General features: G+C 42.3%; 4 protein-coding genes across 7 annotated transcripts; 2 read left to right on the forward strand and 2 right to left on the reverse strand.

The window, feature by feature from the left end:
• The first annotated feature begins 7,141 nt into the window (after positions 1-7,141).
• sim2 (SIM bHLH transcription factor 2) lies at positions 7,142-36,908 on the forward strand. The gene is made up of 11 exons (XM_060909151.1): positions 7,142-7,487; positions 10,651-10,733; positions 11,885-11,974; positions 18,886-18,994; positions 19,116-19,201; positions 26,869-27,068; positions 28,260-28,366; positions 28,831-28,978; positions 30,488-30,650; positions 30,932-31,310; positions 35,330-36,908. Exons 1-11 carry the CDS (start codon positions 7,313-7,315, stop codon positions 35,998-36,000), a joined length of 2,211 nt encoding a protein of 736 aa, XP_060765134.1. The 5' UTR covers positions 7,142-7,312; the 3' UTR covers positions 36,001-36,908.
• Positions 20,398-117,132, reverse strand: hlcs (holocarboxylase synthetase (biotin-(proprionyl-CoA-carboxylase (ATP-hydrolysing)) ligase)). Of its 2 annotated transcripts, XM_060909149.1 has the most exons (12): positions 116,852-117,132; positions 103,917-104,057; positions 100,083-100,245; positions 98,917-99,860; positions 98,633-98,815; positions 73,049-73,320; positions 47,478-47,545; positions 45,949-46,109; positions 45,294-45,408; positions 42,591-42,804; positions 41,312-41,390; positions 20,398-22,025 (listed from the first exon to the last, which is right to left on the reverse strand). In XM_060909149.1, exons 1-12 carry the CDS (start codon positions 117,044-117,046, stop codon positions 21,702-21,704), a joined length of 2,859 nt encoding a protein of 952 aa, XP_060765132.1. In that variant the 5' UTR covers positions 117,047-117,132; the 3' UTR covers positions 20,398-21,701. The 2 variants fall into 2 exon arrangements, with proteins under 2 accessions (XP_060765132.1, XP_060765133.1); XM_060909150.1 differs by lacking the exon at positions 20,398-22,025 and having other exon boundaries at positions 40,477-41,390.
• A 12,833-nt stretch (positions 117,133-129,965) lies between these two features.
• On the reverse strand, positions 129,966-138,277 carry pigp (phosphatidylinositol glycan anchor biosynthesis, class P). Its single transcript, XM_060908241.1, has 4 exons — positions 137,926-138,277; positions 137,753-137,825; positions 136,835-136,953; positions 129,966-132,035 (listed from the first exon to the last, which is right to left on the reverse strand). Exons 1-4 carry the CDS (start codon positions 138,005-138,007, stop codon positions 131,917-131,919), a joined length of 393 nt encoding a protein of 130 aa, XP_060764224.1. The 5' UTR covers positions 138,008-138,277; the 3' UTR covers positions 129,966-131,916.
• Positions 138,278-156,071: 17,794 nt separating this feature from the next.
• On the forward strand, positions 156,072-271,162 carry ttc3 (tetratricopeptide repeat domain 3). Of its 3 annotated transcripts, none has more exons than XM_060909400.1 (46): positions 156,072-156,177; positions 158,732-158,804; positions 158,942-158,984; positions 159,067-159,226; positions 170,282-170,360; positions 170,473-170,538; positions 171,790-171,916; positions 179,587-179,672; positions 179,893-179,987; positions 183,076-183,138; positions 183,253-183,307; positions 183,425-183,617; positions 191,866-191,914; positions 191,993-192,089; positions 197,286-197,322; positions 199,307-199,361; positions 202,363-202,453; positions 206,759-206,911; positions 221,591-221,671; positions 221,799-221,908; positions 222,025-222,151; positions 223,308-223,421; positions 225,822-225,923; positions 227,073-227,165; positions 227,244-227,305; positions 227,514-227,656; positions 229,205-229,522; positions 234,541-234,780; positions 234,862-234,908; positions 235,071-235,127; positions 235,250-235,317; positions 235,411-235,566; positions 238,750-239,368; positions 239,466-239,543; positions 240,478-240,627; positions 240,742-240,881; positions 244,606-244,674; positions 244,818-244,914; positions 245,010-245,113; positions 252,811-252,895; positions 253,203-253,304; positions 260,005-260,288; positions 265,997-266,123; positions 266,488-266,649; positions 269,181-269,273; positions 270,557-271,162. In XM_060909400.1, exons 1-46 carry the CDS (start codon positions 156,170-156,172, stop codon positions 270,686-270,688), a joined length of 5,490 nt encoding a protein of 1,829 aa, XP_060765383.1. In that variant the 5' UTR covers positions 156,072-156,169; the 3' UTR covers positions 270,689-271,162. The 3 variants fall into 3 exon arrangements, with proteins under 3 accessions (XP_060765383.1, XP_060765384.1, XP_060765385.1); XM_060909401.1 differs by having other exon boundaries at positions 266,491-266,649; XM_060909402.1 differs by having other exon boundaries at positions 197,289-197,322.
• The last annotated feature ends 5,833 nt before the right edge of the window (positions 271,163-276,995 follow it).

Consider the following 276,995-nt stretch of genomic DNA (forward strand, 5'->3'; position numbering starts at 1 on the left):
GTGTTGGTTTGAGCCAGATGGACTGGTTTGAGTATTTCAGAAACTGCTGATCTCCTGGGGTTTTACACACACAACAGTCTCAAGAGTTTACACAGAATGGTGCAAAAAACAAAAAAACATTGGGTGAGTGACAGTTCTGTGGGTGGAAACAAACGCTTTGTGAGAGTTCAGAGGAAAATGGCCAGATTGGTTCGAGCTGCCAGGAAGGATATAACAACTCATATATATTCTATCTACGTTCACTGGATATGAGCAATGTTGCACTCTGATTGGCTACTCTACTACTAGGATATCAGCTCATATACCGTGAGTAGAGAAAAACAAAATGGCGGAGCACATCAAGTCAGATATATCATTTTGTTATCAAGTCTTTAAAAGAAACAGAAATAGCTAAAAGAATATAGGTTTTTTTTCCCTCCCCTAATATCGCCTGTTCTACACTCCAGCCCAGTCGGTGGCGATAATGCACCTTTAAGTTGGTTTGCCAACCGCTGAAAAACCCTAAAGAAGAAGAAGAAAACGGTGGCGCATGTTACTGAACCAACAGAGGTCGAAATAAAAACTCTATTCGAAAACAAAACCCCCAAAAATAAAGCAACAAAATATGGAATAAAAGTATTTGATTGTAGGAACGTATCTTTTTTTTTTTTAATTTCAATAATTATTATTATAGCATTTTTCACAAATTGCTCCTGTCATTTCGCCGGTTTGTTTACATTCTAAGCGGAAATTATTTTGTCGGACGTTTTGTATAAAGTTTTTATTTATCGAATTTGCAAAAAATAAAAATAAAAAGGCTCTGTTTCTCAAAATCCAGTGAATGTAGATAGAATAAAACAGTTATTCCACTCAATCTCGTCATGCATGGCTTATAGCCAACTTGGTGCTACGTGCCTCGTTGGCTGTCAGCTCAATGTACAACTCGATTTAGTCACCTCATCTCATCTCATTATCTGTAGCCACTTTATCCTGTTCTACAGGGTCACAGGCGAGCTGGAGCCTATCCCAGCTGACTACGGGCGAAAGGCGGGGTACACCCTGGACAAGTCGCCAGGTCATCACAGGGCTGACACATAGACACAGACAACCATTCACACTCACATTCACACCTACGCTCAATTTAGAGTCACCAGTTAACCTAACCTGCATGTCTTTGGACTGTGGGGGAAACTGGAGCACCCGGAGGAAACCCACGCGGACACGGGGAGAACATGCAAACTCCGCACAGAAAGGCCCTCGCCGGCCACGGGGTTTGAACCCGGACCTTCTTGCTGTGAGGCAACAGCGCTAACCACTACACCACCGTGCCGCCCCACTCGATTTAGTGGAATAACTTAAATATTTATCAGTCAGTACAGAACCAGAATTTAAAAAAAAAATACAATAAAATAAAAAAAGAAGGCGGTTTTAAGGCCACAGTTTTCTTGTTTGCTGAGACTAAACAACAACTATTGAGTCAGCATGGTTGGAAATCTGAAAAATTGTAAAATATTGAAAATAGAAAATAGTCAAAATACAGAAAAACATACTGTATATATTCTGTATTTTGACTATTTTTATTCTCAATACTGAAAACATCAAACTGCGTGGAACATATATGGAATTATCTAAAGGAAAAAGTGTTAAAAAACCAAAACATGTTTCATATTTTAGATCCTTCAAAGTAGCCAGCATTTACCTTGATGATGCTTTGCACACTACTGGCATTATCTTAACCAGCTTCATGAGGTCGTCACATGGGATGCTTTTCAATTAACAGGAGTGCCTCGTCTAAAGCTAATTAGTGCAATTTCATGCCTTCTTAATGTGTTTGAGATCAAACAGTAAATAGTAAATAATAAAAATACAGTAAACAGCCCTCAACTGTCGTAATCCATATTATATCGAGAACCGCTCAACTAAGTATATATATACGATATATAAGGCAATGCTTTATAATATTCATTTTGGTTATGGTTATCTTAATGTCTTCTGCAAATATTTTACACTTTACCATTCTATTCTGCTCCTGTTTCTAGCCATCAGTGAATACCCATGATACATTTTTCCTTGTTTTAAATGTTTTAAGCATGTTATTATTTATGTATATTTTCTGTTTCTACTGACAGATTTCATATGCACAGAAAAATTCTGTCAGTCGAGAAAGAAAAACATAACAGCATGTTTAAAACAAGGAACATAACTCCAGTCCACCCTTTTACATACATTAAAGGATTAGTCACCAAGTTCAGATTGGCACCTTGGCACAGATCCTACAAATCTCTGGGGCTAGAGGAATGGACGTCATTCGTCCAAAAGATAATCCCTCAACTGGTATTTTTTATAACAGTGGTGAAGATGTAATTTAGTTTATAACCTGCCATAAGTGTTCAGGTAGGCTGAGATCTGGTGAGTGTGAACAGCATTGCATATGATTTACTGTACACCCTTTCTTACTCATCAGATGATTCACTGAGCCCTTGGCTGGAAATATTGTCATCCTGGAAGATCAGGTCCACTCCCATCCGGATAGAAATGTTTCCTCGTAGGATAAAGGTGAAAAAGTTATAGGGACTTTGTATTGATTTTCAGTGACTGTTCTGTTCTCTTAATGTATATGCCACACATGCACAAGGCCACTTGTTGAAAATGGTGAAAGATGACTCGGCTGACCATATTGCTCTTTTTCCATGTCTCTGTAACCAGCGCTTGTGGGTTGGGTTTTTTTTTTCTTTTTTTTTCTTCACCACTGAACTCTCAAAAGTGCATTTGTCTTTGTAATGAAGGGCTTATACTCTGCAGCATAAAATCCCTCTCTGTGCACTCGTCGACAGAACGTTCTCGCTGACAGTCTGATCACATCCTGCTCTGACGTTCTCAGCCACCTGAAGACTCTTCTGATTTTTCCTTTAAATACATTTTACACTATTGCATGAGCATCAAGGGCATTCCTGCTGCAATTTCCAGCACTGTTTACTCATCCATTTCCTATAGATCTAAACACAGATGTCAGAATGTATGAAACACCGCCAGCTACTTGTACAATGTTTGTGACTGAAGCGCCTCCCAAATAATGAACTTTCTTTCAAAATAACTGAGATAAGCAAAACTGGATCAAAACCAGATCTGTTGGACATATTTATACATACACACATACGTATTTATACATCATACAGGACTTTTTGTCTCTCCACTCATTTTACTGTGATTTTCTTTGAAATGTACCAACCATATGTGAGTTTGTGTGTAGAAAGACTAAACTTTCCTGTAAACAACATGCAACATGCTGAGAGAGAGAGAGAGAGAGAGAGAAGTAAGGTTTCAGTATTTTCCACACTGAGCTCTCTGTGATAATCCATCAGTTCTGACAGCGCATAGAGAAAATGATAGTCCGAGTATCACAGCCAGCTCTCCTATTCAAATAAATCTGCTGATTACGCACTCACACATTTCCCACTGCACGGTCCACACTACCAACCCTTTCTGATCATCTATATTCAGGTTTTGGTTAATTATAAATTACGCTAAACATTAGAAGTGCTTTGTATTATTTATTTGAAGAATTACTCCATTTTAAAAGCCTGTGCAGAGTTTAAATCTGTGGCGAGAGTCTATATGTCTATAATTCAGCAATGGAATATTCTGTACGCAACAGGCCAACGTTTCTGAACTTCCAGTTTTTTTTCTTTCTCTCTCTCTTTTTTTTTTTGGATGGTCCAATTTTACTAGGAATCCCAGAGAAACAATAACAGGCCTATACAATGTTCTCCAGCAACTTTGCTGTTTTAATTATCTATTATAAGAAAGCACAGGATTACATTTCTTTCTTTATTGTTTTCCTTGTGAGAGGGTTCAGAAATAGGTTCTAACAGTAAACAACATGGCACAAGATGTGAATAAACGCTATCGTGTTGATAGATGAAGTTGAATCGAGCACAAATGAACATGATAAAATGAATTAAACCCTGCACATGTTCAGCCAACACTAAAGCTGGGTATTTTGCAGCAGAAGATAGATGGGTGATGGTTGTGCGCTTTTGGTGTGCAGGATTTGTGCGTAAAAGCACATAAACGTTATTTGAGTGTTTAATTATGGCAATACTCACTCGCTCACTCAGCACAGCAAACTGGCTCCTGTGTGCATGGCTTTGTTTGTTTGTTTGTTTGTTTGTTTGCAGTCCTATTATCTACCAAATAGTTTACAGTTTACAGCCCATATTCTGTGTATTTATTCCCTGCATTTGTCTTACATGTTGTGTATTTGCACTTTATGTAGTCTTACATATGGGAGAACAGGGGGATTTGGGACAGTTTATATTCCCATAAATTAATTTCAACCAATCAGGTTTTAGTTTACATCAGAAGTTAGATGTTGCTCCTGGGAGTAACTTACTTTCTTTAGAAACACAAAGCTGGACACTACAGTAAGGTTTGTGCAGTTCAATATTTTTGTCAACCGAGATTTGTATTTTCTACTTCGCAATCCACCTCCGTTATGGTGTAATGTACTGTATGCTGGTGAATTCAGGATTTGTTAGAAATTAAAGTATGTAGCCTGGAGTTACCATATATAGTGTTATTTATTAAACTTAAATTCTGGGGAAGCAGCACGGTGGTGTAGTGGTTAGCACTGTTGCCTCACAGCAAGAAGGTTCTGGGTTTGAACCCAGCAGCCGACGACAGCCTTTCTGTGTGGAGTTTGCATGTTGTCTGTGTGGGTTTCCTCCCACAGTCCAAAAATATGCAGGTTAGGCTAATTGGTGGCTCTAAATTGACCGTGAGTGTGAATGGTTGTTTGTGTCTCTATGTGTGTGTCAGCCCTGCAATGAGCTGGTGACTTGTTCAGGGTGTACCCTGCTTCTTGCCCATGGTCAGCTGGGATAGGCTCCAGCTTGGCCCCCTGTGACCCTGCATGGGATAAGCGGTTACAGATAAAACAAACAAACAAAACAAATTCTGGGGAAAAACATAGAAAGATTTTTTTTTTTTCAAAATGGTCAGATGGGCAGAGTTGGGACAGTTCATCATGTTAGAGGTTTTTTTCTTGTGGCTTATGAATATTTAAAAATGTGGGCGTGTACCCACATGAGGATTAAACTTATTTCATTGCTTCTTGAGTGTTTAGTCTAATCAAGTTTTGGGTAAACTGCCTTTTTTTTTAAAAAATCACCGTACCAGCATTGTGTGTTCATACACTTCATATGTTCCAAGTTTTGATAAAAAAAAAAAAATTAAACATGTAGGCCTAGGTATTTTATTTTTGTTCCATGTCTCCCAACATAAAGTCCCATATCCCGTCGCAAATAAATAAATAAAAATAAATAAAAATAAATAATGACAGAAAAAGTGAAGGGGCGGCACGGTGGTGTAGTGGTTAGCGCTGTCGCCTCACAGCAAGAAGGTCCTGGGTTCGAGCCCCGGGGCTGGCGAGGGCCTTTCTGTGTGGAGTTTGCGTGTTCTCCCCGTGTCCACGTGGGTTTCCTCCGGGTGCTCCGGTTTCCCCCACAGTCCAAAGACATGCAGGTTAGGTTAACTGGTGACTCTAAATTGACCGTAGGTGTGAATGTGAGTGTGAATGGTTGTCTGTGTCTATGTGTCAGCCCTGTGATGACCTGGCGACTTGTCCAGGGTGTACCCCGCCTTTCACCCGTAGTCAGCTGGGATAGGCTCCAGCTTGCCTGCGACCCTGTAGAAGGATAAAGCGGCTAGAGATAATGAGATGAGATGAGATGAGAAAAAGTGAAGCCTGAAGGCCAGTATATGTGACAAGCTGAGAAACTAATGTTGTGGTAAGAGGGTAGAGTAAATACCCTGTAATGCAATACGAATGTGACGCTACCTGCGAAGAATTTCACACAATTGGCAAAAACTGAAAACTTGTCCCAACTCCCCTACAAACTAGAGATATAGAAGGAAACCCACTCGACTTGGGTGGTGTAAGTGGTTAGCACAGTCGCCTCACAGCAAGAAGGTTCTGGGTTTGCAGCCAGCAGGGGCCTTTCTGTGTGGGTTTCCGCCACGGTCCAAAGTTGTGCGGTTAGGTTAATATGGGACGGCCTTGACCGAGGCACCTAACTCCCAGGTGCTGTTAGCATGGCTGCTCTGGGTATGTGTGTGTGTGTTCACTGCTTCAGATGGGTTAAATGCAGAGAGGAATTTCACAAGTGTGCTTTTTATAATGGGCTCTGAGTGTTTTACAGTCAGACACTCTTTCTTCCAGTCAAAGTTTGGTGTCAAAATGGACGAAAACGCATATGGTGTTTGCAGATCCATACCCAAAATAAACACCAAACCCGTCATAACACAACGGTGTGTGTGGAAGAAAGAGATCCAACTCCACATTGTGCAGCTTTTCTCTCAGAGCTCATTACTGGGAGCGTGTGACGTCACTGAAGAGTCTGCCTCCTAGTCCATGCTCTCTCTCTCTCTCTCTCTCTCTCTCTCTCACACACACACCGACAGGTCTATTAGCGGGTCATATCATCACTCTATCTCCTCGGATTATCAGCTGGGAACAATGCAGCCAGTGGTGGAGAAATCTCACAGAGGGAATGAGGAATAAGGAATACACACTCTGACAGAACCGAGGCACTTTTTCAACGAGTTGCTCTTCAAAATGCGCAAGACGCAGAGGAGTGCATGAAGGGATTTACTCATGAAGCATGGATGACATCGGCTGACAGGAGCCTCTTCATACAGCTTACTTAAACAAAAAAAAAAACATCTTATTTTGTGGATGGATTTGTTGCTATTATTAGAACCGTGTGATTGCCACATGACAGACTAAATGCACTCCAGATGAAGTTCACATTGTTCTACTGTGGACAGCAGGGTTACCAGGTGGATCCAGAAAAGCTGATCCAGCACAAGGACGATATCAGTATGGGTATAGGTTTAACAGTTTTTCGTATGGGAGGTGACATGCATAATAGGCTAAATAAATAAATAAAATACAGATAGGCTGGTAGATGCTTAAATCCGTGCAATGTGAGAGTGAGGGTGAGGGTTGTTGTTATTGAGAAGAGGTCAAATAAAAAGTACAAAAATGGAGTTTGTGTTAGTCTTTCTGAACTATTGAGCAGCTGAGTAATCATAGTGCAGTGTATTGTATTATATTATATTATATTATAATAATAGTAATAATAATAAGAGAGAGAAGACAGTCGGACAGATCATCTGTGAGCTCCTGTGTCTGTGATGAGTCGCTGAAGAGGACACCACAGGTCGGAAGTGGAGCTCATTGATGTAACACCGTTTCCCCGGAGCTCAGGAACCGCAGCTGAAGTTTAAGGTGGGCTTTTATTATGCGCAGCGGTGTTGCGACGTGTCAGAAATGAAGGAGAAGTCCAAGAATGCAGCGAAAACGAGACGAGAGAAAGAAAACGGGGAGTTTTACGAGCTTGCCAAGCTCCTGCCTTTGCCCTCGGCTATCACCTCGCAGCTGGATAAGGCCTCCATCATCAGACTGACCTCCAGCTACCTGAAGATGAGGGCTGTGTTTCCCGACGGTAAGATTTACAGCAAACACAGCGCTTTACCGCTGAAGCGGGCTGTACAGCTTCATACCACCATTCCATGGAGGCCCAGAATTATCCATACACACAGGGGACAAGTTTATTATTAGTAATTTTTTTTTTTAAAAAGCAAAATGTAATTTAATTTACGAAACATTCTCTACATGACTGCCATTTCTGTGTCAACACATGAACTAGTGTTCAACGATATTCTGCACGTAATTGCATTTCGATTGCAATTAAACGAGAATCATAATCATGCGATTGCTTACAGTACATTCGTCAAACGCTTCTAAAAGCTATCTGAATTTTATACTTATAGGCTAATTATAAATATTTAGTATGAATATAATATAATATAATATTTTCAGTATGAAAATGTTTGGCAAACATTTTGTTTAAAAAAAAAAAGTATTCATTTCACCTGTACAGTATATGGAGACATTTGGGATACCTTGCGTATATGTGTATTTTATTTTTAGAAAGCACTTTCTTCATTTTACATTATATAATACACACACATCCTGTTTCACTACTGTATTATTTTTATTCTGCTTAAACCTGATTTATAATCCATTTCAGCAATCATGAGCCTGTATTCTTATACTGCACATTTTATCATATCATTTGTCCGTTTTAGAATAAAATCCCTGTTTGTACTTTTAAAAACAAAACATCTTGATTTAAAAACCAAACACTAGCTGCTTTACTGTAGACATAATCCCCTACAGTCCAGTGTACAGTGTCCTGTTCTACACTCAGTGTCCCTGTGAATCTCAGCCTCTCTACAGCAGCCTACTTTCTTATTACCCTGGCAGAAGACAAAGCCTTGTGTCTAAACACCTGCGTATTTACACTGATTCAAAAGCAGACACGTTTACTGAGTCAGTTTCTTCTGTACAATTAGAGCCCAATCACAAGCGCACAATAGTTTAGTTACTGCTGAGATTTGAACCTGTTAAAGCCTGTTCTCTGCTCATTCAGGAGTCTGTAGCAATTAAAAATTATTTTTTGTAACAGATACAGCTCTTCATGTTTAGAAAAAGGGGTTTTAATCTCTGTTTGCATTCATTAGTTTGTAAGCCAAAGCATGCTGTGCTATTAAGGTTACACATGACAGCCTAAATGTATGAGTTCTGTGTTCGTAATAGGCTGTAGTAATGTTTCAGTCATGTATTTGTTATTAAACAGGTTATGAACTTTGGATGAATGAACATGAGGGAAAATGATATTGCCTGTTCACCAGGAACGAAACAAACAAACAAACAAACAAACAAATAGCCAAACTTAAAAAAGAGAAAGACGGTTGTAGATAAATAAAACCACTTCATTTGTTTTCACTGAGGAGATGCAAAAGATTAGAAGCTGAATTTACAGGCTGGTGAAAAATGTCGGATCAACTCGAACCAATAAACAAACAAACAAACAAACAAACAAACAGATAAACAGATAAATAGATAAATGAATGAATGAATGAATGTTCAAGTGCAGATTTTTGTACAAATAGACCTATATTCTGCAAATGGTCCATCTCAGATTTTATAGTTATTTTTAATATTTTACACATTTATGCGTTTTGCTGTGTTCTTAATTGCAATCGTTTAAATAATAATAATAATAATAATAATAATAATAATAATAATAATACTGAAACACAGTTTATAGTTTACAAAAAAAACATTCGATCATTATTAACTATTCTTAAGTGTGGATGTTTATTTTATTTTATTTATTTTTTTATTAACCTTATAAAGTATGACATTAATTTGACTTGGCCTGTAGAAATCCATCGATATTTTAATTCCGAACTGAAAGATTAAAACACAGATTCGCTTAAAGAGAGCTGGACAAGTTTCTGTTTTAACTCTGGAGTGATAAAGCGGTGGGAATGATTTCTCCCAGTTCATGAGAGGAGAGCCATCAGGAAACTGGAGATAATCCTCTAGTCAAATTAGTGGCTTTTTTTTTTTTTTTAAGATTAATACAGACTTAAGATCTCAAGTTGTGTTTTTCCAATAAAACGGTCACAATAATAAAAATGAACATGAGTACCTTCTGGTTGATTAGTTATGCACTATAATCAGCTGTAAATATAAAATAATCCTGTCGGCTACATGGGATGTGATTTTTATTGGCTTTGGGTGGCATAGTGTCTGTAAATGTGTGGTTTGGAGGAGATTATAGATGAACTCAGCCTGGGAGGAAAAAGACTGAGAATGGTGCATCGGAGAATCTGTTTCTCATTAAGACTTAAAAACGCCATTTAAATAGTCGTTAAAAAAAGTCAAACATCATTTAGAAAGCAGTGAAAACATTACATCTATCTATCTATCTATCTATCTATCTATCTATCTATCTATCTATCTATCTATCTATCTATCCGTGTTTTGCCCGTCGCTGACTGATCATGTTGAATTTCTATCAAACACTTTTATTTAGCTGCTAGAGATAATGAGCTGAGCTGAGCTGAGCTGAGATGAGATGAGATGAGCTGAGCTGAGCTGAGATGAGAAGCGACCCGTTAGTGTTTGATGGTGTCAGTGAGTGCAGTGTGAGCTGTGTGGGTCTCCGAGTTCATGCTGTAAAAAATCCCAAACCCGGAAACCCATCAGTGTTCATTCAGCAAGCAGCACCTCAGCCACACCAGCACTCTCAACATTACCCGCGTTTACACAGGCGCTTTGGGAAATAAAACCAAATAAACACCTTTAATAATAATAATAATAATAATAATAATAATAATAGAGGTGCAGCTGCTAAAAGCCGAGCAGGACACAATGATGATGAAGCGACACTGAGCCGCTCACTGATCTGTGATACAATAATAATAATAACAATAATAATAACAACAATAATAATAATAATAATAATAATAATAATAATAATAATAATAGAGGTGCAGCTGCTAAAAGCCGAGCAGGACACAATGATGATGAAGCGACACTGAGCCGCTCACTGATCTGTGATATAATAATAATAATAATAATAATAATAATAATAATAATAATAAAAATAATAATTAAAAACTGTGTGCTTTATATTTTATTATAACGGCTACAGTTATTATAAAGTCGTGAAGTAGTGTTTGTGAGCACGGCGGAGTGTGCTGAGTAGTGAGCGCTGACCGTGTGTGTGTGTGTGTGTGTGTGTGTGTAAGGTGTGGGGGAAGCCTGGGGTGAAGCGGCGCGCTGCAGTCCGCTTGACTCTGTGGCCAAAGAGCTCGGAGCGCACCTGCTGCAGGTCAGTACACACACACACACACACACACACACACGCTGATAACGGGTGTGTGATAATAATAATAATAATAATAATAATAATAATTAAGTTATTATTATTATTATTATTGGTGTTGGTATTATTGTTGTTATTGTTGGTGGCGGTGGTATTGTTGCTGTTGTTTGTTATTATTATTATTAGTGGTGTTGGTATTATTGTTTATTATTATTATTGGTGGTGGCGGTATTATTGTTTATTATTATTATTGGTGGTGGTGGTATTATTGTTGTTATTATTATTGGTGGTGGTGGTATTATTGTTTATTATTATTATTGGTGGTGGTGGTATTATTGTTTATTATTATTATTGGTGGTGGTGGTATTATTGTTGTTGTTATTATTATTGGTGGTGGTGGTATTATTGTTGTTATTATTATTATTGTTGTTGGTGTTTATTATTATTATTGTTGTTATTATTATTATTATTGGTGGTGGTGGTATTATTGTTATTATTATTATTGTTGGTGTTTATTATTATTATTATTATTATTATTATTATTGGTGGTGGTGGTATTATTGTTGTTGGTGGTATTGTTGTTCTTATTATTGTTTATTATTATTATTATTATTATTAGTGGTGGTGGTATTATTATTATTATTATTATTATTATTATTATTGGTGTTGGTATTATTGTTATTGTTGTTGGTTGTATTGTTATTATTATTGTTTATTATTATTGATGTTGGTATTATTATTATTGTTGGTGGTGGTATTATTGTTATTGTTGCTGGTATTATTGTTATTATTATTATTGTTGTTGCTGGTATTATTGTTATTATTATTGTTGTTGTTGGTATTATTATTATTATTATTATTATTGTTGTTGTTGTTGTTGTTGGTATTGTTATTGTTGGTATTATTATAATATTTTCTGTCCTATTGATTTTGAGCCACTCATTTAAGGAAAGCCGTCTGCACTGTTGAGTTCAATTTATTTCAATTAAAATACTGTGTGTATGTTGTTTGCTAGAGAGAGAGAGAATATATGTAAACTTCTGAAAATATGTAATAAGTGTCACCATTTCTGTATTATCTCCTACTGTTTGTCAGATACAGTTCATTAAGAGATGTACTGATGTTATGCTGATTTCTTTCTTTCTTTCTTTTTTAAGACTCTGGATGGCTTTGTGTTTGTTGTTGCCTCTGACGGTAAAATCATGTACATCTCTGAGACGGCCTCAGTTCACCTTGGCTTATCGCAGGTGAGTCCACACCTACCATGTGTATAAACTCTATTAAAATAAACCTCATAACTTCCCTGAGATCACGTTCAGAACCGGGCCACGCTGATACGCTCTTTGAAACATTTTGTCCGTCACCCAATGGTGATAAATGAAACAATGGAATATAAATGTCTAACCTGGAGAATATTATCTGATGGTGTGTGTGGTGAGCTGTGTGTCCTGATGTGCACACCAGTTTGCGGGATATGAAAGCACGGAGCGTGTTTGCTTAGCGCACTGAAAACACTGAGGCTTGGGTCATGCCTCAGTCACTATTTCTCAGCTGTATCTGGTTGAGTAAGCTTCGGTCTGCGAACCAATGAAAAGGAAACACGGATGAAGAAATTGTGGTTGAAGCTGGAAGGTGGGCAATTTGGGGAGAAAATGAACTCATCCAGTTAACTGTGTGATGGTTTGCTTGGCTTTGGGTTTACTGCTGTTTGTAGAGATGAAGTGGGAGATGGTGCGCGCGAGAGAGAGAGGAGCTTTTATTCTTGGAAACAGTGTGATACACAATGTGTTTGTGTGCGCCTACATGTAGCACAAACGCAAAGCTATTCTCCATGTTGGCATCATATCATCAGATTTCTCCACAACTGCCTACAAATGACAGTAAAAGCCATGAAGGCAAACTTCTAGGGTTGCTTTTAGTGTCAGGATGGTATTTCACAATAAAATCGAAACACTCAATGTGTTCAAATAATAATTCATCTTTTATTTTAAACAGTAATGTCCATTTCTGTATCCAGACTGCAAACTCAAACCAATGGACGACTTTAAGGAAATTTTTAAGTGAAGGTAATTTCTTTAAGAAATAAGACTCACCCTTTTTCCAGCCTCGAGAATAAAGAAGGAGTCGGTTTACTTATGCATATCCAGGACGTATAGGTCATCTAAATAGCAAAATAGCCTTTCACCAATGATACAATGAACTTTGCATAGCCATTTTTGATTGATTTGCATGCATGTGTAATAGTGTCCACTTTGCTGCCAGCATTTTCCCTGAACATCAACTGAATATGGTTTCGTTTTAAAAGGAATAAACTGACCATCTAACTAATGAGCGTGTTCCAAAATAATTAGGAAAAGTGAAGACTGCTAGCTTTCATTCAATCAGAGAAATAAATAAATAAATAAATAATAATAATAACACTGCCAGTGTTCCTGTAAACGAAGCTGTTTGTAATTGACGGATTAGACACCAGGAGCATGTTTAATGGAGCTCAGAAGTGCTTTTGGATTTCAGTACAGTGCACAAAGCAATTATATATGACTCTGCAAAGCAAGTGTACTGTGTTTTTTTTGTTTTGTTTTCTTTTTAAATTTAAATTGTTTTTACTCTCTGTGAAATACCTGAAAAATCAAAAGTGCGATTCGAAGTGAACACTTATTTCTTTAAAATTAAGAGTTAGCAAAATCCTGTTCATGTATTTGGCGAGTTACTATGCAAGTGACTTGGTGAGTGTTTGCATATGTGTGTGTGTGTGTGTGTGTGTGTGTGTGTGTGAGAGAGAGAGAGAGTACCATATGTTGGACTGTGCTTTAAAACTTATTAATACAGTTTTGAAATTAATGCACTCATATTCTTTCAAGTACAGCCAAGAGTAGCTCTTCATCACGAGACCATATTTTTGAAAACAAACTTCGTGTTCTTTAATTTGATTAAAAAGATTTAAAAAAAAAAAAACAACATACACTACCGTTCAAAAGTTCGGGGTCACCCAGACAATTTTGTGTTTTCCATGAAAAGTCACACTTTTATTTACCACCATAAGTTGTAAAATGAATAGAAAATATAGCCAAGACATTTTTCTGGCCATTTTGAGCATTTAATCGACCCCACAAATGTGATGCTCCAGAAACTCAATCTGCTCAAAGGAAGGTCAGTTTTATAGCTTCTCTAAAGAGCTCAACTGTTTTCAGCTGTGCTAACATGATTGTCCAAGGGTTTTCTAATCATCCATTAGCCTTCTGAGGCAATGAGCAAACACATTGTACCATTAGAACACTGGAGTGAGAGTTGCTGGAAATGGGCCTCTATACACCTATGGAGATATTGCACCAAAAACCAGCTAGAATAGTCATTTACCACATTAGCAATGTATAGAGTGGATTTCTGATTAGTTTAAAGTGATCTGCATTGAAAAGAGCAGTGCTTTTCTTTCAAAAATAAGGACATTTCAAAGTGACCCCAAACTTTTGAACGGTAGTGTAAAGCTGGGGTGTGCAGAACATGTGTTGGGTGTGTACGGCGCGGGCGACATTCCTCCCACACGCCATCATGTAACACACCTAGTTCGGGTCTTTGCAGGTACGGTTAAATACAATGCTGTTTTTACTTTACTCAGATTAGTACCATCTATAGGCTGCACGTAGACACAGAGCACTATGCAAATAACGACATCGCTGTTTACCTAGAAACACCTGGATAATCCAGCATATACCACTGAACATTCAAATATACAGAGCACTTTCGTGCATGTAAGGATACGGGACTGTGCAAAAGTCTTAGGCACGTGTAAAGAAACGCTGTCAACCAAAAACGGCTTAAAAAATAATGAAATGAAATGTTTCAACTTAAAAAAACAACAACTATAAACTGCAGTAAGCCATAATAAACGAATAAATGAACAAAATCAATATTTGGTCTGAGACGACCCTTTGCTTTAAAAAAAAAAAGCAGTTTTCGGTACAATGAGTGCAGTTTTATAAGGAAATCTAATGAGCTGTAGGTTTTACTGAGCATCTTACAGAACCAGCCACAGTTCTTCTGGACACTCTGACCGTCACACTCGCTTCTTCATTTTGCACCATGATTTTGTCAGTAGCCTTCAGCAGAGCATTTTTTAACATAGTTACTGGGAGACCAAATGGTCTCCCAGTGGCCAGATTTGGTCTCCTAGTCAATGCCAAACCAGCTTCACTGGGAGACCAAATTTTAAACCAAGTTATGTCTTATCATTTGGTTCAATCATCTCATCTCATCTCATTATCTGTAGCCGCTTTATCCTGTTCTACAGGGTCGCAGGCAAGCTGGAGCCTATCCCAGCTGACTATGGGCGAAAGGCGGGGTACACCCTGGACAAGTCGCCAGGTCATCACAGGGCTGACACATAGACACAGACAACCATTCACACTCACATTCACACCTACGGTCAATTTAGAGTCGCCAGTTAACCTAACCTGCATGTCTTTGGACTGTGGGGGAAACCGGAGCACCCGGAGGAAACCCACGCGGACAACATGCAAACTCCGCACAGAAAGGCCCTCGCCGGTCACGGGGCTCGAACTCGGACCTTCTTGCTGTGAGGCGACAGCGCTAACCACTACACCACCGTGCCGCCCTCTTGGTTCAATCAGTTGCAATTAATTAACCAAGTACCATGTAAGTATACATTTAACAAGGAAAACTTGGCACTGCATTAACTATGTTGATATTATGCTGGCTGAAACAAGGATTCGTAATGCGGCAATTTGCATCACAGAATATGCCGCAGCGGTGCAGCCGCATGGACTCTGGGGCCTGTGATTGTACTGCCTAGTGGAAAATCCTTAAAAAATGCTCTGGCCTTCAGTGCTCTCTTATGTAATATGCTGCTCAGATACAAACTTTTTTTTTTTCTTGTAACATTTAATTTTGTCCTGGAAAACGAATGTTTGGAACGCTGTAATGTTTTGACTCGATAATGTAGAAGTCATCAAATAGAGCTCTATCACAAAGTTTGTATGCAAAAAAAAAAAAGAACAGGGTGCCTAAGACTTTTGCACAGTACTGGAGATCCAATACATATTAGTTTATTAGTTGGGGTTTCCATGAACCTGCTGAACGCACAATTTAAAAAAAAAAAAAAAAAAGAGTAACGGAAACACGTGAAGCTCAAATAAACTCTTGAATATCAATTGAAACTCTCAGAAGCTTATACGCTCGCATGAAGTGGCTTTCCGGACGATTCAGCAAAGCAGTATTTTGCAAAATCGAAGCAACTTTTTTTTGCATTTGATTAAACGACGGCTATCGCAGTGGATTCGGTCAAAGTCTGGTGCCGAATATCAGGTCTCAGAGAACTGAATGACTATCACGAGAGGAGAAAAACGCAGCTTGAATCGCAAAACAAACAAACATCGCTCAGCGGAAACACGGTCCATTTTGCAATTGTTTTTTGTCAACTTTTTTTTTTAAATCACTTCTATTTTGCGTAACATTGCAATGGAAACCGGCTACTGCTTCATAGTCTTAAAGATATTTTCACAAAAGCACCATAGTAGAATTTTGTACCAATTGTAAATGTTAACAATGATGTTAACGCCCAGGTACAAATTTATTTCTAAATACTAATGTATATTTTACTTCAAATGAAAACAAGTAGTTTTGATTTATATTGAGGGACTAGAAATGAGAAAGCAGTGAGGAACGAGGCACAACTCTTCCTCTCATGAAGCTGGTTAAGATGGGGCGGCCTTGGGCTGAAGTGCCCTTGAGCAAGGCACCTAACCCCTAACTGATCCCCGGGCGCTGTAGCATAGCTGCCCACTGCTCTGGGTATGTGCGTGTGCTCATTGCTCGCTTGTGTGTGTGTGTGTGTGTGTGCGTGTGCGTGCGCATGCATGTGTTCACTGCTTCAGATGGGTGAAATGCAGAGGACAAATTTCACTGTGCTTGAGTGTGCATATGACAAATAAGGGCTTCTATTCGAAAATGCCAAGAGTGTGTGCAAAGATGAATGAGGAAATGCGTTAAGAATATAAATGTAATAATATCATTTTGAGTCGGATCACTTTTGTTGGACAATAGCAACAGAGTTAACCCCTGCGTCCGAAATCGCTCCCTACTCACTATATAGGGCACTATATAGCGAGGACGCCATTTTGTAGCGCTGTCCGAAACCTTAGTGAGGATTATTTACACCCTATATAGTGCACTCAAAGTATCCCACAATGCATGACGAAAAGTAGTGTACAACCGATGGTCACTAACCAAAGCAATATATCCCATCATGCATTGCGGTTGCGCTGAAAGAAATCAAATTAAGTCTCAAATTTGATTTAATAAAAGGCAGCGGCAAAGAAGTATTCAGGCTTGATTTAAGAAAAAAATACTGAAAGATGCAGGTACTTTGTACTGATTAATGTGGGAAATCCGCTCGGTTTCGGACAGCACTACAAAATGGCGTCCTCACTATATAGTGCCCTATATAGTGAGTAAGGAGCGATTTCGGACACAGGGTCAGTATAATATGGATTTATCACAAAAATACATGCATGTATCGATTATTTTGAAAACCCACCAGCCGACTGATCTGGCACGTTTTAATTGTGCGACAGTAATGATGTAAATACCAGCGCGACGGACTAGTATCCGAAAACGTTTTTTCATTTTACCAATGAGCTCATTATATAGTCCTCTATATAGTAATTCCCTATATAGGGAGTAGTGAACAAGTGAGCGATTTCGGACACAGGGAATGTCATCACTGTTATTTAAAAAAAACAAAACAACAACCAGTAACTAACAGGAAAAATAGTAATAGTATATTAGAAAATAGTTAAACAATTAAGAAAAGACCATATAGACTGGCATATAGAAATGTCATGAATCACATGACACAGTACTGTGCAAAAGTCTTAGGCACCCTTTTTTTTCATACAAAAACTTTGTTATAGATTTCTATTTTATGACTTCTACATTACCGAGTCGGTACAAAAACGTTTTAGAAACGTTTGAAAAAACGTTTTAGAAATGTTTGAAAAAACGTTTTAGAAACGTTTGAAAGAAAACACTGCGTTCCAAACGTTCGTTTTCCAGGACAATGTTAAATGTTACAGGAAAAAAAAGTTTGTATCCGAGCAGCATATTACATAAGAGAGCACTTTTCAGATTAAAAAAAAGAAAACTTAATGAAATCTACTGGGTTTTGGTGCAAAATTAAGAAACGAGTGTGACAGTCAAAGCATCCAGAAGAACTGTGGCTCGTTCTGCAAGATGCTCAGTATCAGTAAAACTTCCAGCTCCTTATATTTCCTTATAAAACTGCACTCGTACCTGAGACTACTATTTTTTTTTTTTTTTTAAGCAAAGGGTCGTCTCATACCAAATATCGACTTTGTTTCATTTATTATGGCTTACTGCTTACTGTATTTTTTTTTTTAGGTTGAAAATTTTCATTTAATCATTTTTAAGCCATTTTTGCTCTACAGCATTTCTTTACGTGTGCCTAAGACTTTTGCACAGAACTGAGATAGATGTGTGTGTATGGAGACCTGCATACTTTGCGTGCCTTCGCATCAGTGCTGTGTATGTGGACGCATCACTAAGCTGTAGCTCCCACAAAGCTCAGCTTAGATCCTGAGCCGCAGCTGCTTTAGAAAGCAATTTGTAGCTGAAGTGGCGAGCGGTGGCCCTCGCCGTCTCCGACCTGCCCTGCTAATTTGCGCAGCAAAATAGATCAAAGTCCAGCCTGCGCTCGGCTTTTGTTTTCACATGCAAATCATCTCTCCCCCCCCCTTTTTTTTTTTCCACAGACGTTAACCCTTTGCTTTGGCTGGTGTCAGTGTCCTTTTCGAGCGCAACTCAATCACGCTCAATGAGACATAGATCAATTTCAGGGGACTGGGAGCTTAGTTTTAGCCCCACCACTACCACCATCACACCCACACACACACCAAATAGACATTTCTCTGAGCTGAGGTAATCTTCTTAAATGTCAGAGATTACAACTAATCCTGATCTGGAAAAAAAAAAAAAAAAAGAAAAAAGAAAATGACTACATTTGTGTAAAAAGTCCTACCACTTTTTTTTTTTTAATGGTAGTAATTAGATGAAATTCATAATAATCCGAAACACATCGTAAGTTGTATTCGAGTGTAGCTCCTCTGTGTTCCTTTTCTCACAGGTCGAGCTGACGGGTAACAGCATATTCGAGTACATCCATCCGTCCGACCATGACGAGATGACCGCAGTGCTGAGCGCTCACCAGCCGCTTCACCCGCACTTTCTCCCAGGTTTGCGGGCTTCCCTCACACACAAATATATACCCATGTGCGTCAGACACTTCTCACTCAGCGCACAGGCACGAATACGAACACACACAGCGCTGATCTGTCATGTTTGCGTGTGTCTCAGAGTACGAGATGGAGCGATCCTTCTTCCTCAGGATGAAGTGTGTATTAGCCAAGCGGAACGCAGGCCTGACGTGCGGCGGTTACAAGGTAATCTCTCACTCACTGTAAACATCTGGCTGAGAAACACCTCTCCCAACTCAACAGCTTTGTGTACACTGTAAATGATTCCAGAGCTGCCTTTGCTCAATGAAGATGTTATAGGCCTGGGAATATAATCAGCACGATTCTTTCTTTCTTTTTTTTTTTGAAAGACTAAAAGAGACCTGTGTTTTCTCTCGCATATTTGAACTTGACAAGGCAAGTGATTAATAACACTCTACGTAGGAAAATGGACAGATTTTATAATCAAATGGCGGCGTGTTCCCACCAGGTTGGGAATGAGTTGCTGCCCCAAGTGAAGAAGTTCAAGTATCTTGAGGTCTTGTTCACGAGCGATGGTAAAACGGAGCGTGAGACGGACAGGTGGATTGGGGCGGCGTCAGCAGTAATACGGGTGTTGTCGTGGTGAAGAGGGAGCTGAGCTGGAAGGCAAAGATTTACCAGTCAATCTACATTCCAACCCTCACCTATGGTCATGAGTTTTGGGTAGTGACCAAAAGGATGAGATCACAGATACAGGCGGCTGAAACGACCTTTCTCCGTAGGGTGGCTGGGCTCACCCTTAGAGACAGGACGAGGAGCTCAGACATTCGGAGGGATCTCGGAGTACAGCCGCTGCTCCTTCATGTCAAAAGGAGTCGGCTGAGGTGGTTCTGATTAGGACGCCTCCTGGGCGTCTTCGTTTGGAGGTTTTCCGGGCACGTCCAACTGCGAGGAGACCTCGGGTAGACCCAGAACACGCTGGAGAGATTATATAGCTCATCTGGACTGGCAGCGCCTTGGGATCCCCTCAGAGGAACTGGAAAGCGTTGCCGGTGAGAGGGACGCCTGGAATACCCTGCTGCCACTGCGACCCGACTTCGGATAAGTGGAAGAAAATGGATGGATAGATAGATTTATTTATTTGGGTAAAAATCACGTGCATGTAAGACAATATAATAATATACAATTGAACTAAATACAGGAAACCAAAACCAAGGATAGCCCAACAAAGTGTAAAACACTTATTTCCATCGTGGTCCAAAGGAAAGTTTCAGGATGGCGCTATGTTGACTGTTTAATACACTTAATTTCATGATTATCAATATTAAATGTGTACAAATGGCACTAAGTAGAATAAAAAAATAAATAAATAAAAACTTTAATGGCACAAAACTGAATTGCGAGCTAAACATGGATATAAAAGGCAAGACGCAATAGTATAATAATTATGTACCCAAGAGTATTACCATAGAAGGATCACATCAAGAACCTTATCGCAGAACATGCAAAAGGCTAACCGCAGACCAGTTAAATTCAACTGAGCAGTTTATGAGCGTCCGCCATGATGGTGGATCTACAAAGCAACTAGGACGGCAGCCGCTGAAAGCATGTCTGTAAACAATGCCGAATTCTCAGTATTACCACGATTTGAACAATCGAGCGAAGATTCGATACAAAGAGAAGATAGATATGTGTGGTTTTGACCCATATTATTAAAAAAAGTCAGACTTTTCTGAAGATAAGACGCTTCTACTGACCATCGAGTACCCAGATATCGCGTTCTATCTGGTTCGGCTGCCGAAGAATCAAGTCCGACCTTGAATGAAACACAGCCCATTTTCTGAGTGGGTGCCCAGTCTGGATTGTTTCAATCATATAATTTTTCTGGCGCTCCTAGAAGCGAAATGGTAATACACGTGTTAAAATTATAACAACGACCGAGTGAAGCACGACAAGAGAACGCTCGTTTTCTAGCAAAATTCTAGCAACACGAAATAAAATTCTTCCATGATGTTATCGAGAAAGCTTTTGAATCTCACCTGAGATAAAACGATTACTGCAAACACGAGCTGTTTTGGTTTTAGCCTCCGTTAGATCAGCCCTGCCGATGTTGTTCAGCCGCGCTCGTCTCGTCTCCGTACTAAGCCTCAGAGTTTCCTCGCCCTCTTTCTGAATCACGGACGGAATTCTAAAAAATCGGAACGTGCCACGGTCACGAGTACTGTTGTGACCGCAACCATATACAGCACAAAGATATGGCAGAGCTAAAAGAACGCTTAAAGCAGTGGAAAAACAAAGAGTTGCGCACGGGACACGTGACTGTTTTGTACGGAACATCGCTTGATGCCGGATTTGTACAGTATATCCACCAACATGGCCGACATCCGGGTTTCTATTTTGCCTTGACGTCACTTGCAAGTCAAGGAGATATAAATTTTGTATTAAGATCGAAAGGTAGATTAGGGCTCGTCCTAATACCTGGCCTGATATCTGATAGTAATGAAGCCACTGAAAATCTTGAAAACACTGAAAAACTGACAAGTTGCGTTAATTAAATGCAGTGACATAGAACTGATTTGTGTTAATCAAAAGAATTTGGAGCACGAACATTTTAATCAGGGATCATCTCCCTGTAACATCTCGCAAAGCTCCTGCTTCAGCTGAGGAAACCCTCCCGGCCTCCATCACTATAAATCAGCCTCCCGATTGCTTATTTGTTTGTAATTTACATTGGCAGTAAACAAGCTTGGGATGTTGAAGAGAGAATGAATAAATGAATGAATGAATAAATGAATGAATGAATGAATGAAGTGCTGGATTCAGAGGCAGAGCTGCACATCCAGATAAACGACGCCAACTGCATGGTGAGAGCATGTGTGTGTCCTATTAAACAACATCGAGACCCTTGGCGGAGTTTATCTGACCAAAATAAGCACAGACAGAACATACTCACATAACACACACACACACACACACACACACACATCGTTCCTCGTCCATCAGCACATCCCACGTAGGAAGATCTGCTTTCCAGATTACAGGAGGTGAGCTTGAAGAGGAAGAAGAGAAAAGGATCAGTGGGGAAAAGTGTGTGTACTTGGTCTAGTGTGTGTGTGTGTGTGAGAAAGATGTGATGTGCAGCCTTACAGCAGCACACACGTTCTTCTACTTAGAATAAATGTCAAGAATCAGTTACACGCATTATATTTCGTCTGGTAAAAACGATGGACTATTCTGCAAGAATATGCAAGTTTCATTTCTAAACAGTTTGTCCGACATGCACAGGAACATCCGCGAGGAAGAAAAGAGGAAGAATTTACTCGTACAGAATTATCAACAATTAATATGTAAATATATAAATGCAAAAAAATTCTTATATTTAATTCCCCCCCCTTTTCTGCAGTTAGCTGTGAAATAAGTAACCGAGTCGAAAACACAATGATCAAAATACACAAATGCAGCTACGTAGCTAAATTATTAAAGCTATACGGCCTTTCGGTTTCATAAAATCACTGAAATTTAGTTCCCTCTGAAATTTGATCGTTGTGATATGTTTTTCTGGAATATCTCACAAAATATCAGGCCATTCTGTGGCTTATTTCATTTCACGGGATTTCCGAGCAAATAACGCGCATAAAAATCGCTCGCTTCGCGCAGTCAAGCAGACAGAGGAAGTCCGGTGTGCGCATGCGCAGGTTTACCTTGACCGTGCACTGACTGTTCCGTCATTCCGTTGCTAAACGAACAGCTGATCACACCGAGGTGCTCGCTGACCGCCGATATTTATTCGTTTGGTCCTGCGTTTCCTTTCTTTCGCAACATGACGTCTTTTCTTCTCGCTTTCCGTTACTGTCGTCGGTCTTTCACGTTTCATTTTCTTTCACGTCCTCTCCTGTTTCAAATTTGTATCCCACAATGCCTTGCACGAACAGGGAAAGCCCACTACGTCATGGATGACATAGTATCTTGTATTGCGTCATGGTGAAGCAGGAAAAAATAGCGCAGAATTTAGGGCCCACATGGCCCTAAATTCATTCATTGTTCTATTTTTCACACAAAATGAATAAAATTGGAAGCCTGCGATTCGAATTCGGTAGCTTTCGGTCCACTAAACAAAAATAATTCGGTGTTAGGAAAATTCTTTTGATGACCTACACTTAAATTCTGAAAGGCTGTATAGCTTTAATAAGTAACTATTAATTATGCGTCCCAGGTTTCTTTTAGTACTTTTAAAAACAAACCTTGTGAGTCAATACTACAAGATCACTGAAAATAAAGAATAAGGGAACTAACTTTTCTTCTTCCCGGGATCTTCAAGAAATTTTCCTGATGCAACTTCCTGTTAAACGTCAGTACATGTGGAATATTTCATGGCGTGAAGCTGTCCAGGTAAAAGGGTTCCCTTAAATAAAGGAAAATTTATCGAGGGTTCCTCATGATATTACAGATATACAGCATGAAATGATCTTATTGTGTTCGATCATTTTGCTTCTTTCTAGAAATAGGCTCTTGAAAATATGCTCAATTATGTGCGAAGAGGTTATGAATATCAAGCTTAAAACGTGTGAAAATAGATAAGGTAGATATAAGGTATTGGAAAAACAAGCTATTAAATATACAATATTACACAATGGTGAGAAGACACGAAGTTTATCTTCGAGTGGTGAAAATATTTTCAACACAAGATGATAAACTTCATATCTTCGCGCTGCCGTGTAATGTTCTTTATATTATATTATATAGACACATCAACAAAAAATACACAAGTTAATCGAAAGGATTTAATTCTGAACCAGTTCGCCATTTTGTCAACACACGTCCAGTCAGCAGGAAAACACTGGGAGCGACATCATCGGCGTGAAATATTGGAAATTATTCATATAGGAGACTTTCTCAATGGAATAAAAACATGTATTCTATTCCCTTCTAGTGAGTTTCACTCATTTGGTTTGATAGCATGCAATATTGTTTGCATATCGCTTATCCTACGTATATTACATCATTCTGTCCAATGGAGAACGAGTGTCGAATATGGTTTACGATATTGCATGGTTGTCAAGACAGCATGACGTCACACGTTGGAAACGGAAAACTTCCGCACTAGTGAGCGACTGTGACAATTTGTAAACAAACATGGCCGCCAGGTTTGCTTTGTTAAATACAAAAGATTTTGAGAATTTTGAAAGAGAAAGACACGTTGAACACCTGAAAGATATGTGTATGTATAATAAGTGTTGCCAGGCAAAACAAACCTTACCCGGTAGCACTTATGATGAATATGAAGGAAGATATCACGAAAAAAAAAATCAGTACCCTATGGGTCCATGTGGCTACTGCTTATAAATAAAATAGTTTTCTGATCCCATGTCCATACAGTAAATATAGCGCATATATATTTACTGTGAGGCAGTAGCCACAAAAATGAAGCGTCATCCAAACATGAACAATTTAAAAATCACAGAAGTAAAATATACCAAGTGTCTGTACTTCATATTATTCGACTCTTACAGTTTCCGAAACTGAAACCTCCGAACCGAGGCTGACACACACACACTGTCGCCATGACCCAAACACTTATTTCCCGGAAATGGCCCAGTGCTAGAGCTCAGTGGAACGCACTTTCTCTCCGTAATAAGGATAAACGTGCCTGAAAGCTGGCGGCATGGTGGTGTAGTGGTTAGTGCTGTCGTCTCACAGCAAGAAGGTCCGGGTTCGAGCCCCGTGGCCGGCGAGGGCCTTTCTGTGCGGAGTTTGCATGTTCGCCCCGTGTCCGCGTGGGTTTCCTCCGGGTGCTCCGGTTTCCCCCACAGTCCAAAGACATGCAGGTTAGGTTAACTGGTGACTCTAAATTGACCGTAGGTGTGAATGTGAGTGTGAATAGTTGTCTGTGTCTATGTGTCAGCCCTGTGATGACATGGTGACTTGTCCAGGGTGTACCCTGCCTTTCGCCCGTAGCCAGCTGGGATAGGCTCCAGCTTGCCTGCGACCCTGTAGAACAGGATAAAGCGGCTACAGATAATGAGATGAGATGCCTGAAAGCCATTTCTTTATTCCATTTATTTTGAATGGTGAACTGAATTGTATACATTCACCGGTCAGTTTAATTGGAACACGTGTATGCGCAGTGGGCAATCGTTACACTCTTACAGCACAATGACGCAGTGGCTAGTGCTTATATATGATGCAGTAGACACAACAAAAACGATTTTAACTTTTTTGGTGACCTTGACCAGATGACCCTCAAAATGTTGGAGGTTCTATTTGAGACCAATGCCCATCTATCCTAAAAGCTTCATGAAGATTGATCCAGCTGTTTTCCCGTAATATCATTAACAAAAAACAAACAAAGAAGCCCAACCGAAAACAATACCTCGCTCCGTAGCGGACGAGGTAACAATTACATTGGCTGGCTTTTTTTCGTGGTCCATTAGATATATTCCATTCAGCTATTTGTCTTCGACTCGGTCAATATCACGCTAGCTGAAATGGAATATATACGACAGGCCACTCAACGCCAGCCAATATTATTTAAATATGTCACTCAGATCTGCGATGTATTTCATATGAAAAATGCAAGTTTTTCAACACGAGAAGATAAACTTCATATCTTCAAGCCAACGTGTGATTTTCTTCTCATCATATAGACACATTCAGAAATAAAAAGTACCTTGATTTATCAAAACGATTTAGAATCGATTTCCTCACAAGTGACATCTAGGGATTTAGGTCATGGTTTCGGTTTTCCATGTCCCGGATGTAACTCGTATGAAAAATACGAGTGATTATATATAAAAATATGTTATTTACCAGCTTAAGGTCGGTCCGTATGGTGAAATACCGTGACCGAGGTCTTGAAAGTACTGACCGAGGTCACGGTATTTCACCATACGGACTGACCTTAAGCTGGTAAATAATATATTTATTTTTTTCTTTACCAAATTCTAACAGAAAACGAGAGCGCCAGAAAGGGAAAACCGAGCCGAGCCACCATTTTGAATCCTCATTCACGGCTGTAATGTAAATTGCTTCCTCCTCGGTATACAAGTGCACTTCCATGGCACTTCATTCAGGATTCAGCCATGTTTTTGCTCGGCGTTAGCAACAGTTACAGGTTTTTAGCTTTCTCCTGAAATGTTTTATTTTATTTCTTCTTCCTCAGGGTAGTAAAACTCGCTTTCGCTGTGAAGACTGTCGTTATCGCGATCCATGCTGTAAAATTAATGCTATTATGCTGAGAAATGCTGACAAAAATTTATAAGATTTTTGATAAAAATCTTAGAAATAAATCTTATAAAAAAGATAAATGTTGACAAAAATTGCAACTATGTTTGTTGTTGTTGTTGTGAACGAGCGAGTCGCCAGAGGTCCGTAACCGGGGTCCGTACCGTAGGATACAGACCTGCTCGCCAGCCAATCAGAGCGCAGGATTTGATGGAAACCGGACCGCAAAAAAAAAAAAAAATTATGCAAAATTATTTCCTAAGAGAATAATTTTCTGTCCTTCCAGAACAGGTTGATTTATCCAAACATCATGTGACAGATCATGTGACACTTTGCACACAGGTGGATCTTAATCAACTAATGATGTGACTAATGAAGTGAATTGGTTGGACCAGCTCTTATTTAGGGGTTTCATACGAAAGGGCGTGAATACTTATGCACACTCCAGATTTCTGTTTTTTCATCTTAATTATTGTTTGTGTCACAAAAAAAGTGCACCTTTAAAGTGGTAGGCATGTTGTGTAAATCACATGGTGCTAACCCTCCAAAAATCCATTTTAATTCCAGCTTGTAATGCGACAAAACAGGACAAACACCAAGAGGGATGAATACTTTTGCAAGACACCGTAGTACCGATCCTGCTCTTTTTTTTTTTTTGCATGCGTGCGCAGGTGATTCACTGCAGTGGTTATCTAAAGATTCGCCAGTACATGATGGAGGTGTGTCTCTACGAGTCCTGCTATCAGATCGTGGGTCTGGTGGCCGTGGGTCACTCTCTGCCTCCGAGCGGCATCACCGAGATCAAACTCCACAGCAACATGTTCATGTTCCGCGCCAGCCTCGACCTCAAGCTCATCTTCCTCGACAGCAGGTGAGACCTTCGACACTCATCACGTGTAGCGTCAGATCAAACCCTGACCCGTCCTGTCCCGTCCCGTCCCGTGACACTGTTCAATCAATCAGTGTAGCAAAGCCTCCTGAAAAGTTCACAGCTCTCAGGGTGTTGCTGAACATGAAGGCGAGTTTGCATATTTAAACAACGACTGCATTTACTCAGCAAATTGTACCGCCCAAATCAGATGTTTTTCATATCCGTTTCTGGAGCTGATTTTTTTTTTTTTAACTGAATTGCCTGTCTCGCTTGTATAGTGCATGTGCTTTGTACTTTTTTTTTGATATATAAATGTTGATCAAGGCTAACGGAATGGAGGCGAGATTTGGTCCAGGGAAAATATGACATACAGGTACAAGAATCTCATCTCATCTCATTATCTCTAGCCGCTTTATCCTGTTCTACAGGGTCGCAGGCAAGCTGGAGCCTATCCCAGCTGACTACGGGCGAAAGGCGGGGTACACCCTGGACAAGTCGCCAGGTCATCACAGGGCTGACACATAGACACAGACAACCATTCACACTCACATTCACACCTACGGTCAATTTAGAGTCACCAGTTAACCTAACCTGCATGTCTTTGGACTGTGGGGGAAACCGGAGCACCCGGAGGAAACCCACGCGGACACGGGGAGAACATGCAAACTCCGCACAGAAAGGCCCTCGCCGGCCACGGGGCTCGAACCCAGAACCTTCTTGCTGTGAGGCGACAGCGCTAACCACTACACCACCGTGCCGCCCAGGTACAAGAATATGGACTGATATTTACGAAGATATATTCAACATCAAGGGAGGGGGAAAGGGGAAAAAAAAAAGAGAGAAATTTTTAATTTCTAGAATTACCAGCAAGTGTAACTGTATATAATATACATCTCCCATGTGTTTGTTAAGTTTATGTTTGTATATATGTAGTTGTCAAATAAAAAATAAGTTCAAAAAAAAAACAAAAACTGAATTGCCCGTCATCGCATCCATTTTCCAAATCGAAAGTGTCACGTTATACAAATACCTGGTACATTTTTACATTTTCACTTCTGAATCTGGTGCTTAAAAAAAAAAAAAAAATTCTTGAAGGAAAATTCAAAACGTGGTTCAAGCCTAAATATACAGTTTTCACTTTATTCTTACTTCAACCTTCCAGTTTCGTTCTGTTCTCTGTCTCTATACCAGAGTGGCCGAGCTGACCGGTTATGAGCCGCAGGACTTGATCGAGAAAACCCTGTACCAGCACGTCCATGGCTGTGACGTGTTCCACCTGAGATACGCACACCACTTACGTGAGTCCCTGTGCAACCTGATCAAACAAACCCCCTCCAGTAAACACATGTATTTCTAATCAACAGCATGCGTTTTTCTGACGTGTAAAGGAAAAGCGTGAACATGATACGTGCCGATCATACGATTATAAACATTTAGCACCGTTCCGTGTGTATATCCATTCATAGCCCCTTAAACATTAAACACTTAACGGGATTGAAATGAACCACCGAACGCTTTTAATGACCGGCAGCAACACGTTCCTTGGATTTCTGTGAAATATGGGCATGAATGTATGTATTCTATTAGATGTATGCATTTCTCCATGGATTCATGCCGTCACCTTGGAGACAGGGATATTAAGTAAACATGCTGGGGTTGGAGAAATTGGAGTAGCAGAGGTTGTCTTGGGTAAGAGGATGGCAGTATATTGTGAACTCTCTCTCTCTCTCTCTCTCTCTCTCTCTCTCGTCCTTCGCTGCAGTACTGGTGAAAGGGCAGGTCACCACAAAGTATTACCGCATGTTGTCCAAGCATGGCGGCTGGGTCTGGGTTCAAAGTTACGCCACCATCGTGCACAACAGCCGCTCATCTCGGCCGCACTGCATCGTTAGCGTCAACTACGTTCTCACGTGAGTCCTTGATGTCAACCTTTCCATTACCATACTAAAATATGATGTTCGTGTTTAAAGATGTTCCGGGTTGCAGACGACATTACAGGAGCCTATGATTTTATTTATTTTTATATGATGGTGAAGATCACAATTATGCCAGTGACGCTAATGGTTTTCTTATAGGAAGGTATTCATTTGCTGTCCAGTATGCTTAACTGGATTGTACTGGCGGGTTATAATAACGAGCGCTCTGAGAGAACAATGTCCCACGCTGACAACTCTGCCATAACTCTGGCAAAATGCAACCAAGTTGAACAAAATTACAATATGCGTTTTACCGACATACAACAAAGAATCCTGCCAAGTCTCGTGAAATTCCTCCAAAAATTGTGAGAGGAGTTGATTTCAGAAGGCGAGTACCCTTACTTGGATGGACGGACGGACGGACGGACATCGCTATGACATAATCCCCCTTCGGGCCTTTCGGCCAGCGGGGGATAATAAAAATTGTGAGGGAAGTTGATTTCAGAAAGCAAGCACACCTTGATGAAATGGTCAAAGTACACGTTTGTTAATAATCAAGGGCATAACTCTGGGAAAATTTGCCCAAATTCAACGAAATTTAAATACGCGTATAACGGTCATATAACAAAGCCTTCTGCCACGTTTGGTGAAATTCCTCCACAAATTGCGAGAGGAGTTGATGTCAGAAGAACGTACACCCTCATGAAATTGTCAAAAGTGCAAGTTATTTAAATCAAGTTTCAAAACTCTGGTAAAGTTTTCACCAACGAAATTAAATCGCGATTATGCGTATTACCGCCATATAACAAGGCTTCGAGAAATTCGTCCAAAAATCGTGAGAGGAGTTGATGTCAGAAGGCGAGCACACCTTCATGAAATTCTCAAAGTACAAGGTTGTTAATTAAGGGCTGTAACTCTGGGAAAATGTGACCGAATTGAACAAAATAAGAATATGCGTACTACCGACATACAACGATGCCTTTTGCCAAGTTTGGTGAAATTTGTCCACAAATTGCGAGAGGGGTTGATTTCAGAAGGAAAACACACCCTCATGAAATTGTCAAAGTATAATTTTGTTAATCAAGGGCTGTAACTCTGGTAAAATGTGACTCAACTGAACGAAATTGCAATATGCGTATTACCGACATATAACAAAGAATCCTGTTAAGTTTCATGAAATTCCTCCAAAAACTGTGAGAGGAGTTGATTTCAGAAGGTGAGCACCCTTCCCGGGACGGACGGATGGAAATTGCCACGACGTAATCTCCCTTCGGGCCTTTCGGCCAGCGGGGGATAATAAAACTATACGCAGTGATTTTAAGAATTTTTACACTGAAAAGTATAATTGTATAAACTCCTTATTGAGACGCGTTTATGCCACAATAACCGCGTAATGCATTTCTCTTCATGCTATGCAAGCTTTTTTTATTTTGCATAAAAACAGATGAATTAAAACCATTATTATTAATTATTAACCCTATTGTGTGTGCGTTTATTCTTCAGAGATATTGAGTATAAGGACTTGCAGTTGTCTCAGGAGCAGATGAGGTCCAGACCTGTCCTGTCCTATAAGAGCTCGCACTCTCCTCCACAGGACTTGCGCAAACAGTTCAAAGCCAAAACACCCAGAGTGAAAACCAAACCCAAAACGTCCCCATACCCACAGGTACAACACCACTGCCACTTCCTGTACACGAACATGCTGGTATAGGAATTCAAAGACACAATCACCCAGACATGCTGCGCACCTGAACTCACAAAGCGAGTCTTCAATGTAAGGAAACCAGGGTTTCAAAAATAATCACTCGTCATTCCTTGTTATTAATGCGTGCATGAACGGTCGCAATCATTCTGGAGGACCTGTGTAAACCCAAAACGCACACTAGTGGAAAGAGTCTGATTTAATCTGATCTACGTTTAACCGTTTTGAGTGTTTCTCCACTCCAGCTCTCCGATAAGTTGGAATCCCCTCCAGGAGGCAGCTGGAAGTCAAGTCCTCCATGCAGCCTCTCAGCCAGCCAGGAAAAGAGTCCCGTCTCGCTGTCCAACCCTGAGCCGGGCGAGATGTTCCCCTATAGTCTGTCGCTGCCGTACTCGTGCGCACAAGCTCACACACGCCTCCGTGAGGACTGCAGGAAGCTGCAGCCAGTGACGAGTTCTCCTGAGCAGGAAGAGTGTCAGCTTCTCTCAGGCCCAGTGGTCCATCGAGACGAACACTGGGGCAACACAGGATCCCCTAAACACCCTTTAAATCCGCACGCACTCGGCACAAAACCTTTACACAACGGCAGCCCCATCACCTCATCATACAGCAACAGTTATGCAGGTAAGAACAAGAGAAGGACAATGTCCAAATTAGCCATCTTGCTTCAAAAAGAATGGTGTGGGTTTTTTTTTTAAATTTCTTTTCGATCATTTGGCCAACGATCGAAATAATCAAATCGACCAAATCTGAATGAATGAATGCAAAGTTTCATTAGAATTTTTTTTTGTGTGTTAATTCGAGGTTATATTTCGCCCTGTAATTCTCATCTCATTCATCTCATTATCTGTAGCCGCTTTATCCTGTTCTACAGGGTCGCAGGCAAGCTGGAGCCTATCCCAGCTGACTACGGGCGAAAGGCGGGGTACACCCTGGACAAGTCGCCAGGTCATCACAGGGCTGACACATAGGCTACGTTTACATTAGACCGTATCTGTCTCGTTTTCTTCGCGGATGCACTGTCCGTTTACATTAAACCCCCTGGAAAAGCCAGGAAACGGGACTCCGCCAGCGTCCACGTATTCAATCCAGATCGTGTCAGCTCCGGTGCTGTGTAAACATTGAGAATACGCGGATACGCTGTGCTGAGCTCTAGCTGGCGTCTCATTGGACAACGTCACTGTGACATCCACCTTCCTGATTCGCTGGCGTTGGTCATGTGACGCGACTGCTGAAAAACGGCGCGGACTTCCGCCTTGTATCACCTTTCATTAAAGAGTATAAAAGTATGAAAATACTGCAAATACTGATGCAAATACTGCCCATTGTGTAGTTATGATTGTCTTTAGGCTTGCCATCCTTCCACTTGCAAGTAGTAAGTGGGATCACACACACAGCGGCTCAGTCCCGAATCGTGGCTTGTGCACTTCACTCGCGCGCTCTGTGAGCTGCGCAGGGCCGGAGTGCGCACCCTCCAGAGGGCACTCGCTGTTCAGGGCGGAGTGATTTGGAGCGCAGGATGCCTGCGGAGCCGAGCGTATCCGTGTATTAGGCTTGCCATCCTTCTACTTGCAAGTGGTGAGCCTTGCGCGGCTTGCCATCCTTCTACTTGCAAGTGGTGAGCCTTGCGCATGCCCTAAATGCACTGGGATCATGTTACGCGCCGTCTGAAATGCACTGGGATCATGTTACGCGCCATCTAAAGTCATGTGATTAGCGTATCCGAGTATTAGCGTTGCTGTGTGCACGGCTAACGGTTTTAGTGTAAACGCGAATCGTTTTAAGAACGTTAATCTGATGATCCGCTGATTCGACGTAATGTAAACGTAGCCATAGACACAGACAACCATTCACACTCACATTCACACCTACGGTCAATTTAGAGTCACCAGTTAACCTAACCTGCATGTCTTTGGACTGTGGGGGAAACCGGAGCACCCGGAGGAAACGCCCTCGCTGGCCACGGGGCTCGAACCCGGACCTTCTTGCTGTGAGGCGACAGCGCTAACCACTACACCACCGTGCCGCCCGCCCTGTAATTCAAATATTGCAAATTTGAATCCTAAAATTGCCACAGCTACATGTAGTTAGGAGTTCAAAAGTATATAACGAGCCCGTCAACGACGGCGTCACTCACTACGACCACGTCTAGTCCAGAAGGAACGATCTAAAGTTGCACAATAAATGTTGCAAGCTATATACACTACATAGAAGCTATATACACCCTAGGAATACCTACCGATTTGCCAGAAAGACTCCAAAACGGCGAGGAATTGAGGGAGAAGCAGCGATTTTTGTTGAAGGCTTAAAGGAGAACTGAAGTCATTTTTAAACTTGCTTTATTTCTTAATTAACGTGTTATTCAGTTATGTTTTCGGTTTTAGTAACCTTATATCGTGACTCGTATTGGCAATTAATTGCAATTAAATATTAAACTTATCGGCCTGTTCGGTTTTTAGCCATGTTGAATTTAGTTCGTTTGGTCCACGGCAGGCGTCGCTTATCCGCGCGATCTTCACGAGACTTGTGCGAGACTTCGAAACGTGACGCGTCAGCCAGGTGTCAGTGCCGCCATTTTGAAAACTGTTTTCCAAACGAAATATTGCACAAAAACGATTCGACGATTACTGCCTACTTTTTTCAAACTTTCCTGATTGCTGTCAAAACAAACAAAATTTCCGGCTTGATTACATCAGCATTCGAAAGAGGTCGCGCGTGTCTTTTGACAACGCTGGCAGATGTCAGTCACTGCGTCCGAAATCGCTCCCTACTCACTATATAGGGCACTATATAGCGAGGACGCCATTTCGTAGTGCTGTCCGAAGCCTTAGTGAGGATTATTTATACCCTATATAGAGCAAAGAATCCCACAATGCATCACGAAAAGTAGTGTACAACGATGGTCACTAACCAAAGCAATATATCCCATCATGCATTGCGGTTGCGCTGAAAGAAATCAAATTAAAAGTCTCAAATTTGATTTAATAAAAGGCAGCGGCAAAGAAGAAAGGATTCAGCCTTGATTTTAAAAAAAAGTGAACGATGCAGGTACTTTGTATTGATTAATGTGGGAAATGCGCTCAGTATAATATGGATTTATCACAAGAATACATGCATGTATTTATTATTTTGAAAACCCACCAGCCGACTGATCTGGCACGTTTTAATTGTGCGACAGTAATGACGTAAATACCGGCGCGACGGACTAGTGTCCGAAAGCGTTTTTTTTTTTTCATTTTACCAACGAGCTCATTATATAGTCCTCTATACAGTAATTCCCTATATAGGGAGTAGTGAACGAGTGAGCGATTTCGGACACAGGGTTTGATTTCCGCTGTACGTTTTACTTCCGTCCTACGATGTCTCGACGAATCTCGCTTACGCCCATTGCTTTGACATATGGACTGATATATTACAGAGCATATTTCAAACACTCATAACTTGCTATAGCAGCGACAAAATGGCGATCAGAAATGTTAATAAAATGAGAAATAGAATTTTGATGCTAAAAAATTTTGCCTTCAGTTCTTCTTTAATTAGTCCATAACTTCATTACTCATTGTAATGAAGCAAATCTGGGTAGAAGTTCTATGCACCCTAGGTACCCCTACCTTCATGCCAGAAAGAACCAAAATTGGTGAAGAATTGAGGGAGAAGAAGCAATGTGTGTGGAAACTGCTCATTAGGGCTTAATTACTCCATATCTTCATTATTAATTGCAATGATGCAAATTTTGGGGCGGCACGGTGGTGTAGTGGTTAGCGCTGTCGCCTCAGAGCAAGAGGGTCCGCGTTCGAGCCCCGTGGCCAGCGAGGGCCTTTCTGTGCGGAGTTTGCATGTTCTCCCCGTGTCCGCGTGGGTTTCCTCCGGGTGCTCCGGTTTCCCCCACAGTCCAAAGACATGCAGGTTAGGTTAACTGGTGACTCTAAATTGACCGTAGGTGTGAATGTGAGTGTGAATGGTTGTCTGTGTCTATGTGTCAGCCCTGTGATGACCTGGCGACTTGTCCAGGGTGTACCCCACCTTTCGCCCGTAGTCAGCTGGGATAGGCTCCAGCTTGCCTGCGACCCTGTCGAACAGGATAAAGCGGCTAGAGATAATGAGAGATGAGATGAGATGATGCAAATTTTATTTAGAAGCCATATGCACCCCAGGCAGACCTACCTTCCTGCCAGAAAGGATAAGAATCGGTGAAGAATTGAGACAGAAGTGGTGATTTTCGTGAAATGTAGATGACGCTGGATAGGCGGACAGAGAACACATGATGGCATAAGCTCATCGCCTGTCGGCCGGATGAGCTAATAATAAGCCTGACACTTGGATTGGATAAGATGCCCTCTGTCCGTCTCGCTGTGTTGGTTGAGATGCTAACCTGGCATGGGCATTTACCTGTTCGTGTAAACAGAACAGATTTTGGAATTTATGATTGATGTGAAACTTTTAAATCATTCTGCAATAGTACAGATACCATCGATCCTAGCAGCATCATTCACCGAACCTCCCATTACTCCTTCCAACAACTGAAAGGGACCACTGCTGATCTGACTTTATTCAGACCGTTCCAAGTGACATCAGAACAATAACGTGGCTTTGCGCACAATACGTCCCTCGCTAACCGCTCTTGCGTACTTTTCCTCTTTCAGACTGCGGGACAGCGGCCAGGAGATTCAGCAGCGATTCTCTCCATGAAAACTTCAGCAGCTGCTCGTCTTCCTCCAGACCTAGCAGCCGCTTCAAAGAGGAGCCATACGAACATCTCTCCATTAGCCATAGCAGGCCACAGAGCCATCTTCACACTCCTATACAGGGACCTGGGGAGGCCAGGAAACTCGGTAAAGACTCCGCAGAGAGGGCCGAGATGGCAGTGCCATGCCGGCTGTTGAGTAAGAGCACCTACGATCAGCCACGTGTGTGCCAGGGACTCCAGAACCTTAGCCAGAACTTTCCCATGCAGATGATGTTGGAACAGAAACGTAGGTTGCACATGATTGAGACACCATACGACAACCCCCAGGGGCAGCAACAATCAACTCGTGGGCACTGTGATGCCACCAGGGGTGACGACAGGACAGTACTGAAGGGACAAGCTCCATACGTGTCTTTGAACTTTCACCAGGTTCTGGCTAAGCACAGCCCCTTCCAAGCCGTCCCGTATTCACTCGGGCGCCTGACGGACAGCTACAGCTACCGGGGGGAGGAACTCAATCCCTATTTGTACAGGGGTCAGAGCCCTGCCTCCCGCCCTTCCCCTGAGAACCATGGCCAAATTCCGCACTACATTGGCACCTCGGTTATCATCAGCAACGAGAGGTGACATGCTCAGGGTCAAATGTCAGGGGTCAGATACTAAGGATGCTAAAACTCTTGCGACAGCAGGTTGCAAATGAACGCAAATTCAGACACAGCTGCACTCATGCAAGCCAATCCTAGACTGGAGCGACACATTACTTCAGGTACTGAACATATTCTATTTTTGCAAGCCGCACAGCCAACACCGAGCATCGTAGCGAGACGACCGGGCTGGCGATATTTGTGAAAATGCTGAGAACTGGTACGTTATTTGGGAATTTTTTTTTTATTTGAATGGCCTCCTAGTTGCTGAACAAACATGCAACTGAATATGCAAGAGCATATCGCTCAGTGTGAACTGAAACCTAAATAATCTAACTGTAGGTTCGATTTGAACTAAATATGATCAAAATCCTGATGTTCTATTTAAATCAATGTCATGATGCGCAGACTGTTAACACCCACCAACGAGAATTATGATTTTTTTTTTTTTTTAAAGTTTATACCTGGCATGATGGGTATGATACGTGAACAATGAAAACAAAATGTACCAATTAAGGTTTTTTTTTCTGTCATTTATTTGAAGCTGGAACAAAATAAATAAATAAACCAACAGAACATAATATCTTATGCAACATCGGAACAAAATATGCTCACTGCCTCGTGAAGAGAAGATTAAAAATTTCTCAGACCTTGCTTGCTTCAAGTTTTGTGTTGCCTAACAACCAGTAATCCACATTTAAAGTTGAAAAGCCTTAGATTGTAGCCAAGAAGGTGCACAGAATACCAATTGTGCTTGATCACAAAGAAACGATGCTGTGTTTATTTCTGACACTGCTTTGACTTATTTGTGACGAACGTAAATTACATCCAAAAGATACGGAAAATGATGAAAAGGTACTTTGAATCTGAATAATAATAATAATAAAAAGACATGACACAGGTGGTGTTTGTTCTTTTTTCTTCCAGTTGTATCACTCCATTTATAATACCGCGATTCTCAATGTGGGGTCCAAGGACCTCCAGGAGTCTGCGAAACATAACCAGAGGGTCTGGTTCTCCCCCCCACCTTTTTTTTTTTCCTTTTCCCCCTCCCTCATCTCTGTTACTGCAGCGAGATGGAAATCATAATCCACCATTATACAAATATAAGAAGACCTGAGTTAAAGGAGAACTGAAGTCATTTTTAAACTCGCTTTTTTTCTTAACGTGTTCTTCAATTACGTTTTCGGTTTTAGTAACCTTATATCGTGACTCGTATTGGCAACTAATTGCAATTAAGTACCGTATTTTCTGGACTATAGAGCGCACCTGTATATAAGCCGCATCCGCTCTATTTAAAAAAAAAAATTTAAAAAAAGATATACAAGCCGCACCGGGCTATAAGCCGCAGATATCTATGTTGAAAAATTAGATATTTACTGCATGTACAGAACGATTTTGTACTGTAAATGTACATGTATGTACCTGAACAGATTCTTTCCGAACAGCGCCTTTTAACACGGCAGCAACTTTGCTGATTAAAACGGAACAGAACCAAGAGAAAATAACCGGTATTTATTTACCTTCATTTCTCCTGTGTTTGAAACCACAAGTCACTTTAATCATCTTCGCTGGATTTGAAAATAATTACCAGTTAGTAATTTGTCGTGCGTGTTCTATCTGCTAAAGATCTGCTAATTCTTCTTTGCATTGATTTTTCGTCTATCTTATTTTTGATTCTACTTCCGGTTAGAGCGCCCCTAGCTCGCTCGCTCTTTTTTTTTTTAGTCACCCAGGTTAGTTGTAGAATAGGCTCTTGAACCATACCCCAGTCCAGCAGGTGGCGGTAATGCACCTCATACGTTAAGTTGCCAACCGCCATAAAAATCCAAGAAGAAGAAGAGCACCCCTAGCGGTGGAAGAAAAATCCACAGAATAGCCGCACCTTTGTATAAGCCGCATGGTTCAAAACCTAGGAAAAAAGTAGCGGCTTATAGTCCAGAAAATACGGTATTATACTTATCGGCCATGTTGAATTTGGTTCATCTGGTCCACGGCAGGCGTCGCTTATCCGCGCGATCTTCACGAGACTTGTGCGAGACTTTGAAACGTGAAGCGTCAGCCAGGTGTCAGTGCCGCCATTTTGAAAACTGTTTTCCAGACGAAGTATTGCACAAAAACGATTCGACGATTACTGCCTACTTTTTTCAAACTTTCCTGATTGCTGTCAAAACAAACAAAACTTCCAGCTTGATCACATCAGCATTCGAAAGAGGGCGCGCGCGTCTTTTGACGATGCTGGCAGACGGTCACTTTGATTTCCGCCGTACGTTTTACTTCCGTCCTACGATGTCTCGCACAGGTCTCGACGAATCTCGTTTACGCCCATCGCTTTGACATACGGACTGATATATATTCCATTGCGTATTTCAATTTCAAACACTCGACAAAATAGCTCTCAAAAACGCGTTCCTATATTTAATAAAATGAGAAATAGAATTTTGATAATTAAAAAAAATAAAAAAATTTGCCTTCAGTCCTCCTTTAGAACATACACTGTGATTGACATGCATCTATTCTACTGCGTTTAAGGCACTGAAGCTGTTCAAGATCACCGGCACCCACCTCGGATTGGTTTGATTCTCTATTATTGAAGCACCTAGAAAATTAAACCCCTCCGTCAGCTTCGCCACCCTTTCGTTTCCCTACACTACCGTTCAAAAGTTTGGGGTCACCCAGACAATTTAGTGTTTTCCATGAAGTGTCACACTTTTATTTACCACCATAAGTTGTAAAACGAATAGAAAATATAGTCAAGACATTTTTCTGGCCATTTTGAGCATTTAATCGACCCCACAAATGTGATGCTCCAGAAACTCAATCTGCTCAAAGGAAGGTCAGTTTTATAGCTTCTCTAAAGAGCTCAACTGTTTTCAGCGGTGCTAACATGATTGTACAAGGGTTTTCTAATCATCCATTAGCCTTCTGAGGCAATGAGCAAACACATTGTACCATTAGAACACTGGAGTGAGAGTTGCTGGAAATGGGCCTCTATACACCTATGGAGATATTGCACCGAAAACCAGCTAGAATAGTCATTTAGCACATTAGCAATGTATAGAGTGGATTTCTGATTAGTTTAAAGTGATCTGCATTGAAAAGAACAGTGCTTTTCTTTCAAAAATAAGGACATTTCAAAGTGACCCCAAACTTTTGAACAGTAGTGTATTTCTGCTTTCATGAAACCTCCGCACCCATCGTTTACCTGCGTGTGAGCATATATGGTGTGCTATGCGTTTTGCTTATGGAAGTTTCGTTTTGAAAATACGCATGTTTGAAGGTGAGCCAGAGGCCCTGGCGGCTGTCTCTGGGGGAATTAGACTGAGAAATCATGCAGCCAATATTAAAAAGGATAGATCCTGCTTGACCTGCAAGGACCTCCTCGGTGAAATTGTTTAATAGGATATTGAGGAAGTGGCATTTATGGATCTGAGTGGAGCTATTTGCTTAATGATCTTTAAAAAAAAAAAAGCAAGCAGAAAGGATAAAACAGGGATTAGTCTGGGGGTAATACGATACCTACCCTGTTTACGCACAAAGATTCGCTTCTTTACCTTACACACGTGCACACACAAAGCTCTCTCAGTGGATGACTGGCCATTTACAACCGTTACACATTCGGTAACGACAGCATTTACGGCCGAGCATCTTTTTTAACTTACTGCACAGATATATAAAATTCCTTTCCCTCGACACTGAAGCAATTGGAGGAATACAGTGCGTTGTTACTACAGCCCTGTCCCCGGACAGCGTGCCGCCTGTGTGAGCGAGTGTGCGTGTGTATTTGAGAACGTGGGAGTAAGTGAATGAGCCTGTAATGAGGTGAAGGATCTCGGACAGTTTAGCAGGACTCGCAGGAACGTTTTCACCTCATCACAGTGAGGGAGGGTTCAGGCACAGGAGGTGTGAAAGACAGATGAGGTGATCTTTAACAGACCAGGATGAACCCAGTCGAGCGCAAGAAACCTAACCCCTCGCACGTACACAAAAAACACACATGCTCAGTCCACCTGCATGCCCACCAGCCTCTAACACACCTCATCACTTCCACTCAGGCTGAAAGAAGAGGAGGAGGCGGAAGAGGGAGCAGTGGGACACAGCGGCCACACTGGAGCTGCTCACGAACACACGTTTCGAAGCTGAACACACTTTTTTTTTTTGGCTTGCTGGGACCAGTCGAGTCCGTTTGAGATGTAGACTGAAAGCTACAGCGGCTGCCAGATAGAGGAGCGCTTATTCACGGCGCTAGCTCGCTTTTCAAATATTTGTCTCCGAATGCAGAATTAGAAAAAAAAAAAATACCATTGATAACACTTGAGAGCTATTCAGTCAATACATTCTTTTTATTTGGGATGAGTAGTACTAGAAAACACTGGAATGACTTCTCAGAGACGAATGGAAATTCACATCTGGATACAAACTGTTGATCACAAAATATTACTCATTTTATATTTTATATATATATATCATCCAAAAAAAAAAAAAAAGGTCACAAGTAATTAAATATTCTAATATTCTCCTAAGTGCTGCACTTTCACATACAAAGGTTTAAAAATAAACCACTGTAACCAATTTTGGTTTTTAAATACCCATAAAGAACACATAAGATTTACATTTCTGCAACCACGTATACAAGTAAACGTGTTTTTTTTTTTTAAATGACATTCAAGTTTGTATTGTACGAATGTGCACTGCTCTCTTTAATAACAGGTGGTTTTGGTTTTTTTTGCTGTCTCTCAATTAATTATGAAAATTTTCCAAGCAAACATGCACGCTCTGATCTCCACGTGTTGTCGCATGCTGGGAATAAAATTCTTGCAAAACGCATAATAAACAGAAGACTCAAATCGATACGCTCGGAAGGCCCAATAAGCCGTTCAAACTTAACTACACATGTTCTTATCTATGTGAATCAGTCGTAGTGTTTTCTTAAATGATGTATGAAATGAAAGCTTTGCTCAGTAATAATTCTAACTGTTGCCTTATATTAAACTCGACACCAAAATCCTGACCCGAGACCTTTCCTTGTGTATCTATCAATTAAAATCGAGTTTTTAGTAGATCACAGAGAAAAACAACAAACAGTTAGAGCTTTATTATAGGTTACCGCTTTTAATGTCGAGTTACGGATGAAATCCGATATTGCTGCGGGGATTTATTTCTTGCAGCTTACATTAAACCACTGTGTGCGTATGGAGAGTCTAGTTGTGCTTGGTGATGACCAGGTTTCTCAGCATGTCGAAGGAGTTCCCATCAGGCTGAACGGACACTAGACCCTGGTCTTGAGAGCTCACCTGCAGGAAGCCGTGATCATCCAGTCCTACCACCTCAGCCTCAGGACCATCCTCGCTCCACAACCGTACCTTTGTACCACTGCAAACACCAGCCATCGTTAATCAATATTTATTGTAGTATTAACAAGAGCACTCTGAGAGGACAATATCCCCCGCTGACAACTCTACCGTAACTCTGGGAAAATGTGACCGAATTGAACGAAATTGCAATATGCGTATTACCGACGTATAACAAAGAATCCTGCCAAGTTTCGCGAAATTCCTCCAAAAATTGTGAGAGGAGTTGATTTCAGAAGGTGAGTACCCTTCCTCGGATGGACGGACGGACGGACATCGCCACGACATAATCCCCTTTTGGGCCTTTCGGCCAGCGGGGGATAATAAAAATTATGAGGGAAGTTGATTTCAGAAAGCAAGTACACCTTAATGAAATTACGAAGTACAAGTTTGTTAATAATCAAGGGCATAACTCTGGTAAAAAATTTGCCCAAATTAAACGAAATTTCAATATGCGTATAACGGTCATATAACAAAGCCTTCTGCCAAGTTTGGTGAAATTTGTCCACAAATTGTGAGAAGTTGATTTCAGAAGAACGTACACCCTCATGAAATTGTCAAAGTTATTTAATCAAGGGTAAAAACTCTGGGAAAATTTTCACCAATGAAATTAAATCGCAATTATGCGTATTACCGTCATATAACAAGGCCTTTTGCCAAGCTTCGAGAAATTCGTCCACAAATTGTGAGAAGAGTTGATGTCAGAAGGCGAGCACACCTTCATGAAATTGTCAAAGTACAAGGTTGTTAATCAAGGGCTGTAACTCTGGTAAAATGCGACCGAATTGAACAAAATAATAATATGCGTACTACCGAAATATAACGATGCCTTTTGCCAAGTTTGGTGAAATTTGTCCACAAATTGTGAGAGGAGTTGATTTCAGAAGGAAAACACACCCTCATGAAATTGCCAAAGTATAATTTTGTTAATCAAGGGCTGTAACTCTGGTAAAATGTGACCCAATTGAACGAAATTGCAATATGTGTATTACCGACATATAACAAAGAATCCTGCCAAGTTTCGTGAAATTCCTCCAAAAATTGTGAGAGGAGTTGATTTCAGAAGGCGAGTACCCTTCCCGGGATGGATGGAAATCACCATGACATAATCCCCTTTCGGGCCTTTTGGCCAGCGGGGGATTTAAATTTAAAAAAAAAAAAAAAAAGATATACATGTTACATAAAAAATAAATGTTATAATCAGCAGGAATAGGAAACTCACCCATGCACCCATCTTTTGTAGTAAATGGGCAGAACTGCCTGAGGGCCATGCAACTGAAACTCAGAAACGAGCTGCTCTAACAGAGTGACAGAGCGGCCGATGAGCTGTGCTGAGCTCAGGGGACTTAGCTTACTCCCTCGCTCATGATTATGCCGAGCCACCAGGTCATTAATGCAGATGGTGGGGTTACTGTTGCTCACGTTAAACCCGCAACCTAGCCGACAAAGAGAGTGCGCAGAAGAAAGGGGGGAGAAAGGAGACAGGTTACTGTTGCTCGCTTGTGTTAAACCCACAGGATCAGGATGGATGCACAGAGAAAAAGAATAAAAAAAGTATTTAAACCACCTCCATGTGTAGTCTAAATGCACTTCAGGTGTAATATATAGTAAACTGGATCCAGCTGAACAATAAAGTGTACAATATGGCAGAAATATATCATATTACAAGAAAGTGATAGTCTTGAAAATATTTAGTTTGCGAACAAAGTGCCAGCAAAACAGTAGCGCTACATTTTTATAAAAACTCTAAAAATATAAATGAGAATTGTATTAATAATTACCTTTATGAGTTTAATTTAATTTATTTATTTAAAATAAGACCTTTTTTTCAGGAAAGGCCTGCTACACAAGCATATTTAAATATCCAGTCAGCTATTTGTTACTGACAAGAACAGGTCCCGTAAAAGGTATAAAACAAACACCAAATTCAAGAAGTACATTGCGAATTGCTATTGCAGTAACCCATTAAAACGCTGCTCTAGATAGTGCTATTCTATCCACATTCACACACTCTGATTGGCTACTCTATGACTAGGATATCAGCTCATATACCGTGAGTAGAGAAAAACAAAATGGCGGAGCGTGTTGCTGAACCAACCGAGGATGAAATAAAAACTCTACTCGAAAACAAAACCCACAAAAAAAGCAACAAAATATGGAATAAAAAAGTGTATATATATATATATATATATATATATATATATATATATATATATATATATATATATACACACACACACACACACACACACACACACGAGTGATTCCACGCTTATGGGTACTGAAATGGGGACATGAACTTATTTTTAAAAATTCACCTAAAACCATTTCTTTTTTTTTACCATCAGGTCACAAAACATGTAATCTTTAATGAATGATATGTTAAAAGATAACTTTAATTTTCTGAGATGTAATAAAAACATATTTATATGCCAAAGTCAGAACGTAACAGAAGTGTTGTGGACATATATATTCTCAATTTTAACAATGTAGAATTACTTTTTGAAACATAGGAAGGTGATGTTTTAGCAAATATAATTAATAAACATGTGTAGTAGAATACACATACACATTCTTTCAATAAGATTAACATGGTATATAGCTAGATTGTAATTAATTTGTAACAGACGCGAGATGGACAATCGTAACAGAAGTAATGTAACAGACATCATTTTGGAACTCATAGGCTTGACTTTGGCATATAAATATGTTTTTATTACATCTCAGAAAATTAAAGTTATCTTTCAACATATCATTCATTAAAGATTACATGTTTTGTGACCTGATGGTAAAAAAAGAAATGGTTTTAGGTGAATAAGTTCATGTCCCCATTTCAGTACCCATAAGCGTGGAATCACTCATATATATATATATATATGTGTGTGTTATTTACCAGCTGGGAGGTCCGTATCATGAAATACCATGACCAAGGTCTTGAAAGTACTGACTGAGGCCCTCTGGGCCGAGATCACGGTATTTCGGACCGACCTGAAGCTGGTAAATAATATATTCATTTTTTTCTTTACCAAATTCTAACAGAAAACGAGAGCGCCCGAAAAGGAAAACCGAGCCGAGCCACCATTTTGAATCCTCATTCACGGCTGTAATTCAAATGGCTTCCTCCTCGGTATACAAGTGCACTTCCATGGCAGGAAAAAACTACATTTTGCCCCCTATGTAGTCCCCTATTTATACAAAATTGAGTCATTCAGGATTCAGCCATGTTTTTGCTCGGCATTAGCAACAGTTACAGGTTTTTATCTTTCTCCTGAAATGTTTTCTTTTATTTCTTCTTCCTCAGGGTAGTAAAACTCGCTTTCGCTGTGAACACCGTCATTATCACTATCCATGATGTAAAATTAATGCTATTTTCCTGAGAAATGCTGACAAAAATGTATAAGATTTTTGATAATCTTATAAATAAATCTTATTAAAAAAAAAAGATAAATGTTGACAAAAAAATGCTACCATGTTTGTTGTTGTTGTGAACAAGCGAGTCGCCAGAGGTCCGTAACCGGGGTCCGTACCGTAGGATATGGACCCGCTCGCCAGCCAATCAGAGCGCAGGATTTGATGGAAACCGCACCGCGAAACAAATAATTGATGGTAAGAATGTATCCCCCCCAAGAATTATTATAGCATTTTCCACAAATTGCTCCTGTCATTTCGCCCATTTGTTTACATTGCAAGTGGAAATGATTTTGTCGGACGTTTTGAATAAAGTTTTTATTTATCGAATTTGCAAGAAATAAAGATAAAAATGCTCAAAATCCAGTGAATGTGGACATCATAAACCAGTTATTCCACTCAATCTCAGCCTCATGTACGACTCGATTTCATGGAATAACTTAACTAGATACAGCCATAACGCTTTCCAGACAAACCCGAATCATCCAGATTATGTCCTCATATTTAGAGATATTACCGATGAGGAGGTAAAAGGTGGATCCCATCATCGTCGATGTGACCAGCACTCCTCCGAGCTTCATCAGGTGACCGTAGTAAATATCATTGGGCCACTTCACCCTCAGGTCAACGTCCTAACCAAAAGAATGACGTACATAAGGTGAAAGCATAATGTGTCACCTAAGAAGTTTAGTAAATTATTTATTTATTGCCTATTTTTCTAGATCTATCTTACCCGGGTTAATCCTAAAACCACTGTGGACACGTTCTGGCTTTCATTTCTTACGTAGAGGAAATGTTAACTCAAGTACTGCTTGCTATTCTTACCACATCCCATAATACTTCCTGCACCATGGGTGCACTCACAAACAGCATAATGCAAGAGAGCCTGCAGCAGTGCACACACTCACGTGCACACACTCACGTGCACACACTGCAGAGGCAAAGCGCTCACACCACCCAATACTCATGCGTGTTTCCAATCAAACACCAACACAAACACAGGTCCGTGCGTGTGTGGGGGCCAATGCAAGACCTCAAGCCTTCTGCTGCAGTTGACTGTGACGTTTCTGATTACTAATCTAGACAGCGGCACCTGCTTGGGAGACCTTTGTGTGGGGCCGGAGTTTTCAGCTTGCGAGTGTGTGTCATATCTGGGTGGTGTGATCACAGACCTCATATCCAGGCAGCGTGCGCACAGCCTCCACCACAGCAAGAGCAGCCAGGTGCTGCAGGAAGGGGATTCTCTGGCCAAGTCGGGAGCTCACCGCTACTTGCAAGTGCAGCGTGAACATGGCGCAACCCAGTGGGCTCAACCACATGTTCCCTCCTCGCCCTGCAGCACGGTAAACAAACACTATGTCAAAATATGCACGTGAACAAAGGACGAGTGAGAAAGGGAACACTGCAGAGTAAGATCATCGTTCTGTCTGTGTGGATGTTAAATGTGTAGTAACTGACAGGCTGCATGTTCGAGATAAGATTCTCTGGATCCCTTTTCTCATGAACCCAAATGAAATTTCACATAAACACAGATTAATTGTTTGCACAAGACGCTCTGGAATATCACAGCTAGCCAACTATGAAAAAACATTTAATACATTCAACTTAAAAGAGAACTGAAGGCAAATTTGTCATCACCAAAATTCTATTTCTCATTTTATTAAATACAGGAATGCATTTTTGAGAGCTATTTTGTCGCTGCTGTAGCAAGTTGTGAGTGTTTGAAATATGCTACGTGATACATCAGTCCGTATGTCAAAGCAATGGCCGTAAACGAGATTCGTCGAGACCTGCGCGAGACATCGTAGGACGGACGTAAAACGTACGGCGGAAATCAAAGCGACCGACGTCTGCCAACGTTGTCAAAAGACGCGCGCGTCGTCTTTCGAATGCTGATGTGATCGAGCCGGAAGTTTTGTTTGTTTTGATAGCAATCAGGAAAGTTTGAAAAAAGTAGGCAGTAATCGTCAAATCGTTTTTGTGCAATAGTTCGTCTGGAAAACAGTTTTCAAAATGGCGGCACTGACACCTGACTGACGCGTCACGTTTCCAAGTCTCGCACAAGTCTCGTGAAGATCGCGCGGATAAGCGACACCTGCCGTGGACCAGACGAACCAAGTTCAACATGGCTAAAAACCAAAAAGGCCGATAAGTATAATATTTAATTGCAATTAGCTGCCAATACGAGTCATGATATAAGGTTACTAAAACCGAAAACGTAACTGAATAACACGTTAATTAAGAAATAAAGCAAGTTTAAAAATGACTTCAGTTCTCCTTTAACGCAGTCCTCACTTCGACAGTTATCGGTATGTAAATTAGCATTAGTGTTATTGTACAAAATAACCATTTTATCAGTTATTAGAACACCCCCCCAAAAAAACAAACAAACAAACAAACAAACAAACAAACAAACAAAAACCCACAGTTAACAGTATTAACATGAACCGGTTAAGCAAATAAAACACAAGGTGGTAGTTCTGACATTTTAAAATGCGACATTATTTTTGAGTAACACTAACTATAATATTTAAAAATATTAACATAATTGAATAATTAGAAAGATAAAAATTTTATAAATCAATGAAAATAACTTCTCAAAAAAAAAAAGTCATAAAACCAACACACCATTTGAAGCAACCGAATTAAAATGGAATCCATAGGGCCCTAAGAGGAACAGTGTAGTGCACCAATGGCTGACCTTTGCCCTTCGTCTGACGTCCTGCCACAGCAATTAACCCCATATCCTCTGGTAAGTGCAACATCAATCTGTAAAGAGAAAAATTGCCAACCATATATTAAATAATTAATAAATAAACTAACTACATTAATATGTACGATTAGTCTCTCTATATTATACACCATCCAGTTTCTCCTCGAAATCTTATACGTAAAGGCGAATATGCTCCCGGCTCTCACTTTCTCACTCGCTATTCGGGAAAGAAGAGGCGACAGCTCAGTGCTGCTACGTTCTCAACCCACTGGACTTTAATTGAACTTTGACCCCCATCTCAGGGTTTCTAGCCCAGTGCTCCCATCAAATAACACCCCCACTAAAGTAAACAAGCGTCCACTTGACCCTGTGTCACTCACACACACACTTCCTCGGGCCACACAGCAAGGTGACACTCAGGTGTCAATCTCTCTCTAATTGCTGAACAAACAGATAATTATTCTGCCAGATGCTACGATGATTTAGACACAAGGTCAATACAGGGGAAACCTGCAAGTTCAAAAAGAGCCTAAAGAAACAATACGGATCCTGGGGGGGGGAATCCAAATCCTGGAACATGGAAGATTGCTTTAGATGAATCGAAAATATTTAGTAAAATGTTTCGAAAATGTACTTGGTCCCACACACACACAGCCTAAAAAAGGAGATGCTGGTCTATTCTGGGTTAATATCTATTAAACAGTAGCTTGAAGTGCACATTTTAGTTAAGATGTATGCAGACACCATTTCCCTTTCAGGGATAAACATTAACCGTTGGATATATGTGGAATTTAACCCTTTCTTGCAGTTTGAGAAATTCAGGGTCTCCAAGGAATTCAAACAAACAATCAATCTCAATAAAAGGTATCGCCAGCACCATTAGACTCTGCAAACTTCCTCTAATACATTTAAAGCCTCTTTTCAAATTACCGGCCATGTTGTTATGCATCATTATGCGCCTCGCCACTTTGGGAAAAGAATACTAAACACGCAACACTACTGTTCACCAATGCGGACACTTGCCTATCGAAGACAAACAAACAGTATTCCTGAAAAGGTATCCTTATAGTGTTTCCTTTACAGAGGCGTAATGTTAATGTTAAATCAAGCGCATCATCAAAAAATATTTTATTTTAGAAACACTGGAATCACTTTTACACATCTGACAAGTTTTGTGGAATTTGCATAATATATATAGGGGGTTGGATATTTCAATTAAAAACAAGACCAACTGTGAGCTACTGCTCACTTGCGTATCCCCCCCCGCTCTCGCTTACATCAGAATGCAAGCAATCGAAGGAATAGGACACCTATTATGAATGTTGACTTCAACAAATAATTAACCCTGAAAACAAGTAAAAAGCAGGGATTTCAAATGGCGTCCTGGTAAACGGTCATTTTGAAATAGCATTTTGCTTCTTGAAATGGCGTCAAAAGCCACGCTGTGCGTTTCGTAAATGCATTCAGTCGGTAAACAGGAAGTCGATGTGCAACGGACCTGAAAATGGTATGTACGGTATAGAACCCCAAGCTGAAGCTCGGTACCAAATATCAAGCAGTTGTGATTTGTAGTTGCTGAGCAAAGTGTTAGGAAAAAGTTTGTAACTCCACACTAATATATACACTACCGTTCAAAAGTTTGGGGTCACTTTGAAATGTCCTTATTTTTGAAAGAAAAGCACTGTTCTTTTCAATGCAGATCACTTTAAACTAATCAGAAATCCACTCTATACATTGCTAATGTGGTAAATGACTATTCTAGCTGGTTTTCGGTGCAATATCTCCATAGGTGTATAGAGGCCCATTTCCAGCAACTCTCACTCCAGTGTTCTAATGGTACAATGTGTTTGCTCATTGCCTCAGAAGGCTAATGGATGATTAGAAAACCCTTGTACAATCATGTTAGCACAGCTGAAAACAGTTGAGCTCTTTAGAGAAGCTATAAAACTGACCTTCCTTTGAGCAGATTGAGTTTCTGGAGCATCACATTTGTGGGGTCGATTAAATGCTCAAAACGGCCAGAAAAACGTCTTGACTATATTTTCTATTCGTTTTACAACTTATGGTGGGAAATAAAAGTGTGACTTTTCATGGAAAACACAAAATTGTCTGGGTGACCCCAAACTTTTGAACGGTAGTGTGTATATATATATGTTTCGTAAATACATTCAGTCGATGTGCGACAGACCTGAAAACGGTATACACGGTATAGAACCCCAAGCTGAAGTTTGGTATCAAGTGGCTATGATTTGTGGTTGCGGAGAAAAAGGGTGTTTCGGATGGACGGACAAAGGTAAACCAGTAGCCCCAGCCCCCCCCCCTCCTTCGGAGCGGGGGTATAATAAAAAAAAAAAAAAAAATGAAGAAAAATAGGAACTAATTTTAAACTGCTACAATATTTGCCATCAGTCACGTGCAAAGCTGCTACTAGGGCCACACATTCTCTATTTAACAGATGGAAATTTGTCTTATTCCAGGGTGGCTAGAGGCAACACACACACAGAGGAATCTGGAGGGAATCTTGGTGCGATCTGTCATTTACAGAAAATAAATTTACACAAGAGCTTAACCAGGGAGAACCTCAATTTCCTTGGCCGAAGCCTGGGAGGCTGAGACACAGGGCAGTAATTCAGGGCTTTCTGATGCAAAGAGACGGTGTTACAGAGACACAGACTTTAAACTGCGCTCCCATAATCCGTTAAATTCCCAGACCAAACAGTCTCTGTGAACAGGAGGCTTGCAGAGCGACTCTATTAGAGCGAGTGATATCTTTATCTCCACTGGATAAAAAGGAACACCGACAGTTGATCGCTCTACTCTGAGAAGAAGCAACACTGAAACTACTCCTGGCTCTTGGCTCGGTAGGACTGAAATTAGTGCTGCGCTACTCCTTTGATTCCACTTTCCTCACAAGCGAAGGAGCCAGACTTACAAAGGAAACACTCTGCTTTGGAGGGAAAAATAATGTTCCCGCTTACAGTAAATTGACAGTTTGGTAAGACTTATTTGAATAGCAAATCAACACTTAACCGCATTTTTGGAATTTTACCTCATCGTACTATTACATTTAGCCATCATTGCAGACAAATAGGCACTTATAAGAAATGCACATTTAAAAGTGGCCAAGGCAGAAGGTGCAGGAAACCAAATGCTAATTTGTAGACTTAGGAATTTCTTCGCTCAAACTCATGCTAATTAAATTGGACATATTGTAAGAGCCCGACAGCCAAAAAGCCTCCATCATGTGCCACCAGCACAAGGAAAAAGCAACAAAAACATAGGATGTGGGCGGCTGTAACATTAAAAAACACCCAGCCACACCTTGAACTGCTCCTGGCACATAACCCGATTTCCGAAAAATCCTTCAACTATCAATTGTGCTACAGAAAAAAAAAAAAAAAAAAGAACGCATGCTGGACTGAGGATAATTTGAAAAAGTGAATCCAGGTACTGAAAAAGGGCCAAGGGATAATGCTGGGAAAACAATATGGTGCTATTTAACCGAATCCCCGTCCTGCTTATTTGTTAAAAGATAGGGAATTAGAGACAAGGAAAGAGTCAGACAGACACAAACAGATTTTTCCCATGTCTGGGTGTGGGGCATGTGGTGCAGGCGGTAGGATCCTGACCCCGAGGCGATGTAGGCCGGTTAGGCAGTGGGGCCAAGCGCCATGGATAATTGAGAGCTTGCGCTGTTTGGCAGGACCACCAGAGAACCCCGAGCGTTGGATCGTGACGAGCACCGCTGCTTTACAAATCAAGAGGCGACAAGGGTGCACAAGAGGCCCAGACGGCTCTCTGTGCTCCTTCAGCCAAGCAAAATGAACTTTTAATAAGAACATCAGCAGCTAACAGTGCGAGGAGAGCCAGGAGTGACCTCTCAGACTGCCGCTGCCACACCAGCGTACTTGTGCCAAAGACTAAATTAAGCACACCTAAGGGAGCGTATGATAACAGCTCTGTGTGTGTGTGTGTGTGTGTGTGTGTGTGTGGCCAGCATTTCCCTTTGAATGAGTAAATGTGTGAATGGATGAGTAGAAAATTGTTTTTTGCCAGCATGGGGGGGAGGGAACAAAACAGTTATGATTTAAAAACCTATTTTTTTTCCCCCAACTTATAAATTCATGAAGCAATTGAAAATTTACATTTTTTTTTTCCAGAAACAATTTAAAAGACTGAATGAAAGCCTGCAATGGATTATAATATCCAGTGCCCGCCACGATTATTGGAACCCCTTATAAAGATTTGTAAAAAGGGTTAGAAAAAAAAAATCCCCTTTTCATGAAGTCGCTTCATCTCACGCTGGGGGGGGGGACGACACACATGTGCCACTATTATTGGCACCCTGCATGTAGTACTTTGTACAACCTCCTTTTGCCAGTAAAACAACGCTGAGTCTCTCCGATAACATTTCACAAGGTTAGAGATACAGAGCAGGACATCTGACACCATTCCTCTTTCCACAATCTCTCCAGATCATCCAGGGTCTTCGGCCCTCTCTTGTGCTCTCTCCTCTTCAGCTCAGCCCGCAGGTTTTCACTGGGGTTCAGGTCAGCGGACTGAGATGGCCAGGGCAGAAGCATGAGTCTGTGCTCAGCGAACCATTTTTGTGTTGATTTGGACATATGCTTCGGTTCATTGTCCTGCTGGAAGATCTAGCGATGACCCAGTTTTAGTTTCCTGGCAGAAGCAGACAGATTTTGATTAAAAACGTCCTGGTATTTCATGGAGCCCATGATGCCATGTACCCGAACAAGGTTTCCAGGGACTTTGGAGGAAAAACAGCCCCAAAACATTACAGAACCTCCAGCATATTTTACAGCTGGGATCGGGTTCTTTTTATTATAGCCGTCCTTCTTTTTACCTCAAACCCACCTTGAGTGTTCACTGCCAAAAAGCTCCATTTTTGTTTCATCAGACCAGAGAACACAGTTCCAGTAAGAGTTGTAGAAGTGTTTCGCAAACTTAAGGCGCTTCTGTTTGTGGTTAACAGACAGAAAAGCATTTTTTTCTGGCGTACCTTCCAAGTAATCTGTTGGCATGGGGATGGCGTCTGATGGTGGTTTTGGAGACTTGGAAACCCGAAGATTGTACTTTTCTTGTAATTCACCAACAGTGATCCTTGGGGATTTTTTGCCTGTGTTACCCTCCTCCTCACTGTACGTGGGGGGAAAAACTTGGGTCCTTTTCCAGGCAAGTTTGTAACAGTTCCAGTTGGCGTACTTTTTTTTTCTTTTATTGCCCTAACAGCAGAAATGGACATTTTCAAGCAAGTAACTTTTTTTGGGGCTTTTTTCACCTTTATTATTGGATAGGACAGTGTAGAGACAGGAAATGAGCGGGAGAGAGAGACAGGGACGGATCGGGAAATGACCTCGGGCCGGAATCGAACCCGGGTCCCCGGATTTATGGTATGGCGCCTTATCCACCTGAGCCACGACGCCCCCGCAAGTAACTTTAAAAAAAAAAAAACATTCCCTGACTTAGGAAAGTCAACACATTCTCCCTCATTTGGTTTGTGTGTTCTCTTATCTTTCCCATGCTGAAGGATGACTAAGGGTATTTGGCCTCTGCGTCACCTCATATTTGTACCGCAGTTAATCAGGAAGTTATGAATTACAGCTTGAAAGTCCAACTCAAAAACCTACAATTTAAATGGGAAACATGCTTCAGTTACATTGTGTTCACTAGAATTTCCAGGGGTGTCCTTGTGAAATGAAGCAACTTCACCAAAAGGTGGATTTTTCTCTCATCTCATCATCTCTAGCCGCTTTATCCTGTTCTACAGGGTCGCAGGCAAGCTGGAGCCTATCCCAGCTGACTACGGGTGAAAGGCGGGGTACACCCTGGACAAGTCGCCAGGTCATCACAGGGCTGACACATAGACACAGACAACCATTCACACTCACATTCACACCTACGGTCAATTTAGAGTCACCAGTTAACCTAACCTGCATGTCTTTTGACTGTGGGGGAAACCGGAGCACCCGGAGGAAACCCACGCGGACACGGGGAGAACATGCAAACTCCGCACAGAAAGGCCCTCGCTGGCCATGGGGCTCGAACCCGGACCTTCTTGCTGTGAGGCAACAGCGCTAACCACTACACCACTGTGCCACCGTGGATTTTTCTAAAAAATAAAAATAAAATCTTTACAAGTGGTGTGTGTGTATAAATATAAATGTATGAGAGAGACAGACATTCACACAGTACCAGTCAAAAGTTGACACACCTAGTCATTATCGTTTTTCTAATTTTGCTGTAAATACATTCCTTAATCTATAACGTGTCCATCACCAAATTAGACTGTAAAGCAACCTTTAAACACGACTTTGTAGGTCAAATAAACGCATGCTATGCACTAATTTCAATTTACACATCAAAGGTCCAGCTGATTTTCTCCAAACTTGGTTTTCTGTTTCATTTCATTTATTTGTTTATTTAGACGGGACAATGCGTATTAAATGAACACTGCATACATGAGATATGCAGTGTAAATACACCGGAATTAGCAAGAATGCTAAATTCCATCTGTAGTCCCCAAACAAGAAAACATAAAACGCTTAACAATACAAGTTCATAAAAAAAAAAAAAATCACAACTCACAATAGACCAATAAATCAAAAAGCCAAAACCATATAAATGTGTACAATCATGTACACACACACACACACACACACACACACACACGTATACACGACTGCACATATATCAATTACCGTAAAATACCAAATAATAGCCGAGTTCCAATTAACCGCCGAGTTCCCTTTAACAGCCGGGTGTACGCGTGTGTTGTGACAAATAAAGGCCGGTTCCGAATACTCGCCGGGGTCTAAAAAAAAAAAAAAAAAAAAAAAAAACGTCCGAACGTTCTATCTAGAATCTTGAGGCCCAGCACTTTTCTGGTTTTCTGGTGTTTAAACGATTTTGCATTGCATAGTTTTCTACCGAAACAATATGAATGAATGAATGAATGAATGAATGAAATTATTTCTATAATACTGTTTACAACATTTTGTTACGTGATAATAAACATGCCATTTCAATGTTATAATCTTGGTCTACCGTAATATTTCTTGAGGAATGCAACTCCGTAACTTTTGACAGATGTCTTAGCCACCCCTTTGGGTATACCCAACGAAAGTGTGGTGACATTGAGGACTGCGGGTTTCCAAGGTTGGACTGCTGCTTCTGTTAAACGACCTAAATTGCTGAATGCATGCGTCAAAGCACACACTGAGTTTTATTAAAGACCTTATACCATTTCACTTGCCCTTACCCATTCAGATCTGGAAGACGCTTTACAAAAAAGGTGAGAGCGTTCTAACATGCATTTCAGTCTGCTCGCGGCCAATCTAATCCAAGGGGCCTTTTCAACAAGTAATCTGTCGTGCAAGTTGGGCAGAAGCACGCGTCAGGCAGGCAACATGTAGGCCTACAAGTCAGTAACCTATTCAACTAACTTTCATCCGAACTTTAAGTTTTCTACGGGGTCGAGCCACCGTACCAACTCACTCGGGGAATAGGCTCATATCGGCCAAATAGGGAGACGTCTTGGAGAGAAACGTGATGCAAGATGACAGTATGTAGCCACTGCAGGTCACTTATTTTTCAGCATAAGAAAAAACCCTTTGGTTTGACACTTCGCACCCTAATTATGTTGCTTCAACGTCGCGCCCTCCGTGCAATTTCAGATTGACAGACATCGCGAAGCGCAAAGGGTGGAGGCTGCATGGGTGAGGGTGATGGCAAGTGACCATAACTTTGCAGAGTAATTAAATCACAGTGCTGCGCACAGACAATGGTGTGGTTTCTTGATTATTTTGTAAAGCATGCGCTTAACTAGTCATTAACAGGAAAAGGTGTGTGATTTATCCTTTATCCACCCCGACTGTGCCATGCGAAGATGCATTCTGCGTCTTCAAAATTCCCCGAAGTCGGCACCGTGCTATCTGTAATCTAACTCTAAACAAACTGTAAGTTATACTGGTTAAAAGTAGGCCTATCTGAGAATGATTTTCTTCCCCGTTTTGAGGTAGATTTTGGGGAAGGTGTTTGTGAAGAAGGAATTAATCGCCTGTTCCAAATAGCCGCCTAGTCTCTAATACGCGCCGGGTCTCTTACGTGATTGAGACAAATAATCGCCCGGGCTATTATTTGGTATTTTACGGTATATAAACGTATGAACAAACTCCCCTGTGCGTGCAACATACAGTTACATGCACAAGGGAGACCCCAGACTGAACATGATTACAGATGCTCACAGGTTTGTTTGTCTAAGATCCAATCTGTAAGTTGTACTTTAAAAGTTCCAAAAGACGGACACTCTCCGATATTCCATTCCAAACATCCCTGAACTGATAACACGTTTTGGGCAAATGTTGTGCGTCTAAGGCCCTGTCCACACGGCAACGGATTCAGGTGAATCTGATAAAATTGCTTATCGTTTCGGCCTGGCGTCCACACGGCACCGGCGTTTTGGGTGCCCCAAAACGAAATCTTTTGAGAGTGGAAAGATCTGGCAACGGCGCCGTTGCGAAGTCGTCTGGATGAGTAGAACGGATTTGTTTACGATGACGTCACAACCACATGTGCTTCACGCCGGGCAGAAGTGTAACGAACTCGATGCGAGTTGTCAACAAATCCTATAACTTGGTTCATGAAATGCGCTTACAAAATATTTTCACTGTGAATATTTATAGTGTAATGGTGCAAAGTGAGAGAGAGAGAGAGAGAGAGAGAGAGAGAGAGAGAGAGAGAGAGAATAGCCCTTAGGGCAGAGTCAATCCCGCCAGCAAAAATAGGGGAAAAAAAAGGAGCGATCTCACCTCTTCAGATGTTGGTTTAAGTCCTACAATACATTCCTCAAAAAGGGCGTAGAAGAACAAATTAATCCATCAACGTGTAGCATTCAATTTATTCCGGACCATTAAAGACGCCGCCTTCCACGTAGAATCATACGTCATCCTCGCCGCCATATTGGATGGGGCAAAGCGGAGAATAAAGATGCCTCATTCATGTGCTGCGTTGAACTGTACCAACAGGTTTACCGTCCAAACGAGATCACATGGGATTACCTTTCACAGGTGAGACTGGAAAAATACTTTTCATTGTATTTGGTCATTATAACGTAATTTTACGAACAGATTTTTCTGACTGTGGTTAATATGAAGTCTCGCGCATAATAGTTTATGCGCATGCGTCCTTACTTCTTCTATTATTCTGGTGTCTCCGATGGGACCGTCTTACAGCGCACCTAGAGGTGTGGCATGTGTATTGCATCGTTTTCAGCAAGCGTTGCGTTGCCATATGTACCTGATATTTTACTGATCCGTTGCCCATGTGGACGCGATATTTTTTTTTTTAAAATCTCGTTGGCGTTGTCGTGTGGATGGAGCCTAAATTGCACCTCACAGTCCCCTCTTATGACGGCTCTGGTCCCTATGCTCCTATCTGGCTGTTTTTTTATGAACTCTTCCAGGGGAGGCGGGTACAATCCGTGTAGGGATTTATAGATCACACATACATGTTTAAAAAGCTTAAAATTGTCAAAACTAAAAAAAAGGTTATATTTTTCCAGGATGTTGCAATAATGGTACGAATATGTTCTTTTATCAAGTACCTTTAGGGCTCTCTTGTAAAGTTGTTCAATTGGTCTGAGAGTCGTGACACCTGTGAAGGACCAATTTGAGAAGCAGTAGTTGATGTGAGACAAGATCATACAATGCAGGTACGCCTTGGCGGCACCGGTTGTTAAGAAAGGTCTAATTTATTTAAAATTCTGCAGATTAAACTTGATGGTATTTGAGACCTTCTTGATGGGAGTTTTAAATGTTAGAGTTGGGTCCAACGTCACCCCGTTAAGATGATGATGACAAACATTTTTGCTAATTTAGCCGGATTGGCTGCACCAAATTTAACAAACGACCCCTTATTTTAAAGATAAATAACTACAAATTTAGAATATTCAATAAAACAACTTCATTTTTTGACCAACTGGACTTATTTTGTGGCGATACGCCTCATGTCTCCATATAATCCACTGCAAGCTTTAAAAAATTTCAAGTTTTTCAGGAATAATTATGTCAAATTGCTTACTGAATCTAGAAAATGTGAAAAAAAAAAGAGTTCAAATAAATCTTACATTATATGAGGAGAAAAAAAATGAAAGATTGGAGAAAGAATGCAAGATGGGAACTGAGCAACAAAAATAAGACATTGAGAGTGGACTTTCTCTCTTGCCCTTTGCTCTCTCTTTCTCTGCCTTTGTCCAGTGGAAATCAATCTTGATAGATTAGCATGCAAAGTGGCATCAAATTAATTTCTGCTACACAAATATGAGATCAGGCTTGGATCAGCTCAAACAACTCTCTCCTAAACAGAACACTCTTACTGGCACAAAGAGGCACCTTCAATAAGAGCTGTGAGGCCGAGGGGTGTGTGTGTGTGTGTGTGTGTGTGTGTGTGTGTGTGTGTGTGTGTGTCGGGCAAGATCAGGGGTGTGAGGGCCTGAAGTGGACAACCTATAATAAGCCAGAGCTCAAGTCTGTGAGCTTTGCAATACACAGTCTAATGTATTCCTCCAAAGTTAATCTCATTTTGAAAACCCGTCCACCAAGCAGCTCAGAGGTCGTCTGCGACCAAGGAACCCGAAAACACATTAGAAAAATTCCTAATAACGGCCACAAAGGAGAGCTGGAGGATAGAAAAAAGGCCCACAGTTAGCAATTAGACGTCGACAATGGCCGAGTTTCACTACAACTGCAGCCTATCAAATGCCGCCATTCCAGCAAGTCCATCACCGCCCCTTCGCACAAGAAAAGGTGGGACTATCTCCAGACGAGTACACAAACCAAAGAGAAAGGTCCAGGACTGATCTGCCTCAACAAGAGAAACTGCATGTCCAATTTGCTCTACATTTAGCAAATGAATGAACTAATTATTTGATTAATAAGATTCGGGTATGATTGGATTTGCAGTACGCTCGGTTCTGATTATTCTAATGAACCGTGTTGAGGAATTTAATCTTCTTTCTGTGAGGGCCATCACTGCCTACAGAATGCTATCTAGTGTGAATGTGTACAGTTGCTGAAGTGATATGCGCTACATCCCATAGATATAAATTTGAACTTGATCGCCTTTTCGTCACCGTCACAGGCTCGTTGTAGGACACTCGTTACATATGAAACCGTGGTTCTATGAACTCTGGGACATTGTCAGGAGTGGCAAGAATCACCTTTATACCTTCTTGGGTGAGTGCACATACATGCAAGACCATCCAAAAAAGTAAATTTTTCCCCAAATATGGCTGAATCATCATCATCATCATCATCATCATTTCTGGACAACGCATGACAATGCTATGAGAAACGTGAACCACTTTAGCAAACTGGAAAGGTGTTATCCAGCCTACTTATGACGCCCACCAGTAGTTGGCTAGTTACTGTTTAGGAAGCCCCTTGTGTCTTTCCCCTGTGACAAACTAGCAGATAGAGTGAGGATCAGATGACCACTGTTTGGTCTATGTAGCACCATAGGCTATGCACTAGGCACAACAGAGAACACGCTGCAATTTCTGCTACAAGACCTTGGGCCGAAACCCTGGGTTTAACCACAAGTTTATTCAAGGGTCATCTGGCCACCAACAAGGCAAGCTTATTGCCAAAGCACGTGGTTCTCCCACTCTTTTTGCTAAAGTGATCACTAGCAAAAAGACAGTTTCAGAGACGCCCATTTCAGATCAGCATCTGGATCATAAAGGAGGGGCTATGAGAGACATCAACACAAGGGGGAGATCTCATGGTACTCTCTGGGGAAACTGTTACATATGGAGACACCTCAGCTCAAAGAAAGGTCATAAGTTTATAAGACACCAAAGAGTTGCCATCCAAGATGCTGGGACATTCCAAACACATTTAGTGTAGATGGGGGCAACCCTCGAAAAAGCCAAGAAGCCTTTATTTGTCACACGTAGGCTCAAGCACAGACTTAAGCACACAGTGAAATTTAACCTCTGCATTTAATCCATCTGAAGCAGTGAACACCACACATACGCACAGCAGTGGGCAGCTATGCTACAGCGCCTGGGGAGCAGTTGTGGGTTAGGTGCCCTTGCTCAAGCAGGCCATGGCTGCTCCATGTTAACCTAACCACGTCTTTGGACTGTGGGGGAAACCGAAACACCCGGAGGAAACTCACGCAGACAAGGGAGGAAACTCACGCAGACATGCAAACTCCACACAGAAAGGCCGCTGGGCTCGAACCCAGGACCTTCTTACCGTGAGGCGACAGTGCCAACTACTACACCACCATGCTGCCTAGCAGTTTCTGATTTAACTTTGGTATTCTGGGATTTGTTCAGATCTGGCAGATGAGGCGCACTCCATCTGCAAAACACTTTCCACCTAAGGGCATACAAGACTCATGTACTAGGGGCTCTTGTCCAATCGTGTTTCCTGGACTGCTAGACAGCAATCCTCAGTCTGTGCTTCATCTCTAAAGGCCAATGCCACAGGAACAGGTGACCTGGCTGGGGGTCTAGCCACAGGCTGATAACCAACTGTTCAAAATTCCTCCTAGCATCCTCACCAGAAGCTCTTACCTCACAGCAGGTTGGATGATTCAAACTATCATTGTCTATTAATGTCCGCCACACGGAGTGACAGGCGAATGAATTGTGCAGTCAATTGCGCAATGTCAGGCAGTTCTTGTCAGAGCTTACCATGACACCATAATGCAAGCAAGGAAGCTAGACATCCCAAACAGTCTACTTGTTATTGAGAGCATATAGGAACCAGTTGTCCAAGTACGGCAGTATCCCAATTCCTCTGGCCATCAGAGCAGAGAAGGCCACCTGCATACATCTTGAAAAGAACCGTGGTGAAGGTGAAGGGTAACTGGATTGCCTACCCTTGGAAAGTAAATCTCTGGTCTGGGGTGGTGGGAATCTGTAAATAGGCATTATGCAAGTATGGCATACATTAGATTTGGCAATTTTAGTATAGGGAAGGCTATTAAAACCAGTTCAGCCCAATCATATTTAAAATTGAATGCAAACCTTTTTTCTGAACAAGAAAGTACATTGACTCAAACCTTCTGTTCTTTGGGGTACACTTTTTGAGTGCACATCTTATTGATTACTGCCAATCTTACTGAGGTCTGATATCAGTAAGACTCTGAGATACAAGAAATTTGTGGGCTGACGGTAGAAGTGGAGTTTGCATCACTGCAATATTGTCAGCAGGTCCCCGAATATTATGCCCAATTAGTAAGGCATGTGTGTGCGTGTGCGTGAGGTCGATAGCCAAACCCCTGCCCTTTATATACTGGGTATAGAGCTTCATTTGGAAGCTCAGAGAAATTATCTCCTATAACATTCAGTTGAATCCTTGCGCTGTGGCATAGTAAATATTGCAACCAGTGCTGTATGAGAGTGCATTTGGTGTCACAGTTTAAACAGTCCATTTAAACAATCATTACAGGCATTTAGCAGATGCTCTTATCCAGAGCAATGTACAACATACCCGGAGCAGCCTAGGGAGCAGTTCAGGGTTAGGTGCCTTGCTCAAGGGCACTTTAGCCATTCTTGCTGGTCCAGGGATCTTTCGATCCCAAAGCTGTTTCTCTAACCTTTAGGCCATGGCTTCCTAGCCTGGGCCCACCCATCCTAAGTGTGACGCAACACGGGGGGCTGTTGCGAACTTAGTCTGGCAAGGCAAGCTATCTCCAGCTCTTCCAAGCTCCCGAAAAATCGGGAGCCAATCAACTTTGAGCATCTCCAACGGCCCTGGGTAGAGGCGTGTTCAAGGCAGTGACGTAGTAGAACTGCGACCGGAAGCCATAGATTGTTTACAGAATCTATGCTAGAAGCGCTTCATTCACTAGAAACATTACGAACATGGAGCAGCGGCAAGCCTTTGACACAGCGGTAGATGCTGTATTGAAAGCATTCAACGGGAAGTTCTCATTGAAAACGGAGCTTGTTACTCAAGCAGTTTCCGTCGCGTCACATACGTCAGAGGAAAGAATGATGTGATTGGTTTAAGCTTTGTCACAGCCTTTTCTGGCTTCGACCAGTAGCAAACTGAGGCATTTCAGGGAGGCGGGTCAACCACGCGCTTTGGGAAACGGTTGGACTTAATATCTATGCCAGACCAATGCTCGCAGAGCTTTGAAGTTGCGTTAGCCAGACTAATGGCTTCCCCAATCAATGATTTTAGTTGAGCCAAATTTGCTACCAGGTCATCCATACTCCGAGAAATTGTCTTTGGATGCTTTTCTGGTTTTGTACTGAACTCATCATCCTTGTCAGATGTAGGCATTTATGGCTGGCAAGAGAATCAACTCAACCAATGCTAGCAACATTTAACCACCAGCCTGCCAGTCAGTAGATGGCAAGGAGTGTAGAAGAAACTTTGAGCAGAGGAAAAAAAAAAAACACAGAGGGAGGAGAATGATGGGTGACCTGACTCCAGCCCCATTACGCAGGTCAGCAGAGTCCAACTAACTTATCAGGCTCATGGGGTATGCTCCACTCAACCATACTTTTGGCAAGTATGCATAAGTCCCTGGTCAAGGAGGTCAGTGCTCGAAGGAGATGGTGCCAGCCCAGAAACACCAACCCCATCAGAAGAATAAGTTTTGAGCAACAGCGCCAAACAATAGTGGCTACCTCAAACAGTTCATTGAGTGAAGATAGTAAGATTAGTGACAAGGAAAACCGGCAGCATGGTGGTGTAGTGGTTAGCACGGTCACCTCACAGCAAGAAGGTCCTGGGTTTGAGGACCGACGAGGGCCTTTCTGTGTGGAGTTTGCATGTTCTCCCCGTGTCTGTGTGGGCTTCCTCCAGGTGTTCCGGTTTCCCCCCCCCACAGTCCAAAGACATGCAATGACCTGGCGACTTGTCCAGGGTGTACCCTGCCTCTCGCCCATAGTCAGCTGGGATAGGCTCCAGCTTGCCTGCGACCCTGTACAGATAATGGATGGATGGATAAGGAAAACCAAGTTGATGCGAGAAGACACCACAGACTTTCTCAGCATTATCAAGAAAGGGCCCTAGTGATAAGATTGTGTGTGTAGTACAGGGTTATCAGCGAATGAGCAGCAACCAGGCCTCTGAAAGGCAGAATTGTCTGGAAGCCTCTTCTGTCCTGCCATTGTAAAACTCCTGATTACAACACACTCATGACAAAGAAACACAAAAGGACCAAAAGGGAGAGAACTCCTCCGAGGACGGATAGCTTTCACTGCCGAGAGCACATCATGTGTGGGAGAATGCAGATCACAGGCTGCTGAGCCCAAAGGGTCACTTACACAGTGACTGGAGAGGGGGGTGTGTGGGTGAGGGTCAGAGAACACAGAGCCACCATCACAGAGAGATCAGAGAGAAGGACACACACACAAACAAAAGCAGGATTTGCCTCGCCAGTCCTTACTCTTACTCTGCTAAAACTGCTTTTAGTCTTTCACTCCCTATTAATAAGCCGAGATAAAGTTGTCCAACAGCGAATGACAGGATCGAAGTGCTTAGGCCCTTGGCGTAGATAGCACAGCCGCTACAAACGATCAGAATACACATGCTTATTCATCAAAACTCCTAACTTCTAATACTCTCTCGAAAACAACTTCTAGAAAGTTATCGTAAACATTCCTGGGTTCTGTGGTTACATCAACCACAAACTTCTGGCTTGATCTGGAAATGCAATTCAAACAAAAAACATGCTGATTGTTGGCATCAGTGCACGTCTTTAAAAGTGGATTTTCCTCACTTACCATAAAGCATATTAGTATTGATCAGTGGCAGGCAAAAAAAAAATGTGATGATCGATAGAAGAGCTCAAATCTGTAAATGCGATTAATTGGAATAATCCTGTTTTCTGAAGAGCCGCACACATTATCATTTTCAAACAGAGGCTCAGAGCTGATCAATCAGAATCTTTGACCATTACTGGATCAAGTCAGACTCATATCTCTCTCTCTCTCTCAGCCATGAACGGTTAGCATACAGAATACAAAACTTTCATATATTTGGCTGTGACCAAAACGAATCATAAAAATAATTTCAACTCAAGTTCAATTCAGTTTTATCACCGTCACTTTTAATCATCTTTAACACCACATTGTTTTGTATAATGTTTAGTGCTGCATGATGTTTGTAGTCAGAATGGCCAGACCTATCAGTGCATGTTCATTCTCCCAGCCTAACCCTCTGCTCTATTCTCAGCAGCGATGTAAACTCTTGGACCATCTGGCACTGACGGAGGAATAAGAATATGAAATAAGGGCTCATAGCATCTGCTTACAATTTTAGATAATTGGTCGGAGAGTCTGCAAGGTCAATTGGACCACTTTTGCTTTATGTACAAACCTGCTGCTTTAGTAACTGTGAACCTTTTCCTTCCCCCCTCCCTCCCACTCCTTACCCAGCGTTAGTGTTTTTCACAGGAAACGGAGTCTAATTCCGCACAGTGTCCGTTTGGATTTCGGATTCGCTGTTAAAACAAGCACTGATTGCAGCAATGGGGGCCAACAGCGGTGCCTCAGTCTGCAATGTGCATGTGTGGGGGCGTGCATGTTAATTACTCTTGGACATCAAGAGGAAGGTGTTTGACTGACCTACTTATGCATTCGCTTCTAAAATAGACCTCAGTGGAGTAATATTGCCCGATGAGCTCGCGTAACCTACGGTTTCGAAAGCCAGGAATGTAAGAGAGTTGCAGAGGAAATAAAACATTATATCCTTCCGTGTAATTATAATACTTCAGGAAAAGTTCACTTTAAAATGGCCTTCTGAGTGACCTCTGTAGCTTCAGGTGAACTGAAAACCTTTTGCTTATACGCATGATGGCAGAGAGCTTCAGGCACAAGAATCTAAATTGCAACAGCAGGAAAATGATCATTAAATCTGTGCAAACGCGTACGGTATGTCTGTATGTGTAGCCGTCTGCAAATTGACATGGACAAGCATGATGTGGGACTGCTCCCTTATGCTTAACCAATAAACACCTTGCACGCTTAAAGTGCCATTCCACCATTGAATGTATTCTTTGGCATAAAATACAATATATTTTGACAACATATATAAATGGTATCACTAGATAGAGAAATCCTTTAGCTTCAAAATGATATATCAAACATACTTTTTTGACAACGACAAGTATATTAATTTTGCGACCAAAGTCACCTACCCTTTTAATTTCCGCGCGTGATGTCATCGGCAGGTTCCCCTTCTTGTGTACCACGTGAAGTGTGACGTGGCACATATCAGCAATGGCGGATAGAACGCGATAAAAATAATACCAATAAATCTAGCGAATACCAATAAATCTAGCTAACTGAAAGATTAACTCAATTTTTCGCAATTTTTTTGGCCCCCATATACGAGAAGAAATGACTCTCTCACTTTGGGGGTTTCCTGGTCTAAAAATAGACCGACACGTGGTACACAAGAAGGGGAACCTGCCGATGACGTCACGTTTCACTACCGCGCGGAAATTAAAAGGGTAGGTGACTTTGGTCGCAAAATTAATATACTTGTCGTTGTCAAAAAATTATGTTTGATATATCATTTTGAAGCTAAAAGATTTCTCTGTCTAGTCATGTTGTCATAAAATATATTGTATTTTATGCCAAAGAATACATCCAATGGTGGAATGGCACTTTAACTGACATGAGCAGCCGTACAGGTTAGTGTTAGACATGAAAAATGTACCTGAATCCAAAAAGCACATCAGGTTATATGATTCCCTGACAGCAGGGATAGGCATTACTGTAAAAATATTATATTACAATACAACTTCATGAGGGCGGCACGGTGGTGTAGTGGTTAGCGCTGTCGCCTCACAGCAAGAAGGTCCGGGTTTGAGCCCCGTGCCCGGCGAGGGCCTTTCTGTGCGGAGTTTGCATGTTCTCCCCGTGTCCGCGTGGGTTTCCTCCGGGTGCTCCGGTTTCCCCCACAGTCCAAAGACATGCAGGTTAGGCTAACTGGTGACTCTAAATTGACCGTAGGTGTGAATGTGAGTGTGAATGGTTGTCTGTGTCTATGTGTCAGCCCTGTGATGACCTGGCGACTTGTCCAGGGTGTACCCCGCCTTTTGCCCGTAGTCAGCTGGGATAGGCTCCAGCTTGCCTGCGACCCTGTAGAAGGATAAAGCGGCTAGAGATAATGAGATGAGATGAGACAACTTCATGATACACAACGTGCATCTCATACTTGTAATCTCGGAGATAATATTACATTGGTGGGTCACCCAGATGTACCTGACGATGTAATTCATCAGGAATCAACCATACTCCTAAAAAAAAAAAAAAAAAAAAAAGGAATGTGAAGTTATTAATTAATAACAAACTCGGCTGATGCTAAATGATGAGCTTAGGAGAAGAATCCATTAACACAAGTGTTAATAAGAGCAGGCAGTAGCAGTGTCGTGCACACTAGGCCTGCTGGGAGATGCCCTTGCCCCATGGTGAGTGGGGGCATTGGGATTCTGGCCCAGTTATGACCTTGTGAGAACACTGGCCTGTCTCTGCCTCTACCTATTATTAGGCTGTTCTGGTCAAACAAAGCACTAATACTCTGGCCAAACATACCGCTCCCCCTCCATCTCACTCTTTCTCTCTTGCCCTTGCACACACACACACACACACACACACACACACACACACACACACACACACACACACACACACCCTGTACCATCGCACCCCCACAGTCACACAGCTTCTCCCTTTTCAGTTCAGTCTTCAGTCAATACAAGCTTATACTATACCCAAAACCCAATAGTGCCTTATTACTCTGCCTGCTATAGGCCTCTTTATCTTCTTGGCAAAATGGATATTTTGCTTCATTAAGGTTTCATCCATTTCAGAAAACTGCCAATGATACCTTTCAAAAAAGGAAATTATGCTGCAAATACAAGAAAAGCAATTTGTGCAAAAAGTGTGACCTGTAACAAGATGTGAGCCACATTCAGTGTTCCCGAAATATCGTCGGACACCAGCCATGACAGACGAAAAATTCAGTTGTCCTACGTAATTAACATACACTACTGTTCAAAAGTTTGGGGTCACCCAGACAATTTTGTGTTTTCCATGAAAAGTCACACTTTTATTTACCACCATAAGTTGTAAAACGAATAGAAAATATAGTCAAGACATTTTTCTGGCCATTTTGAGCATTTAATCGAGCCCACAAATGTGATGCTCCAGAAACTCAATCTCCTCAAAGGAAGGTCAGTTTTATAGCTTCTCTAAAGAGCTCAACTGTTTTCAGCTGTGCTAACATGATTGTACAAGGGTTTTCTAATCATCCATTAGCCTTCTGAGGCAATGAGCAAACACATTGTACCATTAGAACACTGGAGTGAGAGTTGCTGGAAATGGGCCTCTATACACCTATGGAGATATTGCACCAAAAACCAGCTAGAATAGTCATTTACCACATTAGCAATGTATAGAGTGGATTTCTGATTAGTTTAAAGTGATCTGCATTGAAAAGAACAGTGCTTTTCTTTCAAAAATAAGGAAATTTCAAAGTGACCCCAAACTTTTGAACCCCCAGTCAACCTGACCGATAGCTATTGTAATTACCAATATAAACATCCAAATCTAAAACATGCCTGAATTTAACGTGAGAAAACAACTCACAAATATTGTATTTATCGCAACTTAATAAACAAAGTTCTAATACTCCATGCATCAATGTCTTTACGCGGTTTCACATACCTTAAATACACGTCAATGTTGCACAGAGTTTTCTCGCAGCGACCTACTTAGTTCATTGAGAAGATACGTTATCGATCGATATGCTGTCCGAATGCATTCGCGCCATATTTGTTTACCTTGTCACTGTATGGATGGCTCTGATTGGTCTGTCTATTGAGGCCTCTCCCTTTATCCAATCAAAAGTCGCCTTACTACCTCTTTTGGTTGCTCACTGTCAAAATGTCCATGCTGAATGCAGCCGGTAAAAGCGTGCATTGTTTTTTTTGGGAAAAAATGCAAAATTGAACACGTCAAACCGTAAGTTGCTTTCAAAAGGAAAACATCTGTCAATTCTGAAGGGGGAGGAAGCAGCCATGTCGTCGTTTTCAAGAGGTATGGCGAGTTGGGAGGCCTTGGCTTCGTTACGATTACGGTAAAAAACTCATGTTTTGTGACTACTGATCGTGCTGTCAAGACTAGCAGGAACCAGCAGCAAGATGTTCAGATGTGTGATACTGTTGATGTTGAAAGTGAAGCTGTGGCTGGTTCTGATGGAGATGTTGAAGAACCTGTTCCTCACATGGAGGAGTGTTATGAGCAGGATTCTGATCTTGATGCAGGCTATGAGAGCTTTGATGAGCAGGATGAGGAAACTAACAACCGTCTGCTTGAGAAATTCAGAAATGAGGTTTGATGTGTTCAATGATAAACTGATACAAAAAATATCAGCAACTGACCGTTTCAACGTGCTGGAAAGGACACTGTCGAATAGGACGTTGTGGAATAAATAATAGTCCTTGATTTTCTTGCTTGTTTTCATTCATTTTACACAAAGCTAAAATTGTCTGACAAGGACTGAAAATTTTAGTCCTGGATTGGAAGTTTTCCGCCTACTGGAAAAAAATAAACCATCCAAAACAAAAGGGCATGATATTAAAGCACGTACCCCAAATTATTATTATTTTTAAAAAACCCTGATATATACCAGTGGCGGCTGCTGGTTTTTAAAATGGGGGAAGCCCATTTTACGCATTCATCGTAAAACCTGTAGGCCGGATATCAAAGCATAGAAAGGTGTGCCCCATTAGCACAGTGAACTAGACAACCCTACCTAGTGGCAGAAAGTATTTTTGCTTGTACGTTTCATGTTATAGTCTGGCTTGCCAGGCTAGTGCCTCATATCCTTAATCAAAAATATCAAACATCCAAAAAATCACTGGCTATTCAACGAAGAGCCTTGAACATCATACCCTGATATGCAACACAGAGTCTTTAACACAACACCCAGCTGTGCAACACATCCTTGAACATCTTCTGCAACACAGTCTGGAAATTCATGACCAGGTAGGCTATGCAACACACACAACCTTGAATATTATACCCAGGTATAACCTATAACACAGAGCCCACCATTCTCTTAACATTACTGAACAATATACACACTTCAGATTCATGAACATGAACACTATTTATACACAAATTCTTCCCTCCGCTCCTTTTCCAGAAAATGGTCTGTGACCCTGTCATACCAGCTGGTTGTGCTTTCCAGAGACTTCACCAATTTCTGTTAGCAGCTAGCACTGCAGATCCCAATAAGGCTCAGGCTAGCCTACAACCAGATTGAACTACAAATGAAATAAACGAGTGAATTCACGAATGATCAAACTGATAGAATGGATGAAAGTTAACAGAGCACAACGAGTAATATTTACATTTACAGAGTAATGTACAGAGACATCAATGAGAAGAAACGTTTATATGAAAAGAAATTCGGACAGCACTTTGGCACACGACTACACTTTCTCGACATCCGCTAGGGACTGACTGATCATACTTCCGTGTTCCTCGCCTAAGTACCGCCCTCCTCATGTCTTTCAAACACTACCTCCAATAATCCTTTATCAGCCCGGCTTCTTGTCCCTCCCACTGTCTCGTTTAGTCCCAGAGAAGCCCGGTTTCCCTGGAAGTGACGATTTTGTTGATTTTAACCAATAACAACTAGCCGAAATTGGCTGTTCAGAGCCGTCTCGTAGACTGCAACGGATACCCGGCTGCCAGTCAGTGTTGCCAGATACTGCTGACGTTTTCCATCCCAAAATATATTCAAAACCCGCCAAAATGCACTTAAAACCGCCCAATCTGGCAACACTGCTGCCAGTCCATAGAGCCCATTGAAATAAGAAAGGTTACAGCCTGGCAGCAAAGGTGATTCTCGTAGCGAACTGCAAGTTCGTCAGACATCACTCAAATAAGTTACAGAATAGTTATGAACATAAATACAATCTTGGGCATATATTATGTTATGCAAGTTATTGTTTTAATGAGAATTCAACGTCGTAGACGCCGCAGTTTGGGGAGAGAATTTTAGGGGAAGCTCGGCTTCCCTTGTTGTCTCTGAGAAATCGCCCCTGATATATACACATTTTGTAAAATCTACTAACAACCTGTTGATACCACTACCATAAGCCCCACACACTTCCAGCCAAATAATAGGGAAAAGTTTTTTTATAAGGCTAAACTCAAGTTTGAATAATTGATCCTTTCTGGAGAAGCATTATATATTTCTATCCACATTCACTGGATATGAGAAATCGTGCGCTCTGATTGGCTACTCGACTACTAGGATATCAGCTCATGTACCGTGAGTAGAGAAAACCAAAACGGCGGCGCCTGTTGCTGAACCAACCGAGGACGAAATAAAAACTCGAAAACAAAACCCCCTAAAAAAAAAAAAGCAACAAAACAGGGAATAAAAGTATTTAAATGTGAAGAGCGTATGTATTTTTCAAGAATTATTATTAGAACATTTTTTCACAAATTGATACTGTCATTTCACCAGTTTGTTTACATTCTAAGTGGAAATGATTGTCAGATGTTTTGTATAAAGTTTTTATTTATTGAATTTGCAAAAAATAAAAATGCTCCGTTTCTCAAAATCCAGTGAATGTGGATAGAATAAAACAGTTATTCCACTCACTCAATCTCGTTGTACATGGCTTATAGCCAACTCGACTATCGGCTCATGTATACACACACACACACACACACACACACACACACACTTCCTCGTGCTTTAAAGCAAACTGATTTTACAGCAGGGTGCTGAACAAAAGCGCATTCTAAACAGACATTAAAGATTAAAAGAACCTATAATTTGCAGTTATACATTTGCAAAGCTGAAGCAAAAAGAATAAAGACGACCAAGGAAGAGAAAGTGTCGACTCTCAACACGTTAATCGAAGTGGTAATTGGCTTATGACCTTGCACAGACCTGCTCTCTTTCTTTGTAAAATACAAAAGGATACAGAGCATGCTAAGGCACTTGGAGGATGTGATCTCGAAAAGACTGTTAAGAAAAAAAAATACTACTATTTAATCAGACTGTAAAACAGAGGACATCTGGAAATTACTCTCATAATCAAGCAAGAGGGAAATCAAACTGTAGCCATGTTTCTTTTTTCCTCCTCCACCTTGCTTTTTTTCGTTAGCCTACAAGCCTAATGACAACACTGTCACTTCCAATCACTTCAGCTGCGCTCCAGAATCCATTTTTCAAACTTTATGACAGCTCTAATGGCTCCCACCTGCGCCTGTGATCCAGCCTGTTGACTGGCGAGTTTGCCGTGTTAAGGGGAGCCGCAGACAAAGAGCTCCATTAGGCACAGCCGGCCCTACTGCAGTGAGCTCACTCATGCATTAAATCAGTTCCAGCTCAAATCTTCAATTGATGCCCCCCCACCCCACCCCTAAATGTGGGAAGATGGACGCCTCCCCCACCAGCGCCACAGCAGCCACCACTGGCAGTGCCACCATCGAAGGCTCTAATGCCAGGTGTTTAGGTATGACAATGTAATGTGGCCTATTACATCAAGGTATGTGAATGCACCATGGCCTCAAGTGCTTTTAGGTAATACTTTCTGAATGCAGTGTAACCACAGCACTGGAACACGGTTTGAGTTTTCCACTGAAGGACTTAATTATTGGTTTTGAGCTACTCTGTGTCCAGTAAGTGGCATAAGTAACTCAAAAAAAAAAAAAGACATAATACGTTCCACAATCAACTGCTCACTCTTGGATCCTATTGGGACTACAAGTGCCTAATAAGAGTGATAAACATTTCAGCCAAGATGTAGAGTCTTTCAAGGAATAAAACCATTTCTAACATTTCAATTCGCTCGCCATTTAAATGTCATTTATAGAAAAATGCTAAAATATAATACAAGGTGTTCAGAAACTAAAAAGTGTCAGTGCAAATACAGTAGTTATATGAATAACCAGAGAATCACAATGAGTTCCTCTGATATTACTTTGGCCTTATACAGTATGCTGAGCTCCTGAAAGCAGAAAACATGCCCGTTTAAAAAAAGAAAACAAAAATGGTCATAATAAGATACTGTATAAATCGCAGGAATTCTTGTTTATTCCTTCCTTCCTTCATGTTCAGTAGCAACTTAAAAGATAGGAGACTGTGACGAAGGTCACAATAATCTGCGCTCTAGCTGTTACAAACCGGGACTTCTGGCCACTGTAACCTATAAATCTGGAGCAGTAAGAAATCGAGAATGATGCTTAGTGAGGAAAAGTTGCGCCTTGCCGCCCTGAACAAAATAAGAAAATTGACAAAGTGATTGGAAAAATCCCTTTTATCATGGATCATTCCGGTTCAGTGATCCAGATCAGCACCAAAAGTCACAGCAATGTAATTCAGCCCAGAGGTATTCTTTATACACTACTGTTCAAAAGTTTGGGGTCACTTTGAAATTTCCTTATTTTTAAAAGAAAAGCACTGTTCTTTTCAATGAAGATCACTTTAAACTAATCAGAAATACACTCTATACATTGCTAATGTGCTAAATGACTATTCTAGCTGGTTTTTGGTGCAATATCTCCATAGGTGTATAGAGGCCCATTTCCAGCAACTCTCACTCCAGTGTTCTAATGGTACAATGTGTTTGCTCATTGCCTCAGAAGGCTAATGGATGATTAGAAAACCCTTGTACAATCATGTTAGCACAGCTGAAAACAGTTGAGCTCTTTAGAGTAGCTATAAAACTGACCTTCCTTTGAGCAGATTGAGTTTCTGGAGCATCACATTTGTGGGGTCGATTAAATGCTCAAAATGGCCAGAAAAATGTCTTGACTATATTTTCTATTCATTTTACAATTTATGGTGGTAAATAAAAAAGTGTGACTTTTCATGGAAAACACAAAATTGTCTGGGTGACCCCAAACTTTTGAACGGTAGTGTATGAAATTTGGTTATGGGGGGCGTCGTGGCTCAGGTGGATAAGGCATCATACCATAAATCCGGGGACCCGGGTTCGATTCCGACCCGAGGTCATTTCCCGATCCCTCCCTGTCTCTCCTGCTCATTTCCTGTCTCTACACTGTCCTATCCAATAAAGGTGAAAAAAGCCCAAAAAAATATTTAAAAAAAAAAAGAAATTTGGTTATGATTGGTTGAAAACTGAGGGAGAAATAACGTCCTAAAATGTTCCAAGAATAATAATAAGAAGAAGAATATAATAAAGAAGACAGCTCCTGAGTGAGAGTCACAATTTGCATTAAATTAATTCTATTAAGTACCACGCTTTAATATGATCCGGAGCTGATCCCGGGAACACTTGGGGTGGGGAGATGCACCCTGGCTGAGACAGGAGTTCACTACAGGACACCATTCATACACTCCTTCACACCAAGGGGAAATTTAGGGCACCAAATCCACCAACCGGCATGTTTTTGGGAGGTTGGAGGAAACCGGAGAGCCCAGAGGAAACTCACATGGGCACAGACAAGAGCTAATTAGCAACAACTTCCATTGACACAATTAAAATCATTTGCTGGATGGTGTACACACCCCTCTAGCAGGTCCATAGTGGTAGGAGTGACATCAGCATAGAGCAGCGTGTGTCCCAGCCGCTGGCTCTGCAGGTGCTGCCTGTACGTCTCCATGCTGAAATGCTCAGAGAGGAATTCTGGGGCCTCGGTGTGCAGTGCTAGCTCTCCATCGCCTAACTCGACCAGCTCCTCTCGGCCCCAGCTCACCCTCAGGCTTGTCTTCTGAGAGCGCACAATGCCCTCGCTATCCACATGCTCTCTCAGCCAGCGTACAAACGCATTCTTCAGCTCCTGTACAAGAAACACATGAAAGATCCTCCTTAAATCAATCAATCATTTAATTCTTTACACAAATCTGTTCGAATGATAGCATTCATACGTAAATGGACAACCTTATTAACATTCCTACTGTACGTTGCTGAGATCCAAAGACAGTTAGTGCTCAGTCAAAACTCCGGAGTGGAGCGCGTTTAACGCCGGAGTGCTCATCTCATCTCATTATCTCTAGCCGCTTTATCCTTCTACAGGGTCGCAGGCAAGCTGGAGCCTATCCCAGCTGACTGCGGGCGAAAGGCGGGGTACACCCTGGACAAGTCGCCAGGTCATCACAGGGCTGACACATAGACACAGACAACCATTCACACTCACATTCACACCTACGGTCAATTTAGAGTCACCAGTTAACCTAACCTGCATGTCTTTGGACTGTGGGGGAAAACGGAGCACTCGGAGGAAACCCACGCGGACACGGGGAGAACATGCAAACTCCACACAGAAAGGCCCTCGCCGGGCACGGGGCTCGAACCTGGACCTTCTTGCTGTGAGGCGACAGCGCTAACCACTACACCACCGTGCCGCCCGCTGGAGTGCTAAATTGTTTAATTAATAGCTATTTAAATCAAATAACTCACTAGCAAAGGACTTTTAGTTGTGATCGATAACTTCATTGAACTGCTTTGTGCATGTGACTGCCTGTCGCTTCAGAACCAAAGTGATCAACATTACTCCTTGTGACCTGTTGTACATCGAGCCAAATAATCAGGGGTTCTTTAATTAAATGATCAACACACATGGATAATCAATTAGCGAGCATATTGGCTTCATTACAAAGTTTTCCCCTGAGCGGTCTAGTTTGCTTGCTACTCCCTGAACAAACTCAATTAATCAGTATGGCCACACACCTCAGCTGCTTCAGTGGATTTCCCCAAGACAGATTCTCTCATATTTTTGAAGCACGCATAAGATAAACACTGACCCATCCAGACAGAATGTGCTCTTGGTTAACAAAGGGGCTCCATTCAAACCCTTTTCATTAACTACGGTAAAGGTCACTGTATTGTGGTGATGTATTTTGTTAAGCATGTTAAAACGTATTAATACAGAATTGAGCTTTGTGTAAGAATTGACAGACTCGTCAAAACTGACCAGTTGAAGATAGAATAGAAAAAAAAAAAAAAAACCACACACACTAGTTTTTTTTTTTTTTTTAAATCTTCAACTGTAGATTCAGTGAGCCTGTAATCACTGTATCCTTAAATTCATGCTCTTGGCTGATAGAAATGTTGTTGTAACCCATCCGCCTCGAGGTTTGACCTGCTGCGGGTTCTGAAATGCTTTTCTGCTCACCACATTTGTAAAGAGTGGTTATTTGAGCTACCGTAGACTTCCTGTCAGCTCAAACCATTCGCCTGGTCATTCTCCTTTGGCAAAACTGCCGCTCGCTACGTTTTGTTGTTTTCTCAGCATTCTGTGTAAACTGATCCGCGTGCACATCCCAGGAGATCAGCAGTTTCTGAAATACTCAAACTAGTCCACCTGCCCCAACAACCATGCCACGGTGAAAGTCACTGAGATTTCTGCCCCGCCTCCTTTTAATGGTTAATGTGAATATTAACTGAATCTCTTGACCTCTATCTACGTAATTTTATTCCATATTTTTATGGAATAAAAATATGGAACATCAGAACACGAGAGAGACGGACAGATGAACGCAAAGATGTTTTGATGGTAGTGGTGGTAAACTCAATCTAACATGTCAGCCCAAATCCCTGAGATCCAATAACTGCAAAGACAATAGCACATTATTTACATAACATTCCTACTCTTTAAACCATCCAGTGATCCATCATGCCCTGAGGACACCGGTGTCCTGGTCAGAATACTCCCATGGAGATAGAAATGTTACATCATAGGATAAAGGTTTACCTTTTCATCCATGTGTGGTAATGGTTTTTGGGTTGTTGTTTTTTTGCATTCTGTTAAAGCAGCCATCGAGCTTTTAGTTAAGGGATTATATTCACTTGAAATGATCCACACAACAGCTAGCATCACACAGTGGTAGCTCCATAAGAGGAAGGAAGGAAATAAGACACATACACAAGTGTGTGTGTGTGTATTTTATATACTTTTTAATACATACACACACAATATATATATATAAGGGCTGTAACGATACACCCAACTCACGATTCGATTCGTATCGCGATTTTTGACCCACGATTCGATACACCCACGATTTTTTTAAAAATGTTTTTTTAAAGTAGTAAATTTGACTTATTAACATTTACTTACTTACATTAACTATTTAATAACAAATAATTCAGACCACTGCAGAGAATGAGTAATATGTATACAAAAATGAACAAATGTATATCCAAAGATTGTTTTATTTCTCAAAATAATACTGTTGAGCCGGAAGCTCTGTTTTTTTCGGTTCCGAAAAAGTCATTTTTCCAAATCTTGTAAATCCGTTAAGATTTTTTTTTTTTGGGGGGGGGGGGGGGGGGGGTGGCTCTCTCACTGTCTCACTCTCATAGGGCCAATGATTTTCTGTGATCGCGGAAAACAGATGGAAATTACGGAATTTTTATGGTGAAACATTGCTCGCGTGTCAAAATGTAACTGCCGCAGAAGGCTTCCGCCCAAGCAGACATGCCTTTCCGGTCAAGTGATTGTGATTGGCTTGTGGCACACCTAGCCAGCCAATGAGCTGCTTGTTTACAGATTCGCTCCCCGCGTCGCAATCAGAATGGCGACCGCTTAAAAGAAATGAATGCTCTGCCAGTGGCGAGTGTGGACGTTGCGTGACTCGCAGAAGATTGTCGCAGGTCGGCGAAAAAACGACTTACTAATAGATATAAAAAAATAAAAGTAATTTAAGTAAGTTTAAAATGTAATTTAAATAAAAGGTCAAGTATTCATAAATTGAAGTTTGGAAACGCCTCTGTTTTTGGGCTGAGGAGAAGTTTGAAAGGGTGTACCGCGATTCTGCCTTCCTGTATCACGACACGGATCGTGGCTCTGCGTATCGCGATTTCGATACGCATATTGTTACAGCCCTAAAAAAAAAAAAATTATATATATATATATATATATATATATATATATATATATAAAAATACACACACGTTTAAAAAAAAAAAAAGTTTAAAAAAAAATGGCTGTCGACCAACTGGTGACTCTAAATTGACCGTAGGTGTGAATGTGAGTGTGAATGGTTGTCTGTGTTTATGTTGCCCCTTTTCCACCAAAGCAGTTCCAGGGCTGGTTCGGGGCCAGTGCTTAGTTTGGAACCAGGTTTTCTGTTTCCACTGACAAAGAACTGGCTCTGGGGCCAGAAAAACCGGTTCCAGGGTAGCACCAACTCTTTGCTGGGCCAGAGGAAAGAACTGCTTACGTCAGCGGGGGGGCGGAGTTGTTAAGGCCAACAACAATCGCAAGACCGCGAAAGATCGCCATTTTTAAGCGACGAGAAGCAGCAGCTGTACAAATGCGAAGTCATCCATTATTATTATTGTTGCTGCTTCTTCTTCTCCGTGTTGTTGTTGCTTCGATGTTCGTGCCAAGGTTTATGCAAATGCAGCGACGTAACTGACATATACAGCAATGTAACTGACGTATATAGCGACGTAATGACGTGGCTCCCCTTAGCACCCCGAGCTATGGAAAAGCAAACTGGTTCTCAGCTGGCTCGCAAGTTGAATGAGTTGTGAACCAGCACCAGCACTGGCTCCGAACCAGCCCTGGAACTGATTTGGTGGAAAAGGGGTATGTGTCAGCCCTGTGATGACCTGGCGACTTGTCCAGGGTGTACCCCGCCTTTCGCCCGTAGTCAGCTGGGATAGGCTCCAGCTTGCCTGCGACCCTGTAGAACAGGATAAAGCGGCTAGAGATAATGAGATGAGATTGAAGGGAAAAAAAAAAAAAAACACGCAGCAGTAAGCCATAATAAATGAAACAATTCAATATTTGGTGTGAGACGACACTTTGCTTTAAAAAAAAAAAAAAACCAGTAGTCTCAGGTACAATGAGTGCAGTTTGATAATGAAATGAGCTGTAGGTTTTACTGAGCATCTTACAGAACCAGCCACAGTTCTTCTGGACACTTTGTCACACTCGCGTCTTCATTTTGCATCAAAACCCAGTAGCCTTCATTATGTTTTCTTTTTTAATCTGGAAAGTGCTCTCTTATGGAATATGCTACTCAGATACTAACTTTTCTGTAACATTTAATTTTGTCCTGGAATATGAACATTTGGAACTCTAAAATTTTTTTGTACTGATTCAATAATGTACAAGTCAGAAAATAGAGATCTATCAAAGTTCGTATGAAAAGAAAAGAAAAAAATAGGGTGCCTAAGACTTTTGTACAGTACTGTGTGTGTGTGTACACATGTATAAAAGTCTTATGAAGGTGTACCTGCCACCGTTAACATCCCCAGAGGAACAAACCATATTATAGACCAACATCAGACTAAACATCTCAACAAAAATCATACTATGAGCTCCACAATTAAAACATGCATTCAGACAAACTAAATGGTCAGACTAGACTTGTCTCTTTATTCAAAGCAAAGCCCAGTTAGTGGACATCTGGTGCTAGAGTCTGAGAAGCGATAATGCTATAATTAGTGGGTTTAGAAATGAGTGAATACATTGATGGTTAATCAATTAGAATGGCTTATCGGCACGTCTTGATTGTGTTGACTGTAAGGAGGCAGGGATAATGGGGTCCCTGTGGGCCTATTAACACAAAGGGGTTCTAGCACTGCGCTGAATGTGGTTCTGCATCGACACGGACACATCAGAAGAACAAGGGGCTGTGAATCTGGCTAATCCTGTCCCCCATGAAAACACGCGCTCAAACCATGGAGTCAAAACGGACCACTAATACACAGAGAATACAGAGCTGAACCAGGTAGCATTTTAAGGTGGTGTTTACATTAGACCGTATCCGTATCGTTTTCGTTGCAGATGCACTGTCCGTGCACATTAAAACGCCGGAAAACGACTCCACAGGCGGAACAGTTTGAATCCGCCAGGGCCCACGTATTCAACCCAGTACGTATCTGATCCGGTGCTGTGTAAACATTGAGGAACGAGGATACGCTGTGCTGAGCTCTAGCTGACGTCGTCATTGGACAACGTCACTGTGACATCCACCTTCCTGATTCGCTGGCGTTGGTCATGCCACGTTGGTCATGTGAATGAGCAATACAGGAAGTGTGTTGAGGAAGTCATTAAGTGAATGAGCAATACAGGAAGTGTGTTGGTTACCGGAGCACTAAATAGTCTTGTTGTAATCGCAAAAAACGGCCGTTCTGCGAGGTGAAGAGTGTACCGAACACCGTTAGATCCTTCTAGCATAAACACGAAGGCCATACACGGTGTAAAAAAGGCGTCATTGTAGTACCAGTACCGCCGATAACAGACTGGCATACTTCATTTTTTACAACGACATCCTTCCACTTGCAAGTGGTGAGTGACTTGCGCATGCCCGATATGCACTGGGATCATGTGACGTGCCGTCTAATTAGTCATGTGATTAGCGTATCCGTGTATTGGCGTTGCTGTGTGCACGGGGAACGGTTTTGTTGCGGGCAGTGATGGGAATAACGGCGTTAGAAATAAACGGCGTTACTAACGGCGTTACTTTTTTTAGTAACGAGTAATCTAACTAATTACTTTTTACATCGTTATAACGCCGTTCCCGTTACTTACAATAAAATACTACGCGTTACTTTATTAAAGCTGTTCTCATCTGGCACGCTGCTCGTTCAGCCTTTCTTTACTCTGCTTTCGTGTGGGGCGGGGAGACGCGAGACAACGGCACAGTAAGCCAATCAGAGTAGAGTTGGACAACATAGATACTGTACGTAGGTAGGCCACACCTACTGCACAACTGCGCGCTCTTTCAATCGGAAGACCCAGCGATGGCGAGCGGTCAGCCCAGCACTGCGCTTTCACATTGGAAATACAGCCAGGACTTTTCATTACTTGAAATAAAAGGCAAGAGTGTTTACGTGCAATGCACATTATGTCGAGGAACAAGGAGCGTTTGTCCTCGTCAGTGGCCAGTAATTAGTAACATAATTTTAATAACTACAAAAATATATTAGTACATTTGATAGATGTCTTATCTCACATTGTCCCACAAAAATATTAATATAGTGTAGATAACATTACTAATTGGTTCTGTTAAGTGTCCATTTCAGTCATTAAACACATTTAACATTCACTTTTATTATGATTACACTAATTGAATTTGATTTTTTTTTTTTTGAGGGGGAACAAAATGTAACGGAATAATTACTTTCCCTGGTAATTAGTTACTTTTATAACAAAGTAACTCCGTTACTAACTCAGTTACTTTTTGGGAAAAGTAACTAGTAACTATAACTAATTACTTTTTTAAAGTAACGTGCCCAACACTGGTTGCGGGCACAGAAATTTTGTGTGTGTACGCGAATCGTTTTAAAAACGTTAATCTGATGATCCGCTGATTCGAAATAATGTAAACGGGGCCTAATTCAGTACACTGCTCAAGTAGTTTGGGTGGTAGTTCAGGCTTTATTTCAGTAACGGTTAAACAAAGTGAGATGTTCAACAGACAACGAGAAAACAAGACAAGTGTGTGCAGAAAAACAAAACAGACCCCACAACAGGTCATGAGAAAACGTGAGTGAGGAGAGTCAGTAAAGTAAGTGCTGTGCTGTCTGCACTAGTGTGCGTGCTTGTTACTGGTGTCCCCCACGGTGAGCTGGGAGAGGCGAGGCGAGGCGACGCCCCCCCCCCCCGAACAGTCTTCTCTCCCAGACTTCGCACCAAAACAAGGTGCACAGCGTGCGCTCTATTCTTCCTCCAGTGAGCAACAGCTCCCGTCTGGAAGCAATCGCCTTCATCAGAAGCCTGCTTGTTGTAACAGAGTGGTTGGGACAGGGGTCAAATGTCACACTCGAACCCAAACAAACCCCATCAAAATACTAAAATAAGAATGTGTTACGTTCTCAGAAATTCTATTCGGAGAGGCCAGTCCAGGCCAAGTGGATGAATAAATGACTAACTTGTCAGGAATCACTCAAACATCACGTTGTAAATGATCTCCAAGCAGACTGCAGGAAAAGCGAACGGAGCTCTTTTGTCCAAGGTTCAGTCAAGGATTCAGAGTGTCCAAGGTCCAGCAAACTGGCGCAGCTCTCAACGGAATAAGATTTCCAAATAAAATGTGTAAAAATACTAAATAGTGACTTGGTCTTGAGAAGGCTTTAAAAGTCTGGAAAACATCCTTAATTATTAAAATTACACAATTTTAAAGGAATTACGGAAAGATGGAATTTGGCTCGACGGATGAAAAAATAAATCTAATTGCTTCGCTCCATTTTTATAAAAATGACATGACTAATAGTTCTTTTCCACCAGACAATATGGCACTGCTCTGTAAATGGCCCGTGCCATCTTCACTGCCTTACTAACTGTGCCGTAATCAGGTACCCGGGTGGAATTTGTGACCATTCGTGCCCAGGAACCGAACCATGACATAGGAAAGGAGCTACAAATAGTGGAACTAACGCCCTGATGGTGGTGTAGTGGTTAGCGCTGTCGCCTCACAGCAAGGAGGTTCTGGGTTCGAGCCCAGCGGCCGACGGGGGCCTTTCCGTGTGGAGTTTGCATGTTCTCCCCACGTCTGCATGCAGGTTAGGTTAACATGGGACGGCCTTATGCTGAGGTGGCCTTGAGCGAGGCACCTGCTCCCCGGGCACTGTTAGGATGGCTGCCCACTGCTCTGGGTATATGGGCAGCCATCCTAACAGACGGATGTTCAGATGGATTAAATGCAGAAAGGAATTTCACAAGTGTACGTGTGATGAATACATTTGTTCTTCTGATTCATGTCTTCTACTGGAATCTCTTTTCAGCTGGCAGGAAGATCTTCAGCCAAAATTTCTTCCTTTTTTAAAATCCCATTTTGTTGCAGATTTAAGAGGCAAGATCACAGCAACTCCATTCAAATGAGAGAATCCTGGTTTTATTTCGAATTTAAAAAGCATCATCATGAACGTTTTCTACTTTTGATGGAGGAGCGATGCGAAAGAGCTCTCAAGGAGAGGTTTCATGGACCCATGCTGCCACATAGTGGCCAACCATATACATTTCATACTACACCGTTTAAAGGGGTTCTTTCTTACCCTTTTTCAAAACTTGTTCCAGATTGAATCTTAAACGTTCCAACCTCTCTGTGCTGAATTTTCGCGCAATTGTAAAGATCTAACTAAATCTCGGACATAGAAGACATGAACCTTAATATCTCGCTTACTTGCAACAGAACAGCAAGATTTTTTTCCCCCTGAATTTCCAAACTTTTTCTCATCTGGAACCGAGTGCCTTTTAGACTTGTACATCCTTTTCCACACTTAAGACCTGTGCTAGAACCAGATATGGCGATATCGTGAGCGTATACTATTGGTTGTATAGTATAGCTTTAGGACATAATTTCATTTAATAATCTCACTAACTAGCAGTAATCTGGCAATGGACGTGCTTATGAAGCGGTCATTCTGACTGTATTTGTTTCGTACATCAGTAAATTAGAACTTAGTACAAAGCAGAATTGGGGAGGGGGAAAGAAAAAGTGATGGCCCTTCCATTCAAAAATGAAATTCTAATAAAAAGTATGTGTCCAGATGATAAACAGCAGATTACAAAAGTTATGAACCATTGAATTTGGGATTCGATCTTTACTACATGACTTGGAGCCTCAGCGAGAAAAGGAGCGACAGGTTCTACATGTGGAAAGCATTTCTGCTCTTTATGCATGGAAATGCCGGCCAAACGCCAGCGACCATCTTTCAGACCCGAAATTCAAAATCATTCTGACATAAGTGGATAAGAAAAGCAAAAAAGAAGCCTAAGGACATTCATGCTGAAGCAACAGCCCCCTGAAGTTGAAGTTCGAATCTTGCACGGCATTCACAGAATACAGGGTCTGCATTCTCTAGAATTATTGGCACCCTTCAAATAATACAGGGTGTTTCATAAAAAAAAAAATTTGATAATCATTTCACCATCTACTAACTTTGCCAATTCTCATTCAGTTGACCTCAAATTTTAACAACGTGTGTGTAAACAAAATTTTGAACAGTTTCATGTTTTTAATCTATTTACGTAATATAGAAATGCCATTTCACTGGAAAAGAAAAAGCGTTTTGTGTGTTAGAGTACGCTCGAATGAGACTGTGCACCATGCATTTATGAGAAAATTCTCTAAAAATCGCACCAACTGCAATGCAGATTTGGACACGGTCCAAAAAGTTTAACGAAGAAGGCTGTGTGTGTGTGTGTGCAGCAGGGCAAAAGGATCTGGACGACCACCAGCATCGGAAGAGACGGTCGAGCGGGTTCGCGAATATTGAAAATTTGTGAAATCGTTCATGGAATCCATATACCTTTGAATTTCTCATTAAATAAATCTTATATTGCTCAACATTAAGCCTGTTCAGTTTCATTTGCCTAGACTATGTAGTTTCTGGGATATTATTTGAGATGTAAATATCAAATTTTTTTTGAAACATCATGTATATTAAAAATAAGGGGGTGGTGGTAGTAGTCGTAAACTACTTATAGTTTCTCTTAAAAAGATCTTCACAAGAACGTTTAAATAAATCACGTTTCTCTTTTCCATCTTCATCACGTGACCCGTTTTGGCACATTCTGGACATACTGTACAGCTTGGACTTCAACAACTCATGCACATACCCCTTTAAATATGTCCACTTTTCACATTTCTATATAGCCACTTTTGTCTTTGCTAAATTCTTCGATCACCAAAGCAAATTCCTTGTATGCGAGAATGTACTTGGCAAGAACGTTGATTCTGATATCGCGGTTAAGCCGGATTTTAGTTCTCGTCAAAGCTGCAGTTGCAGTGCCAGTTCTGGAGCGCTGCTGGGACAAAAAGAATGCTGTTAGCTGGAGATTTCGCTCTTTATTTGTGGGAAGCGGTCATAAAAATGACCAGTCCACCAGCAAATTAGGAAGAACTGTAAACTCTCTAATACCATCATATATACTCCAGTTCATCGCAATCATGCCTTCCTTCCATCTCTCTCTGACCGGGTCTTTGATGACTGGAGGCAAAAAGGCATCTCATCTCATTATCCGTAGCCGCTTTATCCTGTTCTACAGGGTCGCGGGCAAGCTGGAGCCTATCCCAGCTGACTACGGGCGAAAGGCGGGGTACACCCTGGACAAGTCGCCAGGTCATCACAGGGCTGACACATAGACACAGACAACCATTCACACTCACATTCACACCTACGGTCAATTTAGAGTCACCAGTTAACCTAACCTGCATGTCTTTGGACTGTGGGGGAAACCGGAGCACCCGGAGGAAACCCACGCGGACACGGGGAGAACATGCAAACTCCACACAGAAAGGCCCTCGCCGGCCACGGGGGCAAAAAGGCATTGTTACTTTAAAAGATCTATATATTAAAAAACAATTTGCTAGTTTCCCTCAATTACAAGTAAAGGTTTTCTATTCCATCGACACATTTTTTTTAGGTATTTACAAATTAGGAACTATGCCAGTCAGAATATATCTACCTTTGAGCAGCTTCCAGAGGAACATAGGTGCTACACACTCTTGCTGGGCCGTCCTGATTCCAAACATTTGATCTCTGATTTTGTCAAAATATTTTCTGAACAGTTTAATGTTGACACAAAATTTATTAAGACATCCTGGGAGGAGGAGTTGGGAATACAAATCGATGATATTGTTTGGGTTGAGGGCCTCAACAGGATCCAGGCCTGTTCTGTTAATGCAAGACACCAGTTAATTCAATTTAAGGTAATACATAGGCTTCATTATTCAAAAACCAAGTTGCATAGAATTTATCCTACCATCTCTCCCTTATGTGATCGATGTAAGTCTGCCGAGGGCTCTCTTGCTCATCTGTTTTGGACATGCCCAAATTTGTATAATTTCTGGTGTGAAATTTTCAAATGGTTTTCTGAAATATACCATAAAGAATTTAAACCTGATCCTAGAATTGCACTTTTTGGATACTCTTTCTTACTACTGGACCAAAGCCTCTCTGTTCAAAACACCAGGGGCTTCAAAGTTTAGGAGAATAGCAGGGTACAAATAATTTACAGCAGGGTGCAAAATGGTAAAATGTCTGTCAGCGGCAGACATAATGCACGCAAAGCGTGCAGGGATATATATATATATATGAGAGAGAGAGAGAGAGAGAGAGAGAGAGAGAGAGAGAGAGAGAGAGATATGCAAGTACGAATTTTTCATGGGGCGGGATGGTTTGGAACAGGCCATCTAAAATTGGGATAACATTTACCCGGGACGGGTATTTGAGGCGGGTCGTCTAGCTTAAGCTTGATTAGCGTTGTTACGCACGCCAGTGTTTCCCACAGAAATTTTGGAGACTACGGGGGAGGTGCAGGGGTTGTTTAAAATTGAGTGATATGTTAAATATTAAGTTATTACTGAAAAACTATTGATTAAAAAAACAGACACTGAGAAATGGTCCTATAAACAACTTTACCAATATAAAAGATTACCAGGACTACAAAAATGCAGAAAAATAGGCTTTACTTATCCAAATGCACCTGTTGGTTCAAAAGTTAAAGTGCAGAGAACCTCACAGCACAACATGAAGTTACCTTAAAATATAATATAAATGCCTCAGCTTTCATGTAAGAAAAAAAAACTATTAGTACTAGTGCTGTGTGCAGGCAGTCTCTCCTGAAGACCAAATTAAACAATAATTATAAACTAATAAAATAAATGGCTCAGGCTTCATAGAAGAAAAAAAAATTTGAACAGAATCTCACAGTATGATGCTGAAGCTGCCTAAACAATGGAAAATAAAATACCATTTTGGCAAAAACGTTGGCATCCATTAATTTCTTGTATTAAGTAAAAAAATATGTTGCCAGATACTGCTGACGTTTTGCAGCCTAAAATATATGTTCAAAACCCGCCAAAATGCACTTAAAACCGCCCAAATTGGGCGGGAAAACGCACAATCTGGCAAGACAGGCGGCAGTAATGGCTGCACTCGTGTCGAGGATGTAAACACAGTTGACGCGGCAACGGACATACATGACATAGTGGATGTAATTTACGTTCACAACTATTTTGCTGTCAGAAATATTTAATATTAAATTTTGTGACTCGACTGACAATAGCCGGCGGCATAACAAGCCATAGCCGGCGATTTGCCGCCGGTGACTGGCTACTTTTGAGACCGCTGAAACACTCATGTATGGGATGATCATTGCTAAAAGATTGATCTTAAGACTGTGGAAATCAGAATCTGTGCCTACATTTAAGGATTGGCTGTCAGAATTGACAGGTGTATTACACCTGGAGAGACTCAGATATGACATGTCAAACAGACTGAAAGCATTTTACAGGATCTGGCAGCCCATCCTGGACCACCTTACCCAGGATGATAGTGACTGCAGTCAAGACTAAAGTGTACCGCTCACCTCTTTTTTGTGTGTATGTATATTGATACTTGTGATGCATAATAGTACTGTTACTTTCAATACTCACCCAGCGCTGTTTTTTCTTCTTCTTCTTTGTGTGTGTGTGTGTGTGTTTCCCTTGATATTGCTGTTTTTTCTGTAGTGTTTTACCTTCTGCAAAAAATCTGAATAAATATATAATTGAAAAAAAAAAAAAAAGACCAGTCCACCACTGACATAATATCTGGTCAGCAGCCAGTGGCTCTCCGTTGCTACATTTGCACTGATGGATGACAGTAAAATTTGCAGGTCAGTCCAACACTGCACGCGTCTATCGTGTGCATAATTAGCTGCACATGGCCGCAATAAAAACACATGCAAATTAATTGCAAGGTGTAACAAAGAAAGGCTGAACTGTATTACTACTTCTACCGACACAGTCTACTTGTGTGACTAAAATCACATCGAAGTAGGGCTTTTCAGTCCTGCTCCTGGGTCCACTACAGACTGCAGGCTTTTCACTTCTCCTTGATGAATCGCCACATAATTATAATGTACTTCACTCATTCATTCATCTTCATCAAGGGGGCGGATGTTTGGCAGGGCTGGAATAGGCTGCATAATAAGTCAGTCCATAACAGGGCACCCCCCCACACACACACTCCTAATGTATAAGGGGCGGCACGGTGGCGTAGTGGTTTGTTGCCTCACAGCAAGTAGGTTCTGGGTTTGAGCCCAGCGGTGGCCTTTCTGTGTGGAGTTTCCATGTTCTCCCCGTGTCAGCATGGGTTTCCTCCGGGTGCTCCGGTTTCCCCCACAGTTAGGTTAACGTGGGGCGGCCTTGGGCTGAAGTGCCCTTGAGCAAGGTACTTAACCCCTGACTGCTCCCCGGGCACTGTAGTGTGGCTGCCCACGGCTCTGGGTGTGTGCATGTGTTCAGTGCTTCAGATGGGTTAAATGCAGAGAATGAATCTCGCTGTGCTTGAAGTGTGCATGTGACAAATAAAGGTTTCTTCTTCTAGAGCATCAAGCTATGTTTGTGGGAGAAAACAGGAGAAGGCAGAGGAAAAGCAGGAAGAAACAGGGGGCCATAAAAAAATAAAAAATAAAAAGCCCAACCACACACAGTAATGCAAAATCAGGATTGAACCCTGAGTTCTTTAACTTGTGAGGCACCAACACAACAATATGTACGACTGGTTAACATGACAGTCAACAACTTGTCTCAGAACGTGGACAAAACAAAAAGAGATGGTTGTTGACTTCAGAAGAATACGGAGTGACCAGTCTCCGCTGTACAGCGACGGCTCACTCGTGGAGTACATCAAGAGCACCAAATTCCTTGGTGTTCATCTGGCAGAGAACCTCACTTGGTCCCTCAACACCAGCTCCATAGTCAAGAAAGCCCAGCAGCACCTCTACGTCCTACGGAGGCTGAGGAAAACCCATCTCTTATCCTCACAATATTCTACAGAAGGACTATTGAGAGCATTCTGAGCAGCTGCATCACAGTCTGGTTTGGGAACCGCATTGTGTCAGATTGCAAGACCCTACAGCGGATACTGAGGAGATCATCGGAGTCTCTCTTCCCTCCATCACGGACATTCACACCACATGCTGCATCCGGAAGGCCACCAGCATCATGGCCAACCCCATACGCACCCCTCACACAATCTGGAAAAAGGTACTGAAGCATTCCGGCCTTCACAGCCAGACTCTAACAGTTTCTTCCCACATGCTATCAGACTCCTCAACTCTGAGGGTCTGGACTGATTCTCACGGACTGTTGAACACACAAGTCACACTGCAATCTTTGCACAGCGGACAATAATGCATGATTGCTTACAATGTCTCTCTCTCTCTCTCACACACACACACACAGTTTACATTTATTTATTCCCAGGCAAAACAAACCTCACCTGGCAGTATGGCCTATTCACCTTACAAGGTGAATCCGTGACCTTCAGTTTGACATTTCAAGGTCACACAAGGTCAACATTCATGGTGCTAAATGAAAGCCCATATGGGACTACCTATATGTTGTTGATGGTAATTTTTCTCAAATCATCAGCTGGCAGGTTATAGTCCTATGAAAATCCATGACCTTGAGTTTGACATTTCAAAAGTCATTCAAGGTCAAAGGTCATGGTGGCAACTGAAAGCTCATATGGGACTTCTTATGCTGATAATGGTAAACATTTGTCTATCTTTAACCATTTTAAAAAGTTATGAGCCTTTGAAAACCTGTGACCTTGAGTTTGACTTTTCAAGGTCACTCATGGTCAAAGGTCATGGTGCCAAACGAAAGCCCATATATGACTTCCTAGATGTTGATAATATTCATTAATTTTTTTCACGTTCCGGTTTCCATCAAATCCTGCGCTCTGATTGGCTAGTTACGTACCTCTGGCGACTCGCTCGTTCACAACAACAAACATAGTATCAATTTTTGTCAACATTTATTTTCGCATTTCTCAGGAGAACAGCATTCAATTTTACATCATGGATAGCGATAACGACAGTCTTCACAGCGAAAGCGAGTTTTACTACCCTGAGGAAGAAGAAATAAAAGAAAACATTTCAGGAGAAAGTTAAAAACCTGTAACTGTTGCTAACGCCGAGCAAAAACATGGCTGAATCCTGAATGACTCCTATTTGTATAAATAAGGGACTACATAGGCGGCAAAATGTAGTTTTTTTCCTGCCATGGAAGTGCACTTGTATACCGAGGAGGAAGCAATTTGCATGACAGCCGTGAATGAGGATTCAAAATGGCGACTCGGCTTGGTTTTCCCTTTCGGGGGCTCTCATTTTCTGTTAGAATTTGGTAAAGAAAAAAATAAATATATTATTTACCAGCTTAAGGTCGGTCCGTATGGTGAAATACCGTGACCTCGGCCTTAAATACTGACCTCGGCCCAGAGGGCCTCGCTCAGTACTTTCAAGACCTCGGTCATGGTATTTCACGATACGGACCTCCCAGCTGGTAAATAACATATGTATCTCTCTATCTTGAACCGTTTCCCAGTTATGGGCCTCTGAAAACCTGTGACCCTGACATTTGACCCCCCAACTGCTAACAAAACTATGAGAGAGATACCCCATCATGTAGCATATCAATGGAAGCAGAATTGAAAGATGAACATTGTGGATTTAGTTTGAAGTAAAAATGATGAATATGAAGGAAGATATTGACCTTTTTGGTGACCTTGACCGGATGACCCTCAAAATGTTGGAGGCTCGATTGGAGACCAATGCCCATCGATCCTGAAAATTTCATGAAGACTGGTCCAGCCGTTTTCCCGTAACGTTGCTAACAAAAAAACAAAAAAAACCAAAGAAACCCAACCAAAAACAATACCTCGCCCCCTGGTGGACTCTGTCCTGGGCGAGGTAAAAATATTTGTTTGGCATGCTTGAAACTGGTGAAGGCTGGTCTGATTGCTATTTGTTTTGGTCAAGTTAAATCTCCAAGATTTAGCTTCACTAGTACATTCTGCTCTCTGCTTAATAAAGGTTTCAGCGTTTCCCCTACCATTATATTGGGAGGTGGACATCCACCGCTCAAGCTGCCGGTTTCCCGTCAGCTTCGTTCTCTCGTGCCCTCAAAAACAATTCAAACAATACTTAGCAATGTCAGAACCCCTCAAGCAGCAAAAGATGGAGGACATACAACTTACTAAGAAGTGCGAGTGATGTCTTCAGACACTCTCTGTATTAAGTTAGCTAACATTACGTTACGCCAAATCACCATTGGCGTAACGATTTAACAGTTAATCTACATTCCAACCCTCACCTCTGGTCATAAGCTTTGAGTAGTGACCAAAAGGATGAGATCACGGATACAAGCAGCTGAAATGAGCTTTCTCCGTCGGGTAGCTGGGCTCATCCTTAGAGACAGGGTGAGGAACTCAGACATCTGGAGAAATCTTGGAAGAGAGCCACTGCTCCTTCATGCCGAAAGGAGTCGGCTGAGGTGGTTCGGGCATCTGATTAGGACGCCTCCTGGGCGCCTTCATTTGGAGGTTTTCCAGGCACGTCCAACTGGGAGGAGACCTCGAGGTAGACCCAGAACACGCTGGAGATATTATATAGCTCATCTGGACTGGGAGCGCCTTGGGATCCCCTAGGAGGAACCGGAAAGTGTTGCTGGGGAGAGGGACGCCTGGAATACCCTGCTTAGCCTGCAGCCACCGCGACCCGACTTCAGATAAGTGGAAGAAAATAGATGGACGTTATGTTCCGAATATTCGTAGTGAGATCATGTTGGAATATATCGCTTCAAGTTAGCTAGCCATAGAAAATGAATTTTTTTTAAACATTTCAAATGGGCGGCACGGTGGTGTAGTGGTTAGCGCTGTCGCCTCACAGCAAGAAGGTCCTGGGTTCGAGCCCCGTGGCCGGCGAGGGCCTTTCTGTGTGGAGTTTGCATGTTCTCCCCGTGTCCGTGTGGGTTTCCTCCGGGTGCTCCAGTTTCTCCCACAGTCCAAAGACATGCAAGTTAGGTTAACTGGTGACTCTAAATTGACCGTAGGTGTGAACGTGAGTGTGAATGGTTGTCTGTGTCTATGTGTCAGCCCTGTGATGACCTGGCGACTTGTCCAGGGTGTACCCCGCCTTTCGCCCGTAGTCAGCTGGGATAGGCTCCAGCTTGCCTGCGACCCTGTAGAACAGGATAAAGCGGCTACAGATAATGAGATGAGATGAGACATTTCAAATGAGCACAGTCCGTCTGCTGTACTTCTTCACTCAACACATAAATCAAAGTAGTGATAAATTACAGAAAGAAAGAAGAAAGAGCTGTCCAACTTTCTAATCAGAATTATAAATCCATTAGAACTATAAATGGCTCATATGCCATTTTAATCTCTAAATCACTACGCAGTTCACCACTTTCATTCAGGAAAGTATTTTTATTTGGAAACTATTTCTTGTGTCTGTAACTCGGCACATTAGGTAAAATTGTTCTAATTATTGTTCTAAAATACATCTGAAGACTTAAATATGACTCCTTTAACTGTTTGTTCAGGTCCAAATGCTCTGTAGTAGGAGCCGCGGGGTGGGGCGGGCCGGCCCTCCCGCCCCAAACCAGTAAACTTAGGGGAAACACTGGGTTATGTTTGATCAGGAATGCCTTTCTTCTTTTCATAAGACTATGATCCTGACGGGCGATGTAATAGTACATAATGCCTTTCATACATTAGTGTAGTCTAAACCAGTGATGTAATGCTTCATCACCCATTTACGTTATACATAGAGAACGTCGCTTCGTTAATTAAAATCATCATCATCCAATCACATAGCTACAACACACTCTTGAATGTGAAAATATACTCATGTTTTCCGACAATAAACTGAGAAACATCTCTGAGCAGCTGTGTGTATGGTCAGTGACGGTTTGCTCCTAGATCGATCTGTGAGGCAGAATCTCTTAGATGGCACAGCTCGACATTCCTAGATCATACTTTACGAATTCCTTTGGTACAGACAGATCAAAACCTAATGACTAACTATGCACACTCCAGATTTCTGTTTTTTCATCTTAAATTATTGTTTGTGTCACAATAAAACAACAATTTGCACCTTTAAAGGTGCCCTTCCACCAAAAACGTTTAATACTGGCTCTTTTTGAAATACCATAGTTCACTCCGAGTTGCATATGCATGCGAAAATGTAACTCTACTCCCATTCCCTGTATTAGCTTATGAAAGAAAATAGTCGGAAAAACGAGCGAATCTGAAAAAGCCCTACGAACTTGCGTCACTTCGAAAATTAGTATTCGTGGCCTCGCCCACCTTGGCTTGCGACCGCCCACGGGAAGAAAGTTCGGATTTAAGCGCGAGGAGAGATAGCAGAGCCGATCTCGTCAGTAGCTAACGAAGAGGACCTAACAGCAAGTTGAAAACATGTCTGAACAAGTTCGTGCCTGTGTTATTTGTGGCAGTAACACATCAACGTTGCATTTCTTGCCCAAGATAGAAGAGCTGAAGAAGAAATGGTTGGAATTTATCTTTGGAACACCACCAGCGAAGTATAACGCAGCGTTAGTACTGTGTTCTGATCATTTCAACCACAGTGACTTTTCAAACTTCGGTGCCTTCAGTAGTGGTTTTGCTTCGAGGTTGTTTTTAATCCCTGGATCTGTGCCGTCAAGACGATCGACCACCAGCTCACAAGCTGTAAGTAAAACATGAACGTTTTGTTTGAAGGTTTTTGTTACAAAATAGCATGTTCATAATCTCCATGTTAGCATGCATGACATGGTCACAGGCTAGGCAGGGATGAGAGTTTCCCGCTTTTCGGCGGATTTCCGCTTTTTCTGAGTACAAAACTACCTTTTTATATTATGCCAAATCCGTTGAGAATTTTTTTTATTAATTTCGGGAGGGGTTGGGGTATGTTCCTTCATGCTGTTCAAACTTTATTAACTCCAACGATGTTTACACATTATTTGTAAGTCGCCATCTTTAGTCTCGTTTAATCTCGTTGAATGTGATGTAAAATTCGTGTTATCTACATTGTTATTGGTCAAAACATCGATGTCGAGACCATAATAGCCAATCAAAACAGTTTTTACAGAGGTAACACGTTTACTGATTGCTGTTAGCCAATCAGAGGCAACACGTTTACATGTCATGAATATTAATGAGTAAGAGCTGAAATCCTGTCGTTCTCCCGCCTCCCACTCCTCCACCAAACTAGAACAGCCTGAAACAGAAGAACCACAGCATTTTTTTTTTCACCAAAACCGGCTCACAGGGCATTCATTCATACTAGAGACCACCGCACAATTAATGAAAAAACGATGCAATGAGACCTTTAAAGTGGTAGGCATGTTGTGTAAAATCAAGTGGTGCTAAACACCCTCCCCCCTCAAAAAAAATCCATTTTCATTCCAGCTTGTAATATGACAAAAACAGGACAAACACCAAGGGGGATGAATACTTTTGCAAGACACTGTATATGAAAGGGCGTGTTTCTTTGGAGGAACACTTGGGCATTCAAAGATTTCATAGAGAGGAATCAAAAGATTACTATGGAAACAGGGTGTAGCTTTTTTTAATAATAATAATAATAATAATATTTTAAATAAATAAATATAATTAAAAGATGGACTACAATAAATTATTATTTTTTTTATATCAAGCTTGCAGTAATATATTTCACAATATCCTTCAAAACCATTAGGGTTGCCAGCATCCCAACCACTAGGGGGCCCAAGTTGAACAAGTGCTTCCCGGTGTAGCTGATCAAGGTGTCAGGTTTGTTTGTGATGTGTGTAAAGTGAACTACTTTAGCTGAATAAAAGGAAATGCAATGGGGTATGATGCTGTTATGGATAACTGAAATAGATGACTTGCAACCACGTGATCAAAACGTGCTACGTCATGAGCGTCCGCCATGATGGTGGATCTACAAAGCAACTAGGATGGCAGCCGCTGAACGCGAGTCTATAAAACAATGCTGAATTTTCTCAGTATTACCACGATTTGAACAATCGAGCAAAGATTCGATACAAAGAGAAGATAGAGATGTGTGGTTTTCTCATCTCATTCTCATCTCATTATCTCTAGCCGCTTTATCCTGTTCTACAGGGTCGCAGGCGAGCTGGAGCCTATCCCAGCTGACTACGGGCGAAAGGCGGGGTACACCCTGGACAAGTCGCCAGGTCATCACAGGGCTGACACATAGACACAGACAACCATTCACACTCACATTCACACCTACGCTCAATTTAGAGTCACCAGTTAACCGAACCTGCATGTCTTTGGACTGTGGGGGAAACCGGAGCACCCGGAGGAAACCCACACGGACACGGGGAGAACATGCAAACTCCACACAGAAAGGCCCTCGCCGGCCACGGGGCTCGAACCCGGACCTTCTTGCTGTGAGGCGACAGCGCTAACCACTACACCACCGTGCCGCCCATGTGTGGTTTTGACCCATATTATTTTAAAAAAAGTCAGACTTTTCTAAAGATAAGACGCTTCTACTGACCATCGAGTACTCAGATATTGCGTTCTATCTGGTTCAGATGCCGAAGAATCAAGTCCGACCTTGGATGAAACATAGCCCATTTTCTGAGTGGGTGCCCAGTCTGGATTGTTTCGATCGTATCATTTTTCTGGCGCTCCTAGAAGCGAAACGGTAATACACGTGTTAAAATTATAACAACGACCGAGTGAAGCACGACAAGAGAACGCTCGTTTTCTAGCAAAATTCTAGCAACACGAAATAAAATTCTTCCATGATGTTATCGAGAAAGCTTTTGAATCTCACCGAGATAAAACGATTACTGCAAACACGAGCTGCTTTGGTTTTAGCCTCTGTTAGATCAGCCCTGCCGATGTTGTTCAGCCGCGCTCGTCTCGTCTCCGTACTAAGCCTCAGAGTTTCCTCGCCCTCTTTCCGAATCACGGATGGAATTCTAAAAAATCGGAACGTGCCACGGTCACGAGTACTGTTGTGACCGCAACCATATACAGCACAAAGATATGGCAGAGCTAAAAGAACGCTTAAAGTGCATATCCTGGACCGATTTCGTTTTTTTTTTTATATATGAAAGTATGTCCCTTTACACACTCATCCAGAAGGGTAATTTTGCACAAGGCCATCTGTCTACAGCAGAAAAAAAATAAAATAACAAAACGCGTCTGGAAAAATCCCAAGGGAGTCTGGAGCCAGATTCGTGACGTCACGTGCGGATCCGCCAGCAGGCTGCGAGAGCTTACATGGATTCAGTGCACAGTCCGTGTAGACCAAGTTTAGCAGCTAGCGATTTTGCATTGAAATATGGAATTGTCGCCTGAGCTTCTAAACCCATGGATTCATGCATCAATGCTCATCTATCTATTGTTACATAAATCGTATTTTTTCTAATTACTATTATGTATTTATATATTTCTTCATTTAGAAGAGTACTGGCTACTGTAGGAGAAGGATTTCATAAGCTACACACATGGAATCGGCTAAGCAGGGTTGTATATACGTTTAATGTGTTTGACAGGTCCCAAGATCTCAAGCCCTGACACGCAGATCCCCTTGATACATGTGAAGTAAGCGTATTATCGCCCAGCGCTTCCGTGTTGTTTACTTTTGCGTGTGTCAATAAATAACATTATCCGCGTACCACACAAACACAGGAACACCTGATTTAGAGTATAGTCTCTTATTTCGCAACAGTCAACTTGTGAATTGCCGATTTTCTTGGTCTTTTTCTCGGCTCTTCTTGGTCCTCGGCTTCGAGGTCCTCAGTGGATGCGGCGCTTCGCCTTCTGTCCGGGGAGACGAACACGGCTGGCTCCTTTGGTGATGCGGACACAAATGGAGACGGTGTTGCTTTGGGCATTCTGACAGATGGAACTGCGTCTTTTTTCAGATCAAGTTGCCTCGCGAAGCCCATTTCCCACTGCAAATAGTTCTAAGTCATCGGGCCTTGTGAAGCGAGCCCCGCATATGATGCTGTAGTCTGTAGCATGTAGCCAATTTTTCCGGGTGCCTCGCATGAAACGCTCCCATTTCTCCTTCATTGTCCGGTCTTTTGGAAAACGATGAGTACTAATCCCATCAAGATTGGTGTTGCTACACCCTCCTACGATACAGCTGTTAACCATTTTAATAATTACGCGATAACGTTGAAGAAATTTGCCGAAAACCACCAGGTCGTTTTCTCATAAACAAACCAGCGCTGATGTAGGATTCAGAGGGAGGCGTCCCGCACGCGACGTCACGAAAATCAACGTTTGCCGCGAAATCCAAATGGCAAGTTTTTTCAAAGGCCTACGAATTCGCCTCAAATGGCTTGATTTCAACTGAATTTATCTGGTATTGCACAAGGTAAAAAAAATTGCGCAAAATGTGACAGATATTTGACCAAAGTTTAATATAAAATAGGAGAATTACATTGATCTTGGGGCGGCATGGTGGTGTAGTGGTTAGCGCTGTCGCCTCACAGCAAGAAGGTCCGGGTTCGAGCCCCGTGGCCGGCGAGGGCCTTTCTGTGTGGAGTTTGCATGTTCTCCCCGTGTCCGTGTGGGTTTCCTCCGGGTGCTCCGGTTTCCCCCACAGTCCAAAGACATGCAGGTTAGGTTAACTGGTGACTCTAAATTGACCTTAGGTGTGAATGTGAGTGTGAATGGTTGTCTGTGTCTATGTGTCAGCCCTGTGATGACCTGGCGACTTGTCCAGGGTGTACCCCGCCTTTCGCCCGTAGTCAGCTGGGATAGGCTCCAGCTTGCCTGCGACCCTGTAGAACAAATATAAAGCGGCTAGAGATAATGAGATGAGACATTGATCTTGCTCTCGAATTTACCCGTGATATGCACTTTAAAGCACTGGAAAAACAAAGAGAAAACTACGTTTTGTACGGAATGTCGCTTGACGCTGCATTTGTATATCCACCAACATCCGGGTTTCTATTTCGCTCTGACGTCACTTGCAAGTCAAGGATACTGAAACGCTGTAAATGATCACTTATTCTCAGTGACTTCAGGCTAGAGGTCTGCGCGGGACAGAATTTTCAGTCCTACTCCTGCCCGCTCCTGCATTGTGCAGTCCCACTCCCGCCCGCTCCCGCAAAGAATTATGATTTTCAGTCCCGCTCCCGCCTGCCATGTTTTGTCCCGCTCCCGCCCGCAAATCCCGCATGATGCAGACGTTCACATTATTTCTCACGAAAGTTCTTGTCATTGGCTTGGGGAATTAAACATGCTGAGCTTAGCTGAGCTCTCCACTGACCGATCCTTCACCTAGCGCACATAGCGAGGGTGCGCGTTGCCAGGCGGCATGCGCTGCTGAGGCTTTACAGAGATACCCAACACACCAAATGTCTGATTTCAGGACTCTTGACTTTTTAACGGTAAATGTGCCTCTTTATGGGCGGCATGGTGGTGTAGTGGTTAGCGCTGTCGCCTCACAGCAAGAAGGTCCGGGTTCGAGCCCCGTGGCCGGCGAGGGCCTTTCTGTGCGGAGTTTGCATGTTCTCCCCGTGTCCGCGTGGGTTTCCTCCGGGTGCTCCGGTTTCCCCCACAGTCCAAAGACATGCAGGTTAGGTTAACTGGTGACTCTAAATTGACCGTAGGTGTGAATGTGAGTGTGAATGGTTGTCTGTGTCTATGTGTCAGCCCTGTGATGACCTGGCGACTTGTCCAGGGTGTACCCCGCCTTTCGCCCGTAGTCAGCTGGGATAGGCTCCAGCTTGCCTGCGACCCTGTAGAAGGATAAAGCGGCTAGAGATAATGAGATGAGATGTACCTCTTTTTAAAGCAGCACTTACTTCTGAAGCACTGTGAGCTTCACTAGAGGAGCTCTGCTCTTCTGCCATGATCGGAGATCTCAAACACGGAAGAGCGGAAAGGAATCGGAAACGTACGCGAGATTAGACCACATCCGCAAATTTAGGCATCTTAAAAATGTTTTTATTAATGCCAAATAAAATATCCAGCACAAATGATATATGATAGACATAAATTAATAATTTATAAATTTTATTTTAAACACGTTTTTAGTTAGCGGGACTGCAGCTTATCACCTCTCCCGCCCGCTCCCGCATTGTGCACTCCCCCTCCCCCCTCCGCCCGCAATGAGCTTTCAAAATTTGTCCTGCGCCGCACTGCTTTGCGTCAGGTCCCGCGGGAGTGCAGGGCTCTACTTCAGGCCACTGTTAACCAACACCACACTAGGGAGAGATTACTGCACTTCAACATACTTTTATATGAACTGGTGTAAACCTTGATAAAGTGAAGGGGGGCACCATACTCTGGGATCTCTGAGCTGTTAAACTTCAACCTCTCCGGGTCACGTAACGAAAGCAACAGTACAGTCAGGTTTTCGATCAGAACCTCCAACCTCCCAATGTATTCAAGAGCTAGCCTAGTAAACTAGACCCACCCGCCTAGCGGCCAAAAATATTTTTTGCCTAGCGAGTGGGTCTAGCCTCGCACCATATAAACAAAAACACCCCGGGCATCAAATCGTGCCCGCCAATCACAACGCAAGGTTTTTGTTTGGATTCTTTGGGCAGGCTTTTGCAGGAGTGATGACAAAGCTGCGCGACGCTGGAGAAAGCACAACAGGAAAGACGGCTACGGCTAGAGAACAGCGCGCGTTTGACTCCGCTTTGGAATCAGTTTTAGAAGAATTAGACTTGGAGTTTTCGTTGAAACATGAGCAGGAAGAGGCTCTCCGCTCATTCCTTTTCAAGAAGGACGTTTTCGCTGTTTTGCCGACCGGCTATGGCAAAAGTCTGATCTACCAGCTGGCTCCGCTCGTAGCCAAAAGGATGGGGCTAGTTTGTGCAGTACGAAGAATTAATAAACAGCTTTGAAACATTACTTTTTGATTGTTTCTTATTTTCTCGTTATTTTAAATTTAAGGGAAATTATTTCACCAAACACCACTAAATAAAAACTCTCAAAAACAGTTTAAGCAAACCCTTGAAAAACACTTGGAAAAAAAAAATGAGTGTATGTGGTACAGACTCCAAACTTGTGGTCATTATCTCCAAACTTCTTAATATCTAGAACCTGTTTATTAATTAATATGCATTTTGAAAAATTATTTATTTCAAGGCCTCCCCCACTGCTTTCTGTCGCTCTGACTACGTCACAGTCACTGTTGCGCTGATTGGTCAGAGCGTTGGCCCATACGCACAGAGACAGTTTGAAAGACAGCGGTTTGTTCCTCCTACCCCCGTCGGAAATGTCTACGGATCGAGGCCAGACTAAATATTCACATTTAGTCTGGCTTGCCAGGCTATTCAAGAGCAGCTGGTGAACTACATCCCTGTGGCCTTTCTGTTTATTCAACATTGCTGTTTTGTGTTTAGGGTGAAGCTTACCGGCTGTGTGGAAAGCAGGTAAACGGGGCTTGGTTGAGGCACCTGGTTCAGTTCACAGCTCAGGCCTAGAGAGGTGAGGATTTCTGTCAGGACCTCGTAGCGTTTTGCATTACTCATCTTCAACTCTGAGAAACCTGCACTGTCCTGCACCTGTTCAGAGTCCGGAGCGGACTCCAAATGCACCTGGAGAAAGAGGACGCGCAGAGCAAAAAAAAAAAAGTTACTAGCTCTTAAATCAAAACATCACAATTCCATCCCTTCTCACTCAAAGTGGCTTCCTCTACCTGGCACAATACAGCTTCTCCGCCATCCTCGCCGTGAGCAACTCTGACAATAACCATGTCTTTCTCCTCTTGACCCTTGGTACTCAGCTCTCCCCACAGCTCCACCTCTCCGCTGCTAGCATCATGCGGTTCACGTATATAAACATTCCCACTGGCTAACACGCTTAGCTGTACCTCAGTGCTATCAGATTTAGTGAAGTTCAGGTTGCAGATATGGCCTCGCTGTTCCTCCCGGGAGTGGAGCCTGAGCCCGGCTGGGCATAACGAACTGGACAGACCTAGGACTTTACCACCCTGGCCTAGGTAGGTCAGGAAGCGCAGCTGCAGCTCAGGTGTGAGCACTTCTTCTGTGACCAGCACCAAGAGCAGAGCGTTTTCTAGCCACGGCTCTTCAAGTGCCTGCTGCGGCCGCAGGGGGTAGATGGTATAGCGGTCGGTATCGATGCATTCAGCCAGAAGTGAGTGCGCGCGTCTGTAGCTCTCCTCGCAGCCGCCTGTGTACACAAGCACATTCGGCGGTTTACTGTTTGTATTGTCGAACCTTCTCCAGGCTGAGACAGTCTCGTCGGCTTCCTCCTCTACATCAGTGTCCGTGCAATCATCAGGCAGGTCCGGAATGTTCTCCACTGAGGCATATTTCACTGACTGGATGGTGCTGTTCTCCAGCTCCAGGCACTCGTGGCAGCTGGAGAGGTGCAGGTGACGGCCATCCATGTGATGGTGGTCAGTTTCGTGCTCTGGTTCCAGCTGTTGGTCGCACAACTCTTCACACGCGCTCTTTCCGAGGTCTTGCGGTATACCTTCAGCCCGTTGCGCACGCGGAGAAGCCGAGGACAAAACGGCGTCCTTTGGAATGCCACTTAGGACTTGGTCAGAGTTTTTCTCCACGCCTAATTGCTGCTTCTCAAAAAGTTCTTTCAGTGCAGATTCCCTGAGCAACACCGCTACACAAGACACAGTATAAAAAAAATAAATAAATAAAATTAAAAATATATATAAAAATAAACCACACACAAGACAGTAACCTCAAAATAAGTGCACCGAGACAAGAATCAAATCAACCCAACATTATTCAAAGCCCGTTCATTATCTCCATATAGCTGCTTTATATGCTATAAAATTAAATCGTTATGCATTTGATCAAAGAGACACATTTGTTCACGAACAAACTATTTTTTCAGGAATGAGGCCATTTTCCATCTGCAGTCGGTCTTCCAGGAAAGCCACTCCGAGCGTGCTGAAGTTGTCCAGGCTCGCCTCAGCCACTGCCCTGTATGGCTGTCCCGGGCTGCAGGCCAGAGGAAGGCAATAGTCTGACCACTTTAGTGCCTGCATACAACACAATTAGTCAGGTACAAATCTAAATACATTGTATGGATGCATTATACGTACATACAGGAACATTATTCAATACTGAAAAAAAAAAAAACCCATATCTACGGTCTTCAAAACACATTAGTGACACACACACAGTGGTGCTAGAAAGTTTGCGAACTATATTTCTGCACAAATATGACCGAAAACATCAGATTTTCACACAAGTCCTAAAAGTAGATAAAGAGAACCCAGTTAAACAAACGAGACAAAAATATTATACTTGGTCATTTATTTATTGAGGAAAATGATCCAATTACACATATCATTGAGTGGCAAAGGTATGTGAACTTTTGTTTTCAGTATCTGGTGTGACAGCAATAATTGCAACTAAACATTTCCGGTAACTGTTGATCAGTCCTGCACACGCCTTACTCTTGGAATGATCTTTGTTGGTCGACCACTCCTGGGGAGGGTAACAATGGTGTTGAATTTCCTCCATTTGTACACAATCTGTCTGACTGTGGATTGGTGGAGTCCAAACTCTTTAGAGATGGTTTTGTAACCTTTTCCAGCCTGAAGAGCATCAACAACGCTTTTTCCGAGGTCCTCAGAAATCTCCTTTGTTTGTGCCATGATACACTTCCACAAACGTGTGTTGTGAAGATCAGACTTTGATAGATCCCCGTTCTTTAAATAAAACAGGGTGCCCACTCACACCTGATTGTCATCCCATTGATTGAAAACACCTGACTCTAATTTCAGCTTCAAATTAACCGCTAATCCTAGAGGTTCACATACTTTTGCCACCCACAGATATGTAATGTTGGATCATTTTCCTCAATAAATAAATGACCAAGTATAATATTTTTGTCTCATTTGTTTAACTGGGTTCTCTTTATCTACTTTTAGGACTTGTGTGAAAATCTGATGATGTTTTAAAGTTGTTACTTATAAGGTCGGTCCGTATTGTGAAATACCGTGACCGAGGTCTTGAAAATACTGACCGAGGCCTCTGGGCCGAGGTCAGTATTTTCAAGGCCGAGGTCACGGTATTTCACGATACGGACCGACCTTAAAGGAACAGTCCACCGTACTTCCATAATGAAATATGCTCTTATCTGAATTGAGACGAGCTGCTCCGTACCTCTCCGAGCTTTGCGCGACCTCCCAGTCAGTCAGACGCAGTCAGACGCACTGTCACTCCTGTTAGCAATGTAGCTAGGCTCAGTATGGCCAACGGTATTTTTTGGGGCTGTAGTTAGATGCGACCAAACTCTTCCGCGTTTTTCCTGTTTACATAGGTTTATATGACCAGTGATATGAAACAAGTTCAGTTACACAAATTGAAACGTAGCAATTTTCTATGCTATGGAAAGTCCGCACTATAATGACAGGCGTACTAACACCTTCTGCACGCTTCGACAGCGCATTGATACGGAGCTCAGATATCAATGCGCTGCCGAAGCGCGCAGAAGGTGTTAGTACGCCTGTCATTATAGTGCGGACTTTCCATAGCATAGAAAATCACTACGTTTCAATTTGTGTAACTGAACTTGTTTCATATCACTGGTCATATAAACCTATGTAAACAGGAAAAACGTGGAAGAGTTTGGTCACATCTAACTACAGCCCCAAAAAATACCGTTGGCCATGCTGAGCCTAGCTACATTGCTAACAGGAGTGACAGCGCGTCTGACTGCGTCTGACTGACTGGGAGGTCGCGCAAAGCTCGGAGAGGTACGGAGCAGCTCGTCTCAATTCAGATAAGAGCATATTTCATTATGGAAGTATGGTGGACTGTTCCTTTAACTAAAACAGGGTGCCCACTCACACCTGATTGTCATCCCATTGATTGAAAACACCTGACTCTAATTTCACCTTCAAATTAACTGCTAATCCTAGAGGTTCACATACTTTTGCCACTCACAGATATGTAATATTGGATCATTTTCCTCAATAAATAAATGACCAAGTATAATATTTTTGTCTCATTTGTTTAACTGGGTTCTCTTTATCTACTTTTAGGACTTGTGTGAAAATCTGATGATGTTTTAAAGTTGTTACTTATCGAATTCCGTATCGTGAAATACCATGACCGAGGTCTTGAAAATACTGACCGAGGCCTCTGGGCCGAGGTCAGTATTTTCAAGGCCGAGGTCACGGTATTTCACGATACGGACCGACCTTAAGCTGGTAAATAATGTATTTATTTTTTCTTTACCAAATTATAACAGAAAATGAGAGCGCCCGAAAGGGAAAAAGCCAAGGCGAGCCAGCATTTTGAATCCTCATTCACGGCTGTCACGCAAATGGTTTCCTCCTCGGTATACAAGTGTACTTCCATGGCAGGAAAAAAAACAAACAAAAAACTACATTTTGCTGCCTATGTAGCCATCTATTTAGTCATTCAGGATTTAGCCATGTTTTGGCTTGGCGTTAGCAACAGTTACAGGTTTTCAGCTTTCTCCTGAAAGGTTTTATTTTATTTCGTCTTCATCAGGGAAGTAAAACTCGCTGTGAACACTATCGTTATCGCTATCCATGCTGTAAAATTAACGCGATTATACTGAGAAATGCCCAAATAAATGTTGACAAAAAATTGCTACTATATTTGTTGTTGTTGTGAACGAACAAGTCGCCAAAGGTCTGTAACCGGGGTCCGTAGCGTAGGATTCCGGACCGCTCGCGAGCCAATCAGAGCGCACGATTTAATGGAAGCCAGACTGTGAAAAAGTAATTCACTTTATTTTTTTCGCAGTCCGGTTTCCATCAAATCCTGCGCTCTGATTGGCTGGCGAGTGGGTCCATATCCTACGATACGGATCCCGATTACGGACCTCTGGCGACTCGCTCGTTCACAACAACAAACAACATAGTAGCAATTTTTGTCAACATTTATTTTCGCATTTCTCAGGAGAATAGCATTAAATTTACAGCATGGATAGCGATAACAGTCTTCACAGCAAAAGTGAGTTTTACTACCCTGAGGAAGACGAAATAAAAGAAAACCTTTCAGGAGAAAGCTAAAAACCTGTAACTCTTGCTAACGCCGAGCAAAAACATGGCTGAATCCTGAATGACTCCTATTTGTATAAATAGGGGACTACATAGGGGGCAAAATGTAGTTTTTTTCCTGCCATGGAAGTGCACTTGTATACCGAGGAGGAAACCATTTGCATGACAGCCGTGAATGAGGATTCAAAATGGCGACTCGGCTCGGTTTTCCCTTTCGGGTGCTCTCGTTTTCTATTAGAATTTGGTAAAGAAAAAAATAAATATATTATTTACCAGCTTAAGGTCGGTCCGTATGGTGAAATACCGTGACCTCGGCCTTGAATACTGACCTCGGTCACGGTATTTCATGATACGGACCTCCCAGGTGGTAAATAACATATGTATTTTGAGAAACAGAGCATGTGGATATAATAAAAACAGTTATTCCACTCAATCTCACCATACATTGGTTATAGCCAACGTGGCGCTACGTGCCTCATCAGCTACAACTCGATTTCGTGGAACAACCGTTAAATACGACTTCCAAATAGTAGTTGAAGTGATTCAACACTTTTGAGCTCATTCACACTTGTACTCAGACTCCTCCAAAAGTATTCGGACGTCCCTAGAATGGCTAATACGATTTCTGTGGAAGGATTGGGCATCGAACCATTTCCAGTATTACATACTTTCTTGTTTGGTGTTGGATGAGAGTGTACAGCTGCCTGTTTTCTTGTAGCTTCTATAATAAAAGCGATGTTCTCTAGTTTTGGAGCAGAAACCAAAGAAGGGCCGAGCAACAAAGTCCACTTGCTCAGGTCATCACATGCCTATGTAGAAGAAAACAAAGAAAAAAATAACATGCAGTTATTACAAGACATAATACTGGATCAGTAGGAAACTGCTGAGTGAAGCATGACTGCTCTGTCCATGAGCAGTGTTGGGAGTAACGCGTTACAAAAGTAACAAATTACTGTAATGCATTGCTTTTTGCAGTAACACGGTAATGTAAGGCATTACAGAAAAAACTTGGTAATATTTTACTCGGTACAAATGTCAGTAACGCGTGTTACAATGCATTTTTAACCTGGAATGAAGTGGTGGGCTTTTTTTTTCCTTCATACAAATTCGCCAAAATCACCGTGAGATCAGCAGAGGTGAAACGTCCGCGCAAAATGTTTCGCTTCCTTTTCCTTTAGGCTAGTCAGACAGGAGAGAGAGATGAGTGAACCTGCAGCTGATTTAACATCGGATAGCACATTCTCCAGATGGGCATACGGCCATTACTTTAAGTTTGTGAAAAATAAGGATGTGAAGAACATCGTAGTCAAATGCACTTTGTGTGCTAAACCTAAAGAACTGTCCACTTCCCGAAATAGCACCAGTAACTTAACTAAGCATTTACAGAGGTGCCATAGTAACATGAAGTTGGCAAGGAAGCAAGCGGAGGGTGAGGGTGGCGATAAAATCACAAAGCAGCCAAAATTAACGTTCTGCCGCTCTGAGATGCTCCTTCAGCCTCAGGAGGTTAGGAGACTTGTGGCGGAGTATGTTGTTGAAGATATGCTGACAGTTTACATTTTTGTCCTGTATAACGGAGTTTTTTTTCTGGTCGGAAGTCAGACTAAAGTGACTGAGCTGCCTTTCCTTCGAGGGCTAATATGCCTAAGCACTTCAGTATCATTAAAAGCACTTTGATTTTATTATTTCTAATTCTGTTTTTCGAAATGTGACTGGGTAGCCTCATATAGCTAATAGTCATTGTCTAGCTGTGATTTAAAAGGCCTGTGGGTTTTTTTCAGGCCAGTTTTATTGTAGGCTACAATTTACCATAATATGTTCATTTCATTTCATTCATCTCATTATCTCTAGCCGCTTTATCCTGTTCTACAGGGTCGCAGGCGAGCTGGAGCCTATCCCAGCTGACTACGGGCGAAAGGCGGGGTACACCCTGGACAAGTCGCCAGGTCATCACAGGGCTGACACATAGACACAGACAACCATTCACACTCACATTCACACCTACGGTCAATTTAGAGTCACCAGTTAACCTAACCTGCATGTCTTTGGACTGTGGGGGAAACCGGAGCACCCGGAGGAAACCCACGCGGACACGGGGAGAACATGCAAACTCCGCATAGAAAGAAAGGCCCTCGCCAGCCACGGGGCTCGAACCCGGACCTTCTTGCTGTGAGGTGACAACACTAATCAATACACCACCGTGCCGCCATAATATGTTCATTTTTGTTAAATTTCTGAAATGGAGTCATATAGGGCTAATCTTTTTTTTTTTTTATGAAACATAAACTATGCTTAATGCTGTAAACTTGAAAACAATAAAGGCATAGGAATGCTAATTTTATATCCTGTCATATCTTTAGACATTACAATACAATACAGTTCAATTAATATTAATATGAATAGGCCTGGGCGGCACGGTGGTGTAGTGGTTAGCGCTGTCGCCTCACAGCAAGAAGGTCCGGGTTCGAGCCCCGTGGCCGGCGAGGGCCTTTCTGTGTGGAGTTTGCATGTTCTCCCCGTGTCCGCGTGGGTTTCCTCCGGTTTCCCCCACAGTCCAAAGACATGCAGGTTAGGTTAACTGGTGACTCTAAATTGATCGTAGGTGTGAATGTGAGTGTGAATGGTTGTCTGTGTCTATGTGTCAGCCCTGTGATGACCTGGCGACTTGTCCAGGGTGTACCCCGCCTTTCGCCCGTAGTCAGCTGGGATAGGCTCCAGCTTGCCTGCGACCCTGTAGAACAGGATAAAGCGGCTACAGATAATGAGATGAGATGAATAGGCCTAAAGTTACAGTATTATCACAATTTGCTAGACTTTCACCTTTTGTCTGTTCTTGCGATGATTGTTCCTTGTATTGTGCCATGAGCCATCACTGTGGCTATTATATTCCAGTGTTTTTAACCATAAGCCTAGCTCAGTCAGATACCACATCACCTTCCACTGGATGTGTGATGAGCTAACTGAGCGTCTTGAGCTACATTTAGATTGCCAAATCCACACTTCCAGTTATTTTGGTGAGAGTAACTTAAAAGTAATGCAGTAGTGTAACGCCTTACATTTTAAATACAGTAATATTGTAATGTAACTAATTACTTTAAAATGACAGTAACAAGTAATAAATAATGCAAAACAGTTTTGAAGTAACTTGCCCAATATGGAATCAATTTTGTGCCAAAATGTTCAAAACTTTTGAAATATCAAACAAAAACGACAAATCAAAATGCAAAAGTCAATTTTTTTAGCCTGGCAAACAAATTATTCGTGTAATCGTGCAAAATATCAGTCTGTTACTCTTCAGAAACCTTTTATTTTTGTTCCGTGTCTTTCTCAGTTTTGTTTGATGTAATTTATTTCGGTTGCGATTCCAGCTTTCTCGTTTGCGCTCCCTGACTTTTTGCTTGCAGTTTTGGCACAAACTTCACGTGTGGGTGGGCTGCCCAGGAATGCATTCCCATTGGCTAACTTGTGTTTGATTGACAGCTACACTCAGCCATTCCCTACTCGGATTCTGGCGGACTGTTTGACGAGTGTAATATCATAGTCGCCAACCCTATGAGACCAATAAGAAATACAACTTCTTTTACTGAAAGCCAGTTAGTCTCACTCAGAACTAAATATGTGAAGTTCCCAATTCCACCAAAAGCAAAAGAGGTGCATTTTAAAACCATTAATAACATATATCCATCAAAAGAATTGCTACACCACGGATTTAATATTGATTTAGAGCTATGCGTGTTCTGTAAGAAAGAAATAGATGCAACTGTACACATTTTCAGTGATTGTTTGGTAACACAAAGTTTTTGGGTTGCCGTGAAGAACTGGTTGGCAATATCTGGACCTGGACTTACAGCTGAAGAAATTCTTTTTGGCACCACAAGGGGAATCTCAGAAGAGAATTACATGGTGAATGTTGTTATAATTTTAGGTAAATTCTTTATTCATAAAACCAGATATCTAAAAACGTTCCCTCACTTTATAGTATTTAAAACAGAATTTAATACATACTGGAATTCATTTTATAAAATGACAAGTAAGAAAGCAATTGTCCTTAAAAATATTATCTGCAATTTTATCTAACAGCCTTTGTACATGTAGAAATGAAATTACTGTCCTATTTTTATTGTCTGTGGTAGTTGTGTTAGTACAAAGAGACTTGGCTATGTAGATGGCAGTGTTTTTTTTCTTTGTTCTTTCTTTCTCTTTTTCTTTCTTTCTTTGTTTTGTGTTTGTCTTGTTTGTTTTATGTTTTTTGACTACATGTGAGTTGTAATGTTAAGTTCTTTAAAATACTCTTATATGAGCATGTAACATGTACTGGGTTATAATCTTAAGTGTACACAGGGGTTAAATTGGGCCGGGGCTGTCCGGGGCTGAGCCCCGGCACATAAGCTCGGAGCGGATGGCATATGATCACGCACACATCAAAAGCAACAAACCCTTTTCACGATTTTCAGTTCTGAATAATTAAATATCGTTTTATTAATCAATAAACCCATGACTTTTATGAGATAGATCATAGTTTTCCTGATAACAAGACGACCTGTCAAAGCTATTTAGAACAGAACTTGCGATCAGAGATTCTGGTTTCTGGAACACTGCGTGGGTTGCCAATTCCGCTTTTTATAAGCGACTTTGGGGTTTCTTTTTTTGTGAGCTCGCTTTAAAAAAAAATCAGAAGTCGTGATTTGCGGGTTTTTGGGCTTGTGTTTCAGCGTTGTGACTTGCTTATAATTTTCTCCGTACACCGTCTCCCCTTTTAAAATAGAAGCACAATCATTTAAATGCAGCAAAACTTTTGCTGCATTCAAATGATTGTGCTTCTATTTTGCTGCTATAATATGCTCATCTTATGTATGTTCTAGACAATACAAAAAGCACCACATGCCAAATAAATAATTGAATACATAATAATAACAATAATAATAAATGCTTCCAGTGTTATAGTGTTGTTTGTATTTGGTTGCATTCACTGCATGAATATATTTGATTGACAATTTGACTGACAGTGTTTTGGGATATTTAACATTTATCCTCCAAAATAAATCAACTGTTTTGGTTTAAGATTGTGCAAGCCTTCAAATTTTCTCACTGAACATTTCTCCTTCACATTTTTCACCTGTAGGCATGTGACAAGATTTAACATGATATTGCTCAACCTACCTCTGTAAAGTCAGCTAACAACTTAGTAAAATGCACCAGAATTCAGCAAATAACATGTATGATAATAAAAAACTTCTGGGGGAGGACCCCCAGACCCCCCACTAATCATTTCCTTCAAACCAATATACAACAACCTGTACAATCTGTTACATTGGCCAACCAATCTACATTCAAACTGCCATAATGTGTAGGGGGGCACTACAAGACACACATAGGCCTACAACACACAGATAAGGTGTATATCTCTGTGCAATATGATATGGTTATCAAATTAGAGGGTTATTTTCCAAAAAGTATATTGGGGCAGGGCGGCGGGGGCAGGGGCGGGTACGAGGCAGAGCCCCCCCCACATAACCAATCCCAATTTAACCCGAGTGTACACATGCTTTGTATTGAGATTGAATTGCAATTAAAAAATATATATATATCATCTCATCATCTCTAGCCGCTTTATCCTTCTACAGGGTCGCAGGCAAGCTGGAGCCTATCCCAGCTGACTACGGGCGAAAGGCAGGGTACACCCTGGACAAGTCGCCAGGTCATCACAGGGCTGACACATAGACACAGACAACCATTCACACTCACATTCACACCTACGGTCAATTTAGAGTCACCAGTTAACCTAACCTGCATGTCTTTGGACTGTGGGGGAAACCGGAGCACCCGGAGGAAACCCATGCGGACACGGGGAGAACATGCAAACTCCACACAGAAAGGCCCTCGCCGGCCCCGGGGCTCGAACCCAGGACCTTCTTGCTGTGAGGCGACAGCGCTAACCACTACACCACCGTGCCGCATATATATATATATATATATATATATATATATATATATATATATATATATAGAGAGAGAGAGAGAGAGAGAGAGAGAGAGAGAGAGAGAGAGAGAGCGCGCGCGCGCGCGGCGAGGATGACGTGGCGACTATGAGATATATGAGTGATTCCACGCTTATGGGTACTGAAATGGGGACATGAACTTGAACTTATTCACCTAAAACCATTTCTTTTTTTACCATCAGGTCACAAAACATGTAATCTTTAATGAATGATATGTTAAAAGATAACTTTAATTTTCTGAGATGTAATAAAAACATATTTATATGCCAAAGTCAAGCCTATGAGTTCCAAAATGATGTCTGTTACATTACTTCTGTTACGACTGTCCATCTCACGTCTGTTACAAATTAATTACAATCTAGCTATATACCATGTTAATCTTATTGAAAGAATGTGTATGCTTATTCTACTACACATGTTTATTAATTATATTTGCTAAAACATCACCTTCCTATGTTTCAAAAAGTAATTCTACATTGTTAAAATTGAGAATATATATGTCCACAACACTTCTGTTACGTTCTGACTTTGGCATATAAATGTGTTTTTATTACATCTCAGAAAATTAAAGTTATCTTTTAACATATCATTCATTAAAGATTACATGTTTTGTGACCTGATGGTAAAAAAAGAAATGGTTTTAGGTGCATAAGTTCATGTCCCCATTTCAGTACCCATAAGCGTGGAATCACTCATATATATATATATATATATATATATATATATATATATATATATCATAGTCACCACGTCATCCTCGCCGCCATATTGGATGTGGCAAAGTGGAGATTCTTCACCCGTCTCTGGTATAGCGTCTAGACAGTAGCCGAGAATAAAGATGCCTCATTCATGTGCTGCGTTTAACTGTACCAACAGGTTTACCGTCCAAACGAGATCACATGGGATTACCTTTCACAGGTGAGACTGGAAAAATACTTTTCATTGTATTTGGTCATTCTAACGTAATTTTACGAACAGATTTTTCTGACTTTGTGGCTAATATGAAGGATTTTGACAGAACAGGTCAGACAGTCAGGATCAGAGAGGGAGCTGTTCCTTCAGTCTTCAGTTTCCCAGCTCATCTCCACCGGGTAGGTGTAGAGTTATAAGCAGTGAGAATTCGATAATACAGTGCCACACTATGATGAACGTTTTTGAATGTATGATGAATGTTTTTAACCTTTCTCAATGTGAAGGAATCAGTGATGTATTTTGTTTTGGTATGACGTTAGAACCTGGCCGAACTCAGTTTGGCGGTCATTCAGCTCACTTTATTCAACGAGAGCAGGTCTGTGTGGTGACTCAATAAATAAAACAGTACATTTTTATTTTCATTCACTATTTCCAGTTTTTCCACTATTTCCATCATTTATCATATTCAGTCTTGTAGGTTGGTTATTGTGGCCTCAGGTTTTGGTAGCTTGCTACAGTATGCTGACTGATTAGCTTACCTGAGCTATCTATCGCTAGTTTGCAGTGTACAGCAGGGGCGATTTCTCAGAGACAACAAGGGAAGCCGAGCTTCCCCTAAAATTCTCTCCCCAAACTGCGGCATCTACGACGTTGAATTCTCATTAAAACAATAACTTGCATAACATAATATATGCCCAAGATTGTATTTACGTTCATAACTAGCCTGTAACTTATTTGAGTGATGTCTGACGAACTTGCAGTTCGCCACGAGAATCACCTTTGCTGCCAGGCTGTAACCAGCGTTGCCAGATACTGCTGACGTTTTCCAGCCAAAATATGTTCAAAACCCGCCAAAATGCACTTAAAACCGCCCAATCTGGCAACACTGGCTGTAACCTTTCTTATTTCAATGGGCTCTATGGACTGGCAGCCGGGTATCCGTTGCAGTCTACGAGACAGCTCTGAACAGCCAATTTCGGCTAGTTGTTATTGGTTAAAATCGACAAAATCGTCACTTCCAGGGAAGTCGGGCTTCTCTGGGACTAAACGAGACAGTGGGAGGGGCAAGAAGCCGGGCTGATGAAGGATTATTGGAGGTAGTGTTTGAAAGACATGAGGAGGGCGGGCTCTGTACTTCGGCGTCGGTGAGGAACACGGAAGTATGATCAGTCAGTCCGCAGCGGATGTCGAGAAAGTGTAGTCGTGTGCCAAAGTGCTGTCCGAATTTCTTTTCATATAAACGGTTCTTCTCATTGATGTCTCTGTACATTACTCTGTAAATAAATGTAAATATTACTCGTTGTTCTCCGTTAACTTTCATCCATTCTATCAGTTTGATCATTCGTGAATTCACTCGTTTATTTCATTTGTAGTTCAATCTGGTTGTAGGCTAGCCTGAGCCTTATTGGGATCTGCAGTGCTAGCTGCTAACAGAAACTGGTGAAGTCTCTGGAAAGCACAACCAGCTGGTATGACAGGGTCACAGACCATTTTCTGGAAAAGGAGCGGAGGGCAGAATTTGTGTATAAATAGTGTTCATGAATCTGAAGTGTGTATATTGTTCAGTAATGTTAAGAGAATGGTGGGCTCTGTGTTATAGGTTATACCTGGGTATAATATTCAAGGTTGTGTGTGTTGCATAGCCTACCTGGTTATGGATTTCCAGACTGTGTTGCAGAAGATGTTCAAGGATGTGTTGCACAGCTGGGTGTTGTGTTAAAGACTGTGTGTTGCATATCAGGGTATGATGTTCAAGGCTCTTCGTTGAATAGCCAGTGATTTTTGAATGTTTGATATTTTTGATTAAGGATATGAGGCACTAGCCTGGCAAGCCAGACTATAACATGAAATGTACAAGCAAAAATACTTTCTGCCACTAGGTAGGGTTGTCTAGTTCACTATGCTAATGGGGCACACCTTTCTATGCTTTGATATCCGGCCTACAGGTTTTACGATGAATGTGTAAAATGGGCTTCCCCTGTTTTAAAAACCAGCAGCCGCCACTGGTGTACAGGGTATTTCGCACACTATTTATAACCATCACATTAAAAGTTATGTGTTGTTTTGATGCCTGTTTGTTTCCCAAATATGTCTTAATGAGTGAATAAAAGGCATCGAGGTAAATATTATTGTAGAAAGGGGCTTTATGAAGTTCAGTCCATTTACTTGCATTGGTTTACGGGGAAGATTTGCCACATCCAATATGGCGGACACTCTGACGTATCCCAGCAACGGGCCACCAGCTCAATGCGGCGTCTATGTTTATATGTCTGAGTGTAATATCATAGTCGCCACTGAAGTCCACTCGATCCTTGTTTACCGTCAATGGATCGGTCACTCGTCGATCGGTCACTCGTCAAACAGTCCGCCAGAATCCGAGTAGGGAATGGCTGAGCGTAGCTGTCAGTCAAACACAAGCAGGCTCGGACTGGTAATCTGTGATTTTGGGCATTATCCCGGTGGGCCGCTGTACCTCAGACGTGCTTTGGGCCGGCCCTCACAAGTTAACACCGGCCCTGTTCTCTACATAGCAATTACAAGTGACTACTAGCAATAGAAAATCCGCTATTACGTTTTCGACTAAGGTGGGGTTTACTTTAGACCGTATCAGCGGATCATCAGATTAACGTTTTTAAAAACGATTAGCGTGCACACAGCAACGTCAATACACGATTCGCGTGCACACAGCAACGCCAATATACGGATACGCTAATCACATGACTAATTCGGCACGCAAGTTGAAATGTGTCAGTGCGGCTCATCGCTTCCTCCTCAGCGGCTGCGCTCCAAATCACTCCGCCCTGAACAGCGAGTGCCCTCTGGAGGGTGCGCACTCCGGCCCTGCGCAGCTCACAGAGCGCACGAGTGAAGCGCACGAGCAGTGATTCGGGACTGAGCCGCTGTGCGCAAGTCACTTACCACTTGCAAGTGGAAGGATGGCAAGCCTAAAGACCATCATAACTACACAATGGGCAGTATTTGCATCAGTATTTGCAGTATTTTCATACTTTCATACTCTTTAATGAAAGGTGATACAAGGCGGAAGTCCGCGCCGTTTTTCAGCAGTCGCGTCACATGACCAACGCCAGCGAATCAGGAAGGTGGATGTCACAGTGACGTTGTCCAATGACGGCGCCAGCTAGAGCTCAGCACAGCGTATCCGCGTATTCTCAATGTTTACACAGCACCGGACCAGACACGATCTGGATTGAATACGTGGACCCTGGCGGATTCCCGTTTCCCGGCGTTTCCAGGCGGTTTAATGTAAACGGACAGTGCATCCGCGAAGAAAACGAGACAGATACGGTCTAATGTAAACTTGGCCTAAGCACATCATGATTTATGGGGGGAGCGTGCAGTTTATATACCCCTTTACTTTTGATACACATCTTTGTCATGGTGGGCATGTGGTGTAATTTTATTTGTCTTCTTTTAACTGTAAAATCCTTACAACAAACTAAACTAAAAACGAAACTAAAAACTTTGTTGAAGCCAAACTACGATGTTCCTTTTGTATTTGGTGGATTTCTGTTCGAAGATTTTGCAAAAATGTGTAGCGGTGCATGATGGGGTAGGAATCTAACGGCTGTCGTCTACCGTTTGATGTTATGAGTTGCGCAGGTTCATGGGAACACGGATGTGTGTTGTGCATATATTCACTGAATAAATAATGGAAAGAGGTGGCAAAAAGAGAAAAGGGGGAGTGGAGAAGATTCGTGACAAAAAGCAGAAAGCTCTTCAAGCTGACGCTTCCAAGTGTTTTAAAATAGATAATTTGTTTGCTGTGGCCAGTAGTGCTACTACTAGCGTTGCTGCTAGTGTTCCCGACGTCCCTACTACAAGTTCAACGGGCGAAAATGAGGAAAACGTTACTGGAGAGGTCAGTACAGGCTCAAAGCCAAGTGATGTGTATGTTGGGTCGGACTCGGAGGATTCCGTGGCCAGTAAGCAGGTCGAGGGAAAGGACGCACAGGAGATTACAGAACCCGAAGTTGTTCATCATGCTCAAATTCATGCTAGCACTTCCAGTGTTAACGTTCCTTCAGAGAGGATTACGTCTGAGGCCGAGCCTGCTATGGACTATTTCAGCCGCCCTAACCAAAACGAACTGTCTTTATTTTTTGAAAAACACCTAACATGTGCACACACACACACACACACACACACACACACACACACAAATTCTCCCGATGAGAATTTATCACGTCGACGGGACGACGTTAATTTTAATCCCACACACACACATTTTGGAGACACAAAAGCTTGTGCTTCTGTTTTGTAATATGTTCAAGGTGAAATTGAAATGACAGTAAAAGTGTGTTTTCATGGTGTTTAGGTGTCTGGTATTTGTTCATTGGGGGTTCGGTGTGGACGGGTGGGTGGATGTGTGTGAGTGCTAGTGTTGTGACGTTCGCAAATGAACCGATTCTTCTGAACGGCTCCTAGGCATGAACGATGAGAACCGAGTCTCGAGCTGGGGGAGCCATTCTTTCTGTCGTTCTTTTTCTGTACTGTGTTTCAGATGAAAAAGCTTTTGCCCAAGGACAAGAAGTAGGCTAAACAGCATTTGCCTTTTATTTATTCAAGTTTTATCTGTTTGCCTAATAGTTCAAATTGTTTTGTATATAGTTTATAATGTTGTTGTGTGATATTAATGATAGTATTGTGGGAAAACTACTTTGCACAGACGTTCATTTAATTTATTCTATCGTCATTTTGTTTGTTCTATTTTTGTGTATTTTATTTATTTATCTGTTTGTCTAGTTGTATCTATTTTTCTAATAATAATAATAATAATAATAAATTTTTTTGCATTAATAGTTTGTTTTTTCCTATTAAAATAATCTTGTGTGGGGCGGCACGGTGGTGTAGTAGTTAGCGCTGTCGCCTCACAGCAAGAAGGTCCGGGTTCGAGCCCCGTGGCCGGCGAGGGCCTTTCTGTGCGGAGTTTGCATGTTCTCCCCGTGTCCGCGTGGGTTTCCTCCGGGTGCTCCGGTTTCCCCCACAGTCCAAAGACATGCAGGTTAGGTTAACTGGTGACTCTAAATTGACCGTAGGTGTGAATGTGAGTGTGAATGGTTGTCTGTGTCTATGTGTCAGCCCTGTGATGACCTGGCGACTTGTCCAGGGTGTACCCCGCCTTTCGCCCGTAGTCAGCTGGGATAGGCTCCAGCTTGCCTGCGACCCTGTAGAACAGGATAAAGCGGCTACAGATAATGAGATGAGATAATCTTGTGTTCTTGTTAACTTTATCTATTTATCTGACTGTTTAGTTGTATCTATTTTTGTTACAATTTCAATATTTTTAATATAGAAAGTTGGTTTTTTTCTATTAAAATGTTCTTGTGTGATAACTAGTTTTTGTGTTATATTTATTGTAGTTGTATCTATTTTGTATCTCAGACTTAAATATTTTTGTAAAACAAGTGTTTTTCTATAAAATATTCTTGCGTTCTTGGTAACTATGTTCTTGAGTGGGTTTTTTTTTTTACAGAAAAGCTGTTCTGCATGGACATTCATTGAAGCCTTCATTGTTTTTTAATGGTTATTTATGAGCGTTTAGGGGTTACAATAATGTAAGTCTAGGTTGCTTTATATAAAAGGTCTCATCTCATCTCATTATCTCTAGCCGCTTTATCCTTCTACAGGGTCGCAGGCAAGCTGGAGCCTATCCCAGCTGACTACGGGCGAAAGGCGGGGTACACCCTGGACAAGTCGCCAGGTCATCACAGGGCTGACACATAGACACAGACAACCATTCACACTCACATTCACACCTACGGTCAATTTAGAGTCACCAGTTAACCTAACCTGCATGTCTTTGGACTGTGGGGGAAACCGGAGCACCCGGATGAAACCCACGCGGACACGGGGAGAACATGCAAACTCCGCACAGAAAGGCCCTCGCTGGCCACGGGGCTCGAACCCAGGACCTTCTTGCTGTGAGGCGACAGCGCTAACCACTACACCACCGTGCCGCCTATATAAAAGGTATGTCCAGAAATATTGATGTCACTGTCTAAGCAGAGGGATCTGGCTTCTTTAGACGCTGTCTTCTTAAAACTGAATAAATATTTAAAAAGAGCCAAATGAGCCAGTCTTTTGAACGGCTCTTTTCAAAGAACGGATCACAAAGATGCGGATCCCATCAAAGAGCCATAAATCCCATCTCTAGTGAGTGCGTGTTCGGGGGTGGTTTCGTCGGGCCAATAGTGGGCTGGTCCAGAGGAAAAATGCCAGGGCCGAAATTTGTTCCCAGTCCGACCCTGAACACAAGTCAGCCAATGGGAATGCATTCCTGGACAGCCCGCCCACACGGGAAGTTTGTGCCAAGACTGCAAGCGCAAAGTCAGGGAGCGCAAACGAGAAAGCTGGAATCGCAACCAAAATAAATTACGTCAAACAAAACTGAGAAAGACGCGGAACAAAAATAAAAGGGTTCTGAAGAGTAATAGACTGATATTTTGCACGATTACACGAATAATTTGTTTGCCAGGCTAAAAAAATTGACTTTTGTATTTTGATTTGTCTTTTTTTTTGTTTGATATTTCAAAAGTTTTGAACATTTTGGCACAAAATTGATTCCACAGCTCAACACTGTCCATGAGTTAGTAACACAAAAGACATGCTGTCCACCGGGTCACGTGACTGAATCTGACCTCATAGCCATGGTAACGGTGTTTGAGACTCACCTGCGGCTCGGTGATGTAAATCACCTTGTTGCCCAGTTGAAGGAAGACCGTCTCCTCGGCTGAACTGGGACTCCGCGCGCAGAAACTCAACCCGTTCCGGTTCGCACGCAGTCTAAACAAAACACTCCGGATGAGCCCCGTGTAACATTTCTGAAAGCGCACCCACAGATAGACGTAACATAGCGTTATTAACATCTTTACCGCATACACATTACGGTTAAAGAGCCCCTAAGGCTTTTCCAACGGTCAGAAACATGCCATCGTATTTACTTCCGTGTTCTGTCAAAAATGCCCCGCCTCTTCCGGTTGTAATGCTCTTGCACTCAAATGCGCTCGCGGGCAGTAATTTTTTAAACGCACGAACTTAGCCGTTAGCTTAGCTGTAAGGGTTGTTTTACAATGCGAGCTAAAAATCACATTTAACACTTATCTTCAATATCAAAAGGCTTGACTAAATAAACTTGGTTGTTTATTGTAGCCCTGTGATAGCTCTATTTACCATGCAAAAAAAAAATTGGTGATAACGTTATTTTTGGTGAATGTATGGCAATATGTGTCATATTTAGCAAAATTACTCGTGTCATTTAGAAAAAGTGCTTTTTTGACCACAGGTAGCTCCAAAAGGGATGCACTTAAATCATTCTTTATACCATAAAACATATTTGGTTCCATATCATTGGAAACATAGTTAAGTTTTAATGTTGAATGCCAGTAAGTTTTAAGACTATTTTGATCAAATTAGTATGTAATTGTGTCAAAAAAAAAATGTCCTCTCCGAGACAGCTAATTTTTCAATATAAAATAACATATCTAAAATGATTATTTCCATCCTAAAATGCGGTCAAGATATTGAGACATAAATATTAGAGACAACTAACACAAAGCTTACAGCTTTATATTTAAAAGCTCTATGGAAGTCGTGGATTCTGAATTGTCAAAAAAAAAGTCCTCTCCGAGAATCACTTCATTTGTTTCTCCCAGCCCTGCTTAAAGCTACACTTAGTCTTGTTATAATACAAACTATTACACATGCCTATGTTCATATGTGTATTAATTTCCAAAAGTGCAGATTTGATAGTTTTTTTTTTTAACCAGTTTGAATCAATTTGAATTTTGGACCCCTGTGACACAAACTTTGTACCCTGATTGTAAAACAACCCGGGCGTAAAGGAAACAAAATTTGGTTGAAAAAAATAAAGTCTGGACAAATCTTCTAGAAAAAGCTCTCCAAGTCTTTCTCCTTTTATTACCATTGTTGTTAATAAAAAAAATATATTTTTTTTACCTGATACATTGATTATAAAGCGTCAAAAATGACAAATCTGCTCATGTTTGTGTTACAAACGGTGGGGAATGCAAATAAAAAAAAACTAACAAACACTGAGTTCTAAATTTATTTTGACTTGTTTCATTGCACAGTCTAAACCCAAGATATTTCTTGTTTTGTTTTGTTTTTTCTTCATTTCAACTTCATTTGTTACTCTACATCAGCAGCCGGTTTCACTAAAGTAGTTTAGACTGGTCTATGGGTTAAGATTGGTCTTAAGTTTCTTTATAGACCAGTCTAATGTAAGTAAGACAGTTTCACAAAAGTTAAGACTAATTTTTTAAGTCTAATTTTAGGCTTAAAAAGTAAGACACCCTCCCCCCAGTCTAATATGGGTCTAAGGGCTATATCACCATGGTAATAACTGAAATAGTGTGTGAATCAGTGTGTTTGTTGTTGTTGTAGTGTTCTTGTTGTTGTTACTATTGTTATTATTATTACTATTGTTACTATTATTACTGGACATACTTTCTTAAATGAATAAAATTTAATTAAAAAAAAAACAGTCAAGCCATAAGTGCCATCAATGTCAATAATTACAAGAAAGCTTGAAATGTTAAGGCAGTGAAGTGCAAGTATGTAATACACAAATTTAGGCTATTATAATCTAACTATAAAGTATTCAATAAAGAACAAACAGTGTAATGCCAGCTTATTCATTTTATTACTTATAAATAATATAAATAATATAAATATCAATTCATTTATGCATATAATTACATCACCACTCATCACTTATCTCTCTCTCTCATACACTCACACACACACACACACACACACACACACACACTACATCACTCCTCCATCTGCACGAGTCTCTTCAATTTAAGTTGCAGTCGCTCCAAAAGGAAAGACTGCAACTTAAATTGAAGAGACTCGTGCAGATGGAGGAGTGATGTAGATAATAACGGCGACTCGCCTCCTTAGATCTCTATCACCATTTCGGTGGTGGCTTTTAGTTTCTTTGCTTTCCCTCCTCCCGTTGGGGGTCCCGTTTTCCGCTTGTATATTTCCTTTTTTGCCTCTGGCACCATATTTTTAAACCTCTTCTGCACAGCTGACACGTCTCATACCGCAGCGGGGTTAACGCTGTTCACCGCATCGGTGATTTTTTTTTCCACACCTTATGTTTCTTTTTGTTGGTACACTCCTCATTGAATTTCCCCAACAAAACCCCTTTGTAGGAATTAAATTCTTCAAGAATGGCTAAATTCTCTGAGTGCGTGAACAGCACTGACCGGTTGCTGTCCGCCATTTTTTTTTTTGTTTTGAAAAGAATCTTAAATTACCAACAATCCTTTGCGGCATAGTACGACTTAAGATAGTCAGAGTCTTAGCTGCTTTGTGCAACAGTTTTTGTTAGACGTCTATGCTAAGTCCGACTATACCCTCTGTCTAAGTTATAGTCATAGTCTATCTTAGTGAAACCGGCTGCAGGGCTTTTCAAAGTGTGGGGCGCGCCTCCCCTAGGGGGCGCCAGAGTTCTTCGGGGGGGGGCGCAACGTGAGGAAAAATAAACCAGAATAAGTTACTATTGCGGACATTTAGCGAACTTCAGCTAGCCTTTGCCAGAGACAAAATGGATCGATTTTTAGTACCTAAAGCTACAGTGAGTGAGGAGACAGAGTCTGGGCCAAGCAAAAAAAGAAGGAAGTATGACCACGATTATTTAAAGTTTGGATTTTCATGGACTGGATCTGAAGATGCTCCACTGCCACAGTGTGTTGTCTGCCAAGAGGTGCTAGCTAACGATGCTATGAGATGTTTAAAATGTGTAAAACAAGATGTTTTTTTTTTTAAAAAGCACAGATGTTTTAAATGTGTAAAAAAGATGTTTTTAAAAAGCACAGATGTTTAAAATGTGTAAAAAAAAAGATGTTTTCAAAAAGCACAGATGTTTAAAATGTGTAAAAAGATGTTTTCAAAAAGCACAGATGTTTAAAATGTGTAAAAAAGTTTCAAAAAGCACAGATGTTTAAAATGTGTAAAAAAAAAGATGTTTTCAAAAGCACAGATGTTTAAAATGTGTGTAAAAAATGTTTTCAAAAGCACAGATGTTTAAAATGTGTGTAAAAAAATGTTTTCAAAAGCACAGATGTTTAAAATGTGTGTAAAAAATATATTTTCAAAAAGCACAGACGTTTAAAATGTGTGTAAAAAAAGATGTTTTCAAAAAGCACAGATGTTTAAAATGTGTGTAAAAAAAGATGTTTTCAAAAAGCACAGATGTTTAAAATGTGTGTAAAAAAAGATGTTTTCAAAAAGCACAGATGTTTAAAATGTGTAAAAAAAAAGATGTTTTCAAAAGCACAGATGTTTAAAATGTGTGTAAAAAATGTTTTCAAAAGCACAGATGTTTAAAATGTGTAAAAGAAAAAAATAAAAATGTGTACAACAACCATTTTTTAAAATACGAATGGAACATTAAGTATAGCAACAACAAAAATTGTAGGGGGGGGGCTGTTGTTTATTTGCTCTCTGAGGGGGGGCTGACTCTCCCACACTTTGAAAACCCCTGCTCTACATCATGTAGGCATGTGACAATAAAAATCAAAGTTATTAGATTAAAAATAGTTCCACTACACTAGAAAGCACCTTTAAAATGATGCATGAACCAACTATCTATGACATATTAAGAAAGTTATGAATGTTTTAATTTCGAAAAATCGAGGGGATTTTCAGCCCTTAATTACACACTAAAACAATAGAAGAACTGTGACCGATATCATCAACTTCCACCTGTAAATGACCATAACTTGCTTAATTTTTGTCCTATTTTTTGTCTGTCCACCGGCAGCACTTGGACGCATTGGTTTTGCTAACGTTAGAAAACTATGTGCTTGTCTTTTGATTATGATGAAACTTGGCAGTAATCAAGAAAATTATTTAAGCTATCACTTCTATATGTTTAGAAAATACAACCTACTCACTATTGATGGTAGCAGAAGTCGGAAGATGAGGGTCTACTTCATAAACAATTTTTTTTCCACTTCCCGTTGTCACATTGCGAAAATTCGAGAACCACGAGGTTACTGGGAATACTGACTATGTCATCAATATTTGTGTACTGGGGAAATCCGCACGGGAATCAATAATGTAGAAAGCAAAGACCAAAATGCGACGCATGAGTAGCCACTGCAGGCTGCTAGCGGTAGGCAGAAACAATACAAGCACTATGCAGGTCATTGTAGCGTAACTACTACATCCGTAGTGGTTAGTACTGTTGCCTCACAGCAAGAAGGTTCTGGGTTTGAGTCCAGTGGCTGATGGGGCCTTTCTGCGTTGAGTTTGCATGTTCTCTCTGTGTCTGTGTGGGTTTCCCCCACAGTCCAAAGACATGCAGGTTAGGCTAATTGGTGGCTCTAAATTGACCGTGAGTGTGAATGGTTGTTTGTCTCTATGTATCAGCCCTGCAATGACCTGGTGACTTGTCCCGGGTGTACCCCACCTCTCGCCCATAGTCAGCTAGGATAGGCCTGTGACCCTGTACAGGATAAGCGGTGATGGATATACATCCATTCCTGTGGTTCAGGTCTGCAACACATTCCAAAATAAGTTGGGATGGAGCAATTTAGGGTTCATAATGAGACTGAGATGGTATGGACACATCCTGAGAAGAGATGCAGAGCATGTTGGAAGGAGAATGTTGAGGATGGAGCTGCCAGGCACACGAAAACGACGAAGGCCAAAGAGGAGATACATGGATATGGGGAGAGAGGACATGAAAGTGGCAGGTATGGTAGAGAACGATGCGGAAGACCTGCTGTGGCGACCCCTAATCGGGAGCAGCCAAAAGAAGAAGAAGAATGAGATAAAACACATCATTCGTCGCCATGGACTCCAATTCCACTGTTATGCCGACGATACCCAGCTTTACATCACCACCAAAACCATCTCCCCTGCCATCCTCTCCACCCTCACTCGCTGCCTTACTGACATTAAAATCTGGATGAACCACAACTTCCTCAAACTAAACAGCAGTAAAACTGAGATCATCATCTTTGGCCCAAAATCCATCCTTCCCACCTGTCAGAACTTCTCACTCTGTATCGATGGCCACTCTGTTATTCCCTCCCCCCTCGTCAGAAACCTTGGAATCTACATGGACCCTGCACTCTCATTCAAATTACACATTAATCATGTAACCAAAACATCCTTTTTCCACCTATGAAACATTGCACGCCTGCGACCCACTCTTTCCACCCCAGCTGCAGAGACATTAATTCATGCCTTTATCACCTCCAGACTCAACTACTGCAATAGCATCCTGTATGGCCTTCCCGCTACTGTTCTTCAAAAACTACAATATGTTCAAAACTCTGCTGCCCGGCTGCTCATCCGCTCTCCCTTCAGAGAACATATTACTCCTGTCCTCTGTCAACTTCACTGGCTTCCCATAAAACAATGCATACACTTCAAGATCCTCCTCATCACCTACAAGGCCCTCAACAACCTTGCACCCTCGTACCTGACTGATCTCCTCCATCGCCACTCCCCCACCCGCCGACTACGCTCTGCAGATGCCAACCTCCTCACTCCCATCACCACGTCCAAGTACCGGACCCTCGGAGACAGAGCCTTCGCCATCTCTGCCCCCACCCTCTGGAACTCCCTCCCCCTGGCCATCCGTAACTCCGATACACTACTTTCCTTCAAGCGCCATCTTAAAACCCACCTGTTCAAGACTGCGTATGACACTTGACACGTCACCTTCCTGCAGATCACCTTCCTATTTATCTGTTGTCTGTGTGTGTGTGTGTGTGTGTGTATTTTTGAACCTCCTGTAAAGCGTCTTTGAGTACCATGAAAAGCGCTATACAAAACAGATGTATTATCTCATCTCATTATCTCTAGCCGCTTTATCCTTCTACAGGGTCACAGGCAAGCTGGAGCCTATCCCAGCTGACTACGGGCGAAAGGCGGGGTACACCCTGGACAAGTCGCCAGGTCATCACAGGGCTGACACATAGACACAGACAACCATTCACACTCACATTCACACCTGCGGTCAATTTAGAGTCACCAGTTAACCTAACCTGCATGTCTTTGGACTGTGGGGGAAACCGGAGCACCCGGAGGAAACCCATGCGGACACGGGGAGAACATGCAAACTCCGCACAGAAAGGCCCTTGCCGGCCCCGGGGCTCGAACCCGGACCTTCTTGCTGTGAGGCGACAGCGCTAACCACTACACCACCGTGCCGCCCAGATGTAGTATTATTATTATTATTATTATTATTATTAAAACAATTAAATAATGATGTGTTTTGAACCAGGTGATGTCAACAAGTGATTGGAATCATTATTTGGTACAAAATCAGTATCCAGGAAAGGTCTAGTCTTTGAGGAGCAAAGATGGGCCGAGGATCTCCAGTTTGTCAACAAATGTGTGAGAAAATTATTGAAATGTTTAAAAACAATGTTCCTCAAAGAAAGATACAAAGGGGTTTGGATATTTCACCCTCTATGGTGCATAATATCATTAAACGATTCAAAGGAGGAATTTTGGTGCATAAAGGGTAAGGGCACAAGCCTAATCTGAACACCTGTGATCTCCAAACCCTCAGACAGCACTGCATCAAGAACCATTATTCATCTGTAGCTGATATAACCACATGGGATTACTCTGACAAATCTTTGTCAAGCACTACAATACAGAGTTACTGCCACAAATGCCAGTTGAAACTTCATCTCATCTCATTATCTGTAGCCGCTTTATCCTGTTCTACAGGGTCGCAGGCAAGCTGGAGCCTATCCCAGCTGACTACGGGCGAAAGGCGGGGTACACCCTGGACAAGTCGCCAGGTCATCACAGGGCTGACACATAGACACAGACAACCATTCACACTCACATTCACACCTACGGTCAATTTAGAGTCACCAGTTAACCTAACCTGCATGTCTTTGGACTGTGGGGGAAACCGGAGCACCCAGAGGAAACCCACGCGGACACGGGGAGAACATGCAAACTCCGCACAGAAAGGCCCTCGCCGGCCACGGGGCTCAAACCCGGACCTTCTTGCTGTGAGGCAACTGTGCTAACCACTACACCACCGTGCCGCCATATGTATTAGTACTGTGCAAAAGTCTTAGGCACCCTATATTTTTTTCATACAAACTTTGTTATAGATTTCTATTTTATGACTTCTACATTATTGAATTGGGGTGACACGATGATGTAGTGGTTAGCTTTATCGCCTTACAGTAAGAAGGTTCTGGATTCGAGCCCCGTGGCCGGCGAGGGCCTTTCTGTGTGGAGTTTGCATGTTCTCCCCATGTCTGCGCGGGTTTCCTCCGGGTGCTCTGGTTTCCCCCACAGTCCAAAGACATGCAGGTTAGGCTAATTGGTGGCTCTAAATTGACCGTAGGTGTGAATGTGAGTGTGAATGGTTGTTCGTCTCTATATGTCAGCCTTGCGATGACCTGGCGACTTGTCCAGGATGTACCCTGCCTCTCACCCAGAGTCAGCTGGGATAGGCTCCAGCTTGCCCGCGACCCTGCACTGGATAAGCGGTTACAAATAAAAGATGCATGGACTTTATCAAGTCAGTACAAAAACATTTTAGCGCTCCAAATGTTCGTTTTCCAGCACAAAAGTAAATGTTACAGGATAAAACGAGCAGCATGTTACATAAGAGAGCACTTTTCAGATTAAAAAAGAAAACATAATGAAGCCTACTGGGTTTTGGTGCAAAATTAAGAAGCGAGTGTGACAGTCAAAGTGTCCAGAAGAACTGTGGCTGGTTCTGTAAGATGCTCAGTAAAACCTACAGCTCATTTCATTATCAAACTGCACTCATTGCGTCTGAGACTGCTATTTTTTTTTTTAAAGCAAAGGGCCGTGTCATACCAAATATTGACTTTGTTTCATTTATTATGGCTTACTGCTGTTTATAATGTTGAAACGTTTCATTTCATTTTTTTAAGCCATTTTTGGTCGACAGCATTTCTTTACTTGTGCCTAAGACTGTTGCACAGGGTGTATATTACAACCCCGATTCCAAAAAAGTTGGGACAAAGTACAAATTGTAAATAAAAACGGAATGCAATAATTTACAAATCTCAAAAACTGATATTGTATTCACAATAGAACATAGACAACATATCAAATGTCGAAAGTGAGACATTTTGAAATTTCATGCCAAATATTGGCTCATTTGAAATTTCATGACAGCAACACATCTCAAAAAAGTTGGGACAGGGGCAATAAGAGGCTGGAAAAGTTAAAGGTACAAAAAAGGAACAGCTGGAGGACCAAATTGCAACTCATTAGGTCAATTGGCAATAGGTCATTAACATGACTGGGTATAAAAAGAGCATCTTGGAGTGGCAGCGGCTCTCAGAAGTAAAGATGGGAAGAGGATCACCAATCCCCCTAATTCTGCGCCGACAAATAGTGGAGCAATATCAGAAAGGAGTTCGACAGTGTAAAATTGCAAAGAGTTTGAACATATCATCATCTACAGTGCATAATATCATCAAAAGATTCAGAGAATCTGGAAGAATCTCTGTGCGTAAGGGTCAAGGCCGGAAAACCATACTGGGTGCCCGTGATCTTCAGGCCCTTAGACGGCACTGCATCACATACAGGCATGCTTCTGTATTGGAAATCACAAAATGGGCTCAGGAATATTTCCAGAGAACATTATCTGTGAACACAATTCACCGTGCCATCCGCCGTTGCCAGCTAAAACTCTATAGTTCAAAGAAGAAGCTGTGTCTAAACATGATCCGGAAGTGCAGACGTCTTCTCTGGGCCAAGGCTCATTTAAAATAGACTGTGGCAAAGTGGAAAACTGTTCTGTGGTCAGACGAATCAAAATTTGAAGTTCTTTATGGAAATCAGGGACGCCATGTCATTCGGACTAAAGAGGAGAAGGACGACCCAAGTTGTTATCAGCGCTCAGTTCAGAAGCCTGCATCTCTGATGGTATGGGGTTGCATTAGTGCGTGTGGCATGGGCAGCTTACACATCTGGAAAGACACCATCAATGCTGAAAGGTATATCCAGGTTCTAGAGCAACATATGCTCCCATCCAGACGACGTCTCTTTCAGGGAAGACCTTGCATTTTCCAACATGACAATGCCAAACCACATACTGCATCAATTACAGCATCATGGCTGCGTAGAAGAAGGGTCCGGGTACTGAACTGACCAGCCTGCAGTCCAGATCTTTCACCCATAGAAAACATTTGGCGCATCATAAAACAGAAGATACGACAAAAAAGACCTAAGACAGTTGAGCAACTAGAATCCTACATTAGACAAGAATGGGTTAACATTCCTATCCCTAAACTTGAGCAACTTGTCTCCTCAGTCCCCAGACGTTTACAGACTGTTGTAAAGAGAAAAGGGGATGTCTCACAGTGGGAAACATGGCCTTGTCCCAACTTTTTTGAGATGTGTTGTTGTCATGAAATTTAAAATCACCTCAATTTTTCTCTTTAAATGATACATTTTCTCAGTTTAAACATTTGATATGTCATCTATGTTCTATTCTGAATAAAATATGGAATTTTGAAACTTCCACATCATTGCATTCCGTTTTTATTTACAATTTGTACTTTGTCCCAACTTTTTTGGAATCGGGGTTGTATTATTATTTTGCTTGAAGTTTGTTTGGCATGTTTGCCCAAGTCAACAAGTGTGACATCACGAAACTCCCCCCACCCCACCCCACCCCCTGCGTGCCCCTTTATAAACTGTGGTGCGCTGCTCTCTTCTCTCACCCAGCAGTCTGATCTGCACAGGCAACATGCTCCCTCCTGGTGTAGATGCAAAACTCTCACCTGCACGTCACACGCAAGCCGATAACTGGTATCCGACAGGACTCGGTGCACAGCTTACTGGGTAAAACCCTTACTTATTATTTCTTGCTTATTCTTTGAATCAAAATGACTTATTGTTTTCCTTTTCTATTTACAGATGTCCGGTAATATGGAGACCATGGACTCTTACTGTGTCAGACACTCAGCCTAAAAAAGTACAAATCTCTTCACTTTCAGGGTGTTTACACATCATGTTGTATATAACCAGTTGAAGAATTGTCCGATCTACAGTGCTTTTTGTTTTCATCAATATAGAAAGCTACTGGATCCAGGCAGGTGTCTGATATGCAAGGCTTTCATCACCCAGTGAGGTTTGTTTTGACTTCGTTGGGTGGAATATAGACTATCGAAAAATTAGCACTATTTTGCAACAATTTTCTAACCATTTCTCTACAGTTGTATTTACAGCACCTACAAAATAGATCTCAGAAAGGTCATGCAAATAATGTTTTTAACTTCACCTAACAGACTGTTCATGCCCAGATCTAAAATCCAGGACTATCTGTCTCATCTGGGAAAGAAAGTTCTGGCCAGCTTTCCCGTCCAAGCCACTCTACACTTCTATAACGATGACTCCAGCTCTGAAGAGGAGGATGAGGATAAGGATGAAGCCGAAACAGTTTAGGCTTCCAGTAAAAAGAACAACGTAAAGGAAGGATGCTTGATGCAAGGACTATAGACGATGACATTCGACAGTCATGTGAGCTTCATACAGCCAATGGTTAGTGGCCTTTTTTTTTTTTTTTTTTTAATTTGACCTAAAGAATGAGCTGGATGCTGTTTATGTGCATAAGTATGGTGCTTCACTAAAGTGCATTTTCAGTGAACAGACATGCTTGACTGTGGAATAAGGGTTATTTGTTATGTGGCGAGAGAAACAACTCTTAGAAATGTAATCTAGAATTAACACAGCTGTGTTGTACCGAGTTTTATAGCTATACAATTTGCCGGATTTGGTGGTGGAGGAGATCCAGCAGACTCCACTCCTTTTGGGGAAAAGCCGCTGTTTTGGAAACAAACTTATGAAAGAACAGGCGATCGTTGCAGCCGGTGTCAGGAAGCAGGAATGGTGCATGGAGACACAGCGGAACTGAGTCACGGAACCATGCAGCACTGGTACTGTTTACTCAAATAAAGCATAAACACACCTTTAACCTGAGCGAGACTCGAACCTACTCCATCCTCAGGAGTGCAGCCTGGTTCCAATTCAAGCATGTGGAATTGTGTACAGTGCATGCTATTATAATTAATCTCACATTCCATTTTCATTCAACTGGGTTACAAGTGTCTTAATAGAGATATTGTAATATTGTCTTCTACGTTTATGGGATTTGTATTTTCTTTCCTTGGCATGTCGTGAATAAAGATTTATTTTCAAAGATTTAAACACGTTTTATCATCAAAAACATTACAAACCATTTTAATAAACCAGTCCACAAAGTCTGAACAGAATCTATTGCAGTACTTGGACATGAAACCACAATGGGACAAATAGTTCTTTTATACACTGGGGAATGATGGAAACAAACAAACAAACAAACAAACAAACAAACAAACAAACACCACATGACGTCTAACAACGCAAATAACACTCAATCTTCATGTCATGTTTAGATAACGACCTTAAAAAATTTATCATCACACTAGTACAACTCCAAAAGCCTGATCCTAATACACTAAGAACAGCTACTGAGATAGAGTTGAGTGCAAAAGTTTGTGCCTGTTTGAAGAATTAACTAAAAGAAAAATTACACCAAAAGGACACTGAGCGGTTCACAGGAAATCACAGGTCTAAACGCCTTGATGCATTTAGGTGCAAATGTTTACACCCCTCTTTATAACTTGTAGCTCATCATGTTTCTTTACGAACGTGTAAAAAGTAACACGTTTAAAAGTGCACGTTCAGATATCATACTGAAGATTGGTCGGATGTAAATGCTGATTTTTATCAGCTTTTAAGTGGTCCATGCGTAGATGAGGCATATTCAAAAAATTATTTAACTGGAGCATCTAAGCAGGGGTGTAAATCTTTGAGCTGGTTAGTAAATAGAACTACTGACAGGTTTATTTATTTTTACATTAAATGGACATGAGGGCGGCACGGTGGTGTAGTGGTTAGCGCTGTTGCCTCACAGCAAGAAGGTCCGGGTTCGAGCTCCGTGGCCGGCGAGGGCCTTTCTGTGCGGAGTTTGCATGTTCTCCCCGTGTCCTCGTGGGTTTCCTCCGGTTTCCCCCACAGTCCAAAGACATGCAGGTTAGGTTAACTGGTGACTCTAAATTGACCGTAGGTGTGAATGTGAGTGTGAATGGTTGTCTGTGTCTATGTGTCAGCCCTGTGATGACCTGGCGACTTGTCCAGGGTGTACCCCGCCTTTCGCCCGTAGTCAGCTGGGATAGGCTCCAGCTTGCCTGCGACCCTGTAGAACAGGATAAAGCGGCTAGACATAATGGATGAACATGAGAGAGATTTTTGCCCCATGCAGAACCTGTGGAGGAGTATAAATTTTTGCACTGTCACAAAAGATTTCAGCCTTTATAAAAAAAGTCATTAGCATAATTAAAGGTCAGAGGCTAATGGAGCATCGGCATCACTCTTACACGTGGCTAGCTGATATACAGGATACATTCCCTCCACCCCCCGTTTCTAGAGTCTGGCTCTGAGAAGGGCAGTGGAGCTGAAGGTCTGAGAAGGTAACGGTAGGGTTAAACAGTGGCCAGCCACTCGACACCAGCTCTGTTTGTATATGACGGGTTATCTGCGGCGGTGGTGGCCGCCGACCCTTCACCTGTCTGCAGGAAGGACGAGGACGCAGGGGCAGGACGGGACAGGTGAGGGCAGGAGAGGTGAGCAGACTGATTGAAGAGCCTCTGTGAAGTCCTGGAGATGGACAGATAGCCAGGTGACCATTTCACTTCCAGTCTGGGTTCAAGAGGTGAACATCCCCCCCCCCCCCCCCCCCCCCCACATCCGAATTGAGTGTGTATACACAACAAATAGCAGCATGCTTTTTTAAAGTGAGATTTAATAAAATATGGGACAAACCAGACATCATTTCTGTAAATTAATACAGTATGCAGGAGGAAAACAAAAAAAATGCTTTTTTTTGCAGCCAGGGAATGATATAAAACAGATAACGTAGTTTGATTAAAGGGAACCTTATTTATTAGTTTGTGCGTATTCAATTAACTGCTTTCATTTCAAGTCATCAGGTAGTTAGGTTTACAAATTTTTTTTTTTTTAAAGATATTTTTTGGGCTTTTTCACTTTTATTGGATAGGACAGTGTAGAGACAGGAAATGAGCGGGACAGAGAGACGGGGAGGGATCGGGAAATGACCTCGGGTTGGACTCGAACCCGGGTCCCCGGGTTTATGGTATGGCGCCTTATCCACCTGAGCCATGACGCCCCCAGGTTTACAAATATGACCACCAAACAGTAGTGGATCATGATTTTAATCAAGAAATCCATCAGGGAACACGTGCATGTACAGTACCAGTCAAAAGCTTTAGAAAGACATGCTTTCTAATTCAACGTGTTTTCTTTATTTTTATTAATTAAAAAAAAAAAAAAAGGACACGTCATGTCAAAGTAATGCTGGATGTCGTTTCTCTTTACTTAGTTGTGCGGTTCGTGGCATAATATGGATTACTACAGTTGTGGAATAGGCCTGTTTACTGTATGATAGCGTTCAAACCCATTAAGAAGACAAGAAATTGCACTAATTAACTCTTGACGAGGCACAACTGTTCATGGAAAAGCATTCCAGGTGACTACCTCATGAAGCTGGTTAAGACAATGCCGATAGCGTACAAAGCTCCGTCAAGGTAAACAGTAGCTACTTTGAAGAATCTAAAATACGAAAAATTTTAGTGGTTAGCACTGTCGTCTCACGGCAAGAAGGTTCTGGGTTCGGGCCCAGTGGCCGATGAGAACCTTTCTGTGTGGAGTTTGCATGGGTTTCCTCCACAGTCCAAAGACATGCAGGTTAGGCTAATTGGTGGCTCTAAATTGGCCGTAGGTGCGAATATGAGCGTGAATTGTTTGTCTCTATGTGTCAGCCCTGTGATGACTTGGCGACTTGTCCAGGGTGTACCCCGCCTCTCGCCCGTAGTCAGCTGGGATAGGCTCCAGCTTGCCTGCGACCCTGCACAGGATAAGCGGCTATGGATAATCGATGTCTTCAGTATTGTCCTACAATGTGGAAAATGGTCAAAATACAGAAAAGCCTATGAATGAGTAGGTGTGCGCGTCTTAACTTTGGAAAATCACCGAGCTGTAGATCTGTAAACGCGTACTGTAAGAGTCACCGAGCCCTGAGAACTGTCGTGTTAATAAATAACTGTATCCAAAACTTTCTCTGTAACATTTAAATGTCTTCGTTCTCTTACTCTTTTCTCCAGACCCTAATGGAGAAGACAAATTAAACTTCAAAACCTCACTCGTTTTTTTTTTTTTTTAAATAACTGTGACTCAAAATTCTATAGCTCCCAAAGTACAAGATCCAGACGGCATTCGGAAAGCTTTCATCGTTGCAAATCACGTTGTACTTTCAGACAGCGGCTCTATCAACAAGCAAACCTAGCATAATTTGGTTACTTCCTCTCTCGCTCTCGGACTGTGAAAAGTTCTTCTACCTGTCTTGTTGTTTAGCACTTTCCCCCACTGCTCAGTACCGTGATGAGGCTCCACCTCTGAGGGTCATGTGTTTACCATACCTTACGCTGAGGGTTCACCTTAAAGTCAAATGTCTGTCCTGTCATGAGTGAGTGATGGAAAAGGTGCATCTAAAACCTCAGCAAACTCCAAAAGTCAGGACCGATGAAAAGGAATCCTGGATGCTGGCCATCTATATGGATCAACGCAGATCAGAAATTTGGAGACGGGAGGCATCGTGCAAGGGCACGGCGTCTCAGAGTTCACTGTGGGTGAGGTAGAAACGATGGTTGACTTCACTAATGGACAGATCTTGCAGTCGAGGTATGGCCCCTTTCTGGCCTGGATCCTGCAGCTGAGTCTTAGTAAAATGATCTGAAAGGGAATAGAAATAAATAACAGGGACTTTTGTATTAAAAAAAAAAAAAGATATATTCGCGTGCAACAAATAGGGTGTACGAGTCTGAGGAAGTGTCAAAAGTTGAAGTGTCATATACATGTTTAAATGATAAACAATTTAATTCCAAATACCTCTGATAGAGCAAAGAAAAAAAAAAAACATGAGGAAGAAGCCTGTCACATACATTACAGCACAGTGAATTTTTTAAATTTGCATATCTCAGCTTCTTAAGAGACAGGAGGGTTATTACAGAGCTGCTGAGGTGAGTTTTTTAAGGCAGAAGTTATGCTTCCAAATTAATACATGGACGCCACCAATCATCATAGCCACGACTTGTGCAACATGAAGCTAGAGCTTAATACATGGCCTCCAGTTAACGCTATACTGCCTTTCAGATTTTTCAAGTGTAGGTCATAAAAAGAATTTTCCCTGACAAAGTTACTTTTGTTTAGTGGACCAGAAGCTACCGAATTTGAATCACAGACTTCCAATTTTATTTATTTATTTTTAAATAGAACAATTAATGAATTTAGGGCCACATGGCTCTAAATTCCCCGCTGTTTTTCCTGCTTCACCATGACGCAATTCAAGATACTACAGTGGGGCAATAAAGTATTTAGTCAGCCACCAATTGTGCAAGTTCTCCCACTTACAAAGATGAGAGAGGCCTGTAATTTTCATCATAGGTATACCTCAACTATGAGAGACAGAATGGGGGGAAAGAATCCAGGAAATCACATTGTAGGATTTTTAATGAATTAATTGGTAAATTCCTCGGTAAAATAAGTATTTGGTCACCTACAAACAAGCAAGATTTCTGGCTCTCACAGACCTGTAACTTCTTCTTTAAGGGCCCATTTACACGAGGACGCTGTCGGGTAAAAACGACTAAATATTTTATCGGAAGTGCCTTTCGTCTACACGGGACGGCGTTTCCGAGGCTGAAAAACGGAAAAAATTGAAAACGTCTTCCAGAGTGGATAAGTTAAAAACAGCCCCCATTGCATATCCGTCTAAACTACCCAATACGCAAAACTCTGCTCGGATCTGCTCACGTCGGGTACGTGTTTACGTCATACATGTCATATACTGTACATGCCAGCCCGGGAAGTAAGAAAGTAAGTAAAAAAGTAAGAGCATATCTGATTACATCGATCCAACGGACCTTCAAGCTGCTCTAGCAGCTTTAATAAACGTCCAGGAGTCCTTCGAACATCTATACCGAATCTGCACATATACCGTTAATGAACAGAGGCGGGTATAGTATGCCCTTACTTTTTTACTTACTTTCTTACTTACCATAGCCAGAGTAGTCAAAGTTTTCGCAGCGCAGATGTGCAGATCAGACAAGACGGAAGACGTTGCGCATGCGTGCAGACATAGCGGAGGTCTTTCACAGCACCACCTAGCCGCCTGGCATGCACATCCAATTGAATTCCACACATTTATGCGTCACCGTATAGACGCAGATTTCCTCCTTGAAAACGGTCGTGTAGACACGGAAAAAAGTGAGAACGAAAACGGACTTTTGCGTTTTTGTTTCAGACCGTCCCCGTGTGAAGTGGGCCTAAGAGGCTCCTCTGTCCTCCACTTGTTACCTGGATTAATGGCACCTGTTTGAACTCGTTATCAGTATAAAAGACACCTGTCCACAACCTCAAACAGTCACACTCCAAACTCCACTATGGCCAAGACCAAAGAGCTGTCAAAGGACACCAGAAACAAAATTGTAGACCTGCACCAGGCTGGGAAGACTGAATCTGCAATAGGTAAGCAGCTTGGTGTGAAGAAATCAACTGTGGGAGCAATTATTAGAAAATGGAAGACATACAAGACCACTGATAATCTCCCTCGATCTGGGGCTCCATGCAAGATCTCACCCCGTGGGGTCAAAATGATCACAAGAACGGTGAGCAAAAATCCCAGAACCACACGGGGGGACCTAGTGAATGACCTGCAGAGAGCTGGGACCAAAGTAACAAAGGCTACCATCAGTAACACACTACGCCGCCAGGGACTCAAATCCTGCAGTGCCAGACGTGTCCCCCTGCTTAAGCCAGTACATGTCCAGGCCCGTATGAAGTTTGCTAGAGAGCATTTGGATGATCCAGAAGAGGATTGGGAGAATGTCATATGGTCAGATGAAACCAAAATAGAACTTTTTGGTCAAAACTGAACTTGTCGTGTTTGGAGGAGAAAGAATGCTGAGTTGCATCCAAAGAACACCATACCTACTGTGAAGCATGGGGGTGGAAACATCATGCTTTGGGGCTGTTTTTCTGCAAAGGGACCAGGACGACTGATCCGTGTAAAGGAAAGAATGAATGGGGCCATGTATCGTGAGATTTTGAGTGAAAACCTCCTTCCATCAGCAAGGGCATTGAAGATGAAACGTGGCTGGGTCTTTCAGCATGACAATGATCCCAAACACACCGCCCGGGCAACGAAGGAGTGGCTTCGTAAGAAGCATTTCAAGGTCCTGGAGTGGCCTAGCCAGTCTCCAGATCTCAACCCCATAGAAAATCTTTGGAGGGAGCTGAAAGTCTGTGTTGCCCAGCGACAGCCCCAAAACATCACTGCTCTAGAGGAGATCTGCATGGAGGAATGGGCCAAAATACCAGCAACAGTGTGTGAAAACCTTGTGAAGACTTACAGAAAACGTTTGACCTCTGTCATTGCCAACAAAGGGTATATAACAAAGTATTGAGATGAACTTTTGTTATTGACCAAATACTTATTTTCCACCATAATTTGCAAATAAATTCGTTAAAAATCAGACAATGTGATTTTCTGGATTTTTTTTCTCATTTTGTCTCTCATAGTTGAGGTATACCTATGATGAAAATTACAGGCCTCTCTTATCTTTTTAAGTGGGAGAACTTGCACAATTAGTGACTGACTAAATACTTTTTTGCCCCACTGTACATCATGCATGACGTGGTGGGCTTTCCCCGTTTGTGCAAGGCATTGTGGGATACAAATTTGAAACCGGAGAGGAAAATGGAGGATGCAAATGAAACGTGAAATACCGACTACAGTAACGGAAAGCGAGAAGAAAAGACGTTATGTTCGAAGGAAAGGAAATGCAGGACCAAACTAATAAATATCGGCGCTCAGCTGTTCGTTTAGCGACAGAATGATGTGACTGTTAGTGCACGATCAAGGTAAACCTGTAGATGGCAGTAATGCAACACTGGATGCTAGCTGCCGTAAAACCCAAAAGAAGGGAAATCTGCGCATGCACACACGGACTTCCTCGGTCTGCTTGACTGCGCAAAGCGAGCAATTTCATGCACATTATTTGCTCGGGAATTGCCTCAAATTAAATAACTTCCCAACCACAGAATGGCCTGTTTTGGGGGTTTTTTTGGACATATTGCAGAAATAAACATATCACAATAACCAAATTTCAGAGGGAACTAAATTTCACCGATTTTATGAAATCAAAAGGCCGTCTAGCTTTAATTTGGCCTGAGCCCAAATGCTGCCATCACCATGCTTCACTGTAGGAATGGTGTTGGGTTTGTACCACACATGGCATTTCCCATGATGGCCAAAAAGATACATTTTAGTCTCATCTGTCCAGAGAATCTTCTTCCATGTGTTGGGGAGTCTGCCATATGCTGTTGGGCAAACTCCAAATGTGTTTTCTTAAGCAATGGCTTTTTTCTGGCCACTCTTCCATAAAGCCCCGCTCTGTGGAGTGTACAGCTTAGAGTGGTCCTATGGACAGATACTCCCATCTCCGCTGTGGATCTTTGCAGCTCCTTCAGTGTTATCTTTGGTGTCTTTGTTGAATCTCTGATTAATGCCCTCCTTGCCCGGTCTGTGAGTTTTGGTGGGCGGCCTTCTCTTGTCAGGTTTGTAGTGGTGCCATATTCTTTCCATTTTGCTATAATGGATTTAATGGTGCTCCCTGGGATATTCAAAGTTTGGGATATTTTTTATAACCCAGCCCTGATCCATACTTCTCCACAACTTTGTCTCTGACCTGTTTGGAGGCTCCTTTGTTTTCATGTTGCTTGCTGAGTAGTGTTGCAGAGTCAGGGTCCTTCCAGAACAGGTTGATTTATACAGACATCATGTGACACTTTGATTGCACACATGTGGATCTTAATCAGCTAATGATGTGACTTATGAAGTGAATTGGTTGGACCAGCTCTTGTTTAGGGGTTTCATACGAAAGGGGGTGAATACCTATGCACACTCCAGATTTCTGTTTTTTCATCTTAATTATTGTTTGTGACACAATTAAACAATTTGCACTTTTAAAGTGGTAGGCATGTTGTGTAAATCAAATGGTGCTAACCCTCCAAAAGTCCATTTTAATTCCAGCTTGTAATGCGACAAACACAAAGAGGGATGAATACTTTTGCAAGACACTAAAGTAGTGTGGTGGTGTCAGACAAAAGCGAATCTACAAAACACTGTTCTATTCCAAAGAAAAAAGTGAAGCATATTCACTTGAAAGCATAAATAAATAAAATACGCAGATACAGAAATACATGCATGAACCTTCCAGAAAGGTAGAGTGACATATTTTAAGTCAAATCGTGTATCAGAAATGTAAATACATCCTCATTCGAATATTTATAATTCTATTATACGGCATAATCTCATTTCACGTGTGTATATTAAAAAAAAAAAAAGATTGCACAGAACAAGAACCATCATATGACAGTGAGATAAAGAGTTACAACACGGAGCCTAAACCCCAGAGTCAGTGCAGCACCAAGATTTATACATATAATCAAATGGAGACGTGGTGTCTTACCTGTGACATTGTCCACAGAGCATAGGGGAGCCGTGTTTATCATATTGACTCCAAACAGCACCACAAAACATATGGTTAAAGCAACCAGCAGATAAATCGGCATGGCCAGGGCCCAATACCTGGAGAAAACAGAGGGTTCCCCCCCCATATATTACACTTACAGGATGTCTGTCTGGTTTTCAAAGTTAAATTCCTACAAGAAATACAGGATTATACTGTGCCAGGGATGCCAGGTCACTCTCAAATCCATCCGTCCATTATCTGTAGCCGCTTATCCTGTTTTACAGGATTGCGGGCAAGCTGGAGCCTATCCCAGCTGACTATGGGCTAGAGGCGGGGTACACCCTGGACAAGTCGCCAGGTTATCGCAGAGCTGACACATAGTGACAAACAACCATTCACACTCACATTCACACCTACGGTCAATTTAGAGTCACCAGTTAACCTAACCTGCATGTCTTTGGACTGTAGGGGAAACCGGAGCACCCGGAGGAAACCCACACGGACACGGCGAGAACATGCAAACTCCACACAGAAAGGCCCTCGCCGGCCCCGGGGCTCGAACCCAGGACCTTCTTGCTGTGAGGAGACAGCGCTAACCACTACACCACCCTCAAATCTGGCCAAATTAAAAGAACCTAAATACACTGCCTTCTAAATGGCCGTGGATTTGATTAGGGAGTGCCTAGTTTGTGTATTCTGAGGTTCTTCTCCAAAAGCACAAAAGATAGATCAGGACAAGGTCACACTGAGTCCGAAACTGATCCAGTACTTACGTCCAGCACCACCCCTGATACTTATACTTACAGCGAGTATCTGATAACATAGTAATAGCAGTCTATATGCCTATTATAAACACACACACCATTTCATTTTCTCTCATTCATTCTAGGTTACCAAATAACATAGTTCACGTACTTCTGAGGCCAGTACGTTAAGCCAGCAGCGTGGAGCCAGGTCTCAGGAACACAGGCCCAAACTAAATAAAGTACTGAGTAAGAGAAACACACACAAAGAAATAAACCTTCAAACACAGAGTATGTAGACAGATTTGAATGACTGTTGTTAGTTAAACACATTAAAGTGCTTACAAAAAGCAAACTGGGAGCCCAGGAAGAGGACAAACCCATAGATGGCCCTCTCAGGCAGAGGTGAAGGAGAATTTTCCACCATGATGATGAACAACAGCCTCACCTGGAATTCAGGTAACTACCATTTCAACACTGTGTGTGTGTTATAACTACAAACCCTGGAAACAATAGAGGCTACTAGCATAGATCACTATATTTTACTACATTTTAAGCTATAAAGCTGCTTAAAATTAAATTCATTATATATGCCAAACTTTATATATATATATATATATATATATATATATATATAGCATACGAGAAACACAGTACTATACTTCCCTTTCTCAAGTGTCCTTCAGTTGTTTTTCCAGTCGTTGAGTCTTTCAGTGCTGTTTACTGCCATCACCAGGTTTGGAGGAGCACTACAAGCTACGGTTTATATCTGCTCGATTCCAATATAAGAATCGACTCATATCTGCTCGATTCCAATATAAGAATCGACTCGTATCTGCTCGATTCCAATATAAGAATCGACTCGATTTACTCGTACTCCTAATTTATAGTTTGAAGGTGTGTGTGGGGCGGCACGGTGGTGTAGTGGTTAGCGCTGTCGCCTCACAGCAAGAAGGTCCGGGTTCGAGCCCCGTGGCCGGCGAGGGCCTTTCTGTGTGGAGTTTGCATGTTCTCCCAGTGGGTTTCCTCCGGGTGCTCCGGTTTCCCCCACAGTCCAAAGACATGCAGGTTAGGTTAACTGGTGACTCTAAATTGACCGTAGGTGTGAATGTGAGTGTGAATGGTTGTCTGTGTCTATGTGTCAGCCCTGTGATGACCTGGCGACTTGTCCAGGGTGTACCCCGCCTTTCGCCCGTAGTCAGCTGGGATAGGCTCCAACTTGCCTGCGACCCTGTAGAACAGGATAAAGCGGCTAGAGATAATGAGATGAGATGAGAAGGTGTGTGAGAGAAAGAGAAGGGGAGGAAGGGTTTGAACTGGAACCGATACAAGTGTGCGGCGCAGAATCGACTCTTCATCACTTTGAAATCGACTCTCGACGCCCACTGGGGAACAATTTGAAAAAAAATTTCTGTTGAGAAAATTAGATTTTTATGCTGATTAAAACTAAAATTGGCATGCTGATTCCAAAATGGAAGTCATTTTTTTTCTAGCACGTCAAGTATTTTTCTCCACAGCTTACCCTCCAGATAAGCAAAATTCCACTGTAGTAAGACTATTTGAAGGTTATGGAAGAACGTTATCAGGGTAGATGGGATGTACATATGATGGCTGACTATTGTTGGAGCATCAAACGCGATAGTCCTCAAGAGCTATAAACGTAAATTTTTACCTTAACTACTTGCACAGGCCGCACGGTGGTGTAGTGGTTAGCGCTGTCGCCTCACAGCCAGAAGGTTCTGGGTTCGAACCCAGCAGCCGGCGAGGGTCTTTCTGTGCGGAGTTTGCATGTTCTCCCCGTGTCTGCGTGGGTTTCCTCCGGGTGCTCCGGTTTCCCCCACAATCCAAAGACATGCAGTTAGGTTAACATGGGGTGGCCTTGAGCTGAGGTGCCCTTGAGCAAGGTACCGAACCCCTGACTGCTCCCCGGGTGCTCTGGTGTGGCTGCCCACTGCTCTGAGTGTGCTCACTGCTTCAGATGGGTTAAATGAAGAGGATGAATTTCACTGTGCTTGAAGTGTGCATGTGACGAATAAAGGTTTCTTCTTCTTGCACACAATTATAATTACAGTAGCCATATCCTTTGCAAAAACATAATAGTGTTAAATAAACATTGCAGTCATGCCTGTTTCTTTCATATTTCATTGTATGTCAATATTTGTAAATTTTTATAAAAGAAGCACATATCTGTTAAAGTACAGTATTTTTCATATTTTTTTAAGAAAACGGGGATCCTATAGTTCAAAAACTTGACATGATAGAGAAAAACTGAGATCAGTTTTGGATTCCGCACCCAAAAATGAGTTAAAAACAGCTGTCAGACCTAACTCAACAAAAATTGTGTTCCCCAGTGTTATTTTTTAGAGCTGAGTTACTAGCAATTACAAAGGCTTTGGAACTTCTGATTGATAAACCTCCTTTTCAAAGTGTGATATTTTCTGATTCCTTGTCTGTCTTACCAAAAATTCAAAAGGAAGATAATGACATAGAATTATTAGATTTCCGATATCTTACAGTATGTACCAGCTTTATCTGATGGGTGTTGAGGTTGTTTTTTGTTGGATTCCAGCTCATGTGGGTGTTAAAGGAAATGAAATGGCTGATAAATTGGCCAAAAGATCTGTAAATAAAACCTATTATTTTTTTCACGTTCCGGTTTCCATCAAATCCTGCGCTCTGATTGGCTGGCGAGCGGGTCCGTATCCTATGGTATGGACCCCGGTTACGGACTCTGGTTACGGACCTCTGGCGACTCGCTCGTTCACAACAACAACAAACATAGTAGCAATTTTTGTCAACATTTATTTTTGCATTTCTCAGGAGAATAGCATTAATTTTACATCATGGATAGCGATAATGACAGTGTTCACAGCGAAAGCGAGTTTTACTACCCTGAGGAAGACAAAATAAAATAAAACATTTCAGGAGAAAGCTAAAAACCTGTAACTGTTGCTAACGCCAAGCAAAAACATGGCTGAATCCTGACTTACTCAATTTTGTATAAATAGGGGACTACATAGGGGGCAAAATGTAGTTTTTTTCCTGCCATGGAAGTGCACTTGTATACCGAGGAGGAAGCAATTTACATTGCAGCTGTGAATGAGGATTCAAAATGGCGGCTGGGCTTGGTTTTCCCTTTCGGGCGCTCTTATTTTCTGTTAGAATTTGGTAAAGAAAAAAATAAATATATTATTTACCATCTTAAGGTCAGTCTGTATGGTGAAATACCGCGACCTCGGCCTTAAATACTGACCTCGGCCCAGAGGGCCTCGCTCAGTACTTTCAAGACCTCAGTCATGGTATTTCACGATACGGACCTCCCAGCTGGTAAGTGACATATATTTATGATATTCATTACCCTTTTACCACTTCTGATATCACAAAACATATCAAAGATGTTATTTTTACAATATGGCAAGACAGATGGGAAAATTCCCAAACTAGTAGATTCTTCTACCAACTTGAACCAAATATTACAACACATACCACATATTCTGACAAAAACAGAAATGAACAAAGGATAATTACAAGACTCAGATTTGGAAAATGTCTACTTAATGATACACAATTTCTTTAAAAAAAAAAACAACAACCTCCAATCAATGTACAACTTGTGGTTTAAAAGAAAATGTCAAACACCTGTTTCTAGATTGTATCAAATATCCAAACTTCCATGATAAAATTATTCAAAAAATGAGAAATAAACTACTAGAAATTAATATTAAAAATTTACTTTTACACAAAGAATTTTATGATGACATAAGTTTATTATTGAAAAAGAAATAAAAATTTAATTATATAAAAAAAAGAAACTCATCTTTAATGTGTGTGTGCTTGGTCACAATATGTGAACTAATAGTTCCAATCCTTACAGGACGCCAAATCACTTAGAGTGGGAGCGTCCCTAAAAGAAGTTCAAGCTCAAGCTCAAACTGCCTTGGATCGGAGAGGGTGGTCTGTTTTGAGAATCGACTACCCAGCCTGAAACTCGACAGAACAAACAAGGAACAGAGCACGTTTTTAATTACTTTCAGAAAAAGAAGAAGAAGGAGAAGATTTCCCCTTCAGAAATCAAAGTCTCCTACCCTGTGTCCGAAATCACTCACAACTCACTATACAGTGGACAAACTTGTAGTGAGTTCACCATTTTGTAGTGCTGTCCAAATGTACAGTGAGAATTATTCACTGAGCTCTATATAAAATCTGTGGAGTTCATAGGTTCGTCAGAGTGACGCCATCTGGCTCCCATCTTCCCATTGCGTGGATTTGGCTTATGTGTTAAACCATCATGTCTGATCAAATTTGTTGTTTTGTCTGTAACCGCTTATCTTGTGTGGGGTCGTGGGGCAAGCTGGAGCTCACCCAGCTGAGAGGCAGGGTACACCCTGGACAAGTTGCCAGCTCATCACAGGGCTGACACATACATAGAGACACAACCAACCATTCACACTCACGGTCAGTTTAGAGCAACCAATTAACCTAACCTGCATATCTTTGGACTGTGGGAGGAAACCCATGTAGACATGGGCAGAATATGCAAACTCCACACAGAAAGGTCCTAGTTGGCCACTGGGTTCAAACCCAGAACCTTCTTACTGTGAGGCGACAGTGCTAACCACTACACCACCATGCTGCTCGATCAAATTTGCCCCAAGAAAAGTATCTCCTGACTTTCTTCCCTTTCACTACTTCCTCTTATTTTCTCAGCTTTACCCACATTCCTTACTTATCTTTAAGCGCTCCGCTTCACTGTTGTTTTTTTCCCTTTTCCAGTCCAGTCTCTGATCATTTTTTCTGAACAGCTCTTTTAGTGCTATAATTATTTTTATGGAGATTATTTCAGTTTTCTCTTATACAGTGTATCTTTCTCTTTCCTATACTATACTAATTATAGTAGCAAAAGAGCCGTTCGAAAAATGATCAGAGACTGGACTGGAAAAAAGACAATAACAGTGAAGCGGAGCGCTATAAAGATATGTAAGGAATGGGGGTAAAGCTGAGAAAATAAGAGGAGGTAATGAAAGGGGAAAAAAGTCAGGAGAATTTGATTGGATACAATGCCAAATACACGCTATGTGAGTGGTAAGATGGCGGCCAGGTGGCTTCACTTGTCTGTCCAGCGGGGAATAGGCTCTGAGCTCTCCAGATTTTATATAGAGCTCAGTGGAATTATTACACCCTATATAGTGGACTCATAGTATCCCACAATGCAAAAAGTTATTCTATCTATCTATCTATCTATCTATCTATCTATCTATCTATCTATCTATCTATCTATCTATCTATCTATCTATCATTCCAACACAAAGGCTGTACAGTACTTCCTTTCTATTTAGGACAGTTGTTGAAACAGGATTATAATCCTATTTCAACAACTGTCCTAAATAGAAAGGAAGTACTGTACAGCCTTTGTGTTGGTATAACAGACAGATAGATAGATAGATAGATAGATAGATAGATAGATAGATAGATAGATAGATAGATAGATAGATAGAAATGAAGAAGAAATATATCAAAGAGAAAGATATACTGTATTAGAGAAAAACTGAAATAATCTCTGTTGAAATAATTATAGTAGTAAAAGAGCCGTTCAAAAAAAATGATCAGAGACTGGACTGGAAAAGGGAAAAAAACCCTAATAACAGTGAAGCGGAGTGCTAAAAAGATATGTAAGGAATGGGGGTAAAGTTGAGAAAATAAGAGGAGGTAATGAAAGGAAAAAAGTCAGGAGATACTTTTCTTGGAGCAAATTTGATCGGATACAATGCCAAATACATGCGATGAGAGTGGTAAGATGGCAGCCAGATGGTTTCACTTGTCTCTACAGCAAGGAATAGGCTCTGAGCTCTCCAGATTTTATATAGAGCTCAGTGGAATTATTATGCCCTATATAGTGGACTCATAGTATCCATCCATCCATTATCTGGAGCTGCTTATCCTGTTCTACAGGCAAGCTGGAGCCTATCCCAGCTGACTATGGGCGAGAGGCAGGGTACACCCTGGACAAGTCGCCAGGTTATCACAGGGCAGAGCTACCAATTACCCTAACCTGCATGTCTTTGGACTGTGGAGGAAACCAGAGCACCCAGAGGAAACCCGCGCAGACACGGCGAGAACATACAAACTCCACACAGAAGGGCCCTCGTCGGCCACTGGGCTTGAACCCAGGACCTTCTTGCTGTGAGGCAACAGTGCTAACCACTACATCACCGTGCCGCCCCTTCATAGTATCCCACAATGCAAAAAGTAGTCTATAACCAATGGTGTCTAACCAAACGATATATACCATCATGCACTGCGGTTGCGCTGAAAGGAAAAAAAAAGTGTGTCGGGGTGATGGACGAAAGAAGAAACGCATTATAAAAATAGTAAGAGAAGAGAAAATAAGCTAAAATAGAATAAGACAAAATAAAATGGCTAAAAGTTAGAATGCAGAGCGAAGAATGAATCCAAAGCCTCAAATTTGATTTAATAATCAAATTAAATCAAAGAAGAAAGTATTCAGGCTTGATTCAAAAGAAGTGAAAGATGCAGCAGAGACAAAGTACTTTTTGTATTTATTAATGTGGGAAATACACTCAGTATAATATGTATAACATCTCAGGGAACCTGACCTGGTCTACCAACACCTCCCACCTCATAAAGAAGGCCCATCAGCGTCTCTTCTTCCTAAAAACACTGAAGAGAAACCACCTGTCTGCCGTCATCCTGCGCAACTTCTACTGCTGCGCAGTAGAGAGTATCCTGACTAACTGTGTTACAGTGTGGTATGGAAACTGCTCTGCTGCTGACCGCAAAGCACTCCAGAGGGTGGAGAAAACTGCCCAACGCATTATAGGTGCTCCACTTCCAGACATTGAGGGAGTCTACAAGAAGAGATGCGTGCGCCGGGCACGTAGCATCCTCAGAGACTCTAGACTGGTACCAAAATCCAGAATTGTGACACCGAAAGGCATTTTTGAGACAAAGTCGGCAAACAGTCTTATTTTGTCAATTTGGGTGTGCCGAATTCAAATCTGCAATATGCCGAGCTCTATCTGACCTCTGTTGACCTCTAGAGGTCATTGAACTTTGGGCCTGTAAACGTCTCAGCTGAACCCAGTTTCTCAGCTTTCTAAGGAATGAAATGTACTAAAATGATTAATGAAGTTAGCGAATGGCCTTGTTTGTTAAATGTTTGGGTGCTGAATTCATTTTTCATTTGTAAAACGACATATGACCTCTGATAACCTCAAGGTCATTAAACTTGGCCTATTGAGGTATTTCACTCACGTGACCAAGTCATGTGATGCTGCCATTTTGGACGGCACGGCTCGAATCAGTTTGAATGTGAGGAAGGCGACAAACGAAAAACATAAAAGAAAAAGGAGCGAGATGCAGAAAACACCTTCACTATCCAGCGACGTAGGGCATTTACAGGGCGAGCAGAGGGACAGGTATTTGCAAAAATTGAGGTTAGCAGGCTTAGAGAACGACGTTTACCTGCTTCCACCAGGACTGTTCACTGACGTACGGAAGTACACGAAGCCCTCGTCTTTACCTGACTTCGGCCCACATGATCTGTATACCTATGTCGTTAAAAACCCATCGCCATACACAGGTATTGATCTGAAAGCGTATACGAGTTTGGATGCCTACAAATATTTTGTGTCAGGCTGGGTAACATGCCTACATCAGTGGGTCGTCCCTGGAGCCGGTGGTCGCCATCTGATTACAGCTAAGGTTTGTTCACATTTTCATTTACTTTCGGTCCTCAGGATAAACAAAATGTTATTAAATGTCATTGAAATAACTTCTTAGTCTGTTGAGACATGGCCCGTTATAAATTTGCTGTTACCAGGCAATGACCAAGAACTGTATTATTAGGGTCGGTGTAGTTGTAGCAGTGTACTAGCCAAGCCGGGAGCCATCACGCGCTCTCCGGCCAAACCGGGAGCCATCGCGCGCTTGCCGGCCAAACCGGGAGCCATCGCGCGCTCGCCGGCCAAGCCGGGAGCCATCGCGCGCTCGCCGGCCAAGCCGGGAGCCATCGCGCGCTCGCCGGCCAAGCCGGGAGCCATCGCGCGCTAGCCGGCCAAGCCGGGAGCCATCGCGCGCTAGCTCAGTAAACTAGTAAATCCAGTAAAGGAAAAACTTGAGACTGAAAGGTTTTAACAGTCATCCAAATGACTGAACGTAAATATTGCTACAGTAACATACTAGCTACTGTTGTTGACATTAGCTAGCTTGCCGTCCAAAATGGTGGACACCGGGGCGTCACGTGACCCTATGACGTCAGGTGAAATACCTCAATAGGCCTATGCATTTAACGGCATTTTTAAACTGACTTTACTCCCCCAAAAAGAATATGAACAGACAAAAAACAAATAGAAAGGAACAAATACAACATTAAATGCCAGTCCACGTACATGTGACTTACTTTTCACAATGAGAATGCCTAGGCGATCACCTTACATAACATTCATATATACTAACCCTGATTAACCTGTATACCCTGTATGCCCCCACATTTTGTATGCTGCTGAACCCGTCCTTTTTTCAGTAGCTTTGTATAAACAATAACCGCTAAATGTAATGCAATGTTATGTAAGGTGATCGCCTAGGCATTCTCATTGTGAAAAGTAAGTCACATGTACATGGACTGGCATTTAATGTTGTATTTGTTCCTTTCTATTTGTTTTTTGTCTGTTCATATTCTTTCTGGGCCCTCGTGTTGCGTCACGCTTAGGATGGGCGGGCCCAGGCTACCTTCTACCTGTGTTGACTCTTGTTGCATTTGATAACTGCACATCTGGTTCCATAGCTGTACATATTCATCAATATTCTCTACTGTTGGCTCTATTTACATAGCCAGTCTTGCATGTGTGTGTATATATGTATATGCTTACATCCACACTTGAGTTTAGGGCCCTGTACTACGAAGCGGGTTTTCTGGCTTACCAGGGTAACTTCGAGAGTAACTTGATCACGTGCAGCGTAACTTCCCGATTAACCCATACTACGAAAGCTGGCTATGTTCAAACCGAGGTATGCTGCCATGGCAACTTACACTGCATCTCAAACCTGCTCGTCTCAGGTTATGTTCTTGGTTAACCCGAGGTTTCCGATTAACCACACCCTTTTTAAACACCACCTCTCCACCGACATTTCCTCTAGAGACAATGCCAGCGTACCTGGATGACCCGTGCAATATCGGAGCGCAGATTAGAGATGGGATTTATGGCTCTTTGATGGGATCCGCATCTTTGTGATCCGTTCTTTGAAAAGAGCCGTTCAAAAGACTGGCTCATTTGGCTCTTTTTAAATATTTATTCAGTTTTAAGAAGACAGCGTCTAAAGAAGCCAGATCCCTCTGCTTAGACAGTGACAATATGTCTGGACATACCTTTTATATAAAGCAACCTAGACTTACATTATTGTAACCCCTAAACGCTCATAAATAACCATTAAAAAGCAATGAGGGCTTCAATGAATGTCCATGCAGAACGGCTTTTCTGTAAAAAAAAAAGAACCCACTCAAGAACAGTTATCAAGAACGCAAGAATATTTTATAGAAAAACACTTGTTTTACAAAAATATTTAAGTCTGAGATATAAAATAGATACAACTACAATAAATATAACAAGAACATTTTAATAGAAAAAAAAACATTAAAAATATTGAAATTGTAACAAAAATAGATACAACTAAACAGTCAGATAAATAGATAAAGTTATAACAAGAACACAAGATTATTTTAATAGGAAAAAACAATTAATGCAAAAAATATATTAGAAAAATAGATACAACTAGACAAACAGATAAATAAATAAAATACACAAAAATAGAACAAACAAAATGACGATAGAATAAATTAAATGAACGTCCATGCAAAGTAGTTTTCCCACAATATTATCATTAATATCACAACATTATAAACTATATACAAAACAATTTGAACTATTAGGCAAACAGATAAAACTTGAATAAATAAAAGGCAAATGCTGTTTAGCCTACTTCTTGTCCTTGGGCAAAAGCTTTTTCATCTGAAACACAGTACAGAAAAAGAACGACACACACACACACACACACACACACACACACACACACACACACACACACACACACACACACCATTATGAATGATGTTTTTATATTTCATTTTCACCTGTTGCCAGGTGCGTTTGGCACTGCTGTTGCCTCTGAAATGTTCACAGGACATACACCAACTTAGTCAAAGGGACTGAACAGTCAGCCATCCTAATTCATTTGACTCTGTGTACATATCAGCTTAAGTAGGCTACTCCATGAATTTACCATACCAAATTTTATTCAGGATTTTTTGGACATTAAACAAGCTATATATGACTGGGGGGCGGCACGGTGGTGTAGTGGTTAGCGCTGTTGCCTCACAGCAAGAAGGTCCTGGGTTCGAGCCCCTGGGCCGGCGAGGGCCTTTCTGTGCGGAGTTTGCATGTTCTCCCCGTGTCCGCGTGGGTTTCCTCCGGGTGCTCCGGTTTCCTCCACAGTCCAAAGACATGCAGGTTAGGTTAACTGGTGACTCTAAATTGACCGTAGGTGTGAATGTGAGTGTGAATGGTTGTCTGTGTCTATGTGTCGGCCCTGTGATGACCTGGCGACTTGTCCAGGGTGTACCCCGCCTTTCGCCCGTAGTCAGCTGGGATAGGCTCCAGCTTGCCTGCGACCCTGTAGAAGGATAAAGCAGCTAGAGATAATGAGATGAGATGAGATATATGACTGGGGCCATGTTGAAGGACCATTTTCTGTGACTTGTGATTGATCATGAAGCTTTCTCTCATCCTACTTCTGTTCTGGAACATGTAGAAGGGAGAATGTACTTGCGCATTTACCCGATCGGCAATTCGTTGCCAACATGCTTGCCGCTCCTTATTGGCAGCCGCTGTGTTAGATTTTGCTCTTAATGTTGTTTTGAACTCCTCGTAGCTTTGCATTATGACAGCGCATTCTTCCTCCGTGAAGTACGGCGACCGTGCCATTGTGAACAGTGGTGATTTGCGCTGATAACCTCCCCTTTAACGTGAACGCGCATTAACCCTGATTAGGTTAAACCAGGTTCAACAAATCAACTTCATAACTGGCGTCGTAGTACCGTTTAACCCCAAACAAGATAACCAAGTTTTGTCAACCCCGGTTTAGCGGGGGAACCCTGGGTTACTTCTGGGTAGGTTAACCTCCGTTTGTAGTACAGGGCCTAGGTGTGCATGTGTGGGTGTATATATGTATGTATGTATGTATATGTGTATATTCTGAATGCCTATTTAACTCTTATTGTTTGTATATTCACTAGACATCTGTATTGCAAGTTAGTTCTTCTGTATATAGCCTTAAGGATAATTATAACCACCCCTTTTTTATAGCCCTACCTGTAGTTACTTCTCCTTTAACTACCGTACATATACTGCACAGAACTATTGAACATCCTATTGATTTATCTGTACATTCTCTACTCACTATAACCATCTCATTTGCACTAGCTGTACATAACTGCATTCATCTGTACATATTGAGGTATTTCACCTGACGTCACAGGGTCACGTGACGCCCCGGTGTCCGCCATTTTGGACGGCAAGCTAGCTAATGTCAACATCATAGTATCTAGTATGTTGCTGTAGCAACGTTTACGTTCAGTCATTTGGATGACTGTTAAAACCTTTCAGTCTCAAGTTTTTCCTTTACTGTATTTACTAGTTTACTGAGCCGGCCAGCCCCGGAGCGCTAGCTAGCGCCGGCCAGCCCTGGAGCGCTAGCTAGCGCCAGCCAGCCCTGGAGCGCTAGCTAGCGCCGGCCAGCCCCGGAGCGCTAGCTAGCGCCGGCCAGCCCCGGAGCGCTAGCTAGCGCCGGCCAGCCCCGGAGCGCTACCTAGCCCCGGCCAGCCCCGGAGCGCTAGCTAGCTAGCCCGCCCCGGCCAGCCCCGGAGCGCGCTCAGTAAACTAGTAAATACAGTAAAGGAAAAACTTATAACGGGCCATGTCTCAACAGACTAAGAAGTTATTTCAATGACATTTAATAACATTTTATCCTGAGGACCGAAAGTAAATGAAAATGTGAACAAATCTTAGCTGTCAGTGAACAATCCTGGTGGAAGCAGGTAAACGTCGTTCTCTAAGCCTGCTAACCTCAATTTTTGCAAATACCTCTCCCTCTGCTCGCCCTGTAAATGCCCTACGTCGCTGGATAGTGAAGGTGTTTTCTGCATCTCGCTCCTTTTTCTTTTATGTTTTTCGTTTGTCGCCTTCCTCGCATTCAAACTGATTTGAGCCGTGCCGTCCAAAATGGCAGCATCACATGACTTGGTCACGTGAGTGAAATACCTCAATAGACCCCTTGCACTGATGTCACCCGAAACCAGAAGTAAGCAAACCCTGCGCCATATTGGAAGACCAACAAACTCGTGATTAGGGGGAAATAACGGCAACGGTATGTGAACCCACGAGAATAAAGTGGAGTGGCTTTATTTATGATTTATTGGCCCAACAGTAGACTTGAAAGAAACCGGTGTGAGACTTGGCAAAAAACTGTGGATATAATGGATAAGTCTGTGCATGATCTGTGGACATGGCAGATTATTTCAAAACCCTGAAGCCTGTTGAAAGGAAGCGATATGTTGAGAACCTGACTCTGATTGATGGTTTTGTCCCTTGGCTGCATTTATTACAGCCAGCCACTGACACATTTAGTGTGTCTAATGACTAGGGTGTTTTCATTAGAATTTCATGCACTTGGTTCATCAAACAACCTACAATGGTAAACTTTTGTGCTGTGTTAGGGTGTTCTAACAAAGCTGATGGGAAAGGTGAAAAGAAGTCTTTCTACAGAATACCAGCTGTGATTGAGACACAAGGGGAGCAAACCAAGGAGCTTTCTGCCAGGAGACAGAGAGAGTATTTAGCTGCTTTATGCAGAGCGGATCTGAATACTTCAAATCTGCAACAGTACAGAATATCTCATCTCATCTCATTATCTGTAGCCGCTTTATCCTGTTCTACAGGGTCGCGGGCGAGCTGGAGCCTATCCCAGCTGACTACAGGCGAAAGGCGGGGTACACCCTGGACAAGTCGCCAGGTCATCACAGGGCTGACACATAGACACAGACAACCATTCACACTCACATTCACACCTACGGTCAATTTAGAGTCACCAGTTAACCTAACCTGCATGTCTTTGGACTGTGGGGGAAACCGGAGCACCCGGAGGAAACCCACGCGGACACGGGGAGAACATGCAAACTCCACACAGAAAGGCCCTCGCCGGCCCCGGGGCTCGAACCCGGACCTTCTTGCTGTGAGGCGAGCCTAGTAATCTGACATAGAATCTGTCCAGTCCCTTCACACACTCCTGTACAGTAGGTGGCGGTATACACAGATTGTGACAATCTGCCATTAAAAAGAAGAAGAAGAGTGTGTGATTTCGGACACAGCCCTGGTTTCTATGTTTTTTATATGCCAACATTACATTGACAGTAATTGGTTGACATTTTAAAAACATAGATAAACCTGAACAATTCATACAAAAAAAACCCTCTTCTATTTTTACATTTATAGTAATTGATCGACATATAAAAACATCTATAAACCTAAAGAAGTCATACAATAAACCTGTCTTTTTCAGTAGGTTGACATATAAAAAACATAGAGAGCCATCATAGAATACCTTTACGATACATCCACAATTCAAACAAAAACATATATGTTTGTGTGGATTTACATATAAAAGGCATATACATTTTAAACTGTAAAATATAATTTAAAACTACAAACATTACATGAAGCATACAAAGACGGTGTAATTCATCATACACATTATCTGTAAAAACCATGCACAATGTTCACTTCATACATACTAGATTTTCATAAAAAATTTGTATGAGGAAAATGCAAAAGGGGCCACTTTCAGGAGTAAATCATACATGGCATATATATTTATTTATAAATCCTTATAAGGATTTATCCTGGGCGGCACGGTGGTGTAGTGGTTAGCGCTGTCGCCTCACAGCAAGAAGGTCCTGGGTTTGAGCCCCGGGGCCCGCGAGGGCCTTTCTGTGCGGAGTTTGCATGTTGTCCGCGTGGGTTTCCTCCGGGTGCTCCGGTTTCCCCCACAGTCCAAAGACATGCAGGTTAGGTTAACTGGTGACTCTAATGCCGCTTTTCCACTACAAACACGGCTGAGTCGGGCTGAGCCGTGCCGTGCTGAGTTGGGCTGAGTCGAGCTGAGTGGGGCTGTTGGAGTTGCATTTCGACTACAACCGCGCTGAACCGTGCTGGCTGGAAGTGGGTGGACACATTGGGTGGAGTTAGCGAAAGTGGGTGGACGTCACGTGATGTCGTTAAGCAGCGCAAACAGTGACATCAGTGATCTTTTAAGCGGTAGTCTCATGACCCGAATACTAAACAATAAACATGGAGGACATGGAGTCGTTAGTGTTGCTGGTCTTGGTGCTGTGGCTTGTTGTCACCGACAACGCGGACAGATACTGGCAAGAGCGTATACCGTAAAATACCAAATAATAGCCGAGTTCCAATTAACCGCCGAGTTCCCTTTAACGGCCGGGTGTACGCGTGTGTTGTGACAAATAAAGGCCGGTTCCGAATACTCGCCGGGGTCTAAAAAAAAAAAGCGTCCGAACGTTCTATCTAGAATCTTGAGGCCCAGCACTTTTCTGGTTTTCTGGTGTTTAAACGATTTTGCATTGCATAGTTTTCTACCGAAACAATATGAATGAATGAATGAATGAAATTATTTCTATAATACTGTTTACAACATTTTGTTACGTGATAATAAACATGCCATTTCAATGTTATAATCTTGGTCTACCGTAATATTTCTTGAGGAATGCAACTCCGTAACTTTTGACAGATGTCTTAGCCACCCCTTTGGGTATACCCAACGAAAGCCAGCGTGTGTGGTGACATTGAGGACTGCGGGTTTCCAAGGTTGGACTGCTGCTTCTGTTAAACGACCTAAATTGCCGAATGCATGCGTCAAAGCACACACTGAGTTTTATTAAAGACCTTATACCATTTCACTTGCCCTTACCCATTCGGATCTGGAAGACGCTTTACAAAAAAGGTGAGAGCGTTCTAACATGCATTTCAGTCTGCTCGCGGCCAATCTAATCCAAGGGGCCTTTTCAACAAGTAATCTGTCGTGCAAGTTGGGCAGAAGCACGCGTCAGGCAGGCAACATGTAGGCCTACAAGTCAGTAACCTATTCAACTAACTTTCATCCGAACTTTAAGTTTTCTACGGGGTCGAGCCACCGTACCAACTCACTCGGGGAATAGGCTCATATCGGCCAAATAGGGAGACGTCTTGGAGAGAAACGTGAGAATGCAAGATGACAGTATGTAGCCACTGCAGGTCACTTATTTTTCAGCATAAGAAAAAACCCTTTGGTTTGACACTTCGCACCCTAATTATGTTGCTTCAACGTCGCGCCCTCCGTGCAATTTCAGATTGACAGACATCGCGAAGCGCAAAGGGTGGAGGCTGCATGGGTGAGGGTGATAGCAAGTGACCATAACTTTGCAGAGTAATTAAATCACAGTGCTGCGCACAGACAATGGTGTGGTTTCTTGATTATTTTGTAAAGCATGCGCTTAACTAGTCATTAACAGGAAAAGGTGTGTGATTTATCCTTTATCCACCCCGACTGTGCCATGCGAAGATGCATTCTGCGTCTTCAAAATTCCCCGAAGTCGGCACCGTGCTATCTGTAATCTAACTCTAAACAAACTGTAAGTTATACTGGTTAAAAGTAGGCCTATCTGAGAATGATTTTTTCCCCCATTTTGAGGTAGATTTTGGGGAAGGTATTTGTGAAGAAGGAATTAATCGCCTGTTCCAAATAGCCGCCTAGTCTCTAATATGCGCCGGGTCTCTTACGTGATTGAGACAAATAATCGCCCGGGCTATTATTTGGTATTTTACGGTAGATGAGGCGAGGCGCATAAGGCTTCAGAAATCCTCGTAATTCGTAATTCTTCTTCTTCCGGGTTTGCGGTGTTTACAGATCCCAGCGTGCTCGCGGGGCGTGTGTGGGCATGTGAGGACACTCCTCCTCACCAATCAGTGCACAGGGGAGTGTCTGCTCACGCCCCCAGCCTCACTCGGCACAGTTTGGCTCGCTTCAGCCCCACTCCAAAACGGTGCGAGTTTTAGGGGCTAAGCAGGGCTGAAGCGAGCCGAGTCGTGCTGGTTTTTGGTAGTCGAAACGCGAGCCGTGTCGGGCTGAAGTGAGCTGAAGCGAGCTGAAAAAGGGTAGTGGAAAAGGGCCATAAATTGACCGTAGGTGTGAGCAGCGCTCGAAACTAACGGTGTCCCGACGTCCCGGGGACCATAAAAAATGTCATCGGGACACAAAATTATCATATCTGGGACAATCCCGGGACAATGGAAAAAAATAGATCTAGAAAAAAAGTTCTACATTAATATTATTTACAAAGCCGTAAACCATACGTAGACATTCACCTAATTTGTCAATTTTAAAATGTTAACAGCGAAAAATACATTAGTAGCTACACTTTCGATGCACCTGCATCAGTAGGCTACAGAGCAGCGCATTCTGTTCTAGAATCTTCGGCCGGAGTCCACATTATATGGACTTGGAATGGAATTGCTACCGCACACGCTGCGCCGACTCTTGCCAGAACAAAAATGCTTAAGTGGTTGAAGCGGACCGACCGCGGGGAAGAAACTGAAAGCCGAGACATAACGTCTCCGGGACCTTCAGGATCCAAAGTGTCATCGCCTGTCAATGTGGTAAGTTATTTGTGATTATTAGGTTATGACTTATGATGCTATGGTTAGGTAGGAACTACTGTGGATAGGGCTGGTCTGCAGGCAACGCTAGCAACTGAATGAACTTAATGAATACTGTTAGACACGTTATAAAATACAACAGGAATGATGTGGATGATATTGACGGAAGATACCGTTCAACAGAATAAGTGAGTTTTCTTGGTGTCTTTCTAGTTCAGAAAGTTTAGTCAGTCAGCAGCACAACTAGGCTCGGACCTGCCACTATGCTGATGTTGCTAACATTTGCACCCACGTTTCGGCAGCGAAAGTTCATAAAAATGGATAACGGTAATGGATAACGCAAAGTTCATAAAAATGGATAATGGTAATGGATAACGCAAAGTTCATAAAAATGGATAACGGTAATGGATAACGCAAAGTTCATAAAAATGGATAACGGTAATGGATAACGCAAAGTTCATAAAAATGGATAACGGTAATGGATAACGGGAAGTTCATAAAAATGGATAACGTTAATGGTGAAAATTATAAGTTGGCCTTATAAATGCCAACAGATATTCAAGGTATAAGTAGATGAAATGAACATAAAAGGGGTCTTATTTTCAGCTAAAGTGTACTGCAGATGTAGTGAGTTGAAACATTTTCTGAATGAGCTAATTGGCCCCTTTAAATAAATGGGTATCTATTCATACAGTGAGATCACCAAAGTTTAATAAACTGAAAATGCAATAACTGTAATTTTGAAGTAGATGATGTATAGGACATGTGTCACTTGTGTTTTGTGACTTTTATTGTAAAAATGATATAAAGGGTTCAAAATCGCATAGTTACAAATATAATAGTAACTTCATATGATAATATTAACCACTGGTTATTTCAGAGAGGAAAAAAATGGGGACACTATTGCTTCCATTCGGGACAATACAACACAGAATTCGGGACCACTGGGGGACACGAAGAAAAAAAGTTAATTTTGAGCCCTGGGTGTGAGTGTGAATGGTTGTCTGTGTCTATGTGTCAGCCTATCCCAGCTGACTATGGGCGAAAGGCGGGGTACACCCTGGACAAGTCGTCCAGGGTGTACCCCGCCTTTCGCCCGTAGTCAGCTGGGATAGGCTCCAGCTTGCCTGCGACCCTGTAGAAGGATAAAGCAGCTAGAGATAATGAGATGAGATTTATAAGGATTTACTACTAAGACAGGCGGCACGGTGGTGTAGTGGTTAGCGCTGTCACCTCACAGCAAGAAGGTCCTGGGTTCGAGCCGCGGGGCCGGCGAGGGCCTTTCTGTGTGGAGTTTGCATGTTCTCCCCGTGTCCGCGTGGGTTTCCTCCGGGTGCTCCGGTTTCCCCCACAGTCCAAAGACATGCAGGTTAGGTTAACTGGTGACTCTAAATTGACCGTAGGTGTGAATGTGAGTGTGAATGGTTGTCTGTGTCTATGTGTCAGCCCTGTGATGACCTGGCGACTTGTCCAGGGTGTACCCCGCCTTTCGCCCGTAGTCAGCTGGGATAGGCTCCAGCTTGCCTGCGACCCTGTAGAACAGGATAAAGCGGCTAGAGATGATGAGATGAGATGAGATGAAGTTCTTTACTGTTTTTTTTTCGTATGGGATGGTCTAGTAGTGGACATAATTATCCTGTAGGTGGCGGTAATACACCGAGTAGTGTCTAATCCGCCATTTCACTTAGAAGAAGAAGAAGCGAGAGCGAGCTCGGTCGGTAGAGGGCGCTGTTTGTCCTGACTCACGGTAGGAAATAAACGGACGTGGCTTTCTTTATGTTGCTGAAAATCTTTCTCGGTTCTGAGGAACGATGGAAAGGTTTGTGATAGAAATGTTATTTACGCTCAGCCTCTGTGTGTGTGACTTGAGAATAATGGTAGCTGGTTTTGGGAGCGACTGAACCGTGTATTTTGTTGTTTTGTGTTGTTTTTGAGCACTCACTGGGCCGAGCTGCTCTTCCGGACACTGCTAACTAACGTTAGCTTCGTGTTTATTCACTGGAGTTCCTGCCTGAGGAACAGTTACAGCATTGCAGGATGGACCGCCAGGAAACACTGCCATTTTTCTTTTCTTTTTTTAAACTATGACTTATTAGGTTTCAGTTTCGTTCTGGATAATGATACAGGTTTATATTTAGTGATAAATAATAAGACCAACTGGGCTCTCAGACATTTCCACAGTGAAATACAGGAAGTGAAGGACACTCCCTTTGGCTTATTCTGTAAAACTGCTGAAATTCTCAAGTGTGTGTGTGTGGTGACATTTATACAGGACACACTATTGAGGTATAAATAGTATTTGGTTTTGTGATTGAGCCTTGTTTGTGTAGTCTTAACCAAACAAGGTGAACTCCTCAGGTGCTTTACTTTAGGAAGGTGAAAGTCCACTTTTTTTTTTTGAAGCTCATCAAAATGATCTTTCAGCAATCCAAAGGTGGGCCGATTACACACTTTTGTGTGTGTGACTCCATATGAGGCCATGTTTCATTCCCAAAGAATATCTCATCTCATTATCTGTAGCCGCTTTATCCTGTTCTCCAGGGTCGCAGGCAAGCTGGAGCCTATCCCAGCTGACTACGGGCGAAAGGCGGGGTACACCCTGGACAAGTCGCCAGGTCATCACAGGGCTGACACATAGACACAGACAACCATTCACACTCACATTCACACCTACGGTCAATTTAGAGTCACCAGTTAACCTAACCTGCATGTCTTTGGGCTGTGGAGGAAACCGGAGCACCCGGAGGAAACCCACGCGGACACGGGGAGAACATGCAAACTCCTCCCAAAGAATATATATTTTTTAATTTAAAAGAAACCTTTATTTGTCACATGCACACTTCAAGCACAGCGAAATTCATCCTCTGCATTTAACCCATCTGAAGCAGTGAACACACACACACGACAGCGCCGGGGAGCAGTCAGGGGTTAAAGTGCATATCACGGGTAAATTCAGGAGCAAGATCAATGTAATTCTCCTATTTTATATTGAACTTTGGTCAAACATGTGTCACGTTTTGTGCAAATTTTTTTTTTTTACCTTGCGCAATACCAGAAAAATTCAGTTGAAATCAAGCCATTTGAGGCGAATTGGTCCGCCTCTGAAAAAACTTGGCATTTGGATTTCCTGGCAAACATTGATCTTCATGACATCGCGTGCGGGACGCTTCCTTCTGAATCCTGCGTCGGCGCTGGTTTGTTTATGAGGTGGTGTTCTGCAAATTTCTTCAACGTTATCATGTAATTATTAAAATGGTTAAAAGATGTATCGTAGGAGGGTGTAGCAACACCGATCATGATGGGATTAGTACTCATCGTTTTCCAAAAGGCCGGACAATGAGAGAGAAATCTGAGCGCTTGGGCTACACAGGCTGTGCACTGAAACCGTGCAAAGCTCGCACAGCCTGCTGGCGCTTCCGCAGGTAACGTGACGAATCTGGCTCCAGACTCATCTCATCTCTCATTATCTCTAGCCACTTTATCCTGTTCTACAGGGTTGCAGGCAAGCTGGAGCCTATCCCAGCTGACTACGGGCGAAAGGCGGGGTACACCCTGGACAAGTCGCCAGGTCATCACAGGGCTGACACATAGACACAGACAACCATTCACACTCACATTCACACCTACGGTCAATTTAGAGTCACCAGTTAACCTAACCTGCATGTCTTTGGACTGTGGGGGAAACCGGAGCACCCGGAGGAAACCCACGGGGAGAACATGCAAACTCCGGGGCTCGAACCTGGACCTTCTTGCTGTGAGGCGACAGCGCTAACCACTACACCACCGTGCCGCCCAGCTCCAGACTCCCTTGGGATTTTTCCAGACGTGTTTTTTCTGCTGTAGACAGATGGCCTTGTGCAAAATTACCCTTCTGGATGAGTGTGTAAAGGGACATTCTTTCATATAAAAAATCCCCCGAAATTGATCCACAATATGCACTTTAAGTACCTTGCTCAAGGGCACTTTAGCCCAAGGCCTCCCCACATTAACCTAACTGCATGTCTTTGGACTGTGGGGGAAACCAGAGCATCCGGAGGAAACCCACACAGACACGGGGAGAACATGCAAACTAACTCCACACAGAAAGGCCCTCGCCGGCTGCTGGGTTCTGTGAGGCGACCATGCTAACCACTACACTACGGTGCTGCCAAACATGCTCATTTCTTCTTAAATCCTTTACACAAATGATGTTCGAGCTGAGTGTGCTCGAAATGATCAACATTGATAAAATCTATTTTTTTTTCTTGACTATGATTCACAGGCCAAGTTTCTATTTCAAAGCACAATGTTTGTTTTTCCTGACGTTTTGCAATTTTCACCGCCTTGTTTCTGAAAAAAAAAAGCAAACTTTTTTGTGATCTGTTCTGTTGAAGACGTGAGATGTTCGAGTCTGAAGATTCCGACATTGAGGACGGCCAGGAAGTGGTTCGACACAAGACTAAAATTGTACGGTGGGGGGGAAAATAAAATAAATAAATATATAAAAAACTATTCTATTAAAATACCGTTATTTCATTCAGAATTTAGAAATCAAGAAGTCCGCTTGATAATTATTTGTAATATGTTTTTTATCCTCTGTGTAGATTTATCAGGACAAATTTCCGTACATCCACATGGAGCCACCTGGTAAGATTCCATGATTTTCCAGCGGTTGATTAATCTGTCAGTGACGTCACTGCTTAACTGCTTTTCTTGTGACCCTGTTTAGACATCCTGTATGAGAGGTGGGGAAAAATAAGTCCCGAGCTGAGAAAAGAGGCAGGACACTTGCTGCACATCTCGGTGTTCTGGTGGCACATTCTGTACCGGCAACAGGAAAATCACAGCACTACAGCCTGGGCAGTGGATATGGGCTTCCTGGACTCCAAGTGAGTATAAAATGGATGTGATCTTTTTTCTTTTTTTTAAAATCATAGATCATCTGGAAACGTAGGCGTAACCGTCTGTCACAACATGTATCGTGTCGTCCTTGGGAAGTTGATTTAAAACCCTGCAGAGGCTTTTGGTGTGGAAATAAAAGGGGCTCTGTTTGCTTTACGTTTGAGTCTGGTTGAAGCAGGAAGCATGCAGGTGTATCATCATTCTTATTCAAATCCCCTATTGCCAGGCGTGACATCAACACTGACGTTAACACTGTAATGTTCCTTTGAGTGGATTTCAACAATATATTGCACTGTTTTTCCATTAAAAAGGATTTGAATTGTAAATGATATAAAAAGGTGTGGGATAGAATAATAGACTAAAAACAATGCTTAAGCTCTTAAAGGAACAGTCCACCGTACTTCCATAAGGCCAAGAAAAAATAATTGTTTGTTTCCTATTACATCTTGGAAAAAAAATAGGGTAGGTAGGTCTTTTTATTTATTTATTTTTTATCACACAAAATACCGGATAGGTAGGTTTTTTTTTTTTAAATAAATTTTAGGTGTGGGACAAACAGTGGCACATAGTGGGGAAGTGTCATTCTGTGACTCAACCATCCAGAACCAGGCCTAAGAAAACCAGTGAAGCTTGTGGAATACAGGATTCGGAGCCCATGGATAAAATATGGAGTGCTCGGACGCTTAAAGGAACTATAAACGTAACTACAAATGCTGAACCTTAACTTTATTAGGAACACTATGTTGTGAACTTGTATGTTTAATATGAATACAAAGAACAATCAAAAACATCTTTAGACTTTTGGACCTGCTATTATACAAAATGATCAATCAGTGTACTTTTAGTATTTTTGTTTTGATAGCTAACATTTTTTGAACCTCCGGCTTCCGTTTACATTCAAATGTCAGTGCCCGCAAGCCAAAATTGCTGAGCAGGCTTTCCAACGTGACTTCCATCATGATATCGATACCGCCGTTAGCCTGGGCGCTGTGCGTATACTGTTTGCATGACTCGTCCAGCAGAGGATGGTAATGTTCGTAGAGTTCTTTTACAGTTGAAAACTTATAAAATGAACTTATTGTCTTACAATCTTCTGTGTGGTCGCAACCGATCACGGTAATCGAGAACACTTCGTTGGCCGCCATGATGCCTAGCGTTGCGTACAACACAAGCCGGAGTTTCCCGGAAAGAGGTCATGACGTCAGATTGAGGCCGTGAGAAATCAATGAGCGTTTCTTGTCCGATATATGCGTTTTAGAATTAGCCACTTGTCAGATCGACAATATTATGCAAATCGTAATGCAGATATTTTTTTTTTTCAAAATTTATTGTTGGTCGGCGAAAATACTTTTTTTTTTAAACATCTAACAAAAAAGTCTAGGGTCGGGGCATTTTTTAAACGGTCGGTCGGGTAACCGGAAACAAACAATTATTTTTTCTTGGCCTAATGAAATATGCTCTTATCTGAATTGAGACGAGCTGCTCCGTACCTCTCCAAGCTTTGCGCAACCTCCCAGTCAGTCAGACGCAGTCAGACGCGCTGTCACTCCTGTTAGCAATGTAGCTAGGCTCAGTATGGCCAACGGTATTTTTTGGGGCTGTAGTTAGATGCGACCAAACTCTTCCGCGTTTTTCCTGTTTACATAGGTTTATATGACCAGTGACATGAAACAAGTTCAGTTACACAAATTGAAACGTAGCGATTTTCTTTGTTATGGAAAGTCCGCACTATAATGACAGGCGTACTAACACCTTCTGCGCGCTTCGGCAGCACATTGATACGGAGCTCAGATATCAATGCGCTGTCGAAGCGCGCAGAAGGTGTTAGTACGCCTGTCATTATAGTGTGGACTTTCCATAGCATAGAACAGCGGTTCCCAAACTTTTTTGGCCGCGCACCCCCTTCTATACTCCAACCAGGCTGACGCACCCCCAGTTCCAAAAAACGCACGCTTTCTTATAAAGGCAGCATCTTTAATTGTGCTAAAATGATAACAAACATCATTTGCCAAACCTGCAGGAAACCACAAAAGTGAAGAGAAAAAAAAAAAACACCAAAGCTTTCTTTCTTACAAAGGCAGCACGTCGTGCTCGAATGAGAACATCGAATCACATTAACATATTATGCGCTCTCGTATTTGAATTAGATAGAATTTGATTGAAATGTAACAGTTTTAAAACGTTGCAACACGGTAAATGCGCAAATTCATTACAAAGGGAGATCACATCACATCGAGGCATGTTGTCTATCAGCCAGATATGGGGAAAATATATGATTTTCATCGGTGTTTAAAACACTAGCAACACAACCCTGTCATTACAAGGTTATGGAAATGAATTGAGAATGAATTTAATTTGCAAAAAAGTTAACATATAATGAGTGATTCCACGCTTATGGGTACTGAAATGGGGACATGAACTTATTCACCTAAAACCATTTCTTTTTTTACCATCAGGTCACAAAACATGTAATCTTTAATGAATGATATGTTAAAAGATAACTTTAATTTTCTGAGATGTAATAAAAACATATTTATATGCCAAAGTCAAGCCTATGAGTTCCAAAATGATGTCTGTTACATTACTTCTGTTACGATTGTCCATCTCGCGTCTGTTACAAATTAATTACAATCTAGCTATATACCATGTTAATCTTATTGAAAGAATGTGTATGTTTATTCTACTACACATGTTTATTAATTATATTTGCTAAAACATCACCTTCCTACGTTTCAAAAAGTAATTCTACATTGTTAAAATTGAGAATATATATGTCCACAACACTTCTGTTACGTTCTGACTTTGGCATATAAATATGTTTTTATTACATCAGACTATTTGTAATAGTTGTAGACTAACTTGTGAACAACATGGCAGGAGACTCGGAGTTCCTGAAGCCACCGGCTTTTCAAAGCCCAGTTTGGCGGCGTTTTTTACAATCTCAGTGCCTTCTGGACAATGGATGCTGTGTAGGCTTGGCACGGTTATGGGAAAAAAACCGAACTGTACGATACGCCTGTTGCGGTGCAATACGCGTATAAACCGCGGTACCCCTATTTAAGACGTTCGCCAAAAAAAAAAAAGCCGAATGCCCGTATGAAACCACGTGGTTCTCTTTCGCGCGAACAGGGGTGATACCGCGGCGCCGAAAAAAAAAAAATCTAGTTCGCCCATTATCCTGTGTCATTCTGAGATGCGCGGATAGACAGTAAAGGGAATTCGGAATTCCCTTTACTGTCTATCTGCGCATCTCAAAATGACACAGGATAATGGGCGAACTAGATTTTTTTTTTTTTTTTTTTTCCGGTAAGGGGAGGTTTGTTTTAAACAGTGCAGTGATTGGTTTTATTGCAATATTTTATATTGGCTGTGTGTATTTTGTTATAAATCGTTCTAAGAATACAGTGGCACTTTAAGATTAGATAAGAAATCCAGCCATGCGTTTCAAAACACTGCACTTTAATTTCAAGTGAAAAAATACATCCTCACTCTCAGGGATTAGAAGAGTTTTTGATTCGGTTTTTGTATATAGGTGGTTGGTTGGTCGCCACATAAAAGTTTAAGTTTTAACACACACATCTGTTCAAAAGTAAGCTTTAAGAACTCATTTTTATTTCTTCCAATTATGAAAACTCTGTATGTGACAAAAGACACCTGGTTCCTCTAGATGCCACAACATGGCAGCAAACACTCCTGACACTTTGTATAAATACTGTAGTAAATAAAAAAGCTGTTGAAATCATCCATGTCTTCCCTCTTGCTGTTTCAAAATACTACCTGGCTTTTCATCAGAGATTGTTCATAAAATGTGCTTATGTCAACTCAAACTCAGTTTGTGCATGATAATTTCATTGTAACTATAATTTTAACCTCTCTTAAATGCTGTATCCTAAACTATGTTTACTTAAGGTAAATAGTAGGCTATATGCCCAAATACAGAGTACTTAAGATTTAAAAAAAAAAAAACCGCAATACGTACCGAACCGCAGACCTCAAACCGCAATACGTACCGAACCGCGACTTTTGTGAACCGTGCCACCCCTAATGCTGTGTCTCAAGAGGTGGTGTTCGAGTTAACACAAGTGACTGTATTTTTGTGTTTTTAAAAGATTGTGACAAGAAAAAAGTCATTTTCATTGCTTTTTAAGTTTCTTAGTGTTTTGTGGTTTGAAAATTAAAACCTGCCAAAAATGAGTGAACTATGGCTATGTTCACACTGCAGGCTGAAGTGACTCAAATCCGATCTTTTCGCCCATATGTGACCTGTATCCGATCTTTTATTGACAATATGAACGACACAGATCCGATTTTTTCAAATCCGACCCAGGCCGTTTGGATATGTGGTCCTAATTCCGATTCCTATCCGCTCTTTTCATATGCGACTTCAGTCTGAACCGCCAGGTCGCATTGATCCGACTTACACGTCATCAACAAGCCACGAATGTCACTATTCTGCGCTGAAGTAGGCGGCGGGTCTCTCAAAAAAAAGTTACAACAACACGGCGCATAATCACGGGCGCAGATAGAGGGGGGGGAGTCGTCCCACCCAGATTTAAATTCACCTCGCTCGGTCCCCCCCCACTTATAGGGAGGAAAAAACGTCTATGCTGTCTTTCTTTGCATAAGGCAAACCTCACGGAAAAATCAAAAGACTAATTACCATTCGGTTTATTAAGGTGCACAGCAGTGTATACATAGTTGCAACAATTCACATAAAACAAAACAAAGACTGATATTCAGTTGGTTCAGCTGCGCAGACTGCACAGGTTGCGAGCTCGAGCTTGGTTGCTATGGTAACCCACAACAAGTTTGACAGGCATATCGGGGTTGGGGTTGGTTTGCTGGCAGCTTTGTCTCCCCCCCCCCCATTTTTTTGTCCCCCCCCAGTTCAAAAAATGTATCTGCGCCCCTGCACATGACATCAATGCGAGGGACGCTTTGGGCTGTGAAGGTTCTGAATCTTCTCAATGGAAGGACGCAGAGGTTAGGGAGCTGATTTCCATTTGGGGGGATACAGCTAATCAAGCTAGATTGGATGGGTCATACCGCAACCGGGCGATTTTACTTCCGTAAACACTGGCCATGCTCACTGCGTGTGACGTCGTCGTATCCTGCAGTGCGCATGCGGAACACTTTTAGGTCACTTTTCGTTCATACTGAGGATCACATACAAGTCGCATATATTTGTTAATGTGAACGACCTCACAAAAAAATCGGATTTCAGAAAAAAATCGGAATTGAGCATTAAGCCTTGCAGTGTGAACGTAGCGTATGATGCATTCATAGTTACATTCAAAGTGATTGGAGTCTGAATAAAGACTAAAGGCAACACTACTTGTGTGGCGGGGTTTTTTTTTTTTTGTTCTACATTTCTAGGCTGGCAGTTAACGGAATATTGACTGATTTGCATCAGTTATAAAATAGAGGATGAAAAATATGAATTGAATTGAATCGGAAGGTCAAAATCATGAATGGAATCGTGAAAAAAACTGAATCGTCACACCTCTATTGTCTGATGGGACAAGTTGAATTATTCCCACCTCTCCCGGAAGTTCCGGGAGTCTCCTGCATAGTGGCTCCCTGACGGCTGCAAATTACACATATACAGTATCCCAGGAGAGAGAGAGAGAGAGAGAGAGAGAGCATCCTGATTGCTCAGTCTTGTTCAGTAGACCAGTCAGTGTTCTGTGCGGGCAGGCTTTACGTCTTCTCTCCCGGACCGAGAGTCCATCAGTTCAGTGTATCCAGGAGCGTCATGGCAGAGTGCCCCAAAAAACAAAAATACAAAACCCACTTCACTTCAGACTACACAAAAGTGTCCCCTTTGCCTAATTAGGGGTAAAATAATGACCGTGTCGCATGCTGTACTGTTTATAACAGTGACTTTAGCACTGCCCATAGCGGGTTAAACGATTATAAAAGACATGTTGAGGTGAGTTTAACAGTTTCATGTGTTGGTGTGAGTATTATTTAGCGAGCTGCTAAGGCTACATGGTCAGGCCGAACTCCTTAAAGACGTGTTAAAAGTCGCAACAATCTTAAAAAAATGAATTAAATAATAGTAATAAGTAGTCCACGTATGTTAATGTCACGTTTTCTACAGATCAGATCGGCTTATACGGTTTCCAGACCAGAGAAAATTGCTCCTACTCCTTTTCCACCAAATCAGTTCCAGGGCTGGTTCGGGGCCAGTGCTGGTTCACAACTCGTTCAACTTGCGAGCCAGCTGAGAACCAGTTTGCTTTTCCATAGCTCACGGTGCTAAGAGGAGCCACGTCATTACGTCGCTGTATACGTCAGTTATGTCGCTGCGTTTGCATAAACCTTGGCGCGAACATCGAAGCAACAGCAACACGGAGAAGAATGCCCCTTTTCCACCAAAGCAGTTCCAGGGCTGGTTCGGGGCCAGTGCTTAGCTTGGAACCGGGTTTTCTGTTTCCACTGACAAAGAACTGGCTCTGGGGCCAGAAAAAACGGTTCCAGGCTAGCACCAACTCTCTGCTGGGCCAGAGGAAAGAACCGCTTACATCAGCGGGGGGGGCGGAGTTGTTAAGGCCAACAACAATAACAAGACCACGAAAGATCGCCATTTTTAAGCGACGAGAAGCAGCAGCTGTACAAACGCGAAGTCATTTATTATTGTTGCTGCTGCTGCTGCTTCTTCCGTGTTGTTTTTGCTTCGATATTCGCGCCAAGGTTTATGCAAACATAGCGACGTAACTGACGTATACAGCGACATAATGACGTGGCCCCGCGAGCTATGGAAAAGCAAACTGGTTCTCAGCTGGCTCGCAAGTTGAATGAGTTGTGAACCAGCACTGGCCCCGAACCAGCCCTGGAACTGATTTGGTGGAAAAGGGGTAAACGAAGCAGCAGCAACAACAATAATAATAATAATGGATGACTTTGCGTTTGTACAGCTGCTGCTTCTCGTCGCTTAAAAATGGCGATTTTTCGCGGTCTTGCCATTGTTGTTGGTCTTAACAACTCCGCCCCCCCGATGACGTAAGCAGTTCTTTCCTCTGGCCCAGCAGAGAGTTGATGCTAGCCTGGAACCGGTTTTTCTGGCCCAGAGCCAGTTCTTTGTCAGTGGAAACAGAAAACCCGGTTCCAAGCTAAGCACTGGCCCCGAACCAGCCCTGGAACTGCTTTGGTGGAAAAGGGGCAACAGTGTTCCATACAGCCGCTCAAGACAATACAGTAATGATACCTTCTGCTTTTATATCTTTTAGGGATTGTGGAAAACTCACCATTTTTCTAGCAATTATTTAAGAGTCACATCAATAAAGTTCCAACAAAACTAGTTCAATCCCCTCAGTGATCGGGCAGTGTTATTGTCAGTGTTGGGCACGTTACTTTGAAAAAGTAATTAGTTATAGTTACTGGTTACTTCTCCCAAAATGTAACTGAGTTACTCCACTATAAAAGTAACTAGTTACCAGTAAAAGTAACTATTGCGTAGTGTCTGTATTTCCATCTGGCAAACGCCGTCTTCCCTCTGGAGTCCTCCTTACTCGCCATCTCTAATCGCTATGCGCTGTAAACACCCGCCACTATGCGCTCTAAACACCCGCCCGCCTAATTTCTCTGATTGGCTGAAGACGTAATCTTACTATACCTTAGCCAGTCATCATTGCTTAGGTGGTTATCTCACCCTCCCCTCCCTTGTCACTCTCACACACACACACACACTTGAGTCCTGTGTCTGTATGTGCGAAGTCGGGTGACAGCTTTTATTGAGTGGCTTCAGTAACGGGGTGTCGGTAATGGTAACGGCGTTATAGTGACAGAGTAATTAGTTAGATTACCCGTTACTGAAAAAAGTAACGTCGATAGTAACGCCGTTATTCCCATCACTGGTTATTGTTTATGAATTTCCGGAAAAGTCAACCACTTTGTCGTATCTAAGTATAGATTATCAGTAGGGCTGTAACGATATGCAAATCGAAATCGCGATACGCAGAGCCACGATCCGTATCGCGATACAAGAAGGCAGAATCGCGGTACACCCTTTCAAACTTCTCCTCAGCCCAAAAACAGAGGCGCTTCCAAACTTCAATTTATGAATACTTTACTTTTTATTTAAATTACATTTTAAACTTACTTAAATTACTTTTATTTTTTTAATATCTATTAGTAAGTCGTTTTTTCGCCAACCTGCGACAATCTTCTGCGAGTCACGCAACGTCCACACTCGCCACTGGCAGAGCATTCATTTCTATTAAGCGGTCGCCATTCTGGTTGCGACGCGGGGAGCGAATCTGTAAACAAGCAGCTCATTGGCTGGCTAGGTGTGCCACAAGCCAATCACAATCACTTGACCGGAAAGGCATGCAGTGTTGCCAGATTGGGCAGGTTTAGGTGCTTTTTGGCTGGTTTTGAACATATTTTGGGGTGGAAAACGTTAGCAATATCTGGCAACACTGAAGGCATGTCTGCTTGGGCGGAAGCCTTCTGCGGCAGTTACATTTTGACATGCGAGCAATGTTTCACCATAAAAATTCCGTAATTTCCATCTGTTTTCCGCGATCACAGAAAATCATTGGCCCTATGAGAGTGAGACAGTGAGAGAGCCCCCCCCCCAAAAAAAAAATCTTAACGGATTTACACGATTTGGAAAAATGACTTTTTCAGAACCGAAAAAAACAGAGCTTCCGGCTCAACAGTATTATTTTGAGAAATAAAACAGTCTTTGGATATACATTTGTTCATTTTTGCATACATATTACTCATTCTCTGCAGTGGTCTGAATTATTTGTTATTAAATAGTTAATGTAAGTAAGTAAATGTTAAGTCAAATTTACTACTTTAAAAAAACATTTAAAAAAAAATCGTGGGCGTATCGAATCGTGGGTCAAAAATCGCGATACGAATCAAATCGTGAGTTGGGTGTATCGTTACAGCCCTAATTATCAGTCTCTGAAATCAGAGAAATGGTGCTCAAATACCTCAATAAAATAAATATCTGTGGAGAATCTTCATTTCATTTGGAGGTTTTTGTTTTGTGTGTGTGTGTGTGTGTGTGGGTCACATCACAAATGTCGTAAAACATTTCGTGGGAATTTTACGACAGTTCCGAATTCACTTTGGGTTTGTGATTCGGTCACCCTGATCATGTCCAACTTGTTTTCTTTCAGTTTCATTTCTGTAAATTAGTTTATACTTCTTCAGGTTTTACTGGATTAATGAAGATTGAACTTTATTTCCTCCAAAAGCTTTTAAATTTGGGTGAATCTAACGCTTAAAACTGCAGATCAGGTAATGGGTCATAAAAACACATGCGCCATAAAGGCCAATTTATGCTGACAACGCAGTCCTCGCAGACGGTGTCGCAGATGGCGTCTGCGTACCTCCCAAAAATTGTGACCACCGCAGAAGCCTCGCAGACAAGAGGGCTCTGATTGGTCCACTCTACAGCCGCTGTACACCCACTTCCGCTTCCCTACTTTCCCGGTTTGGTTTGTTTTCACGACTGCCATTTTTAAAAACACGAGCGAAGATGGAGCAGCACGAAGAGCGGTTGATCGAGGAAGTGAGGAAGTACGTACATCTATACGACTCCAGTTCTAGTCATTATAAGTAACCGGAGGATAAACACTCCACTAACCACACCCACCAACTACTCCTAGCGATTTCGCGACTTCGCGCCCCCTTGCGTTGTAGCGGTGAATAACATCGCGCACGCCTGTTACTCCCCGCTCAACGATAAATTACAACTGTCTGCGAAAAGCTATCTGCGAAAGCCTTGTCGCAAGAGCATGCAGAGGCCTTTATGGGGCATTGGATAGTTTTTATCCCCTGCTGGCTGAAAGGCCTGAAGGGGGATTATGTCGTGGTGACGTCTGTCCGTCCGTCCGTCCATCCATCTGTCCGTCCCAGGAAGGGGTGCTCACCGTCTGAAATCAACTCCTCTCTGAATTTTTGGAGGAATTTCACGAAACTTGACAAGAGGCATTGTTGTATGTCAGTAATACGCCTATTGTAATTTCATAAAATTCGGTCATATTTTACCAGAGTTACAGCCCTCGACGAACAAAATTATCCCCCACTGGCCGAAAGGCCCAAAGGCGGATGATGTCACAGCGATGTCTGTCTGCCCGTCCGTCCCGGGAAGCTTCGAAAATCAACTCCTCTCACAATTTTTGGAGGAATTTCACAAAACTGAACAATATATCAGTAATACACATATTGCAAATTCGTTCAATTCAGTCACATTTTACCAGAGTTATGGTATAGTTGCCAGCGGGGGATATTGTGCTCTCCGAGCCCTCTTGTTGTTTATCGTTACAGTTAAAGTTTTGAGTTTTATGGAAAAATTAAAAAGCTTTAAAGCATGATGATGATGATGATGATAACTATTCCTGCTTTTTGATAAACTTTGTTAATCACTTTTTCATTGAACTAGTAAATACATGGTAATTAAAAGGTTACGGTCAGGACAAGTGAAAAATCTTGCTGCTTGTCCGACTGGACAAGTGGATTAAAAAAGTTAAGGTCAAGCCCTGAATAATTGCGATCATGACGTGGTGATGAGGATCAGCCCTGTGCTCCAGTGGTCACTGTTCAAACCAGCAGAATAAGAAGAGGTTGAAAATAAACGGTTTATATACTTGAAATTCTAAAAGTGATTCAAATGAGAAACTGATGGGTGACAAATTAAAGGGGGAAAAATACAGTCGCTCTGTTGTGCTTTGGAGAACGCTTTTTTTTTTGTTTTTTGCTGGCATGGTTTGCATCCACTTTGTCCTTTCGAGTGAAGGGTCACCGCGAAGCTGTAGTCTTGCGACTATTTATCACCTTTATCCTAGGACGAAACCGTTCGGTCCTGACGGGAGTGTCCTCTTCCAGGACTATAATGTCTCCATCTACAGGACACACAGGCTCACTGAAATGGTTTGATGAGGAGGGCATCTATGTAAATCATATGCGTTTGTAGTGTAATTTTCTAGTGACCAGATCTCGATCTTTGTTAATGTTACAGCCTGCATTTTATTCTAATGTGCTTTGTTCTTTTTTTTTTTCTTTTTCTCTGTCGTTCTTAGTGTTTCAAATGACTTGAGTTTGAAAAGGCTGCACAGAATTGAAATCTTGGAGCACATTCTTGACACCGTGGAAAAATGTGTACGTATTTGAGTTTTCTGTATGTACGGCTTGAAATCTCAGGAAAGCATCTCCTGCAGTATTTGTGTCCGAAAATCCAGTTGTGATTTAAATTTTTCGTTTGTCTTTATAGTTGGAAGGCACAGAACCTGGGAGGAAAGCTAAAGAGTTGATCATGATTAGCTTGTCTTTTAAAATGGTAAGTCTGATCAGCTGTTCATGCAACCTGAAGACTGTAGCACGAGCATTGTGGCCGAGGGAGTTTTCTGCTAGGATTCTTTTGCCTTTGTGTATGTAGATCCAGGCTTTTTTTTTTTAAATACCCCCGTCATATATATATGGACTAAGAGGCTGTCCACACGGCAACGGATTCAGGTGAATCTGATAAAATTGTTTATCGTTTCGGCCTGGCGTCCACACGGCACCGGCGTTTTGGGTGCCCCACAACGATATTTCTTGAGAACGTGTTCCAGAGTGGAAAAATCTGGCAACGGCGCCATTGCGAAGTTGTCTGGATGAGTAGAATGGATTTGTTTACGATGACGTCACAACCACATGACTAGAACAAGCAGCACTCTTGCTGTTTTGTATGAACCATTGCATTTCATTCACTTTTGTATACAGCTTTTCTTTTAAATAAACAAGTAACTGAACCATTTCTTGAATTTCTTTTTTTTATTGGATAAGACTGCTTTTCAAAATGTTCACACACAATAAGAAAATTAAGTTATATAAAACTATGCACACTAATAAAACTAATTTGTACACACAGAAGGCACGATTTCCTCGCGTAGTTGCAGCCATCTTCTTCTTGTTGTTGTGTGTTTGTTCCTGAGTGCTTCATGCCGGGTAGAAGAAGGGGTTTATGCGCATGCGTCCTACTTCTTCTATTGTTCTGGTGTCTCCGATGGGACCGTCTTACAGCGCCCCTAGAGGTGTGGCATGTGTATTGCATCGCTTTCGGCAAGCGTTGCGTTGCCATATGTACCTGATATTTTACTGATCCGTTGCCCATGTGGACGCGATATTTTTTTAATAAAATCTCGTTGTCGTGTGGATGGAGCCTTATTTTCTTGAAACATTAGCATTTCTTTTGCAGGATGAATATTGTAGTTAAGGGTCTCTTGCATAAAAGAGGATTAGCGTTAACAAGCTGATGTGTGTTTATTGATCTAAAACAAATACTCGTACATGCAATATAACGTGTAAAGGGTTGTTGCTTTGTTTATTGTTGATGCTGTGAGCAGCCATGTTGATATGACAACATTTGCTGAGCTTGGGGGTGAGGTGACCTTCTTGAGGAACTCCGAATTGAGGAGCCCCCCCCCCCCCCCCCCCCCCACACACACACACACACACATCAGAGGTTGGAAATTCTGAGTTGCGAGTCATAACAAAAGCTGCTTATGTATCTCTCTCTCTCTCTCTCTCTCTCTCTCTACCTCTACAGGATGAAGATGGTCTTATGAAGGCAATCAAATGGCTCATGGAATCTAGTCCAGGTCTAAGCAGGAAGATCCTTCATCTTGGCTCAAAGCAAATACGCCACCAAGTTCTAGATTTTGTATTTTCTGAGTGTAAGTCAGTGCACTATACACCCGGCTTGTAGTACTCGAGTCCGACTCGTGACTTGACTTGGACTTGAGCACCGATGACTCGGACTCGTGCATTAACTGCATTCAGACTCGTAAATCAGAGACGAGGAGACTCATTTTTTTTCTTTATTTTTTGTAACATGCCATAATAATTTGGCATAAGATATTTACATCTACATTAATTTTTGTACTAATTTCGTGTAAGAGCGTCACACCTGCCAAGGCGCATGCATCAGATAGACTCTCGTCTGCACGTGCGTCGTAGATAACTCGCACCTGCACAGGATTAAAGTGCGTATCCTGGACCAATTTTGTTTTCTTTTTTATATGAAAGAATGTCCCTTTACACACTCATCCAGAAGGGTAATTTTGCACAAGACCATCTGTCTACAGCAGAAAAAAATAAAATAACAAAACGCGTCTGGAAAAATCCCAAGGGAGTCTGGAGCCAGATTCGTGACGTTACCTGCGGAAGCGCCAGCAGGCTGCGCGAGCTTTGCACGGTTTCAGTGCACAGCCTGTGTAGCCCAAGCGCTCCCATTTCTCTCTCATTGTCCGGCCTTTTGGAAAACGATGAGTACTAATCCCATCAAGATTGGTGTTGCTACACCCTCCTACGATACATCTGTTAACCATTTTAATAATTACGCAATAACGTTGAAGAAATTTGCAGAAAACCACCTCATAAACAAACCAGTGCTGACGTAGGTTTCAGAGGGAGGCTTCCCGCACGCGATGTCACGAAAATCAATGTTTGCCGGGAAATCCAAACGCCAAGTTTTTTCAGAGGCGGACCAATTCGCCTCAAATGGCTTGATTTCAACTGAATTTTTCCGGTATTGCACAAGGTAAAAAAAACTGCGCAAAATGTGACAGATATTTGACCAAATTTTAATATAAAATAGGAGAATTACATTGATCTTGCTCCTGGATTTACCCGTGATATGCACTTTAAGGCGCGATCAGCACGCCTATATAAATACTGTGAAAACGCACTCACTTTGCGAAGTATTGAGTTGCATTGCTGACACATTACCGAGCCTGATTTCCTGTTTCTCGTCTTTGATTCTGCCGAGTCTACGATAGCCTGTTTGTGCCTCGCTCGACCTATCGCCCGTTTCACCGTCTTACGATTTTGCCTGCCGTTCTGGATTGTTCACCGTCTTCACTTGTATTAGTAAACACACCTTCTGCACTTCCATCCGTCTCCCAACCGTCTCTGACGGAATACTTCGCACTCCCTGCCAGAGAACACGCATTCATCTGTTCATACGTCACGTTCAGGAACAAGCTAATGTTAACGGCACTAAAACAGCCACCGTCAAACGGTGCAGTTTGGAGTCTTGTTCTCATACTCGACTCCGATCAGTAGTGGTCGGATCGAGGTTTAGTGACTCGACTACAACACTGCTATACACTGCTGCTGCTACTACTTCTTTTGGCTGTTCCGATTAGGGGTCACCGCAGCGGATAACGTCCCCTCATCTCCTCCTGTCCTCTGTATCTTTTTCTGTAACACCAACTGTCCTCCTTCACCACATCCATAAATCTCATCTTTGGTCTTCCTTCTACCTGGCAACTCCATCTCCAGCATTCTTTTCCCAACATACCCTGGATCTCTCCTCTGTCCGTGTCCAAACCGTCTCATCCTCGCTTTGTCTCCAAGCCTAATCCTGTCCAACTTGGTCACTCCCAGTGAAAACCTCAGCATCTTCAGCTCTGCTACCTCCGGTTCAGCCGACTGTCTTTTTGTCAGTGCAACTGCTCTTATGCTGTAACTAAATTTCACCTGGGTGAGAGCGCTAAGCCGTGGCAGTAGGAAAAGCATTATTTCCTCTAAAGGTGTGCCAGTTTCCACCCATCAGTTCAAAGTGTTTATTGTCGTTTATTGTATTGCACAATGAAATTCTTATGTACAATTCGCACGGGATAAGTATTACCTATGGACCTCTGGTAATTCGCAATTATCCCCGCACCTCTGTGTTACTGTGTGGTGCATTCGGACGGGATAAGCAAAAGTCTGTAATTCACTGAATTTACAGACATTGTGACTGGATTGTGACAATCACTACAGTTGGAGCACGTTGGAAGTGCCAAGATATTACTCTAGTACATTAATAAGGTAGGATGAAAACGCAGTAGGCATAAGAATAGCACTGTATCCAAATTAAGAGAGGGGAAACGCATATGATAGGGATGCAGTATGTTTGCTCCACGCAATCAAAATGAGAAGGCGGAGTCATATGGAATGCCATTTGAGACTCATTTATGCGCGAACAGAAAACCAACATTGAGCGCATGGCACCTGTTTTGAGCGAACAGAAGACCGATACTGAGCGCAGAAACGTGTTTTGAGCGAGCACATAAATTATACTTTGAGGGGGGGAATGAATCTCTGTGCACAACAACAGCCCTCTGCGCGCCGTCTTTCAATCTCCTCCGCTCGCTCCGAAGATCTCTGTCACGCTTGCTCAATTTCACCAGTGCTCGCTCAAATCCCGTACAGTGCGTTCCATTTGTGCCACGACTGTCAGCGTTGGATTGGCGGGCAACCTGACCAATCGGAGTTTAGCCGGGTATTTTGCTAAACGAACATTTGTCTTCCCTCCGTTAACCAAAATATCTTCGTATTGCTGCGTCATGGGGGTTAGCGTGGCTCCTTACCATATGCTGCCACACAAGCCATCCAGTTGAAGATTCTTCGTGCTTTCTTCTTGGAGCTGTTTCTGCTTATCTGGTTCAAATACGGGCTAGGCCTAGTACCACTTGCCCCTGAAATGCTGTTTATCAAAATTTCGCCCGTATCCTCTGTTATTCACTCCAGAAAAGTACAAGAGACGCGCGTTTAATAATTACAAACACAGACATGCGCATTCACACGGGACTTGTATTACCACTGGACGTCTGTGTTTTGCCGAAACACAGTAAGTAATTCGCGGCGGAATTATTACTTGGCGCATTCGCACGGGACTAAGAACTCGGACATTCTCTGTAATTATTCCGAATTACCAGAGGTCCACAGGTAATACTTATCCCGTGCGAATAGGGCTTTAGTTTGCTGTCCACCATGAATGCCAATTGCAAATAAATAAATAGGCGGAAGAAGAAAAAGGCAATATGGTGCAAAAATAAAAGCAACAAAAACAAAACACCCAGAATAAAAAAAAAAAAGGTAAATGGAGTGCAAAATAGGTAGCGTAATACAAAAAATAAGGCAATGATCCGACGTAGCAGCAGAAGGACAGTAATCTGCGAATGTGCAAACGATGTAACCGGTCAAGGAAACAGCAGCAAAATGTCAGTAATGTGCAAACAATTTAACCAGACGTAAACAGTCAAGGAACGGCAGCAAAAAGGGCAGTAATGTGCAAACAGATGTAAAGTCAAGGACAGTTTACTGGGAGGTAGTCCATGGTTATAGACTCCTGTCAGCTGCTCAGGAGTCTGATGGCGGTGGGAAAGAAAGGGTTCTTTTTAGTCTGACGGTTTTACATTTGACACTTCTGTACCTCCGGCCTGAGGGTAGAAGTGTGAACAGTCCGTGCTGGGCGTGGGTGGGGTCCTTGAGGATGGAGGCGGGTCTCCTGTGGACTCTGCGGTGGTAGATGCTCTGCAGAGAGGGCAGTGGAGTTTTGGTGATCCTCTCAGCAGTCTTCACCACCCTTTGCGGGCGTTTGCGGTAGGGGTGGGCGATATGGGCAAAAAATATCTCGATATTTTTTAGGATTTTAACGATAACGATATTTTGACGATATTAAAAAAAAACCACTTGCTTAAAGATTACAATAATTACAATGACTAAAAGAATCATTGCAGTGACACAAGTATTTAAGGAAAAGCCATATTTATTTTCTTAAACAACTTTAAATTAATAAAAATGAATAATTCAATTGACAGTTCGTAACGGCAGCTAACATTCTAATCAACCGTCTCTGACGGCAGTACGGGTCTGCAAATATCCCGCCTGTTCCGCTGCCAACAACCAATCGTGTCGATCTGAACCAACAGCTTTCCAATCATCTTGCAGCTTCGTGCTCCGCTGTCCCTCTCCTGCCGTTATAGAAGTACTGCGCCTGCGCAGTGTCAAAATAATCTGCGAGAAAAGTGGATTTTAAAGCTTTTTCTGAGTCATGAGAACCAACCTAACACTCAAGTATAATCAACTTTTCATGGCGATTTCAATCGTATGCTCTTCGCGACCGTTAGTTTTCACAGAGTCCAGTATTGATATCTCCCCATTCATGTTCAGAGGGTCTGGTCTCACTAATCCGAAAAAGATGCCTGAAAGTGGCCGGCGAGTGACAGCACTTGGCCTGATAGGAGCCCGTCACAGCTGCTTCTTCTTTGTTTTTTTTTTTTCCCCCTCAAAAAAAAAACGTAAACTACAAGTCAAAGTTTTTCAGTATAACAATAATAAAGAAAAATGTGCTCAATTTAAAATGTATTGAAACTATTCGAAATCGGCTGATCGGTTCATTCATTATTATCCGTGAGTACAGAAACACTAGATTTCTGGATCATTGCTATAAACGTGGACTAATATTTCTTGGGAACCAGTGGGTTAATGTAATGGAATGAACCAACCGACCAATCGCATTTTTTCTTCAGATGGTATCTGGGTAAATGAGCAGCTGTCTCAGCCAATCACATTTTATTGCTGGACGGGATCATATCACGACATCTTCCGGTAGATACCCGAAATCAGCTTTGTGCGTTGTGAGGCCAGCGGAGCAAAAAAAAAAAAACTTAATATTCTGAGCAATGTTTGATACATTTTGGAAAGTTGTTTTGGTTGCTTTATAGGTTTCTTAGGCCCAATCCCAATTCTAATTTCTACCCCTACCCCTCCCCCTTCCCCTCCTCCTTCCCCTTGGCCCTTCCCCTTGAAACTGAGCTACAAGGGATAGGGCTTGAAATTCAACCCTTACGTATTGGGATAGCCCTTCAACGATCGCATACGTCATCGCGTACCTCCGTCAGCGTTTACGTTAGCAAAACGCGACCAAATGCGTCATTGGCTGCGACCAGCCGCTACAGTCAGAGCCAGAGGCAGAACCAGAAATCTCTGCTGGCAGGGTGTGATTTGTTAACTAACACCACTGAATGGGATATCTTTGGCGCTTCGTGCACCACATCCGACAGAATGAGGTGTCAGAACACTCATGTAAACAATAAAAGCAAGAATAACAGAACAAAACGTACGCAGTCAAGCAACCGAAAACAATACTCACTCCCAAAGCTTTTTAGCAGCAGCTTGGATTTCAGAAATTCCTGCTCATTCTCAGCTCGAAAGCGAATCAAGCGGCGTGTTTCCTCTGGATAACAACTTAAAACACGTAAATAATGGAGAAAATACATTTATGACAATCTTTCGCCGCGGGAACCGCCATCTTTCTGAAATCCGCATGAAATCTCGCTGAAATCCGCATGGCATTGTGGGAAATCACTCAAACCCCTTCGTTCGGAGTCAGCTCCAGGAAAATCTCCGTTTGGAGGGGTACAGAAGCCCTACCCCTTCCCCTACCCCTCCGCGTTAACTGGGATTGGGATACCCCTACCCCTTCACGTGAACGCGCAAAATGGAGGGGAAGGGCCAAGGGGTTGGTCCAAGGGGTGAAATGGGATTCGGCCTTAGAATATTTAACTCGTCACGTCTGTGCTGCTCTCCTGGGTTGCTAGAAACAGTTGTGTTGCCCTGGCTTGGCGTATAAAATGTGTGCCCCCCCCCAAAGCAATTCAAGGCCCGTCCGTCAGTCCGTGTCTGGCGCCGGGTCTGCTCCGCTCTGTATTGATTTTTGGCGGCTTAATTAAAAAAACTCGATAATGCAAAATTACACATCGTCAAAACAACATTCACGATGACATCGCAGACGATACATATCGCCCACCCCAGTTTGCGGTCCATTGCTGTAGCGCTGCCGTACCACACAGTGATGCAGTCGGTCAGGATGCTCTCAGTCACGCAGCTGTAGAAGTTGCTGAGGATCTTGGGTGACATACCAAACTTCCTCAGCCTCCTCAGAAAGTACAGCCGCTGTTGAGCCTTCCTAACCAGCCGTGTGGTGTTGAGTGTCCATGTGAGGTTCTCACTGATGTGAACACCCAGGTATTTGAATCAGGCGACAGCTACCAAGCAAGGAGGGTGAAGGGTAACGCCCTCGCTGGAAAGCGCCATCAAACATACTAGCGCTCAGAGACGCTCACGATTGGCTAGTGTTGCTATGATTGAGAGGGGAGAGAGTATACCACCTCTCCTTCCCTGAGAGCACAGCCAGTTTTGCTCTCTCGGACTCCTGGCCAATGGATAGCATCATCGACTTCTGAGAACTCGTGACCTCCAGATGATTGGGTGAATGCTTTTCTGTCATGCCACTGGGGAGGCACGGAACCTCACATGGGGAAGCCATGAGCTAATGGTTAGAGAAGCAGCTTTGGGACCAAAAGGTTGCTGGTTTGATTCTCTGGACCAGCAAGAATATGGCTGAAGTGCCCTTGAGCAAGGCACCTAACCCTCAACTGCTCCCCAGGGTATAAGAGCGTCCGCTAAATACCTGTAATGTAACATGTTCCACTCAAGTCCTAGCCTGACCGATATGCTAAAGCTTTAATCCCTAGCTGAACTGTGCGGCTGTCATCCAGAGATCGCTAGTTTGAATCCCAATGACGCCAAAGTCACCCGTGGAGCTCAAGACAGCAAAATTGGTCTGTGCTGTCAGGGAGTGGTGGCCTAGCCTGGGCCCGCCCATCCTAAGTGTGACGCAACACGAGGACCTGTTGCGAACTTAGTCTGGCAAGGCAAGCTATCTACAGCTTTTCCAAGCTCCCGAAAAATCGGGAGCCAATCAACTTTGAGCATCTCCAACGGCCCTGGGTAGAGGCGTGTTCAAGGCAGTGACGTAGTAGAACTGCGACCGGAAGCCATAGATTGTTTACAGAATCTATGCCGGAAGCGCTTCATTCACGAATGCTGTATTGAAAGCATTCAACGGGAAGTTCTCATTGAAAACGGAGCAAAGAGCAGCCCTGGAGGTATTTATTGAAAGGAAGGACGTTTTCGCCTTGCTTCCGACCGGCTTCGGTAAGAGTTTAATAATAGCATGTCTATGGTTTAATCTACCAGTTAGCCCCGTCGCGTCGCATACGTCAGAGGAAAGAGTGATGTGATTGGTTTAAGCTTCGTCACAGCCTTTTCTGGCTTCGACCAGTAGCAAACTGAGGCATTTCAGGGAGGCGGGTCAACCACACGCTTTGGGAAACGGTTGGGCTTAATAGCTTTGCCAGACCAAATGCTCGCAGAGCTTTGAAGTCGCGTTAGCCAGACTAGTGGTGGCCTACTCTCTGTCAGTTACAGTGACACTAGCCAATCACGGGGGTCGCGAGTTTTTACGCTGCCCCTAACGTTGCATCAGCAGCAGTTTGAAAAGATGCGGTCGGCATGTGCGACTCGGAGGTCCGTCATCCCCCCGGACGGTAGCGGTCAAGTGATAGGGAGGCATGCCTGGTGGGTGGGAATTTGGCCATGTCTAAATGAGGGAGAAAATTGGGGTTCTCCTTCATTTGCTTCAGTTTCAAGTGAATTTGACATTTTTAAAAAGAGGAGATATTTTGCAGCAGGATGTCAATATTGCCTTTTTTTTTTTCTTTCCCCTCAGATTCTCGTTATGTACAGGTGATGTCATGTAGCAAAAAGAAGATGTTTAGGGAGCTGTCATTAAATCCAGATGAATGGTTTTTAGAGGTAAGAATTCTGTGGCATAAGGGCTGGTTTAGGCACATGTACCAGAATCCGATTAAATCTAATTCATCCAAAAGATAACGTGGCACTTTTTACCACTTTCACGTATCGTATGTTTTTCTCTGATATTTAAAATTGCTTTGCTTTGTTAATTTTGCAGCTTAGCCCTCCCCCCCCACCCCCATTCAAATAAGCAGCGTTCACGCTTCATTTGTTTTCACAGAAAAGTGAAGAAATGAGGAACAAAGGGAACGAACAGTTTCAGAAGAAAAAGTATGATCTTGCAGTGAAATCGTACACAAAAGCCATTAAATACCAGTAAGTTTCCAGTGCTCCGATTAATACATCCAGTACCAGTCAAATGTTTGGACGCCCCTGCTCATTCATAGGTTTTTCTGCATTTTGACACTCTTCTACCCTGTAGAGCAATACTGAAGACATCAAAACTATAAAATAACTCATCTCATCTCATTATCTCTAGCCGCTTTATCCTTCTACAGGGTCGCAGGCAAGCTGGAGCCTATCCCAGCTGACTACGGGCGAAAGGCGGGGTACACCCTGGACAAGTCGCCAGGTCATCACAGGGCTGACACATAGACACAGACAACCATTCACACTCACATTCACACCTACGGTCAATTTAGAGTCACCAGTTAACCTAACCTGCATGTCTTTGGACTGTGGGGGAAACCGGAGCACCCAGAGGAAACCCACGCGGACACGGGGAGAACATGCAAACTCCACACAGAAAGGCCCTCGCCGGCCCCGGGGCTCGAACCCAGGACCTTCTTGCTGTGAGGCGACAGCGCTAACCACTACACCACCGTGCCGCCTATAAAATGACTCATTGTAAATAAAAAAATTTTGTTTTAAGAAGACTAAACGTTTCATATTTTAGATTCTTCAGTATAGCCAGCGTTTACCTTGATGACGCTTTGTACGCTTGGCGTTCTCTTAACCAGCTTCATGAGGTAGTCACCTGGAATGCTTTTCAATTAACAGGAGTGCCTCGTCAAAAGCTAATCAGTGGACAAGTTTCTTGCCTTTTTCATGCATCTGAGATAAAATAGTAAATAATAAAAATACAGCAAATAGCTCTGTTCCACAACCGTAGTAATCCATGTCAAGAACCGCTCAACTATGTAAAGAGAAACGACATCCATCATTACTTTAAGACATGAAGTGACCTTTTAATGAATAAAAAAAAAAAAAAAATTGAATTAGAAAGTGTGTCCAAACTTTTGACTGGTCCTGTAAGAGCAGTGTTGCCAACTTGGAGACTTTCTCACTAGATTTGGTGACCTTTTTAGATCCCTTTCGCAGCTTTATTGCAAAAAATGAGCCAAGCGACAAATCTAGCAGCTTTATCAGCACATTAGTGACAAAATTAAATGTTACAGAAACATTTTTTGTACCTGAGCTGCATATTACATAAGAAACCACTTTTCAGATTAAAAAAAGAAAACAAAATGAAGGCTACAGTGGTGCTTGAAAGTTTGTGAACCCTTTAGAATTTTCTATATTTCTGCATAAATATGACCTAAAACATCATCAGATTTTCACACAAGTCCTAAAAGTAGATAAAGAGAACCCAGTTAAACAAATGAGACAAAAATATTATACTTGGTCATTTATTTATTGAGGAAAATGATCCAATATTACATATCTGTGAGTGGCAAAAGTATGTGATCCTCTAGGATTAGCAGTTGATTTGAAGGTGAAATTAGAGTCAGGTGTTTTCAATCAATGGGATGACAATCAGGTGTGAGTGGGCGCCCTGTTTTAGTTAAGGAACAGGGATCTATCGAAGTCTGATCTTCACAACACGTGTTTGTGGAAGTGTATCATGGCACAAACAAAGGAGATTTCTGAGGACCTCAGAAAAAGCGTTGTTGATGCTCATCAGGCTGGAAAAGGTTCCAAAACCATCTCTAAAGAGTTTGGGCTCCACCAATCCACAGTCAGACAGATTGTGTACAAATGGAGGAAATTCCAGACCATTGTTACCCTCCCCAGGAGTGGTCGAGCAACAAGGATCACTCCAAGAGCAAGGCGTGTAATAGTCGGCGAGGTCACAAAGGACCCCAAGGTAACTTCTAAGCAACTGAAGGCCTCTCTCACATTGGCTAATGTTCATGAGTCCACCATCAGGAGAACACTGAACAACAATGGTGTGCATGGCAGGGTTGCAAGGAGAAAGCCACTGCTCTCCAAAAAGAACATTGCTGCTCGTCTGCAGTTTGCTAAAGATCATGTGGACAAGCCAGAAGGCTATTGGAAAAATGTTTTGTGGATGGATGAGACCAAAATAGAACTTTTTGGTTTAAATGAGAAGCGTTGTGTTTGGAGAAAGGAAAACACTGCATTCCAGCATAAGAATCTTATCCCATCTGTGAAACATGGTGGTGGTAGTATCATGGTTTGGGCCTGTTTTGCTGCATCTGGGCCAGGACAGCTTGCCATCGTTGATGGAACAATGAATTCTGAATTGTACCAGCGAATTCTAAAGGAAAATGTCAGGACATCTGTTCATGAACTGAATCTCAAGAGAAGGTGGGTCATGCAGCAAGAAAACGACCCTAAGCACACAAGTTGTTCTACTAAAGAATGGTTAAAGAAGAATAAAGTGAATGTTTTGGAATGGCCAAGTCAAAGTCCTGACCTTAATCCAATTGAAATGTTGTGGAAGAACCTGAAGCGAGCAGTTCATGTGAGGAAACCCACCAGCATCCCAGAGCTGAAGCTGTTCTGTACGGAGGAACGGGCTAAAATTCCTCCAAGCCGGTCTGCAGGACTGATCAACAGTTACCGGAAACGTTTAGTTGCTGCACAAGGGGGTCACACCAGATACTGAAAGCAAAGGTTCACATACTTTTGCCACTCGCAGATATGTAATATTGGATCATTTTCCTCAATAAATAAATGACCAAGTATAATATTGTTGTCTCATTTGTTTAACTGGGTTCTCTTTATCTACTTTTAGGACTTGTGTGAAAATCTGATGATGTTTTCGGTCATATTTATGCCGAAATATAGAAAATTCTAAAGGGTTCACAAACTTTCAAGCACCACTGTAAATGTGTAAAAAATGTAATTCCTCATGCCAGGACAAAAGATGACTTCTTTCGATAAGAAATAAACAATAATATATTATTTGCTGTTCTGATAAAACTATTCTTGTTTATTGTAAGTGAATATCTTTCTTCTTCATGTACCCTTATTTGCAATGTGATATGCATGAATAACTAGTATGCAAATTAGTCTGTGATGTCATCTCCGCGACTTCGAGCAAATTTTTGAGCTTGCTTGAGCGACTTTTTCCTGAAAAGAGTTGGCAGCACTGCATAAGAGATTCCTTGTAGCAGTAATTATGCACTTTATTTCAGTCTTGTATATTGTGTTTCAGTACCAGCAACCACTTCTTATACGGCAACAGAGCACTGTGTTATATTCGTTGTGAAAAATACCTGTAAGTTTTATGTAATCACTCCAATTAATTTAAATAATGTAGTAAAAAATATTCTACATGTTCTGTAAGTGTCCTACAGCTTGTGAAAGAATGTTTATTATAAATTGTGTTCAGGAAAGCTATGGGTGATGGTAAGCGAGCTATTCTACTGCAGCGAGACTGGGCAAAGGTAAACCACTTCTGCTAGTTCTACCCTCCACACACTTCTTCTCATTCTCGGTTTTCACGTTCCTGGCAATTTCTCTCTCTCTCTCTCTCTCTCTCTCTCGGATATGTTGCGTTCCAGGGCCACTATCGTTTCTGTGATGCCTTGTTCTTCCTCGGAGCTAAAGATAAAGCAGTAGAAGCCAACATGACAGCTCAGAGTTATTGCAGTGCTGATCCAGAGGGAATGAGAGACCTCCAGCAGCAGTACGCTCGCTTCATGAGTGAGATGTCTGACGGCAGAAGTAAGGGCAGAGCCCCAGCATGTTCAGAAGGTGATCAAACGCATTTTAAGATCATTTATGGGTTCACTGACGTTAAGTATAACCTCCTACATAGCGCTGGTGATTTTTCACGATGAATTCCCTCCCTTAATTCAAATTCATGTTTTAATATGATTTTTAAAATGTGCAACTCGAGATCGCACTGTACGTGTTTTCAGGGCTCGACGTTAACTTTTTAATCCACTTTTCCAGTCGGACAAGCAGCAAGATTTTTCACTCGTCCGGACTATAACCTTTTTATTACTATGCATTTACTAGTTCAGTGAAAGGAACTTGATTTAACAAAGTGTATCAAAAAGCAGGTTCTGATAATGATGACTTACTGTCATTATGCTTTAATCGTTTCTCATTTTTGCATAAAAGTCCAACTTTAACTGTAACAATCAACAAAAACTATCCGATACCCCATTACGGCGCATGTGGCGTTAACCCGTTACCTGATCTGCAGTTTTAAAGCTAGCCGCACACTACGCCGATCCACGCGGTACCGAACCGACCCATTTCAGAGCCGTACTCCCGACAGGGCACGCACATATCCCCGACTAACTCACGACTGTTGACGAGTGCAGTCGCGATTGAAGCGACACCAAACGAGATTATGCGAACTAAGCATCATAACAAACATTCCGCTAAATATCACGTGACAACTTGATAGCTTTGTGATTGGCTATTGGATATAGTTACTGTTAAATCCAACACTTGAAGATGCTACAGGCTGAATTACAAATGACACAACATGGAATATGTAGCGCACTATCTAGGCTGCATGAGCTATTATTTCCAACCTTAAATAGTGCACTTGTATAGGGGAGTTAAAGCGATTTGGAATTCAGCCACACAACTTGAGCAGAGTGGCTTTCCAGCCCACTGTGTCTATGGATAAAGCTTCAGTCTATGGAATTACAGTATATACCTGCATTAGGTGCTACCAACACGTATTTCTCGCGCTAGAAATTGTGTTTAATGAGGTCACGTGTTATATGCGAAAGATATGATTGCCTATTGCTAGCGACTCTCGCCGATCAGTCTGGCTCCCGATTAGCTTTTCAAGTCGGCTGTGAGATGAGTCGGTACCATCGAAAACTAGCCTTTACGCCTGACTCGCGACTTCAGTTGGCTCGGTACGCTGAAAATCGGCGCAGTGTGCGGCTAGCTTAAGGGTTAGACTCGCCCAAATTGAAAAGCTTCTGGAAGAAAGAAAGTTAAATCTTGCTTAATCCAGTAAAACCTGAAGTTTTAATTTTAAGAAAATGGAATCGAAAGAAGAAAAGTTGTGACAATCACGTCGGGAGTGAAAACAAACCATAAGCGAGTTTGGCACAGCCGTAAAGGACCCACGAAATGTTTTACAATAAATGTCTGAATGTGCACCATATAAAAAAATACAACGAATGTCTGAATGAAATGAAGATTCGCCGTAGATATTTATTTTCTTGAGAGATTTGATCATTTCTCCGATTACGATGAATTCAGAGTCATTTAGCCATTTCTGTTTCTTTTAAATACTTCATGATGATTTTTTTGGGGTTTTGTTTTCGTTTTTAATTTCGCCCTCGCTTAGTTCAGCGACACGTGCCGCCATTTTGTTTTTCTCTACTCACGGTATATGAGCTGATATCCTAGTAGTAGAGTAGCCAGTCAGAGCACGTGATTGCTCATATCCAGTGAATGTGGGTAGAATAAAATGAGATATTACGATGTGGTTATTTTTACACACGCGCACCTGCTGTACTCAGCTTCCCCAGAATTTCGTAACCGATAACGCGGCGGGATCGCTGAGGGGAATACAACCCCTGGCAAAAAGTATGGAATCACCAGTCTTGAATGAGCGCTCATTCACACCATTTTATTCTGTAGAACAAACTCAGATCACAAACATGATACAAAAATAGTCATTCCAAAGTGCACCTTCTTGGCCTTCAGAAACACTAAAAGAAACGAAGAAAAAGCATTGTGGAAGTCAGTAAATGTTACTTTTATAGACCAAGCACAGGGAAAAAAATATGGACTCACTCAATTCCGAGGAAAAAAATATGGAATCATGAAAAACAGACAAACAAAAGAACATTCAAAACATCACTAGTACTTAGTTGCACCACCTCTGGCTTTTATAACGGCTTGCGGTCTCTTAGGCATGGACTTGATGAGTGACAAACAGTATTCTTCATCAATCTGGTGCCAACTCTTTGATTGCAGTTGCCAGATCAGCTTTGCAGGCCGGAGCCTTGTCGTCGACCATTTTTTTTTCAATTTCCACCACAAGTTTTCTATTGAGTTGAGATCTGGACTATTTGCAGGCCATGACACTCACTACGTTTACATGCACATAGAGAGAATCGAATTTCTGCCGTTGCTCGACTGAAATCGAAGTTCAAAATGCCATGTATACACCTTAATTCGGCTGAAATTGAACCGAACTTGATTTCTCGGAATCGAGCTACACGACCTAGATTATGCGATTTCTGCCGAGCTACTTAGTGCATGTATACCCTATCGAGCTAGTAGTCGAGCTACTTACTGCCCCTTCCGGAAGTGACGAGTGACGAGACCACAAGCGGGAAACACAACAGCCTTGGTCGGCATGACAACAGTAGTAGCGAGCAGCAGAAGAGGTCAGGAGGAACAAACGAAGAAGAGAAAATGGCGATGTAGTGCTCTCTGAAGTGTGGGTGGAGCACAGAGGACGGCAGGACAAAGCTTCTGGTACTAATAGGCTTTTTACTGTCAGACTTTTCAGTTTAACAGCCTACTTTTATTCTTGAGAGAAAAACACACACGCACGCGCGCGCGCTGTGTTCTAGTCCCGGGATGAGCTGTCCCCTCTGCTCTCCCTCTGCCTCCTTAAATAGGGCGCGGTTACTGGGAAGACACACAAACACAGGTTAATTACCGTCAGGTGTAGTGATTCTGCCACTCACCTTCCCTGGCTCCGCCCTCCTGTCACAGACCGGCGCTTGACCACGCCCCCACTGCCACAGGCAAGCAGAAACGTGCACTTCTGGAGCAATGAGGAGACAGAGTTCATGCTCATTCAGCTTGAGTTGAATATATTAAAATTCATGGACGGGAGAAAAACGCGCAGTGGAGAACACGGAACTGATAACTTTGTTTACACTCTTGAATAGCTCTTCTTCATGACGGCAACCGGAAGTGTACCAACACGATGGGGCGTGTAGCGCCACCTGTGGCTCGGGTGCACAGTGCACCTCACACAATAGCCCGATTTCATTGTGTGCATGTAGGATTGGATTTCTCTGGCACCCTGCTGGGACCTTCAGCTCGATTACTGACAGCAGCTCGATTTGGATGTGCATGTAAACGTAGTCATTGACTGGATGTGTCTTTCACCAAGGAATGCTTTCACAGTTTTTGCTCTATGGCACGATGCATTGTCATCTTGGAAAATTATTTCATCATCCCCAAACATCTTTTCAATTGAAGGGATAAGAAAACTGTCCAAAATGTCAATGTAAACCTGTGCATTTATTGAAGAAGTAACCACAGCCATCTCCCCAGTGCCTTTGCCTGACATACAGCCCCATATCATCAAGGATTGTGGAAATTTGGATGTTTTCTTCAGGCAGTCCTCTTCATAAATCTCACTGGAACGGCACCAAACAAAAGTTCCAGCATCATCACCTTGTCCAATGCAGATTCGTGATTCATCACTGAAGATAACTTTCATCCAGTCATCCACAGTCCATGATTGCTTCTCCTTAGCCCATTGTAGTCTTGTTCTTTTCTGTTTAGGTGTCAATGATGGTTTTCTTTTAGCTTTCCTATATGAAAATCCCATTTCCTTTAGGCGATTTCTCACGGTTCGGTCACATACTTGTACACTGACTCCAGCTTCCTCCCATGTATGCTTCATTTGTTTTGTTGTACTTTTTCGGTTTTCAAGACATATGGCTTTAAGTTTTTTGTCTTGATGCTTTGATGTCTTCCTTGGTCTACCAGTACGCTTGGCTTTAAAAACCTTCCCATGCTGTTTGTACTTGGTCCATATCTTAGATACAGCTGACTGTGAACAGCCCACATCTTTGGCGACCATGCGTGAAGAGTTACCTTCTTTAAGAAGTTTGACAATCCTCTCTTTTGTTTCAAGAGACATCTCTCTTGTTGGAGCCATGATTCTTGCCAATCCACTTGGTCCAGCAGCCCTCCAAGGTGTGATAACTGCGCTGTTTCTAACTGCAGACTAACGAGCAGATCTAAATCTGAGGCAGGTGTCAATTTAGGGAAAGGAAATTGACTGGGTGAGTCCTTATTTTCTACCTGAAAATTGAGTGATTCCATATTTTTTTTTTCCTCAGAATTGAGCAGGGCTTTGAACCAGAATTTTTTTCCTATTGGTTCGTTCCGAACAGAAACGGAATTTTAACGTTTCCGGTTTTGGGTTCCACCATTAAATAGACGTTCCCGAACCGGTTAGAACAAAAAAATTTCGTTCCCGGAACGGTTAATTACGTTCCCTGTCAACTGTTTAACAAACGGCTATAAAATTATGTCTCTGTCTCATCCAGCTTAAGCCAAATGTAGGCTAATTCTATTACAACCTTCATTAAATAAGACAAGAAATAATTCAAAACTATTATTATTTCAAATGTTGGCGATTTGGATTCTCAGTATGTCTTCCCATCTACACAAACAGAAAAAGTGCCAAAAATGAAAGAGAATTCGTTTAGTGTGTTACCAAAGGCTAGTCAGGCCCTATAGAGGGCTACCGCATGACGTCACCGCGCTGCGAGATTTTGTTAGGCGCCATATTGGAAGACCAAGTACACATCTATGCAAGTACATACATACATAAAACAAACTACACCTGAAATGTAGCCAGGGCCGGTTCTGCCCTAATCTGGACCCGGGTGCAACATCGCGCAAACACCCCCCCCCCCCCCCCCCCCCCCCCCCCCCCCCAAAAAAAAACAAAACACCAGTCTAAATCAGGACAACCATCACATAACTATAACTATAAACATTTTTTATCAACTATTTTAACTAAATGGGCTATAATAAATAAGCCTGCAGGCAGCCACGGCGGGCTGCCTCAGAAAAGTAACCATTCAATGACACAACTGAAAGCCTGCAGCCACGGCGGGCTGCCTCAGAAAACTAACCATTTGTCCTACCTTAAAACTCGTTTTGCATTTTCTGCCTCCTTTTTTGTATTTTCGACCCTCCGTTTATTTTCTTTCCTTTTCTGAAAACCCGATTTGTGTCCAGACATTTTGTTCTGCTACCAACGAACTAACTTGTCAGGTCTCGTCTCTCGAGCCCGCGATGATTCCCGTGGGAAGGGCAACAACTGATACATTTTTACAAACAGCCAATAGGGAGGTTGCAACGTTCAGGCTCTTCTTTGCTCAGACACTCAGTAATGCACTTACTAATGCACTTACTCACTTATTATCACGTGGAGACGTGATAGTAGTCCACCTTCCCGCTCTCTCCATTCAGTCAGCGAACGTCACACAGGAAGTGAACCCCAGCGGGTCATAGAAAATTGCGCAGGAGAAGAATGACTTTTTTATTTGTAGGCTACGGAAACTTTGAGGATCGAAATAAAAACCGGTATTAACCGGTTACCATTATTTTTAATAAGCGTTTCTGTTCCGGAACATAAAAAATAATAAAGTTTCTGGTTTCGTTTCTGTTCCATGTGAAATAGAAAAAGTTCCCGGTTTTCGTTTTCATTCCTTGAACCGGTTGAAAGCCCTGGAATTGAGTGATTCCATATTTTTTTTTTCCCTGTGCTTGGTCTATAAAAGTAACATTTGCTGACTATCATAATGTATTTTCTTCGTTTATTTTAGTGTTTCTGAAGGCCAAGAAGTTGCATTTTGGAATGACTTTATTATTGTATCATGTTTGTGATCTCAGTTTGTTCTACAGAATAAAACGTCTGAATGAGTGCTCATCCAAGACTGGTGATTCCATACTTTTTGCCAGGGGTTGTAGAACTGGTTTTGTTGGAACTTTATTGATGTAACTCTGGAATAGTTACTATAAAAATGATTTTCAACAATCCCTAAAAGATATAAAAGCATAAAGTATTATTACTGTATTGTCTGGGGCGGTTGTATGTAATACTCCGAGTAATTTTCTCTAGTCTGTAAACCAAATTAGATCGGCCTATATGTAAAAAAAAAAATGTGACCGCGGCACTTTCCGGTTTTTGTAGATAATGATAATGCTGTATTATATTCTAAATGATGATTTGACTGTTAGAATTACATTTTCAACCACAGCACGTTCGTACAGTGGTGTAGTGGTTAGCCTCACAGCAAGAAGGTTCCAGGTTCGAACCTCACGGCCAACGAGGGCCTTTCGGTGTAGTTTGCATGTTCTCCCCGCGTGTGTGTGGGGGTTTCCTCCTCCTTCAAAGACACGCGGATTAGGTGAAGATTGTTGAACTCCTTGTACGTAGCTTTGGATCACAGCATCTGCTAAATGCATGTAATATAATGTTCGACAGACGAAGTAGGAAACTGGACACCCCATGTTCATATTTTGTTAGCAACAAGCTAAGTAGCTACCTTGGATGAGTGACTGACTTATATTTTCTTTCTCAAACAGTGAACTGTATGGTTAGTGATTTTAGATTCAACATGTGAATTTCTGTATGCTGATTTAATCTAAAGCTATTACTTGTCTATACGGCATAACACATTTAAAGGCAGGAGGTTTCACGTTGTTTATTTCCGATGCGGCGCGCATCCACGTTGATTTGTTGTCACGCCGTAGACAGGGAAGGAACTCTGATGTGTAGGGCTGTAACGATACACCCAACTCACGATTCGATTCGTATCGCAATTTTTGACCCACGATTCGATACGCCCACGATTTTTTTTAAAAATGTTTTTTTAAAGTAGTAAATTTGATTTATTAACATTTACTTACTTACATTAACTATTTAATAACAAATAATTCAGACCACTGCAGAGAATGAGTAATATGTATACAAAAATGAACAAATGTATATCCAAAGACTGTTTTATTTCTCAAAATAATACTGTTGAGCCGGAAGCTCTGGTTTTTTTTCGGTTCTGAAAAAGTCATTTTTCCAAATCGTGTAAATCCGTTAAGATTTTTTTTTGGGGGGGTGGCTCTCTCACTGTCTCACTCTCATAGGGCCAATGATTTTCTGTGATCGCGGAAAACAGATGGAAATTACGGAATTTTTATGGTGAAACATTGCTCGCGTGTCAAAATGTAACTGCCGCAGAAGGCTTCCGCCCAAGCAGACATGCCTTCAGTGTTGCCAGATATTGCTAACGTTTTCCACCCCAAAATTTGTTCAAAACCAGCCAAAAAGCACCTAAACCCGCCCAATCTGGCAACACTGCATGCCTTTCCGGTCAAGTGATTGTGATTGGCTTGTGGCACACCTAGCCAGCCAATGAGCTGCTTGTTTACAGATTCGCTCCCCGCGTCGCAACCAGAATGGCGACCGCTTAAAAGAAATGAAGTGCCAGTGGCGAGTGTGGACGTTGCGTGACTCGCAGAAGATTGTCGCAGGTCGGCGAAAAAACGACTTACTAATAGATATAAAAGTAATTTAAGTAAGTTTAAAATGTAATTTAAATAAAAAGTATTCATAAATTGAAGTTTGGAAGCGCCTCTGTTTTTGGGCTGAGGAGAAGTTTGAAAGGGTGTACCGCGATTCTGCCTTGTATCGCGATACGGATCGTGGCTCTGCGTATCGCGATTTCGATACGCATATCGTTACAGCCCTACTGATGTGCCAAGTTGACTTCTCAGTTACAGTGCCATTTCCTGTCACAAAACACTTGGTCTCTTTTTACTCAGGTGAGAAAGGATGTTTAGTATGTTGTGCAAAAATAGTAACCGTGCCAGCAAATGGTGCGAACTTTAAAAAAAAAAAAAAAAAACCTTTCTTTAAATATTCATTTAAAAGAACCATTGTTTGCACTTCTTGGTGCTGTTACTATTTATTTATTTATTTATTTATTTATTTTAGATTTTCTTCTACATTTGTTAGAAGTTTATTCTAATAAAAATACACTTTTTTCATAATTGCGTTGTCAGAACACAAAAAATGTAATCAAGAATTGTTCATAAAGTCGAAGAAAAAAAATTTTTTTTTTTTACACAATATTGCGTATCCCTTCCTTTATAACTGGAATGATAACTAGCAAAACGACAAAACTCTGCTGAAGTGGCGTTGTCCTCTGCTTTCCTGTTAAATTTATACTTTTTTTTTTTTCCCTCCTCCAAGCTGAAGGAAAACAGAAGAAAACTGAGGCGAAGAAAGGATCCAATAAACGGTATCCTATTTTTCATTTTCATTTTTATTACGCAGTAAGAAGCGCCCGTTTGTTTGACCGGTGTTTGATTTCTGATAGACCCGAGGGAGCATGTGGAGTCGATCCCATAGCTCAACATGTTCCTCCAGACAAAGCCTCAGAAGCAGCTCATAGCACCGATACTGCAGAGAATAAGGTGAGAGAACGAAAAAATGAATAGTTTCTTGAAGTGTCGCCAATACAAATCCACACTTACGGCCACGTTAACAGGAACACATGATGCGTCTGCTCTTTCGTGAAACGGTCTAATCATCCAGTCACGTGGCAGCAGCACAGCGCATGAAATCGTGCGGATACGGGCTAGCAGCGTTCACATCAAACGTCAGAATGGGAGGAAAATGTGATCTCAGTGACTTGTTGCATGAGTGGAAGTGCCAGATGGGCTGGTTTGAATATTTTTAGGATTTTCACACACAACATTCTCGTGGGGTTTATACAGAATGGTGGTGGGGGTCCAGTGAGAGAATTCCACAGGCAGAAACGCCTTGTTGATGAGAGCTGTCCGAAGAGAATGGCCAGGCTTGTTCGAGCTGACAGGAAGGCTATGGTAACTCGAACAACCCTGGCGAGCAGAAAAGCATCTCAGAACACACATGAAGGGCACTCGGTAGAGTACATACCTCCGCCAAGCCACATACAGTACAACACTGATATCGTAAAGTCCTTGGGATATTGGAAAAAACTTTATCAGAGCTTTATGATAAGCCTAAAGTCACTTTTTAATAGAGAGCAAAGAAACACACTTTCAAATTCAATCTTTATTTGCAAACACGTAACACATACATGCATTATATTTAATAGTAACACCAATACATCAGAAGAAATCTTTGATTGTGGTTTGTTTGACACTGATCACATGGTGATTGACATCGAGATCATTTTCAATAGCTAACAAATCCTTCAAATATTCCTGCATCTTGGGAAGGGGTCGTCCAGGGAGGGCCACCATGTACCTTCGAAGTTGATTGAGACCTGCCATGGCACTGGCATATGATGGCTTGTCAGAGTCGTCAGATGTTTCTTCAGATATTTCTTCTGCTTCTTCTGGCTTGCTCTGAACTTCTGTCACAATCTCTTCATCTGTGAGTTTGGATGCAGCCAACCGCTGTTGGCAGTGAAATCTGGATGACCAAGCTGAGCCCATGTTTACATTAGACCGTATCAGTGGATCATCAGATTAACGTTTTTAAAACAATTCGTGTGCACACAGCAACACCAATACACGATTCGTGTGCACACAGCAACACCAATACACGGATACGCTCGGCTCCGCAGGCATCCTGCGCTCCAAATCACTCCGCCCTGAACAGCGAGTGCCCTCTGGAGGGTGCGCACTCCGGCCCTGCGCAGCTCACAGAGCACGCGAGTATAGCGCACGAGCAGTGATTCGGGACTGAGCCGCTGTGTGTGTGATCCCAGCGCATATCACTTACCACTTGCAAGTGGAAGGATGGCAAGCCTAAAGACAATCATAACTACACAATGGGCAGTATTTGCATCAGTATTTGCAGTATTTTCATACTTTTATACTCTTTAATGAAAGGTGATACAAGGCGGAAGTCCGCGCCGGTTTTCAGCAGTTGCGTCACATGACCAACGCCAGCGAATCAGGAAGGTGGATGTCACAGTGACGTTGTCCAATGAGACGCCAGCTAGAGCTCAGCACAGCGTATCCGCGTATTCTCAATGTTTACACAGCACCGGACCAGACACGATCTAGATTGAATACGTGGACCCTGACGGATTCCCGTTTCCCGGCGGTTTAATGTAAACGGACAGTGCATCCGCGAAGAAAACGAGACAGATACGGTTTAATGTAAACTTGGCCTGAGTTAAGATAACTTTGCAGGCTTCTGGGGTGCTTGACAGGAAAACTTTATGATAAGTGTAATTTATGGCCCCTGGGGACATCAAAATGACTTTACATTATACCTAAAATTTATGATAAGCAAGTTTATGATAAGCCAAAAGTTTTATATCATATTTAATGGACTTTATGCCGGGAAATGAAAATCACTTTACATTATCCATAACTTTACAATATCAGTGTTTACGATATCTGTGCTGTACTGTATTCGGGTTTGCATCAAAATCGAATCAATTGTTCTGTTGCCCGTGACACACCTTTCTGCAATCTTTCATCAAAATCTGTTCACTATTTTTTTGTGATGTTGGGAACAGTCAAACAAACAGAGACGAAAAACATCACCACCAACAAAATTAGCAGAGGGAACAATGAGGTAAATGGGCTACAAAAGCAAGAACAGGAAGTTAGTTGGTTTAGTTTAGTTATGGCCGGGTTCTTGCCCGAACTGATAATCACGTCAGTTTTTCTCTGGCTGATCAGACACAAGGTACGCCACCACTCTTGCCGGAGCAGTTGGGGGTTAAGCGCCTTGCTCAAGGGCACTTGAGCCAGTCCTGCTGGTTCAGGGAATCAAACCAGCGACCTTTTGGTCCCAAGACTGTTTTTCTTTAGCTATTTGGCCATGGCTTCCTCAAAGAACAGGAATCTTGTGGTACAATGGGCACAGTACAATGAAGGTGAAATTGGGTGTTTCCAATCAGTGGGATGACGATCGGGGTGAGTGGACGCCCTGTTTTGTTTGATTTCACATTCTAAAGGGTTCATAAACTTTTTAAAATAAACCATGCTACTGATTTACATTGGAAGAATTGAGGGTTTTGCTCAAATGCCCAGTAGGTAGAATGTGGTGGAGCCAAGATCTGAAATCTCAGGGCTTTTTTTTTTTTTTGTACGGAAGCTTAACTGATGCACCACTACTGCCTTATAGTCTGAGATCTTAAGAGCTCAAACGATTCAGTGGCTATAATTTGGAATATAATCAAAATTGATCTTACGAGTGGCTCTGGAGGTTCATCTGTCCTACGGGCTAAATTCTGTAACGAAAGGTGAGTCTGTCAAATCACAAGCAAAATCTTATTCGCTGATATTGACTCGCACCACCTCTTTTTTGTTAAATTACCAGTAGTTTAGGGTCTGTCCTCAGATTCTCATAAGTTTCATGAGAATTGGAGATTGTGATCGAAAGTTAGCTGACTTGGACTTCGCTAAAGGCAAAATGTTTTGGCCCAAAACCTTTATTTTCCCAGAACAGTCAAAACCTTCATGAGAATCATGCAGTATACAATAGGCAGAGCATAAAGTTGTATTTGCATGTTGTGCAAATTCTAGGAAAATGGTGGAAGAAAGGAATTTGACTCTCTACAGGAAGTATGAGCCAAGAATATAAAATCTCTCGCTAAAGTGCCACGATCAGCCTTAACTATTATATAGCTAACTGCACTATTCATGCAAACTTGGTGTCTTCAGGCCTTTCAGATTTCAGCAAAGAGAAGAATAAACTGAAAAACCCTGTAAGGGAGGTTTTAAATGGTGTCGGTACCAGTGGATGGACCCCCTTTTTTTTTAATATATATTTTCCTTGCTAAGACACTACACATTTCCATACATGAAGTAAAACAATAAGTCACCTGTGGTTAGTTTTTTCTTTTTTTATCAGAAATCTAGTTTTTAGGTTTGTTTACCTGACATTTCGACGTACGACTGTCGTCTTCCTCAGAGTGTCACCAGATGTTGTTGGTGACGCATCTTTTATCAGCTGATGTTTCCGAAGGCGTGGCCTTCCTGTCTGGATTGACAGGTCGGTCACGTCTTCTACTGTCTGTTCGTCCCCTGCAAGATGGCACTCCAGGTATGGGAGAGCATGTATGCTCCCTCATCCCGGTTGATGGTCCTCGGACTTCGCTTACGGATCTCCATGGCCTCCCTGATCCAGCGCTGATGTTTATTATCTTCTGTGCGGATGACTCTGGCATTCCCCCAGTCCATAATATGATTTTCCCTTTTGCAGTGATCTGTTATAGCTGACTTATAATTTTCCTGTTGTGCCTTTTCTTTTATTGTTACATCGGGGAGACAGGAAGGAGTTTCAACACAAGGAAAAATGAACATAAGAAAGAATGCGAAAAGGAGACAGCGACAAGACAAACCAGAACAATAAAAGAAAAGGCACAACAGGGAAATTATAAGCCAGTTATAACAGATCACTGCAAAAGGGAAAATCATATTATGGACTGGGGGAATGCCAGAGTCATCCGCACAGAAGATAATAAACATCAGCGCTGGATCAGGGAGGCCGTGGAGATCCGTAAGCGAAGTCCGAGGACCATCAACCGGGATGAGGGAGCATACATGCTCTCCCATACCTGGAGTATCATCTTGCAGGGGACGAACAGACAGTAGAAGGCGTGACCGACCTGTCAAACCAGACAGGAAGGTCATGCCTTCGGAAACATCAGCTGATAAAAGATGCGTCACCAACAACATCCGGTGACACTCTGAGGAAGACGACAGTCGTACGTCGAAACATGTCAGGTAAACAAACCGAAAAACTAGATGTGTGATAAAAAGAAAAAACTAACCATATTTAATATATGACATAATGAACGCAGTCGAAAGAATAAGTCACCTGTGTATTTATTTATTTATTTATTTATTTTTAATTTAAAAAAATATCTTGTCACGTAAAATAAAATGTCAGTGAAATGAGTAAACTAAGGGCCCGTTTACACGAGGACGCTGTCGGGTAAAAACAACTAAATATTTTATCAGAATTGCCTTTCGTCTGCACGGGGACGGCGTTTCTGAGGCTGAAAAACGGAAAAAATTGAAAACGCCTTCCAGAGTGGGTAAGTTAAAAACAGCCCCCGTTGCATATCCGTCTAAACTACCCAATACGCAAAACTCTGCTCGGATCTGCTCACGTCGGGTACGCGTTTACGTCATACATATGTCATACTGTACATGCCAGCCCGGGAAGTAAGAAAGTAAGTAAAAAAGTAAGAGCATGTCTGATTACATCGATCCAACGGACCTTCAAGCTGCTCTGGCAGCTTTAATAAACGTCCAGGAGTCCTTCGAACATCTCTACCGAATCTGCACATATACCGTTAATGAACAGAAGCGAGTATAGTATGCTCTTACTTTTTTACTTTCTTACTTACCATAGCCAGAGTAGTCAAAGTTTTCGCGGCGCAGATGTGCAGATCAAACAAGACGGAAGACGTTGCGCATGCGTGCAGACATAGCGGAGGTCTTTCACAGCACCACCTAGCCGCCTGGCATGCACATCCAATTGAATTCCACACATTTATGCGTCACTGTGTAGACGCGGAAAAGTGAGAACGAAAACGGACTTCTGCGTTTTTATTTCAGACCGTCCCCGTGTAAAGTGGGCCTAATTGTCTAGCCTAAAAGGTCTGAGTGTTGAGCAGCTGTGAACATAAAACCATTCATGTTCTTACGCAGCAGAAAGCAGAAGACAGAAAGCCGGAGGAGCCATCAGGTGAGTCACTTATGATTACTTGAATTTGGATTGAATAAAGGCGATGAGATGAAAAGCTCTGAGAAAGTGAAACCTTGTGTGACCCAAGGTCACCAAAACCAAAGTGAAAGAAATGACCGAGAAGTTTACTTTTTGTGAAAAAGTCGTCATACGATACAAACCGCGGAGTCTTGCGAAAACCTGTTTGCCTAAAACTGATTTCAAGTGCGTGCAAAAAAAAAAAAAAAAGAAGAGGAGGAATTACGTAGTTATCGATGTAGATTCAAAGTTACTGCTAGAAAGTACCAGAAGTGCTTGTTTTTAATGTTCTACCTTTCTGTATGAGATGTTTCATGATCATGTTCCAAACAAATAAGGAAGTGAAAGGCCAGCGCCTGGTACAGTTCCAGCAGACACGTAACAACATGTTCAACCCGGATCAGGCTGATATTTGAGGGAAGCTCTGTGTGGGTGGATGTTTTGTTTTCTTTAAATCGAAAGAAAAACATGAACTTGTTGCTTCAATATTTATTTGCTTTCTTAACCTTTTATTCATTGCTAAATTAAAAAAAGGCCATTTTTTTGGGGGGGGGCATGGTGCACATTTGTCCCGATCAAATGTTTGAATGATCTGCAGTGGTTTGTTATACGTACGTACATGGTGTTTATTAATGAGTGTGCGTGTGCAGCTTCCTGTGTGGTCTTCGAAAAAGTGTTCAGTAGTACTTGGCTGACATTTACTGGGCTGATTTGTTTAAACACAAATCGTTTAGCTCTGTGCCAAAGGTGTAGCAGCGAGTAAAATCATATCAGTGATTATCAGCCATTCTGTACTCTTTTGATACTTTTACTCAATGTTATCTGAGAAACCATTTCGATCTAGTGCTAAGGTCCAAAGTACATCCCAGACAGTAAAGCAGGGACTAAATAGCCGGTGATTCTGATAAATAACTTTTTTTTAAATCGCGTTATTCAATCTGGGCCTGGTGGAACCATCAAGAAAGATGAAAAGCGGCCCAGTGCAAAAGCATACCGTTCCATTGCAAAAAATAAATGCAAACAAAACAGGGACACTTGGACAACAAGCACGACATGGTTCATAAGGTGGTCATGTCATGGTAAGCTGGAAGACCTGCACTGAGCCTTACTGGAAGAATCAAATAAAACAGACAGATGTGTTGTTTGCCCACAGTTTAAGGGTCCGAACCCTGTACACTAAGGTTCACAGGTCACCGTGTCCCAGCCAGATATGAACTACAATCAATACCATGACCACCGCACGAAACAGAAATGCGAACACAAAAAAAGATGTTTTAAAAGCTCTGATCCAGGAGGTCTGCATTTACTGCTGACTTAAATACGTCCACATCTGGACCTTTTGGTTTAAGTGGAAAAAAAAAAAAAAGATTCACGTGCCTTTTAATAACAGTTGATGCAGAGGATTGAAACTTAAGGAACTGCCATCAGACATATAGATGTGTGTGTGTGTGTGTGTGTGTGTGTGAAGTAACACACAGGTTTGTCTGCTTCTTCAGCTTGTTTGCATAGGTGTGAACAGAGATTATGGTGGGTGTTTTTTTTTTTCTGGCAGGAAGTGGAAACGCTTTGCAGTTTGCACGCGCAGTAGTGCAGTCATGAGGAATGGATAAGTCACGTGATCCATTTCAAGCCCAATGAAACTTGCATTTCATTTCCACTTCAGCAGTCAGTCAGGAGGAAATTACACCCGCGTACAGAGAACCGGTTTTGGGGCACTTTTTAATAGCAGGAGTTTTGAGGGCAGCTGCTAATGACTGTGTATGTCACACACCCTTCTCTCTCTGTTTGTGTGTGTGAGTGAGTGTGAGAGAGAGCGAGCGAGCGCGAGCGTTTGTGCTTTTTATTTTTTTCAACCCAGTCCTGCTCTTCAGGTTTCTCCAGACCTCTTATCTGTCGCAGAGGGAGTAGTTGTTTTCTAACTCGTGTTTCTCTGCTATGCTTCACAAACTAAACTTTCTTCTTTCAGGGAAGCTGGTGTCTGACCCTCCAGGTGAGGACTACTGCTTTAAACACGCTAAAAGGTAACTCCAACGGTTTTTTTTTTTTTTCTCTCGCACTCCAAAATACACTGAGTTTTAGTCACACTTCTTCTACAGTACAAGTTACGAATATGTTTTTCAGTGTAAAAAAAAAAAATTATTATTTTTTTTAAATTATCCTAGTCTCTCTCAAACAAACAAAACGGTGGGGGGGTTTCCGCGAAGAGAAATGAAAGTAGACGGAGTCAGTGTTGTGGTGTTGAACTCACTCTATGGTAAAACCTTTGACTCACTGAACTTTAATGTTTCACAGACAGCTTTTAGCTTGCTTATTAGCACTTCAGTGTAGTAACTGTTACTTTCTCTTTATTATTATTATTATTATTATTATTATTATTATAAATTCATTCTTTAAGCCTTCAAAACCCTTCACCTTTTCTAGTCTTATATATCTGACCATTTGCATTGTTCAGCATCTTTTCTGCCTCAGTAGTTTCACTTTTGTTTGTTTGTAGTCCTCTCCTATTGTTTTCTGTTGTTAAGGTGAAAAGGAAATTTTTTTTTTTTAAATTGGCCCTGAAAATAGTTTATTCACAATTCCATGAGGATTTACATTGTCCTTAATTTTTATTTTGTACTCCGTCAGTTTCTATCTAAAGGTTTAGCTGAAGGAACTTTCCTTTCTGAAACTAGTTTAGATTAAATACTGAGATTTCATTCCCCAAATAACTTTGTTTTTTTTTTCTCCTCTACATTTATTAATGTTAATCAGTAAGTGAATGCTGGCGTCTCCAATATTGGCCCGATTAAGACGTGGTTTTCTGTTAAAAAAAAAACAAAAAAACCTTGACGAACGTTTTCCTTATAGTTTATACTTTCCTCATCTCATTCTGTCAGAAATAGAGGTACAGTAGGAGTCCATTTCTGTCCCCTAAAGCCTCGGTCACAACCGGCCGTACGTGCTCCTACGGCCGGTCTATGTGCAAAAAACGCAACAAACGCACGGAGGGCGCGCGTGCGACGTGCTGAGTTTCGAGCCGTAGACTGGCCGCAGAGGTTCTTTGTCATGTCAAACAAACTCTACGGGCGCTTGCGTTTTTTTCAGGTTGCAAGACAAACTTACAGCCAACGTGCGTCTTTCTCCACGAACAAAAAAAGCGCAGCGATTTGGGAAACGCCAAAAATCGCACGGCCAAAAAATTGTACGTCCGGTTGTGACCTAGGCTTAAGATACACTCTAAATCCTAAAAAGAAATCAGTCAAAGGCAGAAATCTACTGAGCCCGTAAAGTCCCAAAATGTGATTATGTTAAAACTTGTAGGAACAAAAAGAAAAATCCTTTATAGCCTTTTAGCTGTAGAAATCACTTCAGATTGACTATTTCACCAACTTTACCATGTTCCTTCTCAAGTTCTCTTTGACAGCTTGTTTGTTTTGTCAAATAGATCAATTTTACTCAGCCCATGGCTGTTGGGTGTGGTCTCACTTCATTGGTTAGGTTGAAAACAAAGAAATATAATGTTATCACAGTGTTGTTGGTCGTGGTGGAGCACGTCACAAAGGGCGCTGCTTCATTTCCAACCTAAATTTGGTAATTCCACTAGTCCTTACATTTTAAGAACCATCTATTACCCTACTTCTGAAACTATCCTATACCTTTGTTTGGTCTTGGTGTCCAACAAAGGAATTGGATGCTTACTCATGCCCTGACGGTCCTTGTGCCCTTACCCAGGTACATGCACAAGCCTGAGTTCCTGTCAACAACAGGCTGCAGAAATCTACAATCACGACTAGAAAGAAATCAACCCCAGCCTTTCCTTTACTTTATACCACTCTGTGTATTTTTACTTAGGAGTGAAGCAAGTTCACTGGCAAAAATTTTCAACAGTAAACACTTGGATAAGCAAGTAGCAGGAACTAAATTTAAATGAACTCGGTGTTAAATGCCAGCAAAGCATACAAAACGCACAACTTTTACCAACACTCGAATTCAGGTTATTCGTTGTTCTGATCGGCTGGGTCTCTCCAAATCCTGCTTATTTATACGGGATATACAAGATACGCAGCATACAGAAAAGACTACATGAGCGGGCTATACTTTTCCAACACGCACACTAAATCTGACACCGACACCCTTTTTCGAGAATGCCGCATGAGCTTGACTTGAAAAACACGCATTCACTTTCGTTATCAGCTGCCGTGACCGCTTCAGTGCAGCTTGTTAAAGGAATTCAGGGCAAGTTATTACATCAAATTAAATTCAGATTTGCCATTACGCGGACTCCAAATACAAAGGCATTGAAATGCAGTTGGCGTCGGACCTGAAGTGCAAAACAGCAAGTCACGTTACAGTGTAACGCGCAAAGAGACAGTGAGGTAGGTTGGCAGGGCAGTGTCACTGACATGCAAACGGAATGTCAGGCATGAAAAAGTGTACAATTTGGGTGTGTGAGAGAATGAGTCCGGAGACACGAAGTACAGGAATAAATACAGAACAAAACCGTATGTTCTAGATGCTTCATATTTTTTCACTTTGGGCCAACACGCTAGTAGCTTGTGCTCTTTGCTCACCTGCTAATTAATTAGTATTATGATTATTGGGGAAAACTCAGCGATTTAAAGGAGTCGTTTTTAAATACAAATCGGCACATGCGAGATGTATAAACTGACAAAACCCAAGCAAAATACAGAACACTGCAGTGGAAAAACTGCCATACGGCTCTTCATGGTATGTTGGGCAAAACGAAGACGTGGCCATCAAAGACGGAATATTCTCCTCACCAAGAAATCGGAGTATCGCATGTTTTCATTCGTCAGCATTTAATGTGTTTAACTTAATTTAAGCCCAAAGCATGACAAGTTAATTATGTTAGCCTGTAGGTAACTATAACACAAGATTGGGCAAGCACATGAGAGGTTTTTTCTCCCCCCTCCCCCCTTCTTTCTTTGCTCGCTCTTTCTTCTCTGGCTGTCTAAAGAATGTATCATTTGTTCAAGTGTGTATCTCATGTTTGTACTCCTTCTCTTTCTGTTCTACTTGTAGTGAAATGGGGGACCGAAAGGCCAAAAAAGCACCGTCAGTTAATCCAGAGAAGCAGTCTTTAAAGAATAAACAGCCACCTACACAGGAAAAGGTCTGTGACGTCCATGAACTGTATAATTATGGAATCAATTTTGTGCCAAAATGTTCAAAACTTTTGAAATATCAAACAAAAACGACAAATCAAAATACAAAAGTCAAATTTTTTTTAGACTTGCAAACAAATTATTCGTGTAATCGTGCAAAATATCAGTCTATTACTCTTCAGAACCCTTTTATTTTTGTTCCGCGTCTTTCTCAGTTTTGTTTGACGTAATTTATTTCGGTTGCGATTCCAGCTTTCTCGTTTGCGCTCCCGGACTTTTTGCTTACAGTTTTGGCACAAACTTCCCGTGTGGGTGGGCTGCCCAGGAATGCATTCCCATTGGCTAACTTGTGTTTGACTAACAGCTACGCTCAGCCATTCCCTACTCGGATTCTGGCGGACTGTTTGACGAGTGACCGATCCATTGACGGTAAACAAGGATCGAGTGGACTTCAGTGGCGACTATGATATTGAATTAATTCAACAAAGTGTAAGTACGGGACAAATGTGTTGTATGTCCACTCGATCCTTGTGTACCGTCAATGGATCGGTCACTCGTCAAACAGTCCGCCAAAATCCAAGTAGGAAATGGCTGCAACAGCCTCCGGGGGAATGGCTGAGCGTAGCTGTCAGTCAAATACAAGTTAGCCAATGGGAATGCATTCCTGGACAGCCCACCCACACGTGAAGTTTGTGCCAAAACTGTAAGCAAAAAGTCAGGGAGCGCAAACGAGAAAGCTGGAATCGCAACCGAAATAAATTACGCCAAACAAAACTGAGAAAGACGCGGAACAAAAATAAAAGGTTTCTGAAGAGTAATAGACTGATATTTTGCACGATTACACGAATAATTTGTTTGCCAGGCTAAAAAAATTGACTTTTTTTTTTTTGTATTTTGATTTGTCGTTTTTGTTTGATATTTCAAAAGCATTGTATGAACATCTCATCTCATTATCTGTAGCCGCTTTATCCTTCTACAGGGTCGCAGGCAAGCTGGAGCCTATCCCAGCTGACTACGGGCGAAAGGCGGGGTACACCCTGGACAAGTCGCCAGGTCATCACAGGGCTGACACATAGACACAGACAACCATTCACACTCACATTCACACCTACGGTCAATTTAGAGTCACCAGTTAACCTAACCTGCATGTCTTTGGACTGTGGGGGAAACCGGAGCACCCGGAGGAAACCCACGCGGACACGGGGAGAACATGCAAACTCCGCACAGAAAGGCTCTCGCCGGCCCCGGGGCTTGAACCCAGGACCTTCTTGCTGTGAGGCGACAGCGCTAACCACTACACCACCGTGCCGCCCTTTGTATGAACATTTTGGCACAAAATTGATTCCATATATAATCGCCTGAGACCTGTTTCTCTGCATGGTTTGATGTGGAAATTTTGAACAGCCTTATAAGAGTTCTCAATACTAGCCAGTGCCAAGGAGCTAGATTTTCATATGCATGATGCAATGTGTAAACTGTCTGAACTTTCTTGTCTCTTGACACGAGTTATTAGTGGACTCCAAATGTATCTTTCATAGGTACAGGTTGTTTGATCTGTTCATTGAGTCAGTGTTAATAATTTCCATATTTCCGGGCGTTCTGTGGTGATTCCTGGTTTTGTGATGTATATTCTGATTTTATGGTTAATGGATTCATGTACAGGGCGGCACGGTGGTGTAGTGGTTAGCACCGTCGCCCCACAGCAAAAAGGTTCTGGGTTCGGGCCCAGTGGCCGGCGAGGGCCTTTTCTGCATGGAGTTTGCATGTTCTCCCAGCGTCTGTGTGGGTTTCCTCCGGGTGCTCCGGTTTCCTCCACAGGCCAAAGACGTGCAGGTTCGGCTAATTGGTGGCTCTAAATTGACCGTAGGTGTGAATGTGAGTGTGAACGGTTGTTTGTTTCTATGTGTCAGCCCTGCGATGACTTGTCCAGGGTGTACCCCGCCTCTCGCCCATCGTCAGCTGGGATAGGCTCCAGCTTGCCCGCGACGCTGCACGGGATAAGCGGTTCCAGATAATAGATGGGTGGGCGGATGGATGGATGGAAATCCCATAATTTTGGAAAAGCGTTCGTGTCCTTATCATGCGTTTGAGTGTATGGAAGTTTACACATAAGACGAAATCATGAAAAGCTCAATTGTTCAGCTTCAAACCAAATAAAGAAAGATTATAATAATTCCCCCCCAATGTCAAACCATTTTTTTTTTATCTCATGTGATTCACATCTAATGCACCTTTTGTGTTATCTGGCTTCAGATTTTGGCCTTTTCAGATGTTACTGTTTTAAAAAATGTATTATTTATTGTAATATAATTCAGAATGCATGCGAGTCAAAATAACTTTGTTTCACCACTGTGAAAGTCCCCTTCCTTTGCGTTTCGTTTTGGCTCTGTGAGCTTTACCTGTTTACGGAGTTTTATGGGCGTCACTAAATACAAATCAGCTGTCTTGTGCACGTGCCTGGTAATTTACAAGTGATTTGTTGATGAAATTCCATGCATAGCATTTCTGGAACTTGAAATACAGTGGAAATTTTTAGTCCAGTTTGACTTCGAGTGGTATGCAAAAGTTTGTGCACCCCTGGTCAAAATTGCTGTTCCTGTGAACGGTTAAACAAGTTGAAGATGAAATGATCTCCAAAAGGCATAAAGTTAATGACTCATTCCCTTTATATTTTAAGCAAAAGCAGTTTTTTTTTTATTTTCTTCTTTTACATTTTCAAAATGACAAAAAAGGAAAAGGGCCCGAAACAAAAGTTTGGGCACCCTGCATGGTTAGTACCTAGTAACACCCCCTTTGTCAAGTATCACAGCTTGTAAACACTTTTTTTTGTAGCCAGCTAATAATCTTTCAGTTCTTACCTGGGGGATTTTCACACCTTTTGTCCTTGCAAAAGGTTTCAGTTCTACAAGTTTCCTGGGCTGTCTTGCACGCACTGCTCTTTTGAGATCTACCCACAGATTTTCAATGACGTTTAGGTCAGGGGACTGTGAGGGCCAGGGCAAAACCTTCAGCTTGTGCCTCTTGAGGTATTCCGTTGTAGATTTTGAGGTGTGTTTTGGATCATCGTCTTATTGTAGGACCCATCTCTTTTTAACTTCAACTTTTTTACAGATGGTGTGATGTTTGCTTCCAGAATTTGCTGGTATTTATTCGAATCCATGCTTCCCTCGACCAATGAAATGTGCCCTGTGCCACTGGCTGCAACACAACCCCAAAGCATGATCGATCCACACCCATGCTTCAGAGTTGGAGAGGTGTTCTTTTCCTGGAATTTGGCACCCTTTTTCCTTCAAACATACCTTTGCACATTGTGGCCAAAAAGTTCTATTTTGGTTTCATCAGTCCACAGGACTTGTTTCCAAAATGCATCAAGCTTATTTAGATGTTCATTTGCAAACTTCAGACGCTGAATTTTGTGGCTAGGACGCAGGAAAGAGTTTCTTCTGATGACTCTCGCATGAAGGTCATATTTGTTCAGGTGTCGCTGCATAGTAGAACAGTGCACCACCACTCCAGGGTCTGCTAAATCTTTCTGAAGGTCTTTTGCAGTCAAACAGGGTTTTTTATTTGCCTTTCTAGCAATCCAGCGAGCAGTTCTTTCAGAAAGTTTTTTCTTCATCTTCCAGACCTCACCTTGATCTCCACTGTTTCTGTTAACTGCCATTTCTTAATACCATTACAGTCTGAGGAAACAGCTACCTGAAAACACTTTGCTACGTTCTTGTAGCCTTCTCCTGCTTTGTGAGCATCAATTATTTTATTATTCAGAATGCGAGGGAGTTGCTTAGAGGAGCCCATGGCTGTTGATTTTAGGGACAAGTTTGAGGAGTCAGAGAGTTTATCCAGCTTTGAAATCTGCATCATCTGACCTTTCCTAACGAAGAATTCGAACAAGCCGCAGCTCAATAAGCTAATTAAGGTCTGGAACCTTGGTAAAAGTTACCCTAGAACTCAAATGTACTGGGGTGCCCAAACTTTCGCATGGCGTTCCTTTTTCTTTTTTTCACTCTCCAATTGTACAAAACAAAAATAATACACACATCTTGCAGAAAACGCTGAAAAGAAATGTCGTCTTTACCTTTATGCCTTTTGGTGATCAGTTAAGTGATTCCGCTCACTTAACTATTCACAGTAACACATTTTCAGTAAGGGTGCCCAAACTTTTGCATGCCACTGTAAGCAAACGTGTGCACACGACTTTTACTAAAAGATTTATAAGTGAGGCTCATTGTTGTGCCTCAGTCATTTGAGAATGTGTGTTGTGTGGAAACCCAGGCCATTGGTGCTAATGGTACAATGTTCTCCTCTTAAAGCCCCAGAGCAGCAGCAGCAGCGAAGTGTGCAGTAAGAAGCAGTTTTGTGCTGCGGTACGAGATGCTCATACAGCGCTCAGTGACCAGCGTTGCCGCAACGCAGAGCAGTCTTTCTCTGAGGCACTTAGGATTCTGGGCTCCACAGGGACCAAGGTGAGCTATGACACCCTCAGATATGCACTTTGAGCTCATGTAAAGTCCTCCCTGAAAGTGACTGCCTCATCTGAGACCTGCCGTGCTACTTTTAATCTGTGTAGTTGTGATAATTAGTTTAATTTTAGCTTTTATATTAATCACCGCTGTTATTCTTGCTAGATATAATAGAGATGGTGGCTTCCTCAAATCTTAGTATAACTTTGAGTTTTCCGAAATGCCACACTTAAAATACATGATGTGCTTGTGCCCTTTGTTTTTTTTTTTTTAAATGTTTGTAAATGGTACAGAGTGTGCGGTCATGTTTCCTTCCTTACTGCTGACTCTGCTACTTCTTATTCGATGTTTTGTCTGTCTTGTACGTTTCGCACGCCTTTTCATGTAAACTCTCCCAAGGCTACCAGATTGTAGGAAAGTAATGAATCTGAAAATGAGTGGTGTTAGTGCCTCCTAAACCAGTGCTTCTCAAAACAACGCAACTGACGCGAGTGAAATCGGCAGGCATGGAACGGTCTATCCTAGCTGTAATTGCGTTGCAGAAAGCAGATCTAAGATGGTAAAGAGCTGTTGTGCCTTTGACTTATAAACAGTTTTAACAGGAAGTCTGAGCTCTCATTTTACAGACTAGGGTGCATCAGTTGCCCTCACTTTCATAAAATCTGATGCATTTTTGTTTGGGTGTTCCTTTTCACCAATAAAGACATCCTGTACAATTTTTTGACCATATTCAAAAGTCATATGCCGCTTTTCCACTACCAACGCGGCTGAGTTGGGCTGAGTCGAGCTGAGCGGGGCTGTTGGAGTTGCATTTCGACTACAACCGCGCTGAACCGTGCTGGCTGGAAGTGGGTGGACACATTGGGTGGAGTTAGCGAAAGTGGGTGGACGTCACGTGATGTCGTTAGGCAGCGCAAACAGTGACATCAGTGAGCTTTTAAGCGGTAGTCTCACGACCCGGATAGTAAACAATAAACATGGAGGACGTGGAGTCGTTAGTGTTGCTGGTCTTGGTGCTGTGGCTTGTTGTCACCGACAACGCCAACAGATACTGGCAAGAGCGTATAGATGAGGCGAGGCGCATAAGGCTTCAGAAATTCTCGTAATTCTTCTTCTTCCTGGTTTACGGTGTTTACAGATCCCAGCGTGCTCGCGGGGCGTGTGTGGGCATGTGAGGACACTCCTCCTCACCAATCAGTGCACATGGGAGTGTCTGCTCACGCCCCCAGCCTCACTCGGCTCGGTTTGGCTCGCTTCAGCCCCACTCCAAAACCGTGCGAGTTTTGGGTGCTAAGCAGGGCTGAAGTGAGCTGAGTCGTGCTGCTCTGAGATAGTCGAAACGCGAGCCGTGTCGGGCTGAAGTGAGCTGAAAAAGGGTAGTGGAAAAGGGCCATAATGGTGGCACCATGAGGTTCATTTTTTGCCAAAAAACGCTTATTTTATGTTTTCGCGTAAAGCCTAGGTCACAACCGGATGTACAATTTTTTTTTTGGCCGTGCGATTTTTGGCGTTTCCCAAATCGCTGCGTTTTTTTTTTTTTTTTTTTGTTCCTGGAGAAAGACGCACGTTGGCCGTAAGTTTGTCTTGCAACCTGAAAAAAACGTAAGTGCCCATAGAGTTTGTTTGACATGACAAAGAACCTCTGCGGCCGGTCTGCGGCTCAAAAATCAGCATGTCACACGCGCGCCCTCCGTGCTTTTCACACGCACCCTCCGTGCGTTTCTTGCGTTTTTTGCACGTAGACCGGACGTAGGAGCACGTATGGCCGGTTGTGACCGAAGCTTAAGGTTTGAATCACAATGTTGGACTCCATTTATTGATTTCTTGTGAGCCAGAGATCATGTTAAGAACCTTTGCAAGGGATTGAGAAGCATTAATGTGATTCATAATACATTTGTATTGTTTAAAAGTAGCTGAACAATGATTCAATGAACAGCTAAAACTCAAACTGTGCTTGATAATATATTTAGAATATGCACTAAAAATGTGTATCTAAGATATTTGGTATACTCTATAAGGTGCCATAATGTTTCATGAAAAGTGATCGAAATTTTGTCATAAAAGTCATAAAATAGCAGCTTTTTCCATAACTTTGAGCTCCTGGTGCCACCATTAAACTTTTGAATTTTGTCAAAAATATTTCACCCAGTGTGTTTTCTTACCAAAAGGTAGCCTAGTAAACTTGACCCACCCGCCTAGCGGCCAAAAATATTTTTGCCTAGCGAGTGGGCCTAGCCTCGCACCATATAAACAAAACACCCCGGGCATCAAATCGTGCCCGCCAATCACAACGCAAGATTTTTGTTTGGATTTTTTGGGCGGGCTTTTGCAGGAGTGACGACAAAGCTGCGCGACGCTGGAGAAAGCGCAACAGGAAAGATGGCTGCGGCTAGTGAACAGCGCGCGTTTGACTCCGCTTTGGAATCAGTTTTAGAAGAATTAGACTTGGAGTTTTCGTTGAAACATGAGCAGGAAGAGGCTCTCCGCTCATTCCTTTTCAAGAAGGACGTTTTCGCTGTTTTGCCGACCGGCTATGGCAAAAGTCTGATCTACCAGCTGGCTCCGCTCGTAGCCAATAGGATGGGGCTAGTTTGTGCAGTACGAAGAATTAATAAACAGCTTTGAAACATGACTTTTTGATTGTTTCTTATTTTCTCGTTATTTTAAATTTAAGGGAAATTATTTCACCAAACACCACTAAATAAAAACTCTCAAAAACAGTTTAAGCAAACCCTTGAAAAACACTTGGGGGGAAAAAAAAAAGTGTATGTGGTACAGACTCCAAACTTGTGGTCATTATCTCCAAACTTCTTAATATCTAGAACCTGTTTATTAATTAATACGCATTTTGAAAAATTATTTATTTCAAGGTCTCCCCCACTGCTTTCTGTCGCTCTGACTACGTCACGGTCACTGTTGCGCTGATTGGTCAGAGCGTTGGCCTATACGCACAGAGACAGTTTGAAAGACAGCGGTTTGTTCCTCCCACCCCCGTCGGAAATGTCTACGGATCGAGGCCAGACTAAATATTCACATTTAGTCTGGCTTGCCAGGCTAACCAAAAGGAACATTAAAACAAAAATGCATCATGATCGGAGGAACTTTTCATTTTTAGGGGGCAACTGATGCACCCTATTACAGACTGCTGAAAGCTAAAGAAAAGACGCAAATGCAGGTAGTATGTTGTGAGAAAATTTATTCAGAAATGGTCTATTTATTACCTTTTATTACTGTTGTATCGTGTGTAGAGCCTTGACCATCTGACTAAACTTCGGAGGACACTCATACTTTTGCGTTATCTGCCACGGCCCATCGCGTCCCACCACGTCAGAGACTTTGAAGTCTGTAAAGACAGCAATCAACGGCATGTTTTGTTCAATACGCTTTCCTTGGAGCTGCCAGAGGCAGAATACCATGTCAGTTGTGCTTCTTCCGCCTCTGAAGCCACATTGTGATTCGGGAAGCATGTCATTTGAATCCAGTTGAGTAGGATTCTTGCAAAAATCTTCCCAGCAATGGCCAGTAGGGAAATGCCCCTGTTATAGAACTCATTTTTAATAAAAGGAATATTTCAGTTAATAGGGTATTTTATTTGTTTCACGGCCCGGTTTCCATCAAATCCTGCGCTCTGATTGGCTGACGAGTGGGCCTGTATCTTGCGATGCAGACCCCGGTTACGGACCCTGGATACGGACCTCTGGCGACTCGCTCGTTCACAGCAAAAACAAACACAGTAGTAATTTTTGTCAACGTTTATTTTCGCATTTCTCAGGAGAATAGCATTAATTTTACAGCATGGATAGCGATAACGACTAGCCTGGGAAATCCCATGCTGCTTTGCACAATCGTTCCGATCTGAAAAGACAGCATGGAAACTATGGTCTAAAGGCTCGCCTGAGTTAGGGAGCCAATCAGAGAGTGGGGAGGGGTGGAAAGACGGTGACGCGTACTACTCGACAAACGGAAGCTTGTAGTTTATTTGGGACTGTTTACGGATCACATTTAACATGGCGGCGAGCGATACGAACCAAACTTTCGATCAAGCTTTAGACACTGTTCTGAATAGTTTAGAGCGAAAGTTTGTTTTAAAAAAAGAACAGCGTTTGGCGTTAGTCTTTCTTCGCCTCTTTGTCGCTCTAACTACGTCACCGGGTACAACTGCCATGATTGGCCATGGGCTACGTATACGCCAAATGATAGACATTCGCAACGTCCAATAAACGGCCGCTGACAATCGTAAACCACACCTCCCCTACGAGAAATTCAATAGGCGGATTCCAGACCATATTTCACTTGTGATATGGTCTGGTGTTAACCAGACTAGATAACGACAGTGTTCACAGCGAAAGCGAGTTTTCCTACCCTGAGGAAGACGAAATAAAAGAAAACATTTCAGGAGAAAGCAGCAAACCTGGAACTGTTGCTAACGCCGAGCAAATCCAGCAATTTCTTGAGGAGCAAAGGGCAGAAAATCCAACAAAAAAGACAACCTACGACCTCAATGTCTTTGAGAAGTTCTGTCGAAACCTAAATGAAGGTCGAAAGGTGGAAGACATACCTGGCGAAGAACTAAACACGTTGCTGTGCAGTTTTTTTCATGTCCGCAACAAAGAAAAATGGCGACGTGTACGAGCCGTCCTCGCTCACGTCTTTCCAGAGAAGTATCCGGCGCTATCTGAATCAGTACGGCTCGAAACTAAATATCTTCACGGACCCTGAGTTCAACAAGTCAAGAGAAGTCCTCGTGGCCCGTAAACGGCAGTTGGTCGAGGTTTTCGCGAAGGGAAACCATCCACAAGCAGCCAGGGCGTTGACAGAGGACGAAGAGGATTTGCTTTTTGATAAAGGCCTTTTCGGCACCCATGACCCAGAAGTTCTCCAGAGAACCGTATGGTGGGTTCTTGCACTGCATTTTGGCTTCAGAGCCCGAGACGAGTCAAGAAAACTGAAGTGGGAAGATGTAAGTCTTGAACTGGAGCCCGAAACGGGAAATGAAGTCCTTGTGCGGCGAGCTGAGCGAGGAAGTAAGACACGCCATGGCGAGCCTTCTATCCCACTGCACAAGCAACTGGTAATCGTCGCTGCCCAGTTAACATTTATAAAGCATTCCCCAGCCGCCGGCCAGAAGCAGCAGAGGATCCAGAATCCCCGTTTTTTTTCTGGCAATTAACCTTAAGAGAAAGGAAAATTCGCAGATTTGGTTCAGCAATGGAGCCCTGGGCAAAAACGCGATCGGGAAGTTTCTTCTGAACGCTGCTGAAGCTGCAGGTTTACCAGGCAACGTAAGCAACCATTCCGTCAGGAGAACCTGTATCTCCCGTCTGATGGACGCTGAGATTGCAGAGAATTATGTGGCTCAACTCAGCGGGCACAAAAACCTGAAAAGTCTAGATGCCTATAAATCTGCTTCTGCTGGTCATCAAAGGAAAATGTCAAAGGCTCTCTCCACATCAAACACACAACAAAGTCTACCGGTTCAGTTCTCCGCAAGTGTTATTTTCGAGAATCTGCAAGTACTACAGCTTCTGGTTTGTTTTCTGGTGCCAACATTGGGAAGTTTGAAGGATGCACGTTCCATTTCAACTTCACTGGTCCCAGCACAAGCGATACTACTTCTAGCTCTGCGACCAAGAGGAGGCGCTTCACCTTTCTTGACTCTGATTCAGATTAATAAAAAACATTTTCCTTTCTTCCGGGCGAACACTGATTTTCTTTGAAAAGACGGTTATGCTCACATTTTGACATATTTTGTCTCCTAGACCAGGGAAGTGATCTAGATCAAGTTTTCTTTTCGGAAAATTCCGAGCTCCTGTAGCTTGTCAAACAGGTTTCTGACGAGTTTGTAGCAGGTTTGTTTTAAATATGGATTTCCTTTCACGTGTTCTCATTTTGTTAGAATTTTGTAAAGGGAAAATTATATACGTATTATTTACAATGATGAAAGCACCTGGTTTTAAAAATAAATATATATTATTTACTATCATGAAAGTGCCTGGTGGTGTGTTGCTTAGATCAAGTTTTTTATTTTTGGAAAATTCCAAGCTGATGTAGCTTGTCGAACAGGTTTTTGACGAGCTTGTAGAAGGTTTGTTTTAAATATGGTTTCCCTTTCGGGAAACATTTCTGGAGAAAGCTAAAAACCTGTAACTGTTGCTAACGCTGAGCAAAAATATGGCTGAATGACTCAATTTTGTATAAATAGGGGACTACATAGGTGGCAGAATGTAGGGTTTTTGTTTCTTTTTTCCTGCCATGGAAGTGCACTTATATACCGAGGAGGAAGCAATTTGCATTACAGCTATGAATGAGGATTCAAAATGGTGGCTCGGCTTGGGTTTCCCTTTCGGGCGCTTTCGTTTTCTGTTAAAATTTGGTGAAGAAAAAAATATTATTTACCAGCTTAAGGTCGGTCCGTATGGTGAAATACCGTGACCTCGGCCCAGAGGGCCTCGCTCAGTACTGTCAAGACCTCGGTCACGGTATTTCACGATACGGACCTCCCAGCTGGTAAATAACGTATGTTTTACTCCAACCTTTCCAAATGTGGGTAAATAATTAGCTCACCGGCCGTAGCCAATGAGCTATTGCGATCACGCGACGTCCGTCATCTGTTCGTCATCAGTCCACATTTCACAAAAATTCCTAGTCTTCCCTGAGTTTTCAATGGATTTTGATATTGATTGATTGGACGATCTAATCCGTCTGCAAAAAGTTACTCCCTGGTTTTGTGATTTCTCATCAACAAGTTGCTAATTAGGCCGGTTAACCCCCCACCCCACCCTGTCCCGGTCACATGATGAACAGACTCCCATGCAGCTGGAATCCCACCACAATCCCATCACCCACAGGATTTCCGAAAAAATGTCAGCCTCTACAGCACAAGCGTGTTTAACCTCCTAAGGCCCAAGCTGTTTTTTTTTTTTTTTTTTTTACTTTAATTTTTTATTAAACAACACAGTACAGAACATGAAATTCCTTGACAAGACTATATAATAAGCCTAGCAGTGTAAATAACAAACATATTTGACCCTGCAGCACTCGGAGAGCGCAAAAAAAAAATCATCAAGGCACATAATTTGGGTTTTCTCTCAAGCAGGGCTCGAAATTAACTTTTTTTCTTTGTGTCCCCCAGTGGTCCCGAATTCTGTGTTGTATTGTCCCGAATGGTGGCAATAGTGTCCCCATTTTTTTCCTCTCTGAAATAACCAGTGGTTAATATTATCATATGAAGTTACTATTATATTTGTAACTATGCGATTTTGAACCCTTTATATCATTTTTACAATAAGTCACAAGCGACACATGTCCTATACATCATCTACTTCAAAATTGCAGTTATTGCATTTTCAGTTTATTAAACTTTGGCGATCTCACTGTATGAATAGATACCCGTTTATTTAAAGGGGCCAACTAGCTCATTCAGAAAATGTTTCAACTCCCTACATCTGCAGTACACTTTAGTTGAAAATAAGACGCCTTTTATGTTCATTTCATCTACTTATACCTTGAATATCTGTTGGCATTTATAAGGCCAACTTATCATTTTCACCATTACCGTTATCCATTTTTATGAACTTTCCATTATCCATTACCGTTAGCCATTTTTTTGAACTTTCCGTTATCCATTTTATGAACTTTCGCTGCCGAAACGTTGGTGCAAATGTTAGCAACATCAGCATAGTGGCAGGTCCGAGCCTAGTTGTGCTGCTGACTGACTAAACTTTCTGAACTAGAAAGACACCAAGAAAACTCACTTATTCTGTTGAACGGTATCTTCCGTCAATATCATCCACATCATTCCTGTTGTATTTTATAACGTGTCTAACAGTGTTCATTAAGTTCATTCAGTTGCTAGCGTTGCCTGCAGACCAGGCGATGACACTTTGGATCCTGAAGGTCCCGGAGACGTTATGTCTGGGCTTTCAGTTTCTTCCCCGCGGTCGGTCCGCTTCAACCACTTAAGCATTTTTGCTCTGGCAAGAGTCGGCGCAGCGTATGCGGTAGCAATTCCATTCCAAGTCCATATAATGCGGACTCCGGCCGAAGATTCTAGAACAGAATGCGCTGCTCTGTAGCCTACTGATGCAGGTGCATCGAAAGTGTAGCTACTATGTATTTTTCGCTGTTAACGTTTTAAAATTAAAATTGACAAATTAGGTGAATGTCTACGTATGTGTTATGGCTTTGTAAATAATATTAATGTAGAACTTTTTTTCTAGATCTATTTTTTTCCATTGTCCCGGGATTGTCCCAGATATGATAATTTTGTGTCCCGATGACATTTTTTATGGTCCCCGGGACGTCGGGACACCGTTAGTTTCGAGCGCTGCTCTCAAGTAAAGAGGTAATCTACTACAGGTGACCATCTCCTCAAAAAGACATCAGACCTCAATTGTAGTTGAGCAGACAAAGCCACCATTTCATACACCTCCCTCAGCTTCTGTTTCCACTGAGTCACTGTAGGTGGCTGTGGTTTCCTCCAGTTTAATGTCACTATTTTTCTTGCTGTCATCAATAGTATATGCAGCAAATACTGTTGGTCTTTAGTGTACATGTTTTCAGGAGTCTGATCGAGTAGGAATTGACTTGGGTTAAATGATAAGTCAATGTCCAAAATTTTATCTATCTCATTCTTTATGCCCTGCCAGAAAAAAATGATCTCTGGGCAATCCCAGAATATATGTGAATGGTCTCCGACCTTTCCACACTCCCTCCAGCAGTTCATTACATCAGGATCATTTATAAATGTTGAAACCACCAGGGGTGTCTTAAAGAATCTTGTCTTCATCTTCCAATCAAACTCCTTCCACATGTTAGTATTAATGCCCTTGTGACATCTCGTACATATTTTTTCCCAGTCATCGTCCTCAATCACGATGTTTAGTTCTAGCTCCCATTTCCTTTTAATGTAAAAAGTATTACCTGGTATGTCCAACATCAAGTTTTGATAAATATGAGAGACGTGATTTTTGGTAGGTGACTTATGTTTGATTATATTGATGAAGTATTTTTCCATGTTTGTTTGGAGTATTTTTAATTGTATTCCAATCTTTATGGTTCATAATGTAATGCCTAATCTGAAAATACCTACACATATCAGTTTGGGCTAATAAGAATTTATCCTGGAAATATGAAAACGGCTGTAAAATATTATCACAAAATAATTGATCAATAATCTTTGTCTATTCGGGCCCGTCTCTTAAAAGTGATGTCAGTAATTGAAGGTGGAAATTCTGGGTTTCCAACTATTTGCATGGCCCTCGAAAGGGCCTCTGTCCCCCTAATTCTCTTTTGAACCGTCAACCACACATTTAAGGTGTGTTTCACCCATATATTCTTAATTGTCACCCTCTTTTGAGACTGCTTACTAAGGAAAGCCAAAACAGATAAAGGTATGCCTGGTAGTGAATTTTGTTCTATATCAACCCATCCTGTCTCTGTATCCATACTCCAAGCTGTTTTTTTTACATGCATTTTTTTATTTCTCTTTGCTATTTGGGCTTATTAGAACCTGATTAGAATAAAAACTAAGCATCATCTTTGATAAGATGCACTTTTAGAGAAAAAGTATGTCCACATATGTGGATTCTTGTTCCGAATTTCTAAAAAGTGCTGTCCACGCATGTGACCGCTAAGCCCTAGGAGGTTAAAGAGGATACGGTAACAAAATGATTTTCTCTTTAGGGAACAAGATATCGAGTCCATTTTACACCATATGTGATGAGGTGTATGAGCATTGCAGTGGCACCGCTTCCAACACACCTCCGTGTCAAGCTGGTATTTTACACCAGACGCACACAGAGGCTGCACTGCCTAATGACTAGTATTTCTGCCGTGTGCAGCATCGCCATGGCATTTTAGTTAAGGGCCCCATACACGTTCAAAAAAGTCGTCAAAATTTTGATGTAAAATGTCCACACATGATTCAATGTTTTTTCTATCAAAAATTCAGTATTGTCAAAAACTTTGACATGGACGCAGCAGTGGCTGTAGCACTTGTGTTCGCTTTGGACAATGAACCGCCTCGGCATCGACGGAAATGGTCGAAAGACTGGTTTTTGAAACGGCGAACGTACGGTCACGTCAACCTCCTCAGAGAACTTCGTCTCAAAGAACCAGAGGACTTCCGTAATTTCCTTAGGCAGCTGGGCCATAGAAGGTTCACGCTGCACGCTACACGCGTGTAAAGAAAAGTGGACAAACGTAGCATGACTTGCTCTGGGCCGTAGAACGGCGTTCACGTTGCACGCTGCACACTTCACGCGTGAAGCGAGAAATGAACATGCACACTTTTTTCTAGGCGTGAAGATGGAAATTCCAGTCAATGCATGCACGACCCCAAGGTCACCGCCGCGCCAGCCAATCAGAACGGGTCTAGGGAGATAAAATGGATGACTACCGAGAAAAGTTGAAGTTTAATGGCCCAGGGTCCGGTTCTTCACGTGAGCGTGCAGCGTGAACCTTCTATGGCCCAGCTGCCTTAGGATGGATGCCCCATCCTTCGATGAATTATTGGACCTTGTCAAGCCATTGATATTGAAAGAAGACACTGTGATGCGTTCATCTATACCACCAAGTGAACGCTTGTCCATCACACTGAGGTACCTGGCATCTGGAAATTCTTTTAAAGACTTGAAATTCCTGACTGCAACGTCTCCGCAAGCAATTGGAAAGATAGTTAAGCCCCCCACACACGCATCAATAATTTGACGACTCTTCAAAAAATATCAAAGTGATTTGATATGTCAAAATTTGGGTTCAAAATTTTGACATCAAATTTTTGACATCAAAACACCCTACACAAGATCAAACTTTGTATCAAAATTTTGACGACTTTTTTGAATGTGTATGGGGCCCTTTAGGAACAGAACAGAATGCCCATAATCTAAAATTAGCTGGATTTCATCCTGTAGCAGTTTGCCAGTTGTAGCCATCACAAAGCTTGAACTTGAGCTAATTCCCGAGTACAAAGTGTGTAGAAGTAAAAACCTAAGTGGATTCAATAAAAACTGTAACTGTTAGTGGTAATGCGTGTTTATTGTAATATGACGGTCATAAAGGCTCACAACGTTGTTTGCCTGCTCAAACACCTGATTTGACTTCCTGATTTATAGAACTTGTTTAGCAGGTGCGTCTATGGCAAGCGGCAACCTCCAGTCTTGGAAAGCGAAGACAATGCGGAAGTGCTCAAATCTTCAGTTCCTCAAATGGCCATTTGAAGTTGGCTCCAAAAGCGAGTCAGTTCCCAGAGACCCCCATGTTAAAATGTCCAACTTTACAGCGAAAACAGACATATTTACAGCCTGGTACAAAACCGTTTCGGTCTCTATCGCTAGTTTTCCCCCCCTTCATGACAACTGTACGGGGGGTGATTTCTTATATAATTCAACAGTTTAAATTATATTGAGCAATACATTTATGCATAATTAGGGGTGGGGCCGATTTGAGTGACAGCTGGATTTGTCATCTTGTTAGCTGCTAGCTGGGTATTACCTCAGAACTCAAGTCAAATTCACTGCAGGTGATGGATTTCTGTAAATTTATGGAGCCAGTGAGGATTTTTTAATTATTATTAAAAAATTTTTTTTTTTAAATACCAGCTGCTGTCGTTATAGACTGTATCTTATGGAGCAACGTCTTTTAGTTTAGCTGGTAGCTTGTTAGCTTCGAGGTTAGTAGGCGTGTTCCAGCCGCACTATTCCAGCGGTCAGACTTCACTATCCCCGCCCCTTCTCCAGCTAGGAGTTAGGCGAAGTCAGGTGCTGCCAAGATGCGATGCCCATAGAAAGCCCTTGTTTGAGCTTTTAAAGCTCATAGGCAACGATTTTCAATTTATGCACATTTGAAACTTTTATATGTTTAAAAAAAAAAAAAGCAATATTCTTCTGGTCCCAAGAAGTATTGTTAATAAGTAGTAATTAAAATAAGTTGGCGCGGATCACGGCGAATTTGTTCGGCGATTTTCGTGACCACTCGGCGCATGACGTCATTCAAGACAAACAAATCGCTTGAGTTGAGTCCACTTCCGTGTATTTGCATTGCCGTTCGGCTTGAGTGCAGACGTGCGTTCGGGAATTTCCGAAGAAAAACCATGCCTTATTGTTGTGAAGTGAACTGTAACAACAGGACCGGTTCAGGGAGAAGTTTTTACCTTTTTCCGAGAGAGGAGAAGAGGCGGAGAGAGTGGATTGGCTTTTTCCGAAAGAGGAGACAAGGTGGAGCAAGAGGGTTGGCTTTTTCCGAAAGAGGAGAAGAGGCGGAGCGAGAGGGTTGGCTTTTTCCGAAAGAGGAGAAGAGGCGGAGCGAGAGGGTTGGCTTTTTCCGAAAGAGGAGACGAGGCGGAGAGAGTGGATTGTCTGTGTGAAGCAAGAAAGTTGGCAGCCGGGTAAATACGCCACTCTGTGCTCCGTTCACTTCAACGACGATTCATTTTTGGAGAATCCCCATCTGTTGGAGAGTTTAGGTGTCCGTGTCGGACAGAGAAGGCTCAAACCTGACGCTGTTCCGACAAAATTCGAGCACAAACTCAAGCAGTCAAAGAAGAAACAGACCAGCAACGCTTAAGCAAAAAGGAGAAGATTGGAGGTAAACATAAATGCTCAGTAGTTGAAAAAAAATCATTGAGATGAGATGTCAGGCCCGATATATTGACACCGGGAAATACCGCGGATGGCAGGCTAATGTGGCCTACCGGCGCAGTGTCAAGTAATCGTTACCTATATCTACTATGGCTTCGCAACGGCCATAGGTTCATACATGTATGGTTTCACCTCTCGATTTTCAATTTGGAGAGTTCCTGCTTCAAAATCGCTATCTCTTTCAGACATTTTACACAACCTCTCAAGACCAAAGTCCGTACACGTGTGCTCGGTTCGCAAGTAAACACAGAACTGCTCCCAGTCTGTTTGGCTTGAATGGCGTCACGACGACGGTCCCCTGGCGGTAAAAGTGCGCGTGAGCAAGATGTAAACAAACCTTCGGAACTTGCGCAAACCAGTATATTTTTTAACCGTTTTATTCAATTTTAGGGTGCAAATTAGACACCAGGAAGATTTGAATTCGCTTTTGGGTCATTCTTCTAGAAAATAAAGTTGATATTCTGTGTTCCACCTCAGACCGTTGCCTATGACCTTTAAACCCACTCTTCAGAAATCCTACGAGTGACGTCACAGAGGCTTTGTCCACTATTTTTACAGTATATGGTGTGTGCTCAGAAATTAGCAAAGAGGGAGGGTGACTCTCCTGACCAAAACGTAAAAAAAATTTTTTTTTTTTTTTTTTTAAACTGGACACTTCTTATGTGCATTTTGTTTTCGGTGTTTTTATGAGGACTGGAAAACTTTTTTTGGGTGATGAAGCAAAGCTCAGTTTGAGCACGAAATGAGATTTTTACAAAGGAAGCTCTTGGTGCAGGGGCTTCAAAGTTTGGGAGAATAGCAGGGTACAAATAATTTACAGCAGGGTGCAAAATGGTAAAATGTCTGCCAGCGGCAGACATAATGCACGCAAAGCATGCAGGGGGATATATATATATATATATATATATATATATATATATATATATATATATATATATATATATATATATATGAGAGAGAGATGCAAGTACGAATTTTTCATGGGGCGGGATGGTTTGGAACAGGTCACCTAAAATTGGGGTAACATTTACCCGGGACGGGTATTTGAGGTGGGTCGTTAAGCTTGATTAGCGTTGTTACGCACGCCAGTGTTTCCCACAGAAATTTTGGAGACTATGGGGGGGGGTGTTTAAAATTGAGTGATATGTTAAATATTAAGTTATTACTGAAAAACTATTGATTAAAAAAACAGACACTGAGAAATGGTCCTATAAACAACTTTACCAATATAAAAGATTACCAGGACTACAAAAATGCAGAAAAATAGGCTTTACTTATCCACATGCACCTGTTGGTTCAAAAGTTAAAGTGCAGAGAACCTCACAGCACAACATGAAGTTACCTTAAAATATAATATAAATGCCTCAGCTTTCATGTAAGAAAAAAAACTATTAATACTAGTACTGTGTGCAGGCAGTCTCTCCTGAAGACTAAATTAAACAATAATTATAAACTAATAAAATAAATGGCTCAGGCTTCATAGAAGAAAAAAAAAACAATTTGAACAGAATCTCACAGTATGATGCTGAAGCTGCCTAAACAATGGAAAATAAAATACCATTTTGGCAAAAACGTTGGCATCCATTAATTTCTTGTATTAAGTAAAAAAAAATATGTTGCCAGATACTGCTGACGTTTTACAGCCCAAAATATGTTCAAAACCCGCCAAAATGCACTTAAAACCGCCCAATTGGGCGGGAAACCGCCCATTCTGGCAACACAGGCGGCAGTAATGGCTGCACTCATGTCGAGGATGTAAACAAAAGTTGACGCGGCAACGGACATACATGACATAATGGATGTAATTGACGTTCACAACTTTTTTTGCCGTCAGAAATATTTAATATTAAATTTTGTGACTCGACTGACAATAGCTGGCGGCATAACAAGCCACAGACGGCGATTTGCCGCCGGTGACCGGCTACTTTTGAGACCGCTGTTGGTGAAAGGTTGACCGAAACTAGCTTGCTAAGTTATTTTACTATGTTGCTTTTTGAACGTGTGTTGCAGTAGTTGAACTCGACAGTCCTTTGTTTCCATGCAGGTTCTTGGCATATCTGAACTGGACAGGACTTTGCTGGTCTATGGTTATGCTACAGCCCTCATAGAAATTGGACAACCTGAGGTAGCTGAACCCCCAATTTCACCCACATTACATAACGCTCCAGTCTTTGCTGAAATATGTATTTATGGCAAATGTACCATGAAATTTTCAAAAGTATCGTATGTATCTATGTTATTTATTTTTAAAGGAATTGACGGAGGCTCAGCGGCAGTTTAAAAAACTAAGCTCTTCAGCAAACAGAACATTTCAGTCCTTGGTTCATTATGGTTTAGGAAAGGTGTTACTGAAGGAGAATAAGTGAGTATGCAGTGCTTTGGTTAATAAATTTGCAGGGGTGGTTGTAAAGAACATTATATATATTTATGTAGTTTCCTGCTTAAATTCTGCCTTTACTCATATCAATCTCTTCTCAGATTTGGCAAAGCCAAAGATGAATTTTTGAATGCTCTGTTGATGGTTCAGCGGCAGATCATGCCAGGAAAACTGACCTGGCCAACCACTAAAGTAACCGTTGAAGAGACCTGTCCTGAATATTTAAAGGTGAGTTTTTGCACCCTTACGCTACGTTCACACTGCGAGGCTTAATGCTCAATTCCGATTTTTTTATGAAATCCGATTTTTTTGTGAGGTCGTTCACATTAACAAATATATGCGACTTGTATGTGATCCTCAGTATGAACGAAAAGCGACCTAAAAGTGTTCCGCATGCGCATTGCAGGATACGACGACGTCACACGCAGTGAGCATGGCCAGTGTTTATGGAAGTAAAACCGCCCGGTTGCGTTATGACCCATCCAATCTAGCTTGAATAGCTGCATCCCCCCAAATGGAAATCAGCTCCCTAACCTCTGCGTCCTTCCATTGAGAAGATTCAGAACCTTCACAGCCCGAAGCGTCCCTCGCATTGATGTCATGCGCCGGGGCGCAGATACGTTTTTTGAACTGGGGGGGACAAAAAACTGGGGGGGACAAAGCTGCCAGCAAACCAACCCCGATATGCCTGTCAAACTTGTTGTGGGTTACCATAGCAACCAAGCTCGAGCTCGCAACCTGTGCAGTCTGCGCAGCTCAACCAACCGAATATCAGTCTTTGTTTTATGTGAGTTGTTGCAACTATGTATACACTGCCGTGCACCTCAATAAACCGAATGGTAATTAGTCTTTTGATTTTTCCGTGAGGTTTGCCTTATACAAAGAAAGACAGCATAGACGTTTTTTCCTCCCTATAAGTGGGGGGGACCGAACGAGGTGAACTTAAATCTGGGTGGGGCGAGTCCCACCCTCTATCTGCGCCCGTGATTATGCGCCATGTTGTTGTAACTTTTTTTTGAGAGACCCGCCGCCTACTTCAGCGCAGAATAGTGACGTTTGTGGCTTGTTGATGACGTGTAAGTCGGATGAATGCGACCTGGCGGTTCAGACTGAAGTCGCATATGAAAAGAGCGGATAGGAATCGGAATTAGGACCACATATCCAAACGGCCTGGGTCGGATTTGAAAAAATTGGATCTGTGTCATTCATATTGTCAATAAAAGATCGGATACAGGTCACATATGGGCGAAAAGATCGGATTTGAGTCACTTCAGCCTGCAGTGTGAACGTAGCCTTAGTCATATTTTGAGCTTTAATTGTGATCATTTGTCGTAATATCAGTCCGTATTCTTACCGCATGTTTCTTTTGACGTGTTCTCTAAAGGAGCAGCTCGAGAGTTTTATTGAGACCTGCAAATTTCCTCCTAAGCCGGATGCAGTTTGCCGCAAGCATTGCCTTGGAGAAGGCTTTATCTATTTCACAGATCCAGATTTTAAGGTAAGCGATAATGCACTGTGGTGACTTTTTTTTTTTTTTTTTGGAGTAGCCTATTCAACAGAAAGCAAGTGTTCCACTGGGCTGAACTGAACACTGATGATCGTGACGAGCCCGGGTTCTCGTCTGCATTATTTTTACTGTAAACGAGCCAGGGAGATGGCATAAATGACCTGAGCTGTGATTTGGGTTGGACAAATTATTAGCTCAGGGACTTGGGACAAGTAGATTCTCAACAACCAGAGAGTGAAATTAAACGGTCATATTGGCCATCATTTGGTCTGCATGTTTAAAATGAACGCATGTGGCGCATCTTAATGCTGTAACAATAGCTCATGCTTCCGAATCCCACTTTTCTTCTGTGTAGAACAATTTTACTAGCCGTATTAATTAGAAGGAATGATTTGGCATAGTTTTTTTTTTTTTGAACCGGAACACACAGTTATGTAGAAATGGGGAAGCGGAACAGCTTCTGCCCTATCGACTGGAGATTGTGAGTTTGAGTCCTACTGATTAGGGCTGGGAATCGATCCAGATTTCCTGGATCGATTCGATTCCGATTCATAAGGTCATGATCCGATTCGATATCGATTTACTAAGATATTGCTGGATTGTCACTTTAAAGTAAAAACTGTCCCTATTGACAGGAACAGCCCCATATGTGTTTGTGCATGTAATTTAACACCAAATGCCTTCTCCAGTGCAGTTTGATGCGCCGCAGGTTTAGCTGAAACCGTGTCGGCGTGGTGCCTGGATAAGTGGTTGCGGAGATTGGTTGTATTGCCACTATATTTTACCTCTATGTGGCACAGTTTGCACAATGCTTTTGTCCTGTCGACTTCGTCTCTGTCCTCGTAACGTTTGAATCCAAAGTAATGCCGTACATCAGCTTTCAGGCCAGGCGGTGATTTTAGCTGTGCAGCTTCAGCCATCTCGCATTCTTAAGTTTCGGTTTCGTTTGCTGGCACCCGCTTTTTATAGCGGTCCTTGCGCGGTCGAGAAAATAGTGCCTATAGCCACCTGGAAGAGATCGATCCACACATTTTTGAATCGATCTCGTATTTTTTGAACGTGAATCGATATCGGATCGTGGATCGATCTTTTGAACCCAGCCCTACTACTGATATACCTATCTGTGGCCAGGAGTCCAACAGAGCAAAAAAAATCGGTGCACTCTGGGTAGGCACTGTAGCATGTTCTGTCTCGCTCTCTCTCCCCTGTCAATCATAGGGACAATAGCTAGTCATGGAACTCATGAGCTCAAGTATATGGAAGAGGGCAGATCCTCAGTGTGTGTTGCGATGCTCTGTGACACAGCAGAACTTTGAAGACGCTGTTGGTATTTTTTTTTTCATGTGTCTTGGAGGTGGTATGATATGGGAAGTGTGGGCTGGTGGGTGGGAATTGGCCAAGAACAAATTAGTGCGAAAATGGTTTTTGGCTGATGACGGAGACATCCTGGCCATAAGAATTAATATAATTGTTTCTCTTAAACTGTGTTAATACGTTTAACTAGCAGGCCATGTTAATACATTTTTAGTTACCATGTTTACATTAGGCGGCACGGTGGTGTAGTGGTTAGCGCTGTCGCCTCACAGCAAGAAGGTCCGGGTTCGAGCCCCGTGGCCGGCGAGGGCCTTTCTGTGTGGAGTTTGCATGTTCTCCCCGTGTCCGCGTGGGTTTCCTCCGGGTGTTCCGGTTTCCCCCACAGTCCAAAGACAGGCAGGTTAGGTTAATTGGTGACTCTAAATTGACCGTAGGTGTGAATGTGAAGATGTGTGAATGGTTGTCTGTGTGTCAGCCCTGTGATGACCTGGCGACTTGTCCAGGGTGTACCCCGCCTTTTGCCCGTAGTCAGCTGGGATAGGCTCCAGCTTGCCTGCGACCCTGTAGAACAGGATAAAGCGGCTACAGATAATGAGATGAGATGTTTACATTAATGGCATTTTAACAGACGCTCTTATCCAGAGCGACGTACAACATATCCAGAGCAGCCTGGGGAGCAGTTGGGGGTTAGGTGTCTTGCTCAAGGGCACTTCAGCCATTCCTGCTGGTCCAGGGAATTGAACCGGCGACCTTTTGGTCCCAAAGCTGCTTCTCTAACCATTAGGCCATGGCTTCTGCAAACATTCATTTTACTGTATTTTAATACAAACATCTAGATTTTGATCTTTGTTGCTATATCTAGGCCTCGGTTTAGACATTTAATTTTCCAGGCAACCAAGACATTGGACTGGGCATCACACTTGGTAGGCTAGCTAAGGAATTAATCATTTGTCCACCCTCGATTCACTTTAGATACCTCGAGTAGTCTGCACGTTTATTTAATTGCACTTATGTCACTGAAGCTGTTCGAGTAACCTTGGGACTTTGATAAAGGCTGTTAATATTTGCTTGTTGCAGGGCTTCATTCGATTGTCATGCTGTCAGAGTTGTAACGTGGACTATCATATTAATTGCTGGAAAAAGTTCAAAGCTGCTTCATTTCCTGACAAGAATGACAAGGTAAGGAGTGGAGACGAGATGAATATAGCATGTGCAACACATGACACGACTCTTCAAATCCTGAGTTTCATGTGTGTGTGTATATGTGTGTGTGTGTGTGTTATTTACCAGCTGGGAGGTCTGTATCGTGAAATACTGTGACCGAGGTCTTGAAAGAGAGCCGAGGTCAGTATTCAAGGCCAAGGTCACGGTATTTCACCATACGGACCGACCTTAAGCTGGTAAATAATATACTTATTTTTTTCTTTGCCAAATTCTAACAGAAAACGAGAGCGCCCGAAAGGGAAAATCGAGCAGAGGCGAGCCGCCATTTTGAATCCTCATTCTTGGCTGTAATGCAAATTGCTTCCTCCTCGGTATACAAGTGCACTTCCATGGCAGGAAAAAACTACATTTTGCCGCCTATGTAGTCCCCCATTTATACAAAATTGAGTCATTCAACCATGTTTTTGCTCGGCGTTAGCAACAGTTAGAGGTTTTTAGCTTTCTCCGGAAATGTTTTTTCTTTTATTTTGTCTTCCTCAGGGTAGTAAAACTCGCTTTCGCTGTGAAGACTGTCGTGATCACGATCCATGATGTAAAATGAATGCTATTTTGAATCCTCATTCACGGCTGTAATGCAAATGGCTTCCTCCTCGGTATACAAGTGCACTTCCATGGCAGGAAAAAAAACTACATTTTGCCGCCTATGTAGTCCCCTATTTATACAAATTGGAGTCATTCAGGATTCAGCCATGTTTTTGCTCAGCGTTAGCAACAGTTACAGGTTTTTAGCTTTCTCCTGAAATGTTTTCTTTTATTTCTTCTTCCTCAGGGTAGTAAAACTCGCTTTCGCTGTGAAGACTGTCGTTATCGCGATCCATGCTGTAAAATTAATGCTATTCTCCTGAGAAATGCTGGCAAAAATGTATAAGATTTTTGATAATCTTATAAATAAATCTTATGTAAAAAAAAAAAAAGATAAATGTTGACAAAAAATGCTACTATGTTTGTTGTTGTGAACGAGCGAGTCGCCAGAGGTCCATAACCGGGGTCCGTAACTGGGGTCCGTACCGTAGGTTATGGACCCGCTCGCCAGCCAATCAGAGCGTAGGATTTGATGGAAACCGCACCGCAAAAAGAAAATAAATATATATTTTTCTCCCCTAGGATTTCCTGCAGAATTTGTGTTTTACTCCTGACTGTACTGGTACAATCTGTCGAATTGTAATATTTGACTCAACTGCTCTTATTAAGTGCGAGGTAGGTTTGCTACACGCTGCTTGTTTGGTTTTGAGTATCTCCTGTTTCCTCAGTGTCTAATGAATGCTGTCCTTTTAGTTTAAATCACCTATTTCTAAAAGCAAAGTTCCTGGGATGAGAGTCAAACAGAAATGTACAAGGTAAGCTGTATCCCATGGGTAAACTGCCAATCTTTACTGAATTTATAATAACAAATAATAGTATAGGTCATAATACAAGTGAAAAATGTTCATTTTATTGTATTTTAGCACAAACATCTAGATTTTTCATCATTGTTGCTATATCTACGCCTCTGTAGTTATGATGATGATGATGATGATTTCCTCCGTCTTTACTCATCTGTTTTAGTCTTAAGAAGTTGAAATCTAAAGAAGAACGAAAGCTGAGGCGGAAACAACAGAGAGCGGCTACATCCATAACCAAGAATCAGGCGAACGATTTAAAAATAGAAGATGAACCTGGAAAAGAAGCAGACAAAGGCATTGACCAAAGTAAATGAACTTGGTTGATATTCAGTTTACTGAGCTTAGTATAAAATCTGTGACTATAGTGTCAACGAACTTGCAACAGTTTTTACGGAAGCCGCGAGAGGCCCTTCATATAATCTTTTTTTTTTTTTTTTTAATTCACCTTGTTATCCCGAGATAACGACATAATTAATTCAGGATCTCGAGAAAACAACACAACTAATTCAAGATCTCGAGAAAACAAAACAATTATTCCGTGATCTCGAAAAAACAAAACAATTATTTCATGATCTCGAAAAAACAAAATTATTTCATGATTTCGAGTAAACAGCTGAGATTTCTAGCAGAGCTGCGCCCCCTGTGGGTCAGACAACGAAGACTTAGAAATTGGCGGACATGTAACAGAGCAGAAATGGCTTTTTACGATGCCTTGAGAGAGAGGGGGGCCAGTCTTCTGCGGAGGTGCCGCAGACTAATTTTGAAATGATCCCTTATTAAAACACTTAATGCAATCTCTCCCTGTGTCAACCCCTGATCAAAATATTGCCTTATTAGGTGATTGACTATTCCAGACATTCTAATGACCAAAGTTGCGTCTATACAGAATGAGAAATAGCCCCAAAGTCAGCACATCACAAATCTCTTGGCGCACCTGAATGAACCATTTCTCAGCTGTTTACTCGAGATCATGAAATAATTTTGTTTTCTTGAGATCACGGAATAATTGTGTTGTTTTCTCGAGATCCTGAATTAACTATGTCGTTATCTCGGGATAACGGTTTTGTTTTCTCGAGATCTCGAATTAGTTGTGTTGTTTTCTCGAGATCCTGAATTAATTATGTCGTTATCTCGGAATAACAGTTTTGTTTTCTCGAGATCTCGAATTAGTTGTGTTGTTTTCTCGAGATCCTGAATTAATTATGTCGTTATCTCGGAATAACGGTTTTGTTTTCTCGAGATCTCGAATTAGTTGTGTTGTTTTCTCGAGATCCTGAATTAATTATGTCGTTATCTCGGAATAACGGTTTTGTTTTCTCGAGATCTCGAATTAGTTGTGTTGTTTTCTCGAGATCCTGAATTAATTATGTCGTTATCTCGGAATAACGGTTTTGTTTTCTTGAGATCTCGAATTAGTTGTGGTGTTTTCTCGAGATCCTGAATCAACTATGTCGTTATCTCGGAATAACGGTTTTGTTTTCTCGAGATCTCGAATTAGTCGTGTTGTTTTCTCGATCCTGAATTAATTATGTTGTTATCTCGGGATAACGATTTTGTTTTCTCGAGATCTCGAATTAGTTGTGTTGTTTTCTCGAGATCCTGAATTAACTATGTCGTTATCTCGGAATAACGGTTTTGTTTTCTCGAGATCTCGAATTAGTTGTTGTTTTCTCGAGATCCTGAATTAATTATGTCGTTATCTCGGGATAACAAGGTGAATTTAAAAAAAAAGGATTATATGAAGGGCCTCTCTCGGCTTCCGTAAGTTTTAGCCCTCGGAACTAACTTTTTTGGAAATTGTGGAAACAACTGTTAGAACTAATGCTGATTTATTGACTTTTTTCCTCCCTCTAGCGTCGTTCAAGGATCATCTTGTATACAGCGATCGTGTTTTACACCAAATTGATAAAAACCGAGATCTTTTTAATGATGAAGGCCACAATATTTTGAGTATGCTGGTGTGTCTGAGACCATGGATGAAGTTGGATGAGGATAAGGGGCATGAAAGCGTATTAAAGGACCGTGCAGATCCACAGGTTCTCCGGGAGCTAGTGGATCTGCTGTTGGAGAGAAAGAACAGGGTTTGGGCCAGACTCTTTCTTCATAACCTCAGTGACTGCCAAGACGTCAAGCCTAAAGTTCATGAATGGGCTCAGCAACTTAACAATGCAGGTAAAATGCAGTCCTGTACTTTTTGATCTTGCTATACAGACATCAGGTCTTACTTATCAAGCTGGATATGAAGGCTTGATAAGCAAATGTGTTTTTAGGAATTTCTGAAACATTTGTATCCTACGAAAGCTCATGGGGTTTATGTAAATTTATGTATGAGGAGACGTGCTAACGTTGATCTGATAGCCTTCAGGTTATAGAATTGGCATGAGTTGCACATACTTAGTCAAATAGTTTGTGATATCCTGTCAATTTGATTTTAAAGGCTTGAAAACAAGGAATATTAAAGCTAATCTAGACAAATAAGAGTGGCCATTCAGTGCTGTGTTGTAAAAGGTCGCTGCCATTACTGGGCTTGACTGAGCTTTACCTTGCATGAAGTTCAGTGGGTGTCACTAAATGTAAATCAACTGTGCTATGAACGTGTTTGTTGAGTTTAGTGTTAATGACATGTTTTGTTTTGGTTTAACTGTGTACAATATTTACACTTGGGCTGTCAATCGATTAAAATATTTAATCGCATTATTGTTCATGGTTAACTCATGCACTTTTTTTTTTTTTTTTAAACCTGTTCTAAATGTACCTTAAAGCGATACTTTTCAAGTTTTTGGGGAGTGGGAGTGGACACGTGTGCTTGCTTTATGCAAATGCCAGGTCAGGAAGGATAAAGCTGGACACAGCAAAAATAATTTTTGTGGGCGTTTTATTCCCCCACTGCATTTTTTAAATAAATGAATAAATAGATAAAGCAGCATTAACGTTTATAATTTTGAGGGTTTTGCACAATTCAGTGTGAACAAAACAATATATTTTCTTCTAATTTTGTACTTCCAGCCTCAAATTATGCAATAAAATAAACTAAACTGACTAGGTGATGTGGACTCTGGACAACAGTCGTGGCTGTCTTGAAATAAAAAATAGAAAACCCAAATAAATACGTTTGCTCAGCAACACAGCTCATAAAGATGTTTTTCCAGTTAAATGCAAAAAACCAGGGATGAGAATTTTCCGCGGATCTGCGGAATTCCGAGTTTTTCCCGCTGAGAATGTCATTTTTGTGAAATGTGTAAATCCATTGAGAAAATTTCGGGGTAGGGGTCGGTGCGAGGCGAGGCTTGTGGTGGCACAAGTAGGCAGGACCGACTGACCGCCCGCCAGCATCTTTCGGCAACGCTCATCACAAAATTAGTTGCAGCTGTGATAACGGAAATCGTCATTGCTTTCTTCAATATTTATGCTAACGACAACTCACGACGGGTGGCACGGTGGTGTAGTGGTTAGCGCTGTCGCCTCACAGCAAGAAGGTCCGGGTTCGAGCCCCGTGGCCAGCGAGGGCCTTTCTGTGTGGAGTTTGCATGTTCTCTCCGTGTCCGCGTGGGTTTCCTCCGGGTGCTCCGGTTTCCCCCACAGTCCAAAGACATGCAGGTTAGGTTAACTGGTGACTCTAAATTGACCGTAGGTGTGAATGTGAGTGTGAATGGTTGTCTGTGTCTATGTGTCAGCCCTGTGATGACCTGGCGACTTGTCCAGGGTGTACCCCGCCTTTCGCCCGTAGTCAGCTGGGATAGGCTCCAGCTTGCCTGCGACCCTGTAGAACAGGATAAAGCGGCTAGAGATAATGAGATGAGACAACTCGCGACGATTTCCGACAACGTTTTGGTGCTAGTTTCATCTCACTTCTACAGTTCACGGAGAAACAAGCTATACGTACACGGTTTTGATCACTTCTTAAGTTCTAGTTATTTTGGTTAGTTTTCAAAGTTACTTCGCCAGTATGGCGAAAGTTTTGGACCGCAAAAATGAGGATCGTGCCAGGGAAATCGAACGGGATAAAGAACTGTTTCCGATGGGCATGGCTCGATAGTAGCGTTACCGTGCAGATAGGGACACAAACTGTGACGACGTGCCTGACGGAACATATCCGAAAAGTGGACGTGCCGGGAAAGGTTCTGTGTATTCTGTGCTCAGATATGATCAATTATGGAAACAGAGGAGCTAGAAACATCCAGGAGCACATCAAAACAAAAAAGCACAAAAGTACGTTTTACTTAAAGGTCCCATGGCATGGTGGTTTGTTGATGCTTTAAACGGGCTCGTGGAGGTTTCCAGATGTTATATCCGCAGCCTTTCTCGAAATGAACCCTTGGCATGTAAATATAGCCTCCTGGGAGAAAGCCCCATTTCAGCCCTTTTCCCAGTGCGTCGTTTTGCTAATGAGAAGCAGGAGGCGGGGAAGGGTAGAGGGTGGGGGCGGGCCATGGGGGGAGGGGCTTGACCAAGCTGCGCGCACACATACTCGCTGCTATCAGTGTCTGTAGCCACGCTGCTAAGACAAAACCCCGTTCTCCCTCGGACTCCTTTCGTAAACTCAACGTGACACAGAGAACAGAGAGTGAGAGTGTTCGGAGTGGTAGTTTACGAACGTATAATACCCTAGGCTTGAACACGCACTCCATAACCAAAGAGGATAGAAGCAGCAACTACAGCAACATATCGCTTATCCAACAGAAGACATGCATTGCGGAGCAATAGTCAAACATAAGCTCATAAGTTACAGTCAATTTCCAGACTAAACTCAGTTTAACAGAGCATGCTGCATGCTCTTTAGTTTTGTAGTGAAGATTACCTGGCTAACTGCAGGAAGCGGTTAGCTGCACAGCTAATGTAGCCATTGCTAGGCTAACGCACCGATTTTAAAACACGGCAAAACGACTTAACAGTTATACACTTACTTGTTCGGTGTTTGTTGCTGATGCGGCAGGGATGCTTGGTACGGACCCAGGCTTCAGTGACGGTTGATGTGCAAAACCTGCCCTGTACTGTCCCAAGTTGTGGAAACATTCCTCAGGAAAATGCTTCCGACAAACATACACCGTCTTAGGTAGACTCGACGGCGTATTATTGAAGTAAATAAAATTAAGCCACTGCGTCTTCAGGGGCTCTCCCATCGGCAGTAAAAACAGACTCCTTTCTGTGTTGTCACATCCATGTACAGCGCAATTTCCATGTTTCGCTCGCTTAGGTGATGCCATGTTGTTGTGTCCTCTATGGTCTCCTCACTACAACTGGGTGGGGCAGTCCATACAGTGGGTGGGAATCCAGAGGGGGGGCGTGGGGATCATCTCCCTTGCTGACGTAGTAAAGGGAAGAGTTTATCAACGCGCCGTTTTGACGCGCCATTCTCAAATGTTGGACATAGTTTGGTTTACACATTATGAAATTTCTAGCCACTGGGGTGACTTAAGACGGTCAGAGGAACTCATTTTAACGTTAAAAAACCTCAGAAAGTGAAAATTTCATGCCATGGGACCTTTAAATTGTCAAAGATAGAGTCAGGAGGAATCTAATATATCGTTACGTTTACCTCCATTATCGCTCACGAGATGTATATAAAATTATATCTGTAGGGATTTGTTATCTTAAAGTTTATAAACGTTTTAAACCATCATTGAATTTGAAAACGTTCATATATGTATGTGTGGGAAAGTTGGCAGACATTTCAGAGTTTTTTTTTTTTAAACGTCCCATTCTCATCCCTGAAAAACTCACTGGTGAATATACAGTACATTCATGAGCAAAAACTGCATTTATAAACTTTTTTTTTTTTACATTACCTCGCAAATTTCTCAGAATAAAACAAACTCTTTCAGTCTAGTATGCAGCATGCACGTGCTCTCTCTCACACAACACGCACACTCGCACCCATCAAGGCCTTAATACGTCATCTTTTCTCCCCTCTGGACCATCAGAAGCATATAAAAATACACACGTTTTATGTAAACGGTCAGAATGTAACAATGCAAGTTGATTCTGTACATGAATGCACTTTATCACGACTTGCACCAACCAGCTGCTTGCTATGTCACTTCCTGATTTCCCAAACTTCAGGGGAGGGGATACCGAACGTACCTGCGTTAATTCCGTGTCAAAGAACTTAGTGGCGTTAAAAGGAATTTGCATTGACACGTTATTATTGCGGGCGGCACGGTGGTGTAGTGGTTAGCGCTGTCGCCTCACAGCAAGAAGGTCCGGGTTTGAGCCCCGTGGCCGGCGAGGGCCTTTCTGTGCGGAGTTTGCATGTTCTCTCCGTGTCCGCGTGGGTTTCCTCCGGGTGCTCCGGTTTCCCCCACAGTCCAAAGACATGCAGGTTAGGTTAACTGGTGACTCTAAATTGACCGTAGGTGTGAATGTGAGTGTGAATGGTTGTCTGTGTCTATGTGTCAGCCCTGTGATGACCTGGCGACTTGTCCAGGGTGTACCCCGCCTTTCGCCCGTAGTCAGCTGGGATAGGCTCCAGCTCGCCTGCGACCCTGTAGAACAGGATAAAGCGGCTAGAGATAATGAGATGAGATGAGACGTTATTATTGCATTAACTTTGACAGCCCTAATTTACACACAGTTAAGATTGATTTAATGAGGTCTATCTTGCCCCTTTTCCACCAAAGCAGTTCCAGGGCTGGTTTGGGGCCAGTGCTTAGTTTGGAACCAGGTTTTCTGTTTCCACTGACAAAGAACCGGCTCTGGGGCCAGAAAAACCGGTTCCAGGGTAGCACCAACTCTTTGCTGGGCCAGAGGAAAGAACCGCTTACGTCAGCGGGGGGGCGGAGTTGTTAAGACCAACAACAATAACAAGATCGCCATTTTTAAGCGACAAGAAGCAGCAGCTGTACAAACGCGAAGTCATCCATTATTATTATTGTTGTTGTTGCTGCTGCTGCTTCTTCCGTGTTGTTTTTGCTTCGATATTCGCGCCAAGGTTTATGCAAACCTAGCGACGTAACTGACGTATACAGCGACGTAATGACGTGGCTTCCCTTAGCACCGCGAGCTGTGGAAAAGCAAACTGGTTCTCAGCTGGCTCGCAAGTTGAACGAGTTGTGAACCAGCACCAGCACTGGCCCCGACCCAGCCCTGGAACTGATTTGGTGGAAAAGGGGTATCTGATTTCTCTGCGAGTCATCCCGACGATTCATTTGTGCGATTTTCGTTGTTGTCATATTTCTTTACCTCCACCACAGGTCTGAAAGCTGCCGAGAACTTTATTGGTCAGTTCAGTGATGATCTGGAAAAACTGGATCTCTCGTCCCTGTTGGAGTTTCCCCCACTACATGATGTATTACATAATAAGGACTTCACTGTAATAGAGTACCTGAGACAAGCCCCACCGCAGGAAATGCGCCTCTTTATTTGGACTCTCGAGGAATACCGAGAACACTACCCCTCCTTGTTTACTATCCTTGATGACTATTTTGAAATGGGTACGTAGTACACACGGGTAAAAGCACACGTAGGAAAATTCGAGAAAATGTCTTCGATTTAATTTGCGTTTCCGTTTTCAGATTCAATATGTTTAGTGTTAAAGAAGACAGAAAAAGATGACCACTTAGTAAGTATTGTTTTATGAGTGGTAACGTTTGAGTCACGAAAATAACTCGAATCTCGTTCTGATTCCTTTCTGAAAAGCTCTTGCGGTTTTCAAGGGGCGTCCTGGCAAACTTGATCGTGCCGTTCGATCTTCTCATGTCATAAATTGATTTTCTGTTTTTAGAGTTGTGTTTATAAGAGTAAAAGCAGAAATCGAAAAAAGAAGCACAAAGAATCAAAGGTGAGTGATTTCTACCTGAATCGAGAATGAACTAAGGTGACTGTTTTTTATGGTTTAGCTTACCATAAAATAAAAGAGCGGGGTTTTTTAATTAAATTTTTTTTTTTTTAAATGTGTTTCAGTCTGTCTTGCTTCTATCGGGGATTAGAAGAGACGAAGAGGATGATTTCTTCTCCGAGGAAGATTCACTGTACCTTATTTTTATTTATTTTTGGCTTGCTTATTACTTAGAATTTAATTCTAGGAATTGACACGTAACTGTCTCTTGAACTTCTGCTTCTAGGATGCTGCTTGATGGTGGTAATCCCTTTAGTGTTCCAGATTATTTGAGGGAGCAGGTTGCAGATTTTGAAGGGCAGTATGGCAACCCAGGACACTTTAACCAGTATAAGAGATTTTCAAACAGTGACCCAGATCCAACTGAAGAGAGTTTATACGAGTGAGTAATTAAGGAATTTGTCACTACTTTTTTTTTTTTTTTTTTAAGTTTTTGGGAAAGTATTTAGTTTTTTATGCCTCCGCTACCTTAAGGTGCAGGAGGCATTATGTTTTCGGGTTGTGTCCGTCCGTCCCGAAACCTTGTGAACGCGATATCTCAAAGGCTAATGAAAGGAATTTCACCAAACTTTGACCATTTGTCCGCTTTGGGACAAGCATGAACTGATTAGATTTTGAGATCAAAAGGTCTAAGGTCAAGATTACTGTGAGGTCAAATGTCCATCCCCACTCTTTGTGAACACCATATCTCACCAACCTTTCACCATTTGTGCACTTTGGGACAAACATAGCCTGGGTCCACCCATCCTACCATAAGTGTGACGCAACACGAGGGCCTGTTGCGAGCTTAGTCTGGCAAGGCAAGCTATCTCCAGCTCTTCCAAGCTCCCGAAAAATCGGGAGCCAATCAACTTTGAGCATCTCCAATGGCCCTGGGTAGAGACGTGTTCAAGGCAGTGACGTAGTAGAACTGCGACCGGAAGCCATAGATTGTTTACAGAATCTATGCCGGAAGCGCTTCATTCACTAGAAACATTACGAACATGGAGCAGCGGCAAGCCTTTGACACAGCGGTAGATGCTGTATTGAAAGCATTCAACGGGAAGTTCTCATTGAAAACGGAGCAAAGAGCAGCCCTGGAGGTATTTATCTTCTTCCTGTTACTCAAGCAGTTTCCGTCGCGTCACATACGTCAGAAGAAAGAGTGATGTGATTGGTTTAAGCTTCGTCACAGCCTTTTCTGGCTTCGACCAGTAGCAAACTGAGGCATTTCAGGGAGGCGGGTCAACCACGCCTTTGGGAAACGGTTGGGCTTAATATCTTTGCCAGACCAAATGCTCGCAGAGCTTTGAAGTCGCGTTAGCCAGACTAGGACAAACATGAACTGATTAGATTTTGAGGTTAAAGGGTCACAGGTCAAGATTACTGTGAGGTCAAATGTCCATCCCCAAATCACAACTTAATAAGGCGTGTAGTCTACTGGGCCGAGGCATCCCCATCGACGCCGTTGGCATCAAGTTCTTTCTAGTTTTTTTTTAGCGTTAATTTTAAATAGTTAACTGAGTGCAAATGATGATAACCAGACTCAAGTAACCTTATGTAATGAGAGCGTGATGAGAGCCTACAGAGGGTCACACCTGTCAGGGATTCAAGTACTAACTTTATTTTCCATAGTCTGTATTCATGCACACAATTAGCTAGCCATGCTTTTGATATGACTTGTCAGCTTGCACCTTTTTAGCTTTAACTGGGCTTCTGGGCGTAACTTGGGACTGGGCAATACATTGTTGGCACTTTCACTTGCCTGGTGGGCTAACTAATGAATTGTTCACCTCTGCACAGTCCAGTGCTGAGCGTAAATGAGTGCACCCCCTTTGAAAAGTAACATTTTAAACAATATCTCAATTAACACAATTTCCAAAATGTTGAAAAGACAAAGTTTAATATAACGTGTTTAACTTCTAACGTGAAAGTAAGGTTAATAATATAACTTAGATTACACATTTTTCAGTTTTACTCAAATTAAGGTGGTGCAAAAATGAGTACACCCCACAACAAAAACTACTCCATCTAGTACTTTGTATGGCCTCCATGATTTTTAAATGACAGCACCAAGTCTTCTAGGCATGGAATGAACAAGTTGGCGACATTTTGCAGCATCAATCTTTTTCCCATTCTTCAACAACGACCTCTTTTAGTGACTGGATGCTGGATGGAGAGTGATGCTCAACTTGTCTCTTCAGAATTCCCCAAAGAAAATAATTTCTTTCCACCACAAAGGTAAAGGCTACAAGAAGGTCAGCAAAGCTTTACTTATCAGTCAGAATACTGTCGCAAAAGTGGTACAAAAATTTAAGAAAGATGGAACTGCAACCATCTCACAGAGACGTCCAGGTCGTCCACGGAAGTTAACACCTCGACAGGAGCGCCTTCTGATGAGAAGGGTTGAAGAAAATCAGCATGCAAGTTCACTGCAGTTATCTAAAAAAGTAGAAAGCCAAACTGGGGTGACTATTTCCCGTGACACAATACGGCGTACGCTGCAGAGGAATGGCATGCATGGATGCCGTCCACGAAAGAAGCCTCTCCTAAAGCCCAGGCACAAAAAAGCCCGCCTAGAGTTTGCCAGGGCCCGTGCTGACAAAGATGAAGACTACTGGGACTCTATACTCTGGAGTGATGAGACCAAGATAAATGTTTTTGGAACTGATGGCTTCAAAACTGTATGGCGTCGCAAAGGTGAGGAATACAAAGAAAAATGCATGGTGCTTACAGTGAAACATGGTGGTGGCAGTGTCCTTATGTGGGGCTGCATGAGTGCTGCTGGTGTCGGGGAGCTGCATTTCATTGATGGCATCATGAATTCACGGATGTATTGCTCTGTACTGAAAGAGAAGATGCTACCATCACTCCATGCCCTTGGTCGTCATGCGCTTTTCCAACATGACTAAACACACATCTAAGGCCACCGTTGGATTTCTGAAGAAGAACAGGGTGAAAGTGATTCAGTGGCCAAGTACGTCTCCTGATCTGAACCCAATCGAACACCTGTGGGGAATTCTGAAGAGACAAGTTGAGCATCACTCTCCATCCAGCATCCAGTCACTAAAAGAGGTCGTTGTTGAAGAATGGAAAAAGATTGATGTTGCAAAATGTCGCCAACTTGTTCATTCCATGCCTAGAAGACTTGGTGCTGCCATTAAAAATCATGGAGGCCATACAAAGTACTAGATGGAGTAGTTTTTGTTGTGGGGTGTACTCATTTTTGCACCACCTTAATTTGAGTAAAACTGAAAAAATGTGTCATCTAAGTTTATATTAACCTTACTTTCACGTTTGAAGTTACAGATGTTGTGTTAAACTTTGTCTTGTCAACATTTTGGAAATTGTTCATTGAGAGATTGTTTAAAATGTTACTTTTCAAAGGGGGTGCACTCATTTACGCTGAGCACTGTATGTTTAGATGGACTTGAAAATATTTAATTGTAAAAAATTGATTGGTTTGGCCATCTACAGCTGTGTACTAGTATCATCTGGGAATTGAACTAAGCGCATACTTTTTTTTTTGAAGTCCAGTAAAAACCTAACAGTTCAGTTTCTGTCCTTGTGTCTTCTCTCCCATCAGTTACTTTGCACAGATTCTGGGAGAGCATGGGCCTCTTGAGGTGTCAGACCCACTGCTTGTGGGTGAGCTGAAGAACTTTCCCCTTGAAGCGCAGCAAAAGATCGAGGCTGCCAGAGGACTTGAACAGTTCCTACTCGAGTCTTTCAGATTTGTAATGCACGGCAACGTAATCATGCTGAAGTCTCATGACGCATGCTTTCCAGACACCTTGGATGAATTTGGCTCTGTATTGGTCAACGTTTCCCCTTATACTTGCAGCATGGACGAATCCGAGCCTAAAGGATCCTCCCATCTCAATCCCTCAGCCAAAGAATTCCTGCCTCAGTCTAAAAATTTGAATCCGAGTGACAGCAGTGAATCTTATGACCATGCTACTTGTCCTAGTCTCCCCGTTCCTTGTGTGTTTGATCCTCTGAGTTCTCAACATTTAAATTATAAAACTGGGTGCCAAGATGGGCTTGAAAATGGAAAAGCTGATGAACAAGAAGCAGAGTATCAGCAATACTACTTTGATGTCCCACTGAATGCATTTAACACTGAGGCTCTCGGCTCTGATAATAATTATATTAATATTGAAGATGATGATGTATGTCCTAAAAGTAAGACCATTTTTGTTCAGGTAAGGCATTGTATTTTTGGCACTTTTTTTTTTCTATTTTTATAGGCAAATAGTTAATCATTTGCTAAATGCAGGTTTTATTCCTCTCTCCTTTCAGACGATTTGGGGTGACAAAGACACCAGAGATGATGTTGCCATTAATACAGAACCATATGCACAGTTTGAAAAGAACAGAGTGAGGTTCACTTCCCGTATTAATTTGTTGCTATTCATTTATCTACGGCCTTAGGCTACATCCACACGACAACGGCAACGAGATTTATTTTTTTTTAAATATCGCGTCCACATGGGCAACGGATCAGTAAAATATCAGGTTCATATGGCAACGCAACGCTTGCTGAAAGCGATGCAATACACATGCCACACCTCTACGTGCGCTGTAAGACGGTCCCATCGGAGACACCAGAACAATAGAAGAAGTAGGACGCGTGCGCATAAACCCCTTCTTCTACCCGGCGTGAAGCACTCAGGAACAAACACACAACAACAAGAAGAAGATGGCTGCGACTACGCGAGGAAATCGTGCCTTCTGTGTGTACAAATTAGTTTTATTAGTGTGCATAGTTTTATATAACTTAATTTTCTTATTGTGTGAACATTTTGAAAAGCATTTTTATCCAATAAAAAAAAGAAATTCAAGAAATGGTTCAGTTACTTGTTTATTTAAAAGAAAAGCTGTATACAAAAGTAAATGCAATGCAGTGGTTCATACAAAACAGCGAGAGTGCTGCTTGTTCTAGTCATGTGGTTGTGACATCATCGTAAACAAATCCGTTCTACTCATCCAGACGACTTCGCAACGGCGCCGTTGCCAGATCTTTCCACTCTGGAACCCGTTCTCAAAAAATTTCGTTTTGGGGCACCCAAAACGCCGGTGCCGTGTGGACGCCAGGCCGAAACGATAAACAATTTTATCAGATTCACCTGAATCCGTTGCCGTGTGGACAGGGCCTTAATCTCCTAGTGCTGTTAGTCATTACTGGCCATTTTCATATTAACTAGACTTTATTATAATTTTTTCTAGAGACAATTAACTTCAGTTGATCAGAGTGTTTTTCTTTTAAATGGAGTTCTCGACACTGCTTACCATATCTCCTTCCCCCTACTAGGGAGATATGACCCAAACAGAAAAAAACAACATAAAATTTGAAAAGCTCATCCGAAATATGAGGGAAAAGCTTATGGCTATGCAAAACAAAAGAAAGGAGTCATGTTCTGTACTTGATGCTGAAGTCAGAGAACTTAATCAGCACATAGAGGTAGAAACTACACACACTGCATTTCTTTCATGCTTCGTTACACGCTTGCTGAGGAACAGAAAACACATGCTGACTTTTTTTTTTTTTTTAAACTTCTTACACATGCCTATCCAGATTTCCAACAAAGAATTGACTTTGTTCCAACAAAAGCTTGAGGATGAGGTCCGGAAAGATCAGCAGGAGAAGCGAGACCACCAAGAAACGCTGAAGGTTTTGAAGGGCGAGATCAAAGAGCTGGTGGATTTTCAGGAGAGGTGAGATGTCCAAATGCCAATTAATGAAATGTACGTTATGATTTCTTAAACATTTGCTATATATATATATATATATATATATATATATATATATATATATATATATATATATATATATATGCGCAGTGTGAGAAATTTTGAGGTTAATATTTGTACCTTTATGATGTCGACCCCATCATCCCTGACCACCTAGCTGGCAGAATAACAGATTAATATTCCTTTAATTAGCACCCACAGCATTTACTGTATGTTTTTGCTATAAAGAAAAAACGTTCAGTATAACACAAGACATTATTTAGATGGAGAGATACAAATGTGTCTCAATCTAAATCGGACAAATGTCAAATATGTAAATAACCAGAACCAACTTTTGCATTTCCTGTTATATTCATGGTTCAGAAATTATACGAGGGCGGCATGGTGGTGTAGTGGTTAGCACTGTTGCCTCACAGCAAGAAGGAGGTCCGGGTTCGAGCCCCGTGGCCAGCGAGGGCCTTTCTGTGCGGAGTTTGCATGTTCTCCCCGTGTCCGCGTGGGTTTCCTCCGGGTGCTCCGGTTTCCCCCACAGTCCAAAGACATGCAGGTTAGGTTAACTGGTGACTCTAATGGCCCTTTTCCACTACCCTTTTTCAGCTCACTTCAGCTCACTTCAGCCCGACACGGCTCGCGTTTTGACTACCTCAGAGCAGCACGACTCGGCTCGCTTCAGCCCTACTCAGCACCCAAAACCCGCACGGTTTTGGAGTAGGGCTGAAGCGAGCCAAACCGAGCTGAGTGGGGCTAGGGGCGTGAGGAGACACTCCCCTGTGCACTGATTGGTGAGGAGGAGTGTCCTCACACGCCCACACGCCCCGCGAGCACGCTGGGATCTGTAAACCCGGAAGAAGAAGAATTACGAATTACGAGAATTATGAAGCCTTATGCGCCTCGCCTCATCTATACGCTCTTGCCAGTATCTGTTGGCGTTGTCGGTGACAACAAGCCACAGCACCAAGACCAGCAACACTAACGACTCCATGTCCTCCATGTTTATTGTTTACTATCCGGGTCGTGAGACTACCGCTTAAAAGCTCACTGATGTCACTGTTTGCGCCGCCTAACGACATCACGTGACGTCCACCCACTTTCGCTAACTCCACCCAATGTGTCCACCCACTTCCAGCCAGCACGGTTCAGCGCGGTTGTAGTCGAAATGCAACTCCAACAGCTCGACTCAGCCCAACTCGGCCGCATTGGTAGTGGAAAAGCAGCATAAATTGACCGTAGGTGTGAATGTGAGTGTGAATGGTTGTCTGTGTCTATGTGTCAGCCCTGTGATGACCTGGCGACTTGTCCAGGGTGTACCCCGCCTTTCGCCCGTAGTCAGCTGGGATAGGCTCCAGCTTGCCTGCGACCCTGTAGAACAGCATAAAGTGGCTAGAGATAATGAGCTGAGAAATTATACGAAGGAAGCAAACATCTTTTTGGCAATGCAAACGGATAAATTTACGATTACAGCTCTGTCTAAACACACATGGTGTCTAAATTATTACCTTCACACAACAGCCAAATATGGTGGTGTATTAATTGTTAAAGCTCGTACTTCTTGGTTTTTACCGATACGGTTTGAACTGTGAGTGTCACTCAGCCCCGAGTACTTGTCACTGCTACAGCACACGTTACACACTTGGTTTCAAATCTGTACCGTCGAAGCTGCCGGAGGACAGACCTCGGATCCCTTCCATGTTGGACAACCATTCATTATCGTTACTGTATAAACGCATTTCTACAGATCTTAGATTATGATTAAAAATAAACTTAGCAGCATATAGAAAGTGATATATCGTGTCATTTCCGTGGCTTTCTATGGTGTTTACTCTTCACTGACCTGCACGAGAAGGGGAAAAATTAGAGAGGACGCATGAAACAAGCACATAAGCGTGCTCAAGTTTTACGTGCCTTTTAATAGAGATGGTGTGGACTGAAATACTTTTACTGTAAGATGGACACTTGTTCTTGAGTGACACAACACAAAAGATGTTCGCCCTATTGTTAGAAAGTTGCATATTTGAATCCCGGTGATGTCGCAGCCGTCCGCAGCAAAACTGGCCATGCTGTTTGTGTGGTAGGGATGGTGTACGCGTTCCCATGTCAATCAGAGCAACGTTAATCAGTCTGCGAGCTCCGATGTACTGTATGTATTCAGCTGCTCCGTGGTGTGTCATGAACTGCGGTTCGAACAGATGCGCTTAACTTGTCTTGGAGAAAGCACTTATTGTTCTTCACCCACCCTGGTTGTGTGACCGGGGAGAGCTGGCGAGCAGGTAGGAATCGGCAAAATGAGGGAATAAAAAGCCTAGGTCACAACCGGACATACGATTTTTTTGGCATTTCCTAAATCGCTGCGTTTTTTTTTGTTTGTTTTGTTTTGTTCGTGGAGAAAGACGCACGTTGGCCGTAAGTTTGTCTTGCAACCTGAAAAAAACGTAAGCGCCCGTAGAGTTTGTTTGACATGACAAAGAACCTCTGCGGCCAGTCTGCGGCTCGAAAATCAGCACGTCATACATGCACCCTCTGTGCGTTTCTTGCGTTTTTTGCACGTAGACCAGCCGTAGGAGCACGTACAGCCAGTTGTGACCGAGCCTAAACAGATGCATAACACAACTGCTGTATTACAGTCAAACGCCGCTTCACAAACGTGTCGAGTTTGAATTCGCTTTTCAATGCAGCCTTCTCCTGGAATATGGCTGAGCGGTTGTGCTTGTTTTTGTTAAGTTGGGACTAGTGCTGTCAAAAATGTCACGTTATTAACGCGTTAACTTGACTCAATTTTAACGGCGATTTTTTTTTATCGCGAGATTAACGCTCTGTGACATGATGTAGGTTTTTCATAAGCTTTTGAAACTGCCAGGAACTTGGAACAGAGACTTTGCTTAGAAAAACGATAGCAGCTAGACTGTAATGCCACGCCCCGCACAGCCAGAGTCCTCTGCCCTCCCCCGAAGAGCCACGGTGCTCGGCTTAGGTTTCGTTTTCCCATCGGTGGCTCCAGCCCGACTTTGCAGTGGCTGTGACAAGACGTGTTATGCTCTGCAATAAAAAAAAAAAAAACATTGGTACAACCAATGTTCGAACTATGCCGATATTTTCAGGGGGTCCCTTTTTTTCCCTTGGGGGGGGGGGTGCTTGCGCTTGTCTCAGAGCGTGGCTCTCCATCGCATATGCAAATGCTTCCCGTTACATACGATTGCTATGTCAATAAACATCATTTTGCCAATATTTTAGAGACCCCCCAACATTTCCCAAATCATGTTTTCAAGGGATCTCATGTCTGTTTCAGGGGATCTCGGATCCCCCGAGTACCCCCGTAGTTCGAACGGTGAGCAAGCCCATTCACTTTTTTATGCTCATAAGGGAATTACAATTGTTTTTCATGTGACAAAAATGTGCGATTAAATTGCAATTAATCGCGAGTTAACTATGACAGTCGCGACATTAATCGCGATTAAATATTTTAATCGCTTGACAGCACTAGTTGGGACACAAACTCGGGCGATGTTAAGCATGCTTTTGGAGACGAATCGCTGGAGAAATTATTCAGCTTCGCTGAAACTGTTCTGTCTTACGGCCTTATTTATACTCAAAGTTTAATTTAGTATTGATCATTGGTGAAATATTTTGAATATTTGCACTTTTTCCCTCGTCTCTTCATTCCCACCGATGGCTCTGTTTGTGTGCTGTCCAGTGTTTCCAGGCTAATTCAGGATAAGAATGCGGAGTACCAGAAAGAATTTGACCATTTCCTTGCAATAAGGCAAGTACAGGGACAGCTTTTGTTGCACACCATTCTTTTTATTTCTTGAAATGTTGTAAATTCTTAAAGACGAAGAACATGTGCCTCAAAGTATTGAAGCGTAATGATGAAGGGTCTTGATGTCTGTATCGTTTATCCTGAAGTAACCAATGGGCAGCTGAGAAGATGAGTTTGGAGGATAAAGTAAAGAAATGTGGAGATCAGTGTGCGAAAGCAAGCAGTCGATCACTAGCAGGACAGGTAAGAGCGCACCTCTTTTTATTCCATTTCTGCATCGTGACTCGTTGGACTTCAAGCCAAATGTTTTAAATACTGTACGTATTTTCTGTCTGTAGATCTCAGTTCTGAAAAGCAGACGCGAGCACGGGCTGCGCGGCTTGAGGAAGTACTCGTCAGATGGGAAGGCAATTCTAAAACACCTGATTGAGATCTCGCCAACGTAAGAACATGTAGGGTGTTGGTTCTCTGCTCCAGTATTGAAAAGCAAGAGGTGTTCTGGAAAGATGTAGAGTGCTGGCTTTAATGTGTTCCAGGGTGTGGGTTGTGTTTTTGCATTTCTCTTTCAGACACTCGATGAACTCTAATTTACAAAAAGAAAGAAAATCCAAAATTGATCAAATGGCATCCTATTGACCCTAAGAGCTAAACGTTTTAATTAATAGCAGGTTGTTTCGATATATTGTTCTGTTCTCTTTATTGGGAGCCAGAATAAATATCAGGTGAAAAATTCAAATTTAATCCAAATTGCTTGAAACGGCTCTCATTGAATTCAGAACTGAATGCTAAACAGCATGCTTTTTACAGAATTAAAACGTTTATCCGTCTCGTCTCGTCTTCTTCCGCTTATCCAGGACCGGGTCGCGGAGGCAGCAGTCTAAGCATGGAAGCCCAAACTTCCCTTTCCCCAGACACCTCGGCCAGCTCCTCGGGAAGAACACCGAGGCGTTCCCAGGCCAGCCGAGAGACATAGTCCCTCCAGCGTGTCCTGGGTCTTCCCCGGGGCCTCCTCCCGGGGGGACATGCCTGGAACACCTCCCCAGGGAGGCGTCCAGGAGGCATCCGAAAAAGATGCCCGAGCCACCTCAGCTGGTTCCTCTCGATGTGGAGGAGCAGCGGCTCTACTCCGAGCTCCTCCCGAGTGACTGTGCTTCTCACCCTATCTCTAAGGGAGCGCCCAGCCACCCTGCGAAGGAAACTCATTTCAGCCGCTTGTATCCGCGATCTTGTTCTTTCTGTCATTACCCAAAGCTCATGACCATAGGTGAGAGTCGGAACGTAGATCGACCGGTAAATTGAGAGCTTCGCCTTTTGGCTCAGCTCCTTCTTCACCACGACGGACCGGTAAAGCGACCGCATCACTGCGGAGGCTGCACCGATCCGCCTGTCGATCTCACGCTCCATCCTTCCCTCACTCGTGAACAAGATCCCGAGATACTTAAACTCCTCCACTTGAGGCAGGACTTCTCCACCAACCTGGAGAGGGCAAGCCACCCTTTTCCGGTCGAGAACCATGGCCTCGGACTTGGAGGTGCTGATTCTCATCCCAGCCGCTTCACACTCGACTGCAAACCGCCCCAGTGCATGCTGAAGGTCCTGGTTTGAAGAAGCCAACAGGACAACATCATCCGCAAAAAGCAGAGATGAAATCCTGTGGTTCCCAAACAGGATTCCTTCCGGCCCCTGGCTGCGCCTAGAAATTCTGTCCATAAAAATTATGAACAGAACCGGTGACAAAGGGCAGCCCTGACGGAGTCCAACATGCACTGGGAACAGGTCTGACTTACTGCCGGCAATGCGAACCAGACTCCTGCTCCGTTCGTACAGGGACCGGACAGCCCTTAGCAAAGAGCCCCGAACCCCATACTCCCGAAGCACCCCCCACAGAATACCACGGGGGACACGGTCGAATGCCTTCTCCAGATCCACAAAGCACATGTGGACTGGTTGGGCAAACTCCCATGAACCCTCGAGCACCCTATGAAGGGTATAGAGCTGGTCCAGTGTTCCGCGACCAGGACGAAAACCGCATTGTTCCTCCTGGATCCGAGGTTCGACTATCGGTCGAATTCTCCTCTCCAGTACCCTGGAGTAAACTTTCCCTGGGAGGCTGAGAAGTGTGATTCCCCTATAATTGGAGCACACTCTCCGGTCCCCTTTCTTAAAAAGAGGGACCACCACCCCAGTCTGCCACTCCAGAGGCACTGTCCCCGACCGCCACGCGATGTTGCAGAGGCGTGTCAACCAAGACAGCCCCACAACATCCAGAGACTTGAGATACTCAGGGCGGATCTCATCCACCCCCGGTGCCTTGCCACCGAGGAGCTTGCAAACCACCTCAGTGACTTCGGCTTGGGTAATGGACGAGTCCACCTCTGAGTCATCAGCCTCAGTCTCCTCAGTGGAAGACATGACGGTGGGATTGAGGAGATCCTCAAAGTATTCCTTCCACCGCCCGACAATGTCCCCAGTCGAGGTCAACAGCTCCCCACCCGCACTGTAAACAGTGTTGGCAGAGTACTGCTTCCCCCTCCTGAGGCGCCGGACGGTTTGCCAGAATTTCTTCGAGGCCGACCGATAGTCCTTCTCCATGGCCTCCCCGAACTCCTCCCAGTTCCGAGTTTTTGCCTCCGCAACTGCCCGAGCTGCAGCACGCCTGGCCTGCCGATACCCGTCGGCTGCCTCAGGAGTCCCGGAGGTCAACATGGCCCGATAGGACTCCTTCTTCAGCTTGACGGCATCCCTTACTTCCGGTGTCCACCACCGGGTTCGGGGATTGCCGCCACGACAGGCACCGGAGACCTTGCGGCCACAGCTCCGAACAGCTGCGTCCACAATGGAGGTAGAGAACATGGTCCACTCAGACTCAATGTCCCCCGCCTCCCTCGGAAGCTGGGAAAAGCTCTCCCGGAGGTGGGAGTTAAAGACCTCCCCAACAGAGTGCTCGGCCAGACGTTCCCAGCAGACCCTCACCATACGTTTGGGCCTGCCAGGTCTGTCCAGCTTCCTCCTCCGCCAGCGGATCCAACTCACCACCAGGTGGTGATCAGTTGACAACTCAGCCCCTCTCTTCACCCGAGTGTCCAAGACATAGGGTCGGAGATCAGATGACACGACTACAAAGTCGATCATCGACCTCCGACCTAAGGTGTCCTGGTGCCACGTGCACTTATGGACACCCCTATGCTCGAACATGGTGTTCGTTATGGACAAACTGTGACTAGCACAGAAGTCCAATAACAAAACACCACTCGGGTTCAGATCGGGGAGGCCGTTCCTCCCAACCACGCCCCTCCAGGTGTCACTGTCATCGCCCACGTGAGCATTGAAGTCCCCCAGTAGCACAATGTATAAGGAAGCCCACACCAGCCCGCCGCCGCTCACCATGGGCGACTCCAGAGAAGTGGAAAGTCCAGCCCCTCTTGAGGAGCTGGGTTCCAGAGCCCAAGCTGTGCGTGGAGGTGAGCCCGACTATCTCTAGCCGGTACCTCTCAACCTCCCGCACAAGCTCAGGCTCCTTCCCCCCCAGCGAAGTGACATTCCATGTCCCAACAGCCAGCCGCTGTGTCCGGGGGTCAGGTCGTCGAGGCCCCTGCCTTCGACTGCCACCCAATCCACACTGCACCAAACCCCTACTGCTACCTCTGTGGGTGGTGAACCCACAGGAGGTCGGGCCCACGTCGCCTCTTCGGGCTGAGCCCGGCCGGGCCCCATGGGCAAAGGCCCGACCACCAAGCTACGTTTATCCGTTCTTGAGATATCACCAATCAAAGATTGAAAAAAAAACCAGCTTAATTTTTAGGAAATTGACATTTATGTGTTAGGATAACATGGTTGGAAATGGCCCTCGTTAAGAAATGAGATCAAATGGGGGGTTTTTTTTCTTAATTTTTATTTTTCCAAGATATTTATATAGAAATTGGTAGGCACATAGATGCTTGTATTAGAGGTCTGTGCGGGTCGGATTTTTCAGTCCCGCCCGCGCCCGCATTGTGCAGTCCCGCTCCTGCCCGCTCCCGCAAAGAATTATGATTTTCATGCTGCGTTCATGTGCTATGGGAAGATGATATTTTCCAGTTGGGAAGTGGTATTTACCAATGTGTTGTGTTCACATGCTTTTGTTGTTGTTGACAAATTAAAGATGGTGGACCAGATTCAGAATCAGGCCTGTTATTCGGCTAAAACAATTATAGATTGCCTTGTTCATCAGCTGCAGCAGGAATATGAGTTATCAAAAGTCAGAAGGTAAATAATGCTGAATATTTCCTGATCATGACAAGTAGAGATTTTCTTAACACATTGAATGCCACGCAGTTTTTGGAAATTTGGCTGTAGCCACAATGAGAGTAGCCAGTATCTAGATCATTGTTGGCGTTCTTTGGACAGCCACAGAATATTTTGTATTCGGCTATAATATACATAATATAATATACATAACATGACTCGTTTAAAAGGTGAGAGTCAGCTTTCCGTAGGTGAAAACCACTTCTTTCTTGGTTCATAAGCTAGTCTTGTACCGCTCGCCGCCATGCTGAAAAGGTTAAAGTTCATCTCATCTCAGCAACTCGTGTATCAAAATTTTCTACGAGTTGCCCAGTGGAAAATACCACAAGAGGGGGCGTTCATGTGTGCTTTCCATGTCGGCGTTTGGTATTTACCATAATTCCCATAGCACATGAACGCACCATCAGTCCTGCCCGCGCCTGCCATATTTTGTCCCGCTCCCGCCCGCAAATCCCGCATGATGCAGACGTTCACGTTATTTCTCAGGAAAGTTCTTGTCTTGACACAGCGTGATGGTGCCCCGCCCCCTACTTTGAGTGGATTTGAGCATAAATATCTACAGTTCATGTTTGTTATTATTTACCTTGTTTCTGAATTCGGAATGTTGAAATGGCAACATGTAGACCTAATAATAATAATTATTTAAGTAGGCTAATCATTTAAGTATGCGCTCTCCCATGGTGCATCTCCTATGAATAATTAGTGTGAAAGGAGAGATGGATCGCACTCTTGAACTTATTCTTTCAGTTACATTTCTTTTCAGTTGTTTTTAGCAGCAGAAGGAGACAAACGTTTCGGCTGTTGCCTTCGTCAGTGTCTCTAATAATAATAATAATAATAATAAACAATAATAAAAGACAGGCGAGCACGTAATTCCAAGTGGAAATTTGGTATATTTATTGTTTAGCCATACAAAACATTAGGCTAACCCAGTTTACATTTGTAAAGCATTTCTAACTAGAATATCCTAGTATGTCAGAACCTTTTGGCACTTATCACAGCAAGCAAAGGGCAGCTGACTTCCCTCCGCGTCGTACACGAGTGAGAATGATTTCCAAATGTCCGATTTCAGGACTCTTGACTTTTTAACGGTAAATGTACCTCTTTTTAAAGCAGCACTTACTTTTGAAGCACTGTGAGCTTCAGTAGAGGAGCTCTGCTCTTCTGCCATGATCGGAGATCTCAAACACGGAAGAGGAAAGGAATCGGAAACGTACGAGAGATATTTATCCTCTCCTGGATCAGAATCGGAATTCTGATGACCAGCTCATCTAAGGTGTCATTGAGGCGTCATGTTAGTGTGGGTCACTGGAGGCTGGGTGTGAACGGCGAGTCATTAGAGTGATCAAAGGATTGCCCGTTAGGGTGATCAATGGCAATCTGACTCTCTCTGCAAATTTAGGCATCTTAAAATGTTTTTTTAATGCCAAATAAAATATCCAGCACAAATTATATATGATGGACATAAATTAATAATTTATAAATTTTATTTTAAACACGTTTTTAGTTAGCGGGACTGCAGCTCATCACCGCTTGCGCCCGCATTGTGCACTCCCGCCCGCGCCCGCAATGAGCTTTCAAAATTTGTCCCGCGCCGCACTGCTTTGCGGCGGGTCCCGCGGGACTCCCGCGGGAGTGCAGGGCTCTAGCTTGTATACTGGATACAAAGTATGAAAAATTCATAAAAACCAATCCTGCATATTAGTATTAATTATGCTAATGAGGTAAAAATGTTAAACTGGTACACTCTCTTCTTCAAAGTTTCACCAGATGGCTTTATTTGTGCAATATAAAGCTGATCTTAACTCTCATTTATACATCACAAAGAAGGAGAAATCAATGTTAATTATAAAATATGCATAAGCATTGGATGTCATTCACATCTACCATTCTCTATCAAAATAAAGTAATAAAAGAATATTTCTAGTACCCTTTTTATGCTCTGTAGGCCTTTGTATTTCTAAGTAGGGCCTACTAGTGTTTTTATATGAAAGAATATAAACGATTTCGATTAATATTCACAGCTTTCAAGGCTAACCTTGAAAAAAGTGTGAGCCATATCCGATAAACAATTCAACTTAATTTAATTGAAATTGACGCTCACGTTTCTGACTTTTTTTTTTTTTAATCTCATCACTAAGATCTCAATATTTTTCATCAAAACAACTCCAGTTATATTCTAAAATAGTTATTTATTTACATGAACCAGTTTGATTTGAAAAAATAAGTCAGTAAAGCTATGAAAACTCCACTTCAAAGTCCCCCGTGAAGCATAACGTCAAAACTAGCTGACGGAAAATTTTGCTGAATAGCACCGGCGGTTTCCTGACGTCCCGCAAGCAGAGCGAACTCTGTTGTACCAACTTCAACCTGCCGTTAGTACCGAACAGATCTTAACGAGAGAAATGTCTTTGGAAAGCAGGGCTTTTTAATGATAGTATTCAAGAGTTAAGCAGTGACAGATTTGAGAACTCAGACGAGTGTCCGCATGCGCGATTTTCACAGCACAGCCGGCGAGCGTCTGATTATAAGAATTCAAAATGTTCTGACTGCTGTGGGCATAAGAAATTCTCAACCAATCGATATCTGCCTACCCACCCACCCACCTACAAACAAAACAAAACCCAGAGGTCTGTCTGTGTAGTGCCATGACTGCTCATGATTAGTGGAATTATAGGGGTGTTCACACGGCACATATTTGCATCGATGCTGCACCGATGTATTTTGTTGCGATATATATATCTTACACCGGTGTAAATTTTGTGGTGCGTTCACACGTCACAACCCTGCTTACTAGAGAGAAGCGTGTTAGCACCGGTGCAGCTCCACTTGCGTTCACGTGGCAGTTTTTGCGACCGTGCTATACGATAGTAATAATGCGGAAATGAAATACGTGAAAATGTACTTCCTTTTCCCGGTTGTCATGGCATCACCAAGCGCCGGGAAAACAACGTGGATGAAGACACCAGTGTTGCCAGATACTGCTGACGTTTTCCAGCCCAAAATATGTTCAAATACGCCAAAATGCACTTAAAACTGCCCAATCTGGCAACACTGGAAGACACGCAGTTCTGTTGTTGATATTCGCCATTTTGGAAGCGCAAAATACCAGGATGCAAATTATGCAATGCCCGTATGTAATCAACTCTCCTGACGCGTAGCGAGTCTACCCCTGTAGCATTCAGACGTCCCATTTTATATCGGTGCTGCCCCGCAAACTAGCATTTACTCCGGAGTAAATTTCTTAAACCACCTCCCGAGCAGGGTTAGATTTGCACCGGTTTAAGCAGCTTTCAGGGGCGACACCGGTATAACTTTGTACCGTGTGAACGCTCTACCGGGGCAGCCCCGGTGCTACACCGGAGTAAAAGTTGCCGTGTGAACACCCCTTATCTGACCGGAGTAGGGAAGTAGAACAGGTAGTTTGCAGTTTTGTTTGTCGTATGTAAATTGACACTGACCTATTTTTTAGATAACGTTGGCCGATTTCACAAGCTATTTTCAAGGACTCCTCTTCTGTAGCCATGTTCCTTTCCAAAAGTGTGAGATTATTGCTTATAATCCTTTAGACAATTACGTCAATGCTGATATGATCACACTGACCGACTCGTGCTTAAGAGAATGAAACTGCAAAAACATTGCAGCTTTGTCTTGTCTCATTTACACACACACACACACACACACACACACACACACACACACGTGACTCCATTTCATGGCAGAAAGCAGATACTCCAAGTCCAAAACAATCAGATTGACAGAAATTTTCCTTTACTGTATCGATCTTAATGTGGTCTTAATACAGACGTTTTGTGCTTCATATCAATTTGAAAATGATTTCTCTTTGTCCCACAGGTATCAATCTGCCAGCTTTAGTTCCATCGTTGAGGCCTGGAATTCATGCATACAGGATGTTGAGGAGAAGCTCGTCAGAACCGAGGTTGGACCGCCACTATGTTTATAACCATTGAAACGTTTTTCAAATGTAAAGTCCGTATTCGCGTTGGTTTTGCTGCTGGTTGTGACGTAGGAAATCATGAACGCCCCACCCCACCGCACATGAATAACCAATCCCAGACTGTCACTGATGTCCCTTTGCTCAGTGTAAATGGATCTAGATGTGCCATTATTGGCTCCGTTTCTTACCATGTGTCACACCAAGACACGGCTCAGTTTTAAAATTTTGCTCGATGCCAGACTTTCAGTATTTGTCTAATGGCCCAAGTCAACGTCTGTGTTTTTTGTAGACGCAGTATGAAGAGCAGATAGAGCTTGTGAAAAAGGGTACCAGCCTGTCGTCTCTCGCTGCAATTGCTGTACCAAGCACCCCTGCTCCTCCTCTTGTACCGGTAAGAATGCCATATGGTACCTGTTGAGCAAGATAATATTAAACAGTAGTTTAATGTAATTTCTCTCTTTTTTTTTTAATGTATTTGATGTGTTGCTGTGACATACGGTCTCGGTGTCGTTGTGTTGTCCACTGACTGATCTATCACTCGAATACCCAGCATGCATTAGATATACATTTACTAACACATTTGTGCAATTAGGGCGGCACGGTGGTGTAGTGGTTAGCGCTGTCGCCTCACAGCAAGAAGGTCCGGGTTCGAGCCCCGTGGCTGGTGAGGGCCTTTCTGTGCGGAGTTTGCATGTTCTCCCTGTGTCCGCGTGGGTTTCCTCCGGGTGCTCCGGTTTCCCCCACAGTCCAAAGACATGCAGGTTAGGTTAACTGGTGACTCTAAATTGACCGTAGGTGTGAATGTGAGTGTGAATGGTTGTCTGTGTCTATGTGTCGGCCCTGTGATGACCTGGCGACTTGTCCAGGGTGTACCCCGCCTTTCGCCCGTAGTCAGCTGGGATAGACTCCAGCTTGCCTGCGACCCTGTAGAATATGGAAGCAATTTTGTGCCAAAATGTTCATACAATACTTTTGAAATATCAAACAAAAACGACAAAATACAAAAAAAAAACAGTCAATTTTTTTAGACTGCCAAACAAATTATTCGTGTAATCGTGCAAAATATCAGTCTATTACTCTTCAGAAACCTTTTATTTTTGTTCCGCGTCTTTCTCAGTTTTGTTTGACGTAATTTATTTCGGTTGCGATTCCAGCTTTCTCGTTTGCGCTCCCGGACTTTTTGCTTGCAGTTTTGGCACAAACTTCACGTGTGGGTGGGCTGCCCAGGAATGCATTCCCATTGGCTAACTTGTGTTTGACTGACAGCTACGCTCAGCCATTCCCTACTCGGATTCTGGCGGACTGTTTGACGAGTGACCGATCCATTGACGGTAAACAAGGATGGAGTGGACTTCAGTGGTGACTATGATACTGAATTAATTCAACAAAGTGTAAATTCAATATCATAGTCGCCACTGAAGTCCACTCGATCCTTGTTTACCGTCAATGGATTGGTCACTCGTCAAACAGTCCGCCAGAATCCGAGTAGGGAATGGCTGAGCGTAGCTGTCAATCAAACACAAGTTAGCCAATGGGAATGCATGCCTGGGCAGCCCACCCACACGGGAAGTTTGTGCCAAAACTGCAAGCAAAAAGTCAGGGAGCGCAAACGAGAAAGCTGGAATCGCAACCAAAATAAATTACGTCAAACAAAACTGAGAAAGACACGGAACAAAAATAAAAGGCTTCTGAAGAGTAATAGACTGATATTTTGCACGATTACACGAATAATTTGTTTGCCAGTCTAAAAAAATTGACTTTTTGTTCTTTTTTTGTATTTTGATTTGTCGTTTTTGTTTGATATTTCAAAAGTATTGTATGAACATTTTGGCACAAAATTGCTTCCATAGTAGAACAGGATAAAGCGGCTAGAGATGATGAGATGAGATTTGTGCAATTATCCAATCATGTGGCTGCTATGCAGTACATAAAATCATGCAGGTCGAGAGCTTCAGTTAATGTTCGCATCGAACATCAGAACGGGGGGAGAAATGTGTTCAGTGATGGACTGACGCTGGCATAGTTGTTGGTGCCAGATCTGCTGGTTTGTGTGTCTCCGTCAGTGAGCGACGGAAGTCTTCTTCCTGTCGCGGTCCTTTCTGTGAGCCTTCCTCATTGTAGCTTCGGATTCCTGTTCTTGACCGACAGGAGTCGAACACAATATGTTCTGCTGCTGTAGCCCAGCCACGTCAGCGTTTGATGGTTTTGTGTTCTGGGATGTTTTTTTTTTTTTTTTGCTCCCCATGGTTGTAAAAGAGTTACTTGAGTTACCATAGCCTTTTGTCAGCTTAAACCAGCCTGGTCATTCTGCTTTGACCTCTTTCATAAATAAGGCATACCTGCTTGCAGAATGGCCATTCATTTGATGTTTTGAATTGTTCACACAGTACAATACTTGAGCTTGTTGTAGGTGAGAATCAACAATCTGTGGTTGGTTGAAGAGAGCAACTGGACTTGCTTGAAGATTCTTGAAAACATTTCGCCTCTCATCCTAAAGGCTTCCTCAGTTCTGTCTGACTAATAGGGAATATCCAGTATTTTCCTCTCATGGATCATCGTAGAATCCGAATCAGAATGCTGATGGCTGCATTGTAGGTGGCTGATAAAAGCTGTCTTAGGCCAAGTTTACATTAGACCGTATCTGTCTCGTTTTCTTCGCGGATGCACTGTCCGTTTACATTAAACCACCTGGAAACGCCGGGAAACGGGAATCCGCCAGGGTCCACGTATTCAATCCAGATCGTGTCTGGTCCGGTGCTGTGTAAACATTGAGAATACGCGGATACGCTGTGCTGAGCTCTAGCTGGCGTCGTCATTGGACAACGTCACTGTGACATCCACCTTCCTGATTCGCTGGCGTTGGTCATGTGACGCGACTGCTGAAAAACGGCGCGGACTTCCGCCTTGTATCACCTTTCATTAAAGAGTATAAAAGTATGAAAATACTGCAAATACTGATGCAAATACTGCCCATTGTGTAGTTATGATTGTCTTTAGGCTTGCCATCCTTCCACTTGCAAGTGGTAAGTGATATGCGCTGGGATCACACACACAGCGGCTCAGTCCCGAATCGTGGCTCGTGCACTTCACTCGCGCGCTCTGTGAGCTGCGCAGGGCCGGAGTGCGCACCCTCCAGAGGGCACTCGCTGTTCAGGGCGGAGTGATTTGGAGCGCAGGATGCCTGCGGAGCCGAGCGTATCCGTGTATTGGTGTTGCTGTGTGCACGGCTAACGGTTTTAGTGTAAACGCGAATCGTTTTAAGAACGTTAATCTGATGATCCGCTGATTCGACGTAATGTAAACGTAGCCTTAGACCCCCACCTCTGTTCAATGATGGTCGTTCCAGGTTGACAAAATGAACGATCCTCTCTGGCTAAGATGTCTGCCAGTTTTCTGGAAGTCCTCTCATAGGGATCTCGTCCCAAAGTGATGCGTTTAGGATGAGAGGCGAAAAACGTTTTCAAGAATCTTCAAGCAAGTCCAGTTGCTCTCTTCAACCAACCACAGATTACTATGTACCTGGATGACTGAGATTCGTCACAGATATGTGAGAATCAACAGTTTTGAAAAACTCAAACCAGCTTGTCTGGCATCAGTGACCATGCCCTGGTCAAAATCATGGAAATACCCCCCCCCAAAAAAAAAAAAATTTGTGATGTTTGATGTGAACTGAAGAACATTAAATCCAAATTTGAGGTCATGTAGACCTTATCTCATTATCTCTAGCCGCTTTATCCTGTCCTACAGGGTCACAGGCAAGCTGGAGCCTATCCCAGCTGACTACGGGTGAAAGGCGGGGTACACCCTGGACAAGTCGCCAGGTCATCACAGGGCTGACACATAGACACAGACAACCATTCACACTCACATTCACACCTACGGTCAATTTAGAGTCACCAGTTAACCTAACCTGCATGTCTTTGGACTGTGGGGGAAACCGGAGCACCCGGAGGAAACCCACGCGGACACGGGGAGAACATGCAAACTCCACACAGAAAGGCCCTCGCCGGCCACGGGGCTCGAACCCAGACCTTCTTGCTGCGAGGCGACAGCGCTAACCACTACACCACCGTGCCGCCCGTCATGTAGACCTGTTCGTCAAATTTATACACGTCACAGCCTGGTAGGATTTTAATTGTTTAATGCAGTAAAACTGTCTGGATGCAACGGCACTTGCTATGTTTAACCACTCATTGTGCGTGTGAGAGAGAGAGAGACACACACACATGGAAGGGAAGAGAGAGAGAGAGAGAGAGGGAGAAATGCACAGACAGAAGGGGAGAGAGAGAGAGAAATGGAGCGAGTGTGCTGTATAATGAATGACTGTGGGCAATGAACTATAACAGTTATTTATATTGTACTGAAATTGTTGCACAAAACGGGACTTCACTATCAGCAGCACAATAACTTATTTTAAGCATTTATTTATAAGTCTTGTGCAAATTTTAGGACTGAGGGTGCTAAATCTGAGACACAATCAGCTACCTCGTGTATAAAAATCACATTTTCGTGTGGCCTATTTACAGACTATGCTTTACAACAGATTACACACTCACGCTCTATTATTCTGCCTGTACTCACAGAGGATTGAGGATTCCTTCCTCAATAATATACTGTATTTCCTCTACAAAGAAAATGCTTTCTAGGAAATTGCTTTTGTTTTGATCGGTTATGCTCGCGGAAACCCCAGCACAGAGTTGATAACGTTACGTTTTTTTCATTAGTAATGTACTCATGCAGTATGTCTGAAGGGAAAATGTGTGATTTGTGCAGAGCAGACTTTGCTTGGAAGCGTCGTATGTTCCGCACATTGACTGCCCGTCTCTGGGTGTTGAAGCTGACCGTGCCACTCTTTCCTCTCTGGTTCATCCCAAAACCAGTTCGTCTGTAGTAACACTGAGTCAGACAAGCGCAGCGAGGCAGGTAGTTGGCGACTACAGGTGTTTTCACACACGCAGCATTCAGTTTGTTTGAATCAAGCCCTGGTGCGTTTTTTTTTTTTTTCTTACAAGTTGCAGATCATTTATGCAGATGAGAACACAGCAAGTGCACTCAGGTGTGGACCAAAACGACTAACCCACTGATTTTGAATGTAGTCAGTTTCAACTGAAATGCAGAATGTGAACCAAATATATACTGTGTTCAGTTGAGGATAAGATTTTGGGTGGGTGTTGCGTTTTTTTGTTTGTTTGTTTTTCCCTTCCCGCACATCCCTTCGCCAATATGTATGTTTGTTTGTTTGTTTTTTTAATTTTTAAAATTTACTTATGTGCAGTGTGAACACAAGCCTTACCAAATGGCAAACAGACCAAAAGTCTTAATTTTGATGGTTATAAAACGGCCCTAAGATGAGGAAAGTCAGATGTTGACTGTATGTATTCAGGTACTCCTCAGTGGCTTAGTAATGAGCCCACACTAGGTGTAATCTCTGACATCGTTATTTTAAGTAAATATTTCCATTTGCAGTGCTGTGCAGATTTTTGTCACGCATCCAAAAAAAAGTAAAGTATAAACCAACGGATAAGGTGTGTGTGGGTGGGTTTTTCTCTCCCCCCCCCCCTTCTCCTGTATGGTGCTAGTTGTCAGGTTAAGCTTAAAGGAGATACGCAGAACCTTTTATTTTTAAATAAATTTCTGAGTGGATAGTATCTCCATCCTTGCCTCTTGTACGCTGCATAAATGGGAATAAAAAAAAATATTTTTGAGAGTTAAAATCGACCGCAAAGTTGGCATTCGAGCTGCCCCGCTGAGCCAGCCGGCCCTGAGTGCGTGACGTCACTGCGGTAACCGGTTTTAAGGCCGAGGCCTTTGACAGCTATAGACCAAAGTCATATAAATAAAAATTTACAGTGAAAGTAAGAAATACCGTTACTGACTTGCTCAACTAAGACTGATTTGACTTCATTGATCGTGGGTTGACTCTCATTAAAACAGAATGGGTGTTATAACTTGTGCATGCATTTTCACTGATAAAACGTAAAAGGCTAATTAAATAATCAGATGAACTGAGACGATCACATTCTGAAGCAAATTAAATAATCTTATACCAGTAACTTAAACACGGAATACAAGCTACATGTGTTAATCTAAATGCAGGTCGTTTTTTTTTTTGTTTGTTTGTTTGTTTGTTTTTTAATCCGAATAAGAGTCGGAGCTTACCCGTCTGTGTTCTCGCTTCTTGAAGGCCGATTGTTTTTAAAACAATCTTTCAGTTGTTCATTCAGTTCTCCGTTCATTCATTTCTTCCACGTATGGGAGAGATGGCAGCAATATCCAGTTTAGAAATCAAACTGCTGCTCCACTCATTCACTTTTCTTCATACTGCGTACTCCGCCATTACTGCTCAGCTCAGGCAATTACTAAAACCCGGGATGGAACGGGATGTCACCGGTTTTAGCAACAACCGCAGGGAGGTCACTGCCCGAGCGATAGATCACATCCCGTCCGTCCCAGGTTTTACCAACAACCCTCGGCTCACTCCAGGACGACTGGTACAATTGAACTCGCTTTCCTTTGAAAAAAAAAACTTTTTTTCCTTGTTGTTTTCTTTAATTGTTGGTACTGCATCCTCTTTCAATACGGGCTTATAGCCAATGCTCCTCAACAGATCAGAGGTCTCGTACGAGTCTTCAGTAAAATGTGCAGAGGAGAGAACGCTTCGTAGCTGTACAATGTGCCCGTGAACTTCTCACAAAACGCGTCCAAATCTTTGCAGTTTGAACATTCTTGGGCCATGAATGCAACGTAAAACCACCTTCTGTCACGTTGCTGCACCCGCCAGCAACACATCTACGTGGCATGGTGATAAATTAGCTCAAAATGGAGGCTCGGAGTTGCAGTCAGCTCTGTGTTTTAGTATAGCGGAAATGGCGATGAGACCGATAGACTTCCTGCTGTGACTTTACGGACGTCAAGGTCATTCACTCAGACCGCTACCTATATAAATCACTTTAATCGTAAAAATGACTATATTAGATTTATTGTTAACGCTTAAAACTCTTCCTGTGCCATTCTTGAGGTCTCAAGGCATTTATAAACGAAAGCGAGGCCATGGTTCTGCGTATATGCTTTAACTTGTTTGTGTCCTACAGGCTTTTCTTCATCCATTAACCAATCAGCAGGCAGTTCTGCAGCCGCTCCCTGTGCAGCATGCGCACCCACACGCTTCATATGGAGTTCAGCAGCATCCTGCCAGACCTCAGACACACGTGGTAGTAAACACGCACCACGCTATGCACACACCTCCAGCAGCCGGTGAGAATGTTGGTGCTCCAGCGCCCCCTGCAGCCTCAGCTCCAGTTCAGCCTCCACAGCCTCTTGCTGTATTTGAGAGAATCGTAGATCGTCTCAGCTCCATGTTCCCTCATTACAGCAGGTGAGACTCGCGCATCTGTATGTCACGGTGTTCACGTTTTGCACGAGCGTGGTTTTATTGTAGGATTACTAAACAGCAATTGTATCAGCGATGCACAAGATTTAGTTTCTTTACCCAGTTCCATTTGGCAGCATCACAGGTTTTGCCTGAACAACTATTTGATGATGATGCCCTTTATTGTCACTAGTCACATGTACCAGCGAAATTAGCCGTCAACCTGTCCGTACATATACAACATACAATTGACATAGGGTAGACCGGACAGGACGACAGGGATAAAGATAAAAAGGAAACACAACATGAGGAGAGAGAAGGAAAAAAAAAAGAACACCCCCCACTATGCTCCTGTCAGGAGTACAGTGTGGGAACATTTAAAAAAAAAAAAACCTTTGCATAAGCACAACTACAACACAGGTACACTTTAAATACAGGACTTAAGGGGGGGGAGGGGAGGAGGTAATCCAGCGTAAGCAAGCAGCCGTCCGCTCCTGCAGCCACGAAGGCGCTGGTCACGCACCCGCTTGTCACACTGGGGGTAAAAATGGCGACCGCGGAGAGTTAGAGAGGAACGCGAGGAATGAGAGTGTCTCCCAGCATTGACCTTCAGGGGGAAATGTTTTCTCAGCAACGGCCTGAAACAAGGCCGGTTCTGTCTCAGGGCGCCGAATGTCGATAAGATATGAATTGTTTGGTCTTTCCACGTCCTCACCGCTCGTCCATATCTCAGAGATGCCTACCCCAAATTCTGAATTTCAGTATCCTTGAAAACATTTTTCAGTATTTTGGAATGACTTTCAGTAACATTAATTTATGCGCATTTCCATTATAAAGAGGTGTATATACCAATATGTTTAACATTTAAATTATTAAAAAGAACTGTTTTGTGTGAATTGAATAAACAAAACGCGAGCAGCCATCTCAACTGAATTTCCACTCAACAAATTTCTAGAGCATACAATATATCACATTTTTATAAATACAATAGTGTTCCCTGTTTGCAGACATTACGGTTGACTACCAATCATTGGTATTGAATGCAACTCCTCAAAAGTATTATATTATATTGCCTGGCGGGGCGGCACGGTGGTGTAGTGGTTAGCACTGTTGCCTCACAGCAAGAAGGTCCTGGGTTCGAGCCCCGGGGCCGGCGAGGGCCTTTCTGTGTGGAGTTTGCATGTTCTCCCCGTGTCCGCGTGGGTTTCCTCCGGGTGCTCCGGTTTCCCCCACAGTCCAAAGACATGCAGGTTAGGTTAACTGGTGACTCTAAATTGACCGTAGGTGTGAATGTGAGTGTGAATGGTTGTCTGTGTCTGTGTCAGCCCTGTGATGACCTGGCGACTTGTCCAGGGTGTACCCCGCCTTTCGCCCGTAGTCATCTGGGATAGGCTCCAGCTTGCCTGCGACCCTGTAGAAGGATAAAGCGGCTAGAGATAATGAGATGAGATGAGATATTGCCTGGCAAAATGTTCTACCTGTTAACGGATTCTAATAAAATTTTTAAAAAATTTTCTTATTTCATGCCAAAGAGAGTCCGACATTATCTTAATGTCCCAATATACAAATACTTCAGCATAATGCTTCAGAAGAGACATTGAATAAAATGACATTTATAATTGTATTTAAAACAGTGGAATGATCAATTTTTTGCCACAATCCCAACAGCACTAATCATAAAATTCTGTTTTTGATCATACTACATGTACATTTGCACTTGCAACACTGAAAAGACTTTGAATTAAAGAAGTCCAGCCAGTGTTTGATATTTCAGTGAATAAAAATCATACATGTAAAAAGAAACTGAATAAGTTTAACTCACATTTCATGGCACTAATTGGCAAGTTCAACTCCAAGCATAGGTCAACCATCACCGCTTCAGCATGTGTCACGTTCCGTGTCTTTTCATCCACAGATTTCGTAAAAAACTGCTGGATACCCCCAGATTTACTTTCCGCCTGGAGTTGACATGCCGTGTGCAGTCATCGCGACCACCATGAGTGATGTTAATGTCAGTTCTACACAGTTTGCAGTGCGCGTATCCATTGCCCTTTTGACTGGGTGTAATGCACGGCCGTTCTACCGTATCGAAAATAGCTCGAACAAATGTGCGGAATCTGTGCATGTCACACACAGCATGTGCGGTTGTCGTAAAAATAAATAGCCTAGCCGTGAATCACGCATGGATTGAAAAAGTCGCTTGGACATTTAAAAACAACTCACTGGAATTTTTTTTAAGACTTTATAATAATTCCGTACAGAATAACACTGTTTGCTGTAACATCGTATTTACGTAACTTTTCCGTACAAAATGCGGCCAATCCGTACTAGTAGGCATCTCTGATATCTGTCCATTCTGTTCAAATTGATCTCCGAAAAATGTATTCCTTGCAAAGCTGAAAGCTGCTCCGAGATAACAACCATTTTGTGGTTAAAGTTCTGAATGTCCACAGTCCAAGTGCCAACAGCTTTGCCTACCACTCCAATCATATCGGGCAGCTTTGTGGAACAGCTGTCACCGTGGTCTGATTTCCTCGATATACCAGGGCAATGCCTAATCCAATCAGCAAAAGTCCTGTAATCATGGTTCCGAATAGGTAGATATCTTCAATGTCCTCCACAGAAAGAATCGCCAGGCACACGACCCGCCACCGCTCCCATCGTGTAACCAGCCGCAAATGTTCTGGCAGGACAAACGGGTTCCCACGAACCCAAAACTGTGTCAATTTCGTTAGGAGACCAGTTTATCAATTCCGTGCTTTTTAGTTTAGAAAGTAATGCAGGAAGAGTCTCTTCAAAAAGTACAGTAGACGAGACGAGGCAGGGAAAAAAAGGAGGGAGAGCAGAATGCGACCGCCTTCTGTGGAAGCACGGAAAGAAATCTACATTCAATCGAGTTTGTAGCTCGTTATCCCATGGTATTAATAAAGCACTGCACTACAGATGCAGACATTTGGCATGATGACATTAGTTTTAATCATGTGTTTGCGGGTGTGTTATTCTTGACGGTCTTTCAGCAAGTAAACCAACCGTGCCAAAATACGTGACCCCAGCTGTAACGCGACAGATCTTTTTAATCTGGCTTTCCTATAGTGAAGCATTTGAACGGTCATGCATTTCGTAGGCTAGGCATAATGACTAGCGCAAGTTTGCGTCTGGGTGGATAGATAAGGTGAGCCAAATCATGACTTGTTTGGGGATTCCATAGTGGTATCCATGCCCACTAGGGTGCATCAGTTGCCCCCTAAAAATGAAAAGTTCCTCCGATCATGATGCGTTTTTGTTTTTTATGTTCCTTTTGGTAAGAAAACACACTGGGTGAAATATTTTGACAAAATTCAAAAGTTTAATGGTGGCACCAGGAGCTCAAAGTTATGGAAAAAGCTGCTATTTATGACTTTTATGACAAAATTTCGATCACTTTTCATGAAACATTATGGCACCTTATAGAGTATACCAAATATCTTAGATACACATTTTTAGTACATATTCTAAATATATTATCAAGCACGGGGCGACACGGTAGCGTAGTGGTTAGCGCTGTCGCCTCACAGCAAGAAGATCCGGGTTCGAGCCCCGTGGCCGGCGAGGGCCTTTCTGTGCGGAGTTTGCATGTTCTCCCCGTGTCCGCGTGGGTTTCCTCCGGGTGCTCCGGTTTCCCCCACAGTCCAAAGACATGCAGGTTAGGTTAACTGGTGACTCTAAATTGACCGTAGGTGTGAATGTGAGTGTGAATGGTTGTCTGTGTCAGCCCTGTGATGACCTGGCGACTTGTCCAGGGTGTACCCCGCCTTTCGCCCGTAGCCAGCTGGGATAGGCTCCAGCTCGCCTGCGACCCTGTAGAACAGGATAAAGCGGCTAGAGATAATGAGATGAGAGATGAGATTATCAAGCACAGTTTGAGTTTTAGCTGCTCATTGAATCATTGTTCAGCTACTTTTAAACAATACAAATGTATTATGAATCACATTAATGCTTCTCGATCCCTTGTAAAGGTTCTTAACGTGATCTCTGGGTCACAAGAAATCAATAAATGGAGTCCAACATTGTGATTCAAACCTTACGCGAAAACATAAAATAAGCGCGCTTTTTTCTTTTTTTGCAAAAAATGAACCTCATGGTGCCACCATTAGACTTTTGAACAGGGCTTTGAACCAGAATTTTTTTCCTATTGGTTCGTTCCGAACAGAAACGGAATTTTAACGTTTCCGGTTTTGGGTTCCACCATTAAATAGACGTTCCCGAACCGGTTAGAACAAAAAAATTTCGTTCCCGGAACGGTTAATTACGTTCCCTGTCAGCTGTTTAACAAACGGCTATAAAATGATGTCTCTGTCTCATCCAGCTTAAGCCAAATGTAGGCTAATTCTATTACAACCTTCATTAAATAAGACAAGAAATAATTCAAAACAATTATTATTTCAAATGTTGGCGATTTGGATTCTCAGTATGTCTTCCCATCTACACAAACAGAAAAAGTGCCAAGAATGAAAGGTAATTCGTTTAGTGTGTTACCAAAGGCTAGTCAGGCCCTATGCATTGATAGGCTAACAGAGGTTAACGTCATTTAATGTTCGCGAGCCTCTCATTAACGTGGACAAATATATTGATATCGTGTTTGAAATTGACGTTTTTGAATAACGATAGACTGCAATATTTACCTCTTATTTAAGATGTGGAGACGTGATAGTAGTCCACCCTCCCGCTCTCTCCATTCAGTCAGCGAACGTCACACAGGAAGTGAACCCCAGCGGGTCATAGAAAGTCGCGCAGGAGAAGAATGACTTATTTGTAGGCTACGGAAACTTTGAGGAACGAAATAAAAACCGGTTACCATTATTTTTAATAAGCGTTTCTGTTCCGGAGCATAAAAAATAATAAAGTTTCTGGTTTCGTTTCTGTTCCATGTGAAATAGAAAAAGTTCCCGGTTTTCGTTCCTTGAACCGGTTCAAAGCCCTGCTTTTGAATATGGTCAAAACATTTTACAGGATGTCTTTATTGGTGAAAAGGAACACCCAAACAAAAATGCATCAGATTTTATGAAAGTGAGGGCAACTGATGCACCCTAATGCCCATGCAGTTATTTTGGTAACAAAATGGAGCATAATTCAAACACCTTTTGACTTTTTGATTCAGGAAAATGCTCTATGAAAAATGTTGTGCATAAACTTTCATTCTGGTCCTCAGGTTATTACATTTTGAGTAAACAGGTGCCACGGGGGGCGTCGTGGCTCAGGTGGTTAAGGCGCCATACCATGAATGCGGGCGACCCGGGTTCGATTCCGGCCCGAGGTCATTTCCCGATCCCTTCCCGTCTCTCTCTCTCTCTCTCCCGCTCATTTCCTGTCTCTACACTGTCCTATCCAATAAAGGTGCAAAAAAAAAAGCCCAAAAAAAAAATCTTTAAAAAAAAAAAAAAAAAAAAAACAGGTGCCACGATTGTGAAAATTGCACATGTGAGAGATTATGCAGTATTCTTACTTATAGTGGAGCTGCCCCCGTCAAAAAAAACAACAACCCTGTAACCAACTGTAAGTGTCAGCTGTGGTTTAGATTTTACTCCATGTTCTGTTCATGGAGAAACACGTTCGAGTGTCCAGTCTGACACGAACCTGAAAACTACTGTGTTTTACTAAGCGCAAGATTGAACATTGGCACATTCAAAGCAGTTTGGTTTCATATTTATTCGTGACTTGTGTTTGTGTTTTTTCAGATCAGTCTTGACCAAATTTATTCACGAGGTTCGCTCTACAAATGGTGGCAGTCTGAACACGCTGAAGTATGAAGAAGTGATTAACAGAGCTGCTCAGCTCATCCTTGACCACCAGGAACACTCCCAAGTGAGACCGCCGTTCATAAAACCCTATAAAAATAACCAAACTAAATGCAGTTTATTGCCAAGCATCCTTGGGGAGGGACATACGGTAGGCCGTTTAACGAGCCGTGAAAACGCACACACTCGCAGAAGCCTGGAGTTTTAAGAACTGTAACCAGAGAAATTCCTGTGGACGCCTTGAAAGCGTGTAGGCGTATTTAATAATGTAAAGTTTCATTATTTAAATTTTTTTTTTTTTGCGTTGTGCAAAAGGAAGTGTTTCATGCAAAGAGACCTTTAGTAAGGACTTAATATGATTTGTTTTATATACAACTTTATGTAAGTGAAGTGCAACAATGGCAAATCTGATGAACAATGGTGTTTTCGAGAAGGAGCAGATGAACTCCGTGAGTGGCGGTGTGGTCGGAGCGAGAGATTTAGCAGTACCCAGTCCAACTCCTCCCACTGACTCTTCCAGAGCTCCTGCAACTCCCCCACCGACACACGTGTGGAAGAACGTGTCCTCTCAGCATCGCAAGTCTTCCCGAGCTGTAAGAGTTTCTAGCAATTTTAAGATAGAGAGAATTTTTGTTCAACCTGAAGGAAATTCTTGTGCCAAAGGTTGCTCAAAAAATTACCCCACTACTATTTACACCCCCCTCTCCCACTTAGACTGGTACCAAAATTCAAAAAAGTGCTTATTTAAGGAGTTAAAGGCATTTTTGAGACAAAGTCAGCAAACAGTCTTATTTTGTCAATTTGGGTGTGCCGAATTCAAATCTGCAATATGCCGAGCTCTATCTGACCTCTAGAGGTCATTGAACTTTGGGCCTGTAAACGTCTCAGCTGAACCCAGTTTCTCAGCTTTCTAAGGAATGAAATGTACTAAAATGATTAATGAAGTTAGCAAATGGCCTTGTTTGTTAAATGTTTGGGTGCTGAATTCATTTTTCATTTGTAAAACGACATATGACCTCTGATAACCTCAAGGTCATTAAACTTGGCCTATAGCGATCTTGCAGTCACGTGACCGGAAAGTACACAACCCCCATCTTGTCGGTCAAAAACGCCGCTGAATACTGCTGCACTCGTGTACAGAATGGATCAATTTCAACCGACGGACTACACGGCTCATTTTTCTAATGAACAGATAACTAGATATATGTCTAAAATAAACGATCTACAGATTTGTGACCCTTATGGCTTACCGGACGGAGTTTTCACGACCGGATTTTGAACTGCCAGCGGAATACCCAGACGTGTATGATTACCTCATCAACTTTCCCTCGCTGTTCAGTGGTGAAGCACTGCGTGCTTATAAATCTCTGGACAGTTATCTTTACAGAAATTCAGGATTTGTCAGCGACTCAGATGTGGCATCTTGTAAACAAGAAAATAATCCTCATTGGATGGGTAAGTCACTTAAGTATTGAGTATAGCACTGACCAGCCGATTATAGAATAGAATAAGGTAATTCCAAATCGTCCGTCTTGTTTACATGGATTTGGCAGTGGAGGTTTGAGTAGCTGTTTTCTGAGCTTAGTCAACAGGCCGGCTCTGCCTGTAGCCTCGCTTTTGCTTCTGCTCCTGGCGCCGCCTCCTTCGCTTTGCTTCCAATAACAATCCACGGAGACCCTGGAATTTTTTTTTTTCTCGTCCGGAATGTTGTGCATGCGATGGAAATCGCTACAAACCGTCATTTTCTGCTGGAAACCAATGTCCAGTAAGTCCATACGGTTGTAGTGGATATTGAAGTCCGGTACAGACGAACAACACGCAAAAATACACACAAAAAACAAAAACCGTGCACAGGTAGGGAGAGCTTGTAGCCGCAGCCGTTGTAGTAGAATTGTATATAGTAGGGTTTTCCAGAAGAAAAGGTAGAAGTAGAACCAGAAGTAGAAGGCGGAATATGGCGTTTGACCGACAAGATGGCGTCTGTCACAATCTGGATCGGCTGTGACGTCACATGCAAGTGCTCCATAGGCCTATGCATTTAACGGCATTTTTAAACTGACTTTACTCCCCCAAAAAGAATATGAACAGACAAAAAACAAATAGAAAGGAACAAATACAACATTAAATGCCAGTCCATGTACATGTGACTTACTTTTCACAATGAGAATGCCTAGGCGATCACCTTACATAACATTGCATTACATTTAGCGGTTATTGTTTATACAAAGCTACTGAAAAAAGGACAGATTCAGCAGCATACAAAATGTGGGGGCGTACAGGGTATACAGGTTAATCAGGGTTCGTATATATGAGAGGTTTTTTCTTTGTTGTTTGTTTTTTGTTTTGTTTTAAACGGGGTAAAGCCTTTACAAAAAACAAACAACAAAGAAAAAAACTCTCCTATATACTAACCCTGATTAACCTGTATGCCCTGTATGCCCCCACATTTTGTATGCTGCTGAATCTGTCCTTTTTTCAGTAGCTTTGTATAAACAATAACTGCTAAATGTAATGCAATGTTATGTAAGGTGATCGCCGAGGCATTCTCATTGTGAAAAGTAAGTCACATGTACTGGCATTTAATGTTGTATTTGTTCCTTTCTATTTGTTTTTTGTCTGTTCATATTCTTTTTGGGGGAGTAAAGTCAGTTTAAAAATGCCGTTAAATGCATAGGCCTATAGGCCAAGTTTAATGACCTTGAGGTTATCAGAGGTCATATGTCGTTTTACAAATGAAAAATGAATTCAGCACCCAAACATTTAACAAACAAGGCCATTTGCTAACTTCATTAATCATTTTAGTACATTTCATTCCTTAGAAAGCTGAGAAACTGGGTTCAGCTGAGACGTTTACAGGCCCAAAGTTCAATGACCTCTAGAGGTCAACAGAGGTCAGATAGAGCTCGGCATATTGCAGATTTGAATTCGGCACACCCAAATTGACAAAATAAGACTGTTTGCTGACTTTGTCTCAAAAATGCCTTTGGGTGTCACAATTCTGGATTTTGGTACCAGTCTAACTCCCCTTCTTTTCAGCTACAAACATTTTATACATGTTCATACACCGAACACTGAAATCAATCAAAATCTCTCTCTCTCTCTCTCTCACATACATATATCTCAGCTGAACATGGAGGACCCTTGCATTATTTGCCATGAGGACATGAAACCTGAGGACCTGTGCGTGCTGGAGTGTCGCCATAGCTTTCATAGAGAGGTGAGACTTGTGACTAAACCCTCCGATCTTTTCAGTCAAGCTTTCTGGACCAAGCACATCAGGAGAAAAGACATTGGTTTCTCATATATAGAAGAAGTAATTCATTTTTTTTTTTAAAATAAAAATTAGGGGTGGGACATTAACGCGTTAAGATTAATTAATTTCAAACAAATTAATTCGTTAAAAATATTAACGCATTTTATCGCAGTTTGCATGCCAAACAACCCGGAACTGTTGTTAGTGCACTGTGTTATGGTGCGACAAATATACTGACACACCACGGTTCCAGTTACAGCAATGGAGCTTGAAAGCGCGTCGGGTCTGCTGGACGGTAAATTTATATTCAAAAAACGACCCGATGGAACTGTTGATAAAACCACAGTTTATTGCAAACTGTGCAGAAAGGAGTTTGATTATCACAGAAGCTCGTCAACTTTACGGTACCATTTAAATGCCGAGCATGTCACCGCGATTACTGAAACAGCTGCAGCTCGAGGTAGGAGTTCTGGTCAGCAGAGCAAACTCGAAGAAATGGCTGGATTCCAGAAGAAAATGAGCAGGGCAACGTCGGAAAATTTAACGAACACGCTGGCCAAGTGGATTGCCCTGGACTGCAGACCGCTATCGGTGGTAGAAGACAAGGGTCTACGAGATGTATTGCAGATTAGTTTTAATCATGTGTTTGCGGGTGTGTTATTCTTGACGGTCTTTCAGCGAGTAAACCAACCGTGCCAAAATACGTGACCCCAGCTGTAGCACGACAGATCTTTTTAATCTGGCTTTCCTATAGTGAAGCATTTGAACGGTCATGCATTTCGTAGGCTAGGCATAATGACTAGCGCAAGTTTGCGTCTGGGTGGATAGATAAGGTGAGCCAAATCATGACTTGTTTGGGGATTCCATAGTGGTATCCATGCCCACTAGGGTGCATCAGTTGCCCCCTAAAAATGAAAAGTTCCTCCGATCATGATGCGTTTTTGTTTTTTATGTTCCTTTTGGTAAGAAAACACACTGGGTGAAATATTTTGACAAAATTCAAAAGTTTAATGGTGGCACCATTAGACCTGGCGACTTGTCCAGGGTGTACCCCGCCTTTCGCCCGTAGTCAGCTGGGATAGGCTCCAGCTTGCCTGCGACCCTGTAGAACAGGATAAAGCGGCTAGAGATAATGAGATGAAGATTTTGACAATAAGGTATACCAGAGAAGTTTAATTTTTAGTGGCCACCCAGATTGAGCTGTTTGAAGACCAAAACCCTGATTATTGTTTGTTTCATGTGTATAGTGCATCAAGTCCTGGCTGAAGGAGCAGAGCACTTGTCCCACCTGCCGAGAGCACGCGCTTTTACCTGAGGATTTCCCCATGTTGCCAGGACGACATAGACGGGGACACGTGCATGCAGCAACCTCGTCCTGAATGGATTGTTGTGATCAGTCTGTGTACATACATCTATACAATAATCATATTGTATAACACTTATAGAATTTTAAATATTATAATTATATAGCATAAATGATGTGCTATATAATGTCGTAACTAGAGTAAATCAGTTACTGAATACAAATGGTACAAAACAGTGATTGGGATCACTAACCATTTACTTGCACCTTTTTTTTTTAAATAATTAGGAAGTTGATTGCAAATTTACACTACAAACAAGGTGGACCATTTCAGTTTTGCTTTGTTAGTTATGAGTTGTCATGCAGTTTAAGCTCTTCATTCAACTAGTAAGGACCAATCAGTATTTTGTCTTAAAGAATATTTTAATTTGTTCTGTATTAATCCTCAATCTGTTTGTTTACACTTGATCAGCTTCCTGCTTGTATTTTTCTTATAAATAATTTTAAATGCTTAATTTAAAAAAAAAATAAAATTTTTGGTTGGTTGTCTTATGGCCTTTAAAATACATTTAGACCGGCGGGGGGAAAAAACAGGGTGTGGGCACATGCGTTAATGCTATGTGATTTTGGAAAGCAGGGCACTGTGTGATTTTTGTATTTTAAAAAATTATTCTCCAAAGGTGAATGAATCATCGGTGAATAATAAGTGAGACAAAGTCAAGGTTATTATTCATTATATCCCTCATCAAAAAAATTCCCATGCAGGGATTGGCCAAGGATGGCTCACGTGACCGTTCTACCATTTGATTAAGCAATGTATCTTGTCATGTCAAAAAAAAAAAACCTGACTCACCATATCAGTCATGGCACATCCTGGATATACACTTGTGTTCAAAATAATAGCAGTCCAACACGACTAACCAGATCAATCACTGTTTTTGGTGGAAATTATATTACTACATGGCAAATAATTTACCAGTAGGTGTAGTAGAGTCATAGAAAACCAACAGACCCAACATTCATGATATGCATGCTCCTGAGTCTGTGTAATCGAATAATTAAGTGAAAGGGACGTGTTCAAAATAATAGCAGTGTGGAGTTTAATTAGTGAGATCATTCATTCTGTGAAAAAACAGATGTCAATCAGGTGGCTCTAATTTAAGGATGAAGCCAGCACATGTTGTACATCCGTTTCTCTCTGAAAACCTAAGAAACATGGGTCGTTCCAGACATTGTTCAGAAGAACAGCGTGCTTTGATTAAAACGTTGATTGGAGAGGTAAAACGTATACTGTAAAGAAGTGCAGAAAATGATGGGCTGCTCAGCTAAAATGATCTCCAGTGCTTTAAAATGGACAGCAAAGCCAGAGAGACGTGGAAGAAAACAGAAGACTACCATTCGAATGGATCGAAGAATAGCCAGAATGGCAAAGACTCAGCCAATGATCAGCTCCAGGGTGATCAAAGACGGTCTGAAGTTACCTGTGAGTACTGTGACAATTAGAAGATACCTGTGTGAAGTTCATCTATCGGCAAGAAGCCCCCGCAAAGTTCCACTGTTAAAAAAAAGACATGCTGAAGAGGATACAATTTGCCAAAGAACACATCGACTGGCCTAAAGAGAAATGGAAAAACATTTTGTGGACTGATGAAAGTAAAATTGTTCTTTTTGGGTCTAAGAGCCGCAGACAGTTTTTCAGACGACCCCCAAACACTGAATTCAAGCCACAGTCAGAGGCTTCAAAGTTTGGGAGAATAGCAGGGTACAAATAATTTACAGCAGGGTGCAAAATGGTAAAATGTCTGTCAGCGGCACACATAATGCACGCAAAGCCTATTTTTTATATATATATATATATATATATGCGCACAAGTACGAATTTTTCATGGGGTGGGATGGTTTGGAACAGGCCATCTAAAATTGGGATAACATTTACCCGGGTCGTCTAGCATAAGCTTGATTAGCGTTGTTACGCACGCCAGTGTTTCCCACAGAAATTTTGGAGACTATGGGGGAGGCGCGGGGGTTGTTTAAAATTGAGTGATATGTTAAATATTAAGTTATTACTGAAAAACTATTGATTAAAAAAACAGACACTGAGAAATGGTCCTATAAACAACTTTAAAAGATTACCAGGACTACAAAAATGCAGAAAAATAGGCTTTACTTATCCAAATGCACCTGTTGGTTCAAAAGTGAAAGTGCAGAGAACCTCACAGCACAACATGAAGTTACCTTAAAATATAATATAAATGCCTCAGCTTTCATGTAAGAAAAAAAAAACCTATTAATACTAGTACTGTGTGCAGGCAGTTTCTCCTGAAGACTAAATTAAACAATAATTATAAACTAATAAAATAAATGGCTCAGGCTTCATAGAAGAAAAAAAACAATTTGAACAGAATCTCACAGTATGATGCTGAAGCTGCCTAAACAATGGAAAATAAAATACCATTTTGGCAAAAACGTTGGCATCCATTAATTTCTTGTATTAAGTAAAAAAAATATGTTGCCAGATACTGCTGACGTTTTACAGCCCAAAATATGTTCAAAACCCGCCGAAATGCACTTAAAACCGCCCAAATTGGGCGGGAAACCGCTCAATCTGGCAACACAGGCGGCAGTAATGGCTGCACTCATGTCGAGGATGTAAACACAGTTGACGCGGCAACGGACATACATGACATAGTGGATGTAATTTACGTTCACAACTTTTTTTGCTGTCAGAAATATTTAATATTAAATTTTGTGACTCGACTGACAATAGCCGGCGGCATAACAAGCCATAGCCGGTGACCGGCTACTTTTGAGACCGCTGCACTGTACACTCTGAAGACAGTGAAGCATGGTGGTGCAAGCATCGTGATGTGGGAATGTTTCTCTTACTATGATGTTGGGCCCATTTATTGCATACCAGGGATCATGGATCAGTTTGCATATATCAAAATACTTGAAGAGGTCATGTTGCCTTATGCTGAAGAGGAAATGCCCTTGAAATGGGTGTTTCAACAAGACAACGACCCCAAACACACCAGTAAGCGAGCAGCATCAGGGTTCAAGACCAACAAAATGAAAGTTATGGAGTGGCCAGCCCAATCCCCGAACCTTAATCCGATAGAAAACTTGTGGGGTGACATCAAAAATGCTGTTTCTGAGGCAAAACCAAGAAACGCAGAGGAATTGTGGAATGCTGTCAAATCATCCTGGGCTGGAATACCTGTTCACAGGTGCCAGAAGTTCTCAGAAACCGTGGTTATACAACTAAATATTAGTTTAGTGATTCACAGGAACACTAAATCCTTAAGGTTTTTTCAGTTTATACAGTAAATATTTGGAGTTTGTAATGAAAAATGCAGACACTGCTATTTTTTTTGAACAGCCCAATGTTCATTTTTCTTCATTTTCTGTAAAGTAATTAAAATATTCATACATTTTTCTTCATGTTTTGATGTAGAATATAATGTGCAGTGTTCCCAATGCATGGAAATAAAAACTATTATAAGGATTTTGAGCTTTACTCACGTTTTTAAACACACTGCTATTATTTTGAACACAACTGTACCATGAACTGATGTCATAATTTCAAGCTGTACAGCTGACTTGAGTCACAGTTGTGGTGCCGCAAGCACTTCTGGGTATGTAGATCTACATGTCATGATCATACCTAGCGAGAGCATGGTACAGTGCACGCGTGTAACTCGAAGGTCGCGCCGACGTAAACGACAAACATGGCTGCCTCCAGTGAGTTTATGCCGAGAGTCAATCTTGCGGACAAAAGTTAACTTAGTTTGGAATTTTTTGATGAAGGATTAGGGCTGTGCCGATAGACGATGCCATCGTCCATCGACGATGGTGGTCATCCATCACGATGGAGAGCCACCATCGTGATACCACGCCCCCTCCTGTCATAAACATGCATATACGGTATCATCTGGGCCTATTTAACCTAAAAAGTTAGTTTTTTGTTAGTTTAGTTAGTTAGTTTTGTTTAATATATAAATATATTATATAACATATAATTATATATAAATACATAATTATATAAATCATTATAAAGTAATATCCTATTACCGCTTGTTCACGTAGGCTATGATGCAGGGACGTGCTAGTGAACATAACATGTGGTTACACAAATACAGTATGCTACTAATAATAAATTTTGACTTCATTTTTTAGCCTACACTATACTTTTAATGTAAAATTTGTCATGTTGTTCAAACAAATAGCCACTATTAACGACTTCAGTCAGGAAATATTGCACCCCAAATGGCAGTGAAGCGCAGACTTCGGCAGAAGTCAAATAACTTTAATCTGGTAAATAGGCCTACTTTCAGACACAAAATGGTCCACTCTAAGCCATAATGTCAAACCAAATGGAAGAATGAAGGTGATTCTGATAAATGTAAAGACAGGAAAAAAAAAAACAATATTAAATCATGATTTTAAAAGCTGGTGCAATAATTCAAACACAAATAAATTGGAAAAATTAGCGCGTTCAAGTGCGCACTAAAGGCCGAAACGCATCTTCAATTGATATGGTGTAAATAAACAATGAGTAATAGCTTAAGTGTAGTTTCTTCTCATAGTTTGAATACTAGTCTTTCATTGCTAGAGCAGATTAATATCTTACCGTGATCAGTGAGTGCTCGGGGAGGTTCATTTCCACCTGCGCTTTGCGCAGCTCATTTCTCCGAAGCCAGCTGTGCGCAAACGCAGTATTGACTGCTCGGCAAACTCCAAACGCTCGGTCTGTACTGGCCCTCTGTTGCGCAAGCGAGTTGGTTATGGCCAGGTTCAAATTGTGCCCAAAACAACTTAACCACGGCCATTTCAATTGCCTGATGGCTGTGACAATATTCGCCCCGTTGTTATGCAGACGATCTTTTTCTCCTCTATTTTCCATTCGGCAAGTGTCCCGCGCAATGCGTCTTCTAAATTGTCCACTGAATGTGTCTCTGGCATGAAACTCGTCTGCAGGCATTTGGACTGCATTGCCCACTCTCGGTCCACATAATGTACGGTAGCTGACATATAGGGCATCATGTTGCAGCTGGACCACATATCCGTTATCAAGGCCAAATATTCCACATCACCTAGCGCTTTTTTTTCTTTACGTGCCAAAGCCTCGGATGAGTATCTAATACTTTTAATAATAATAATAATAATAATATATTTAATAACATGGTATTAAAAACCCCCCCGCCCACGATATGATCGTCCATCACGATGTTTGCACTGTAAACATCGTCGATGCCAATTAAGGGGACATCGCACAGCCCTATGAAGGATACAAGTCAGAGAATCCGTAATTTCAACCAGAGCCGCTCGGCGCACGGTATATTTGATTACCATTATTCACTGAGGCGGATAATTGTTTTCGTATAAATGCACAGCTGATTATTTTCAAACTTTAAAAGCAGCATGCAAATGTAACGCGCACGGATTTGTCGCTTATCTACGCCGACTCGCATATCATAAATCATAGTTTTAGACCAAACTTTATAGCGTCTTTCATGCTTTTAGGAACAACATTTTCTTTCATAATTTGTAATTCTTCCTCACTTAGAGTGACGAAGCAAGTGGCCGCCGTTTTGCCAAGTTATGAGGTGATTAAGACATTTCTATAAACATATGGAAAATCACCATACTTTATAACAAAGTGGGGGTTAGTAATTGATTTTGTGGCTATCTATAGATAGTTGGTTGAAATTGTTTTTAATGTTCTTTTTAAGATATTTCCAGTTTGGTGGACTTGTGCCTATGTAAACGTATAGCCAGATGATATTACAATGCACGGTATGGGTGACTAATGGACAGGTGCAGAGTCTTATAAAAGGTGTTATTGCGCTGAAATTAAACATGGATGGGTTTCTTCTTTGAGCACAAGTATCAAAAGGGGTGCTCACACGGCAACTTTTACTCTGATGTAGCACCGGGGCTGCCCCGGTAGAGCGTTCATACGGTACAAAATTATACCGGTGCAAATCTAACCCTGCTCGGGAGGTGGTTTAAGAAATTTACTCCGGAGTAAATGCAAGTTTGCGGGGCAGCACCGATATAAAATGGGATGTCTGAGCGCTACAGGGGTAGACTCGCTACGCGTGAGGAGAGTTGATTACACACCGGCATTGCATAATTTGCATCCTGGTATTTTGCGCTTCCAAAATGGCGAATATCAACAACAACAGAACTGCGTGTCTTCCAGTGTTGCCAGATTGGGCGGTTTTAAGTGCATGTTGGCGGATTTGAACATATTTTGGGCTGGAAAACGTCAGCAGTATCTGGCAACACTGGTGTCTTCATCCACGTTGTTTTCCCGGCGCTTGGTGATGCCATGACAACCGGGAAAAGGAAATACGCATGCGCATATTTCATTTCCGCAT

This window comes from Neoarius graeffei, chromosome 25 (assembly GCF_027579695.1).
Source record: "Neoarius graeffei isolate fNeoGra1 chromosome 25, fNeoGra1.pri, whole genome shotgun sequence".
NCBI lineage: Eukaryota > Metazoa > Chordata > Actinopteri > Siluriformes > Ariidae > Neoarius > Neoarius graeffei.

Coding starts and splice junctions, on each gene's coding strand:
- sim2 (XM_060909151.1), top strand. CDS start 7,313: ATGAAGGAGAAGTCCAAGAATGCAGCGAAAACGAGACGAGAGAAAGAA. Junction 18,995..19,115: donor TCACCCGCACTTTCTCCCAG/GTTTGCGGGCTT, acceptor CGTGTGTCTCAG/AGTACGAGATGGAGCGATCC. Junction 31,311..35,329: donor ATACAGCAACAGTTATGCAG/GTAAGAACAAGA, acceptor TTCCTCTTTCAG/ACTGCGGGACAGCGGCCAGG.
- hlcs (XM_060909149.1), bottom strand. CDS start 117,046: ATGTTAATAACGCTATGTTACGTCTATCTGTGGGTGCGCTTTCAGAAA. Junction 73,321..98,632: donor ACCTGCTTTCCACACAGCCG/GTAAGCTTCACC, acceptor TTTCTTGTACAG/GAGCTGAAGAATGCGTTTGT. Junction 22,026..41,311: donor ATGATCACGGCTTCCTGCAG/GTGAGCTCTCAA, acceptor TTCCTCTTCAAG/CTCACCTCCTGTAATCTGGA.
- pigp (XM_060908241.1), bottom strand. CDS start 138,007: ATGGTGGAAAATTCTCCTTCACCTCTGCCTGAGAGGGCCATCTATGGG. Junction 137,826..137,925: donor GGGCTCCCAGTTTGCTTTTT/GTAAGCACTTTA, acceptor TCTCTTACTCAG/TACTTTATTTAGTTTGGGCC. Junction 132,036..136,834: donor CTCTGTGGACAATGTCACAG/GTAAGACACCAC, acceptor ATTCCCTTTCAG/ATCATTTTACTAAGACTCAG.
- ttc3 (XM_060909400.1), top strand. Junction 183,139..183,252: donor ATTCGTTGTGAAAAATACCT/GTAAGTTTTATG, acceptor AATTGTGTTCAG/GAAAGCTATGGGTGATGGTA. Junction 266,124..266,487: donor ACCACCAGGAACACTCCCAA/GTGAGACCGCCG, acceptor GGTGTTTTCGAG/AAGGAGCAGATGAACTCCGT.